The sequence below is a fragment of the Cryptomeria japonica genome, chromosome 8, assembly GCF_030272615.1.
Source record: "Cryptomeria japonica chromosome 8, Sugi_1.0, whole genome shotgun sequence".
In the NCBI taxonomy this organism is placed as follows: domain Eukaryota; kingdom Viridiplantae; phylum Streptophyta; class Pinopsida; order Cupressales; family Cupressaceae; genus Cryptomeria; species Cryptomeria japonica.
The window spans coordinates 260,279,614-260,567,971 of NC_081412.1; the positions used below are offsets into that span (position 1 = coordinate 260,279,614).

At 37.4% G+C, this 288,358-nt stretch overlaps 1 protein-coding gene across 2 annotated transcripts; it reads right to left on the minus strand.

Annotated features, from left to right (window-relative positions):
* Positions 1-34,243: 34,243 nt before the first annotated feature.
* On the minus strand, positions 34,244-175,304 carry LOC131066494 (RGS1-HXK1-interacting protein 1). Of its 2 annotated transcripts, none has more exons than XM_058001265.2 (9): positions 174,772-175,304; positions 119,455-119,521; positions 119,235-119,312; positions 118,634-118,686; positions 89,099-89,182; positions 88,636-88,688; positions 88,433-88,497; positions 88,245-88,303; positions 34,244-34,924 (listed from the first exon to the last, which is right to left on the minus strand). In XM_058001265.2, the coding sequence occupies exons 1-9, from the start codon at positions 174,988-174,990 to the stop codon at positions 34,835-34,837; spliced, it is 768 nt and encodes a 255-aa protein (XP_057857248.2). In that variant the 5' UTR covers positions 174,991-175,304; the 3' UTR covers positions 34,244-34,834. The 2 variants fall into 2 exon arrangements, with proteins under 2 accessions (XP_057857248.2, XP_057857247.2); XM_058001264.2 differs by having other exon boundaries at positions 174,712-175,304.
* Positions 175,305-288,358: the final 113,054 nt, after the last annotated feature.

Sequence of the window (288,358 nt, forward strand, 5' to 3'; positions counted from 1 at the left end):
TGTTTTGTTGAATGTGTTTAGAGAGTGGGGCCAAGGTAGGTGATTCCTTTATCCTACCCTTGTTATGTTCACAAAAGAACATGAATTTAGATTAGGACCCAATTATCATCGTGGTATAGTTTTACTCTCTTGTAAGTTCATCATAGTAATTTTTTCACATGGTTCATAATTCTTTCGTTTGTGCCACCTCGCTAGGAGCAATCATGATATCTTATAAGTGTTTACAATATCTTGTACTATGAGCGACATGGAATGTTGGCACAACATCCCTGTTACATATTGTGCATCATTGTGCTTGACATAGCACTTATGTGTACGTTAGCATGTAGTGCAACTTGTCAATGTTGTATCTTAATTAGTAGAGTCATTTGTGTGTCATTCTTTCCCTAAAAAAATATTGTTTGTTTAGCTAATGACATGGGTGTGTAGCTTGGGACATTACATTTTTACCTTACACCCTCAAACAACATTGAGCCTTTTGCTAAAAAAAATTAGCATAGCCATGACTTTCATTAATTTTTTGTCCATTATGATAATATTCACTCTAGTAATGAATGGCAATCCCATGATTCTTCACAAGACTATTCCAAACACTCTTGAAAATCATCTTGATCTTCTATCACTACTTTAATTCTTATTCCTCGACTTAACTAGAAGACACTTATTATCACATATTACTCTTGGTTGATGTGCTCTTCGTTCCCATTCTAATAGAATGCTCTACTTCTCAATTTTCACATATGCACTTACAAGTTGCTTCATTGACCATCCAAACACACACTTACACTTTTGGTCCTAATATCTTTCAACAACTTGAGCACATCTTTACTTAACACCTCCTACGTGAAGATATTTGACTTTCTATGTTGACGTGCTCTTCCTTCCCATACTAATAGAATGCTCTACTTCTCAATTTTCACGTATGCACTTACAAGTTGCTTCATTGACCATCCAAACACACACTTAACACTTTTGGTCATAATATCTTTCAACAAGTTGAGCACATATTTACTTAACACCTCCTACATGAAGATATTTCATTTTCTATCTAAACTCTCAATCCACTTTAACCATTACAACTTACAACAGAAGTGACTATCTAACCCCTAAGATGTACCAATATATAAATTACCCTCATACACCATTACTTATGTATTGGTGCATCATAAAAACTGAATAGCCATTTTCACTCACAATTCTCTTTCAGTTAGCCTATTTGATATACCCTCCCTCAAATAGACTACCTCATATCAGCACTTCTATATGGCATATCATCCCTCACTATTTGCAGATTGCCTTACAATTGATTCTTTTATCTGCACTTGTCGATTACCTCACACTTGGTGCCAAAAGGGATGTTGTGTCAACATTCCATGTCACTAACTCATAAATAGGGGGGGTATCTAGTGATTCTCTAACTGGCACTTACCAATTAAGATGTTACTTACAGAAAAAAAATACTATTGTAGTACCACCTCATCCTGATTGCGGTTGGAAATCTAATGAAAGATTGTAAAACCATACAACAATAACTCTTCAAGGAACTATAACAACCTAATTTACATTCAGAATCGATTAATATACCCTTATAGAAGCTATTCTCAATCTCATCTCCTAAGCTTCTATATTCTCAATATGTTACAGATTTTATACAAGATGTGCTTGTGGTTAATCTGTTTTATGATAAAATTCCTAGATTGGGATGATTATCCCAACCAACAATTCCTCCTGCTAACATCAAATTTGAGATCGAAAAGGGATTTCCCCAAGAAATAAGTTTCTTAGGAGGGAACACTTGATCTTGAATAAGGTGATCCACCCTGATAACTAGTTACCTGGATCTTATCTCTAACTGGGCCATGTTTGTTATAAAGGTTGTAATAAAGATGACAATTTGATTTCAATCATAGCCATTACTATTCAAAACAAATCAGCAGAGACCCAATCAGATATTGATTTTCTGAGGTCATCAAGACATGCAAATAACAAATGGTAGCACCTCAATTCTGGACCTCCATTCTTTGGGTCCCATAATAGATATTTGCCGGTTCTTTTTTTAATCGCAGAATTGACCCATGTCACCGTCTAATTATTCCAGAAAAAGAATCCCATCATTATTGTTTATCATTCAGATGATATTTTGTGCATCTAGTTTGGAATATGTGGTCTGTATCTACCCTAGTTTAGTCATTAATCTCATTCCAGAGTGTGTGGCATCAACTTGTGCAAGTGGGGCCTTTAAAACCATATGAAATCTGGCTTTGTCCTTGAAACCCATTGTTTTGAGATTTCAATCTTTGTGAGCCACTGATTTGAGATTCCTCACTGTCTCGAGTACTTGAGAATCCTTGGGAAAACCAATGCAAATCTTGTTCTGATTTGAGATTTTGGAGAAATCTGGAAGTTTATAGAATCCTCTTGGTCCTCAGAATTTCGTGTACGGTCAATTGGGTGACTCCAATTTTTGGCACCTTCAAACTTGATTATTTCATTAAATGTTATTTTCCACTCTTTTCTTCACTTTGAAATCTTAGATACAAAACATACACAGTTTTTTTTTTCCTTAAAAATTTATTAAACATAAATGAAAAATTACAAAGTAAGAACGATGAACAGTCTTATAAAGAATAATATATTATCCATTGTTATCATTCACAACTACTTGTTCTAACATATGAGATAAATTCAAAGGCAAATGTTCCTATCTACGATATTCCAACCCTGCATTCAAGCAGGTGTCCATTTTGTCATGCTATCGGCTATTCTATTCTATTCCCTAGCTTGACTCTAAAGCCTTACCCAAATTTAGAACCTGTCAAATAACCACAGTTAAATGTCAATTAGCATCATCCAAACATTGAATCAGATTCACAAAATAATCATTTTCCAACCAAAATCACAACCTCTCTCCCTAACATACAAGATGACCAGAGACTCCATATAATTGTTAACTTAAAAAATCGACATTGAAAATTATGACAGAGAAAAAAGATCTCAAATAGGTTTCCAATTTGGTTTTGTGCTACCTTGGGAATCAAACGGGGAAACAAATAAATCAGGCCTGGGAAGCAGACTTGAAGATCATATTTGATTCTCCTGTGGAAACTTCAGATGTGACCAAACAATCAATTCCGGCTTCCTTGAACATTGGTGTCTTGTGGAAGCCAAATTACCAGGTCTCTAGAATTAGAATAGAAATTCAAACTAAATTAAATCCAGTTTATAAATCATTGCATGGAGATGATGGAGAGCCTGAGATAGAAAATGGGACTGTTGGGTGCTATCCACCTAATGCACTAAATCACCAAGTCAAACCCAATTGTGAGTGCATCACTAGAGACTTGAATTCTAAGGAAGGATTTTGATTGAATTTGACAAGATTCAAATCTGACTCTTTTATGCAGTCCAAGTGTCAAATCCAATTGTGGATGCACTTTGAAAGAGCTGGACAAGATTCAAATGTGTCTCCTTTATGCAGTCCAAGTTAGAGAAGCATTATTCTTTTGCTCTCAAGTTTTGGTAATTAAAGATGGAAACTTCATCAGAAAAGAATTAGGTCTATTCATGGTATAGTAAGATATAGAGTTTCTTATTATGAACATGTTAGATCTATTAGTTTTTTTAAGGTAAAGTAGTCATGTATATTGTGTCTTGTTTCTATTGGTGGAGTGATGTTGATTTGATGTTCTTTTATCAACTTTCAATTATTTGTTTTTTCTTTGTTGTTTCATATTAATGTATTTGAATATCTATTATTTCTTTACTGATTTTTATAAAAAGATAAATTTCAAAATTCATGATTCCCACCAAAAGTATGTACCTTTCAAAAATTAATATCAAAATCTCAATTTAATTATTTTTTGTAAAAAGATGAAACATTTTCAAAATTCATAACTCCCACCAAAAGTATTTACCTTTCATAAATTGATATCAAAATCTCAACTTAATTGATTTTTGTAAAAAGATGAAACTTTTTCAAAATTCATAACTCCAACCAAAAATATTTACTTTTAAAAATTTAATATCAAAATCTCAACTTAATCAAACGTCGTTGAAACCAAATAGAATCTGATTATTCTTTAGAATTTGACATGGAGATCTTTATAGACTCAACTAGAACATAAGAGAGTCTAAAGGTAAATATTTATCCTCTTACCACAAACCATGAACTCATTTTGATGGCCACTAAGAATCTTGAAAGAATCTTTTCGACCATTATCCAGGCTTTGGAGGACAAATAAGGGAGTTTCTTCAATTTGAATTTTAGGAGTTAAATTAGAAAAAAAAAAAGAAAAGAAAAGAAAAGAAAAAAAAAAAACATCAAGCAAACAAGAAACGAGCAAGAAAAAAAAATCAGCACATCTAATTTATACAAAGATCATTAGATTCATATCATGACACCCCAGGTTAATGGAGGTGAATAAGCTCTATGGGATTAAATAAGCCAATTCAAGATGAATGATATTATGGTGTTGAATTTTTTTTTCAGAGATCTCTAGTTCTATTGTAATTCAGATTAAGGGTGGAACTTGTAATCATATAATCTTATTGGATTTTGCACATGTGGGTGGGTGGTCGTATGAACTGTTAATATTTACTAGTAATAAATGTAATTATTATTTGTGTTTTCTATTAAAATTAATGTATGAATTATATTTTCAATTTACTAACTAATCTTTGATTGATGGATTGTGTGAGGGTTATCATTTATTACAAATACACAAGGGGCAAGGTGATGTGGATTTCATGATTTCACTAGGAGAGTTCAAAAGATCATAAGGCCAATCCAGTGTAAAGACCTTGACAATTACTTAGGTAACAAGCAAAACTCATACCATGAGTTTTGTTGTGATTCATGGTATGATTTCTCGCTACCCACAAACTCTTAGGACTATTGGTTAAATTCCTTAAAAATATTTATTTTTAAAGGTTAAAATGGAATGCCTCAAAGCAGGCTGCCTACCCTCTAGTCCTCTTTTTACATTTATCTTGTCATGCATTTTTTTCAGTTGGAGTTGCATTCAATTAATCGGTTGTGATAAGAGGGCATGGACCCTTGGTATTCTTTCTAGAATTTAATACCATTACCATATTTTGTGTGTGTGTGTGTTTAAAGTGTGTGGCTATGAGTGTTACATTCTTAGAATTGAGAAGTGGGGGTCTATCTAAAAAGGGAAGGGTAGATAAAGAAAATAACTAAATCTATAATTTGTTGAAACAAACAAGCTCCTTCAAATCTAGTGATGAAATTACTAATGTTAAATATGATACTGTAATAAACCTCAAATAAATATGAATTACACATTAATGCATAAGAGGAATGATGTAGAAAACTCTCATATTCGAAGTCTAGTTAACGGATGTTTACCTCTACTCACCTTTGGTTGGTATACATTGGATACTAACCAAGGTATGGAAACTTGTTGTGGGAAGCATTACTTACCTAATATGTTGGTATTTAGAAAGATGGGTAGGTTATTATTATATTGTGATCTTGACATTTAAATGCCTTGAATGTTTGGGTAGAAATGGTGAATGAAATATTGTGACTTGATTTAGATTTGAGGCCCTCATTGTATTCCTACTAGATTTTTAGACCCTCTTGCATGCCTCTCATGGATATTTTCCTCGTAACCCCCCTTACATGAATCAGATATTTGATTTGTTGTATTTATCCAAATCATCTTGGTGTATATTTATATTGACCTTGAAAAATTATGATTTATTTTGTTATTGATAGTTCTTAACATGGTCTCTTAGTTCAAGGGTTTAACAGAGCTATATATGTGCTTGGTATTTGCATTTGGTAGGAAGGTGAGAACCTCTCATTGGCTTACATCTTGGAAGTGAAGACATTTAGAGATATTTGTACTTGGATTAAATTCTTGGCATTTTGAAGAAATGTGTAACACTTTTAAAAAGTAATGCATTCTAGAATCTAAAATGTAGATTTGTTTAAGTTTTAATGTTGTAATCATTCTTTAGATAAGGACTTGAGAATTTATCCTGAATTTATAATGCAAGTCTTATCAATTTTGTTGTTAGGTATTAAAAAGTACTATTCATTGTTGAAAATGTATAATGTGATTTCTTTTTGTATAATGATAAGGAATGTAGGATCATCTTGGATTTCATAGTGTGGTTGGGTGACTTTAGGTTCCAATGACCCTATAGGCAAGTCCTAATTTGTATTGTATCAAAAGATATTGAGGAAAAGGTGTTTTAGAAAAAATGATGTCATAAATGCAAGACCTTTTTAAATTCATCTATTCTATTTTTTTGCAATATTAGACATGTGTGGGAATGTATATTAAGATAGGTTACTTCAATGAGAAAATATAGTCAATTATTTAAATTTAAAAATTATAAAATTTATCCTAAAAGTTGAATCTCAACATCACTAGTTTGCAAAGAAACAACATATACATTGATGTAGTGAATTGAGAGACTATAATGCAATCATGTTTTTGCCATGAAATTTAGCATGGGTAACAATACTATTCACCAAATGGTCTAAGTGGTGAGAAAAATTTCATTGCCTTTGTAAGTAGCCAACTCACCATAGAGAGTTGTACAATGTGTCCCCATTAATATAGGCAAATGAACTTAAATTTTAGCATCTATATGATGTGTTTCAATCCTTGTGGTGTGCTACAATTTAATCCCATGTTTCCCTATATTATGGTAAAATTAAGAGGGATCGGCTTATGTTATCCTCTCTAAGTTCAAATAATGCTAGCATGTTGGGAATGAAAGGATTATGCAAAAGAAAAATTATCTTTGTATGTTAAATGACTTGTTAAAGAATAAAAATAAATTCCTAGCCATTCCTTCTCTTGTTATCATGTGGGCAGAAACATTTTATCTCTCCTCCTTAATTGTATGTGAAAGATCAAATAAATGATCTTACTTTATAAGTAAAATGATAGATTGTTCCTTCTTATTAAATCTATTATTGAACTAAATGTTAAATAAATGAATTTATTTTCTAAAATAGTAGTCTCGGCCCTTATTTCATGATTGACTTGTAAAAGAATAACATAAACTTGTGATTAGATTGTCTTTTGATTTTATAAGAAAGCAAATGCTTATCAAATGGATAATTATTGCTAAGTTTTTTTGGCATGCTTAGTAAGTAGTTTGATTTCGTTTTTATATTATTGATTACATCAATTGGTTAATGCATTCTATTCATTATATTATAATTGTGGAATCAATATCCCTATTGCTTCATATAGTGTACATGCATGAGTGGATATTATGTGGATGTCATCTCCCTTAGGAGTCATATGTGTTGGTTTTGTTCACATTTTAGTGAACTTTCATAGCATAGGATGTGTGATGTGAAGGTGTGTGCCACCCATCCTTGCACATAATTATTTTATTCTTCCCTTGTGCATTGCCAACACTTTTCTTCTATAAATGTTTGGTATCATGTAACATTTCATGTGGTGGAAACATGTGCATGTGTGATGCATTACCATTGTGTAGCATTCTTATGTCTTCAAAAAATATTGTTGGGTGTGTTTTACATGTGTTTTCCATGTTGGATTTTAGGAATTACAAATTTTACTCAATAAGTCAATTTGAGTGATATCCACCTTATTTAATTTCTAGATATCCAATCAAATGCCCCTAATTAGCAATAATATGGGGGGTAATTGGAGGTCCCTCACAAAGGAGGAGGTACTTAGAACTAGAGGGGAAGAATTATTCGAAGGGAGGAGGGTGAGGGCACCAAAAGATTATTATTTACTTATTTTGATATACTCTTTTCTTTTGAAGACATATTTTAGTTTCATTGTTTCTTCCCATAACCTCAAATTTTCTTCTTCCAATGCTTTTATATTGGCTACCTTCTTCCTAATATTTTTAAGATGGAAGCCAACCATGTGCATTGTAGCCTTGGAACATTCTTTAATTTCCATTTCCCTCACATAATAAATTATCATGATTTGAAGTTTTCTTTGGTGACTTGACTCACCAACATTTTGTGAAAGGAAGCCACAATCCACATGGCCAAATTTTACTTCTCAATATTGAACTATATGTCATGGAAGCATTTGGTAGTGTACTGAAACTTTTGATGTTAATCAAAGGGGTGATTGATGTCATAGTGCTTCATCAAGTTATGTAACACCACGGACTATGTTATGTCTCATCTTGGAAGTAGTAGATGCCCATAATACATATATTGCTTCCATTTCCACATGTGACAATATCCAAATCAATCTCATGGGTAGAGGAAGACACTCTAAAACTTCAAGTAGTATTGTCATGCTCGTCCTCAATAATTATTTTCCTACCTTTCTTTATTTTCCAACCATAAACCATGACAATCTATTTAAATTACTAATGAGTGCTTGATGCTCTACAAATTGATGAGCCTATAAATTGTCCTATTTCTTCCATGATTTATGATACCTTATGTATGTTTATAATGTCAATCCAATACATTTCCAAACATTACCTTGATCATTTGAAGCATTAAATACAATTAATGATTATTGATTTGCATTTGTATGTTTAGCTAGTTAATGATAAATTTTGATAATATATTATGATGAATGGTTATTATTATTATTAAATTTTCAGTATTTGTAGAAGGGTTAACATGCAATTTTTGGAATGATTAACTTGTCCATGCAATTGAAAAGAAGAAGAAACAAGTTGACAGTTGCCACTATATAGTTGTTGACTGAAGTGCAAAAAAAGTCAAAAACCCAATTTTAGTAAAATGGGCATATCTCCCTCATTTCTCAATGAAATTAAGATCTTCAAAATGATTTAAAATTTTGAAAAGGAGGAGAAACAGACCTAGAAATATTTTGAAGAGATTTGCAATAATAACGGAAAGGCATTCACCAGAAGTTGACTAAGACAAAAGCGACAAGATTTGATCTCATGGATTGGGATTATTTGAAGTCAAATAACAATATAGAATGTTGTGAAACAATGAATAACATGGTTCATAATGATTAGAAATGTTTTGTACACATTTTCAGCCATGATTGTATTTTGATGTTGTAAGTTGTAGAAAAGGATTAGAACACTCTCAACTCATTTTAGTTTGGTCTTTATTATTAGTTATGGGTAGAATAAGTCATCTCCTAATTTTCAAGAGAGAATGAAGATGTGTTATAATTTTTTTAAAGTTTGTAATCAATCCAACTCTCAAGCCTCATCTATAAATTTGAGATCATGTTTGAGTTTAAGAGGGGATAGTAGCCAATTAGTTCTATGTTTTGTTGGTGCCTTTTTTCAATCAGTAAGTCTGATATAAGTAAATGTAATATCTTTGATTTGCAAAAGAAGATGGTTTTGACAATGAAGCTTGTATATTGAAGATAGAATGCTAATAATTGAGATTGTAGCCACTCAAGCAAGGCCACTTGAGGTATTGTGACTCTATAGTAGTTTAGACTATTGTTAATATGTTAAAGTGTTAGTAATCAGTTGTTTGGGATAAGTCATGTTGCAACCTAGTTAATTCCAATCACTTAACCAGTCAGCCTACAACAACTGATGTGTCATTTCACAGTTTACCCACAACCATTGCTATGTAGTTAGATTTACTTTTGGCATTGTTATATTTTCACCTCAGTTCATTATTTTCAATTTTATTTTTATGCACTTTGATAGAACAACCTAGAAGGCTTCCCTGGTGAACATATAGTGTCGACATCATCGAAGAAGACAAGTCTCTAATTGATAATTAAATGAACCATTCTAGGACAATAGGTTACTCCATGTGGGATTAGTTGCCTAGTCGAGCATGTGCATTGAGTTGTCTACACAAACTTATTGTACTTAATTGAGATTAGTCACCAACCTATGACCATCCATATCATTTATAGCAAGAGAGAATGTGGTCTCCGATTGAATCTATTGTAGCAATTCAGTGACTTCTCAGGTAGGAGGTGTAGACACCTAAAATTGTCCTCTTTAACTAAATAAATATTTTACTTATTTAATTATTTTATCCTAAGTCTTCTATTAATTAAATAAATCTATTTATTTAATTAATTCATTAATCCTCTTCTAAGCCTTTTCTCATTTAAATAAATACTTTTATTTATTTAAATTGTCCTTTTCCCAAATTAAATAAATACTTTTATTTATTTAATTGATCCCACTTCTTCTATTAATTAAATAAATTTTTATTTACTTAATTAATTCATTAGCTTTTTATTCTATGACACATGTCACTTATCTCTTAATTCTCTCCTACCTACCCCCTTCATTATTTTATTATTTCTTTTACCTGCCCTTTAATCCTAGACAACCATTTATCCTCTTCATCTTTTAATATTATCCCTCCATTTCTTAAAGTGTCTTTAATATAAGAGGATACTCTCTTTCATTATCAACCCTAATCACCTAATGACTGTGTCAATCAAGCCTTCTTGCGATCAAGCTATCAACCACAATCTGTTCTTTATTGAGCTCTTGTGCACACATAAAATTTGAGAGCAAATACATTAAACAAGATCAATGGAGATAGGAAACAATGGAGATTGAAACCCTACTTGACATGTGAATGGTAACATTGCTTTATTTTGATGATTTGCATGATCTCAGGTATCTTTATTGGTGTATGGTGGATGTTTCATTGTAGGATTTAGATTGTTTGTGGTTGAATCTTTATGGTTTTACAAATGGTGAAATTGATAGATTGAGTCTATTGAGTGTAATAGTTGTAGAATGTGAAATCATGAATTCTAAAGAAAGAAAATAAAAGGCCATGCTTCACTACCCAATTGAAATATCTATCAATAGACTCAATCTAGGTAATCAATTCCAAGGCCAATATCCTTAATGGGACATGTAGATGCAACTCACAAAAATCTAGTTTGATTCATAATCATTTATGCATGTGCAATCAGAAAAAAGCAACCATTCAACCCAGTTGTGGCCAAGGTGGTCCTTAACAGTGATTTATTACAATGACTTTAGGATGTGTGCAGTGATAACTAGACCTGTCTTGTCCATAAATCAAGATGCACAATTTTTTCTCAAAATAATCCTCAAACACAACATATTGAGCCTTGAGGTAGTACCTATCCTTATGAAAACATGTATTGAGCCATATTTATTTTAGCCAACACATCTCTACCGATATTTTCACTTCATGCTTATTTGGCCACCACAGTTTCTCATGCCTATCTAAATATATGAAATATAGTAAAGAATAATGCCTAAAATTTTGTGGTCCCTCATCTTTCTTATAGCTTACCAAGTCATCATCAATCAGTTTTGCTAGGAGGTTACCATAATCATACATTGTGGGGTTGTAAGCATGTGCAATGTCATCTAAAATAGCAACACTACACTCACCTATGGTTTTGTCATTATCCTCCCCCACTACAAGATAAAATTATGAATAATTTCTTCAAAAAAATCATTGTGGAGCATTGAAGCATCAAATGGTTCAAATACATCAACTAGCATAGTCGTTAAGTGGTAGAATTTATTGTCCTTATAATGTATATACCTATACAAAAATAGATTCCTTTCAATCCATATCTCATTACCAACCCTTTTGTGCAATATTTTATATCCTTTTGTGTTCAAACTAAAAGTTCTATGCATGGCACTGTCATTCAAATCCACAATAACTTAGCCTCCTTCTTTTCACCACATGAATGTTTCATAGTTCTTGGTCATCCACATATGATACTTCATTTTTTTTTAAACAATTAGCCACCACCACTTTGCTCAAGCCCAAGTTTCAAGCATTACTAAGTGGGACCTTCGAATGTCTCTTATCCTAAGCATGAAAAATAGGACTAAGTTAGAAAAATAGAGAATCGCATCCCTCAAATTCCCCTCTTTTCTTCAAAGGAATTCCAAGAAACGATATCCTCTTGTAGTCTTATGGCCTTTCTTGACTTCTTTAATAATACAATGGAGGACTCAAGCAGAATGTTCTTGGATGACAATTTACTAATTATATTTTTCATTTAACTTAGCCCAAAGTTTGTGAAATTAGGGCTAACAATCAATTGAAGAATTTCAAAAGTAAAATATCCCTTATCTACCCTCAATTGACAATTTCATCCCACCTTAAGACAATTAAAACTCTAGGCTTACAAACTAACCACTTAACAACCCTACAATACTCACAATAAAAGAACTACAAATAAAGAATTTTCATTCCCAATTGTCAAAATACAAGACTTCACTCTAAATTTTAATTCAAGTAGTGCCCCTAATTTAACTTGAAAAGGTTGATTCAATTACAATGGAACCAAAGAATGAAAACCTACAACATAAGAATCAAATATTATAATTATAGGAAATATGTCCCACATGCCAATTTCAATTTTAGCCACCAAACACATGCAAAGTCCCAAAACAAAAACTTGCCATGAATTTTGCTTTTAGTCAATTTTTTGTGTTCAATGCATCCACTAATTGTAATCCCCATGGAAAATTTAATTTATTGGTTCATCTTGGTACTTAGTTCTCATAATTAAGAAGCAAGAGTTGAAAATAAATCCCAATACTCATCCTTCATCAAAATTATGAAGATAAGAATTAATGGTGATCTCAATAATTAAAACATTTGATCACCAACCTGAACTATTAGAATTAGAATTTTAAGTCTATGGCACAATTTTGCATGTACAACATTGTTATCTTATCAATGCAATTGATTGGTTTGATGGAGATGTCATTGTTGTCCTCGTTTTTGTTTTGCGTGAAAATGGGACAACTTGTTAGAGCTCAAAATTGCAGGTTGCCAAACTCTATGATCAAGTTAGGCGGTCAACTTTGGCCAACTAACGGAATGATCAATATGATTCCAATTCCCTACTCTTTCGGTTATGCCACACCAAGGTGAGTATATCTTTATACCAAATACTCTCGACAAATGATACTTAGGTAGAATATGATTACAATATATATCTTTTGATCAATCTCAAACTAGCATAAATATTTGATATGATTTAATTATTTACTACTACCTTTATCTATATAACTAAAAATAAAATAATTTATCTAAATTATGAATATTATGTTTGACAAGTGCCTTCTTCACCTATTGGGTTCAGAGTCTAATGAGTTCCTTACTTTACTTTCTTCATGTTAGATAATTGTTACTTTCACACCATATGTGATATTGTCAGTTGTTTATCTCCTTATACTTGATGACTAGATTTTATTATGACAACTATCATGTATGCACTTTAATCTTTCATTGAAAGAGGCAAACACAACAACCATCCAAGAACAAAAACTTTCTTTGATCAATCCTCACAATCCTTTATATAGCAAACTAAAATAATAAAAGTAATCTCTATGCACAAGAAATGTCCAAACAACCTTCGATTATTTTAACCAAAACAACAAGTTGGATTTGAAAGAGAATCAGAATATATTCACACAATATAGAGAAAAAGAGTACATTGCTTGTGTTTTTGGCTTCTAATAATAGTCTTACTTTTTTCCATGAAATAAATGATCTCCCTTTTGTAAAGAAGGATCATACACACTTGAGGCAACATGTCTTTTTAGTGAAAGGACATAACCCTATTACAAAACTTAATTAACTAAACAGGTCTTTTAATTTCTTGACAGAAAGAAATTAACAGCCCCTAAATGATCTATGTAGTCGTGGTCCTTGTAAGTGTTAACATTTGAGACGAAGCGCCTAATGACATATTCTTTCCTAAAGAGTTGATTCATTATGATCTTCATATTGTCAAGGATATGATCTTCATCATTGATTTCTTCTAGCGCTCTTGGGAGCTCATTTGTTAACATCTCTCTCCATTGTTCCTAGGGTATGAGTGAACAATCTTCACCTCCCAAAACAATCGGAAGGCTTTCTATGTCCTCTTTATCCAACCAGTTCATATCATCTTGGAGCTCTTCATGGTATTCATGGTGCTTATTCAGCAATATTTTGACTTTTTTTGGAATTTTAGAAGAGACGAGATCATTTAGCTTGTCCACCTTTTATTTATTCTATTTGCAAGTCTAACATGTTCCTGGAGGGTTCTAGATGTACCTACATATCTACTCTAATAATCATTAGCATAAGTCATCATTTTATTGAACGTGTGAGTAAGTAATCCGACCATCATCTCATATACAGTTCTTTTTCCTTGTTCTTCATTCTTCTTGATCTTTTTTTCGAGCTTCTCAACCCTATACCTCTAGTAGTTTGTATCATGTAAAGGCTCTACCACTTGTTGTTTGTGGTCATATGTAAACTCCTTATTAGTAATTGTCTTTAACTTCTCACATTGCAACTTGAGTTCTTCTGACCTTTCATATTTTGATTTATAGATTTCCTTCTCCCTGACAACATGCTTCATTTGTGCCCTATTAAATTGTGTCACATTTACGTTCAAATCTAATATGTCCATGGGGTTTGTTTCCCCAACTCTTTGAACCATGAGGTGACCAAAAACTTAGCACTCTCAATTAATGTGGGCTTTTTTCTCTTTGGATATAAATCCCATTGTAACAATGCCCTCTTCTCTGGATCAAAACCAGAACCAGAGCAAATCCTGTCAACATCTTTGGGCAACATTCTCTTTTTAGTATCATGATCTTTTTAAAAGTTATCAAATAGTATGGTAGAACTCATGTACCACCCTGGCACAATGATTACACTAGCATCCTGCAGAAGTTGCCATCCTTTGGTAGAGGTCATAGTATTCATCTCAACATCCACCTCATTTTGGACTTTTTCTAGCAAATTATCCTCATTTTCTGGTGTGATTTCATTAACTTGTTATCTGAGCATCCTCCCTCTATATTTGTATAATAATGTCTTTTACTCCTAGGAGTGAACAAATTCTTCATCTAAAACGAACTTTTCACTAGCCAACTATCTGATATCCTCTTTTTCATCAGACAGCTCCATTACAATCTCTCTTTCTTGTGGAACACTAGCTTGGCCTTGGTCACGAATCTCATTTGTGTCACTTTGCAAGGAAGGAGTGGGTTGTGGTTATAGATCCATGAGGGGAGTTATAACATGTATGTTTCTTCACAAAGATCGCCTTACATCCCCTTTTAAAACATTTGAAGGGACTCCTTCAATTATCTCACCTATGTGGACAATATTTTCATTCCTTCAAGCAATGGGATCTTGGATTCTTGAAAAAGCATCAGAATTTAGCAAATCATGACTCTTTTTCTACTCTTCAGCATTAGTGAACTTGGCATATGCTTCCAATCTTTCGATAGCCTGTAATTCATCCAGATTTCTGATGATATCATCTTGTTCAAGTGGTGCATGCTCATAAGAGTGCAATTTCTATGATTTCTTGGCCTTACTAATGAATCCTTCAAGATCAAAGCAATTTCGGGGTTCTCCTTTGGATAAACCATAATAAGCCAATTTGGCTTCAATTAGATCATAACCTTTAGTAGAGAACATGGTCTCCAAAGCACAAGCATCGTGGCATAAGAGATTGTTTCCCATACATTCCTAAGTGTGTAAAACTTGATGTATCCAACTACCTCACAATTTCCAAATATCCAATTCTATTTGATATTGTTCTAGGAAGTAGGAAAGGAGCACCCTCAAATCCATAGATCCTGATTTTAGTGTAATCCCTAAGGGTGTACCAATCTCCCCATATATGGTTAAATATTTGCCTCTCATCATAATCCTTGGGTCTAAGAAACTTCAAGATTTCTGGAGAGAGTGTATGGCTACAAGAGTGCCCCAAAAGTTGACACAAGGGTTTGACAAAGTACTCGTCAAAGTACAGATATTGAGACCATGAGCACCTATAATCCCATATGGGAGTCCACATTTGCACTGGTTTCCTCAAGCCTTGTCTGTCATACTCCACAACCCTAAGATTATCAATCCATAAATTATTTTTTTGTCCAACATATAATAACATGTGCATAAGCACCAAATATTGTCTGAAATGAACCTCACTAGGATTGTTTTGTATCGCCTCTAAGCCATGATTAATGTGGTCCACTACCTATGATACATAGTCAAATGGTCGGGCATCATGTGTTTGAACATTTACGGCTAATATCATGGGAACCACATTCATGAGTGGGCTCGTGTCCATACCCAAAATCTAACAAGTAGAGAAGTAAGTGTATCTAAAATACTCCTCAAGCAATTCTACCTCAAATGGTGGTTTTTCATCTTCATCAAACACTTTAAGATTGTTTCCATCTCTGGGTCTGTGAGTTGGCAACCTCCATCTCTTTTATATTTCTTCAAGTCGGGTATACTCATTAGTCAGGAGGGTTGCATCTATTGGCTCATTGAGAGTGAGATCTAGGTCAAAAACCCTCGACATATAATCCCTAGTTATTGGGAGCAACGGTTTTCTAGCAGCATGATAAATTGTCCTAGTCTAGGGTTTGTAGTTCTTGGCTAACAATGTTATCAAAACAATACTCACGAAAATATTGGGAACCACAAATTTTCCTATGTTGTGCATCCACAGATTACATATTGGTTCAGCTATGTTTTGTTTCTTGTAATCATACAAAAATATTTCATATCCTCTCACATGTGTCCATATATCTACCAAATCTTCGAATTTATCACCCAATTTCTCCATGTCAAATTTTAATTGGGCAGACCTTTTGGATTTTGGCCTGGAGTCTGGGAATTGATCTATCAAATATTCATTCAGATGTCTTCCCTCCTTTTATTTTTTGAGTTTTGGTTCATGTGGGATTTTTGTTTCTATGGCTTTTTCTTTTTGCTTTCTTTCTCTAGGTTTCTTAGATGATCCTTATATCGTTTTCCAAAGAGAAGAAAACAAATCAATTGCACGAAGTTCTTTTTAGGTGCAATACTTACGTGGACTTCTGAGGCCAATTCTGAATCATTGTCCTATCCAACTCTCATTCTCCCATGGCCATCTCTCGAGTTGCTTTCTGAATTTCTCATAGTGATGGTCCTATACTCAGAGCAGATCTTTAAATTCAAATCAGGAAGTTCATGTTGTTTTTGGTATCATTACAGAATGGTCATTTATTGTTCTTAATTCAAACTCATGTGGATACGACACCAAGTTGGCACGACACAAATGCTTATGCATCAAGAAGACTCATCCTTTTCTCATGTCGACATTTGTATTTTTGATGTAAGATATTTTTTGATAAGACTTAATTCGGCTTATTTTTCGATAAGACTTAATTCGGCTTAATCCATTGTTATTAATTATACTGAAATCTAACCTATCGGTGTAACTTCCTGGAGTTCCCCCTATGTTCCCTTTTTCGATGTAACATCGATTATCATTACAGTCCCTTTTTCTCTTGGCAGGTTCTTACAGTTACACCGAAATTCATAGTTCATCCAAACAATCAACAAACTTCATCAATGATCTCCTTTTGGTATAGTAAACTATGACTTCTCTGATGTCTTTTTGGAGCATGTGATTGTGGGACCCAGTGGATGCTTCATATTTTTTGACATAACATTCCCTTTCGGCAAGACATCACTTGGTCATGATAGACTTCCATCACTACATCGAAAATGGTCTTTTCGGTAAGACGGAGGAAATATCTCACCAATACCTTTTCCTTTATAGTTGTCGTTGTTAGGCCTTCATTATTATACCGAAGTCAAAACTCAGTGAGACTTTAAGTATCGACAAGACTCCTAGAGTCGTGGCAGATTGTTGATTCTTTGTCGATATTCATAGTTCGATATAACTCCAAACATGCTTCGTCGATAAGTTTCTTTTCGGTGTAACCCCTACTTTCGTTGAGACTCTTTTCTGGCTTGGCAGAGTTGTGGTACTATATCGATGTAAGTTTTCAGTGAGACCTAAGGAAAATCACACTGATGAGAAGGTTATCGGTGTAATATGACTTTTTGGGAAAACACAATTCTTATTTTGTTGGTCTTTCTTGTTACTCCGATATGGTTTTCCTATCGTTAAAAGATATGATGTGTCTTGTTGAAAAAGACTTCTTCATAAGGAAATATAGTGTTCTCCCCCTCTTTATTCTTGGGCTTCTTCCATGGCCCCCAGTGGTTTTATCCTGGTTATTTAGCTAGAAAACACATTGAATTAGAAGCTCTTACATGACGATTAATGTCACATTTAATAGACAGTAGTGGAAAATAATTATCACATAGGTAATGACCGATGAAAAATGCAGTGATAAATTATGAAGTAATGGTGTGGGAGGATCTGAATGGATAGTAGTGGGAAAATAATTAAGATTTCAAGGCTTCATGCACAAAAATCATGTGATTTTTGGGGAGTGCTAGCACAACCCCTACAAATTTTTCATAATTCGTCCTCTTTTCTTTCAAATTTTAGAAAATGAGACATTTTGGCTGTCTCATTTGTCCTCAAATATGCATTGTTCGATGTTGAAATTTCCTCATTAAGTTAAAATTTCAAAATTTTAACTTAAAAGCGGACTTCCCTGTTTTGGAGCAAAATCGGGTTTTACCTCCGATTTTGCATCATCTTTGGTCATCAAGTGTAAAATCAGGTTTAAAACCCAATTATAAAGTTGGTAATTGGTTCAAGTGCAAATCAGACCTATAGGTCCGGTTTACACCTTTATTATGCACGATTTGTAATTAATGCTTTGAGGAGTTTGTTTCAAATTGGGTTTCTATACCCATTTATTCTCTAATTATAGCCCTAATTTTTCATAGTCATTTTCATGGAGGTTTGAAGAGCTCAATTTTTCCTCAAGCTTCATTCATAGAAATCGTGGTATGTATCCATTTCTCAAAGCTTTATCTTTGTAAGCTTCTGATTTGTATTTTATCATGCCCTAGTTTTTTACATTATTTGATTCAGATTTGAAACCCGACACATACCAAGAATTACCTTGATATGTATCAAATTACAAATCCGATCCAATTCGTATGGTTGTCACACACCATGGCATGCATCATGGTGTGTGGTAGGCACACACCCCCACCACTGTCACCTCTTATTATTTTTCATGGTGATAATGCTTGGACAGGGGTATTACCTTGATCCTCACCATAGTCTATAATTGTCATGAAGATCGGAGTTGTATCCCCGTCTCACCCTTTGTTCTTCCTTTTGTCACAAGAGTTGGTGGTGGTCGAGTTTGTATCCCCAACACTCACCACTTTCTCTATAGTGATGGTGGTCGGGGTTACAAATCCAACCACCACAAGATTTTGGTTTGCGCTTTTTGCGAAGTGTTGGTCAGGGTTATAACCCCACCTGACATTGTTTAGTTTGGCTTTCCTTTTGAAAGTGTCGGTTGGGTTTAGAACCTCACCCAACACTCATCCATGGCATTTCCTATACAAAGTGTAGATCGTAATTTTAAGTCTAATATACACTTAACTCGTTTCAGTTGCATTATAACTAGTGTATATCAGAGTTATAACTTCGATTTACACTACTTTGTGAGTTTTTCCATAATGTAAATCAGAGCTATAACTCCGATATACATTACCTTTTGATTTTATTCTATATGAAGTGCAAGTCGGATTTTTAAGTTCGATATGCACTTGGTTTTTATTTCACTTATGATTAAGTGCAAATCGGATGTATAAGTCGAATTTGCACCTAATGCACACACATACAAATTGACGATTTTTGATCAATTTGTGATCGATCGATGGACTTTTCCTATCAAATTGAATATTTTTATGAAGGCTAATCATTTCAAATGATATATTTTCATGATGCAATGCATCCATTGCAAATATCAAGACTCTCGCCAAGCAAAAAATCAATGAAGTTCAAGAAACAAGAAATACATCCAATGTTTCCTCCTTCTATGACGTCAAATATTGACAATATCAGAGACACCGAGATCGGTCATGTGGATCTTGATGAGTTCTTGAAGAGGGTGAAATCGCCACCAGTGTCCTACAAGATGGAGCCCACCATAAACAGTGAAATTCATCTGGTGGTCGCTTTTCCCATGTCAGCTCAAAATCTAGAATTTGTGTTGGTTCTTGCCAATAGATATGATTCTACCACCGGCTCAGTGAAGGATGTGGATGGCAATAAAACACTCATCAAGCTTGATGAGGATTTCTTTGATGCAATTTTCAAATGTTCTCCTATAGATCAATATGCAGATTTTGATATGCAATCAACAATGGCTTATTTTGATAAGAATTCAGAGAAATGTAGGAGAAATATGAATGAGAATAGGCTAAAAGCACCTAGGCCTACAATTTCAAGGTGGCCAGAGACTATTCCTTGCAGTGACTTCATTGAGGAGGTCAATGACCTTATTACTCTTCTCGGCAGAGTAAAAGGTCTCCCAACTTCCAATACTTACCACAAATGGATGTATCAATACATTTATGGCATTAGGCAAAATAAGAAGAAGATCTTCTGGGGAAAGTAAATTGCAGATGCTCATTTTGAATAGTTGACCAAGGTGCCTACCACCTTGAAATTATACATCACTTCTTATCTTGTCTATGCAACCGCCTCGATGAGGCATTTTCTAGGTCTATCAACTACAGGTGACAGGAGTCAAGTTCTCGTTACAAGTACTTCTCTCAATTAACTCTCTTTGAGAGTTTACACCATTTCAGGAAGGTAAATGATACCTTCTTCACTCACTACATGTGTTTATTTAACAAGGAGCTTCAGAACAAAAGAGTATCAAATGAAGCATGGAAGGTAGCGAGTGAATATGGTTGCATTTTCCTCCAATTTCCTACCTTCACATATATCTGAATTGGATGTTTTGATAGAGAACCCCTCATGCTCCCAAGGTGTCCATCTGATAAGATCATCCTTATGGAGATGGCTCGCCAAATTATTTCTATTCATGAGCGTCAATCTAGAGCTCATAAGACAAATCTCAAGTTCTCCATCACTATAGGGAGATATTTCATCAATTCCGTCTACAAGGCTCATGCCATGGAGGAGGACATGAGAAGGGTGACTATGAAATTTTTCAAAGCCATAAATTTCTTTGATTATAAGGGCATGAATAAGATTAAGAAGAACTGCACACATATTTATTGAATTGAAGATGTGTGGGTAGATTACCCGAGTTAAGGTCATCACAAGTCACACAAAAGGACCTAACCAAGAACCGATGAAAGCAATTCTGCAAAGTTTGAGGAATTCATGAAGCAGGATCAGAATGGAGTGTATGGTGACACTTAGTAATTTTCTTAGAAAATGCATTTTTGAATAAGACATTGACACCTCAAGTGTCAATTTTGTATATAGTTTTTGCACTTAGGCAATGCACGAGTTCAAAGTCAATTAGGACTCTTCTTTGAATGAGTCTTAGTTTTTTCCTAGTTTCATGTTGCACCTATCTTCTATATATATGAGGTTGCTCATTGTAATTGGCATCTATTATCTTTAATCTATATGTTGAAACTCTGCCAAACTTTGCGTTCCTCTTGTGCGTTCCAAACGTTGCAAATTTGATGAAATAAGAAGAAAGCTTTGGCATCCAGACTTTGTGTTGGTTTCATTTGAGTTTATGGTGAGAGTGTTCTTATGTCATTTTCATTATAAATTCTTATTGCTCAAGTAAAGTTGTGTTGAGAGAGTATCATTAAAGTGTAGAGGCAATTGTTAACTTGTGAACTTTGTGTCATATATTGACTATTGTTGTTAGAATTAGGAATGGTGATCATATTATCATTTTGAAGACTTTGTGCTTCATTTTGGTATTTTCAAGTTAAAGATAGCTGATAGGCTACACTTTGAAGACTTTGTGCTTGACTGTGTCATCTTGGAAAAGGAAATAGTAACTTGAAGACTGAGCTTCATATTATTATTTCACAAAAGCATTATCAAAGGTGAAGCTAAGAATCATCTTAAAGACTTTGAACTGTATTTTTATTTTCTTGATTAACTCTTTGGTTTACAAAAGAATTTGTAAAACGGTTGATAGGACAGCAATGAATTTAAGACTTTGAGCTTAAGCAGTCCTTCTAGTCCCGGAGAAGCAACAAAGGACTTTGCGCCTTTATGGACACTTTGCTTCTTTTCTTAGATATAATAATTGTTCTTGCTTTCCAAGTTAATTTGTAACAAATAAATTGTAAGAATTATTGTTGCTCTATGTTTTAAATTCTTTCCTGAAAAGAGAGGAAAAGAATAGCATCTATCTTGAAAAAAGAGGATAAGATGATGTACTGCCCATGTTAGAATAGACGTTAGAAATTTGTATCTTATTTTGCTAGAATAGAGTAGTGAATCACAGGGGGAGCCTTCCCTTAATAATTAGGAGAGATTTAATCTGGTGTTGTTGTGGTTGAAACCACAATTTTGTAAACTCTTCTTGAGTTGACAAAATTTTCAACCAATAGTCATCACATTGATGGCTAGCACAACATCAAGGTTTAAGAAAGTGTTTTTTTTTTTTTTGTCAATCTATGGACAAGCAATCAAAGAATTTATTTTGGCCTTCGATCGTCCATTCACTCACTGATCCAAATGATGAATGTTGATCAATTTGGCTTTCTTTTAAAAGTGGCAAAATTGCAACAACTATCAAAAGTTGATGAACACCAATTACATTATTGATGATTGAAGTCAAGCACACTACCTTGGAAACACAATCATCCAATCAAAGGAATGACTTAATTCATTCTTTTTTATTGTCTATTCTAATATTCAAATATTATAATATTCTATAAATCCCAAATTCTTTATCAAGCACCAAGGCAAGTCTATATCTACCACATGGAACATCAATTATAAAGATCGGATCAACTTTGAACAAGCATCCATTCCTTACCTCATGGGACTCATAGGTAATCCCCAAACACCTCTATGTGTAATTCAAAATGTAAGGCCCTCTATTAGAATGTGAAAAGCTATCATTCAATGATGCTTACACCCAATGGAATTGAATTGCTAACTTGTGAACTTACAACATTTTCACCTCTTTGATTACTTGTTTGGACTTTATTTCACTACCTCTCAGCCAATTCATTAAATACTAGGAAGCTAGTTACTAAATGAACTCTTGTTGTGTGTGCAATTAAGCTTTTTTATGGGAACAAGCCTAGCCAACATCAACACACACAATCAAAGGCTTATGCACAATCAAACTAGAACCAGCACTTACCCAAAATATTCCAAAGGTCCAAGACCTAAAATACTTCACATTAATTTACTTGTTTGGACTTACTTTATTACCCCTCACTCCATTCATTAAATACTAGGAAGCTAGTTACTAAATGAACTCTTGTTGTGTGTGCAATTAAGCTTTTTTATGAGAACAAGCCTAACCAGCATCAACACACGCAATCAAAGGCTTATGCACTATTTATTCCTTTAATTGGGGATTCATTGCTACTGAAGAAACCTGAGCAATCAAACTAGAACCAACACTTACCCAAAATATTCCAAAGGTCCAAGACCTAAAATACTTCACATAAACTAGAGGACAACTTAGGGCTAAGGTATAACACTTCTAAGACCAATATACTTTATGACACTTAGAATTGATCAAATGTTTCCATAGTAGTATTAACACACCCTACTAGATTTCTAGGGCATCTCAATTAGAGATAATCATAACAAAAAAGTTTATTTGAATTAGTCACTTCCCCAAATTTATGGAGAAACGTAATAAAAAATAAGAAATAAATGTCACTTATATATAATTTTGGAGAGTCTAAATAGTTTTAATGTTTTGTGAATGGGAGGTGAAAAAGACAACTTTAAAGGACCTGGTTCAATGCATAACAATACGAAATGGTTTTCTTCTAATTAGCCATTTATTGCTAGTAATATTTCCAAAGAATGTGTCATTTTGATTTAATTTTTGATATTAAGAGTTGATCTTTTATTTTCCCAGCATATATGATTTTTGCCATGTCTTATTTTCTCTTGCATTTTACATTTCAGAGGCCACATACCATTGACCAAAGAGGGTGTTTTTGTACATAAGGATTTAGAATGATAGTTATTATTTCATATTTAAAAATATATATGTTAACATAGGAAAGATTGCATACTCTATAACCAACAACTTATTAGAGAGAACGATGCTTTTCAAAAAAAAAAAGCTTTCTCATGGCTATCCTCATTTCCTTATGTCTCCTCATATAGAAATTACTACTATCTATTGATAAATGGCATGACAATGTCATGGTATCCACTCTAAGTCCTCTACTTCTATAGCTATTACCTTCACTTCATTGAGATTCTAAATGCTTGTTTTTATAATTGCTCTGGCTGACAAGTGAAGGGCGAGAAACTTGACAATTGACTCGCCAGACTTGTCTTGTAATGTGTTTACCCGGTACTTTTGATTGGGAGTGATTACAAAACAAACCAGCAAATGAAGTCAACGTTTCATACTAAGACATGATGACAATGCCTAATTTTTCATCACTTGCTCCAAACCGTATCCTTTCGATTAGAGTATTTCAATATCCATTAAAGCTACTGCAATATGCATCTCCTCATCAATAAGCATTGTCTTCTTTTAAGCTTCCATTATGGTTGGCATCATAATTAAATTTTTCAATGATAGCTAAGATTCCACTGATGGTTGCCTAGGTCAACACCTACAAACTCTATCTTTGGAAAGTAGCTGAAAAAATGGCTCTCGTGAACGCTCCCGTGACCGTGAACTCTCCCGCTCTGGAGATTTCAAACTTGACCATTGTTTGCAACGGCTCGACTGCAGGCCTGGGTGTGGACTTAGTCGCTCATGTTGTTGGGTTGGAGCATGATGCTTCCGTGATGGGTGTTGAGGCCCTTGGACGCCCCGCTCCTGTTGTGACTGGCGGTTTGACTAGTGTTGGGGGTTCTACTACTATTGTTGTTGTGAACACTCCCATGACCGTGAACTCGCCCGCTCTGAAGATTTCAAACTTGACTGTTGTTTTCAACGGCTCGACTACAGGCTTGGGTGTGGCACTACTACTCATGTTGTTGGGTTGGAGCGCGATGCTCCCCTGATGGGTGTTGAGGCCCTTGGACGCCCCCCTCCTGCTGTGACTAGCGGTTTGACTAGTGTTGGGAGTTTCGTTGCTGTTGCTACTGTTGTGAACGCTCCCGTGACCGTGAATTCTCCCACTCTGGAGATTTCAAACTCGATCGTTGTTTGCAATGGCGCGATTGCGGGCCTAGGTGTGGACTCTTTCACTCATGCTGCTAGGTTGGAGCGCGATGCTCCCCTGATGAGTGTTTAGGCCCTTAGATGCCCCCGTCTTGTTGTGACTGGCGATTTGACTGGTGTTGGGGGTTCTATTGTTGTTGTTGTGGACGTCCCCAAGCTTTCTCCTGGACGTAGCTTTGCCCATATGGCTAGAGTTGCTACTCATAAGGGTCTTTGTCCTCTTTTGTGTGCCAAGACTTCCCCTATTGTGGTATGTGGCCTGGAGGTTACAGAAAATGTTGAGTTCTACCAACGTTGCGCTTTGGTATGTAGATTTACTGGGTTTTGGCCTTCTCTTCTAGAACTTCATCGTTGGGTGAGTGATTCCTGGAAACCTCTTGTTGCTCATGGCATTGAACTTTTTCCTTGTGCTAAAGGCTTTTTCATTGCCTCCTTTACTTCTACTCTTGATAGTGATTTGATTTTGAGTAAATTGTGGTTTTGGGGAGATCACTCTCTTTCTCTTAAGCCCTGGAAAACTTCTTTCAACCCCCTTACTGAATCTCTTACTGTTTGTTTGATTTGGGTCCACCTTCCTAATCTTCCCCTCCATTTCTGGGAGTCGTCTTGCTTCGAGGCCATTGGTAACTCCATTGGCATTTTTCTGAAAGTTGATGATTTCACAACTTCTATGGGTCATTCAACCTTTGCATGTTTGTTAGTTGATATTGACATTTCGCAGCCCCTCCCTAGGGATGTGGTTCTCATGGTTGGGGATAGGACTTGGACCCAATCATTGGATTTTGAGGGCTTCCCCTTTCGCTACCGAAGATGCTTCTCAACGGGTCACTTAGCTTCGGATTGTTCCCTCTCTCGTCGTAGAGGTGCTACTACTTGGTGGAAGGATGCTACTGAAGATCACTTGACGATTAATGCTTCTGTTGACTCCTCTTTAGAGGATGATTTCTCCTCCCATGAAGAGGTGCCCCTTACTGCTGATGATGTCTTTGTTGATGTTTGTGTTGTCGTGGAGGCTCCTACTTCTATTGCTCCTGCTCCACAACTTCGCTCTTCTCCTGGCGATTCTGCTCTTATTGTTGTTCGTCAACAACAGTTTGTTGGCGTTTCTGCTCCTGTTGTTGTTCATCTACAACAATCTGTTGTTGTGTTGCAGCAGCAGTCTGGCAGTGTTTCTATAGGGCCCTCCCCGCCTTATTTTTATTTGAATGTTCCTAATGACAATGTTGCCTGGATGGTTGTTTGTCGCAGGCGGAAGGGAAGATTTGCCTCCTTTTCCCAACCCCCCCTTTCCCCCCACTCTTGAGTTTGGGTTGGGTTGTTGCAGGTTTGATGGGTTTTTTGGCCTGTATAAATCTGTTTGTTTGGGGTTTGTTCCCCTGTTTGGTTTGTTTGCAGCCTTTGTGCTATTATTTTTTCTCATAGCCTCTTGGCTTTGTAAAGGGTTAGCGCCCTAGTTAACGTTGTTTAATTTTTTGATAGCCTTTTGGCCATGTAAAGGGTCAGCGCCCTTATTAACGCTTCTTTTTTGATCAAAAACACCTACAAACAAACTAAAATTCATACGGCAAAATGAAGTAGGTCACAAATAGAAATGATTACAACCACTAATTTAAGGTGTAATTCTTATAAACATGCAACTTTGCATTAATTAGAGGGGGAAAGAGTTTTTGCGCTCGAATAATAAGGGTTTTTTATCCCACTAGAGCTCAAACATGGGTTTTCTGAATTATGAAGCCTCATCGCCAGTTTTGCACCCAACTCATCGGGCATTCTTCTCATACATACTTCGTGCAAACAAAAATAAAATTATTATTATGTGACAAATTTATAGAAATTTACATATATGTAAAATGCAATACCTAAGTTGCTACAAAGGTTCCTAATGTGACGTACAAAGAATATACATATATATTGATAGAATTTTTAACAAGAAATTGTCCAATTAGATAACAAAATATAGTATCTTTGTGCAATTGTTGCAATAGGAGTTATCTTTACCAAAATTCATCAAATGTATCTAGGTAGCATTCAGCTAGTAACCATTCATAGTCTTTTTGTGCAGATTGGATTCAATTAATCAATCTTGTGACCACACTGCTACACTAAAGGGGTGATGCGCATACATGCATCAAACTAAATGCCTAGATTTTTGAAAAACAAAGTGGCATTCAATGAAAAATTCAGCTACCATAGAAGCCTTAACATTTAAATTCATTTCACAAAATTTGCTTTACTCCAGATCTTTCCTAGATCATTTTCCAATAGCAAATAGAAGATTGAAGCTCCTCAAAATTTTAGTTTCTTGAAATAGATTGAATTGTCTGTGACGCTGTCATGATAATTGATGGTAGCTTTCTTGAATGGCATAAACCCTTGCATTTCTATGGTGGTATAATAGTGGCACAATAGAACAGCTATATACCTTGTGTTGGTGTAAATAATTATTCATCTTGGATATTAATACACTTTACTTAAGTTTACTTAGGTACATGCATTTCATGGTAGTTTGGGTATGAGACACTTGGGTGATTGTGCCACATTGGGATAGTGTGTGTAGGAGAATTTTCACGTTTTATGGTGTTGATCTTATCTTCTTGTTACATTCCACCTCATGTGGAATATTTTATTATTTCTCCTACCTACCACACCTATTTCCTACCTACCCTTGTTTCTTATTGAGTCACATGTCATGTTTGTGTGCTCACATATCCATTAGTCTTGCCTATATAAGCAGGCTCATCTACATTGTTTGTACGGGCAATCATTGAACGCTTGATGATCTAGTTGATAAGTATTTTGCATCTTGATAGAATACAGTTTATTCCTATCATCTATTTTGTTATCTCTTATTTGTGTTTTCCATTGCCTCTAGATCTTGGCAAAATCTCACATGGTATTAGAGCCATTAAAGTGCCACTGGTTTGTCAATTGAAAAAAATTTGGGGTTTTGCATTTTAGAGCTTTCTATTGCAAGTTATTATTGGAGCTTGTTGGGTCAAATCTGAGGTCACCATTGGATTGAGGAGGTTCGATCAATTAAAAATCGCCTTTTGTTTCGTCCAAATCCGACATTCGAGGCCAAATCTAGAGTCGTTTGAAGGTGGAGGGTGGTGACTTGTCCTGACACCGATCTGCAATTTTGGAGCATTTTTTACCAAATTTGTCATCGCCATTGTGCTCAGAAGGCCCAAAAACCCCAAGATCGACTTCAATTCATCGAAATCGGCCTCCATTACCCCGAGTTAAAAAAATCTCCCCTCCTAGCCCGTCGTACGGACTTGCAGGTACAGTTCTGAAAAAAAAAAAAAAAATTTCCATTTTTATTTTCGGAAAATTTATTAAAAAAATTAAAATCAAAATCAAAATTTCATTAATTGGGGGGGGCTTTGATTTTGTTTTTTCGTTTTTAAAAAATTCTGGGAGGGGGGGTGGGGTCAAGGTACCTTACACCACCCCTGTACAAACCTATGTAGTGGTACCGGAGGGTACCATCTGCACAGGTCTACGCAGTGGTAGCACGAGTACCTACTGCACAGGGTTGCGTAGCCTTTGCGGGCCCCTTCCCGTGAGAGGGGGTTTCCATAAAAAAAATTTGTTTTTTTATATTTATTTTTTTTAATGTTTTTTTAATAATTAAAAAAAAAAATTCTTTTTTTTTTTAAAATAAGTTTTTTTAAATAATAAAAAAACTAATTTTTTATAAAGTTTTTTTATCTTTAATAAAAAAAAATTCATTTCATTTTTTTTTTTAAATAACTATCGTCTTTTTTAATTTTTTTTCTTTATTTTTTAATAAAGTTTTTCTATGGGCATTTGATAAATTGTTTTTAATGGGTTTTTAAAATCTTTTAAAAACACAAATATCATTTAATAAGTCAAATTGGGAATTTTTTCTTGTCACTTCATACCTGTCTTGCAGTGCTTCCAACCGACAATCAGGGGGGGGGGGGGGGCGGGGGGGGGGAGCGGGAGTGGGGTGTTGAATTGCTCATTTATATCTCTTGGCCACATCTCAATCGGAGGTAGTCTTTTTTTGCAGTATTCTACAAGGCTTCTTGGTGGCATCATTTTCATGATTCCAGATTTGCACTATCATGTTGTATGCTCTTGCATGAGCAATGTTGTACTCGCACTATCATATAGTGCCACACGTCTTTGTATCTTGTCATTGTTGACATATTTGATGTAATCCTCTTGTACATGTAGATTAGGAATATCTTGTGAGACTTGGTGCATGGCTTCAGTTGAGACTTAGATTGTACACATTGTGCATGGCTCCCGTGAGACTTGGATTGTACCAGTATTTCTGCCATTTACGAGTATCCAGATGATGCTCAAAGCAGGTTGTCTATATGTTTGATCTTCATTTTGTTGCAGCGAGTGATTCATCGTCATCGACTTGGTACCTGGTTTTGTCACACTTTGACATTATTGGTGCAGCATTGACTCTATTTCTTCCTTATGGGGAGGTATTTTGATTAGCATCATTGGACCATCTTTGCAGGAGATTCGACATTGAAGGGGGGCTTCATGGTCTCTTCTTCTCTCTTATGGGGGGGACATTTTTTGTTCTTCTCGTTCATCATTGAGAGCATTGTGTGCTTTCATCATCTCTCTTTTGAGGGAGGGTTTTTTCCCATTGAGTTTTTTTTCTCTTTCTCCGTTTATGAGAGATTTCATTGCATTGGTTTAAATGCATTTGCATTTGTACATGGGTACCTAACATGGCCTCGTAGTCGAGACCCATCTTGCATTGCTTAGTTGCAATGTAGACTTAAGTGCATTCCCCTAAGTTGCACTTAAGAGGGGGTGTTGGTGTAAATAATTATTCATCTTGGATATTATTACACTTTACTTAAGTTTACTTAGGTACATGCATTTCATAGTAGTTTGGGTGTGAGACACTTAGGTGTTTGTGTCACATTGAGATAGTGTGTGTAAGAGAATTTTCACCTTTTATGGTGTTGATCTGATCTTGTTGTTACATTCCACCTCATGTGGAATATTTTATTATTTCTCCTACCTACCACACCTATTTCCTACCTACCCTTGTTTCTTATTGAGCCACATGTCATGTTTGTGTACTCACATATCCATTAGTCTTGCCTATATAAGAAAGTTCATCTACATTGTTTGTACGAGCAATCATTGAACACTTGATGATCCAGTTGATCAGTATTTTGCATCATGATAGAATACAGTTTATTCCTATCATCTATTTTATTCTCTCTTATTTGTGTTTTTCATTGCCTCTAGATCTTGGCAAAATCTCACACTACAATATGCACAAATGATAGTCACTCCATTTTATTATGTGATATCAAAATATAGCATCAAATGCATCTATCACATATCCATAGTTCAAAAAGTTTTCTTGCTTTTTTTGCGTCAATGCGCTCTATAGCCCTTCATAGGCACAACAAAGGACTTCCCTAGGGAAAAGCGCACATTGAATGAAAGGTGCAAACCTGCTTCTTCCATGAATTTATCAAGGGAATAGTAATGAAATTTCAATCAACAATTCTCTACATTAAACTAGAGACTATCAACCTGCAGAAGCAATATCCTCAAAAAAGTCCAAACTGTTATCTACTCCAAAACATAATAGTTTCCTGTTATCACCACCAAGATGCCTGACAAAGACTTGCAACATATTCATGAATAAGTGCAGGTTGGGGATTGATTAGCAAATCTCATGCAATAATGCTGGCACAGCTTAACATATTCAAATTTGACACATTCACTTCCAAAAAGATTTGGAGACCATAAACAAAATTCGATAATGCAGGCATAGCTTGAAATATTCTTGAAAAAATGCAGGTGGCACATTGATTGGCAAATATCATGCAATAACGCAAGCATAGTTTGAAATATGACATGCATTTCCAAACAGATTTGGAAACAATAAATAAAATTTAAATTTTGTTTAGATAATGTACACTTAGTTATACAGGTAGACTATTAGATAACTCGGTATTATTGAGAACAATACAATTTGCATACACCTTACAAATCTAAATTGCTTCATGATACTAATAACTAATTCCACGTTACTGTAAGGGCAATACAATTTTACATATACCTTACTAAGCAAATATTGCTTCAAGATACTAATGACAACTTTTAAAGAACTGCACTTATTTACCCCTACATTTGATTCTTAATTTTTTTAGGTTCCATCTTTCTTAAGAAATTTTACTTGATGATATCTTCAACCTTCTCAAAAGAAATCTCTTGTTGCAGTAAGTCAAATTTTCTATAAATTTCTATTAATCTTAATAGTTAGAACTAACTTTGAAAAATCCATTTTATTTTATACTAAACCACTCTTTAAATTTGCCCTTGGGTAAAGTTTTTGTATCATGCCTTTCAGTCTTCAACCAATAAAACCACAGATCTATGTGCAAACTTTGTCATCTCATCCAAACACCTTTTCACTATCCAAGTTTTGAAACCCCAGCAGTCCCTCTGAAAAACAAAGTTAATGTCACATGGTATTTCTTACTTGAATGCCTCACTAATTTCCCTGCGACATGTCAACATCCATCTTTATTTTATTTATACCTAAAGTGTGGACTTGTATTAAACTCCCTTTATATCTAACAATAAAAGATAACAAATACTGATAGATCAGTACCACCACCTTGTGGCATACAAAAAACAGCAGACTATATTCTTACGTGCCACAAAGACTTGCAAGAGTGTTGACTGTAAATAACACAGTTACATTACAGACCAAAAAACACAGACTTATAACAACCTATATGTTGCAACCTTCATTCAATAAATTGCTTGGATCAACATCTTTTCCAGCTTTTGCCATTACCAAACCTGCAGTCCTGATCAGATCCTTAATTGCCCTCTTTGCCCATTCAGCTCTTGAAGTTGGCAGACACAGAGCTTTAAATTTCTTTAAGTCTTCTGATAAAACTCCAACTCTACCCTCCAACAAGCATTTCATCAGCTGTTCAAACATGCCCACCAGACACTAGAATCTGGCCTCTAAATTACAGAAAGAGGCAAAGAAGACCGTACCCGTGTTCAAACCCACAATTGGAAGTGGCCTCATAGAATTGGGCTATGTAACTCCAAAGTCTCTGTCCAATCCACCCAAAAAATAAACCATAACATAGAACTCAGCCAGTACTTTAGCCAGGCTCTTTCTTCAAGGAAATCAAGGAGATTAAGGACAAACATGAAGGATAAATCCAAGTATGAGAATAATGAACAACCAAATTTGCAAATCCCAAGGAAAAGATAAATGAAAATCTTGGACACCTTTTCAAGATATTGATTCATGCACCAAGTGTGAGAAGAATAAAGCACAAAATCTTAACACCAAGTGCTGGGCAAGAGCACTAAAGCAAAATAATTCTTGTTCCAGAAAAGACAAAAATCAAATGTGCAGTCTAAATGTATTTATATTATCATCATCCCTATTTTCTCTTATGCCATCAACATCATACCACTTGGCTCTTAACCCATCTCGTCTGTCCAATGTTTTGTCTATGATCAAATTTTACAATGAATCCACTCCATAGATTGCCAAAAAATCAGCTACACCATAGCAATGACTAAAGTACAATGATCCACCACTTCTATGAGTGGTCAAGCTTCACAAAAAATATTTTCCAATTTCCAGTTTTGAGAGCCCTTGCTGTGAATGACATGAAAGATAACCATTGAGTCACCCTCAATCTCATCTTCCTAAATTCTGCATTGCAAGACAATCTAAAGTCCCAACATAAAGCTTGAGCTTCCGCTTCATTGTCCATTCCAGCTTCTGATTTTCCTGATGCGTGCCAAAAAATCAGCTGCACCATAGCAATGGCTAAAAGTACAATGATCCACTACTTCTATGAATGGTCAAGCTTCACAAAGAATTTTTCCAATTTCTGGTTTTGAGAGCCCTTGTGAATAACATGAAAGATAACAATTGAGTCACCCTCAATCTGAACTTTCTAAATTCCTCATTGGAACACAATTTGTAGTCCCAAAATCAAAGCTCGAGCTTCCACTTCTTTGTTCGTTCTAGCTTCTGATTTTCTTGATGCATGCCAAAAAATCAGCCATGCTATAGCAATGACTGGAAGTACAATGATCCACCACTTCTAGGAGTGGTCAAACTTCACGAAGAATATTTTCCAATATCCAGTTTTGAGAGCCCTTGCTGTGAATGACATTAAAGATAATCATTGAGTTACCCTCAATCTGAACTTCTTAAATTCCACATTGGAACACAATCAAAAGTCCCAAAACCAAAGCTCGGGCTTCTACTTCATTGTTCATTCCAGCTTATGATTTTCTTGATGCAGCTAGGATCAAGAGACCCAAAGAATCTCTAATTATGCAGCCAGCCTGACACTCCAAGATTGCCCCTTGAAGCTCCATCAAAGTTCAATTTGAATAAGCCAACCAGAAGAGAGAAACCACTTGATATTCTTTCTTATCTCGAAAGAGGGTTTCTATAAACAGTTACATCAACCACCCATTGGATTTGAGACTGCAATTTCACACTAGTTTGCATAGAAGATTTTGTTGAGGAATTCAACTATGTATAGTCACACAGATACGGTAATTCCCAACTACCAAAAATGAACCATTAATTTTCTTAAAACCTCTGTAGTTATGTAAGCATAATAGACTATAGTAAATCAATTAAAAACCTCTCATCCTGCCCCCTAAAAATGAAACTCAGCCTTATGTGCAAAATCCAGTTGATTAAAGCACAATAGTTATCACTGTGTTATTAAAATATACAATGTGACAATTTAGTGGACAACAAGATATGTAACAGTACAAATATTAAAAACCTCTCATCCTGCCCCCTAAAAATGAAACTCAGCCTCATCATTATGTGCAAAATCCATTTGATTAAAGCACGATAGTTATCACTGTGTTATTAAAATATACAATGTGACAATTTAGTGGACAACAAGATATGTAACAGTACAAATATATAGTCAAAAGACTCTTCCAGAATAGCAAAAGCTAAAATTTATTCACTTTTAACATTTGTGCTTTATAAAGATTTTTCAGAGTAATTTTTTAAAGGTTATTTTTACCTTCTTAGTTCCCTGTGACATTGATTTGCATTTCACATTTCCTATATATGTTGTATTTTTTGTGTATGTTTTGTCTTTGTGGGTAAAAGGTATTTACTCAAATTACCATTTCTTGTGCAAGGCCAATATTGTGAAAGGATGTGCTATAAAGCATCGAATACGCAACTCTTTTTAAGTTTTGATTGCAGCAAAGTACAATAGGTGGGGCATAACAGTCTTGCCAATACATTGAATTAGAGATATCTAATTTCTGTGGGTCAACAATAAACAGAAAAAGGACACAATTTTCTCTACCAACTGCAATTGCCTGTCTACCTTAAGCAAACTGCATTTCCAATGTGTATCCATTCTCAGCATTTATAGGATTTTTAATTTATCGGCAATTTTATTCAGCTTCCTTCAGTCAAAACAAAGTATCCCTTTCAAGTTTCATATATTCAGAAGGTAATTGTGAGAAACTTCTAAACACACAATTTTCACTACCAACTGCAATTGCCTCTATAACTTAAGCAAATTGCAATTTCCAATGTGTATCCACTCCCAACATTAAAAGATTTTTAATCTTTCGGCAATTTTATTCAGCTTCTTTCAGCTAAAGAAAAATGTCTCTTTCATATATTGAGAAGGTAATTGCGAGAGATTTCTAATACATGTGCTAACATTCATATTATAAGGTTGGGCTTGGAGAAAAATGATGATGCACAAAAAATTGGCCTTTTCCACTGATTTGGAAGCAATCAAACTGAGATACCATGATTAGTAATTTTTGAAACTTGTTTCACCAGCGAACTCCTTTGACTTTTGGCATCAGAAGCCATCGATGCAACCTATAGACATATAGTAGTAAAAATCATTCATTAAATTCATTGTAATAAACAAATAATCCATCCCACCAAGAGCTATGCACATTATTATCTTTCTTCAAGTTATATCAATTCATTAGCAATAGACAAGAATTAAAGAACTGCAATAGCTAACACAAAGAGCTCTTATGTGTGCCCATTTCCAAATCCTTGACAAAACATTCTACCTACCGCAAAAAGCAGTTGACTTTGGGTTAAACAAAACTGAACACCAAAATCCAACGACAGAAAAAAATATGAACAGAATAAAGCAGCAGAAACAAAGATAAGATTTATCCAAGATTCCAAAGCATAATATAAAAACAACTCCCCACAGGCATAGAGTATGACATAGTCATATATTCTTTAAATGAAATGATAAGAGGAATGACAGAAGTGTAGTGCCTACTTGTGTTAATTCTTGCCATATCTTGTTTAATAAATGATTAAATCGTATATTGTCTGTAATATACTGTAGTTGGCAAACTCAGAGAGTACTTGCCAAGTTTTGAGTTTTAAAAAAAAAAAAATACTCAACATTTAAACCCACTAGATTAACTCACCAGGTTCTGGTGAGTACTCACCAATTTTTTGGCAAGTACTCACTAGAAACTCAACAAATCAAATGAGAAAACTCACTGAACGCAAGAGCTGCATGGGATGCAGCAAAAACACACAAAAAACATGTTTTTCTCCTCTATAAGTTAGCACATGCTCCTGACACTTAGAACACAGTAATCTTGCATCCTTTGGAGCTAATTGGAAGGATTTGTAAGTGAATTTGAAGGGCAAATTCGAAGAATTTCAAGGGCAGATTAGTAAACATTTTTTTTTCATTTTTCTTTTTTGCAAGCATTTAAATTCATTTTGGCTGCAAAAATCTAGCATGTAGGTTAACAAAAATTCATAATTTTCTAAATCTTGGTATTATTTTGAAATTTACTTCCAAAAAATTGGATTCATCACCGTTTTTCGTTCATTGATGCTGATTTCTTTAGGAATTCAATGTTTTGTTTGTACACATAATTTTCCTGATTTTAACCTATTTTAGGGAACAAAATGATTAGGTTATTTTAAATTTATGATGATTTTAACTAATTTATGTTGATTTATAGTAATTTATGTAAATATTTAGGCTAATATTTATGTATTTAAAAATTAAAATGTTGTACTTTCAATTTGTACTTGTAGGTTAGATACAATGGCAAATAAAGGAGCTGCTGGATCAAGCTTAGGCTCAGGCTCAACCTCAAGATCAGCAACGATCACAGGCCATCGTCCAAATGGAGCTAGAGACACTACTTAGAAAAATGCCATATAAGGACCAACACCTAGGTCAGTTGTTTGCATCAAATGCGAATAAACCGCCTTAAATACCATCTTGTCGGCATTACTAATTGTGATGCCAAGCCCTTTCCCAACACCATGGAAGAGATCAAACGAGAGATGTAAAACAAGAGATGAATGCTCACCTTGCATTGGAAGAAGAGAAAAATTTACAAAGGGAGAAGACAAGGGCAGCCATAGTAGCACCCTATAGCTAATGGTGATGGTCCTCAAATGCAACCAGAAACAGATAAAGATACAGCATGTGAAGGAATAGCAAGCTCCCTTCATGGTCTATGCATACAAAGGGCATCAACATCCACTTCATCTACTTCAAGCAGAGTGCCAACATATACATGCACACTACATAGCTTTTTTGTGCCCAAAAACATACCTACAGCACAACCATCATTAGAAGCTACAAGGTGTGACAAGGAGGTGCATCAACAAGTAGATAAGACATGTGCTGGTTTTTGGTACTTCAACAACCTTCCCTTCAATGTGGCAAGCAATTTGGGAAAATTTGGTAGCTGCACCAACAGTAGCTAGAAAAGACTACAAGGAACCTTCTCGGAAAAGACTTAAGTGGGAGGTCGCTCATGAATGCAACTGAAGAGGCATAGTTAATAGTGGAAGAACTAAAGAAGCAAAAGCGCAAGTATGGCTGCAGTATTATTTCAAATGGGTGGTTAGACAAAAAGAACCACACCATTATCAACTTTTTGGTAGCTTCAAATGGTAAGGTAATTTTTTTAAAACCAGTGGATGCATCTAACAAACTAAAAAATGCAAAAACATGTGGTAGGCATAGAGAATGTAGTTCAAATCATAATTGACAATAAGCATCATATGTGGCAGTTGGGAGATTGCTTGAACAAAAGCATGAGTAACTCTTTTGGACCCCTTGTGCAGCACATTGCCTTGACCTTCTTTTAGAGGACATAGGAAAACTTGATCGGGTGAGACCAGTTGTGGATTATGCAAGAAGCATAACAAAATTTGTTTACAATCACCTTTGGGTTTTTAATTTGATGAGAGATCACACCAATGGGATGGAGTTGGTGCGATCAAGTGTCACAAGATTCGCAACGATTTTCCTAACGTTGTAAAGCATTATTGGTTTGTTGACTTCCTTGTAGCAGAGGTTTGTGAGTCAAGTATGGCTAGACTCATCATATTCAAAGAATCTTTAAGGAGGGAAGGTTGCAAGGATAGTCTTTGATAATCTTTTGGCACAAAGAACTACAAAGATCGTAAAGGTAACATCAAAACTTCGATTTTAAATTCAAATTGAATATTTTATTTTCTATGTTTAGTCTTTCATTATAAATTTGTAACCTTAATCTTTTCGACTTTTGAACAAGATCCTTCGATTTTTTAATAAAAATCAAACAAAAACTTCTGAAAACATTTCAGGATATAAAAAATGCAAATTTTTTGTTTTAAAAATCCACCAAAAACATATTCGGCTCTAATACCATGAAATAGTAATTGCATAAATTACAAGGAGAGGAAAACTCCTTAAATAGACAAAATTATAAAAGAACCTTTCCATAATGGAAATGATCAAGAACTGAAACTCATAAGGGAAACTCACTAAAAAGAACTAAATGACTAATATGACCATTACTGTTGAAATTATCTAGCTGGCTCAGATTATCAAACTTTAATGTTGCTAAAAGCAATTAAAGTTTGATCATTATCTATGCGTTTAAACTCATTAGGGTTGGGCCCAGAATAATCGTAATTAAACTGTAATAGGTCTGGACCTATTCTAGGCGGTAAAAGTATGTCTTGTAATTAATCATGCCCTATATGTAACTTGTGGGGTTTTGGCGCCAAGTTAAAGGATTAAATTTAGATTATATGTGCTAGCCGACTTAGGTGAATTAAGGAGGCCAAGCCTCCTATATATATGCAAGTATCATTCATTGTAACCACACATCTTCAGCGAAATTCTCCATTCAGCAAGTTCAATCTTCTATCAGCGAAATACTCCTAGCATCAGCGAACTATTGGAGAAAGTAAACAAACCCTATCCAAGGTCAGAGCAGACTGTCTGTCTAGGGCAGCGAATTGATTTGCAGGTGTAGTGAAGCTCATCTACAAGACAGCAGAGGCAGCGAAATCCTTCCTAGGCACAACGAACATATCCTCAAGTCTGCAATTTGGTGATCAGTGAACTCCTTTGGCATAGCGAACCTCTTCTCATAGTCAGCAAACCATCTTGCAGGGTCAGCACACATACCTTCAGGTCTGCAATTTATCAGTGATCAGTAAACTCCATTTGTGGACTGCAGATAAGTTACATGCTTGTTCTATTTGCTGACCTGATACTATTGTGTTAAATACTTAATGTGATGAAGCCAATTGTAAAGAGACCTACTGATCGTTGATTAATAAGATCTGAGAAATTTGGCTGGGTTTTTCACCTCCAAGAGAGAGGTTTTCCCAGGATAATTGTTTGTGTTGTCTTGTGTTTCGTTTGCATTGTTTACTTCTGAGTTTTATTATTAAGTCTGATCACTAAAACTAACATGGTATTAGAGCAGGTTCCTTCTATAAAGCCTAACAACTTGAAGGTAGATCTTGTATTACTTCTTTTGCAGGACTAGGGCTAGCATGAATCAGCAACGAATCTGGACAATATACCTGCTTGTCAAATTGAGGGCATCGATGGGGCCATAACAAGAATATTAAGGGTTCAACCTTTGTATACAGTTGTTCTTACTCCTCTACCCTCATTTGCTTACCTCTGTTAAGAAAGGTTGGGAGACTTGTATCTGCCTGCCTTGTCGTTATTGGTATTAGTTCTTTTCTACAACACTAGTTTGGGTCTTAAAAAGTGCACAGGGTTCTCTTGCTTGTTAACTATTTCATCAGAGAGTGCCTTCATATGTTGGTTTGTGCACTTGTTTCCTTCGAGCTTCAGATCTTGAGTATTTCTTTTATTCCATTAAGGGCGGTATAATTGTCATCCTAAGGTTTGTAACTATCACCCTAGTTCGAGCTTTGTTCTTGCTTTAAGAATTTGTTCTAATCCTTAGTTCGGATTGTTGAAGTTGGCATTCGGATTGTCTTACTCTCTATTTTGAGAATGTTTATCTCTCATCCTTCCTGATGTGATTTGCTATGAATATGCAACGATCCAAATTGATGCATTGATCTGAATATATCATCCTTGACACTTAATATTATCAACATATGTTGCAGATATAAAACTAGGAGTATCCTGATGGATATACCAGCAAGCATAAATAGGAAGATTGAAAGATGAATGAAATTTATAGGAGATTTAGAAATATGGAACATTAGTTGAAAACATATAATGAATAGTGTCCTTTAATCATTGGTGTGATAGGCATGTAAAAGTAAGATGCCTTAGTCATCCTATTCAATAGCTATGCCTAATGATGGCCTTACCATCTTCATATTATGATCTGATCCTTTATGATACTTGCTACATAGTTCTGATGCACCGTATTCTATCTAAGTCTTGAAATGCTCAATAGTCTTGCTGCTCTGGAATTATATACTCTTATGGTGTATCTCTTGATTTGCATCAAATATTTTAACATCGTATGGACTGTATTTTATGTTCTATGAGTGTTTTATGTTTGGATAAGGTTGTCATGTAGGGTTGTGACTGTGAAACTCTTGGTTCTCATCAGCTCTTCGTAAAACTCTCATGATCTTTGATATACTTTCATTGTAGCCTTGCTCTGTTGCTCTTGTGTAGAGGACTGCTTTTAGCTCTAATGTATTCTTTTTTTTTTCTGCCATGACTTTCACTGTCCTCCTTACATAATATTCATTGTGATATCTATCTCTTCAATACTGCCTATTACATTTTGAAATAAGTATTCTCTTGATGATGAAACCTAAGATCAATGAGGTATCTAACTTAGTTCTTTTGATCACATGTTTGTGTTCAACTACATTGTGCATCTTTTGAGTGGTTGATACTCATATTTGATTTTACGCACTCGCTGGAAAGGTAATTTGGCTTATATACCTTGCTTATGGATTTTGTAATATGTTAGATTGTCAAAGTTTTCTGAAGTCATCCACTTGCCTTAATTTTCTGATCAGATCAGGCACGACTATCTCTTTGTTATGGAAAACAATTTTTACATTAAAGAATGTTGTGTAGTGAGTGAAGTTGATCATATTCTTTGGACTAGCAATGTACAAAATCCTTGTGTTATACTTGTTGAATTTCCGGGCTGTGCTTGTTCACCGCAGGCAAACATCAGATTGTTGCCTTCCCAACCATAGACGATAAGGTCTTATCATCACCCCCAAGCACAAGTTTTCTTACTACGAATTTCATATATTCATTGTGTGTGAAAGACTACAAGACAATTGAATATATATGAGGTAAGACTACCTAAAAGACCTCAAGTCGGCCTTACTGATTTGACGCCAAGAATAGGGTCAGTCCTATTTAATTACAAGTTACTTATTTAGGGCCAGACCAATACCTTTGTATTAAACATATAAGCTGAGCATTTTATGGAGAATTGCTAAGGCCGAAAAGCCAATTAGCAATTCCAAGACTAGGTAGGCCCTCGCTAGGGATCCAACCTAGCTACATGTCAACAATACTAACTGTTTTGAGCAATCTTTGCATATGTTGTCAATGGTGGAAGTCTAGTCAACAAAGTGATAAGTTATGTTACAAGTTCATGAATTTTCTTGTTAATTCATTCTATTGGGATATTGAATCATGTTTGATCCTAACATTGATGCTTCTCTTCAAGATAGTCTTGAACTATCATGCCTTCAAGCTTCAGAGGGAGCTTGGTAATAAGAGCCTACAAAAACTCTCAGTTCATTCCTTCACTTGAAGGTATGCCATGATCATAAGGATTGTGCTATGGGTCCATTTCATAAAAGTGAAGTAAGGAAAAGATTGGCATTTCTCATTTTTATGGAAACTTAGTTGGTTGCTTTCATTAATTGATTCTTATCACAATCTTATATTAAGAATCAAGAGGGAGTTCCATGTTCCCTACAATCCTCAGTAATTGTGTTAATAGAAGTATTGAGAAATATGAAGCTAGATGTATAGCTCTTAGTTATAAGGAAACACTTGCTCATGTTGCTAGATATACTAATATTAGAATCATTATAGCTAATGTTGTAGCTAAAGGCTAGAAGTTGGATATAAAGACTACTTTTCTTAATTGAATAATTAGAAGAATATGAGATTCAAGATAGAGAATCTCATGTGTGCAGATTGAAGAAAGCTCTATACGGCCTCAAGCAGGCTCTTCGAGCTTGGTACAAAAAGGATTGATAAGTATTTAATTAGTTTAGGATCTTGCAAGAATGATGTTGATTCTAACCTTTACTTTAAAAGTATTCAATAGTGAAATGCTAATTCTGTTTTTTTTTTTTATATATATGTGGATGATTTATTTCTAATTGTTGGAGATAGTCTCATCATTAGATGTAAGAAAGAATTAGCCACTGAATTTGGAATGAAGGATCTAGGCCTAATGCATTAATGTCTAGGACTAGAAGTATGGCAAAGATCTTATCCTTAGTCAAGAAAAATATGCCATTGATATGATGGATTGCAAACCTATGTCTACTCCTATAGAAATTGAGTTTATCTGCAGCTAACTCTGATTTTGTAGATCCATTAGAGTACAGGTAGTTGATTGGATCCTCAATGCATCTAGTTAACACTAGACATAATATTTGTTATGCAGTGAGTGCCCTCAGCCAATTCATGAACAAACCTAAGCATGTTCATCTTGTTGCAACCACAGATATCCTGAGATATTTGCGAGAAACAGTTGGCTACGGGCTGAAGTATTCAGCCAACACTGTCATTTCCTTGGAAGACTACTTTGATTATGATTGGGAAGAATGTATTATTGACAAGAAGGATACTTTAGGAATCTGTTTCAAGTTGGGTTCAGTCGTGATCTCTTGTGCCAGCAGGTATCAGTCCTCAATTGCATTGAGTACAGGGGAAGTTGAGCACATTGCATCAAGTGTGAAGCAATGAGGCTTCACAAAGCTTCTTGCTAGGTTGTTTGGGCAACCTTGGAAACCCACAGTCATTAATTGTGACAATCATGATTGTATTAAGATGTTTGTTAATCCTGTGTTTTATGATAGGTCAAAACATGTGGAATCTCATTATCACTACATTTGTGATATGATACAGAAAAGTGCAATTCAGCTAAAATATGTCAGCACTATTGCAGTTGTTCTCACCAAGCCTCTTGCTCGAGTGAAGTTTGTGTACTTCAGAGAGAGACTTGGAGTTGTGGAGAACACAGCTTTAGCTAAGAGGGAGTCTCAATCCTAGTGATGCATTAAGTTGCATCTTCCACCCTCTATGGGCAATGCAAGGTGGAGTCACCCTCTGCGGGCAATGCAAGGTGACATTGGATCTTTCTCTGGGAGAAGATTGAGGTGAAAGACCTCCTCCACCCTCTGCGGGCAATGCAAGGTGGAACCACCCTCTGCGGAAAGCAAGGTGGCAGGTTATTCTTCTCAGTAGAGAAGTTTTGAGGTGTAAGACCTCTTCTCACACTCTGCGGGCAATGCAAGGTGAATCCATCCTCTACGGGCAATGCAAGATGGATATCATGAAAGAAGTTCATGATGTGTATCTATATATTTGTGTGTATTCATTTCTTGCAGGTGTGCATAATAAAGTTTTGGATCCATCCTTTGTGGGCAATGCAAGATGGATATCATGGAAAGGTCCATGATGATTTGTTATTTGGCTAGAATCCTCCCTAGCTAAGAGGGAGTGTTGAAATTATCTAGCTAGATCGGATTATCAAACTTTAATGTTGCTAAAAGCAATTAAAGTTTGATCATTATCTATGCATTTAAACTCATTAGGGTTGGGCCCAAAATAATTGTAATTAAACTGTAATAGGTCTGGACCTATTCTGGGCGGTAAAAGTAAGTCTTGTAATTAATTATGCCCTATATGTAACTTGTGGGTTTTTGGCGCCAAGTTAAAGGATAAAATTAAGATTATATGTGCTAGCTGACTTAGGTGAATTAAGGAGGCCAAGTCTCCTATATATATGCAAGTATCATTCATTGTATCCACACATCTGCAACGAACTTCTCCATTCAGCAAGTTCAATCTTCTATCAGCGAAATACTCCTAGCATCAGCGAATCCCCTTCTAGCATCAGTGAACTATTGGAGAAAGTAAACAAACCCTATCCAAAGTCAGCAGACTGTCTGTCTAGGGCAGCAAATTGATTTGTAGGTGTAGTGAAGCTCATCTACAAGACAGTAGAGGCAGCGAAATCCTTCCTAGGCACAACGAACATATCCTCAAGTCTGCAATTTGGTGATTAGTGAACTCCTTTGGCATAGCGAACCTCTTCTCACAGTCAGCAAACCATCTTGCAGGGTCAACACACATACCTTCAGGTCTGCAATTTATCAGTGATCAGCAAACTCCATTTGTGGACTGCAGATAAGTTACATGCTTGTTCTATTTGCTGACCTAATACTACTGTGTTAAATACTTAATGTGCTGAAGCTAATTGTAAAGAGACCTACTGGTCATTGATTAATAAGATCTGAGAAATTTGGCTGGGTTTTTCACCTCCAAGAGGGAGGTTTTCCCAGGATAATTGTTTGTGTTGTCTTGTGTTTCGTTTGCATTGTTTACTTCTGAGTTTTATTATTAAGTCTGATCACTAAAACTAACAATTACATGCTAAATATAACATTATTACTTTAATAGTTGAAGCCCTTGGTTACAGTTTTTTGTTTGGTAGATGGGGATCAAAACCCAATGGGGTATATTTATGAGGCCATGCATACAACCAAAGGGTCCATCCATAACAATTACAAGGGGGACAGCCTTAAGTTTGAACCCGTTTGGGAGATCATTGATCAAAGGTGGAATAATCAACTCCACTAACCCATTCGTGCAACAGGGTACTTCTTGAACCTAGATTTTACATTTGGATAGCTTCTTATATCCTAATAGAGAGGTTATGGAGCCTCACAACATGCATTCTAAGGATGATACCCCAGGTATAGATGAGAGACCTCATTATTCAAGACCAACACTATTACAAGACTAGCAAGGGTAAGCTCTTTTCTTTGGAACTAGCTATCCTAGGAAGAACCACTCAATCACCAAGTAACAAAAATTGGAGTCTTTAAATCAAATTCATTTTACAAGTTACAAATTTCAAATTTACAGCTGATGATAATTTGATAAAATATAGTTTGCTTACTAACTCTTTAATATTTTGTTTTCTAGATTCTTTGTCGATAGATTGGCATGCAAATGCCCCAAATCTTCAAAGATTAGCCCTTCACATTTTGTGCAAACCTTGTAGTGCATCCATTTGCAACCACAATCGGAGTTTGTTCGAGGCCATCCACATGAAAAAGAGGAACAAATTAGCTTAAGAACACCTCAATGACCTTGTCTTTGTGCAATACAACCCTTGTGTTCACACAAGAAGGGTAGAGGACAAATCAGAGGAGATCATTGATTTTGATGACATTAATCCTTAGCGATTGAACACGACAGAATTGTTGTGATCTAATCACACATCACCACATCCCAGATGGGGACCACCTACTTTTTAGGCCCTCTCGGTCCTTTGTTTTGGTTTTTGGGGGTCTTTTGGTGGTAGTTTCGTCAGTCTCTCCACTTTGCGAGTGTTCGGGGGTCAAATTGATTCAGTTTGCTTTTTGTTTGAGTGAATTTGCTGAAGTCTAGGGCCGGTTTTGTCAATTTTAGGGTTTCTGCCTTTAGTCCTAGATTTTAGGGGTTTCTATTAGGGTTTTGGAAAAACTGAACATATAATTGGAATCAGGACCCTTCGAGGAACCTCACCGTAAAATTTGAGCCAAAACGGAGCAATTTTCTACTTTTAGAAAGTTCCTATTTTTTAGGGATTTTACAAAGTCCTAGAAAGTCTTCATTTTGCCAAAAATCAAACTTACTATTTTCAGTAAGTTTCTATTTATAGTAAGTCATTTTGTGTCCTGTTTTAGGGACTAACGCTGAAATTTCGAAAAGTTTCTATTTTTGGAAAGATTATTTCTGACAGGACTATTCAAGCAGGTGATGAAGATCAAGCATTCACAACTACTAATTCCGGAAATTCAAAAAGCAGACAGGATCAATCAAAAATGGCTTGAGTGTTGGAAGCCCATTCCCGAAGTGGAAAGCTCAAAAAATTTATCTCTGTCTAGGAAATCACCCCAAATCCATTAATCGTAGCCTGCTCTGGAAGAAGCTAGAATGGATAAGTCTGGATGAAGAAGGATCAAATTTCAAGGCAAGGTGAAATTGGCGCCCTAGGAGTCAAGTAGGCACCAAAATTGATGCATCATGGAATCCATTCCGCAATCAAGAATCCCTCCCTAAGTCAAAAATCCACCCTAGGAGTTGAAAGGGCGCTCAAGGAGAGGTGTTATGGAAAGTACAAAACACTTCAAATTCCATGCCTCATGCAAAAAACCGCCCAAGCACCAAGATGGGGTGCCAAATCCATGGAGAGATGGAAAATTGCAGAAATAAAGAAATTCCATGCCCAAGTCCAAATGGTGCCCAAAGGGAGTGAAGGGTGCCAAAATGAAAGTTCCTTGGAAATCAAGAAATGGAGGGAATTCCGGCTCCAAACTCTTGTGACCATTTCACACATCGCCCCATTAGAATGGAGACCCCCTCTTTTTCTTAGGGTTTTTGCTTTCCTTGGTTAGGTTTCCTCTCTGCTTGCTGGGTTTTGGAGTGAAGTGAGTGGTCACCTGGGCCGGGTAGATTAAGGTTTCTCTCTGAAAGCTCGTCTTAGGGTCTCTTTCAAGTTGAGTCCAGCCTGGTCTTGGGAAGTCCTTAGTTGTCTGCCTGGAGCCCTAGGTTTGCCTTACTGGATCTTTTCCTTTCAAGAGAAATGAAGATGGATAGGATGATAGGTCTTAGGACAGGGTAGGTCTGGATTGGTGGTTTTCTTGTCAAAGTCCTGATTTCCTCTAGGTCCGAGTCGATTGAGCAAAGTCGGTGGTCAGAGAGAGATGGAAGTGGCGATTTCAGAAACTGATGAACAAATGCACTTGATGATGATTGAAGGAGTTTTGAAAAGATATGATCAAGGTTGGTAACTTTTGAGGTGTAATTGGGAAAGTTGATACATGTTTCACCTTGAAGAATAGTTTTTAGACTTTGAAATGATGAAAGCCAGCCTGGGAGGAGATTTTCGCTCCTGACCCTTCCAAAGGGTCTAGAGAGAAATCTTCCTTTCCTGCCTTCCTTTGGCCCTGAAAACCTAGTTGGACCTTGCTTAGACCAAGTTGGATGAGGAATTGTCTTGATTATGAAAGGAGGAAGATGATTTGATCAAATTTGGAAGAAAATGAGATGAACCAAGGTGAGAAACTAGCCCAGAATAGGGATTTCGCTCCTGGCCCTTCCAAAGGGTCCAAAGCGAAGATCCTTCAAGACCTCAAATTCTCACTTATCAAGGCTGCAGGTTTCCCTCCTGCAGTCAAGTGTCATGAATTGATGATCGAGTATGCCCGGCACTATGATTCACACTCAAGGACAATCATAGCCAAGGATGGAACTATCTTAGCCTACCTTTTAGAGGAAGCTATAAGTGAAGCTTTTCATCTCCCAGAGCATAAAGACATGATCTACAAGAGCTTGGAAGGAGCTAGGTCTATCTACGAGGATGATCCTGATTCCTGTCTGAACTTCATCAACAAGAATTGGTTGCTCAAAACTCAACCTCGTTTGAACAAGATTCCCAATACACCGCATACATTCGACTTCCAAGAAGAATTCAAGGACTTGATAACCTTGCTCAATCGGGTCACGGGTGCCTCTCAAGCTTTCTTCTTCGACAAGTGGATGTTCTTCTTCATACAACTGATCGTCCAAAGAAAGGGAATGCTCAATTGGGCTAGAATCATTAGCAACAACCTAGACGTGCAGTTGAGAAGGCTAAATCCTACCAAGTCATTTCACATGAGTTCATATGTTATATATGCCTTGATCAGAAGTTTTGAGTACGCAGGGTTACCGCACAGAGGAGTTGTTGGGAGAGGACCCGGAGAAATAAGAGTTTGTGATTCTTATGTTCAATTGCATCATTCACCAAGGACTGACTACAAGCTAGTCAATGACACCTTCACGATGTATATCACCAGGACATTGCAAGGGAGGATTCACAATCGACTGTCTCTGGACGCGCAAGAACTCGTGAAGAAGCATGGTGCTTGGTTCATTCAGTTTCCAAAATTCCCATACATCAAAGTTCATGGATGTCCTTCACCTCCCTACATGTTGCCGAGATATCCTACAGACGGGATAATACTACTTGAGGTGACTAGATAGTTGCCAGCTTATGCAAAGGCATCAAGACACAAGCATGGAAATGGAATTCTCGTACCCATCCTACTAGGGAACTCAGTTGAAGTATGTCCTAATACTCAAGTCGCGGAGGATGCAGAGAAAGAATTATCTCTATATTCATTCACATCCTTTGCCTCAAGGGAGAATTTGGATCCTCATGGTCATATAGAAGAGACAGTCAGGAAGAAGTACAAACATGAGTTTCAAGTGGAGGACTTTTGGATGAATGTCCAGGATGATGTAGAGGTCAAAAGAAAGATGCATTCCAGATTACCCTTGGATCTCATCAGGAAATGCAAAATTTACACAGTAGCCGATCAAGCCCAGGACAGTTGTACATACCTCCAATCATCCTATGAGAAGGAAGATAAAGAAGTGAAGGTAGATTGGAATGAGCCCAAGGTTTTAGACCTAAGAGCTTTGATGGCCCCAGTTTTATCTTGCACTCGCAGATGGGTGGACGTACAACATCAAAAGTTGAAGTTGCAGAATGTATCCATAACATTCACCTTGGAAACAAGACTAGAAGGAGAGGCAAGTGTGAGTGAGAATACTTCTCATTCCAAAGGTTCAAAGAGGAAAGAAGGACCTGAGAAGAGAGAACCTTCCAAGAAGAAGCAGAAAGTGAATCCTGATCGTCCACCAAGCACATCTTCTAGGCATGAAAAGGAAGCAAGTCAAGGAGAAGATCAGAGGCAGATAGTGTATGAAATTGATGAGTCTATGGAATCCATGGTACAGAATGATAAACAAGGAAAAGGACAGACACCTCAGCATTCATCGAGTCAATCTCCCCAGGTTGGTGCTCATGAGCAACAAGAAGAAAAGAATGATGATGAAGCAACATCTCCTTTCAGGGAAGATAGACCTCTGCCTAAAGAAATACAAGTGAGGGAAAGGAAATCTATCATTCCAGATTGGCTAAAAGAGAGGTTGACAAGGGTAGTTGTGGTCGAAGAGGAAGAACAAGTATTTGACTTGGAAAGCCTCATAGGAAATTCTCATGAAGAAATAGAAAAGAAGAAGGCCACAAAGATGTCAAAGGTAATTAGAGATGAGACAGGATCCAGAAAAGTGCAGATAGCTACACCAGTGGTGGACAAGTATGAAGATGAGATTCTAGCAGAAGAATACGATCTGGAAACATTCGATCTTGGTCCACTTACCACCGTGCAAGCCATGGAAGAAGCAACTGATTCACTGAAAGCACTTAATGACAAACTCAAAGAAGAAATGGAACAGAATAAGAAACTAGAAAAGGAGGTCAGTGCTTGGAGGAATTATTTTAGCCATCTTAATCAACCTTTGAGACGACATGATCCAGCAATATCTCCTTTGCATGCACTTCCTCTTGAATCAATAAATGAGGCAGAAAGGGTAAAGAGCTTGGTCCAACTCATGAGTTCTTGGATTGATGAATCTTACAAGGTGGCCATGGAATTTGCAACAAGGATGATGAAGACGGTCCACCGTGCTATCCAAGTTCTTGAGATCATCCATAATCTATTGGTAACTGTGGATGCATTTGCTCACACTAGAGATGTTGTCATCCCGATCTTGCAAGTGATAAGGAGGACTCCAAGATAGGTTCTAGCGCAAGAGAAGATAATGAATGGAGAAGCCCATAGCCTTCTACAGTGGTCAACTTTGCTCCAGATAAAGGAAGTTCTTTTCGAAGATATTAGTTCCAGATGTGGCCGAGTTGAGGTAACCATCCACCCTATTCAAGACAAGGTGTTTGAGGTATTATGTACGATCCTTGGCAGAAGAATTGAGATCGAGACGGATGTAGACATTCAAGAATTGGAAGACAAGATCAAGATCATCTTTTGCAAAGAGGAGAACACAGTCACCGAAGAGCAGCAAAATCAAATGCATGCTACTATGTTCCTGATTGAGAAAACAAAAGAGGTGGAGCTTGGATGGGAGACAACTCTTCTCACTGCCTTTGATCAAGTTCTTCACTTGGAGGAACGGATGAAGAATCTTCCTGAGATTCCCATTGCTGCGATTGAGGCGGTCACGTCCAAATTCATTGAATATGCTAGAAAAGAGCATAGAAAGGGGAACAAAGTTCTAGATGAAAAGTTGTTATAAAATGATGTGGCAACTTAATTCCTATTGGTCTATGTCTCCTCGTTATTTGTGCCAATTCCTATTGGCTATGGATTGATAATGTTAATCTAAATGGGGACTTTTTTGTAACAAACCCTAATTACGGTTTAGGTGTCAAAATCTCAGCCATCGATCTTCTTTTGATCCAGGTCGTTCATTGTATTTGAGAGTGCTATATAAGCCCTCACTCATTTCATTTTAAGAAGTTAGAAAAAAGTTAGAGAGTTAGAGAGAAATAAGTTTAATATCAGCAGCAGAGAAATAAGGTGTGAAGAGAGAAATTTGAACAATTGTTGTTTCATTTGGCTATGAGATCAATAAAATATTGAAGTTATGGTGTTGTATTGCAATCCTTGTGGCTATTTTCATGGTTGTTTATTTTCTTGAATCACTCTTAGTAGAGATAGCATTTAAGTTTTAAGTTTGAAGGACGAATGTTGTACTTGATCTTTGATAAGACTCACATTCCAAACCACTAGCTCCTTACTGATTGTACGAACGCCCTGTGTGGTCAACTGGAAACATCGAGATTGTTTAAGAGTTCAATCATTGTTGGAGGCATTGATATGTATCTTACTAATAGTATCTATCCCCTTTAGTGATTTGAAAATCATTGAATCCCCTTAGAAGATCGCACCAATTCCAGTGGAGTTGTAACCTCTTGGCAATACTGAAATTGGTAGAGTCCTCTCAAGACCAATCATCACTGAGTCATTCTTAGGATTAATTTAGTCTCGCCTCTTTGAAACCTTTATCTTTTGATCTTTTTTTTTGAAACCAGTTAGCGTTAGGAAAATCTTGTTCCCTCATTTGAAAAGTAGTCACATGAACAAGCTTTCTCTGAAAGTACGTAAGGCCCCTTGAAAAACAGTAAACACAACGACCACTGGTGCTTATCCACGAGTAGAGAACCTACATAAACAAACCTTGAAGTTTCACCGATTGATCCTTCTTTGCGATATCTTCAGCATTCGGTAACTTTACCCAAGAGAGGATAAGATACCTCTGGGTATTTTATTTTGTGTTTGGTCGTGTACAAAATACACATGAACACAACCCAAAATGCCGCCCTAGGAAGTCAAAGAGTGCCAAAACTACTCTGTCATGGAATTCATAAAAAGGGTCAAAGTTCCTTCCTCTTAGCAAAATGCCGCCCTACTCCTCAGGAGGGCACCAAAGTCAAGAAGTCTTGGAGGAATACAAAATCATTGAATTCCTCCACAAGCATGGATTTCCGCCCTAGGACAATGGAGGGTGCTAAAGTCAAGGGAGCAAGGAAAATGTCAAAAGTGAGAAATTCCTTGACTTGATGCAAAATCTGCCCAAGGCATGGTGAAGGCGCCAAATCCAAGGGATGAAGGAAAATCCAACAAAGTATGAATTCCTCCTTGGCAATGACAAAAAATCCGCCTAAGAAAGACATAGGGTGCTAAAATGAACTGTTCATGGAAAGATTGGAAAAGGAGAAATTCCTCCTTCCTTGAGAAATAGCGCCATTGGGGATAGGAAGGCGCCAAAAGTAAGGTGTCAGGGAAAATTGCAAAATGGAACAATTCCTTTACAAATGATGAATTGCACCCTGGCCAAGGGAAAAATGTCGAAATGGCTAGGTCAAGGAGAATCAAGGAAATAATAAAATTCCAAGACAGGGGGAATTCCATGCCTAAGTTGAAAAACTGAAAAAATTTGTCTAAGGCATGAAAACCTAGAGGGTCAAGGAGGAATGAAAAGCAAAAATCCCCTTAGGAAATTTTTTGAAATTTCCATTTTTAGACACCAAATCATATGAGAATCCGAAAAATTTTACAAATTTGGAATCGTGAGAGATTTCTCTCTCTATTGGACCCGGGTCCTAAATTTTAGGGAGATCCCTAAAAAATAGGAGATGTTGGAGAAGAATGGAAAATTCCCTCTGGAATAGGAAAAGTCAAGCCAAAATGATAAATCAAGGGAATCTTGAAGAATATTCAAATTTCCCTCCAAAATTTGAAAAAAATGGATATTAATGAGTTGGCAAAAGAATATTCTAAGTATGACGCATGACTTAGTGCATTAAGGAGAATTTCCAAATTCGAACTCAACTACAAGGGAAGTTCCATTTGCATGGTGCAGTGATTGGGAAAGTATGATGCATAATGAATGCAATTGCCAAAATTGATGCCTCCCAACTTAGCAGCACGATTCGAGAAATTCTATATAAGCATGGAGACACATTTCATTTCTCAGGTGCGAGTTTCAAGCAAGAGGAGTTGGAGAAGTAAAAGGTCATACTTAGTGGATTTTTTCATCATTTTCAAGAAGCTTTCAGGATGACAGAATCAAGCAAGGCGGCTACCATCACTAGGCAGGCACAAATTAAAGCAGAGATGAAGGGCTTTCTTCCAGTCTCCCAGATAAATTCCAGGAAAGAGATCAATGATACAAATTTGGGCACATTCAACTTGGTTGCCTTCAAGATCAAAATGTTCGAACATCTAGATATAACCCATCCCCAACAGCTGTCAAGTTTGTCAAGAGCGGCATTGTTGCGGCAGCTAGTTTTCCTCCTGCTACTCAATGTCCAAATTAAATTTTGGAATGTGCAAAGCATTACAATCCAGAGCGAAAGACAATTTCAACGTTAGATGGCAGACTGCTAGCAACATTGACTCCGGAGTCAATTGATGAAGTTTTCGGAATTCCTTCACACCATTCCATGACATACAGGACCATTAGCAGAGCTCCAACAGTATATGATGCAGGTCCTGCCAGGTGTGCTGATTTGATCAACAAATAGTGGTTGTTGAAGCCTAGGCCACGTCTCCAAAATGCCAAAGATTCTCACTATCTTCGAATTCAAACAGGAATATGTGGACCTAATAAAAATGCTAAGCAGAGTCATGGGATGTTCACATATTGTGAATTTTTAAACATGGATGTTCTTCTACATCGACGAGATCATGAATGCAAATGGATTAGTAGATTGGGCTAGATTGATTAGCCATTACTTGCACAAACAACTGAGAGACTTGAAAGAAATGAAGTCCCAATCCTTCTTCATGAGCTCCTACATAATTTATATGCTTGCAAGACGGGGAGGATTTGATGGTTTGCCAGCAAGTGGAATCATGGATTGCGGACCAGCACAACTGAAAGTGCATGAGTGTTATCCTCAGTTGCATCTTCACAATGTTAGTTCTTACAAGTTGGCGAACGACACCTTCACTATGTACCTAACAAGACTTATACAAAAAGAATTGCACACAAGGGTGTCGCCACAAGCTAGGGCCCTAGTTCAGAAGTATGGAGCCACTTCTTACAGTTTCTGAAATTCACCTATATCAGGAAGCAGGGATTTTCATTCCAGTCATACAAATTAACAAGATATCCATCTGACAAATTGGTACTGCTTGAACTCATGAGGCAGTTAACAGCCTATGATCAATTGCAAAAGAAGAAGAAAAAGCAGTCTATTGAATTCCCAGTTGTCCTAGGTGATTTCGTGGAAGTGTGCCCAGGTTTGGAAGCGGCTGAGAAAGTAGCAGAAGAGTTAGCATTCTATTGTCTGCCATTTTATACATCCAGAGCTCAGTATGATCCTTATCGCCAGATCAGAAAGGTTGCTGGAGTAAAGTTCATACACCTATTTCACTTAGAAGATTATTGGGCAAGTGCCAAGGATGACCTTGAAGTCCGGAAGAAAATGTATTCCAGACTGCCCCTTGACACCATCAGGATAAGTGAAACTTTTCAAGTGTTGAATCAAGTGAAAGAGGATTCGGAATTGACACAACCTGAATTTGAGAAAGTGAAAGATCAGCCCATTCAGCTGCTAGACTGGTCAAAGTCTGAAATCGATGATTTGAATATCCTAGCTAGACCTGTGTTGAAATTCACCAAACACTGGGTTGATCAGCAGATAAGGAAGATGAAGGAAGGAAATGTTCACTTGACATTTCAGTTGATGGGAAGTCTAGATTTCCATAGTGAAACAACTGAAGGATCTTCGCAGGCCCAGGCAGAAGGAGAAGTCCGTCTTGATAAAGGGAAAAGTGCTCCAAAGAGGCCAAGGATGGCAAGGAAGAAAGATATCCAGCAAGAAGTTCATCATGAAGCCCGGCAAGAAATCCATCAAGAAGTTCCTCAGGAAGTTCAACAAGAAATGCAATAAGAAGAACCTCTACAAAAGAGAGAAAGGGTAGAAAGGGTGCAGTCACCGACAAGTTCTTCCAATGAACAAGAGGTAGAGATGTTCGCACAGGAAAATCCAGCGGATCCACCTCCACGCAATACTCCAGCACTAGATATACTCAGAATCAATGCTTCACACAAACCCAATCAGCCAAGAGGTCAAAGACAAGAAAGTCCTCCACACCAGGAAGAAACTCATCAGGATAGTTTCGTAGAAGCCATCCTTGGCGAAATGGAGGAAGAATCACAAGAGCAAGAGCATATGGATATCCATAGTCATTCCATTCCCGTTCCTGATTGGCTGATGGATAGACCAAGGAGGGAGCCGAAAAAAGAAATTGATCCAGCCTGGGAATTAGAAGAGTTGTTAAAAAGGATGGATCGGCTGGCAGAAAAGAAGGCTGCCCAGAAATTTTCCAAGGTCATGAGAGATGAATCCGGATCCCGGACCTTGCACATAGCTGAGCCCGCAGTAGATAAGGATAGGAATGAAATTAGGCCGGAAGATTATGTTATTAGACAGGTTGATCTTGATCCTGCTTCCACGAGACAAGTAATTGGAGACTTCGAAGGATCTTTCTTAGCCATGAAAGAAAAGATGCTAAAAACAAAGGCAAAATGTAAGAGGTTGAGGAAAGAAAATAGCGCCTTATGCGAGTAGATTAGAAGTCTTAAACGGCCACTCAGGGAAGCAAGTCCCTCATTCATTCCTACTCCTTCCCTCCCTAAGCAAGTTGTTGATGACATAGAGGTAATCAGAGCAATGGCACAGAATTCCAGGGAATGGGTAGAAGATGTCTACACTGCAGCAGGAAAGTTCATTGAGGACTTGGCTCAGCTTCATTCTAGGTTTGTGGCCCTTCTGAACAGATTGGATGTAGCAGAAGGATTGTGGGAAGATGTTCAAATATATCAAGAATTAACCATTCCATGTCTCACGGCTCTAATGAAGATTCTGAAGCAAACACTAATTGTTGGGAAAGTAATTCAGGAGAACGAGGTTTATGACTTTCCCTGGTGGTTCTGCACTGTTTGCTCAGGAAAGAACACCTTTGACAAATTCAGCATGGAGTCTTTAACTTTGAAAGACTCAATCAGAAGGGTGCAGGAAGAAGTCATCAATGCAATTGAAGCATTGTTCGCAAAGAAGCTCAATGAGAATGGAGTAACATCGAACTCTCTGAAATCCTAGTTGCACAAGTTCTTCTTCCTAGGTTCATTCACCAAGGAGCATTTTGCAAATGTTTCTTCATTTTCCAATACAATGAAGAGGACACAGGAAATCATGGAGTGGGAAAGCTTCTTTTCCAAGGGCGAGAAGGAAATTACCTTGATGGAGTTTGATATTGAAAATGTGCTAAGTGTCTCCATCGAAGAGCTGGAAGTCGTCATCAATAAATTCATTGTGTATGCAATTAATGAACGAGATAATGGTCGTCCATTCTTGGATGAGAATCTTTTGACTGAGTAGTGGCGGCGCATTTACTGCTAAAATATTTTTGACTTAGTGGCGGCCCGGTCAATGCATGTTGAATGCATGAGGAATCTTGTTGCATGCAGCCTTCTTATTTATGGTTTTATGACAAATTCTCTACGCATGTAGCCGTCACATGGGGAATGATGAGCACTTATTTCTTGCATGGGAATATTTGTTGTATGTTGGGCAAGTTTGATGTAATGGGGTGCATTTAATGCACAAATGGACACCATTTCTGGGCTTATTGAATTAATTGTATATGGGCATGATGGGTATTAATTGTTGATTCCCACCCTGTTGCATCTTGAGTGGAGAATCTTTTATTAGTGTAAAACCCTAATTAGAGTTAGCATGTAGTCAAGGCCGGAAGCCTATATAAAGGGGTGACCCCCCTCATTTGTAACAAAGGAAAGATTATTGTCTGAGATTGTTGCTAAGAGTTTTTTGAAGCAAACAATTTAAACCATTGTTCCATTGTTGGTGTGTTCTTGCGTTATTTTGGAGCTCGCATGGTCTCACTCTCTTCATCGATTAGATTTGCTTTCATGTTGTTAGATGAACTGGATTTGATAGGATTAGTTGTTGTGAAGTCTGAGCTCATAATTTTGGTGTGCACCTGATTGTTGCATACTGTGCAAAGTTAGCCAGAGCCTCTGTTATATGTGTATGTTTAACTTCGATTATCAATGGAGATTGTTCGATTTGATGGTTTTTATCGGTGATTTGAAAATCTTTAACACACCCTCTGAAGATTGCACCGCCTTCGTGTAGTTGTGCTCTGCTGGCAAAGCGAAGCGTGGTTGGATTTTGCATGAGTGATCTCGTCTCCCCATTTGTAGGATTAGATTAGTTTTAGCCTAGTTTTCTAAACCCTTCACTCATTTGCTTTTTTGCATATTTCAAACCCAAAAATCCAAAAAATAGAGCTTTCATTGCAAATCATTCGCATAGAAGTCCTTGAACTTGCATAAATTTGTTATCCTCTTCAAGCGAATGCGTAAGGCCCCTTGGGTTAACAGCAAACTCATCAAACGACTAAGTCACGTCCAGGATTAAAGGAACCTTGGAGTTAGCCGTTTGAACTTTCTTGCAATCTTAGCATACGGTATAATTTTGATCAAGAGAGAATAGAGTGACCGTTGGTAATCTTTATTTTGTGTTCGGTGTAGTCCTAAAAAACATGTCAACAAGAATGAGCAGCCACCATTGTTTATTGATGATGAGATTCTTGACTTTGAGAGGCAAGCAATGGAGGATGAGGGTGCAACAATATTTATAGGATTGGATGACATTGATGAGGAAGAGGAGTCATTGCCATCTACTAGCAAGATGGAGATTGAACCAGAGCCACAAACACGGTCTCCTATGCCAAGCAAGGAGCTGCAGCAAACTCCAAGGATTAGAACCTCAACGTCTCTCCAAGTTTTCATAGATTAGGGAAGAGGAAGATGTTGATTATTGTATTTTGTAATATGTAATTTATGAATAATGATGATGATTTTCAAAGGCAATCATCATAAATTCATAATAGTTGTGAGCTATCTATTGTATCAAACTATCAGCAATCAACATTCCACATCATGATGCGATTTTGTACTCGATATGTATTCAAATCAATCAAATTTAATATAAAACACATTTGTACTCATTTATGAACACATTGGATACATTTTATCATTGAAATTTGCAAAAGAATGTGTTCCTAAAGAATTTAGCTATTTTTAAAGTTGTTGAGTTTTAGCCGAGTTACAAAAATTTGGGTCTATCAAGTTTTTGGCAAGTCAAAGTCTGCCAATTATGGTCTAGACCATAGAAGCATTCATCATTTCGGGAATTAATCTGCAAACCAAAAGTATAAGATTTTTTTTAAAAATTGAGAAAAAATCAGCTTATTAAAAATTTAATTTATTAAAATGTCCAAAAAATAATTTAAATAATCAAATTTGTTAACAAAATTAAACAATACTATGTTTCTTAGATTTAATTTAAACATTTGATTTTGTTAAATTATTAAAATTTGTATATGGTAAATTAAAATTATTAAAAATTTAAATAAGTTATAATCAATTTAAAATATTAACGAGTTTAATATTAAATAGAAATAATACTATATTTCTTAAATCTAATTAATATTTCAATTTGTTAAATTTTATTAATTAATAATTTTAAATTTTAAATAAATATTTTCAAATATTAAATTCTAATTTATTAAAAATAATATTTTTGAAAACATATATAAAACAATAAAACAATAAAATAAAAAATAATTTGCAATATTGTAAATGTTAAAATTTTCTTATAAACTCAATTATTAAAAATTTAAAAGATTTCTTAAATTTAATAAATGTTTAAATTGTTAAAATTTATAATGGAATAATTTAAAAATTAGATATTGTAAAATCTTTTTAAAATTAAATATTTAAAATATTAAATTTTAATTTGTTAAAAATTAAATATTTAAAATATTAAATTTTAATTTGTTAAAAATTAGATATTTAAAATATTGAATTTTAATTTATTAAAAAATAATATTTTCAATTTTTTAATAAAAAATAAAACATCAATTTTTTAATTTTTAATAATTAAAAAATTTAATAAATGTTTAAATTGTTAAAATTTATAATGGAATAATTTAAAAATTAGATATTGTAAAATCTTTTTAAAAATTAAATATTTCAAATATTAAATTTTAATTTATTTAAAAATTAAATATTTAAAATATTAAATTTTAATTTATTAAAAAATAATATTTTCAATTTTTTAATAAAAAATAAAATATTATTAAATATCAATATTATAAATGTTAAATTTTTAATAATTAAAAAAATTAATATTAATAAAATAGAATGATAAACTCTATTATTAAGTCTTAAAATGCATATATCTCATTTTTATAAAAGAACAAGAGAACGTAAATATAAGAAACAAAAAATCAAAACCCTAGCTCTTCATTTTTGCAAGCAACAGAGATGAGAAAACCCTATCTCTTCATTTTTGCAAGCAACAGAGATGAGAAAACCCTAGCTCTTCATGCACGAGTAGACAACGAGAACTCGAAAATATTGTCCAACTTCTACCAAAGTCTGAAAACACCAAATTTCAGGGCCAAAGAACTTGTGTCATACGATTTGAATACATTTTATGCTGATTTAAATGCGTATAGACTTCAAAAATGTGGACAAAATCGAAGGTCAATGATTTATGGTGTATGGACTCTGCAGAATGTTACCTTATAATTTTTCCTCTTGTTTTTTAGGGTTTATTTTCGTCGATTTCACGAGAAACAAAAATTGTTTTTTTTTTTGCAGGTTTTAATCATGATTTACACTGCTATTTTTAACGATTTAATCCCTAGAAAGTTGTTGACCCAAGTCAACGATTTTAACCCCGATTATTGGGGAAAAACTCTCTGCCACTTACGATTTTTTCCTAATCGCAATTAATTCCAAAGTAATGCTTCTATGGTCTAGACCATACTTACTTGACAACAACTAAGCAAAGTGAAAAACCCAAGAAATTCAGAAATTTTTAAGGATTTAAAACATGTTCCATGAAGCCTTTATTAAATAAAGGCTTAAAGACAAAATAACATCATCAAATAGAAGCTCACTTGATCACATACACAAGTATACATCGATCACATAAGTAGAAACCAGTGTTCCACGAGGACGCGTCCCCCCCCTTCTGGTTGTGCCTCGGAGACAAGGACATCTCCGGGACGGGGGGACGGGGACGCGACGTCCCCCGCCACCGCCACCCAAGCATCGTTGGAGACGGGGAAACGTCTGCACATCTCTCGAGGGATGGGAAGACGCCCAGACGTCTCCCATCGCCCCACGTGAATGCAATGTTGTAAAATTAAAAAAAATTTAAAAAGGAGTTTGCAGATGATTAGAGGCCTCCATTAGCTACATTTTGAGTTTTGTCATTTTGCCTTTGACTCTAGTCTCTTTTGTAATGCTATTGCTATTAGTACTTGTATTTGGCTACTCATTGTAATGATGAATCATGTAATCATCTTTATTATTATAGACTTTGCAATGGCATCAAATATTCATATTTTCCTTTTTCGATATAATAGAAATCTCCAATTTGACAATTTCATTTATCAAATTTTATTTAGCAATTAGCAATTAGCATTTGAAGAAATCTTGGTATTTAGATTTAGTATTTCAATTTTCCTACAGTTTCATTTGAAATGTAATTCTTATACTGTTATACTGTCATACATCTTTTCAAAACTAGTTTTACTCTTCCATTGCATAGTTGCATTCTTGATGTTGTTACTGGGTGCATTAAAGGCCTCAAGAAAGATACTAATATGTTCTGGAATTTACTTTTTGGTGATATCCTTTGGTATTTATGGAAAATTAGGAATCTAGAAAACTTTCAAGGGCAAGAAAGGGACCTTACTGAGTCTTTTTGAAGTCTCACCCTCCACTCTGTTTGCTCGCAGGTTACCATGGTATTCAGGCTAAACAAAGAGAAGTTCCGGAGATTTCTATCAAATGGACACACTACGGTATTCATCTTCGAGCTCTCACATGGCTACACATGGAGAAGAACCAATGCTGAAAGAACTCCATTTGTGAACGCCCTAGATGCTCTCATGGAAGAAATCAGAGGAAATGGCCATCTGGTGCGACAGTAGATGATCCAATCTACCCGGATGCTGGATGATCGCAGACTAGTGTGGATGGAAGGACCTGGATTTAGTCCAGACATATAACATGGACAATGTTTTTTTGTATTTACCACCTCCTTTGAATAGCCCGTAGATCTTCATACCTAGTTTTGCAATTAGACAACCATTGTCCATAACCCAATCATTAGACAAACATGTATTTTGTGTTAAGAACCTGTTTTGACGTAGCATGTACAGGAAGATCCTTTTGTCTTATTTTGCACAGTCGTGACATACTGATAAATCTGTAACTCTCATTTTTGTAACTCAGTTTATTCGCTATAATCAATACAAAAAGTACTATAAGTATATGTATAACTATATCAGCACCACCACCCCGCCACCCCCCCCCTGCTATCCCCAAACTTAGGCCCTTGGTCCCCCCGTCTTGAAAACCTGTCCCCTCATCCCCAACACCGGTGGAACACTGGTAGAAACACAAATTGTAGCTTAAGGAAATAACACACTTGGATATATAAATATTGTCAAATGTATACAAAACTCATGGAATATGAAATCCATGGCATCAAAACAACTATTAATTACTAAAATTATAAGATTATAGCTCTAAGGAGGTTGCTTACTCATCCCAGCATCACAACAAGTCATGCATTGGCATCTAAGATGGGACCTGGATGATGATGTAGCCATGATATTTGTTTGTGTCTCAATGATTGGTGTGTATGTTCAACTGAAGGATTTATTAGTAATTTGTTTTTGAAGCCTTCAATACTTCATGTTTTGTTGACAAGCTCATTATCTGGGTCCCTTAGACTTGGCGAGTCTAGGGAAAACTCGGCCGAGTCCAATCTGGGTCCCTTAGACTTGGCGAGGGTGTCTCCCTGAATACTCAAGAGTCTTGGCAAGTCTCGTTACACTGGTCTAGACTCTATATAATGATGATGGTGTACTTTGTTGTTATTATTGAAATGTGAATTATGATGATTGGTTGATCTTACCTTTCACTTTGGCTATTGTTACATATTGAATTGGTGCATGTAACTTTTGATTGAAGCGTGCAAGTAAAGGTAAATTTCGGATGGTGGTTAATAGAAGAGGGACTACATGATTTGTTTGATATTGTTAAGTGCATCTTACTCCATGTAAGAGTAATAACACATGTCAAGACCAATAAAAGCAACATTTGAATCAATTATGATTTTAGATCCTCATCGTGCTAAGCCCAATAACATGTTTGTTTTCTTTTGTGCTCTCAATATTTCCTTATGTGCATTTAGGCTGCTTCAAGTGAAATCAATTTCAATGTTTAGTGAAATGAATGCATTCTCTTGTGTGTTTTTATTATTTTTGCATATCCATAGTGGTTGCCTTGGAATAAAATTATTAAATAGCCTTGCCAAATGTTAGAATGCATTTGAAATTTGTAAAATGGAAGTTTGAAATTAAATTGAAAAATTTGAAGGTCTTATAAAATGTTATTTTTATGCTTTTATTGCAAAAATGAATTAAGTTTCTCATGGAGATGATTTCGAAATAATTCTAACTTATCAAAATGATAAAATGGACTTCTACATTAGAGATTTTGTTGAAAATAGATCATTTGTTTGCAAATAGGTATTAATTCAAAGTTAGTTGTCAATGTGAAATGAGAAATCGATATTTGGCATTAGGTTTTGGGTAACAAGCCAGAAAGAGGCTTTTCATTTGATTATGCATGTTTTGAATTTATGAATTGGAGAGCTATAAAAGTGTACAATTTTCTTCAAACCCTTGTTTTGATTGTTTGCTTGAATTTTAAAATTTGAAGGAGGTTTTGTGAAAGCTTGAGATTCCTTGTTGATTCTTCTTGGAGTGGTAGACATTTACTATTAGAATATTAAAATAATGTTAACTTTAGTATTAATGCTCAATAGTGTATATTCTATTTTAGTAAGATCTTCTATGATCTTCTCAACAGTTTCTTATTAAAAACTTGCTATTCTTGTAAATATTCTTGTATTATTTATGAGCGTCTTGGTCATTCTGTAATTAATCAATTCTTTGAAATCCATTGCGTGTCTCGCACTGTTTTATGGTATCAAAGCTATAGGTGAATTTTTTTTTTGAAATTTTTCTTTTTTGAAAATTTTCGAAATTATTGTCGTTCATCCTAAGGGCTTTCGTCTGCAAAAATCACGATTTGTATTCGCGGGTCTGTTCTGAGGATTTTTTTCATCTACCCGCGTTTGTTTGCTACCTCAGAAATGCGATTTTTTGCATCCGTTTTTCTGGGTCTGTGCTTTTTGCGCCTGTTTTCGGCTCTCATATAGCCCGCGCGATTTTATTCCTTTTTCTGGAGGTTTTCATGCGATTCTTGTTCGTGTTTTCTAAATCTGCAACATGATTTTCGCGTTTTTGACTACGGATTTCAAAATTTTCTGGCGGCTCTGCTAATTTTTTTTCACGACCTAGGGTTTCTGGTTTTCGGCTAGGGTTTATACCCTTTATTTCAAGTCGAAAAAAATTTTCAATTACAGATTCCTTCTGGGTTTTTTGAGCTCTCAACTAGGTCGTTGTCAAAATTTTTTGGGTGCCTCGATTTTTGTGCCTCAATTTTCGAGCCCGTGGATTCAAATTCAAACAGCATATCTTGGTGGGTTTTTCGAATCCTAATCTGGGTAGTTGTCTGATTTTTCTAGGTGCATCATTTTCCGTGCCTCAATTTTCGAGCCAACGGATTTGAATTTGGTTTTCAGATTCCTTCTGGGTTTCCTCTCAGCTTTCAGGCACCTGTCAGTTTTTTCCGGATCAGCCGAGACTTATCTTGAAATCCGTGCCTGTTGTGGTTGTACCTATCTCTTCCTGTCGTTTTCTGTGCCTTGGGAAACGTGCAAATGGCTTCTCTAACCAACCTGATGTTAGAAGGCAGTCAACGCTTTAATGGCAACAATTACAACATCTGGAAACAGCGTATGTTGACCATTTTCGAATATAGGCGTCTTGACCAGCTTGTTTTGGGAAAAGAGCTCAGTCCTGGTACACCTGGTGCAGATCAAGATAAGTTTGATGAACGCAATCGGGAGGCAGTTATGCTTCTCAAACTCTCCGTGATTGATGATTAGTTACCACAGATTCCTTCCGGCAAGACAACTTTCGACATCTGGAAGCATCTGAAGGAATTGCATGAGACATCTGACAAGAGCCGAGCATTCTTTCTGAAGAATCGGCTGTTCTCCATTATGATGGACGAACGCATGTCCTTACAGGAACACCTCACGAGGATTAAGGACATTCGAGATCAGCTCGAAGCTGTTGGTCGGACTATGGAGGAAGAAGACATGGTAGTAATCACTCTGAAAAGTCTTCCGAAATAGTATGAACACTTCATTGAGACCCTCAATATTACTTCAACTAATGTTGACCTGAAGTTTTCAGAATTGTGCACCAAACTTCTACAGCAAGATCGCTGGAAACAACAATTTGGTAGTGGTACTACGTCAACCTCCTCGGAAAATGCCTTCACAGCCCAATCCTTTCACAAGGATAAAGGCAAATTTCAGTCCTCTCAGTCTTTTCAGCAGAAAGGCTCTTCTCAGACACAGGATGGTGCTAAGAAGAAAAATGTGCAGTGCAATTACTGTCACAAGTACGGCCATATGAAGAAAGATTGCCGTCAGAGGCTCGCTTCTGAACAAAAGAAGCAGGGAGGGTCACTCCAGAAGGCGCATGTTGCTAAACATTCCGAGCAGAAGGAGTCTGCCTTTTATGCCTTTATCGCTAAGAGGTCTTCAGATCATGCCAGGTCTTCTGCTTGGTACATCGACTCTGGTGCGTCACGTCACTTTTCTCATCGGCGTGACTGGTTTACAGACTTCTCATCTTTCAGTGATTCCGTTGTATTTGGCGGAGGTGAGGAGTATACAGTTGTTGGCAGAGGCACTGTTCAGATACAGTCTGGTGGTAGGAATCTCATTTTCCTGAATGTGTACTATGTTCCTGGTATGGAACTTAATCTGCTCTCTGTCAGTCAAATTATGAGGAATTCTCCTCAGCTAGATGTGGTGTTCAGTGCTCACAAGTGTTCCATCATTGATCGGGAGACTCGTCTTACTGTTGTTGTTGGTCTAGAGTATCATGGCCTATACAGGCTTCTTGACACTGGTGATTCTCCTGAAGTGGCTCTGGCAGCTCGTGTTTCTCCTCTCAGCACTTTGTGGCATCAGAGATATGGACATCTCAACATTCAGTATCTCTCTCAGCTATCTCGAGAGGGACTTGTTTCAGGGTCACCTGACATTCAGACTCAGCATCTTGGAGTATGTGGCCCCTGTCAAGCTGGCAAACAGCATCGGACTTCATTCACACATGGAAAGTCTTGGCGCGCATCTAAGGTACTTCAATTACTTCATGCTGATATTTGTGGTCCTATGAATACATCTTCTGTTACTGGTTGCAGATACTTTTTGCTTATTGTAGATGATTTTAGTAGAAAGATGTGGGTGTACTTTCTTAAACACAAATCAGATGTATTTAGTATCTTTCAGAAGTTTAAGTCCTTCGTTGAAAAAGAGTCTGGATGTAGCATCATTACTCTTAGGACAAATAACGGGGGGGAATTTTGTTCTTCTGCATTCTCCAACTTCTGTGATACCCATGGCATCAAACGCCAGTTGACTACACCCTACACTCCTCAGCAAAACAGTGTTGTCGAGCGTCGCAATCGTACGGTTGTTGAGATGGCTCACTCTATATTACAACACAGGAGTGTTTCGAATAAGTATTGGGCTGAAGCAGTGTTTACTGCTGTCTACCTCCTTAACCGTTCCCCTACTCAGGCTGTTAAGGGGAAGACTCCAGAAGAGGTTTGGTCTGGTCGGAAGCCTAAGATCAGCCACCTGAAGGTTTTTGGCTCTGTTGCCTATGTTTGGATTCTAGATGCTACGCGCTCCAAGTTGGATTCCAAAAGTCAGAAACTCATGATGACAGGATACAGTGATCACCATAAGGCCTACAAACTGATAGATATAGACACTGAACGTCTTATCTTTAGTCATGATGTTGTATTTGATGAAGACAGAGGATTCTTTCAGTCCCCTTCTTCTGAGCAATGTTCTGAGGATCAGCCTCATAGTGTTCTTCTTCCCTTAGGTTTGCCTGATGGGAGGGATGATGCAAAATCTATTTTCGATGATGCACTACCTGAGTTCCCTCCAGAGAATAATCCTCCTCCTGCTGCTCCTGTTCCTGATCCTGAACCTCTTCCAGCTCCTCCAGATGTTAGCACTTCTACTCTCCAGCCTAAATGGTGGGCCAAGACCATTGGTGATCTCAAGGATACTGAGGTCATTGAGGGTAGAACCTCCCGTAATAAGAGCAAACAGCAGCATATAGTCAATTTTGCTCTCATGGCTAACATACACAATGTTTTTGAGCCTCAGACATATTCAGAGGCTAAAGGTATACCTGAGTGGGAACAGGCTATGGAAGCTGAGTTCCAGAGTCTTCAAAAGAATCACACTTGGGCCCTTTCTGATCTTCCTTCAGGGAAGAAGCCCATTAGCTGCAAATGGGTGTACAAAGTAAAATACAAAGCTGATGGAACCCTAGACAAGTATAAGGCTCGTCTTGTTGCTCGTGGGTTCTCACAGAAAGAAGGCATTGACTACGAGGAGACTTTTGCTCCTACAGCCAAAATGAGTACCATACGGCTCGTTCTTGCCTTGGCAGCCCAGTTCAGTTGGAAAGTCCATCAGATGGACATCAAGAGTGCCTTTTTGAATGGTGACTTACAGGAAGAAGTCTACATGACGCAACCCCCAGGATTCAAGGTTGCTGGTCAAGAACAGAAGGTCTGTAGACTAGTCAAAGCACTCTATGGTCTGAAACAAGCTCCTCGGGCTTGGTACATGAAAATTGATAAGTACCTGACAGATCATGGTTTCCAGCGGAGTCCATCTGATGCAAACCTGTATATCAAGCATACTAGTAATGATGTTCTGTTTGTGGTTGTCTATGTGGATGTAATGTCCCCATTTTGCGAGCATCAGAGTTTGTAAGAATTAGCCTATCATTTGACCCTCGTAGGCTAATAATTATTGATAGAGGGCCTCGTGTGGCAGTTACTTGGTGATTAGAGACATTACTCTTCAGCTGGATTCAGGTTTTGGCCTTTGCACAGGTTTTTTGACTCAGTTCCACATACTTACTATTTATAGTAAGTCACTATTCAGGGTTTCTATTTTTAGGCAGGCATCCAATCACATGGAGAACGGGGAGAGTCGACTCCTGGCTCAGACGGCTTAGCAATCAGACAAGTACATCAAGAGATATTAAAGTTTAAGTGACTTAAGTGATTTATTTAATATTTTAATATTATTATAAAGTTCTAAAGTAACTTTATAATAATAAAGTCACTTTAATATAATAAAGTGCGTTAAGTGAATAATTTAATGTGGGAATAAATCTTTTATCCCACATTGGCCAGGAAGGTGTTTGAGCTCTCTTAAGGAAAGAATAAAAGGAAAGGCAGGAGTTCATTCTCGGCATCCAGTTGATGAATAGTATTTTGATTGATTTTTATTGTGGAGCCTAGGGCTTTCGCAATTTTCTTCTTTGATCATAGGAAACGAAAACTTCCTATTGATAGTAATTTTGAAGGTGTGAAATAACACCTGAATTATTGCAGTTGTGGGAAAGAATACTTCAGTTCTTTCCTTTGTGCAAATTGGTGAAGTTTTCTACAAGGGTTTGAAGAATATTGAGGACTATCGAGTGCAGACCTGAAGATTCATTGGCAGCCATTAGTAATCGTTCTTTTTAAAATTTGTTCTTGCTGCTACAGTGCGCATGAACAGTACCCGTGAACAGTGCGCATGAATAGTGCCGCGCTACAGTATTTGTGCTTGATTCCGATTGCAACTTTCATCTCCATCATCGAGCATCACTATTATCAGGTTCCTCTTGCAACTATTAGTAGCTAGTATTGAAATCGTAGGCATATAATTTTTCTGTTGTAAGTGATAACTTTGAATCAGTTTTGGCATTGCTGTAGTCTTTTTGTAAGCCAATTAGTCTTGGCAAATCCATAGCAGCATTGTACTTAGGAATGAATTCAATAAAGAAGATATATGTTGCATACCATTTGTTTGACGAAATGTCCTTTTAATAGCATATATGATCAGCATAATAGTTGCATGCCAGTTGTTTGTCGAAATGTCAGTTGGCTGTAGGTATGCATTCCATATCTAGTTTTCATGTATATGCATTGAAAATACCAAAAAGAACTGCACTCTCATACTAGTTCATTGTAAGAGGTATTGTCAACATCATTGGTGAACTTCCTAAATTTCTTGGCAACTTTCAAAGTGTATCAAACAATCTGAAATACAAAAATCAGAATAGAGAAAGACAGAATACAAAGTGTTTGACAATATTCCTTGAGCCAAAATCAGTCAGTTTGGGCAAGGGATATTACAGTGGATGACCTAATCATTACTGGCAGTTCAGCACATTTGATCATTGGGATCAAACAAGATTTGTGCCGCACCTTTGATATGACAGATTTGGGACTTCTACATTACTGCTTAGGAGTTGAAGTTTGGCAAACTGAGAACAGTATCTTTCTCTCTCAGTCCAAGTATGCCAGAAGTCTTGTGGACAGGTTCAGAATGCAGGATTGCAAACCTGCCTCTACTCCTATGGAACCCGGGCTCAAACTTTCAGCTCAGTCATCTTCACCAGTTGTGGATGAATCTTTGTTCAAGCAACTAGTGGGCAGTCTCATCTATCTTACTGCCACTAAACCTGACATCATTTTTGCAGTGAGCTACATTTCACGCTTCATGACAGCTCCCAAGGCTGATCATTGGATAGCAGCGAAGCGTGTGCTGCGTTATGTGAGTGGCACTCCTGATTATGGACTTCTGTACACTCGGAGTTCTGATCCTACACTCAGTGGTTACACAGATTCTGACTGGGCAGGTTCGGTTGGTAACCGTAAATCTACAGCAGGGTATGTGTTTAGTTTGGGATCCGGTGTTGTCACATGGACTAGTAAGAAGCAGCAGGCAGTAGGTATGTGTTTAGTTTGAAATCCATTGTGTGTCTCGCACTGTTTTATTTACAACCCTCAAAGCCTTGGGTTGCATTCTTAAAATAAAGCTATCGTGATTTTTGTTATAGATACAGCAAAATTGTATAATTTTTATTTATGTTTATGAGAGAAAAAGTATATCTTGTCAATGTATTCATATGGCCATGCTCTCATTTTATTTGATGACGCATATGGCTTTGCTTTTGTATTTATTGTAGCTTTGATATAGAAATTGTTCTGCTTAGCAAATTCTCAGATTTGTTTAAAAAAAAATAATGTTGTAGGAATTTACATTTTCGAAAAAATGAAATCTGTACCCAAACTCTTGCTCCAAAAACTCTTGACAATCACATATTTCTGTTGTCAGGTGGATTTGGGTCAAAAGAGTTGGACACATTTTTTATTTTATGTGAAAATGTAAATTTGCTCCAAAACCCTTGAAAATTTGAAGTGTAATTTTTAGCCTTGTTAGAAGGAAAGGGCATATTTAGATTTTTGAAAAGCTTGATGGAATGATTGATTTTTTTTGGAATTTAATCTTTTTAAGATATTATTTTGTGGACTATAGAGTTTTTGTTGTAGATATGATCATTGATGTCAAGGAGATTAGAACATTTTCAAGTTGACTTTTGAATAAGTTTTTGGTTGAGCTGCTTGGACGTGTGCTTGAGCTAGTTGGTTGTCAAGCTGAGCAGCTTGAGCTACTTGGTTGTTTGCTTAAGCTGCCTAGTTGCTTGTTTCAGCTACTTGGGTGCCTACTTGAGCTCTTTGGTTACCTACTTGAGCTGCCTGTGTGTGTGGTTCAGCTGGGTGAGTGTCTATTTCAGCTGGTTATGTGTCTACTTAAGCTTGTTGTGAGCTTACTTGTCAATTTGTCAGCTGCTATATCAGATAATTTGCCATGTCACCTTTCAAAAGGGTCGAATATTATTTAATAGTGGTGGTTTCAGTTTTACGAAGGCAAATATAATTATGGCTCAGATTCTTTGTAATGCCTTAGTAAATGAGGGCGGTAGCCTTATCGTGGCGATGAGTATTTGTGGCGTTTCTTTTATAGCTCTGAGAATTATTTATTTTTATGCAGTATCATGGCCCTGAACTGGCAGAAGTTAAATCGAAATCATATCTGCTCTTTGGTATCGAGCTAAAAGGTAGGGTCGTGTTTTCCTTTTTCTGGATAACGTTTCTGACAGAGAACGTTGGCAGTGTTTCTGACTTGGTAGAGATAAACGAAATTTTTTGTCTTTCATTAAAGGCAATGATTAAAAACGTTTTCAGAGGTGAAGAAAGGTTGAATCGTGGGTAGTGGGTAATGTGCTGATGTCATGTTTTGAACACAAACTTAGGAAAATGTTTTTTTTTTCAATACCATTGGCATTAAACAATAAAGGTCAAGTCCGACTAAATTGATTTTGAGGCAATGTGGGTGTGACGCGTTAATGGTGGAGAGCCTGTGGAAGTGTTAAGATTCTTTTTTGGCTCCATTTTGAAGAGATGGCAGGTTTGAATATAGACATACATGATTCTTATCATGGCAGCGTTGTAGGGATATATCATGGATGCTTAAGTCTTTTTCAGGTTCTTTTTCAGAGTGTGTTGGAGTGTGTGGAGAAAACAACTGGGAGTGATTATTATCAAGAAGTGCTGTGTTTTAAAAATAAAAAATTATTCTATCTATGAAGTATATCTGGTCTGCCTGGAAAGTGTAAGTTGCTGCTGCAGAAAAGTGTGGAATTGATTGAAGTATGGTGTGTAAAAATCCATGCTAGAAGAGAATGAGATGTGTGTGATCAGATTTCCGTTGGAATGAAAAGTAAAAATATTCAGCAAATATATGTTAATGATCAGACAATGTACTGTTGTTTTACAGTTGAAGTGAACAATGAATGGCAGAAGAAAAATATATCAAAACTGAGATTTTGAGGTCGGTGCCTCATTTCTGGTGAAGTTGGTGCTTCATCAACTCAGTCTGTGTTTCAAGTGAGTTGGTGCTCACTTTTGTAATCAGGGGTGGTGCCCATTTATGTTAATGAAAGCTATTTGATGCCATGGTTTATTAAACGAAAGGGTTTTCCACAAGAAATCCTTGTGTTTGTGTCTCAATGGTTGTTTTCTTTATGCTTTATGAGGTTTCATGCATTTATAGTTTTAAAAAAGTTCTGAAATACTGATTCACCCCCCTCTCCCCAACCACCAACTCACTCTTCTGCTGCTCTCACCTGCTGCTCTACTTCCAACAAACCCTACCAGTACACCTCTTCTCCCCTCTCAGTATTTCTTGTGTACTTCTCAATTTTGCCATAGAAATGATATGTTTTTGCATTGGGATGCTCATTTGCATGGAAAACCAAACTTATCATCCTTATATATTTCTTGTAAAAGACTAAAAGTTAGTCTCTTAAATTTTCTTAGAAACAAGGTTGAAGTTGGAGGCTTCAGATGAAACATTAAGCCAATCTATTGAGGAAATGAGGCAATGTGTGGAAATGATAAAAGGAACTTAATAGATGATTCATAAACATTGAACCGATCTCTTAAGGGATTGAGGGGATGTGTAATGAAAAGAATGCATCTTGAGTCTAGACTAAATAATACATTGGTACCAAACCACCATGTGGATGGTGATTAATGTCAAATAGGAGTTGAAGCATAGCAGAAAAAATCTTTTGGAGAAAGACTTTTTTTTAAATCAGGATTTGAACAGTTACAAAATGGATTTAAAAAATATAAAACAAAAATGTAGAAAAAGGGACAAACCAAAAGAAGTTTTAAGTGGTTGTAACTTCCAACCATAGTTGAAAAACTCGGACTCGCCACGGACTCGGCAAACCAAAAATTTGGACTCGGACTCGGACTCGTGAAAGACTCGGCAAGGACTCGGCAAAAAAAAAAACCGTAGTTTTACAAAAAAACATAAAGAAATTAATGCATTTAGAGAACATAAGAGCCATAATTGAAACATTACACATGTCACATACTCATAGTTTCAAACTTTCAACTCTAAAATGTATAATACCAAGATTTCTTCAATTCTAATTATGCTTTTATATGGAGCCTAATCAGACTCAGAGGTTAAATTTTCCCTACTTCCATCGGCGCAATTTCCCCTTATATTTTTCGACGGGGGTTTGGAGGCAACGCCCCCAAGTTGGGGTCAAGGGGCATCGCCGAAGGATCCTGAAATTTGACTAAGTCTGGAAAATTGAAGAATCCTCCAAAAACTAGATTTTGCATTATAACTCCTGGAGGTCCGAAACCACTCTCAAACATCCTGATAGTATATATGGAATATAACTTAAAGTCTGGAATGTCATCCTGATCTTCAAATGCCCTGAAATTTGGCTAAGTCTGGAATGTCTTCCTGATCCTGAAATCTGACTAAGTCTGGAAAATTGAAGAATCCTCCAAAAACTAGATTTTGCATTATAACTCTTGGAGGTCCGAAACCACTCTCAAACATCCTGACAATATATATGGAATATAACTTAAAGTATAAGATTTCTTATACTTAAATGTTATATTCCATATATGAATCCTGACGGAGAGACCAAATTTTTTCACATGTTAAACTCAATTTTAAAGCTTGCATGACATTTTTTCTGGGCCGCGGGAGTCCATCTGAAAGACTCGCGAGTCCATGCAAAAGACTCGCGCGAGTCCTTGCAAAAGACTCACGAGTCTTTCAAATGGACTCGCCAGGACTCGCCTCGCGAGTCCTTGGCGAGTCGACTCGTGGCTCCCATGGACTCGCGAGTCCGTGGCGAGTCCACGAGTTTTAAAACTATGCTTCCAACAACCAATTGGTAACTACACCTCACACATATACTGCAGTTGAATTAAGTTACATGTTTAGTATTGGCGTGATATTCTGTTTCATGGAACTGTGAGTTTGAATGAGTTGATGCTCAACAATTTTGTTTTCTGAATTGATGAGTTGGTGCTCAGATTCTAGAGTTAGGGGGTTGAAAGAGTTGGTGCTCTTAAGATAGGGGTTTGGTGACTCCTTAGGGTTGGTGCCCTGAAAGATTGTAATTGATTTTAACTGTGAGGCTGGATTATGATAGTATATCCTAGCAGCATTACTCACCGTGGTTTTTCCCATCTTGGGTTTCCACGTCAAATCTTGTGTAGTTGTTCCATGTGTGATTGCTTTGCATTATTGTTTGAAAAACAATTTTACAAAAGGATTTAATTGGATAAAAAGTTTTAAGATTCATTTACTACTGATTCACAACCCCCCCCCCCCCTCTCTCAAAAGTAAACCTGTGTTCTACAATGATTTGCCTCAAAATCAAGACAATATCATGAGAAAGGGTATTGCAGTAAATTTCACAGAAATTGAGCCAATTACACTCAGTAAAAAGCAAGAGATTGTCGTAAACAATCTCTATAACTCGGTAGCAACAATCTACAAACACCAATTCATTGAAAAGACCAAAGAAAGACCGCTCAAATATAACTTCACCCACAACGTGGCAAGACATCATTTTTGGTGACTAATGCTTGAAGCATCTCACTGGCAACCACCATACAAGTAAAATTCAAGAGGCAAACTAAAAAGTAGAAACAAAGACGATTGTTGAACATAAACATTCGACAAGGGCTGAAAACAACGGGATAATGACACAGAAGGTTACTCCAACATGATTCAATGCACCTACAAATAGATGCTTTGTGTTACACAACACAATGGTCAAGGATGATGCGTGGTGAAATAAAGAATTAATTGAACAAAATGCAAGACACAATCAACAATATCCAAAGGCTCGATACATCCAATAATTGTAGATCAATTACCAAAACAAAAAATTGGCAACTACAAATGACATGCTTTAAGAGAGAATGCCACACAAGATAAAATGTCATTAAAACACTTGGTGAATGAAGTACAATGATGTTAAAAGCCAAAATCAACAAAACAGTGAAGGGGGGAAAAACAATTCACCTACAAGCTTCTGTTGGAATTGTTTGTTGTTGCACCAATAGCTCGAACTACCAACGCCCAAACAAGCGTCAGATTTAACCTAATCCGCGGGAGGTGGTTAAACCATGTCACGAGTCCCCAAGAAGGTGTTGACCACCAAGTCAACAATCTCCCCCTCAGCATCAACTGAGCCTTCAACACCCATTGAAGGGAGACTCGAACCCGTGACCCAAGGCTTTGATACCAATTGAAAAGCATACGGAAAACACTGAGAGGGAGGGGGGTGAATCAGTGTTTAGTATTTTTTTATTTTCAGCACACACAAAAATCATTGAACATAGACAGATGAATATAGGTACAAAGCAAGGACCCAAGGTATATCTCGTGGAAAACCCTTTCGAGTAAAAAACCATGGCAAAAAGACTTCTTAGTATTGAAAAGATGGGCACCAACCCAGTTTTCAGTAAGAACACAAATAGAGAGCACCAACTCCCTTCTCAACCCCAACTGAGAACTATAGAGGCACCAAACCCACAGCAAAAGAGCACCAACTCAAACTAGACTAAACACAGACAAGCTGAAACTCGAACTCCAGTGATGAACACCAACTTTTGAAATACAGAACTGATAAGATATTCTCAGACTTGACACTTCAGTACATATATCTCAAAAAATTTCTGCATCTGAACGACAAAAACCCCACATGGAGATAACATCAAAATTTTCTTTTAGATCCCAATATGTCAAAGAAAATATTTCTCCAATCATGATCTAAAACTCCAGAAAGTCGTGACTACTTCAGTCAAAGATAACCCTCACATCATTTCTTTTATTAACCTCCCTTATTCCACATCTGAAACCCAAACTGGCACTGCACAAAATATCTACTGAGCTCTACACATAATTTTTTATCGAGCTGATTATTCAAAAAAAAACTTTCCAAGTTTCTAAAAGCATATTAAAAATCACCATCAATATCCTTTTGGAGGCCCAACATTTTCATATATAAGGCAGTTTCTATATAAAATTCTGAAGACACAACCCAGCCACCTCTACTACCTGCAAAAATTGATTGCACACAATATATTGCCCAAAAATAAAACCGTGGCCTTTTGTGTCACTACTCAGCCAAAAATAAAAAATCAACGCATAACTCCCAGCATGCGTAAAACGATACTCATAATTCTCACACGAATTTTTCTCATAATACTAAGGAATAAGAACCGTTAATCTCATTAATTCCTCCTCCGTTGAATATCGAGCACAAATTCAAAAAGGATTCGAAAAAAAAGATTCCCCACAACTTCACGCTTATTAAAATGAAACAGACCATGCCACGAAGCACGTCACACAAGCACAGCAGAATTTTAAAAAAATTTGACCCATATCTATCACCCATGATATGATATCAAAGAAAAGTCGTGGACTTTGAAAACGACCATATTTAGAAAGTATGACTTCCTAGATCGTATTAAAAAAATATACCTCTGTCATTCACTTTTAGCAAACTTTACTTTATCACAAAGCGCACCACATGAGAAAAAAAAAATCGTCTTCAAAAATACGAATTTCCAACTCAGCCCACAAAAGATTGTCTTAGATCACTTCATTACTCCTGTTACAGGCACCCTTAAAAGAAATTCAAAAATGAACCCGTATTTAAAGCTAAAAGCCATAAATTCCAAAAATAGCCACAAAGGCAAATACTGCCAAGAGAATAATAAACTTGTACGCTAAATAAATTTGATTCCAACGCACAACCTCCTTTTAAAATTCAAGTGATGATGTGGCACAAAATCTAACTTAGCAGCTGACCCATTTACAAGTAAGCACACAAGCTGATGATGCAGACACTCAAGTAGTTGAAGCAAGCACACACACACACACCTCACGTAGCTCAAGCACCTCAAGCAAAATTGAAAAAAACTAATGCATAAACAGTAGCTCAAAAAGCACTTCAAACTCAATCCAATATTACTTTGAATAATCCTCTAGTCTGAATGACACAAGCTTGACAAAAACCACTTGACATCAATGACATAAAGTCTAACAATCTCCCCCTTTGTCATTGATGGCAACTCCATCTGCAGCTACCACCTTCTAAAACCAACAAAAAAAAACTGCTCCCCCTGAGATAGTGCTCTCCCAAACTTACTTCTCCCCCTTGACATCAATGACTAAAACAAAGCTGCAAAGAACCAAAAACTGATAGATATCCATAACAAACCTGCAAATAACCAAAAGCTGCTACAAAACTGTAATCAAATATGCTCTTCAAAGACTAATCAAAACTGAGGGACATAAAATAATACAATAAATACTCCCCTTGAAAATTATAGCTCTTCAATGATGGAGTGAAACCACTCCTAACTATTGTCTCAATCTTTCAAAAGTTTCTCTGGGTAAAGGCTTAGTAAAAACATCCGCAGGCTGATCCTTAGTAGAAACATATTCAAGCTTTACCTGCTGATCACTAACTTGTTCCCACAAAAAATGGTACTGGATCGGAACGTGCTTAGTTCTAAAGTGCAAGATAGGATTCCTAGATATGTTAATAGCACTCATATTATCACACCAAATAGAGATAGGTTCACTGAAATCTACCTTGAAGTCTTTCAAGGTCTGCTTAATCCAAAGGACTTGTGTATAGCATGAGGCTATTGCTATGTATTCCGCTTCAGCAGTTGAAAGAGAAGAGAAGCTTGCTTTTCACTATGCCATGAAACCAAACGCTTACCAAGGAAGAAGGCACCTCCACTTGTGCTCTTTTGGTCATCAAATGATCCACCCCAATCTGTATATGTTTATGTTGTAAGTAAGAAATCATTTCCACTTGGATACCAAAGACCATACTCCATTGTACCTTTGAGATACTTGAATATTCTTTTGACTGCATGAAAATGTGTCTCCTTAGGGGCAGACTGAAACCTTGCAACATAACCTACAACCTGCATTATGTCAGGTCCTGTGGCTGTAACATATAACAAGCTACCTATCATAGACCTGTAGAGAGTTTGATTAGCATTCGGTGATTCATCATCCTTACTGAGTTTACAACCAGTCACCATAGGGGTGCTAACAGGAGTACATTATTCCATTTTAAATCTCTTCAACATTTCCCTAATATATTTAGTCTGGGAAATAAATATACCTTCCTTGGATTGATGAATCTGCAGCCCAAGGAAAAATGACAGCTCTCCCAACATTGACATCTCAAACTCCTTCATGTTATTTGCAAAAACTTCACACATCTACACACAATCACTTCCAAAGATTAAATCATCAACATAAACAATCACAATCAACATATGTTTACCTTCCTCTTTGATGTATAAGTTGCTGTCCACAACACCTCTTCTGAACCACTGCTGAAGTAAATAACAATTCAATCTGTCATACCAAGCACGAGGTGTTTGTTTGAGGCAATAAAGTGCTTTTTTCAGCTTGCACACATAATCTTGATTCTCTGAAATAAAACCATCAGGTTGTTCTACATATACCTCTTCATTCAAATCAACATTCAAAGAGGCAAAATTTAAATACATTTGAAAAACTTTAAAACCTTTAAAAGAGGCAAAAGCTAAAAACATTCTAATAGCCTCTAATCTAGCAACTGGTGCAAAGGTTTCATTGAAATTTATACCTTCAACCTGAGCATATCCCTTACACACTAACCTTGCCTTATTCCTTACAACTTGGCCTTCCTCATTCAATTTGTTCCTGAAGACCCACTTTGTGCCAATCATGTTCTTGTCCTTAGGCCTTGGGACAAGTTCCCAAGTTTCACTCGTGTATCTGATCTAACTCTACTTTCATAGCTGCAACCCAAGACTTATCTTATGCTGCCTCTTCGAAAGTCTTCGGTTCAATCATGGATAGCAATGAAATATCATCATCCTCATAGTAATTTACTTTTCTTCTTGATGCTCTAGGTCTGTCCTCTTGCATAATCTGATTAATAGGATGATTCTTCTCAACAAATCTTGATGTGGATTTGAGAGAAGTTTTGATTGTAGTTGTGTTTTTGTCATGTGAAGTTGTAGGATCAACTCAAACACATGCTGTATTAGATTGATTGTCTGTTGTCCCACCCTCAAAATGTGAACCAGCACCTTCATTTTGACTATTATTAGGTGTATTTCCAATATTGTTGCTTGCTGTCCCACATTGTGGATTGGTAAGAATTGGCCGGCCAACATTTTTACCTTCATTACCCTGCAAGCTATCATCACAACTTTGCAATCTTTTAGTAGAATCAGCAATATCATGAATTTTCACATTGGTACTTTCAACTACCTTATGCAATCTCTTATTGAAACATTTATAGGCCTTACTTTTTTAAGAATATCCTAGAAAAATACCCTCATCTACTCTAGGATCAAATTTGTCTAGATTGTCATCATCTCTCCTAATATAACATGGGCTCCCAAAAATCTTAAAATACTTAACAGTTGATGCCCTACCATTCCACAATTCATATGGAGACTTGTTAAGCTTAGCCCTTACCAAACTTCTATTCTGAATACAAACAGCAGTATGAACAGCTTCTTTCCAAATACAATCACTTACCTTGGATTCATTCATCATGCTTCTAGCCATCCCCTGGACTAATTTGTTATTTCTCTCAACCACCCCAATTTGTTGAGGTGTACTAGCAAATGAAAATTGTCTCTTAATGCCATAGTTTTCACAAAAGCTCACAAACTTATTGGAGGTAAACTCACCTCCATTGTCTGATCGAAGACATTTGATTTTCAATCCCTTCTCATTTTCAACCAAAGCTTTGAAAGCTTTGAACCTCTCCAAGGCTTCTGATTTTTCCTTCAAAAAGGCCACCCAAGTCATACGTGAGTAGTCATCAATTAATAACATAAAATATCTCTCACCTTGCATGCTTGTTGTCCTTGTTGGTCCGCACAAATCAATATGAACCAACTCTAGAGGCATTGTGCTTGAGTACTCTTTTGCTTTAAAACACCTACGAGTTCGTTTGCCCAATTGACAATCTTTACACACTATGTTGGATGGTTTAGTGATATTTGGTAAGTCTCTCACCACTTCCTTCTTGCTAATTTGTATAAGACTATCAAAGTTCATATGACCAAGTCTCTTGTGCCACAACCAAGATTCATCAAGCACTCTCAAACAAAAAGTTTCACTTTTAGAATCATCAAGAATGTATAAGTTAGTTGCTGCCCTAGTTGCTTCAGCAATATAAATACCATCCTTACTAATCTTACAGTAGTCAGAGCTGAAAGTTATACTATGACCTTGATCACACAACTGACTGACACTAAGTAGATTATGTTTCAAGCCTTCAACAAACAACACATTCTCAACTTTAGTCTTACCATCACTCAACATAAAAGTACCTTTACCAGCAACTCTAGCAGATGAGTTTCCCCCAAATCTTACCTTGCCACCGTTTGACTTCTTGAGAGTTAAGAACTTACTCTCATCTCTGATCATGTGTCTAGAGCAACCACTATCCACATACCATATATCTCTCTAATTATGTGCAAGAAGAGCTGTTTGCACAATCAGAAACTTAGTTTCAGCCTCTTTCTCTTTCTTCCTCCATACTTTGGTTTCTTTTGCATTGTTCTTAGCATCCTTCTTCGAAAAATCTGCCATGTCATTCTTACAAAATTTTGCACTATGTCCAAGGTTATTACACTTGTAGCAAACATAATTGTAATCTCTTAGAGGAGCAAAAAAGTTCTTATTTGCAAAACTGAAATTATTTCCACAAGACATTCTACAACTTGTTGCCTTGTGTCCATGATAGTTACAAGAAAAACAGTAACCATGAAAGAATGAATGATTAAAACTAGTTAAGTGTGCTTGCATAGCACTGAAAGGTTGTCTGAAAGCATTATTTTTGGTTTTTGAAGATGAAAACCTTAAACTTTCACCATTAGATGTCTATGGTCTAACCTTCGAACTTTCTCCTTCTTCGTGACCAACACCACCCTTGTCTGGGGACTGTTTTTGAGAGACTAACAGGTTGTCCAACGAAAGTGAACCTTTTTTATTTATCTCTTTGTGATTCAACAGTGTGATTGATTTTTTTATCTTCCTGAGAGAAGCTATCTCAGCTTCAAGATTTTCACAACTTTCAGCCTTAACTTTGATCTGATTTTTCAGTTCCTCTTCAATTTTCTTAGCCTCATCAATCTGAAATTTCAGATCTTTAATTTGTTTTTCTGCATCTTCAAGAGCTTGTGATTTTGCAGATTTTTCTTCACTTTCTTCTTTGAGCTACACCTTCAAACCCAGATTTTTCTTCTTAAGAATTTTGATCTCATGAAGAGCGCTTATCAATTCTTGCTCTAAATCAACTTCTCCATCTTCTTCTCCAAGATCACTTTCATCGTCTTGTTTTTCTATATGAATTTCTTCCATGGTCATGAAGAAGATCTCATCACTAAGAGATTCTTCATCACTTTCATCAGACGAATCACTTTCCATCTTCGAATATAAGCTCTTCTTAGCTTTCCAAGTCATCTTGTTTTTTCCTCTATACTTCTTATTAAACTTTGGCTTCCTTTCATTGCTTCTGTCATCATTATCTTCATATGGACACTTTGCTGCAAAATGTCCAAATTTGCCACAATTAAAACACTTGAGAGAGGTCTTCTTGTTTTCGCTAAAGTCCTTATTTGATCTTCTAGTGAACAGCTTCTTTTGAATCAGCATCATCCTCCAAACTATCACTTGAGGCTTGCTCCTTTTGTTTGCCTTTCTTTGAAACTTTGAAGGCAGACTCTCTTTTTTATTATTTAGTGTTTGTCCTCATCTCATATGCTGTTAATATACCATGAAGTTTTTCAATAGACATTTTATCAAGATCAGTCATCTCCTCTATGGCTGAGATCTTAGCATCAAATCTTAAAGGTAAAGACCTTAAGATTTTCTAAATAACCAAACTATCATCAACCATCTCACCAAGACTCTTTAAAGAATTCACCACTTCATCAACACTCAGAAAATATGCTGCTACATTCTCATCTTTCATTTTCAGACTTTCGAATTGCATCCAGTGAGTCTGAAGCTTGGCTTTCTTAACTTTTTCATCTCCTTCATAGGCACTCTTGAGCTTGTCCCACATAGCTTGAGCATTGTCACAATGCATAACCTTCACAAACCCAGATTCAGACAATACACACAAGATAGCATTCATAGCCTTTACATTGCTTTCAAAGGCCCTCTTTTCATCAGCAGGAGATGGAGGATTCTGAGGAGGTGTATAACCAGTTGAAACAGAATTCCAAACATCAAAACCAAGTGACATCAGGTAAGCTCGCATTCTGACACACCAAAAGGCATAGTTTGACCCATCGAACAGAGGAGCTCTATTTGTTGCTAACCCTTCAAGAGCACTCATTTCCGAGTTCCAACAGAATCAACCTTCAAGCTTTTAAACCTAACCAGGAGGTACCCACTCTGATACCAATTGTTGGAATCGTTTGTCGTTGCACCAAAAGCTCGAAGTATCAACGATCGATACAAACGTTAGATTTAACATGATCCACAAGAGGCGGTCAAGCCATGTCACGAGTCCCCAAGGAGGAGCTGACCACCAAGTCAACAGCTTGCAGTGCCAATGAAATTAATGATCGATTTTGATTGTTCAACTTCACATTGATAAGGTTGTATTTAAGCATGTTTTATCAAATGAGAAGGAGAAGATTATTCACAAGCAATGAAAGAAACAACCAATGGAAATTTATTAAAGAGGGCTACAATTGAAACCCTAAACTACTAGTTTAACAAAATGGCATGAATGTGACCCCATGCAAAGGATAAGCAGCAAACATAATAGAAGAGCACGTAAAGATCAAGAACCAAAGAACCCCCAAGTTGAGTTATGGTCTCCTCCCAAAGGGCTTCACCAAACTAAAATTTAATGGTGTTGTGAGGGGGAATCCATGTACTGCTGGAAGTAGCTTTGTAATATGTGATTCTTCAAACAACATGCTATATGGTGGCTCTGTAGTTTTAGGTATATAAACATTGAACAACCAATGAAGCTGAATGGAAAGCTTTAATAAAAAGGCTAGTGTCAATGGTCTCTTAAAATCATACTAAGTTGATAATAGGAGGTGACTATGATTGTTATAAATTCTATTAACAAGGAGAAACATCTGAGTTCAAAGTTTAGTAGATACATAGAGGAGTTGCAAAATCTAAAGGAGAAGTTTAGTAGATACATAGAGGAGTCGCAAAATCTCAAGGAGAAACTGAAAATGATCTGTTTCAAGTTTCAATCATTGCAAAAGAAATCTCAATATGGTAGTTGGTCATTTGGCCAACAAAGGCATAAGTCAAGTCGATAACAGCTTTATTCAATCATAATGCAAGCTCGTGAAAATATTTAGAATCTTTATTATCCTATAAGCCCCTTTGAGCTTCAATTGTTATTAGGGTGATTATATCTCTAAGAGACAAGGGAGTGAAGTCACATGTTAAAATCATGCCAAAAGATAGAGAATAACATAATATTTAATAGGATTTGGCTGGCTGCATGGGATGGTAAATAGAATGTGGTAAGAATTACGTCAGAGAGGTATTCATGCAGGTCGTCATTCAATTGGTTGTAAAAAGGTGGACTAATGACATTAATGTAATTTGCAGCCAGGAGTGGCATTATATTTATTAGAGACAAGCTACTGTTTTTCTCATTGCTATGGTAAGGCAATGTTAATCTATAATGTTCCCTTTCTAATAATGTAATTCAGGGACCTAAAAGCCCATTCTATATTTCCTATGGACTCAGGGTAAGTGATGGGAAAATAATTTCAATATAATAATTAATTTTTTCAATATTTTCTACATTTTCAGAGGTCTGGAGCATTTTCGGGGCCTAGTTTATCCGAAAAAATCATCTATTTTGCATTTTTTGACATAAGTCTTCTAGAGATTTTTCCAACACACCAAAGAAGTTTGATTTTTACCCATTGAGCTAGGAGTTTGACTCTCACCAAGTTGGGGTACCAAAAATAAATATTTTATTTTCTTCATGAGCCTTGTGTAACTCCCATCACCCATGTAATGTCCCCTACTAGGTTTAGACATGTTTTAACCATAATTAATCTATTTCAATATACTTATGACTCAAGCTAAATATATTAGATGACATTCCCACCTTAACATGAATCCAAACAGTGATATTCCACTAGTCAATCAATTAACTATTAACAAATAAATTGATCATCCATCATACATCCATAATTCTTAATGCAAGTGTCAAACTAATTGTAATGTCCCCAACATGAAAACATCTCCTTTCCCAACTTCTTAAACACTAGCAGTAGTAACAAGGATAAACATATTCTCCTTCCGTTTATTATCTTATGAACTCTTACTGATTACAATCTAATATTATCATTTGTCTAATTAAGACACTATGTATATATATAAATGCATGTGTTTATAACCGTATTGATATTACATCAATATATATATATATACTGACTTGATTATATACACATAAATTAATTAATTAATTAAATACAGAGTTACCCGGGGACGCGTCCCTGACCTGAAAACCCCCGTCCCCGTCCCGGGGACGTTTCGAGGACTTGGGGACGGCCAGGGGACGTTTCCCCCCGTCCCCAAATTGCCCTGTTTTTTGAGGGGACGCCTACCCTAGCTCTGGGGGACGTTCATATGTCCCAGGGACGGCTGGGGACGGCTGGGACGTCCCCAATCCGTCCCAGGGACGGCCAGATGTCCCCCATTCTAAGGCCCTTAAAAAATATTAAAAAAATTTTAAAAGTTGTATTTTTTATTTTTTATTTAAATTTTCTAATAGAGGCCCCTTATTAATTCAAATTGTTATTAAAAATTAAAAAAATTAAAAGATAACATTAATTAAATTTTAAATTTATTAATTTAATTCATAATTTTGACAATGAAACTATATGGCAGCAATGTAGCCTTTGGGCATTTTGACACAGAGATAAGAAAATCTCCAAACTCGGCGAGTCAATAGAAAAATAACACCCAACGCCTTTGGGCATTAATGTATGATGGCTGCCCCTTGACCCCACCTTGGGGGCGCTGCCCCCAAACCCCCGTTGAAAAATATGGGGGGAAACTGCATCAATAGAAGTAGGGAAAATTTAACCTCCGAGTCTATTGATATGCATATTGACAATGTGAATGAATTGAAATTCTGATTTATGAATGCATAATTGCATATTGTCTATTGAGTATTAACAATGTTGTCTGTTCAGAATTTACATTCTAAAATGTTTTCAACTTTTCACAGTATCATACACATGCTATATCCATGTTTTATTGTTTTCATATGAATATAATGTATGTATGCATGCTTTATCCATGTTTTCATATGACCATTTAGAATTTTGAAATTTTCCTATATATTTTAAATTTTTCCTATATTTTATATAGCCGTCCCCTTTGTCATCCCCCGCCATCCCCAAATTTGGCAAAAAAATTTGCCAGAGCCGGAAACGCGTCTCGCCGTCCCTTTCCCGAAACTCGGGGTAACTTTGATTCAATAATATAATCAATTATTGATATGTTTGCTTAATGGGCCTGTAATATACCTTATTGGTATTAGTTATTAATATATTTAATGGGTAGTAAAGGGCAGACAGATCTGACGCATGTTGGCGGCAATATTGTACACGGAAATAAAACTAGTTAATTAAGTTGTAATTGTGTTGGTTAGTTGGCAACCGAGGGGTGGCAGTTGCGGTGCGACGGTTGGTGCTCGCACCCCCTCAGCATCCTTATATACTTCCAAATGTAACTTGTGAAGGACAATTATGAATGGAATAACATCTTACATATTTGACCTGATATCTATGGCATTATCATTCTGCATTACGTGCTTTATCTGTGTACTTTAAGTTATTCACCCGAGAGGGCAAACATTTGGCGCCGTTGCCTAGACATACTCGGGAACGGAAGACGGGGATGGCGCACGGAGACGATGGGCCTACCCGTTGGTGAGATAAACCCAGAGGCTGACGCCGCGCAAACAGAGCTCTACAGCAGAGAAGACACTGCGACAAGGGAATTTTCAATTCTACTCCATGTAGCCATCGAGACCTACGTCCGACGAGAGGCCACGGAGGCTGAAATCCCAACAAGTGCCGTGTGGACAGCCCTGGAGGTTAGCCCGACAGTAAATCGGTTGATGAACCACCTTCCCCGGTTGCTTGCACAAGAATAAGAAGGTTACTGCCTATAACTTAATAACAATTCTGATCTGATCTTATCGCTGATCTAATGTTACTAGATGCTTCTTGTTTCCTTCCCTTGATCAATGCCTTAAAAAACAATAATTATATTTAGTGGGGTGTAAGGGCAGACAGATCTGACATGCGTCAGATCTGGTCTGCCACTATATAAGAAATTAAGGACTGTCATACGTGTTGCAGTCTATATTAACATTACTATTAAATTCTGCATTCAAAGATTATTAAAATTCATATGTTAAGCATACGTATTAAGCCATCCTCGTGCATACCACCGAGAACAAGGGTGTTTGCTGTCGATGACTTCCTAATCCTTTCCATTCCCCTCCCGTTTCTCTTTTCTACTTCCTTTCTTTATATCTTTCTTATAGCCTTTCATAGAAAGGTTGTGTCCTTTTATTTTTCCCTTAATAGATTGTTTATTTTGATTGCACTTCATTATTAGTCGTATTTTCAAGAGGCATTTATAATATATTAGGATGAATCGTATTCTTCTTGTTAACAAATTTCAATCTTTAACACAGATTGCCATCTTTCGACCCAACATACCTTTTAATGAATATAATTAATTATACTCACAAACGTTTCATGACCAATGGTTATGCTTATGGATTAATAGTTCATGAAACCGGCCATCTTCAACACATATTACTTACGTATCATTTGAAAGACCATATGCTGCATACTTCGTATTAGGCATTGACTATGTAGATGTTCTGCGATCTACAAAAAAACCACAATCTGTCATTTGGTGTCTTTGAAAAACGGTCTGCCACAGTATCCATCCATAGGTGTATAAATACGATCTGTTGAGTGTGACACTAGGTGATGTAAATACTTTCAAGCATCATAATGCAAGCATTATGATGCAAAGATCGTACAGCAAATCATGATGTATGAGGTATCGAGTCTTGCCATAGTATGAAGGATCTGCTGCCACTTCTAATCAGCCACATTGCTGATGTATATTACTGTATTACTGTATGAAATAATAATATTTAATAAATAAATAAATTTCAAATAATTATTTGTTGGTAATTAATATATTAATTAATAATAATAATTGTTTCATGTAGGATAGAACGATCAAGGAGGGGACATGGCATCCCACTATTTATAACATATTTTGGCAAGCTTTTATGGAGTTACCATCTATTTTTAGCTGAAGGAGCATTGGAATTGGGCAACCCAAGTTGGGCCCTCATCTTTATTATTGGAAACAGCTTTTCATTTTTGGCGTCTTTGTCTATCATTCCAAAACTCTGTCAAGGCTCAAAACAGTTTGAGCCTTGCATTCATCTATCCATCTGAGAATGAAACATGTTGGAAATATTGTTATCATTGATGTCAAATGAGAGGAGCAAAATCGCTGCCATCATATAGCTGCTGTTAATGAAGGAAATCGTATGCCTTAACATGTAACAAAGTGAAGACCAAAGGCCATTAATTGCATCACTCCAATGAAATCATTAAGATTATCAAGGCTCATAAGACTTTACCTTAATTAAGGCAGCAGTAAATTAAATTAAAATTATTGTTTTGATGAGATCGGCACCCTTTGAGAAAAAATATCATTCTAAATGAGGCCAACCCCCTTTGAGAAATCGCCCCGCTTGGAATAGACGCCATCCTTGGAAGGATTGCCCCTCTTGGGTAAAGAGGCATAAGGAGGGTATAAAAGAAGATGAGTGGGGGCAAAAAAGAAGCAATAAATGTAATATTATTCCAATTCAAGCAGATTTTTTGAAGAAGAAAATTTATGTGAGGAAGTTGCAAGCAGATTTAATCAAGGAGATTCAAATGATCATCATCCATAAAAGAAGCAATATTCAAGAAGGTGAAAATTATGTCCATTTGGAGGTTGGTGCCTCTCAATAGAAGAGATTGGTATCTCTTGCTAAGTTGGTGCTTAGTAGTGGGGATTGGTGTATCCGGTGGATTGGTGCCTACAAAGATTTGTAAGAGATTTTATTTTTGTGGCTGGATTTGGACAGTAGATCCAAGCAATTTTTCTTTGTGGTTTTCTCCTGAAAGGGTTTCCACATATTTCTTGTGTTTCCTAGTTGGTAGATGTTATGTGATTGCTTTATTGTGACTGTTGAATTTTAATAAGAAAACTATTGTCAAGCATCACTAGAATCATCATATTCAAATAAGACTTTGGAGAGAGACATGTAATGAGAAAAAAATTGTTTATGCTATTTCAAAGAAATCTATAGAGATTATATACTAACTTCACACTGCAATTTAAATTTAAAATTGAATCCTTTGATTTCACAATATTTGTAGTATTTATTTTAATTGTAGCTTCAATTTTTTTGTCGATGTTGGAGCTTTTGATGAGGTTTTTGAGCTTGGCGGGTGGAAAGAAAAACCGAATGGACTACATTTATGGGGCCATAGGCAGGGCCAAGGAGACCATCCAAAACTAACACAAGGGATACGGAGATAAATTTGGACATATATTGGAGATAATTAATTGGAGGTGAAACAATTAACTCCGCCAACCCATTCAAGCAGCAACTTACTACCTCAACCCCAAGTTTTTCTTCTTAGACGACTTTGCAAATATCAATGAGACATAAAAAGTTGATGGGAGGGGCTTTGATTATTCAAAAGTTGCAAAATAAAGAGGAGACTCCTTTTCTCACCACTAACCATCCAGGGGAGAATCATCCAAAGACCAAGTAACAAAAAGTTGGATTCTTCACTTATATGTTACAATTATTGCTTACTTACAAACTTTTAAATATCCTAATTGCAACTGCTTGGTGGGAGGATTGCAGTGGAAATACCCCCAATCTTCAAAAGCTATATTTTTGTAGTTTGTCTCAACCTTGTAATGCTTCCAGATGTTAGTATACACGGAATTTGTTTGAGGCCATTCATATGAACAAACTTAACAAGTTGTCACAACAAGGCTTCAATGGCCTTATTTTGTGCAATACAACTTTCAACTTTGCAGAAGAAAGGTGAAGGATGCAGCAACTCAAGACCCTATAGACTTGGATGAATTGATCCATACAAAAACTAGATTACAAAAGGAGAGAGTACCCCTATTTTTACAAAAAACAAGATTGTCAATTTTAAAAAGCAAGGGAGTGTGTCTTATAAGGATACATTAGATTGGATGACATCACTGGCGATGATGTTCATCGTAAGGCAGAGGATTCATTGCCATCTAGTTTTAGGAAGGTATTGCAATCTTCTAGTATTAGAGCACATCCCAAATTTTCACTAGAATGGGGAAGAGGAAATGTAGATAGTTGTCACTTGCATGGATATGTACTTATTGAGTATGATTCTCAATGTCAATTTTCATAATACATATCATATTTATCAGTTGTTATATTCGCATGATGACATGATAGTGTACTCATTTTCTATTCAAATGAAATTCTAATAGAAAACACTTTCCCAACATTTTACTAACTCATTGATAAATTTTAAAAATGTATTTTGCATTAAATTTAGGTTTCTTTAAGAAATTTAAGGTTTTTTTTAAAGTCGAGTCACCGAGTCAAAGTGAAATTTGTGTCTGAAGAATTTTTGCCAAGTCTTACTTTTGGAACTATACTTTTGAGGACACTCAAATTTGTTAGTAAGCAGTAAAATCTATAATAAAGTTTTATAACCTATGTCAGGTACTCTTAGAAGGTTTTATAGAAAATCAAGTTGTTAAGCAATTAATGTATTCCAATTTTAATAATTTGCCATGTATTTCTACCACATATTCAGTGTTGGTGACTCCCTTATCTTTGCAATCGTATTGAAATTCTTATTGTAAAAACCACATGCATACCCACGCAAATGTATCGATGAAATAAAAATATCACAAAGATTCACATTTAATTTATACTCTCTCCACCTTACACTGACAGTGTGGCTCTGTGTATTACCAAGATAAAAGAATAAAATTGCAGATATATAGCAAAACAGTTCTCCAAATACAGTATAATCCAAACGTACCTCTGCTCGGAGCTTCAAGGCCTCCCTTCCAGGAATTTCTCTGAGGTTATCCATTAAGCCTGCATGTTACAAATGTTTTCAGCAGCATGACAACTTTAATTAATATATAAGATGCTAAGAGGATTGGCATTAGCGGATAATTATTATGAAAGCTAATCAAAGCCACTAAAGGTCTGAGCCTAACATACGTGATGCTTGAGTCTCAGTTTTGTAGACAGAACGTACAAGGCTCTGTATCTGATTTCCCGCATGCCTATAAAGAAGACGAATATTTGGCACTATAAGGGCTGAAATTTCATTCCCAAAAGTGAAAGAACTTAACATTCTCTTTTTGGTTTAGAGAATATAATTTTCAGAAAAATACCACAATTGGAAAGAGTTATTTACATACTTAAGCTTTGTTTGTCCCCGTTTCAACTCTTCTTCAGCAAGTGTTGCCCTCTCCTGATTCATGTACCGAACAGTCAACACACTTACAGGGAAAAAAGGAGCACTTATACTTGTCAACAATTTTACTAAAGAAACAAGCAATCAATTTGATATGTCAGTCCTTGCTCTTAACTCAATATAGATAGTGAGTTTGGATAAATAATTAAACACAAAATTTCGATGGCAGATAAATTTAATATTAAGCCATAGGTAGAAAATAAAAAGGAAACAGATGTCAATGACCAAAAAGACAACTGCAGAAAACAGAATGTACAGCATGGAAAGGAGAATGAAGAAGAAAAGATTGACAATAATAGACACAAAACACAAAGACAAAATCATACATCAAAGTGAAATGAGAGATGAAAGGAGTAGAGAGATCTGCTATAAGACAGACTACCAGAATATAGAGAAATTTCAAGTACCTGCAGCTTTTTACTTTCATTCTTCAGTAGTTCAACTGATTGTCTCAAATCTTTCACCTTGTTCTCTGCATTTGCAAGCAAAGACTGTAGAAGCAATAATATTTTGAAATAAGTAGCTAAGCCCAAAGCATCTTAGCATTTCTCTATAACTGATTTCAATTCACTGTTTAATAACATGCACCTAAATGAAAACGTTCAAATAGAAAGAAAGAAAGAAAAGAGGATGTAAATAAATCAGATATTAATGCCCACAAATGGGAAAAACAGACCAACAGATTTCAGGTGAATAAACTTACAGCAACATTACAAATGCATTAAGGGAATCCTCCAAAGAATTAAAACAATAGTATGTTACTGAAAAGAAAAGGATCAAATCATTCAATTAAAGCGTAGTCAGCCATACATAGAGTAGCAGAAAAAATCATCCACAACAGGAAGAAATTTAATACAGGCTCATGATCAAAAATTCACTGATGACATGCTATGCTTTACAAAAGAAACTTTAATTATTGTTGATGATGCAGACTGTCTTCACAAAGATGTGTGGAGCTTTGAATATTTGCATACAAGGCACAGTTGGCAGAGACTCACACAGTGGCAGCAAATGACAAAGAAGTCATACACCTTTTAATATGTAGAACCCTCGCACCACAAATAAATGTGCCATGAAAATTGCAGAAACTTCAAACTACACCTTGCAGAGATAAACAAAAACATAACAACCTCTTTATTGAAAATTAAATCAGAATATCTTCACCCAGAACTTATTCTCCATTGCTAAGGCAGTGAGTTCCATGCCCTAGCTTTGTTTTCGATGGTAGGGAGGCACCCTTGAATGAATCACCTAACAAACACCTTTTCACTTTAAGGGGGACCAAGTGTGGTTGGGTGTTGTGCCTATTCTATAGTGATGGGATGTTAAATGAGATGTAATGAAAGCTGCTCAAAAACCCTCTTTCAGAAGCAGAAAGTTGGTTAGGTAAACACTGACCGAGAAAATGATGCTTAGTTGTCTTTTTGAATGATCAACCACACTAAGACTGACAAAAGGAAAGGGGTCAATCAAGAGGAATATTTCAGAATGCAATTCTCCCCTTCTTCCTCTCTCCACTTCCTTCCCTTAACCCTCCTTCTCCTCCCTTCCCCTTATTTTTCACCAAGACAATGACCAAACAACTTTATTTCCTACCATCCTAGCCAATGCAAATGCCCCACCCTCCCACAGCCAATGCAAAAGCTTAAGCTAGCTATCTATCTTTGTCTTTATCTAACTTGCCAGCCATCTACACACTTTGATACCACATGTAGATTTATGCAGAACAGAAAATCTGACTATTGTATTGATTTAAAAACAAAATTGCATAGAAGGTGCCTATAAACAGTTTCCCTCTCAATATAAAACTCATAGGAAGTTGGATCTTTTGCAAATTCCACAACTACTACCAACGGAATAACTTCCTAGACTAGTTTATTATATCAATAATCTAACAAACTAATTTCAAGTCTAATGCCTACACAGGTGCCATCAAGAGCAGAGATGCATGCCACTACTACAATGTTAAAACTAGAACTAAGATCTTTGATCCAAAATGTTGCCTTCGAAAAAAAAAGGCAACATTCATCCAACACTGTGAGATTGATAGACAAAAATTTTGCTTCGTGCAAGAGAAATGTTGGACTGAAAATAGCACTTCTTCGTGGTAGCTCTGACCATAGTTTGCAAATTCAGATTGTGATGTCCCCCAAACAAGACTCTGTCAAGTATCGTTGATATTGAGGAAGCTCCTTGTATTATCTTTATATATAAAGTGGACATTAGAGAAAACCTACATTAATCTAAGTTGAGATTATATTAATGTGAAAGACATGTTTGAGGGCAATGATTCTATTAATAAAGGATTAATATATTACAAGATATTTCTGCAATATATGGAGCATCAAACTTGAAGCAAACATGATCAGCATGTGCGATCATTCATATTGATTGGAGACAAGCGTCATATTGATTGGAGACAAGCGATTGTACAGTAAGCAACAGCAATCAGGAAAGAAGTATATTTTGATAGAAGCAAATTTATAAGGCAATAAATTAATAATCAATGCTGACTTCATTCATGAAGGAGTGATTTGTGATGAGAAGTTCATTTATTACAAGACAATATGAAAGCCATCCATATCAATTACACCAATGATACAATCAATCAATCGGTTACAATATTGATATTGATCATCGCTGATAATAGCAATAGTCAAATAGCCAGCAATCATGATCAACGACATATCGGGCACTCTAAGAGGTATTACGAAGTAGCTTTCTACTCAGTCACCATTATAGTATGTTCATGGATCTGTAATACACCTAACTAGGGGTAATAGAAAAATGAAAAAAACTTCTGCAAACTAGGGCACAAAATATCTGAAAATTTACTTGCATAGAAATATTTTCATAACCACCCAGAATTCTGACCAGCTCTGAGAACTGATTTAAAACTAAAAGATGGAGAGTTCTGATTAATGCTAGGTTTCGAAAAATTACAACATGAACCCTTATGACTGCCCAGAATTTTCAGAAAAGCATTTGACTGATTTTTCTTTAATTTTTCCTGAGATAGAAACAAATAAAAAAGAAGATCTACTCACAAAAATACCTCAGAATTATTTCTGGGTTTTACCAAACCCTAGACGTCCAGAGATGGCAGCGCTAGGCTTCCAAAATGGTCAATAATAGGTTTGGCTTATGTGCTCTTCAGTAGCCCTTTGTATAGTGCTGAGAAATTGATGGTTTGCAGCTGTAGATAATTCCAGATCTATCCATCAAATAAATGTGCAAATCTCATACCAAATTAGTCCAGATCTGGGTCAGGATATTTTTCTAACCCTGGCCGTCCTTCCAAAGTGATGCTAGGTTCCCAAATTGATCAGCTCTAAGTCTGAAATTGATGCCCTTTAACAGCCGTCTGTAGAAAACCCAGAAATGAAGGATTTGCAGCAGTAAACGTTCCCAGATCTGAGTCTCCAACACTGATTTTATCCTCAATCCAAGATACAGCAGCAATAAACAGAAATCTCAGATCAGAAGATAACCTTATTACTGTCAAATTTGTCTTAAAATGAAGACTTCACAAATTTGCCCTAATGTAGACTCCGTTGTGAATCCACCCCTTAGGAAGAACTAGGTTTTCGTCCAGTCCTGTCGAACTCCTGAAGGTTTTCGTCTCCAGAATTCACCAAAATATTTATCAGATCAGAAACATCATATCAAGCATGCCCTCTTTCTTTCATTCAGCTTCCTTATAAAGAACTCCAAGAAGCATCTAGAACATTAGGCCGACCTGGCCGACTAAAATATTTATTATAGTTTGGAGAACTTTATTTAATAAAGTGACATAAAATAATATTTAATTAAATTAATTATATTATATTATTAAGTCATCATTTAAATACTTTATTTGCTTTTTGACAACTTAATTATAATCAATTTAATTAATTGTCACTTAGAAAATTGGGGGCATTACAGGATTCGATTTAATGGACCGGTCAAAGAATACATAAAGAACAATTGATATATGAAGCAATCCTTTGAACGGCAATACCGCAAAGCATTGGGCATTAGGGTATCAGTGATGTATACGACACTGCGATGGCTAATATAAAAATCAAATATTACGGAGGTTGAATTATGTCTTGGAGGAGCTTGGTTCGATCATCCCAAAGCATCTCATAGATAAGAAACGGTACAAGCAAGAAAGAAGACTGAGCCAATCATGACATCAAGCCCCATAACATCACTGAGATCGTTCCCATATGCAGACTCAAGGATATCAATTAATGGCATGAAGGAAGTGACAACAATTAATTAGGAGATGTCGAGGTAGGATGGCAACTTGTATATTATCGATTTAGCAAATGATGGTTGAATCAATAAGAATCATTTGGATAGTTAACATCAACTAATAATTAAACGACCCTTAATTATTATCAAGCATATCGGGAGATAATCGATATATTATAGACAGTGATCATAATTAAGTTGTGGGAAGGCACAATATTAATGGACAACAATTATAATAATCAGCCATCGCTTATAAAAAGGATTATGAAGGCAGCAATTAAGCAATGAGGTCTAATCAACAATAAATGATTGTTATGAAGGGATTCGATCTGGAAGAGAGGTGACTTATCAACTCCAAAGGCTGCCACCCTTTTGATTTTGGGGAGAAAAGAGCAAGTTCAATCTCACTTCAGCAATCATTGGATTTTTGGTATTTTAATTCTTCTTCATATCCTTATGGATCTTCTCTTATCTGAGCATTGCCTTTGGCATTCCATTGTTACATTTGAGAAAGCTATTAAGCTCGCCTTGCAGATTTATGTTGCCATATCAGGCATAACAGTAAAGATCAGATTGTCTGCACTAAGCGTAATATATCTATAAGATCAATTCACTTAAGCATATATCTTATTTAAGAAAGAAGTGGCATGGATAATAGTCATTATTCTTAACTTATTATTATCAGCCAAATTACAAGTGTGAACCATTGTAATCTTACATTGTTCATCATACAATATAAGTATTATTAGTTAATTGAGGAAAGAAGTCTTTCGCACTTGATCTTAGCAAGTTAATCGTCCCTATCTTATAGGAAATAACTAAGGGGAAATTACACAGACTCGGCAAAAACACAGCAGCCAAATTTTGATTTGGACTCAACATCTTCACAAAAATCAGCAACTTAAAAGAAATGCTTAAATTCCTTAAAAAACATAAATTTAATTCAAATACAGTTACAAAATGTATCATATAAATCAATAGAATGTTGTTGAAGTGCCATTTTTTATTTGCATTATAGGTAGGGTTGTCATTATGCATTGGAAATCATGACTCTGTAAAACATTATTTGTATTTTGTTTTACCATTATAGCAAAGAGTCTATAAAAACATATCAAGGAAGTCACGGATATACTTGTTTTACTATTTTTGAAGTGCCATTGCTGATTTACATGTATCTAGGGAGTCATGATTTCCAGGCACCTTTGTCACAATTTACAACCACAAGGGCATTTGCCAATCAAATGAGTATATTTGCACCAAAGGGCATTGTTGTGACCTAATCACACATTACCCCATTTTAGGCCCTGTCAGTCTTTTGGTCTTGGTTTTTGGTTCTTTTCGCGGCAGTCTCGTATTCCTCTCAGTTTGCAAGTGTTTGGGGGTCAATTTGATCAAGCCTACAGCTCGTTTGAGTAAATTTGGCCAAGTTTGGAACCTGTTTTGTCCATTTTAGGGTTTTGCCCTTCAAACTTGAATTTGAGGCCTTTCCTTTAGGGTTTTGGAAAAACTGAATGTTGCATTGGAATCGGGACCCTTTAAGAAACCTACACATGAAATTTGAGCAAATTTAAGCAGCTTTCTATTTTTAGAAAGTTCCTATTTTTTAGGGATTTCACTGCCTCCCGAATTGGTCTAATTTTGCCAAAAATCAAACTTACTATTTTTAGTGTCTTTGCATCCTATTTCGCCCTAACCCTAACATTTTGAAGTTCTTACTATTTATAGTAAGTCAATTTTCGCAAGGTTCGCCACAGGGACAGGTGCTAACACTGAAGACTGAGCATTCTTGAACATTTCTAAATCCGGAAAATTTGAAAAAGCAGGCTAAGTGATCAAAAAATGGCTAAGTATGGACACCCATTCCAGAAGTGGAAAGCATAGAAAATCCTCTCTGTCTGGCAAAGCACTTCAATTCCAAATATGGCATCTTGAATCTAAAAACGGTCGAAGAATGGCTAAGTCTGGATGAAACACCAAGTAAAAATCCATCACTAGAGCATTGCATCCAAATACATCGGGATGCCAAATTCATGTGCTGGAAGAATTCCTCCACAAAACACCTTCCTACAGGTGCATGAAATGGTGCCCAAAGAGAAGCTGAAGCGCTCAAGGAAGGGGATACTGGAAGGCACATCAAAATCACACCTTCCTACAGGTGCATGAAATGGCGCCCAAGGAGAAGCCGGAGTGCTCAAGGAAGGGGTATTGGAAGGCATATCAAAATCACACCTTCCTACAGGTACATGAAATGGCGCCCAAGGAGAAGTTGGAGCACTCAAGGAAGGGGGTACTGGAAGGCACATCAAAATCACACCTTCCTGCAGGTGCATGAAATGACGCCCAAGGAGAGGCCGGAGCGCTCAAGGAAGGGGGTACTAGAAGACACATCAAAATCACACCTTCCTGCCAATCAGTGATTTAGCGCCCAAGGCTAGGAAGGAGCACTCAAGAAGGGGGGTCATGGAAGGTGGGAAAGTCAAAGATTCCTCCACCACGTCAAATTAGTGCCCAAGTGTGTGGAGTGGCGCCAAAACAAGGGAAGGAAATTCCTTCCAAAGTATAATTCCTTCACAACATGAATTCCACGCCCAAGATGAATTGAAGGTAAAAAAAAATCCAAGGCAAGGAAGGAATCAGAGTTTTGGATTTGAGTGAGAATTTTCTCTCTCTTGGACCCTGGAACTCGAGATTTGAAAGATCCCTTAAAAATAGGAGATGTTGAAAATCGAAGAAAAATCTCCTCAAAGACATTCAAAACTTGAAGAAAATTCTTTCCTGGATAAAATTCTCTCCTAGACTTTTCTCTCTCCTAGGGTTTCTCGCCAAGTGGATGGATAGTAAAAATCTCAAGTAAATCTTTCAAATATCCCTCTAAAATTCAAAATAGAAAGTTGGCGAGTTGGCGACACAAAAAGAAAGAATATTCCAAGTTATGAGTATGACGCATAACTCAAGGCACTTATGGAAAATTCCATTTTGAAACTCAATGATGATGGCGAGTCTCGTTTGCATGCAATGTTGAAGAGGAAAGTATGACACATCATTAAAACAACTACCAAAGTTGGTCGTTTGCCAACTTAGCAGGTTGGTGAAGGAATTCTATTTAAGCATGCAAACAAAATTCATTTCTCACGTGTGAATTTGGAGAGAGCTAAAGTTGGAGAGAAGTAGCAAAGTCAGACTTGAAGAATTTCTTGTGCCTTTTCAGAAGTTTTGATCATAGAGAAATGGTAGAATCAAGCAAAGCGGCAGCTATTTCCAAGTAGGCACAAATTAAAAATGAGATGAAAGGATTCCTTCCTGAATCCAAAATTGTGTCCAAATGGAAGGAAATCAGCGATACAAATCTAGGGACTTTCAATTTGGCTGCTTTCCGAATTAGAATATTTGGAACAGCTGGACATGCTCCATCGCCCATTGCTACCAGAATTGTTAAAAGTGGAATTGTTGCAGTAGCAGGTTTCCCTCCATCTATCCAATGTCCAGAGTTGATCTTAGAATGCGCAAAACACTACAACCCGGAGAGAAGAACTATTTCAACAGAGAGTGGCAAGCTTTTGGCCAACCTTACCCCAAAAGCTATTGGGGAAACCTTTGGAATCCCATCACATCATTCCATGACCTACAAGACTAAGGATAGAGCTGAAGCAATGTATGATGTAGGTCCTCACAAATGTGTTGGAGTAATCAACAAGAATTGAATGCAGAAACCAAGGCCTCACTCCAAGATGCCCAAGCAACTCACTATTTTTTATATCAAGCAAGACTATGTGGACTTGTTGATGATGTTAAGCAGGATTATAGGGTGCCCACATGCCATCAATTTTGAGACATGGATGTTCTTCTATGTTGGTGAGGTCATGAATGCCAACGGAATAATGGATTGGGCCAAGTTAATTAGCCATTATGTGCATGAACAGCTGAAAAATATTGAGGAAAAGAGAACCCAATCCTTCTACATGAACTCATATGTGATTTACTCACTTGTAAGGATGGGTAGCTTCGATGGCTTGTTGGGAAATGGGCCCATGGGATGTGGACCGGCACAATTGAAGGTTCATGAATGTTATCCTCAGCTGCACCTATCCAGCACTAGCTCATTCAAGTTGGTAAATGACACTTTCACCATGTACTTAACCAGGTTGATGCAAAATGAGCTTCATACAAGAGTGTCATCGGAAGCTAGGGCACTGGTGCAGAAGTTTGGGGCCGTGTTCCTATAGTTTCCAAAGTTTACTTATATCAGGACACGGGAATTCTCCTCTCAACCACATAAATTGCCAAGATATCCATCAAACAAACTGGTCTTGCTGGAGCTTATTAGACAATTGATAGCATATGACCAAATTCCAAAAAAGAAAAAGAAATTATCCACTGAGTTCCCAATTGTCCTAGGTGAAGGCAATGGAGGAATTGGCATTCTACCAGTTACCATTCTACACATCCGAATCTTACTTTGATCCATATCATAAAATTTGGAAGGTAGCTAGAATGAATTTTGTGCATAAGTTTCACCTCGAAGGTTTTTGGGATAGTGCTAGGGATGACCTTGAGATCAGGAAGAAAATGTTTTCCAGACTACCCCTTAACATGATCAAGATCGATGAAATAGTTAAGTGTTGGATCAAGTGAAGAAGGATCCAAACGTAGTGCAGCCAGAATTTGAGAATGTATCCAGGCTAGTTCTGAAGTTCACTAGTCATTGGATCGATTGGCATGTCAAGGCACTGAAGGAAAGGAATGTCCACCTGAGCTACCAATTAATGGGAAATCTGGATTCCCACAGTGAAGCCACAAAAGGATCGTCGCAAGCACAAGCTGAGGAAGGGGAAATTCAACAAGGAAAGGCTTGACCTAGTGAAGGAAAGAAGCCTCGAACAAAGAAATTGAAGGAAGCCCAGCCAAATGTTCAACCAGAAATCTAGCGAGCTATTCAGCAGGAAGCCCACCAGGAAGAACCATCGCAGAAAAGAGCAAGGGTGGAAGAAACTCAATCCCCAGCCAGTTCTTCCAAGGTGCGAGAGGTGGAAATGTCCACACAAGAAAATCCACTAAATCCACCACAGGGCAATTTTCCTGATAACGCACTTACACAGGATGTTCTTAGTGTCAGCTTTGCGCACAAGCCAGATCAGCCAAGAGGTCAAAGGCAAGAACTTTCCCCCATCCAGAAGAGCCATCCCAAGACAGTTTCATAGAAACAATCCTTGGAGAAATGGAGGAAGCTTCACAAGAGTAGATGTTTATGGAAATTAAGGATCAGCGGACAACTAGTCCAGATTGGCTGAGAGATAGATTAAGAAGAGAACCAGAGAAGGAAGTGGATCCAACACAAGAGTTCAAAGAACTTCTAAGAAGAATGGATAAACCAGCAGAGAAGAAGGCTGCCCGGAAGTTTTCCAAGGTCACAAAGGATGAGTCTGGATCCAGAACTTTGCATATAGTTGAGCCTGCAGTGGACAAGAATAGAAATGAAATCACGCTGGATGATTATGTGATCAGAGAGGTTGATTTGGGGCGAGCTTCCACGATGCAGGTGATAGATGAATTTGAAGGATCTTCCTTAGCTATGAAGGAACAAATGCAGAAGCTGAAAGGAAAATGCAAAAGGCTGAAAAGTGAAAACAGGGGTTTGTGCGAATATGTTAAGAGTTTCAAACATCCACTCAAGGAAGAGGATCCATCTTTTGTTCCTCCCTCCTCTCTTCCTAAAGAATTCGTTGATGCCACTGTAAAGATTAGGAAAATTGCCTAGTATTCTAAGGAATGGGTGAAGGATGTTTTCACTCCAGACGGAAAATTCATTGAAGACCTGGCTAGCCTTCATTCTAGACTTATGGCCCTCTTGAACCGGCTGGAAGTTGCGGATGGTGCATGGGAAGATGTTCACATTTATCAGGACTTGACCATTCCACAACTCGGAGCCTTGATGAAAGTTACAAAGCAAACACTGATACAAGGGAAGATGATCCAAGAGAACGAGGTTTACGACTTCCTACGATGGTTTTGTGTCATCTGCACTGGAAGGAAAGCCTTTGAAAGATTAGCATGGAGTCTTTAACTTTGAAAGACTCAATCCAAAGAGTACAGGAGGAAATTCTCAACGCAGTTGACACATTGTTTGCAAGGAAGCTGAATGAGGGCGGAGTGAATAAATTTTCTAAGGGCTCGGTAGCATGAATTCTTCTTTGTGGGATCGTTTTCCAAGGCCCACTTTGAAAATGTTTCTTTATTTCCCAGCACTATGTGGAGGACACGGGAAATGGTAGCAGAATGGGAAAGTTTTCTATCCAAGAGTGAAGAAGAAATTGCTTTGATGGAGTTCCAAATAGAAAGTGTGCCAAGTGTCTCCGTAGGAGAATTAGAAGTCGTCTTCGCCAAATTCGTCACCTCTACCATTAATGAGCGAGATAATGGTCGTCCATTTTTGGACAAGGATCTTTTGACTGATACATGGTGGCATATTTATTGGAGTATTTTTTATCAAATGGTGGTTGGGTCAACGCGTGATGAATTAATGGAGCATCTTTTGCATGCAACCACCACATGGAGATGATGGATCATTTGTGGCATGATGGGCGATTTTTGCATGAGGGAATATTCATTGCATGTTGGACAAATTTAGTGAAAAATGGTGCATTTATTGCATATTGGTTACCAATTGTAATAGGCTGGAATTAATTGTATATGGGCATAATGGGCATTAATTGTTGATTCCTACCTTGTTGCATCATGTGTGGGGAATCTTTTAGGGGAAAACCCTAATTAGGGTTTTGCATGTAGCCAAGGCATGAAGCCTATATAAAGCGGTGACCCCCCTCATTTGTAAGGGAGGAGAGATTGCTTTTTTTGAGATTGTTGCGATAAGTTGTTGAAACTATAACTTTATACATTGTTCAATTTGATGGTGTATACTCGTTCTCTTCACTTAGAGTATATTTGCTTTCAGTTGTTAGATGAATGGGGATTTGATGAGATTGTTTGCAATGAAGCCCTTGCTCATACCTTTTGTTAGTAGTTGATTGTTATTAACTTTGCAAGGTTAGTCTGTGTTGAGACATGGACCAGTTAGGACTCGAACCTAGGACCTTCCATACGCTGCTGGAGTGCTCTACCACTGAGCTACTAGCCCCTCTTGGACCAGTCCATCATCGATCCAGGTGTAGCTTATTTCCAACACCAACACCCCCCCTTAAGCCACACCTCTCGTGTGCTTGGGGCTCCTAGCCTCGACTTGGCTCTGATACCATGTTGAGACATGGACCAGCTAGGACTTGAACCTAGTACCTTCCATACGCTACTGGAGTGCTCTACCACTGAGCTACTGGCCCCTCTTGGACCAGTCCATCGTCGGTCCGGGTGTGGCTTATTTCCAACACCAACAGTCTGAGCCTTTTTATGTGTAAACTTCGATCATCGAGTGGATATTGTTTTATGATGGTGTCCATTGGTGGTATGAAAAACTCCTGCACAACCTTTGAAGATTGCACCATCTTTGTGTAGTTGTACAAAGATTGGCAAAGCAAAGTGCGGTTTGGTTTCACCCAAGCAGTCATTGTCTCCTTGTTCTTAGAGTTAGCATAGATTTCTTAAACCCTTCCCTTTTATTTTCTGCATATTTAAACCCAAAAATCCTAAAAAGAGCTCCCATTGATAAATCATTCACGAATTAAATTTAAGTTGCAAAATTGTCTAATCTTCTTCGAGTGTGCGTAAGTCCCCTTGGATTACCAGCATTCATATCAGCCAACTAAGTCACATTCATAGCATAAAGGAACCTTGGAGTCAATTGTTTGAACTTACTACAATCTTAGCATACAATCGTACTTTGATCAAGAGAGAGTAAGGTGATTGTTAGGCAACTTTATTCTGTGTTAGACGCTGTCATACAAAAACACGTCAACAAGCACATGTATGCCAAGTCACAAGTTCTTGCTCAAATAATTCACTTTGCAAAATAATTGCGTTTCTATGGCTCTGACAATAATCTCTCTAACTTCCCAAAAAAGCATCATGTTATATTCTTTAGATGTCCCTTTCCTTTTCCTTTCTCTTTATCAAATTTCTGGTTCTATGATTGAGTAAACATGACAAATGAGTGGCTATTCAAATCTTGAACAACATCAAAATAATCTAGTCCAAACTCAAGATACCTCACAATAGAATCACCATCAAGTTCAAAAATTAACTATTGTGGAACACCTGAGGCTCCTTGATCTATATTAGAGTTGGCCAGCAATCACATAGTCTATTGCATCTCTGAACAACCACTCTCATCATGATCATTTGTTTCATAAAAAGTGCAGCAGGATTTACTTGTCGGAGTGACTTCTACTGTAGGCATTACTTATGGAGGTGAAAATGAACCTATTTTGCATTGCTGTACTGCACAAACGTCTTCCTCAGCATATTTTGATAGTCAGGAGCTGCATTATTTTGAGGCATCTGTGACTTAATTGTTATGAAATCATTCACAATGCTCTGAAATAATGGATTGGCAAAATTATATGCTTGACACCTTTGGATTTCTCAGTTGAGTTACAAACAATGATTATATTAACTTGTATCTCAAATAATTGTTCTTGTGCAGCATCTAATGTATTCACACTACTTGTCCTGACAAGAAAGGAGATTTCAATAGGTTAAGGGTTGATGAAGAAGCACAATTAATTCATTAGTATGGGCATAGAAGCAGTAGATATCTTATTTAGGAGGCTGATTAAACTTGGCTAAAGATTCCTAGGTAGGTTGATGCAACTCCATTTTAATATTTCGCAATTCTACAAAGAGACCATGATCACCTTCCACTCTTTGGAATCTTGTCAAGAATTCGGTCCTCACAATATCTCATCATGTCATACAATCATCAACAAATGACCAGATCGGCCAACAACCCCTACAACCAAAGTTTCAACAAAGTGATGAAATGCAACATCTCATATTGTAATAATTCCTTAAATCATGAGGAAGGTTATTGTTTTGCACCAGATGCCAAGGACCAATTTTGCTTCCCCAAAATAGAGGTTGATAAGGAGCAGCCACAGATTGAATATTTGGTACCAAAAGAACAGAAATCAGTACAAGAACTTGACTTGGTCTATTCCATGCTGATAAATATTCAGATGATCTCAATGTAGTAGCTAGATGGGTTGCTGTTTGGCCTCTTGGAGTGTAATTGAATTTAGAAGCTTCTTAGAAATCAAACTTATCAATTGTGCATCTTGAGTGAATCAAAATATTGTCCAACAGAATGTTTATGTATTGCTGATATCAATGATCTACTTTTAGACATGATCTATTTTACGAGGGAAATCTATTGCTGATATAAGCAACTCGCTTCAATTTCATGCCTACCTTATAAAGACCCTTCTTGGTCCTATATACTTGGTATCTTTTCAACACAATTCTTGCATCATTTAGATTAGGCAAGTTGACACGACAAACCCTAGATTCATGTGAACTAATTAAATATTTGTTCTGTATGATCCCTACAATACTAATTAATGTTTTGATAGCATGAGATTGGTCAAAAGGGCCCAAAACCAAACCCTCGATTCATGTGAACTAATTAAATATTTGTTCTGTATGATGCCTACAATACTAAATAATGTTTTGATAGCATGAGATTGGTCAAAAGGGCCCAAAACCAATGCTTATCCAATTGGGCAACAGAGTCACAATTCACTAACAGGAATACAAACTGAAATCATAAGAATCAATGAGTTGTGTATTTTATTTACATCAAGGATCACACATATCCATATATAAAGTGAGAAAGATCTTTACAAGACTTGCAATGTTTTCTGAATGTTGTTACATTCAGCATTACATTTGTACTGGAAAATGTTACAAAGGTGAATCCTAGCTAGGACTTGGAGACCCCCCTGGATATATACCTAATGCCATGGAGATATTTGGCTACACAAATCACCAACAATATTAATCTTCTTTGATACCACAAGCCTATACTGCACCAAATGAATTGGACTGGCATTTTTGGTTACCCTACACCACACTAGGAACCTTCAAACGTCTGGAGACCAGTCACCAGACACAAGAACCAACTTCAAAATGATCCAAAAATCCTCTCTTGATAGCAATAAGGCAGAAGCCTAATTTGCAGCATTGTAACAACCTAAAATTGAAGTCTTAGATGCATTCCCGCCCAAAATGGACACTCGAGATGTGAAATAGCTGACAAACTTAATTAATAGTTGGGAAAATTGATTTGTAGTAATGATGAGTAGGTGGTACTAAATGCAAGTAGCTGAGGATATATGGGCCTTCCAACATTTCATTCGGCACCTACAACTTTTGAATAAATATTAAACTATTGTCCAACTAAAATATTTGCACTTTGCTTGTCAGACTCTTTGGCCTTTCACAAACTATGTTGTGCTTTCAGCAAGTTCACGAACTCGCAAACTCGCCAACATTTGGAATTTGGCCACTTTTCAATCTATCTTTCTCTCTTCTTCTCTTTCTCTTGAGTGCATCACACTTTCACAAAGTTTGCAAACTTTGCGACACCTAATTCATTCTCTTTTTCCTTCTTCATCACTTTCACATTTTTCACGAACTCACAAACCCTATGAACCTTGTTGCATTTTCATAAAGTACGCCTTGCTCACTGAACTCTCCTTTGGAAGGGAAGGTTAACTCTTAAGACTGACCAATTGGAAACAACCAAACACACAAACACGAATAGTTGCCCTGATAGCAAGCAATCAATCGCCATAGAATTGTAGGGGCCGGCCGGCACAAAGGACTCTGCTCTTCACAGTAACCCGAAATCTGCCCTTGTACCCCCACTTCAGGCTGTGATTGAGAGTTACTTTTCGATGTCGATTCTTGCAAGCAAGCACTCGGCTTAAAGCCCTTCCCCTCGACCCCGCGGCCATTTTTCCGAAGGTCGATTCCATTCCCGAAGACTTGCTTGCATGCTTGGGTATCGTAGACAACTCGATTCGTTGGAGCAGCTAAAGACCTACCTTGAAATGCTCCACCTATTCCCCTCTCCCAGCTGCCCCCAGGGCTTTAGCCCATTCTTCCCAATAGATAGTAGGTGCAGAAGCAGGAAAAGAAGCGGAATTAGCATTGATCCGAGCAGAGGCAGTTGAGTCTTTAGAAAAGGATGCTCCGGCATGAAGAAACGCCTTATGGAAGGAAGTCCCGGAAGGAAGGAAGCTGGCACTTGGAAATAAACAAATCGTATCCGGAACGAACAGATGCTTGCTCACTCAAAGGATGTTTATTACCCGTTTTTTCGCATCACAATTGGAAGCATTGAACCTCTAGGAACCACTCCTTCAAAAGCTAAAAACGAATTGAGATAAAGGGTAGTGCTGCCCAGATAGATTCATTGATTCGGATCGACGAGATGACTTCCATTCCAAAGGAGAGTGTCTAAAGTCCCAAGACCTTTCTCAAGTCCCTGGTTCTCATCGTTGATTTGGATGTTTTGCCAATGGAGGGGCGAGAAGAAGCAGGGGCGCTAAGACATCTCCTTGTCTAACCATTAGTTGGAGCTTTCTTCGCTTGAAGCGAGGTAGGGGGGCAATGCTAGAACAGTATTAAGAGCGGAAAGGGGCGAAGAGGTGGGAAGTGAACGTAGCTGGTTTTGCATCCATTCTTTTATGATAGATCGGAGGCACCTCGGTCGAAGTATTCCCAACTGCACAGTCGAGTCCACCCATGGAAAGAACACACCCAAGGGCGACTAAGAAGGCTTCGGGGCAAGGAGTTAGCTGTTTATTTGTTTGTTCGTTGATAGAAAAGCATTGTTTCGCACCCCACTACCCCCACAAGGGGGGCAAAGGAGCAGCTCGAACCGATCACTGATGACCAACTATGCCCCTATCCACTTGGGGGTTAAAGCCTTCTTCAGAAGGAGGAGAATAAACAAAGCAATCGATCGGCCCAATCTCGGAAAACCAATGGTGGGAGCAATCAACTGCATTCCCAGCTCTGGTTGCTAATCCCTCTCCTTCCAGGTCAGTCTTAAAGAGCCATTTATTGTTCGTCGAGTGCCCCCCTAAAGTCTATAAAGAATAATAGTCGATGCAGGAGGTATCGAAACGCACTGAGTCTTTGTTTCTCATTCATTGAGCGAGGTGCGGCACCATTCCCAGCTGAATGGGTTAGGGGAGGATGACAGTCACTTAACCCAGTAGATGTTCTTGGCAGTAGTCAAGTGTCCCGGAGCGGAGGGGACAGTCTATAATTCTGTTCGGTCGACGGCTGCTGTCGCTCGAGTTATAGAAAGAGGCATGAATTCGCGTCGAAGGGCAGGAGCAACGTGTTGCGCGAATGCAACCTCTAGCAGCAAGCGCCTTTGATAGAGATAAAACGAGAACCCAACCTTTTGGCTCCAACTCGCTCGGCGTGAAATCGTGGAAACACCTTACGGGTCGGACAGAATTCTTGCCTCCCTATCCGGGGACCAAATCTTATCCTCTCAGCCACCGAACAAACTTATCCATCTCCATCCGCCACCCAGGTAATAACACCGCGATCCGATCAGCGCGTCAGGGAACTGCATGCAGAACCCACATACATCGGCCGTCCTTGGGAAAAGAGAAACAACTATAGATGAAAAGCCCTCTCCGGTCGAGTCATCGGACCAAGGGTTTATTCCTATCTTTCATTGACGGGGTTTGGGGTCAGTCCCCCTATGTGGGGTAGCTCGAAGCAATGGTTGAAGAAGATGGGGTTCATTCTGAGGTCGGATCTCCTTCGAAAGGGGAACGGCAAACGAAGAACGAAGCATAGGCAGCGGAAGCAATTTAATCAATGGCGATACCAACAAATGAACCCTTTAAGTAAGTCGCGTGGCCCCGGAAGGTTCGAGGGTTCAATGGTTCCGAGTACCCCCTTAGCTTTGATAGTTGTCCAATCGTTTGAATGCGGAACATATTCAGTATACAAGGAGATCTCCGGGCCTACCGCCCATACAGGGGCAAACACCCAACCGATCAACCCGACTTAACAGCTTATTTCGCCTTTCTCGGTGAATGAACACATCTATGAGAGGCAGGGTTTGCCCAAGTCCTTGTGTTTGGAACCCGCGAAGGGGAATATGTTGTTTGGAAGCCAAGGGGGTTAGAAGGGTACCTTTCTCTCTTAAAACCCCAGGGGGAATAGAGAAAGCAGAAGAGAGTTTTTTTGCCATGTTCCCATTCATTTCATCCCTATCCCCAGCCATACTATAATTCTTCGAATGCTAAAAACCCTTAATTTGGAGGGATAGAATGGGGGTATCCTCTCGATGACACATCCTACCGCATAAACCGCATTGATCACTAAAGAAACCACTCGATTCACTGAACTCCTCAGCAGGGTCGATGGAACCGATTATTCTCTACCCGACCTCTCCTGAGAGTCTTTGCCCCTCTACCCCACTGCGGGGGCATGCCCCCCTACCCCCATAAAGGGGGCCCCACTACCCATGCCTCTACCCCCTTGCCCATAATAGGGGGGCAGGGGCATTGAAGGGGGTTTTGGGGTTGAAAGGGGGTAGGGAGGTACGATCACCCTGCTTCCGCTGCATCTCCAAACAGATCTTCCGGCGAAGACAGAGAACTAGGAGTGAGGCCTACGCATTTCAATCTTTTATTCCCATTTATCAGGGGCTCTAAATGGGTGGGGCGGATCCAATGCCTTCTCCTCTTGTTCGTAATAAATACCGAGACGACCCGTCACTTAAGTCCCTGTCCCCCACGTCCTATCATCGATATTTCCGGCAGTCGAGTACGAGTACCTTTCTTCAAGCTTTGCTTCCAAACCCCTCCCTAGGACCAGGGGGGAAAACCCCAACTTCTGATTTGAGCTTCCCAAATGCTGAAGACTATCGATTCGGATGGAAGAAACCGGCCGGAGAGGATAAGAGAAAAGAAGATTTATTTTGCTAAAGCTTGCCTCCTTTCTACCCCCCATAAGTGCCCCTGCCCCCTTGTAGGGGGTAGTAGGGTAGGGGGGCAACCCAACCCACCGGGAGAGGGATGAAAAGTCTCGATATGTCAGAATGCAGGAGTCGGGCCCAATGCGATGCAATGCCAAACAAACAAATGAAAGATCTAAACCCTGCCTGCCTCTTCTCTAGCCATTAGGCGGTCGTCTCCTTGATCAATAGAAGACTTTAGCCCTGGCTCACCCCTGCCTGCCGGTTTCGGATGTTCTTTCTTGGCCCACTTCTAGCATTTGGAATGAATGAAGCAGTGGAGATCGATAGGCGTATCTATCCGCCCAGTAGAGGAGCGAATCTCATCCAATACCAGCAAACTTCTCGAACAGGTCTCGAAGGAAGGATGCAGCATTGATAAGAGATGACAAAGCACTAACTTCATCTTCCGGATCCTCGTCTCCGGCTGCCAGCTGGGCTGAAGGGCGAGATATCGCCAGTTCTTATATACTTGAGGAGGACCGGAGGTGCGGGTAAAGCTAAGATTGACCTGCCGTACGGGAAGGAGAGGGGTAAAGCGCTCGACCGACCATAGGGAGAGGGGCTCGACCAAAGGGAGAGGATATCCCTCGACCGACTGGGAGAGGAATTAACGACTCCACATCAGCATTCGGAACACCCTTTTCTTAACAAGCAGCCTGTCTTCATGCGTTAATCCCCTCTTGTGACATTTTTTGCTTTTTTGCATTTGACTTATCCTTTGTGTCACTTTAGCAATATCCTTTGTCACTTTAGCAAGGTTCACAAACCTTGTAACATTACAAATTTGTCAACATTTTGCCGAGTGACATTACAAATTTTGTCCATGTTTTGCTAAGTTCACGAACTAGCAAACTTGGTGACCTTTACTTGGACCTTGACTCACTCCTTTGTCCAAATTTCGGCAAGTTCACACACTTGCAAACTTCCTGACATTTTAACTTGAACGCATAAGAAAACTTAAGACATCTTTGCATTGTGAAAATTTTGGTGAATAGCCTAAGTATGAGGGATAACAAGCATAAAATAGAGACACCTTAACACAAGCATGTTTAAGATCTCTCAAAACAGTTATATCTGATGGGCCAAAAGGAAAAAGGAACCCAAATGAATTGGGACTTGAGCAATGAACAACACTAAAAATACGAGTCTCAACATGGCCCACTTGCTTAGTTGGATATGCTCCAAACTAGGAGCCGTGTATCCATATGGCATATTGTTCTAACAATTTACTCTTAAAGAATGGTTTATTTGGTAGAGCCTACATTATTATTTAGCTGCAATAGCAATTTCCTTTTTTAGAAAATTTCTTTGGCAGGTTCAAATATAATATTAGTTGTTTTCTATTCTTGGAATTCCCTTGCCCAGGATCCATACAATCTAAAAAACTTTTGTAGGACATTTCATTGCCTTAGTCGGGCCTATAAATGAAGCCTATCATATGTGCTCATGGGGACAATATAAATAAACAAAACAAATTCTTGAGGAGTCGCCATGCTTGGTGAATATAATTTATTACCTTCATAGTTGGTTGCAATTTCAACCTTGGTGTTTCTTTCTCCGAACTAGTAAAATTGTGGCATATTTTTTTATGTTCATCTATGTCCTATTGGTTCCCAAAACTATGGGTCCACGATCCTTGAACTCTCCTTGCCTTCAAGGCCAGGGATTTGTCATCAAGAAAGTTAAAAATGGGTTCATTAATACATTGAGCATGGTTAAAGGCCAACGAATGAGAGTGATTAGTCTCTCTTGCATTTTGGGCTCAGCTTAAACCCAGGAAGGTATACTTAATAGGTTTGCACATGAAGTAAAATATAGTATCACAACAACAATCAACAACTATACCCAATGTACACATGACCCCTATTATTGTCACTCGGTCCAAGACTAACTAGCAACATAAAACCTCTTATATAGCTGACAACACCTTGCACATGCACAATCCCAAAAGATAATTTCATTTGGCATTACATACACCGTGGCAAGATGCAAACATGCATGTTACGATTCTCTAATGATTTAACAATTTGGGATTCACATAAGATAAGTCCCTGATTATTAAAATGAATCATGAGTGGCATGCATATTCTACTCTGCTCCCAATCTACTCCTACTTCTAACAAGGATGGTAGGGTTTCTTAAATGAAATTTGTTTGCTCCTTCAACAATGTGGACCACTGCTAACTCCATTGGGAAACAAAGTCATGAACAACAAATAAGGAGATACATCTAGTAAAACATCAACAGAACTAGACTGCATTCTCATACAACCCAAAAATAACATTCCATGTTATATACATACTTAATGATCCATAACAAAACTGAAATTAACCCTATGAAACAAAGAAGAGACCATTACAAAGCATTTGTAATGCATTAGAAGTTGTCACACTTTAATCTAATCTTTATTACAATCATGCTAAAAAAATGTGGCAAGAGGAAATACTTAACTCTGATTACAATATTCCCCTAAATCACTACAAACTACTATGGAAAAATACAAGTGCCTGAAGATGTGTATTACGTACCTTTCCTACCCTTCACCAGATGTATTCCTTTGTTTGCAACTTAGGTTGGCAACATTTAATGTCCTAGAATCCATTTGAGGCACTTGCAAACCAAAAAATGGACTAAATGACCAACCCTTTTGATGTAAACTGAGTTGGTATTTATAAGTTTTCATTCCTCGCGTCTATGGAGACCAAGAGAAAGTGAAAATTGTGGATGTCATGTGCAAGGTTTGCTCGGGTCCATGGGACATTCAAAATGAGTGGCAGAGATCTATCAATTGTTGATTTGGGCAGCTAGAATCTCAGTAATTACATTTATAGCAGCTTGGTCACCCATACCCTTGCAATCAGATCTTTATTTGATCACGCCCAACAATTTGAGCAGAGGTACTTCAGGTGGGAAAGCATCTTTGGGAGTATAGAGAGATCAAATCTAAGCTTTTAATAGCAATATGGAAGTCATTAAGCCAAGTTAATAGTAATATGGAAGTCGTAAACCATGCAATTTGAATACCTCACGAAAGAAAAGATCAGCCACCTGTGCAGCTAAATAAGTAGTCATGATCGGGAAGAAATGTGCATACTTAGTCAACCAATCAACTACCACATAAATGTTGTCTCTCCATTGAGCTTTCGGCAAGCCCATAATAAAGTCCATAGAGACGCATTCCCACTTCCTTTCAGGAATAGGAAGTGGCTGAAGTAACCCTACAGGAAAGTTGTGCTCCTGCTTGTTTTGCTGGCAGACAGAACACTCTCTAACGTACTGAAGAACATCAAACTTGAGACCCTTCCAAGAGAATCTCTCCCGTACCTACCTATAGGTCTTAAAGTAACCAGGATGTCCAGCCATAGGTGAATCATGGAAAGTCCTCAATACTATGCGCTTCACCTCAGAACCTGGGACTAGAAATATCCTCTCTTTGTAAATGATGAGGTCATTCACAAGAGAGTACCTTTTGTCCTATATTGTCCCATCAATAATACTAGAGGCCCATAGATTCTTGGCATACTCTACTATAATCAAGTGTTTCCAATCTTCGGAAACAGCTGCCATGGAACTCAAATGGGGACGGCGAGATAAAGCATCAGCAACAATGTTCTGAGTCCCTTTAACATAGGACATGTCAAAATCATAAGACTGTAACTTGCTGACCCACTTCTGTTGACACTCATTTAGATCTCATTGTCCAAGGAAATGCTTCAAGCTATTATGATCAAATTTGACACAAAAATTGCTGCCAACTAAATACTGCTTGAACTTAGCCATTGCATGCATGATAGCCAACATTTCCTTATCATAAATACTATAGCTCCTCTCAAGACCCCTAAGCTTCCTGCTCTTGAAAACTATAGGATGACAATCCTGCATAATTACTACACCAATACCCTCTCCACATGCATCACAATGAAGCTCAAAAGGTTTGGTAAAATCTGGTAAAGCAAGAACTGGACATGTAGTCATCAATTGCTTGAACTTCTCAAAACACTCCTGTGCTAGAAATGTCCAAACAAATGCACCCTTCTTTGTCAAATCAGTAAGTCGTGCGGCATGCCGTGAGAAACCACTAGCAAACCGACGGTAGAAGGCACATAAACTAGCAAATCCCCTGAGCTGAGTCAAAGTCTCAGGCGTAGGCCAATCAACAATGGCACGAACCTTATCTGGATCCATGTGAACTCCCTCTCTGCTGACTATGTGACCCAAATACAAAAGTTTTGCCATTCCCAATGCACACTTGGACTCCTTGGCGAAAAAGGACTCCTTGTCAAGTATGCCTAAAACAGTATCCAAGTGAACCAGGTGCTCCTTCCAAGTCCTACAGTAAACCAAAATGTCATCAAAGAAAACCAAAACAAATCTCCTCAACTGAGACTGGAAGACCCTGTTCATAGTGGACTGAAAAGTAGCTAGTGTGTTGGTTAACCCAAAAGGCATAACCAAAAACTCATAGTGTCCACAATGACATCTGAATGCAGTCTTCTCAATATCCTGCTCCCTGACAATCTGATGATAACCTGTCCTCAAGTCAATCTTAGAGAAATAACAAGCTCCGTGAAGCTCATCTAACAACTCATCGATGCGAGGAATGGGATACATGTTCTTTATCGTCCTTCTATTCAGCATACAATAATCAATGCACATTCTAAGTGTGCCATCTTTCTTCTTCACCAAAACAACTGATGAAGCAAATGGAGACTTACTCGGCCTTATGTGTCCCATCGCTAGTTCTTTGATGATCTTCTCAATTTCATCTTTCAACTGCTTGGGGTGCCGGTAGGGTGTAATCATGATGGGCTTGGTGCCCTCTTCAAGCTCAATAATCTGCTCTATGCCTCTATCAAGAGGCCTACCAGGAGGTATGTCACTAAACACCTTTGTATGCTTGACTCTAAGCTCCTGAATATCTGAATGGTAAGGTGTTTTATGCTGCTCCTCATAAGTAGGCATTAGTTTACACTCTGCTGCCCAATCCACCATGTCATGTCTGATAAGTCTCTCCATTCTTTTAAGAGTGATTAATTTTAAGTTGCTGGCCTTGATAGCTTTAAGAACATGATTAGTCCCATCAACCTTGAATTTCATCTCCATATCTCTAAGGTTGAGTGTAAATTCACCTATTGCATGAAGCCATGCCATGCCAAAGACCACATCCATGTTTCCCATGTTAACCACATAAAAATCAGCTTTGAATTCATATTTATTGAGTTTCATGGGTAAGTCTGAAATCATTCTATCACAAGTCAGCACATTACCATCAGCAATTTTCACCCTTATGCCTTCAAACTCTTGAGTTTGAATCCCATGCATCTCCACCAACCGTGCATCTATGAATTTATGAGTTGCACCTGTATCAAGTAGAGAAATGACTCTTTGACCAGCCAAGAGTCCACGCAACCTAAAAGAACCTTCTCCTTGCATGCTAAACATATGAGCTTCCCGTAGATCAAATTCTCCTTCATTTTCAACTCCCTTCTCTGAATTTTCAGTTTCTGAATCATCTTGATCAGCTTGCTAGTTTGTGTTATCGGTCATGTTTTCTCCCTCATAAAACCACTCCATATTCTTATTTTGACCCTTAGGCTTGAGGGGACAATCATGGTTTTGATCATAAGGGCCCTTACAATGAAAACACAACTTCCTTCTACGCAAATCATTAAGTATTTCCCCATCCAAAGGTGCTGCAAACTTCTTCCCTTGATCCACATTTTCTAATTTCTTTGGATCAGACTTGTTGTCATTAAATGATGAGAACAGATTGGAATTGTTTGGAGTGAACTTACTACGAGGAGTGGTAAGTTCCATGCTACGTGCCTTCCTCATGGCTTCTTGCAAGGTAGGGGGATCAAAAGCCTTAATCCAACCCTTCATAGGCTCATAAAGACCTTCAACAAAAAGAATGACCAGCCTTCTCTCTGAGATGTTAGTTACCATAACTGAAAGCTTCTGAAATTCACTAATGTAAGATTCCAAGCTGCCCATTTGTTTTAGCTGAGCTAAATCCCTGAAATACAACTCTGGATCTTTTTTATCAAAACACTCAACCAATCTATCAGTGAATTCTTGGTATGTAGTAATAAGTTCATGATGCAAAGTCACCATCCCACGGTGCCACCAATCATGGGCTACCCCATCCAAATGCAAAGCTGCAAACTTAATAGCATCTTATTCTGACATAGGACGTAGGGTCAAGAAGGTATCCAACTTGCTAATCCAAGCTCTGGCTATAACTCTACCGCTGCCATCAAAAGTAGAAAGTATGAGCTTGTTGATTGCGAATTTGAGATCATTAGTTTTGTTCCAAGGTTTTTGATTATTCCAATTCTTGTTATGATCTCTCTTCTGACTAATATACCTGTCAAAGTTAAGGTGATCCTTAACTCTCTGTGGTAACCTATCCCACTCATCATACATTGCCATGATATTATCACCAAAAAACACATCATCTCCAGCTTCGGAATCAACCTCATCTTCAAGTCCAGCTCTGACAAAAGTGGGGCGTGTGGGTCTATCATATGTGCGTGTGTTAGTCACACATGCTCTGGAGTGACCAGCAAATACTGCCATTCTCTTCTTGATTTTGATCATTACCTTTAGGTATTCAAAGTTGTTGTATGGCAGTAGTCAGTTGTTGCAACACTGTTGCTACCTGTTGTTGTCCAGATGCTATACCTCTCATGACCTCCCTTGCCTCGTTGTCATCATTCTATGTAGTGTTTCTGGTGGCTTCTTCATTCCTGTCACCCATATTTTCAATTCGGTTCTGACCAAATTGAAATTGGTTTCCCTATAAACCGAATCTCCTGTGGGTATAAAACCTGTGATGCCCAAACTATAGGTGATGCATATAAAATCCCCTAATCCTCCAAGATGGCAGGATCAGAGCTCTGATACCACTATGATGAACCCTTCCTGGTTCAATTCTTCAATCTGCTGTAATTTATTATTCTTTTTGTGTTTTTGATTATTAGAGATGGTCTTTCAGAAATAGACAGAAGTTGCAAAAGGGGTTTCTTTAATTTTCAACACATATTAAAAGAATACATGAAGTTAATCAACTGAACAATAAATTGGAGAATTTAGAAGCATACCCGTAGGTCCTTAGCCAATTTATTAAATTTAAAAAGATTCAATCAGCAACTTACAAAGTTCTGATTTTTTTATTCTGGAAACAATTCAGAATTGCTCTTATTAAGAAACTAGACGCCCAAACAGCATGAAAGATGGCGCCAAGATGAGCAAATTGTGAGTCTTGGAAAAGAGACGCCCAAACTCACAAGGAACAGCAATAACAAAGAATTAAACCCTATCACCGATCTGCCTAAAGAAGTCAGATCTGCCTGCAATAATCACCAATTTGACTTCTAAATGAAGCCAACCACAGCTGCAACAATTTAACTAGTCTTTCATAGTCTCACTGTTACCATGCACTGAAGAATGGATGTTCTCCAATGAAGAATCCAATCTGAAACCCTCAAGCTCCAAAACCCAAAGAGAAATGAGATATCAAGTTTTCAACAATAATGAATTTGATTTCTCAAAAAGGGACGGCTTTATGCAAAACCCATGATTTGCCATTTAGGGTTGCTTTTAGGGATAATTAATAAGTGTTAAAACACTTTTCAATATGGGCGCCCATCTATAGAGAAAATTAAAAAGTCACTTAAATAAATTTAAGTGAAATATTTTATGAAAAAGTCAATGTGACTTTATAATAAACATCATTAATTAAATATAACCTGTAATCCACTGAAAAATCAATCTCTCTCCCAATATGACTCCAAAAGATGAACCGTCAGAAGCTGGAGATAAAGCTCACAAAACCCATGTGACCAGGGGCGTGTCTAAAAATAGCCAACTTCCCATCTAAAAATAGCCAAAATGCTATAAATAGCAAATCCCTCAATCGGAGTCAGAAACTACTCAAACGAAGCCTGAACTGGACCCAACACTGAACTGAAGAACATCATCCTCCTTCCAATGTCTCCATGACCCTCTGTCCATACCTTGTTAGCCTACGAGGTTCCAAGAAATAAGCTAACTCATCAACTCTAAAGTCCTAACTAGGATGGGGACATCACAGGAATTAGTGCCAAAGTCTAGAGTCCAACCAAACTTTCAAACTTCGAAGGAGAAATGAAGCAAGAGTCAGAGTTTCGATGTTTGTAGGAACTCCAACTCATGGGAAAAGATCAATGGATTGGGAAACAAGTTAGAGAAAGAATAAAGGATGAAGGCATTGAGAGCAATGTAGACCTCATGACTTGGTCCCTTGATTCTAGTTCCCCCCAAAGTTTCACACCAAGGGGAAAAAACACAAGGGCAAGAGTCAAAGGTAAGACCTCCCAAAGTTTCACACCAATGGGAGAAACACAAGGGTAGGGGTCGAAGGTGAGATACACACCTTGAAATTGGTCGACGGTTTGAAAAGTTCAAGAACCTTTGGACCCACCCACATCATCTTCATTTCTCTTTGCACTTTCATTCTTGTTCTTTGCTTCATTACCTTTGTCAAAGCCATGGTCATCTTTTGAACTTTGTCAACGAGTTTGAGAGTCCTTGAACATATCAACCACTCTTCCTTCCATGTCAATGCCTTAATCGCTCTTACTTGTTAAAGCTTTTGGAAGATATTGAACCATAATGACAATTTCAAGAATGCTCTTTTTATTAGCGCTTTGGCCTTCTTTTAAACTATGGTGGTGAGTTCAACACTTCACGAACTTGCAAACAACCTTTAACTTAGACTTCTTTCCTTTGTCAAGGCTTTAACAAAATTCAAAATTGTGAACCTTATCGGTGGGTTAAAAAATGGTGAGCCCACCAATAACCTTTAACTTAAGCCCTATTCTTTCTCTCACATGTCAAAGCTTTCACTCCTTGAGCCTATCAATGAGCTCAACAAGTTTTGAACTTGGCAACACACTCCCATCCTTTGGCATTTTTTTATTTTTTGTCAGATTTTTTCAAGGGTTCAAGAGCTTCTTGAAACTCTGAAACTGCTGACACATGCCTTAGAACAATTCTAACTTTCATGTCAGAAGTTTGAGCAATTTTTGAACTTGATCAAAGGTTCAAGAGGTTCTTGAACCTTTGAAACCAACGCTTAGATAATGAAGCACTCAAACTCAGAAACTTTTAAGAATTTTGGCAAATCAACCACATGAGGAGGACATGAGAAAGGAAAGACTCTAAAACCTCCAACACATGCCTTAGAACGAATCTCACTTCCATGTTAAGAAACTTGAGCACTTTTTAAATCTAGTTGAAGGGTTAAGAGGTTCTTGAACCTCTGAAACCAACACTTAGACAATGAAGCACTCAAACTTACAACTTTTAGGAGTTTTGGCAAATTAACAACATGAGAGGGGCATGGGAAAGGATAAAAAGCACACTTAGGCCAAAATTGACAAAGGGAGGAGTACACATTAGACATTTCTCAAATCGGTTATCTACAATGGACAAACAGGGTGAGAGCATCAAAGAGGCAAGGACTTAACCAAATTTTGCAAAATTTTATGCCAGCAAATCCAAGCTCTAACCAGTTCCACAATGATTGTTACAAGCAGATACAAACAAAATCATTGGCAATCAAGAATGAACATTGGTAGATTATGATGATTGATGTGAATTCTTTTGAAGGCAGTTCAAACATGTTAGCTAACAAAGTTCACATAGGGTTGTGAGTAGTGACCACTCTTTCTAATTTAAGACATTATCCTTATGCCCCCATTACTTGGATCTTACTGCTAGGCCACATGCCATATCTTATGTCTCATTTTTGCAAAGGATTGCAACAACATTAAAGGATGGGATTAAATTTTGTTCAAGCTAGTGGTATCAGCATGGGCCACGAGGTATTCCCTTGGTCCACATTCAAATCTGAAATATACATAAATATCTAGTGTGAGAAGTGAGAAAGGTGAAGAGGGGGAAGGCCAGGGAGTGTAGAGAAAATTTACATAATAACGTCCTCCTTAGAGAGATGTGAGATGGAGAGATAAATGAATGAAGGTAGTATGTGAGAATGTGATTATGGAGGATATGTAGGGAAGGACAAAGGTATTCTCTTCCATGGTTATGTAGAAGGCTTGTTTATGTTTGCATGTGAGGTCAAGAAGAGGATTGCAAGTCCTTGTTGATGGACTATGTGCCTATGAGGCAAATAGGTAACCTGAATTTGATTAATAAACATAGTGTTTGTTGTTATGGCTCCATTTGAGTTGATCCTGGTAATGGCTGCATGTTCATGTCATTCCTAATTTATCTAGTGGCCACAAGTGATCGTGTGTGTGGCTGCAAGGAGCAGGTTTCCTTTTAGTGGGTTCCCTCTACATCATTGGACCTATTAATTAGGAGCACTCTTAAATTAATTAAAATTTTGGAATTCAACAGTCTAGAAACTACTATAAATGTCCTTCTCTAGAATCTCCTTTAAGAGAGATTTATTTACATCATAGAAATATATAGTAAAGGTTATCGAGTTCCTCTAAAAATCCCTTTGTACCCATTTGGGTAAGTTTGGGTCTGAGTCTTGGGCTGGTTCTCCACTAGATTCACTAACGGTCCCTCTCAAGAACTCAAGGTGCCCGTGAGGAACCCTGGGCGAACCCAAGGGCTGCCCAAAAAAAAATAGAATAGAAGTTATTTTTTTAAAACATTTCTTATAAGCAAATAAGTGCTTGTATCTATAATTTCACCTTTAAGTAATAAAATTGTGAACATGGAGTGCATCGTGAAGGTTTGTGTGGTTTAAAAGGCCTTGATTTGGGTTTGGTGGTGGGGGTGCTGCCCCCAAACCCTGCGAGAGGTGTTGCCCCTCAACCCTGCTAGGGGCGTTGCCCCCAAACCCCCACAAGAGGTGTTAGTCCTTGACCCTACTTGGGGCATTGCCCCCAAAACCCTATGAGGGGCACTACCCCTCAAGCCCATTGGAAGCATTGCCCTCAAACCCCCATTCCCCCAACCCCTTTGGGGTCCCCATTCATAGACCTCCTCTAGTTATTAGGATCTCTTATCATGTGATAAACTTCATTACAGTGAGAGGGTGATGAGAAATTGGGATCTAACTCTTAAGTGTGTTGACTTAGATGTTATTGTCGCACAACTAGCTAGAAAATATCTTTAGATGAGGTAGCTTGTATATTACATGGCAAGTGGAAGTGGCATTATAACATTCTATGTGTACATTTGACAAATCACTAAATTATGAATTTATGAGTATTTTCAATTTTGCAAATTATGAGGTATTTATTTTTTAAAGCACACAAACGTACATGTACACACGAGCACACACGCACGCACACACACACGAACAGACAGACACACATACCCACACACGCACATTATCTCTCTCTCTCTCTCTCTAGACACACACACAAACCTATACCCAAACCCATAGATTTTGTTTAAACCATACAAACCTCATCACATTTCACAAGTTCGATCAAAATTTTCAAGGAGATCACTCTCTCGTAAGAGATCTAACTCGTAAGAGATCTAAATCAAACAATGTATTACCTGAAGCTATCATACGCACAAGTTCCAATCTGATATTCCTATCCTAAAATGATAGTTTAGTACCAATTCTGCATATTCAATCAGAAATCCAGCAAAAGAAGAATTCTACAATCTTACAACAGAAAAGGGAAGAAAGAACCCTGAGCCCAAACTGCATTCAGAAATTTGCAGTAAATGAACTCTCCTAGTAACCATATTATATTTAAAAGTTAATAAGAAAGTAACCTACTTCTTCACTTTGGAATCGACCAATAGTATGTCGAAATAAAAATCTTCTTGGACCTGCAAGTAAATAGCATGTTAGACATCACTGCTTTATGAACATATTAAAAGAAATGTAAAATATCCAGAAAGTACACATGTATCACAATTTTGCTCAATATCAGCATAGTAGGACCATCTTTCAAACTGTAAAGGCAAAGTCAAAAGATGGCATTTTCCCAGCGATAATTTATTCCATTCAGTTAGTCATAGCAAATGTCAAAGCACTTGGGCAGAAAGAAAGGAAGCTACTATAAAAGAATAGTATTGCGAATCAACACTATGACATGAGATCCTATTTATCCTCCTACTTGAGTCAAACTTGTCAGCACAGTCTATCACATATCTTAAGTAAGTGGTACATTATGCCATGATTAGGGGCAAAATCAAGCAAAAGATAGTGTCCAATCGCTTCCCAGTAGATCCAGAATATTTAGTTGGTATTTCCCATTGCAATAGTCTAGGTCTCTATGCAATACAATAACATGGCACAAAAATATGCAAGAACAAATTTACAAATACAATTAAAAACTCATTTGCAAATTTCCATTTCCCAATCAATGGCATACTTCTCATAAGGAGGAGACCAAGGCCAGCTGCTACAGAAAATGTTGTTGTTGGGTTCTCACGAGCAATAAACAAGCCCTCTGCAAAAAGTAGCCAATTAAAATGAAATTCAAGAATCATGTTGCAGGTTCCAGACACGTATTATTCACGAAAATAAGTCCATACAAGATCTAGAAGGGAATAGTTCGGGTGCTTAAATCATGTAGGCAGAATAAATATTACCCTTGAGTTTTCTAAAGAAGGCATCTTCATAAACAATATACTGGTTCCTAATTTTCGGCACATGATCCTGCACAGAAAAAATTAGTGCCATAGTAAGGGCAAGTCTTACCTGCAACAAAAATATTTACATAGAGAAGATAAAAAAGAAAAAAATAAGAGATTTATGGTACAAACTTCATGCGACCATCCATGTAATGCAAAATCAGAAATTAAGAAAAGCCTAATCAAATCTTCTATCTTGTAAAGAATCACTTAAAAGAGGTGACAATAAATATATACAGCTGTAAGACAATATCTGCTTGTAGTCCTTCAGGCAGTGTTTGAGTACCCTCTCCAGTCTTCAAAAGAGGTTGTCCGATCTATTTTTGTTTTTAAAAAGAATGAATGCTTTCAAAAATCACCCAGCATTCTTTTGGTAGAGAAGGCTAATCCAAGGCAGTAAGGTTCCTATGTAAGTTATAAAGAGTACTTTTTTAATGCTTCTGCATTAAGCCTTAATCCTCCCTCCTCATCTTATGTCACAATCTGCATTCCCATAAGCATATGCACTTATGTCTAAGCATGTAATAAATTCCACAGAAAAGCGTATAAATACACCATGCATGGGTTTGTCTCTATATTTCTACAGGTCTTCACACATGCTCACATGCATCTATGTTCCATTGGAATTGTTACTCTTTTGAAATTGTTGCACCGAAGGACACTTCATTAGATCTAAATTACACAAATAATGGGTATCAATTCTATCTAATTGATTCAGGATTGACAACTTGCCCCATCCATTAGAACACTGTAATTCTGATGCAGTATGCACTTGTCTGACAGGAAGAGTATCTTTTCTTGCAAATAATAGTCAGTCCAAAAATGTAATTCCTAGAGATGGCATGAAACATTATGTAATGAAGTCAAAATTTCAGATCAATGAGACAGAAAGTAAGAAAATTACATTTCAAGATGTTTTGAACATTTTTAGGATGACTAATAATTTATTGTCTATAAGAAAAAATCACCAGGCAAGGACATTTAGGGGTGATATTCTGCACCAATAAGTGTTTTATGAAGGATAAGAAGTGTAATTAAGTTATAATCCCATCGTTAAAGAACATAATATCTACTGGTTTCAAGAGGCTAATGCCATGTCCCGTTTTCAATTAATTTAAGTTTGTAAAATTAGGTCTATTATTTGTTTATTGTATTTCCCACCAGTCCTAATTTGTTGTTAAATTCTTCACCTTCTTTTCCAATGAGTCTTCACATGGTCCATTCTTCTAAGTTTGTGTTAGTTGTCAGAGTTCCCCTTCTGAGCATGTTTTCCCTTCCAACCATGTTTTTCCTCTCTTTCTATCAGAGTTTAAGATTACTTCATCATGTCATGCCTTCCATCCTTCCCCTGCTCTTTCCTTTGTATGTTGGATTTTCGGACCTGTCCTTACCGCCATGCTTACAGCTTGACCCTGATGCCCCAAATTGTGGTATGAATCTTGTGGTATTTCCAACCCTAAACCCTGACATTTCCACCTTTGATTCTATTCTCTTTCTAACTCCCCAGCACGTGCCATAATGTCATTTAATTGTCAATTTTGGCACCACAAGTTTCAAAGGTGGAATCATTGCCATCTATGATCATTGTTCAAATTGGAATATGCAGATTCACCTTGTGGACAACATGTTATTGTTGTGATGGATATAAAAGGGTGAATGCATTCATTCAGGAAGGATCATCTATCACTTTACACAAACACCTATCCAAACATAGATTGAGCACTTGTGTTCGAGCATGAAGATCAGAGGACAAAACCCCTTTGATTTTGTCAGTTAAAGGACAAAACGCCTTTGGCTAGAGAGTGGTCTCAATTCAGAGGTCGCATTGGAGCTTCATTGATCGCAAATTTCAGTAGGATTGTATTGGTTCAATTTGTTGTTTCCATGAGTATGTATATGAGAGTTTAATGCCATTATAGTTGCCAAAGTTGCAAACTACTTGAAAGTAATTCAGTCTTTAATGCCATTATTTGGAAAATCATGAGTTATGTCTAATAATTGTTGTTTGTTGATTAGAATCTGATGACAATGATAATGTGTAAACAATGAATTAATGAGTTATTTAAGATCTTATTTATATATTAAGACTCCAATATTATTGCCCCAAGTAATGAGTGATTGTAGAAGGTTAAAAATTGGATTTGCATAAGTGTTTTGGCAGGGGACATTATAGTGGTACCAAAGTTGGTGATCTTGCCAACATATGTTTCCATAATTAAACTTCGCATGTTGAGTTTTTGGTGCATTACAGTGACAAAGTAACCAGATATCATCCAAGAGAAATCAAAAAACAAAGTCAGTTTGCAGAGAATCTAGAGACAAATTTTCCTCCATTAAAATCTGTTGCAAAGCAAATAGTATGTCAAAAAGGGCAAGGAAAATGAATATGGATGACAACCCTAGTGTTCAAGCCAAAAGGAAGTTTGATTTGATGCTTGATATGATGGCACAATTGCTTCAAAAGAGAGATAATAATATGAATGTGCCTAGACGTCAGGTTGGTGAAGGAAGCACCTCTAGAGCTAATAATCCTAATGCTACTCAAAGCAACAACCAAAAGAATATCCTTGTTTCACTGCAAGACATACCCAACCTACCTTTCTTAAAAGCGAGGTAGAGGTTCCAAAAAACTAAGCTCAAAACTCACTAATTGATGACATTGTTGAGCAAAGCATAGTGTTGTCATTGATGTCAAAGGTGTAGTCAATACTGTAATGTCCCTTTTCTGAAATAGGATTTAATAATAAATAATAATAATAAAATTAAAATATAAATATAAATAAATAAATAATTATAATATAATATAATTACAAGTTAACTAAGTTTAATGAAAGGACAAGAGGCACGCCTTGAAGAGTTATGACTCCCTCAAACATGATATATAAAAGGAGGAAGAATTCATCAAAGAAAAGGATAAGGGGGAAGGAAAAAAAGAGTGGAGCATAGGAATTAAGGAAAGATAAATGGAAGAAGGAATGTGAAGGAAATGAAGAAATGACTCTCTCAAAGGGCGGAAATGATGAAGGGTTGTGACTCCTTTGAAGGGTGATACATATGAAAGGTTGTGACTCTTTTCAAGAGTGATAATTATGAAAGATTGTGAACCTTACAAAGGGCAGACATGATGAAGATGTGTGACTCTCTCTCACATTGGAAGTTATGAAGTGGAGAAGGTTTCGTTTGAGAAGGACATCCAAGGGAGATCAACGTGGGGAATGATTTATTATTCTCAAAGGTAACAATGAAGCGTGGTGACTCAATTCTAATGAAGGGTGGTAACTAGTCTTATGAAAGGTCGTGACCCTTTCACCAATGAAGAATAAAATAGATCATTCCAAATCATTCAAGGATCACTTATCAATCATCATTCCAATCAAGAAAATAATCAATCAACAAATCATTCTATCGGATCAGCATTCATTCAATCACCATTCTCCAATATATCAAACCAGCATGCCATTACATTATCACTCACCAATACCTCAAATCTAAGTCACCAGGTTCGAATTCGAATTCGAAGTTCGACAACTTTGAAATTCGAATGAAGTTCGATGAGGGAAAAATTCGAAATGTATAAAATTCGAATTAAATTCGCCATATGTAATTTTTAAATTGTTTTAATAAATATATGTAATATATCTATAAAATTGCCTAAATAGTTTAACATTGATAAATAGATTTGAAATCGTTACAAAAAGATGACATATTTATAAAATATAAACCATAGGAAACATATGCTAGGGCACGAACGGCAGCAAAAACGGCAGGCAAAAATTGCAGGCGAACTTCTCCTGCAGGCTGCGACTATCACAGGTCCGCGACTACTTCTCCTGCAGGCCGCGGCTCACGACAGACTGAAGATGTGTTTAAAAAATATTAACAGAAGAAGAAGGCCAAAAATTAATAAAAAAAAATAAAAAATAAAAATTAAATTAAATTCGAATTTCAATGATTTATTTTATTTTTTGTTCGGCGAATTTCGAACTTCAAGGATGAAATTCGGCCGAACCTGGTGACTTAGCCTCAAATCATACAATTAAAGGAATTCATTTAATCGATCTGACTCTGGATATATTGGATAAGGCATGAAGTATACAGCAGAGAAATTAACTATAACAGTGTGGTGTGAGTTCTCTATGCATACATATTGGGCACCATGACTGTGTATTTATATTTCTGCCTATTTGTTATTATTATTAATATACAGCTGTCATAATTGATTATACATACTCTGATAGATACCAGTCTGATTTAATAACATTCTGCAGTTAATTGTGTGTTACTGTATTCCTTCATATTTTCTGAGTATCTCCAGCCATGATAGAGAGAGGGAAGATTACAAGTAGGGGAACGGTGTTGGGGTTACCTTCTAGGCACGCCATCTCATGGTATAAGACCAGGGAGTCCCATGAGGCCAAAGGGGTATAGAGGGTCCTGCCTTTGGGCCTATGAAGGATAGACTTCCTAGGCACCCTATTGTGATGGCCCTCATGCTCTCTATCATGGTGAATGAATGTGTTAATCATGAAACATAGGATAGGGGTGACAAGGTTAAGGAAAATGGTGATAGGATACCTCAGTAGGCATTCCACCTCATATGGTATGGGCCACATGAGGCCAAGGGGGAATAAGATCCACCCTTGGGCCTAGGGTAGAGGGTCTCTATGGCACCCTATCTAGTCACCCTCTTCTATGCCCTCTATGATTGAACTCTCAAGCATAATTTAATCTTGTAATTAGGACTATGTCTTACAAATGTATGATTGGTGTTTCCAAATTAGTAGATCTATTTAATTAAATATGATAATTGTATATTTTTCTAATTTACTTGCAGGGTTTCAGTCAAAGTAACAGGTATCTCTAACCCATATCCCACTTCAATTAGGGCAGAAAATGGGTATCTCTAATTTGGGGACATTACATATACTATCGTTGATGTTAGGGCATCCGAAAGATTGTTATTACTGTCATGTTAATGAATAACTCTTTAATTCTTTTTGGCGTAATTCCTTATTCCCCCTAAAAGACAAATTTATGGGGCCCACCTCTTAATGTTAGAGTCCTCTATAAAAGACAATACGTAGTCCTACGTAAGAGACTGACAAGGCAACAATTTTTACTAGATTGCAATAACCATGATTTCTTATAGAGCAGCGATAATTACAAGGACAATTTAATAAAATCAAGACAAAGTCTAAGGTTCAGTCTTAAACAGAAAAATCAAAACAAGCACCGATTCATATCTTGTTAAATAACTAAATAAATGATCGTTCGAAAGATAATGATTAATCTTGAGGAGGTGCAAATTAATCAAAGTCAAATACAAAGAACATGGCAGCGATTTTTTAAAAGAAATAGCAATTAATCCTTGTCTCATCTCAAGGCATAGATTAAACCAAATGAATGTTTTGTTACGAAGATATGCGATAGTCAGAAGGGTGTGTTTGAAGTATATCATGCTTCAGTTTAAAAAGAGTAAGCATTAAAGGAATACATAATTATTGCTAGAATGGTACGATTTAATTATTAACAAGAATTTGAAATAATGAGGGATGCAATATGTTAAGATAAGTAAATTATTAACTAATATGAAGAAGTGTTGTGAATTGGTTGATAAGTTGTGACTATTTGGTAAAGGAAAATGTCTCTTCAAGATAAGGAGATATAAGAAGAAGATTGATCAGATGTGAGATAGAGGGAGAGTAATTCGGAGAATATAATTCAGACAGAAAATATCTGGGTGAAGCAGTGTGAGAAATATGTGCGGTGTATAGAAGTAAAAACTATATATATATATTAAAGTGTGGAGTATGCAGATGTGGTATGAATAATAATGTGAAGAATGTAGTACGTGTGGTGTGAATACAATTAAAGCAGATATATCAGAGGTCTCACACGGAGAAAGGAAATTATTTTAGACATAAGGGTGTTGTGTGTGGAGCTTAAAAAGAAAGACAGATCAAAGGAATACACCAAGTGTGATATGTAATTGCTGAAGAAAATAATTCAGAAGGAGAAAGTATATGCTGAGAAAAGAATTTATATCAGATACATATGAAAAGTTCTGAACATTTCATGTTCAGGCTTTAGCAGATTTATTTAGACTCTGAGCACCATTATGAATATATTATTAGACTTGAAAAGAAGGATTCTGTTGGGACTCATAAATTTGATTGAATTTGAGAGGCCTATTTCGAAAACTCATCAACCAGAGTGGCCTAGTTTGAAAGAGGGTAAAATGGAGCCAGTCGATTATCAAGAGGTAAAGCTTTGGAAACTTGTTGTACACCTTTCATTTGGCCTATGAAGTGTTTTGCAACTTTCAGAATTCAGTTTGGATCAATTTATCAAGTACCCATTTCAAAGGGTGAGTTGAAAGTCCATCATAGGTGCAAATGCAGATTTTATTAAATAACCTACTTTGAGCATCTATAACTTTTGCCCAGTTGATCGTCATATTGAAATTCAAAGTGCATTGAATTGTATGCATATAGGTGAGTCCACATGCCAAATTTCAAGTCCTTGTGAATCCATTTGCTCAGTTTGGTATGCCCAATCCGTTTGCAATTTGTATTATCTGCATAAGTCCCTATTTCAACAGCTAGTCAGAGCACCACTTTGCACACGTGTAAAAGTTGCCCCAGTGAATGTCATGTCAAGATGTTTATTCTGGGCTACTGCAAGTATAAAAGACTAGCTATGTTTCCAGTTTGAAGCTCCTGCCAATCCGTTTGATCAGTTTTCCAAGATGATTTCTTGAGCCACTTCATTGAGTTTTCTGCACTTTCATGTTTGCATCTGTTAAAGTTGTCATTTTCATGAGCACACTATTTGCACCCTATTGGCTTCCCGGTCGAACTAAACATTCCACGGTCTTCCTTGTACTTCAAAGTATCTATGCCCCAGATTTGGGGGTCTACGAAGATCGTTTGATATTTTTAAGAAAGGCATTTTGAGGTCTCTACGCATTGATTTTATCAGGTTCATAGTGCTGACAGAGCCATTTGGTCATCTTTGACCGTTAATATCTCTTCACCCGGGGTTCGTCTTGAGAAATGGTTTGGCAGAGTGAATGCTTATATATCAGACAGTACGCCTATCAGTTTGTGAAGTCCAGAAAGGTGTTTTGACCAGTTTTAAAATTGCATCTTTGGGTTTAAATGCGAAAATGTGGCACAGTTGCCAGTGAGATGCAAAACTCAGTTCAGTGATCAGAAAATTGTGCCGATCAACTCCACAGGCATGTTCAAGGTGCCTGAGGCATTTCAAGGGTCAGTTGAACGAAAACGAAAAATGTTTTTTAGCCGAACCCACTTAGGGGCCTGGTCTGGCTCATGCCCTTGCAGTGTTAATTTTAAAGGCAAAGTGTTCTTCATGCATGCTAATGCATATCAGTGCCAGAGTGGTCTACATCATGATCCTTTATGTTTTGGTTGGTATGGCTGGACAAATCAGAGAAAGATTTCTTTGCCAGTGGGACAGTGAGAGGCGACTTCATTTTATTTGTCGTATATGGATTGATGGACATATAGCTGAAATGCTAATGTGTAAGCCATTATTAGTTGAAGGCAGGAATGTTTGGTTTTATTAAGCCAAATATATTTTATAATGCAATTGGCATGTGAAATGCCAAAGCCAGTGCAAGCTGATGGAATTGTAGAGAAGACTTTAGAAACTTTCATGTAAATGCTACTGGCAAGCATAGTGCCCAATCCTCCTGGTGGTGCGTGGTATGGTGTTTGGAGGGCCTCAGAAACTTCCAAGTAAATGCAATTGGTAAGTTTGAAAACAAACTCTGTGAGTGGCGTGGTAGTAAGGAGGCATTTAAAACCTTTCAGCAAAGGCAAATGGTAGGTGCAGAGTTAACATGCCCTTCATGGTATGGATAAGAAGACCATAGAAATTTCAGGCTAATGAAATTGGCAGATGTAAATGCCAATCCACCGACTTTTGCCAGTCCCCCTGCCGTGAGATGGAGGGAAATGGAAGTTTTTGAAGCAAATGCACTTGGTAGGTGGAAAGCCCAAACCCACGACCCTTGCTATCATCTCTCCCCTGCGTGCCAGGTGAAATGGAGGGCGATGGAAGAAACTCCAGCAAATATGCTGGCGGGTGTAGTTCCAAACATTCCAGCCTTGCTTGCATCCTCCCTGTCGTGGATTGGTGTGTTGAAAAGGGCTGAGGAAAAGGTTTTAAATAAATCTCAAAGTAAATTGCAATTAGCAGGTTTAAACTCAATGTCATCTACGTGGCATGAACAAGCTTTAAAAATTCAAGCAAAATGCATTGGCTGGTGTAAGGTAAATTCCTTGCTATGCGTGGTGTATGGAGAGCGCATAACATGGTATGAAAAGGCCAAATAAACTTTTTTGCAAATGCGATTAGCAGGTGTATCACCAGCTCCCTCCTCTGCGTGGTGTTTGGAGGAGCTAAAGAAATTTTAAAGCAAATTGCATTTGGCAGGTGTAAAGCAAATCCCACGCCCCTTGCCAACATCCTTCCTACATGAAGTGTGGCGTGGTTGAAGAGGCATGGGTAAAACTCTCAATCAAATGCATTGGCAGGTGTAAGCCAAATTCCACAACTTTGCCAACATCCTCCCTACTGTGCAAACATAAAGTAAATAGCAATGGCAGCGTGCAAAGCGTTGAACAATAAAAACCTTCAGAAAATGCATGCCAGGCAAAGCCATTAATCCCACATTGGTGGTGAGCAGGAAAGTTTATATATTTAAATGCAAACTCATACGCATCCATAGTGTCAAAGCCTTGAGGCTTTTGATACAAGTGCAAGCTTGGCGCCCAGTGGACCCCACGCATGCGTGCACGAATCCCGAGGCAGCAAAGTGGAAGCTCAGCTGCCAAGTGGACCCCACGCGTGCACGATTCTCGAGGTAAGCGAGTTTTGCAGTAAGAGGACGAGTTAACGAGGTTCGAGGACGATCAACAGTTGTCATTGTGTCGCTATGCGAAGGTGCACGAAAGTTACCCTTCGCGAACCAGCGACAAGCCACCTGCAGAAAAGGGCAGATTAAAGATCAAGCAAGTTTGAGGCGATCGGATGGTGGTTGTTGTGTCGCAAAGCAAAGGTGCTCGACCATTACCCTTCGCGAACCAGCGACAAGTGAGTTGGCAAGTCCGAGTGGTTGGTGAGCTGGCGGGTCCCGATGAGGTGGCAGTGAGGTGTCGTACCAATAAGACTCACGAGCGAATCACAGGGTGCCACGTGGCAGGACGCCGGTTGAAAATCAGGCAAAAATCAAAGTTAATTAATATAGTTCCGACTATAGTAGAAATCCAAAAATTTAAATGATGAATCCGCATGAGTGATTAATTTGCCTGAGGGTTAATTTTTGCCCAAATATAGACATATTATATATTGTTGGAAAGCTCTCGGAACGGGGAATTTGTTTCTGCAATCAGTTTCAACAAATATCAAATATTTTGAGAGCAATTTCCGCGGGCATGTTGCAAGGAAAATTTTCAGTTGAGGATATAGGACACTTAGCAATTTCTGATGAAATCTAGTCTCTTCCCTCTTCTTCATATTCTCAATTCTTCTCACTTGTAAGGGTTCCAGATTTTTTGGAGAAATGCTCCAAATTTCTGTGTTACCAATTCTAAGTTTTCTTCAAGATTGTACAAGGCAATGTCTTCTTTCAAGTAATGGAGTTTTATCTTCTTGTTGTAGGTTTCTAGTTGCAGGTTCTTATGTATGTAAGGCATGCATAAATTCACACAAGATTGTCTCTAAATTTATACTTCTTTGTTACAAATTAAATCCTCAAGGAGGCTGAAATTTGTCATCTCAAGGAGATTGTTGTGATTGTTTGCAGGGATTCTTCAAGGAAGAATTTAAATCTGTAATTAATCATGAATAATGGAATATATTTTCAAGATCTGATGATTTTGTGAAGGAGCTTAGTAATGCATTTATGTAAGGCATTAAATGCAAGAATACTTAATGATGAAAATGGATTTGCAGTAGAAGTTTTCATTTACAGTTTGATGTATGACTCCGTTGCCCTTGGATAAGGCACTGGTCTTGCAATTTTGGGGATTCTCAGAGATTTTAAAATCCAAAATCAGAATATCTTTTGTTTTTTGTTCTGTTGAAATGTTCCATCTATCTCATGCTCAAACATAGCTGAGTTGTATGTGTAGATCTAGCCCATCTACAATAACCTACTTGTTGTTGAGCCCTGGTGAGATCTATCTGCTTCTGTTGATGCTGTCATAGGTGTGTAATGGGTTTAATTTTAAGCATCAAAGGTACACCCGCCTAGGTTTTGCAGAGCCTGAAGAGTAGAAGGATTCATATCCTTGTTATGTTGTCCAAGCCCTGAAGTTTTCATAGATTGAAATTGGCTAATTCATAGATCAATTGAGGGTGTACTTGGGTTAACCAGTTTTGGTGAACAACAAATTCCATGCTGAGATAAAACAGACCTTGGACACAACAATCCCAGGGAAGGTTATTAAGTGAACCAAGGTTGAAATTGTTGTCTCAGGACTGAGTTATTGTAAATCCCAGGAGGGGGACATTACAGCTATTTTGGATAGCTCTCTTATTGTTATCATTATGCTTCAGTTTTAGTAGTTCCTAATTGTCTAGCACATGTGCTGTTATTTGGAATCATCTGCAGTAGATTTTTGAGATTTGTTGCTCGGAAATAGTATGTGCACTCAGTTGCACTATCATGGTGTTTGGCTCCACATTTTGCTACAGTTGAGAGTCATGGCTTGCAATTTGCAAGTAAAGTAAAACTACATATGAAGTACCATATTCCAGAGTTTTGGGGAATTTGGTGAAGTGGACAGAGAGTTAGAGTTAACAGAGTGTTCCAATGTTAGCTAGTTGACTGTGCTGATCTTTTGGATGAATGTGCCAGAGGATTCTAGCATGCGCCTACTGGAGGTAACACATAGCTAGTCCCCACTCCTAGAGTAACACGTGGGCTTTAGGACCTAGCCGACTACATGTTTCATGATGATTGAATTAAGAAATTTGTTTATGGCCGACTTGCAGATATTGTAATTATATTTTGGGCCCACATATGAATGTAATTAATATTGGAATGCATATATATTGTTGGTCTAGGTTCATTCCAAATGTGTGTGTGTCAAATGTGGCAAAAGTTGTGCAAACCGTCTATAGCAGAGATGATTTGAAGTGTGTGAATCAAGTTGCAGATCCTATACACACTGAGTGAGTGTTCTGATGTAAATTAGATTAGACAAAGGTTGAAGTTTGAATCTTGAAGATCTGCATGACATATCTTTTTGTTTGTATGTTGAGGTTGATCCCTCATTATCTGAGTTGGTGCTCGATCCTTGTATTAGGTGATTGGTGTCTCCTGTAGGTTGGGTGCCTGCAAACATACTTGGAGATTGTGCCTACTGAACATTGTAAGTTCATTATTATATCTTTGTGAGCCTGGATTTGGGCAGTAGATCCAAGCAGCTATTCACACCATTGTTTTTCCCTTTCGGGTTTCCATGTAAATCTAGTGTTCATTTGTGTGAATGTGCGTTCATGCTCTTCATTTGATAAGTTACTTAATAGTTAAGGAAAGATTAGTGAATGCTGCTAATGATGAATTAGGGTTGAGGTCAGTAGTGATGCTTGGAAAAGTTATTAATGGTAATTAATGTTGAATTAGTTTGGAATTAGCACCCCCCCTCTCAAATATTTATGTGCTTAACAATTAGGGCTTGTCATGAAGAGTATAGAGCTCTTCCAAAGGAGATTTGAAGTGATATGTCGCTCATCAATTTTATGAACATGAAGAAGGCACAAAATGGCCTTAGATTTTATCCTAAGCCACGAGCTTTTCAAAGAGATGTGTAGCAAGCTCTAGGGAAGTTGACTCTCTCTCCCATAGACTTGATCCTAGACCACGAGCTTTTTGAAGAGATGTGTAGCAATCTCTGGGGAAGTTGACTCTCTCTCCCTATTATGGATTTGATGGATGCATGGGTACAAGAGCTAGGCACATATTTGTCTCTCAAACCTGTGATTGAAGATGAGACAATCAAGTTTGCTACCTTGCATTTGGAGGGTACCACCACTCCTTGCATTTGGAGGGTACCACACATGAGTGGTGGTACCATAGATGGATCACTCAAGGTCATAGATCGATCAACTCATATGATGAATTCTACAAACTACTAATTGAAAGGTTTGATCAAATGGACCTCAAGGTTTACTTTAAGGAATTCACTCAGCTCAAGCAATATAGTTCAGTAGAAAATTATGTGATAGAATTTCAGGTGTTGTTTGTAATGGTGTTGGATATGACAAAGAGAAGGCCAACTATGCTCTTCAGTAAAGGGTTAACTGAGTCTCTCAAGGGACTAGTCAAAGCTTTCAAACCACCTTCTCAACAGGAGACAATCAAGCAACCTTTGGTGCTAGAGACTTCCATGACTAAGAATAAGTTTCAAACCAAGACTTTCCTTCCAAAAAGCCCTTCTATAAAAAGATACAACCCATGAATTTTCCATCAAGGCCAAACATGGAGGCAACGAATGAGTTGAGATGTACAAAGCCATGCTTTAGCTACAAGGCAATCTAGTCACTTAAACATAGATGTCTCGGGAAAGGACAAGTACAATACATTGAGGTAAGGTTTGAAGATGAACCAAGATCTAACAAAACCGAAACATAGAGTGAAGAATTTAAACTAGAGATTGAAGAAGACAAATCAAAAGAGGAAGGAGAAAATTCAAGAGGTGCACTTGCTATACTCTTAGGTACTCCAAGATACAATCCTTTTCACATCCATGGAATTCTACAAGGACAAAGGGTTATCGTACTTGTTGACATTGATGCTACCCATAATTTCATAGATGAGAGACTAGTGGCAAAGCAAGGTCTCAAAACAATGGATTTTGAAGGGTTTAGTGTAATAGGGGTTCAATCTAATAGTGGCCAATGGATTCACTATCCAATGCATTAGAAAGATCTCCTAGCTAAATCTTAATTCAGAAGGATATGATACGAAGGAAGATTTCTATGTTGTCAACATACAATGCACAGATATGATCCTGGATATCTAATGACTACACTCACTAGGCGAGATCCATAGAATTTTTAGACCATGGAATTAGAGTTTTAGTCTAAAGAAAAAAGAGTGATCTTCAAGGAATTACAAATGGAGCACCATGGATTGTATGAGTATCTACTAAAAGAATGAAGGGAATCTTTCATCATGAGCAAGTAGCATGAGCAGCTCAATGCTTGGTGACTATCACAAACTCCTCCAAAGGTTAAAAGCATATAATGTGGATGTACAAGATATCTTGAACAAGCATGGTAAAGCCTTTAATAGCATTCCACTAGGGAGACCGCCAAACAGAGGCTTTGAGAATGTCATTGAGTTGGAAGAGCGTGCTAAGGTTGTTAGTACTACTCTCTGTAAACATCCCAAGAGGCATAAGAAGGAGATTGAAAAGGCGATAAAGGAACTAGACATGGAACAAATCAAACCTAATTCAAGACCTTTTGCTTCATCTATAGTTTTGGTAGTGAAGAAATATGGAACAACGAGGATGTGCATCAACTATAGAGCATACAATAAGATGACTATCAAAAATCAATACCCAACCCCCAAGATCGATGAATTTGATAGACGAGCTTCATTGAGCGATTTATTTTTCAAAGAAAAATCTCATATCAGGCTACCATCGAATTCAAGTCCAAGGGAAAAATATTTACAAGACAGCTTTTCAATGCAACTACAAGCACTATAAATTTATGGTCATGTTGTTTGGTTTGACAAACACCCCAACAACCTTCCAATCATGCATTATGAACCAAATATTCCACAAGCAATTGAGAAAGTTTGTCCTTGTTTTCTTTGACAATATTCTCATCTACAGCAAGATGTGGGAGCACTTATGGCATATTGATGAGGTGTTAGGAATTTTGGAAGCACACTCTTTTTGCAAAGGAGTCAAAATGCAAGTTCACCATGCCAAAGATTTTATATTTGGGGCACGTCTTTCAACTAGCTGCCCCCCTAACTTATTAGGAAGCTTTCACGTGGAGCAAGATTGCAAAGCAAGTGTTTGACAAATTGAAAGAAGTTATGAGCTCATACCCCATGTTAGCTATTCCTGACTTTTCCCTTCCCTTTGTTTTGAAGTGCAATACATCAAGAGGAGTTGGAGCAGTGCTTATGCAAAACAAGCACTCAATTGAATTCAAGAGCCAAAAATTCACAGGGATGGAAAGACAATTCTCTATATATGATTAGGAAATGCTGGCTATTATGCATGTATTAATCAAATTTGGGCAATACTTAGTGGGTGGTCAATTTGTGATCAAGACTGATCACAATATCTTCAGGTAATTTCTCAACTAGAAGAACCTAAACAAGCAGCAGCAAAAGTCAGTAAGCAAACTTCAAGATTATGACTTTGACATTGAATAGAAAAAAAAATGTTGTTGCTGAAGCATTATCCAGAAGGCCAACTTTGCATTTAATATGTCACATCTCTGCTGATTGGAGGGCAAAAATCATAGCAAAATATGATAAGAATAAGTTAATTTCTCCACTAGAAGAATCTGAACAAGAGGCAGCGAAAGTGGGTAAGCAAACTTCAAGACTATGACTTTAACATTGAATAGGAAAAACAATGTTGTTGCTGATGCATTATCCAGATTCCAGAAGACCAACTTTATGTTCAATGTGTCACATCTCTGCTGATTGGAGAGCAGAAATTGTAGAAGATATGCTAAGAATAAGTTTGTAGCTGATGATTTGGAAAGGAAGTTGCTGGTTAACAGGTACATAGTAAGTAACGAACTCATTCTCTACAAGGGAAGAATCTACTTGGTGTCAAAATCAAAAATGAAAAGCAAGATTTTGAGAGTGGTTCATGATACTCCCCTGGCAATCACCCTTGGTATTTCAAGGCCCATAGGCAGATGATGGAAAGATTCACATGGATGGGACTCAAGGATGATGTCCTTGGTCATATCAGAGAATGTATTGTTTGTCAAAGGAACTCAATGATGATGTCCTCTAATGTCCTTAGTCATATCTGATTTAAATATTAGAATCCGATATTATTGTCCCAAATAATAAGTGATTGTAGATGGTTAACATTTGGATTTACATAAGTGTTTTGGCACAGGACATTACAGCTAACCCTTACAAACAACAAGCCTTGGTTGCTATTGTCAATAAAGAGACAATTTTGCACCAAAGAAATGGTAAGTTGAACTTGGAGAATCTTCTAATCCGGAGAAGCAAACAAATCTAGAAGGATTATCTCACATACTTGGAAACAATGAGTATAGGGCAACACACCTGGTGGCTTGTAGGAAAACAATGCCAAAATCTTTTTGAGGAAGAGAATGCTTGGCAAGAAAATACTATGAGTTGGTGAATGGTGATATGTACAAACCTATGAAGATAAATTTTAATGTCAGTGTAAAACAATTTTGATTGTTTGTTGATGACTATAATACAAAAATCAGGGTATTTCTTAGAATGTCCAGTGCTTTTGAGATCTCAAAACAATTCAAGGCTATCACTTGGCAAAGACTTTCCAAACTCACAATGGGCATGAATTCGCCTCTTGAAAGTTTGCTGATTTTTGTAAATAGTAGACACATGGACATTTCACAGCCCCATATACATCTCAGAAAAATTTTGTGTAAGAGAGAGAATCAAAAGGGTGATGAACATGTTGAGGAGCATGATGAAAGAAAAGACAGTTCCAAATAAGTAATGGCCAGATATTGTCCATACAATTGTCATCCACTCCAGAAAAGCCCTTGTTAGGCACATAAATATTAAATAGAGGCATAGACAAGAAGAAAACCTGATGCTTATATCCTTGTTCTAAGGGAAAATGATGTTAATTAGCCACAGAGGACATTCCAAGGTATATATTTTGATTGGTGTCTCTACCAATAAGGTTTGTAAATAGGATGTTGCACACAAAAAAACAAAATGTTTTTTTCATCTAACTTGGAATTTGAGCACACGGCAGATCTTCAATTCCTGATCAATACTAACAGAGCACCAAACAAGAGGTTCATAGTAATTTGAAGAATGTACAAGTGCCACACGATGACAATATGGAAGTAATGATTCACAATGCACATTCATGATATTAAGTTCAAATCATACCTGATTGAGGTTACTAGAAGGTCAAATCAGTATTAAGTTCTTTCACAATGCACATTCATGATATTAAGTTCAAATCATACCTGATTGAGGTTACTAGAAGGTCAAATCAGTATTAAGTTCCTACAAAGAATAGACCCTAATGATACTATTCTACAGTAGACCAAACCAAAAACATTGAGCCATCTCAAACACTTCTGTTGGAAGACCTGGCAAACAAACTATCAGAATGATCATTCACTGAATTATAATGACAATTCAGCATCTATAACTTTGGTTTGACAACCAGCACAGGATTTAAGTCAAATTCTCCCAATGAACAACTTACAAAAGAGGAAACTTGAATGGGAAAAGGTTATATAAGTGAAGTACGGTATGCTGATTAAAAGAACGCCTTAGTCCTTTCTGAAATACCATCAGGAAAGAAGCCCAGAGGGTTTAAATGTATAAGACAAAATAAAAATCTGATGGATACTTGGGCAAGGTGATGTTGGTTGCAAAGAAATCTTTTATGATTTGGACAATGGCTTTTTTCTATCATTAAAATAGTTAAAAAAATGTGGACGAACAACAATAAGAAATGCAAGATGAAATACAATCCATCTCTAAATATAATATATTATATAAACTAGGCGATAAGGACTTCTCTCATATATCTAATAGAGATTTCTAATCAGCAAGTTCACTCAAAAGCACAAGCTAAGAGCATATATCCCAAGACTCTCTAAGACTCTAGACTTCTAAATTCCCAATTCCCTTCTATCTCCAATTCACCGATGCTCAATACTCTTGAATCACTAGTATTTATAGGAGATGTGCAAAGGAATAAACAGAGCACAACAAAGATGCTAGACTAACAGCCCCTACGAAAAGTAATCTCATTAAAAAAACATATGTAAAATGATTCCTAATTGTTGACGTGTATTTTGTACACAATCATACACAGAATAAAATACCAATAGGCATCTTATCCTCTCTTGAGAAAATAGTCTCTTAACTGCTGAAGATTCGCGTAAAGGATCAGTTAGGTAGACTCCAAGGTTCTTTTAGTGGGGTCTCCACGTGTGGACAAGCTTTTTTAGTGGTATGATGTGATTTGCTGTTTCCTCCAAGGGGTCTTACGTATTCAAAGCTCGAAGATTTTACTAAACTAAAAGGAATTTTCAAAAAAAGCAAAAAGATAGGGTTTAAGAGGTCTAATCTAGCCTAACCCTATGAATGACTTAGCATGGACGAGATTTGGCAAGACTCAACCAACTTCAATTTTGCCATAAGATAACAACTCAATTGAAATTAGTGCGATCTTCTAAGGTAATATAATGGTATTCAATGCATCAAAGATCAAGGACACTACTACGAAGGTACATATCCAAGACACAATGATAATTGAAGATTAAGGACTCAAAGTGTTCTCCAGTCGACCACGCAAGGCGTTCCTACAATCAGCAAGAAGCTAGTGGTTTGGATTGCGAATCCTACCAAATATCAAATCTCACACTTAGTCTTTCAAATTAACAAACTACTTCGATTGAGCACGATTCAAGTGTATCAAACAACCATGAAGATAACTCAAGAAATTTGCAACAAAACACCATAACTTCAATATTTTATTGATTTCCAAGTCATCATGTACAACAATTGCTTGAATTTCTCTCTTCAAGACTCAATCTTGCTACAAAATAAAATTGCTTCTAGCTTTAATCTCTCTTCTCTATTACGCTATTAACCATTACCCAATGAAATGAAAAATGGGGGTATAAATAGCATCCCCAGTTACAATGAAAGGTCCAGATTGAAAGTAAATCAACGGACAAGATCATGACACCTAAACCCTAATTAGGGTTTGTTACAAATGACCTCCTTTTTACTGAACAATATTAAATACATAACCAAATATTAAATTTGGCACAAAAACCTAGGAGGTATCAACCAATGAGAAATAAGATGTCATGTCATCTGTAACAACCTTTCATCTAGAATCTTATTCCCTTTCCAATTCTCTTTCTTAGCATATGCAATGAATTTTGTCACGATTCCTTCGATTTCTGTGATTGGAATCTCGGGAAGATTCTTGATACTCTCTTCTAAGTGGATGATCCGATCGAATGCATCTAGAAGAGCTGCGTCCCAAGTAGGTTCAAGTTCCTTCGTTCTATCAATCAGGAGCATGGTGGCATACATCTGATCATACTGCTCATCTATAACATCTGCGTCCTTGCGAAAGATGATCTTGATTCTATCCTCAAATTCCTGCATATCCACATCTGTCTCGACCTCGATCCTTCTGCCAAGAATGGTACGAAGTACCTCAAATACTCTGTCCTGGATCGGATTGATCACCTCCTCAACTTGACCACATCTAACACTGATGTCCTCGAAGAGAACACTCTTTATATGGAGTAAGGTTGACCACTGGAACAAACTGTGAGAATCACCCTCCAAGATCCTCTCCTGCGCTAAAATTCTTCTGGATGTATGTCTTATTACTTTCAAGACAGGGATGACAACGTCCTTGGTATGGGCAAATGCAGCTACTGTTGCCATCAATCTGTGGATTATCTCAAGAACTTGGATAGCCTGATGAATAATCTTCGTCATCCTTGTAACAAACTCTATGGCCACTGTATGAGATCTATCCATCCAACTACATGTACGCTGGACCAGGTTCCTGAATCTTTCTGCTCCATTGATCGATTGAAGGGGCAATGCCTGCACTGGTGATCTAACTGGATCCTGACGTCCCAAAGGTTCATTGATGTGACTGAAATATGTCCTCCATGCACCGACCTCTCTCTCAAGCTTTCTATTCTTTTCCACTTCTTCTCTAAACTTGTCCTTCAATGCCTCAAATGTGTCGGTGGCATCATCTAAAGTCTGCTCTGCTGTGGATGGTCCTAACTCAAAAGTCTGTATATCATAATCCTCTGCTAGGATCTCACCCTCATATTTGTCTGCTGTCGGTGTAGCTATCTGCAGTTTTCTGGATCCAGTCTCATCTCGAATCATCTTGGACATCCTTGTAGCCTTCTTCTTTTCTGTTACTTCATGTGAGCGTCCAACAAGGCTCTCTAAATCAATTGCATTGTCCTCGTCCTCTATTACGATCACCTTAGTCAATCTTTCCTTCAACCAATCTGGGATATTCGATCTTGTCTCTTGAACTTGAATCTCTTTATGCACTATTTCTTCTTGTCTGGGAGGAGATGTCATTTCATTGTCCTCTTTGTCTTCATCCAACTCATAGTCTTGGAGAGATCCATCTGACGAAACATGCTGTGCCTGTCCTTCCTCCTGTCTGTCATTCTGTACCATCGACTCCATGGACTCTTCCACTCGAACTGTTCTATCCTCTGGTCTGGAAGAAGTACCTGGTGTTTGATCTTTGTTGGCACCTTGCTTTTTCTTGGAAGGCTCTTTCTTTTCTGATCTTTCCTTTCTCTTCGAACCTCTCGGATGGAGATTGCCCTCACTGGCACATCGAAGGTTACCTTCACCTGAATTCCTAGGATTAGGATTGCCTTCACTCACACTTGCTCCACCTTCGGCTGGTTTCTCTTCCAAAGTAAAAGACATAGCTATGCCTTGTTCTCTCAACTTCTGATGCTGAACGTCTACCCATCTGCGAGTACAAGACAAGACTGGTGCCATCAAATCATCTAAATCCACGACCTCGGGCTCATTCCAATCCAACCTTATTGTTTTGCTTTCTCTGTCATAGGAAGACTGGATGTGCCTGCCATTGTCCTGAGCTTGGTCGGCCACTCTGTAAATCCTGCATTTCCTGATGAAATCCAAAGGTAATCTAGAATGTATCTTTCGTTTCACTTCGAGATCATCTAGGAGGTTCATCATAAAATCTTCAATTTGGTGCTCATGTTTAAATCTTCTGCCGACTGTCTCCTCTAAATGTCCATGTGGATCAAAACTATTTCTCCAAGCAAAAGATGAAAAAGAATACAAGGCTAACTCCTTCTCTGCGTCATCCATGGCTAAGACATTAGGACATACCTCAACTGAATTACCCAAAATAATAGGTACCTGAACTCCATTCTGATGTCTGTGTCTGAATGCCTTCACATATGCTGCCAACTGCCTTGTTACTTCAAGTAACACAATTCTGTCTGTCGGGTACCTCGGCAACATGTATGGGGGTAAAGGACATCCATGCACTCTAATGTAAGTGAACTTGGGAAACTGAATGAACCAAGCACCGTACCTCTTGATGAATTCCTGGGCATCCTGAGATAATCTGTTGTGAATCCCTCCTTGCAACGTCCTTGTGATGTTCATCGTGAAAGTATCATTAACTAACTTGTAGTTTTTCCCTGGCGGATGATGCAAGTAGGCATAGGATTCACAAGCTCTGACCTCGCCGGGTCCTCTTCCAATCATTCCTCTGTGAGGTAGTCCTGAGTACTCAACACTCCTGATCAAAGCATAAATGACGTATGAACTCATGTGGAAGGACTTAGTAGCCCTGAGTCTCCTCAACTGTACGTCTAAGCAATGGCTAATCATCCTAGCCCAATGTATCGTACCCTTTCCCTGAACAATCACCTGGATGAAGTAAAACATCCACTTCTCAAAATAGAAGGCATGAGGTGCTCCTGTAACTCTGCTGAGCATAGTAATCAAATCTCTGTACTCCTCCTGGAAATCAATCCGGTGCGGTGTGTTCGGTACCTTGCTTAGACGGGGACGACTCTTGAGTAGCCAGTTCTTGTTGATTATGCTTAGGCAAGCATCTGGATCATCATCGTACACTGATCTGGCTCCTTCGATGCTCTTATATATCATGTCCCTGTGCTCTGGAAGATGGAAAGCTTCACTTATAGCTTCCTCTGAAAGGTACGCCAAAGTGTTTCCCTCATTGGACACAATTGTCCTGGACTGTGGATTGTAGTGACGGGCACACTCGATCATCAACTCGTGGCATTGAATAGCTGGAGGAAAACCGGCCGCCTTAATGATGCCACTCTCTATTATTCTCCGGGCGACAGGTGATGGCTTGCCAATGTAAGGGACCTCTCGAAACTTCTTTGTGCTAAAGTTCCCCAAGTTTGTATCTCCAATGTTGCTCCACTTCGACACGATCTTGGTCTCCACTTCTTCGGTCCTCTGATCTTCTTTCATGAGAGCTGAGCGACTGGTGGATGCTCCCGCCTTCGGGGTCGCCATACCTACACAACATTTCATTATAAGGACTATATTTTGCAATGAATAACGTTGATTAGAGAGATAAAGTTCTTAGGAAACCTCATGATAAGTCTTTAGAGTTATCATTTCCTAAAAACGAAAGATTGAGCAAAGAGATTCAAAATTCAAAACTTCAAAACTTAAAATATGACGATCAACAAATAAAGCAATAAAAAACAAATCGCCATACCTCAATAGAGAGCTAACTCTAGAATGCAAAAAGACAAAATTCGCCTAGGCAAAATTGATGTATAAATAATCTTCAAAGTTGCCTCCTCAAGAGATCGACTTCGCCACCTTTGTCTTCAACGTGATCTTCAAGCTCACCTCTGACAATTCGCTCAAATGGACCTTCAAGTTCGCCCAAACAAATCTTCCAAGTTTCGCCCCTTTGATGTGGTCTTCAATCTTTGGCAAATTCGCTCCAATGAAGTCTTCAAATATCGCACCACCCTTTGATAGACTAGCGCCACCTTGGATGGAATTCGCACCCCTTCAAATACACCTCGCACTTCCTTCTTTCTCTTCAAGATCGCATGTAGAAGGCAAAAATGATTATGTGAAAATGATTGTTTTCACCCTCCATATATAGCGCTTGCATCCTTTCATCCCTTAGGCCGACTTGGAGATATGAAACGATTTTTTAATGATTTTAAATGATTTTAAATAAAACAAAAAAGCCGACCTCCCTTAAATGAGCGCTCCATGCGATTTTTTATTAATTAATTAATTAATTATTAAATGCCTTACGTTTTTTAATTTGCAAATTTCAATTCTAATAAAGGCAAAATAATTAATAAATGTTTAACGCCATATTAAATGCTAATTAAATGGATTTTCAATTTTATCGAACTTAGCATTTTAAGGGAAATTCAAATTGTCTATTTGGCGCCAAAATTATGAAAATGAAAGGGACGTACCTCATCGCCCTGGTCCCTTGGAGAGGGACAGGAGCGATCCATGATTTGGTCGTGATTTTTGCATTTTTTACGTTCAACTCCTTCATCTCCACGTTCAATATCGATCATTTTAATGGATCTTCCGAATTAGATCATCTTGCATGCGTTCATGGGTGCCTTTGGATGTTTATCGCCCTGGTCCTTGTCCAAAGGACAGGAGCGATCTCCATATTTTCACGTTCCATATGCATCTTTGACCTTTGACCTTTCATTGTGAAGCGAATAACATCCTTGCTCGTTCCTTTTGCGCTTGTTCCATTTGTTTTCATGACGTGTTTGGACGTTCTAGAGGGATCATCGCCCTTGTCCCTTGGAGAGGGACAGGAGCGATCCACGTTTTCTCCTTGACCTTGGCAACTTCCAACTTCGATCCTTGTTGTGATGTCTTCCAAACGCCGTCCTTCACCTTATTCATCCTTGCCTTGCCTCGTTTTTGAAAGAACATAAGTGTTCTTGATAGGATCGCCTTGGTCCTTGTCCAAAGGACAAGAGCGATGTGAGCTTTTAGCTTGACTAGCAATGTTTGGACGTTCAAAACTCTTGCATGTTATCTTCAAACGATGCCATGGACCTTGCATAACCTTGTGAAGTCCTAACTTAATTTGAACTTGAAGCAAAATAAAGAGTCCAAAGCAAATCGCCCTGGTCCCTTGAAGAGGGACAGGAGCGATAGGGTCTCCATGTTCAAAATGATGATCATTTTACGTTCAAAATCTCTATATACCATCTTCAAAAGGCACCATAGACCCTCTAAGACCCCGCAAAATCTTGTCCTTACGTAAAACTTGCATGAAGTGGCCAATATATCCAACATCGCTCTGGTCCCTTCCTGAGGGACAGGAGTGATCTAGGTCTTAGAGTGCAAATCTCTTCATTATAACGACCTTCGAGTGCCTGTGCTTGATGAAGACGCCTTGAAATGTCCTTTGCCACCTTGTCTTGACTTGGATCGATCTTAAACTTAAGTAAAAGGCAATATAACCATTGTATCGCCCTGGTCCCTTGGAGAGGGACAGGAGCGATCCTCCTTTTGTGGCTCTTATTTCACTTTGTCAGGTTCCAAGTTTATATTCAACGGACTCGTCATACTCCATTCCATTCGTCCATGCCTTAACATTGCTTGTAGCTTGGCCAGAAAATCAATTATAACAAAAATCGCTCTGGTCCCTTCCTGAGGGACAGGAGCGAACTAGGCTTTTTGGGACCCCTGTGGACGTTTTAAAATATTCAATTTGTATTCAACGAGTTCCTCTCATGCTTTTCCTTGCTTTTGAACGTAAACTTATCTTGGTTTTTGCCTGGATTTTGCCCAATGAAGGACATCGCTCTGGTCCCTGGGAGAGGGACGGGAGCTATAAGGTACTTCGCCCTGGTCCCTTGGAGAGGGACAGGAGCGAACTTTGCATTCTGGACCATTCTCCTTCGTTTTTGCATCTCAAATTATATTCATTTGGTAAAGCATCTCCCTCTGGACGTCCTCAAATCATCAAATCGTCGAAATCTCGCAAGGACAAGGCAAAATTTGATTTGTAGCTCCGGTCCTTCACTGAGTGACAGGAGCGATTTTCTTCCTGGAGGCATTTCTGTGCTCATGAAAATCTTCAATTTATATTCAATGAAAAGATCTCGCCGTTCTCCATCACTTCCAATTTGAAATTCGTCTTGACTCTGCAGGAATAGTGAGATATTTGAAAACGAGCTCCCGTCCTTCACTGAGGGACAGGAGCGATTTTGCTCCTACAGGCCAAAATAACATGATTTTTCACATTTTAACACTTCACAAGGCGAAAACAAATCAATTCCAATGCCCAGGATCAAAAATCAAAAAAAGGCAAAATTTGGTCAAAATATTCAATCGGACAAAAATTCACACTTGACTGTCAACACTTAGACAAATTTAAGCTCTGCATCAACATTCCAATTGAAAATTAGACCATTCTGGCGAATTCATTGCATTCAAAATTTGCATCCTAGAAAAGGAAGCTCAAAAGCTCTCAAAAACGACTGGATTTTGGCCTAAAAAGACAAAAATAAGAACCCTAAGGCTTGACCCCAAATCCAGACGATTAACCAACTAACAAAATCCTAAAAACGAAGGCGAAAAACGAGGGAAAAACGAGCAAAAAGAGGGGGTCCCCATTTGCGATGGGGCGATGTGTGAAATGGTCACAACACTAATGCAACAGGGACAGTTGGTATACTCGTAGGGTCCACCATGACTTCCACATTTTAGGTCCTTACTTTAGGCATGGCACTAATGACAAACATTAGTGGTCTTCAACTCCTACGTCCTTCTGTAATGTGGCTTTACCAACACACGCTAAAGGTCTTCATCATCTTGTTAGTAAACAAATTTAACAGCACGATATTTTGCTACAACATAGCCCACTTCACCCAACGAGCAATGATATTGTTTACAACAATTGGATAGATTGCTATCAAGTCAACAATCTTCCTGTACATTTGAGAGGGGCAGCTCCCTTGTATGGTATATATTTGGGGTATTCTTTCAACCAAAAAGCAAGAAAGGCATGCATCCTAAGATTACTGAGGAAGGAAAACCCAGAGTTATAAACAAGGGTATTAGCACAAAGTCTCATACAAAGCTTTATGTTATAAGGATTCCATACCTAAAAATCAGAAAGATATACACCAGATATTACTCTGACATAAGAAAGAGAATATCTGAAAATAAACAACCACAAGATCTGCACTTAACTATTATTATTAAAACATGCAAAGAGAGGAACAAAGTTCACAGAATCATATAGAAACCCTGCAAATGTAGATACTATTTAACATTAAAAAAAAAATTATACAGCATTTGAGAACCAATGACCCAAAGTCCACGTGAATCTTATTACTCCAAAAATGATGAGCACAAAGTCTCCACCATAAGTTTCTGTACCATGCCTATGAAAAATATCTTAGTAGAAGAAAATTAAAGAAAATAGCCACCTAAAAGAAAAAACGGACTAGGAGTTGGAAGAAAAAGGAGAGATCTTCCTTATGCTCAACTTGCTTATATAACTTTACAAAGTGAAACTAATTCTTGAGCGTAACTAATTCTTGAAAAGGGGATTTAAAAAGTGTTCCACGGGAACGCGTCCCCCCCCTTTTTGGACACGTCCCCCCCCTTTTGGGGCGCGTCCCCCGTCAGAAACGTCTTGGGGACGGGGGGATGGGGACGTGACGTCCCCCGTCGTCCCACCACCGCCACCCAAACGCCGCCGGGACGTGGAGACGTCTCCTCGGAGACGTCTGGGCGTCTCCTTGGGAGACATAGGCGTCTCCCCTTCTCTCGAGGGATGGGGAGACGCCCAGGCGTCTCCCGCATGCCCACGTCAAAACAAACCGAAAAAGGCAATTTTATAAAACATTTGCCTTTTGGGGGGGTTAAGGGGTAACCCTAATTGGACGTGGGCCCCACCCTACCCCCCAAAACAACACAAAAGCATGTTTCTTTTAGATTTCACTCTCATTTTGGAAAACTGATTTTTTTTCCAGCAAGCTGAAGAGGAGGAAAAACTTGAAGAAGACTGATTGAAGGGGTGAGAAAAGTGATTGCAAGCGTGATAGGAGCTAGAAGAAGCAAGAAGAAGCGGAAGAAGAAGATTCTTCTACATTTTGGAGAGATTTTTCAAGTACAAGGTAGGGTTTTTCAACTTTTTCTTGCTTTTTTTTTTGTTTTTTTTTTTCTGATTTTCATTATTCTATGTCATTTTTGGATTTTTTTTCCCTATTCATCTCAAAATGAGATTTGATGTTGAATCTCGAGGGCAAAATGATGAAAATGATACATCATTTTGCCCTCGAGATTCAACATCAAATCTCATTTTGAGATGAATAGGAAAAAATTTTAAAATATATTGTTAAACTAGGCTGATTTTATTTTTATTTTTATTTTGTGAAATGCAGTGTCAATTTCACAATGAGCTCCCAAGGCATGAGTGAAGATGACATGGAAATCCATTCTCATAGTGAGAATGATTCAGAATATGAACCTGAAAATGAGGGGGGTGACCATGGGGCTGATCCTGGAGCCCAATCTAGTTCTATGGCAAGTGCACCAGCTAGTACAGGTTGCCCTTCAGAGTTGTTGGCACCATATGCTAGGGGTCATTTTGATCCTAAGTCTCCTCTAAAATAGTTTGCTTCACGAATATCAGTACAAGGCACATTACATTCAAGTGGGGGAACAAGGAAGTGGAAGTGCAATATTTGTGACACAGAATGGTTCGGTAGCATTAGTAGGGTGAATGCACACTTTCTGTTTTGGAGAGGAAAAGGCGTGAAACATTGTAAATTTTTAAAGGAAGCCAAAAACATACAGTACAGAATTGAGTTTAACAAGCTTTGGGGGGTTCCAAATGACACAAATATTTCAATGCCTACTACTTTGTCTGCTAGGGCAGCACATCAGGGCAACCAGAATGTGCCACATACTTCTCATGCTTCGCAGACGGGAGGAATGATGTTTGGATGTCCATCCACTTCCACTTCTACTGCCGCCAAGGCTGGGAAACGTAGGTTGCAGACACCACAGAGCAACCCCATTGCTGATATGTTTAATGTGCAGCTGAGAGATGAGATAGATGAATCCATTGGCAACTTCTTCTTTGCCAATGGCATTCCATTTCATGTTACACGGTCTCCTTATTATAGGGAGATGATGGCTATGGTGGCCAAGGGAGGACCATCTTATGTGCCACCAAGGGAGACGAAAATGAGGACCTCAATCTTGGATAAATGCTATTCCAAGATCAATATTTTGATGGAGAAGATGAAAGCATGTTGGGTGGCATCGAGGTGCAGCATAGTTATGGATGGGTGGACGGACATTAGCCATCGTCCACTCATCAACGTCATGGTCACATGTGCAGAAAGCCCATACTTCCTTAGAGCAGTTGATTGTACAGGGCATCGTAAAGATGTTGATTTCCAGTTTCAAGTCCTCAAGGAGGCTATTGAGGAGGTTGGGCCACAAAATGTGGTCCAAGTAGTGACAGATGCAGCCCATGTGTGTAGAGCAGCAAGGAGACTCATTGAGGCAGCCTATAGACACATTTGGTGGACCCCATGTTGTGTGCATGCCATGAACAATGCACTCAAGGACATGGGGAAGATAGACTAGATTAGAGGAGTGGTCACCGATGCGAGAGATGTGCAGATGTTTATCGACAACCACCACACTTCACATGCACTCTTCAGGACCTTCGCGAAGAAGGAGTTCTTGAAACCAGTTGAGACTAGATATGCATCCTATTTCATTCTCTTGGAGAGAATGATTGAGTTGCAAGAGGCATTGCAACTCATGGTTATGACTAATGAGTGGAATAGGTGGGCTGAGGCCAAGACAGAGCAGGGGAGAAGGGTGAAGGAGATAGTGAAGAGTGATGTGTTTTGGACTGATGCGAAATACATTGTCTCCATCATTTCTCCAGTATTCCAGGTGATCAGATATGGGGATGGGGATGCACCTAACCTTGGAGAGGTGTATGAGTGCATTGACTCTATGCTTGACCAGATGAGGGTTGTTGTGCGAGTGAAGGACCCCTCTTTAGCATTCTACAATGAGCAAATCCAACCTATCATTCAGCGTAGATGGGACAAGTTGAACACTCCTTTGCATATGGCTGCCTTTGCCTTGAATCCTAAGTGGTACAAGGCAAGACCGGGTAGAGTGACACCGATTCAGGATGATGAGGTGAAGGCGGGTTTCTTTAGGTGCATAGAGAAGATGTTTGATTCCAGAGATGCCAACACAATGCGCACTGAGTGGGGAAGATTTGCCACTCTTAGAGGTTATTCAGATGCGGCAAAGATGGATATAGACAGTATGGCACAGGAGGACCCACTTTTATGGTGGAATTGTCATGGCCCGAAATCTTTGACCACCACTCTAACCATCTGTCTGCTATCCCAGGTTTCCAGTTCTTCAGCTGTTGAGAGGAACTGGTCTACATATAGCTTCATCCACTCTCTTAAGAGGAACAAACTTACCTCTAAGAGAGCAGAGAAGCTTGTGGTTGTACACAGTGCTTTGCATCTCATGGACCGCAAGACACTTGTGTACAAGGAGAGTCCAACAGCACGATGGGATGTAGAGCCAGAGGAGCCTTCACAGATTGATGAGGATGATCCTACCACTTCAGATGCACAGCTAGTTGGTGTGAGCTTGAGGGACCTTGATCTTCAGGAGTCCAGCAGTTCTAGTGAGGAGGAGTTCGCAGATGATTAGAGGCCTCCATTAGCTACATTTTGAGTTTTGTCATTTTGTCTTTGACTCTAGTCTCTTTTGTAATGCTATTGCTACACGTATTTGTATTTGGCTACTCATTGTAATGATGAATCATGTAATCATCTTTATTATTATAGACTTTGCAATGGCATCAGATATTCGTATTTTCGTTTTCCTTTTTCGATATTCATATGATAGAAATGAGAAATCTCCAATTTGACAATTTCATTTGTCAAATTTTATTTACTTTTAGCAATTAGTATTACTATTCTAAGTAATCTTGGTATTTCCTATAGTTTCATTTGAAATCTAATTCTTATACTATTATACTGTTATACACTAAGTCACCAGGTTCGGCCGAATTTCATCCTTAAAGTTCGAAATTCGCCGAACTTCAAAAAAAACAAAAAATCATTGAAATTCGAATTTAATTTTTATTTTTTTTATATTAATTTTTGGCCTTCTTCTTCTGTAAATATTTTTTAAACACATCTTCAGTCTGTCGTGAGCCGCGGCTTGCAGGAGAAGTAGTCGCGGACCCGTGATAGTCGCAGCCTACAGGAGAAGTTCACCTGCAATTTTTGCCTGTCGTTTTTGCCGCCATTCGTGCCCTAGCATATGTTTCCTGTGGTTTATATTTTATAAATATGTCATCTTTTTGTAACGATTTCAAATCTATTTATCAATGTTAAACTATTTAGGCAATTTTATAGATATATTACATATATTTATTAAAACAATTTAAAATTACAAATGGCGAATTTAATTCGAATTTTATACATTTCGAATTTTTCCCTCATCGAACTTCATTCGAATTTCAAAGTTGTCGAACTTCAAATTCGAATTTGAACCTGGTGACTTAGGTTATACATCTTTTCAAAACTAGTTTTTCAAGTACTATATGTATATGTATAAGTATATGAGCACCACCCCCCCGCCGCCCCCAAATTTAGACCCTTGGTCCCCCCGTCCCAGAAACACGTCCCCCTGTCCCCAACGCCCATGGAACACTGTTTAAAAATAAACTTTAATCATTTTCTTTTTTTCTTTTTGAATAAAATTCATTTTTTACTTACTAGAATAACTTAATAAAGGTTACTTTATGAAGATAAAGTGACCAAAATATCATAATGATGCATCTTTATCTTTATCCTAACTTGAAATGCTAGCTTTATCTCCACCTGGGACATTGATATATTCAGAAAAAAATTCAGCCTTGTAGTTATTGAGATTAGCTAAGATTGAAGGTAATGCTTTACCATTTACAACAAATGTATTGCTAAGTCTTCACTTCCATGTTATCAAATCTTCATTAATCTCTCAACTTTCTTGTAAAAGCTTGAAACCTCCCTTCTAAATGTGATCAAAGTTGTAGACCTGTTTCCCACTTTTTCGAGTGTATTGCAATCAAAAGTATCTTTCTTAGATAACTCTTCTGATATCATGTCTTTTAAGGTTTTCTTTAAAACAGCAATATATGACAAGTTGATTTCATCTTTTTCGAAAACATCAGCTTCAAAAGATAGACAATTATTTCTGATGTCAACCAAAATGGAATTGCAAACATTGACCAATCTCTTAAACTTAACACAGTTTGCTTTACAACCATTAATTTCCATTCAATACTTTTCAACGTTTTAAGAGGATAGTTTTCTTTAGATTTATTGAGATCTTGCTCAGGTGTCTATTTTCATCATCTACTAGATTTCTTTCAATAACAAAGTATAGACACCATGCTCCTTGCAGGTGGATATTCAATATTAATTTATTTCCTTTTATTTTGAATCTGTTCATACAGCTTCATAACTTTCTCAATATATATTAAAGCGTTATGAGTAACTTTTTCCACCAAGGCATCCATTGCTCTTCCATAAACTTGATACTTACCAATCTTCTTAATGATGTCTGAGCTTATTCCATCTAGAGGCACAGCAGGTGAAGTTGATGGTAGAGCACTTAGTGGTTGTGCAGAAGTATCAATGATGGATTTGATATAGGAAGTTAAAACCTTTACTTGATCCTCTACCTTATCATTACATTATTTTTCTTTTTCCACTCTTTCAATCAGTTTTGCAACTAATACTTGGGCATTATGAATATCCCCCTCATGAGTAGATGGACCCAGATCAACTTTGGTGATATTAAAATGAGTTTCTATAAGATCCTCCTCGCTTTTCTCCACTGCAGGCTCAGCAATCTCCACGAATTGATTTCCAGAAGAGTCCACCATCAACCAAGAAGTTGTGTGTATTCCTTGGTTGAGCAGTAGCCTTTAACAATCTTGCAACTACATAAAACCTGGATAACCTACTTGGGCACACTTCGTTTTCTTCGTTACAACCTCTTGAGCCAAGGAGAAAGAGATGATACTGTTTGGGTTTTTAAAGTTAAAGGAGGCAAAATAGTTCTTGAGACAGAATCAGTACTAGTGTTCACTAGAGGTGAAGATGGAGTAGAAGGCAGAGGATTGGGAGTACAAGGAGGAGATGTGTGTGGAGGAGAGGAATGTTGCGGAAGGAATATGAACTACCTATAGCTGTTCCTCAACATGAGCTTGAGAACTACCATTATCCTTTTGAGGGGGAGCTTCTTTAACCTCCAACTTCTTTCTTGGAACTTGGCTTTCTTCTTCACATGCTTTCTGCAAATCAACTCATCTCTTGGGATCTTCATCATCACCATCTCCTACTGCAATTGATTTTGACCTTATAAAATATGTGAATGTAATAGGCGGCATCAAAGGAAGAAGAGGCTGACTTTAGTCTCCTTGCTATATTGTCTTTAGAAGGTGGTCTAGTGGCAAATTTTCAAAAAACTATCGACTTAATCCACCATTTTGTTTTCAAGAAAACATGTGTTCTCTCTCTGATATCAATGGTTTCCTGTTATGCCCAATTAAGTGGAGTGAAAGGTTGCATATGAATAGTAGAGATGAAAACAGGGTTGAAATTTGAACCATCATCTTCTATACTATCAATATTCCATTGCAAAGTACAACTTTGGACCTACTCCATAATCATTCTCATCCAGTCCTTTCTTCTTACTTCAAATTCATTCACACAATTGACAATACTCCCAGAAATCTTCAACATAGGCTATATGATTATATGCAAAATATAAACTATCACTGACATAATTCTTGCTATCAAAGGACATTTCAATCGTATAACTATTTTTGCCACTAAACAACTAACCTTTCTAAATTTTGCACATCTAAAAAAGACTTCCAGGTGTAATAGCTAAGACTTACAAGAAATGGACACCCTGCTTTATTTTTATCTCTGTACTTTTTGCTAACTGCTGCCATTTGCCTACATATTTCAATGAAGATTAGTTAATCACTTGCATGCCTGGGCAATTTATATGGAGCACCCTCAAATCCACCTAACATGAGATATGTGAACTTGGAAAAATGGATAAAATGTTTCCAGATTGTGTGTTTAATTGAAAAGCTTCAGATGAAATTCTTAGTCCAATATCTGCTCCAAGTTCTCGCACAATTAACATGCTGATGAAAGCATCATTAACTCTCCCAAAATTCTTATTTCCAACGTCTTGTTGAAGCTGAGGATAGTAATCATAGATTTGCATGTTGTTATCATATGCTTCATTTGTCTATGGACTATTCTACTCCTTCATGCTTGAAATAGCATAAATAGATAGAGGACATTAGAAAACTTCATTTTTCTAATGATCAATTTTTCAAGCAATTGATCACTTATTATTTGCCCCCAATCAACATACTGTGACTCATAACCAGTTGTGAGAACAAATTGGCACATACAATATTCAAAAAGACAAGAGTCTTTAATCCCAACAAACCTGTTTAATAGAGTGATTATGTCAGATACCTAATAGAATATTAAAATAATGTTAATTTTAGTATTAATGCTCAATAGTGTATATTCTATTTTGGTTAGATCGTCTTCGATCTTCTCAGCAGTTTCTTATTAGAAACTTGCTATTCTTGTAAATATTCTTGTATTATTTATGAGCGTCTTGCTCATTCTGTTAATTCAATCAATTCTTTGAAATCCATTGCGTGTCTCGCACTGTTTTATGGTATCAGAGCCTGAATAAAGAATTTGTGAATTCTTTTCCGAGATTTTTCGGGCCGCTTAGTTTCGCTGCAGATTTTCGAAAAAATTGTGTTCAAAAGTCCATTTTGGACTGTGCTTATGCCGTGTAATGGGATTCTTCCTGTTCAAGTCTGTCTAGCGAGGGTTTTCGGCATTTTTCGACGCGGTACAGACCCGCCATTTTTTCTGCAACCTGCAACTTGGTCAAACCCGCGTTTTTTGACTTTCGGCTAGGGTTTTGACCCTCCAGATTCAGTCGAAATTTTTTTCTGAGTACAGATTCGTGGTGGGTTTTTCGAGATCTCAACTGGGTCGTCGTCAGAATTTTCTGGGTGCCTCGATTTTCGAGCCAACAGATCCAAATTCCGACAACAGATTCTTTCTGGATTTTTCACAAGGATTTTTGGGTGTCTTCAGATTTTTCTGGGTCAGCCAGGAATTTTTTTTGGGGAAACGTGCAAATGGCTTCTCTCACCAACCTGATGTTAGAAGGCAGTCAACGCTTTAATGGCCACAATTACAACATCTGGAAACAGCGTATGTTGACCATTTTTTAATATAGGCGTCTTGACCAGCTTGTTTTGGGAAAAGAGCTCAGTCCTGGTACACCTAGTGCAGATCAAGATAAGTTTGATGAACGCAATCGGGAGGCAGTTATGCTTCTCAAACTCTCAGTGACTGATGATCAGTTTCCGCAGATTCCTTCCGGCAAGACAGCTTCTGACATTTGGAAGCATCTGAAGGAATTGCATGAGACATCCGACAAGAGCCGAGCATTCTTTCTAAAGAATCAACTGTTCTCCATTATGATGGACGAACGTATGTCCTTACAGGAACACCTCACGAGGATTAAGGACATTCAAGATCAGCTCGAAGCTATTGGTCGGACTATGGAGGAAGAAGACATGGTAGTAATCACTCTGAAAAGTTTTTCGAAATCGTATGAACACTTCATTGAGACCCTCAATATTACTTCCACTAATGTTGATCTGAAGTTTTCAGAATTGTGCACCAAACTTCTACAGCAGGATCGCTGGAAACAACAGTTTGGTAGTGGTACTACATCAGCCTCCTCGGAAAATGCCTTCACAGCTCAATCCTTTCAGAAGGATAAAGGCAAATTTCAATCCTCTCAGTCTTCTCAGCAGAAAGGCTCTTCTCAGACACAGGATGGAGCTAAGAAGAAGAATGTGCAGTGCAATTACTGTCACAAGTACGGCCATATGAAGAAAGATTGCCGTCAGAGGCTCGCTTCTGAACAAAAGAAGCAGGGAGGGTCACACCAGAAGGCGCATGTTGCTGAACATTCCGAGCAGAAGGAGTCTGCCTTTTATGCCTTTATGGCTAAGAGGTCTTCAGATCATGCCAGGTCTTCTGCTTGGTACATCGACTCTGGTGCATCACGTCACTTTTCTCATCGGCGTGACTGGTTTACAGACTTCTCTCCTTTCAGTGATTCCGTTGTATTTGGCGGAGGTGAGGAGTATACAGTTGTTGGCAGAGGCACTGTTCAGATACAGTCTGGTGGTAGGACTCTCCTTTTTTTGAATGTGTACTATGTTCCTGGAATGGAACTTAATCTGCTCTCTGTCAGCCAGATTATGAGGAATTCTCCTCAACTAGATGTGGTGTTCAGTGCTCACAAGTGCTCCATCATTGATCGGGAGACTCGTCTTACTGTTGCTGTTGGTCTAGAGGATCATGGCCTATATAGGCTTCTTGACACTAGTGATTCTCCTGAAGTGGCTCTGGCAGCTCGTGTTTCTCCTCTCAGCACTTTGTGGCATCAGAGATATGGACATCTCAACATTCAGTATCTCTCTCAGCTATCTCGGGAGGGACTTGTTTCAGGGTTACCTGATATTCAGACTCAGCATCTTGGAGTATGTGGTGCCTGTCAAGCTGGCAAACAGCATCGGACTTCATTCACACATGGAAAGTCTTGGCGCGCATCTAAGGTACTTCAATTACTTCATGCTGATATTTGTGGTCCTATGAATACATCTTCTGTTACTGGTTGCAAATACTTTTTGCTTATTGTAGATGATTTTAGTAGAAAGATGTGGGTGTACTTTCTTAAACATAAATCAGATGTATTTAGTATCTTTCAGAAGTTTAAGTCCTTTGTTGAAAAAGAGTCTGGACATAGTATCATTACTCTTAGGACAGATAACGGGGGGGAATTTTGTTCTTCTGCATACTCCAACTTCTGTGATACCCATGGCATCAAACGCCAATTGACTACACCCTACACTCCTCAGCAAAACAGTGTTGTCGAGCGTCGCAATCGTACGGTTGTTGAGATGGCTCGCTCTATGTTACAACACAGGAGTGTTCCGAATAAGTATTGGGCTGAAGCAGTGTTTACTGCTGTCTACCTACTTAACCGTTCTCCTACTTAGGCTGTTAAAGGGAAGACTCCAGAAGAGGTCTGGTCTGGTCGGAAGCCGAAGATCAGCCACCTGAAGGTTTTTGGCTCTGTTGCCTATGTTTGGATTCCAGATGCTAAGCACTCCAAGTTGGATTCCAAAAGTCAGAAACTCATGATGACAAGATACAGTGATCACCATAAGGCCTACAGACTGATAGATATAGACACTGAACGTCTTATCTTCAGTCGTGATGTTGTATTTAATGAAGACAGAGGATTTTTTCAGTCCCCTTCTTCTGAGCAGAGTTCTGAGGATCAGCCTCACAGTGTTCTTATTCCATTAGGTTCGCCTGATGGGAGGGATGATGCAGAATCTATTTTCGATGATGCACTACCTGAGTTCCCTCCGGAGAATAATCCTCCTCTTGCTGCTCCTGTTCCTGATCCTGAGCCTCTTCCAGCTCCTCCAGATGTTCGCACTTCTACTCTTCGGCCTAAATGGTGGGCCAAGACCATTGGTGATCTCAGGGATACTGAGCTCATTGAGGGTAGAACCTCCCGTAATAAGAGCAAACAACAGCATACAATCAATTTTGCTCTCATGGCTAACATACACAGTGTTTTTGAGCCTCAGACATACTCAGAGGCTAAAGGTATACCTGAGTGGGAACAGGCTATGGAAGCTGAGTTCCAAAGTCTTCAGAAGAATCACTCTTGGGCCCTTTCTGATCTTCCTTCAGGGAAGAAGCCCATTAGCTGCAAATGGGTGTACAAAGTAAAATACAAAGCTGATGGAACCCTAGACAAGTATAAGGCTTGTCTTGTTGCTCGTGGGTTCTCACAGAAAGAAGGCATTGACTACGAGGAGACTTTTGCTCCTACAGCCAAAATGAGTACCATACGGCTCGTTCTTGCCTTGGCAGCCCAGTTCAGTTGGAAAGTCCATCAGATGGACGTCAAGAGTGCTTTTTTGAATGGTGACTTACAGGAAGAAGTCTACATGACGCAACCCCCAGGATTCAAGGTTGCTGGTCAAGAACAGAAGGTCTGTAGACTAGTCAAAGCACTCTATGGTCTGAAACAAGCTCCTCGGGCTTGGTACATGAAAATTGATAAGTACCTGACAGATCATAACTTTCAGCGGAGTCCATCCGATGCAAACTTGTATATCAAGCATTCTAGTAATGATATTCTGTTTGTGGTTGTCTATGTGGATGACTTAATCATTACTGGCAGTTCAACACATTTGATCACTGGGATCAAACAGGATTTGTGCCGCACCTTTGATATGACAGATTTGGGACTTCTACATTACTGCTTAGGAGTTGAAGTCTGGCAGACTGAGAACAGTATCTTTCTCTCTCAGTCCAAGTATGCCAGAAGTCTTGTGGACAGGTTCAGAATGCAGGATTGCAAACCTGCCTCTACTCCTATGGAAGCCGGGCTCAAACTTTCAGCTCAGTCACCCTCACCAGTTGTAGATGAATCTCTGTTCAGGCAACTAGTGGGCAGCCTCATCTATCTTACTGCCACTAGACCTGACATCAGTTTTGCAGTGAGCTACATTTCACGCTTCATGACAGCTCCCAAGGCTGATCATTGGATAGCAGCGAAGCGTGTGCTGCGTTATGTGAGTGGCACTCCTGATTTTGGACTTCTGTACACTCGGAGTTCTGATCCTATACTCAGTGGTTACACAGATTCTGACTGGGCAGGTTCGGTTGATGACCGTAAGTCTACAGCAGGGTATGTGTTTAGTTTGGGATCTGGTGCTGTCACATGGACTAGTAAGAAGCAGCAGGCAGTGGCTCTCTCCTCGACAGAAGCAGAGTATCGGGGAGCAGTTAAGGCATCTTGTGAGGCAGTTTGGCTTCGACGAATGCTTGCGGATATGCATGTCTCCCAGGCAGGTCCTACTCCCTTGTTCTGCGATAATCAGGGAGTGCTCAAACTCGCCAAGAATCCAGTCTTCCATGAAAGAACCAAGCATGTGGAAACTCATTGTCACTATATTCGACCGCTGGTTGAAGACGGATCCGTTCAGTTGCTGTATGTTCCTACCTCGGAGCAGCCAGCAGACATCTTCACCAAGCCCCTTGGTCCTGATAAATTTGTAAAATTCAGGGGGTCTATAGGTGTAGTTAATAGATTGAGCATTAAGGGAGGGTAATAGAATATTAAAATAATGTTAATTTTAGTATTAATGCTCAATAGTGTATATTCTATTTTGGTTAGATCATCTTCGATCTTCTCAGCAGTTTCTTATTAGAAACTTGCTATTCTTGTAAATATTCTTGTATTATTTATGAGCGTCTTGCTCATTCTGTTAATTCAATCAATTCTTTGAAATCCATTGCGTGTCTCGCACTGTTTTAATACCCTCCACACAAAATGCCCCCAACACAAGCCTTTGGGAATCTGAGATTTTCCCATTTTTAGGTACCTTTAAACATTTTTTAGCAATATTGTTTAAATAAACATCCCTCTCTTCTTGGAAATAACGGTTGACAATTTCAAGATTTACAGGCATCCCTTGATGATAATCTGAGAACAAGACTAAAGTTTGGGTCATAACCTAGCAACCACTCTATCATCACCAGCTCTGATTTTCTTGGAGTCTAGCTTGTAATGCTAAGACCAAATCTACACATTGAAAAGCTACTGAAAATCAACCAACATGAGCTAGACCACTTGCAAAAATTGCTTCTACCATGGGCTGCCTGGGCTTTTCCTGCATTCTCTCCCAGAAATCATTCATGTCAATATGCCCAAGCTAGCTATCCCCAACCTCAGCTAGCAAATTCTGAATGATAGTGGGATGTTCATAACCCTGACATTCATATCTCATTTTGGGAGGCTTTGAAATTAACCAAAGGCAATGAGCTAGGGTTTCAAGGAAAAACAAATACACAGAAATGGAAAGGATGTTGCTTATGCATGAACAATGTTGTTTGGCGATTGCAGTTCATTGAAATTAGGTGGAAAAGGAAATGAGGGATAAAGGGATGAGAAAGCAAGATAAAACAAGAACCTTCAATAAATTTGCAATTTAATACCTCAAACAGCTTCAGACACCTTGATAAACGGAGGCCCACCTCTCAGCATGAAACAAAAGGAATGGCAGTAATAGCCAGAGAGGAGCAATGGGTTCCAACAGCAGCTCTTTTAAAGATATAAAGAAAAAGAAAAGATAAAAAATGAATTAAATCAAGATGAACTTACTATGGTCCAGAACAAAAGGAATTTTAGGAAGTCTTCTGCTCAAACCAGGTACTCATCATCTTTCAATGGAATGGCCTTTTAAAGCATATTCTGATTTTCGGTGAGTTAGAAAGTTCAAAAACTCATCAAACAGCCAAACTTGTCGCACTAATTGAGAACTTAAGAACTTTTTCGACTTTTTGGGGCTTTTTGCAAGCTCACGAACTCTGAATTATGAACTAACTTAACCAAACTTTATGTTAAGCCTTTGCAAAGTTTGCAAACTTGCATACTAACCGAATTGGAGAGCTAGAAAACTGAAGAAATTTTGAACCAATCTTGTCAGCATTTCGGTAAACTTACGAACTTTAGAACTTTTCTACAACAAAGAGATTGGCAACACAATGTTAGAAAATTTGTGTAAACACTGATAACAAGAACCTTTCGGAATTCAGTAAGGTTTACGAAGTTACAAAGTTACTAAAAACAAGAACTTGTTGTAAGTTCGCAAGGTTTACAAACTTTATAACTTTGTGCAAACATTCAGAAAAGCTTGGAAATGCAGGCAAGAGAAAAAGACCTGGAAAAATTTTACAACATAAAACTCACAATTGATTAATTTTCACAAGACCAAAAACTGAGGCTTACACAAAAATTTTATGTAACACATCTTCATTATCAGAGTCATAGGAATGTAAAGAAAATGCAACTCTTTTATAGATGCTACCATTGTTGGGTATTACATCATTCCTGTATGGTTTGTTTGGTTTGTTTATTTGTTTGTAATTTGTTATGGGTTGTTAGTCTATTTAGGCACTTGTATTTGTTATTTTGTTAAACCCGTGAGGGACAAATTAAGCACATTGTTGCAGTCATGCTCATGTATAAATATCTTTCCATAATGCAAATGAGGCATTCAATTGTTCTTCAAATTGTAATATGGTATCAGAGCGACGTTATTCTTGGGCCTATTTAGTAAGTACATAACTAGGAGAGAATATTGGGATTTTGTGTCTTGAATCTCGTACCAGACTGCATTGTGGGCTCATTGGGCCTTACTCTACGGGCTTTTCTTGATTGATATTGGTGGCTTTGTTTCCTGTGCATGGTTGGTTCACAGTTTCTTCATGTTTTGATCGGCCCGATCTGTGGCAATTGACTATAGCAGTACATGGTTGATTCTCTATAAGAATTTACAGTTGGTGAAGTCTCATCTTTCGGAGGTTGTTTTGGCCTGCGATTTTGAAGCACCCATATTGCATATGGATTGGTCGTGTATCTTCGTCTTTTGGGCGTCACTTTGAAGTTGCGCCATCACTTTGAATGTCTTTTGATTGCTGCCCTAAGTGTGTGGGGGAGCTGTCAAGTATGTAGCTAAGAGCATAAAGCATAAGATTTGTTTTTGGCTATTATTTCTCATTTTCCAATGATCCCGTAGTTTTTAGTACTTATTGGGATTTGAAGCAAATTTAGGGATGCCAGAGATATGTGTATCTTGCAAATATTTCGACTGTAATACTGGCATCTTAGCAGAGCTATAGACATGTATTAGGGTAGTGTTTTCAGCTTTATTAGTTGAATTTCTTGTTGGCTGCGTAGTATATCTTTGTTGGTCCATTATTTGTGCAAGACTGATATCCTTTCTTTGACTTCGAGTTCAAAGTTATGCCTGGTGCGATTTGTGCACTGTGAAATCTGGGCTGTTTTTGCTTGGAATGGATCAGGCCTGAGATAGGAGTCACTCATGTCTTGGTCACAGGTGGGGCTTCTCCATAATCGGCCCTCTATCTCTGACGATTATGCTTGCTTGGAACTCATTCATTTGCACCTACACAAGATTCATGTTTGATATAAACTTGGTCATTTGTTAAAGCTACAGACACGGGCGTAATCTATTTGAAAGCCACAAGTTTGAGGCATTGTGATCAAAAAGACTTTGTTGAAGCTCCAACGAATTGGAAAAATATTGGTTGAAGTCATTATTTTCTAGCAGATCTGATGCTCACACCAAAGTTCAAAAACTCGGACTCGGAAACCCTAAATTTGGACTCGGACTCAGACTCGCCATGGACTCACCAAAGGACTCGACAAGGACTCGGCAAAAAAAACCGCAGTTTTACAAAAACAAAAACAAAAAAAATTAATGCATTTAGAGAACATAAGAGCCATAATTGAAACATTACACGTCATAACAGTCATATGATCTCCAAACACTTAATATTTAAAATTTCATCATTCATACTCATAGTTTCAAACTTTAAAATTTATAATAGCAACATAAGTTTATAAATGTCTACAAAATTACATATAATGATATGTCCAAATGTGAGAAACAACAATGAACAAACTAAAAAGAAGACTACATCTTCCTCTTCCCAGCTCTAGTGAAAACCAAAGGAGCGATAAAACTAGAGGGTCTAGTTCTAGGACCCTGATGTGGCTTCTCCAACTCGCCAAAATTAGGTTGAGGGTAGCACAACTTGCTAGGGTATGAGGGTGAGAGACAAAGAGGGGTAGAGAGATAGGTCTAGATCTTGGGGGAGAGAAGAGAGAGTGAGATAGAGAGTGGTAGAGAGAGGGGATAGAGGAAGAGTGATAGGGAGATAGATAGGTCTAAAATTTGGGGCAGATAAAGTGAGTGAGATAGAGAGAGCAAGAAAATGCTAATAGGAGCCTATTGATTACTGAAATTTGACAAGTCTGAAAATTTAAAAGATCTTCTAAACCTAGAATTTGCATTATAACTCCTAGAGATCTAAAACCACTCTCAAACATCCTGCTAATATATTCATGAAATATAACTTAAAGTATGAGTAGTACTTATACTTAAATGTTATACTTCATGTATATATTCTGATGGAGAGAATGAGACTGACTTGAAAAAAAAAATTAGATAATTTTTTGACGCGTTTACTCTCCTTCAAACCCTACAAACCTATTTTTAGCAAGAATGCCAAATGAGTGAAAAATGAAAAAAAAAACCACTTTAAAACGTGGCTGGGCGTGCATGCTAGGCGACGCGAGTCTTTGTAAAAAACTCGTGAGTCCATGTAAAAAACTCGCGCGAGCCCATGTAAAAAACTCACATGAGTCCATGTAAAAAACTCGCGAGTCTTTTGTTAAGACTCGCCAGGACTCAGCTCGTGAGTCCTTGGCCAGTCGACTCGGCCCACCAATGGACTCGCGAGTCTATGGCAAGTCCCACGAGTCTTAAAACTATGGCTCACACAATTTATTTGCAATTCTAATGGCCTCTCTCATTCAGGCGTATAGCATATCATTGGTAGCCTTGCTATCTAATTTGGTCACACTCTAGATCGGTCTTTGGCTTTGTGTGCTCATATATAAACGCCTTCCATAAACTCCAACTGAGTTTTGGTGCCCAGCAGACAGGTGCATCTTCATATTGCTTGGAGAGTGGCATTGCTATTTTACAGAGATTGAATTTCTTGGTTGGCTGGAGCTTTGAGTTTTATTTACTCAGGGTCGCGCTTAGAGATGCCATGGGAATGAACATGACAAGATAGCTATTGTTGCGACTTGGATAGAGGCATGTGGCAAATCACTTCTATGTGAGGCTACTATCAAGGAGGTGCATCATTTGACATTTGTTCAACTTAGCTAGTATGATAAGATTTTTCTAATTTTTAGCTTATAATTCCCATCGTATTGGTCTAAAAATGACCTTGGATGCTTTGTATCATATTTGATGGGGAGAGTTCAAAAATTATAAGCCTATGCTTTAAAAAAATTGTAATATGTGTAATTTTCAACTCTTCAAAGGGGCTGTTATTTTTCTTTCATCTCTAACAAAATGGCAAGAAGTTCTCCAAAATTTCTTCTTCCCGACTCTCAGCTACTACGCGGAAATAATTATTCCGCTTGGAAGACCAAACTCAAAACTCAACTCAAATTTGAGGGAGTTTGGGATGTGGTGAGCAGTACTGCAACATGACATGAGACGGATGCCGATGAGCTAAACAAATTCGATCAAGTTGACAAAAAGGCAAAATTGATCATTTTGTTCAGTGTGTCTAATGATGTTCAGCCCTTTATCCGTGACTCGCCCACAGCCAAAGACACATGGGACAAGCTCAAGTTGGTGTATAAGGCGAAGAATTAGAATCAGATCCCGAATTTGCAAAGTCAGTTACATGGCTTGAAAATGAAGAATGGAGAATCGTTGGAATCCTTCCTTAACAGGATTGCCAAGTTGAGCACCTTGCTACAAGCATTGGGGGAAATAGTTGATGATGCAGTATTGATGCCTATTATTCTATAGGCGCTACCTTCCAAATATAAAGTTTTTGTGACAACTTTGAATGTCACAGAGACGACACCCACCTTTGAGAAGTTAGAGAATCTACTTCAAAAAGAAGAATCTCTAAGGCACGAACATGAGGGGGAGGATCATGCCATGACCACTCATCATAAAGGCAAGAAGCCTATGAAGCAATCTGGTGGACCACCTAAATCTTGTAACTGTTCCAAATCTCCAAAGAAGTGTCCAATATGTGAAAGGATTGGACATGATCTGAAAAATTGTTGGTACAATTCCTTGAACAAAGGATCAACCCACCAATCACATCTAAAGAAGCCAGTTCAAAGTGGCAAACCACATTGGGAGCAGAAGCGCAAAGACAAACAACAAAGAAATGTTGTTGAAGCAGAAGATTCTCTAGATGAGGAATACGTGTTGTCAGCTCACACTTCAGAAGATGGTTCACAATCAACTTCCATATGGTATGTGGACTCTGGTGCTACAAAGCACATGACTAGACAGAAGGAGCGGTTTCTCACATTGAAACCCCATCACGGTACAGTCACTCTTGGAGATTATACCACCCATGAAATCAAAGGTATTGGTGACATCTCTTTGAAGTTTGGCATTAATTGTTGCAAGATTACTAATGTCTAGTACGTGCAAAGACTTACCAAAAATCTCCTTTTTGTTAATCAATTTCTTGACCACGACCTTAGGACTGAGTTTGATAACAATCATGATAAAAAGATTTGTCTTATCAAAGATAAGTCTAAAAATGACAAGATTGTTGCCAATGCTACTGAGATTGGTAAAATGTTTGGGCTTGATACAACTACTAATAATCAATCTTTAGTGACCAAGGAAAATGATCTTGCTCTACTTTGGCATCATAGATTTGGTCATTTAAGCACTAGTTACTTGCTAAAACTTAGTCAGAAAAGCATGGTCAAATGGCTTTCGTCACTTGAAGAGTCAAGAGTTGTTTGTTCTATCTATATTGCTGGAAAACAACACAGAGAACCCTTTTATCCCAGTGAGCATCGTACAAGCCAACCTTTGCAGCTGGTACATACCAATCTGTGTGGTCCCATGCCACCTAGTCACAATGGATATAGGTACTTTCAGCTTTTTGTTGATCATACAAGGAAAATGTGGGTATATTGCTTGCAGCATAAAGATAAGGCCTTCTCCTACTTTAAAATGTTTCATACTTGTTGATGTGTGTTTTAGGCACATGCAAACATAGAATAAAATACCTTAAGTATCTTATCCTCTCTTGAATAAAATCTCTTGGTTGTTGAAGATTAGCTTAAGGATCACCCAAAAAGACTCCAAGGTTCATGTATGTAGGATCACTACATGTGGATAAGCTTAGTTAGTCGTTGTGATTGTTGTTTCATCAAGGGGCATTTATGGTTCGAAAAGATTTCATGAAGTGATTGGCAGATGGTATGCAATGGGATTCCTTCCCAAGACTACTAAATGATTATCAAAAAATGGCAAAAAATAAGGGATTAGAGAAATTCTAAGCTATTCTAAAATGAATGGATGAAGAAATGACAAAAGTGAAACTCAACCAGTTATAGCTTTGCCATACACAAACAACTCCACTAAAACTAGTGCAATCTTCTAAGGATGTTTGGAGATTTTCAAATTACTACTAATCATAGACACCATCAATTGAATGCATATCAATGATTTAGCAATAATCAAACTTAAACACTTTCAAATGTTCTAGTTGACCACACAAGGCTCGCTTACAATCAGCAAGAAGCTAGTGGTATGGATAACAAGTTCCACAATATATCAAATGCAACATTCCATCATTTGATCTGAACACTAAAACTAACATCAAAGATTGACTTGAGATGACAAAAGAACCATGCAATAAGCTTCGAGGATTTAGCAAAAACACCATAACTTCAATGTTTTATTGATCCAATAGCCAAACAACAACAATTCTTCAAGTCTTTCTCTTGTTAATATTCTAGCACTATTACTCTCTCTTCTACTCTATTGCTATTACAAACATCATTAACCTTGCCATTAACTTTTACAAATGAAATGAGCGGAGCTTATGTAAGACTCCCAAAAGAGGCCGAGATTGAAGGGAGATCAAGGGCCAAGATCTTGCCAGCTCAACCCTGATTAGGGTTTGATACAAATGAAAACCCTATCTAGATAATCATCATCATGAATCAGCCAATAGGAAAATCGCATGTGCCAGCATGGAAACCGAGGAAGCATCCTCCAATAGGAACATGAAATGCCACATGGGATCATAACAAACTATCTTCTAGAATCTGGTCCCCTTTCTCACATTCCTTTCTAGCATATTTGATGAATCTAGTCACCATCTCCTCTATCTCAGTCATCGGGATCTCAGGTAGAGATTTCAGCTTCTCTTCCATGTGCATGACTTCGTCGAAAGCTTTGCCGATGGCATCCTCCCATTCAGGTTCGAGCTCTTGAGTTTTACTTGCCAAGACTACGAACTCTAGCATATCATTCATTTGCTCTTTGGTTGTCATACCATCAGTACCGTGGAAGATAACCTTTATTCTTTCTTGCAACTCCTTGGCCTCTATAACTGTCCTTGGATCAATCTCCCTTCCTAAGACAACCTGTGCTACTCCCACTATCTTATCATGGATTCGGTGCATATCATCTTAAACTTGACTACATCCGTTTCCAATCTCCTCGAAAATAATCTTCTTTGTGCAAAGCAGGCTACTCCATTGTAGAAGATTAGGGGTAGTTCCTTCTCTTCTTACTTTCTCCCTTGATAGGACCTCTCTTGGTGTCTTCCTTATTACTTGAAGCGTTGGGATGATAACATCTCTAGCATGAGGAAATGCTTCGGAGACCTCTATGAGGACATGAGTTCTCCCAAGGACCCTTATGACTGTATCAAGTGTTTGCATGATGCCCTTCATGAACTTGCTCACTCTAGTGTATGAATCCTTTATCCATGTATCCATCAATTGTGTTGAATTCCTCATTTTCTCCATATGATCAACTGACTCTGCGGGAAGCAAGGGAGGTGGTGTAGCTGCTAGACTTTGATGTGTCAATGGTTGCTGAAACTGTTGGACATAGTTCCTCCATGCACTTATCTCCTTTTCTAATCTTCTATTCTTCTCTATTTCAGCTCTCAACATGTCGTTGACGGCCTTCACTGAATCAATCGCATCACCTACGGCCTACTCGAAGGTGGGTGGACCCAAGTCAATGGTCTCCATATCGTACTCATCGTCTGTAATCTCTCCTTCATATTTCTCAACTCTTGGATTGGCTATTTGCAGCTTTCTTGATCCCGAGTCATCTCTGATCACCTTTGACATCTTCGTAGCTTTCCTCTTCTCAATGACTTCTCGAGTTTGGCTTAGAAGACTCGCTATGTCATATGTTTGTTCTTCTTCTTCGGCCACTATCACCTCTTGAGCTAGCCTTTCTTTTAACCACTCCAGAATAGATCTCCCTTCTTGAATTTGTGCTCCTTCGTGCATTTGCTCATCTCTAGGTGGTGAAGTAGTTTCATCATTATCTTCTTCGCCTTCTTCAATCTCTTGAATGAGGTGGGTGAAATCTTCTTGTTCTTGAGATACCTTCTCTTTGTCTTTAGCATTGTGGACTGTAGACTTAATTGATGCTCCTTGACTCAACTCCTTTTCCATCCTTAGTTCTTTTGGTCTGGAAGGAGGATGATTCGCATTTGATTTATGCTTCTTCTTTGCAGGTTCCTTTTCACCCTGATCTTCCTTCCTCTTTGATCCTCTTGAATGAGATGGTTGAGGTGCGCTGCCACTTGCATTAGCTTCATCTTCTTCTCCTCTTTCTTCTAAGTAGAATGTTGGTGTTATATTTTGCTCCTTCAACTTTTGGTGTTACACATCTACCCATATGCGAGTATACTCCAAGACTGACTTCATTAACTCCTTCAAATCATCAATCTCCAAATCTGCCCATTTGAATTTGATCTCCTTGTCTTCTTTGGCGTAGGCTCCTTGAAGATATCTACCACTATCGAGGGGCAGCCTAGAATACATCTTTTTCACCTCTATATCATTTTGAACATTCATCCAATAATCTTCAAGATTCCATCGATGCCTGTTGTTCCTTCCCAAAACTTCCTTTACATTGCCATATGGATCAAAGCAATCTCTCATTGTGAATAGCTTGAGTGAATGAAGTGCTAACTCTCGCTCAGCATCTTCGGCTGCATGAATGGATGGGCATGACTCAATGGAATCTCCAAGTGTAATGGGAAAGAAACACCGGCTCCATGCTTATGTCTATATGCTTTGATGTGCACCAATATCTGTCTCACCACCTCGAGTAGCACCACTCTATTCGTTGGGTATTGCGGCAACATGTAGGGAGGAACGGGAGATCCTTGAACTCTGACGTAGGTGAACTTCAGGAACTGGATGAACCACGCACCATGTTGCTCTACCAACGCCTGCGTTTCTGGAGAGTCTTTGTTGGGATCCACCTCGGAATTGCCGTGTGATATGCATAGTGAATGCATCATTCACCCTCCTATAGTGTTGTTTTGGTGGATGTTTGAGCTGCGAATAACAATCATACACCTTAATCTCTCCAGGTCTCCTTCCAACTACGCCTGTATACATGAGTCTCGGATACTCAAAAACTTCTCGCAATGGAGTATATGACGTAAGAGCTCATATAGAACATTCTGGTGCGCATTAGCCTCCTTAATTGCTTATCAATGTTGTTGCTAATGAGTCTTGCCCAATTGATTGCCTTCTTGTCGCAGGTGACAGTCTCAATGTAGTAGAACATCCATTCCTCAAAGTACGAAGCCTCAGGTGCACCTACCAATCAATGGAGCAAGGTGATGAAGTCTCTATATTCATCATTGAAGTCTACCTTGTGTAGTCTATCGGGCCATCTGCTTCTCCCTCCTCTACTCTTCTTCAACCAAAATTTGTCGATGATCTTCGCGCAAACATCAGAGTCATCGTCGTAGGCTGATTTAGCTCCTTCCAAGGTTATGTAGACCGTTTCCTTGGGCTCGGGTAGATGAAATGACTCGCTGATTGCTGTCTCCAAGAGATATGCGAGCACTTTCCCATCCTTCGCCATAATTCTCCTTGATTCTGAGTCATAGTGCTAAGCACACTCTACGATGAGCTCATAGCATTGCACCGCGGGAGGAAAGCCAGCTGCATTTATGAGTCCACTTTCAATCATCTTCTTGGTTGTCGTTGTAGGTTCGTTGATTTATGATGGGTGGCAAAACTTCTTGGTATCGAACTTGCCAAGATTAGTGTCTCCAACTTTGCTCCAATTTGACCTGATCCTGCTCTCGAATGCACTCCCCTTCATATCTTCCTTGATGAGCGCTTGACGGGAAAGAGTCTTGTTTTGTTTGGGAGCCACCATCCTTCACCTATAAGAGATGTGTAAGTTAGACTCATCGTGAAAGGTAAGTGAAATGAAAATTCAAATCAATCTTCTTACTGAATATGAGTTTAATGACTGAACAAGATTGATTTTGTGGTTAATGTAGATCTGATTCAATGAAACTCAATCAAAATTTAACTATAATCAGACCTAAGATGACTTTTCTATCAAGCAAAATGCTATACTACACCTCAGATTTTACTGATTTCACCTTGCGTGAAGACTAATGATGATAAGAAAAATCTGCAAGAGCTAGATGAAGATGAACAAATTCGCCCTCCAAAAAATGAACTTGCTGATCTTTGGGGTGAGTCTGCTGTAGGTATTTGCTCTCTCAGATAAAATTTGCTGATTATTACCCTTGAACCTGCAACTTGAATGATTGAATTCGCTTTGATAACTTCAATGATTATTACATCTCTGATTAGCAGAATCAATTTGGTGATTGATTCTGCTAATCAGAGATGTTTTAATTTGAAGGGATGTTGAAATGAGGATTTCAAACTTACCTTTATAGGCACCTAAGGTGAATGGATGTGTCTTTTACCCTAAGGCCGACTTGTCTAATAAAAATAAAACTAAATTTGGTTTCATTCTTGCTGGTCGACTTGAATGTTTTGAATTTTAGAATTATATCAAGGGCGCCAAAGTGTCATTGTTAATCTTCTTTCAATGTGCAACACTTAAGGTTATTTACCAACATAAGAAAAAGTTCGCTCCAAATCACTTATACATGAAGTTCACTCAGAATCCTTCAAACCTGAAGTTCGCCCCGAATATTGAACTCACGAAGTTGTCAATAGGTTCGCTCCAAATTGTCCAAGTTCATGAAGTTGCAAAATCCGTTCTAAGGGAAGTGTGTATATGAAGTCTCATTTCCATCACCTTGTTTGCTAAGTTTGTTCACATATTCCAAGCATTACTCTTAATCTCTCAAACCTGAAGTTCGCTCCATCACTCCAACTCATGAAGTTGTCCTAAATGTGAAATCCACTCCAAAACTCTCCAATCCTGAAGTTCGCTCCAAACTGCGAGATCATGAAGTAAGGATTTCGTTCCAAAAGTTGGATTCATGAAGTTGATGTTCTTGAATTTGCTTCATTCCTTTGATTGTCAACTTTACCTACGAAGGCTTGAAGATGTAATTTGCTCCAATCTCTCTATTCATGAATTTCGCTCCTAACCATCAACTCATGAAGTTCAAGTTCGCTCCAAGGGGTGAAATCATTAAGTTCGCTCCAAAATGACAACTCATGAAGTTCGCTCCACAACACAAAGTCATGAAGTTCGTTTGGCATTGCATCTACTCAAGGCGATCATCCTTCATTTCTCATTCAACTTCGCTCATGTAGGATTGCTTGTGCATGCTCATTGATGAAATTCGCTCCAAGAAGTGAAGTCATGAAGTTCGCTTCAAGAAGGCAACTCCTGAAGTAGGAATTTCACTCCAAAAGGTGAAGTCACAAAGTAAGAAATTTCGCTCTTATAGGCAAAGTCATGAAGTTCCCTCCAAGATGTTAACTCTTGAAGTGTGAATTTCGCTCCTAACCATCAACTCATGAAGTTCAAGTTCGCTCCAAGGGGTGACCGTGAAATCATGAAGTAGGGAATTTCCTTCATTCTTCCACTTCGAACATGAAGAAGCTCGCTCCAAATCTCCCAAGCATAAAGTTCACTCCAAAAGCGTCAAACCTGAAGTTCGCTCCATATCCTTCAAACATGAAGTTCGCTTCGAAAGTGTGAGTCATGAAGTTAAAACCTAGAGAAGACTTAAAGACGAGGCGGATTACAAATGAGCTTATTAATTACTTCATTGCACAAGATTTCAATCCTTGGAATAATTCATTCAATTGCTCAAACTCATACTTACACCAATTCTCAAGCAAAAGACTCAAGGAAAATCCACTCATCTATCACTCAACATGAAGTGGGCAACTTCAATGAACTCCTTAACTAGACCTTTAATCAACTAACAAGGGATGCAAACCTTATAAACTCACTCATTTCATCCTGAAAAGGAGAGAGAGGCTAGACTAAGCAACTAGAACTCAAAAAAAAGGGGGGTCCCCATTTTGATGGGGCGATGTGTGAAATGGTCACAACAGTACTCTTGTGGAGAAAGATACAAATCATCGTATTCGTGTCCTCTGCTCAAATCGAGGGGGAAATACACCAACACAAAATTCTCCACATATCTGAAGGAAAATGGCATTCAGCATCAACTCACTGCAGCATACACACCTCAGCAAAATGGTGTTGCAGAACAAAGAAATCACATCATCGTGGAGATGGTCCGAAGTATATTGAAAGATTATCAACTAGAGCATGCATATTGGGCTGAAGTTGTTAACACGGCAATTTATCTTTTGAATTGTGCACCAACCAAAGCCCTTGATGGCATCACTCCAAAAGAAGTGTGGACACGGGTAAAGCCTTCTATCTCACATCTTCGTGTGTTTGGATGCACTACCTATATGCATATTCCTAAACCAAAAAGGAAGAAGCTAGATGAAAAGTCAATGCAATGTATTCTTCTTGGATATGGTAATGAATCCAAGGCATATCGCCTCATGGATCCCAACACAAAGAAGATTTGCATTAGTAGGGATGTAATTTTTATGAGAAGAGTGAGTCAAGTTCTCCTCCCACGTCATCACCTACTTCAGATAGTGCTCCTATATTCAACATGGATGGTAAAAATGATGGGAATGTTCATAGTCAATCAACTCCTACCAATGTCACAAAATCATTACCGAAGTGGTATAATAGTACCATTCAAGATGCAAAGCCAAATGGAGTCCCAAACACTTCCACTTCAGGTCCGAGGACTCACAGCATGGCTCGCAATGAGGTAAACTTTGCACTAATGACTTCAATTGTTGATAATTTTGAGTCATCTACAGTTCAAGAGGCACTTGAATCAAAGCCTTGGAAAGAGGCTATGGAGGCAGAGTATCAATTTCTGATGAAAAACAACACTTGGGAGCTTTTTGATCTACCACCTAGTAAGAAAGCAATAGGATGCAAATGGATATTCAAAACAAAGTATAAAGCATATGGTAGTATAAATAAACATAAGGCTAGACTTGTAGCCAAGGGTTGTGCCCAGAAAGAAGGGATAAACTGTGAAGAAACCTTCGCTCCCACAGCAAAGATAAAAACGATTAGAATGATTTTTGCTTTAGCAGCACAATTTGAATGGAAACTATACCAAATGGATGTAAAAAGTGCATTTCTCAATGGAGACCTTAAGGAAGAAGTATATATGACTCAACCAGAGGGATATATTGCACCTAGTAAAGAAGAAAAGGTATGCAAACTTGTTAAGTCACTATATGGTCTTAAATAGGCTCCTAGAGCCTAGTATATCAAAATTGATGAGCATTTGCTACAACATAGTTTCACTAGGCATACACATGATCCAAATCTCCACCTCAAGGATCAAGGGGAGATATTGTGATAATTAATGTGTATGTTGATGACTTAGTTATCACAGGAAGCTCAAAAGAAATGGTTCAGACAACCAAGAATGATCTCAAGAAGGCATTTGATATGACAGATCTTGGGCTACTACACTATTATCTAGGCTTAGAGGTATGTAATGTCCCCACTTTGGAATAGAATTTAATATTAAATGATAATAATAAAATTCTTAAAAAAATAAAAGAATAAAAAATTAAAATATAAAAGAATATAACTAAGCATAATTAAAATTTAATTAAGTTAACGAATGGTCAAAAGGCATGAAATGCTAAGTTGTGACTCTCCCAAATATGAGGTATAAAAGGGAGATGAGAACTCATTTGAAGGTAGAAATAATTTGGGAATCAGAGGTGCAGATCTGATTTAATAAAAGTGGAGACTTGATTGCGAAAGGTTGTGTCCCTTTCAAAGGGCAGAAATAATTAAGAGTTGCACTCTTTCAAAGGGTGCTAATGGTGAAAGGGTGTGTCTCTTGCCAAAGGGCATAGATAATGAAGAGGTGACCTCTCCCTCAAACTGAGAGATATAAAGGAAAGAAATCAAAAGCAATTAGTGACATCACCATCAATCAGATCAGATTAGATCAGAACTGTTATTAAGTTACAGGAAGTAACATCCTTGTTCTTGGTGGTAAGCATGAGGATGTGCTTAATATGTATGTTTAATATATGAAGTCCGATAATGTTCTTCTGCAGAATTTAACAGTAATATTAATATAGACTGCAATATGTATCACAATCATACTTAATTTCATATATATTCATAATACCATTAAAATGAGATGACTAGTCATTACCGTAAGAACATCAGCAATTACAAGAAAACCGTATGAAAAGACACAATTTGAATAACAAATTGGTTTGTTATGAAACGGCACGATTTGCATATGGTAAGAGATGCGATTTGGGAGAAGGCATAAGACATGTTCCTTTGAACACAACCAATCCCTTCAATCAGCAAGGTATAAGAAAGGGTTTGACATCATTCCAGCAAAGGGGGATTACATAGAGCATATATGCTGATTATTCCAGTATCGATCATTGGAGCATTGATTGGAGCGCACAGCTTGGGTTGCCGTGGTTGAGAGAAGTAATGAAGGAAAGGCCGCAAGCTTTCAAAGGGGTCGCTGCCTCTAAAGGACGTGACCATTGATGGTGGTCTTACCACCATGATAGAAGAGGTAATCAAGGGAAATAAAGGAAGAAGTAAGTAATAAGACAAAAGCCTAATACCTGCTACAAATATACTCAGCCATATATCCGAACTGGTATGAATTCCAGGAATTACATATAGCAAACTGTAGATGCATTGCATGGTAATTTTTGCATGATAATATCTATATATTCACAGTATTAATACCTTGCATATTTACGACTAATGCTGATAACATTCTGCATATTTGGTTGGCAATATATTCATGTTTATGAATCTGATCTATGATACTGTTGAACGCTATCTCTAGAGGGGGAACTGCTGTACAAAGGCACCCTACATGGATACATTTGGTAGGGGGAACTGCTGTACGAGGGCACCCTATATGGATACATTTGGTAGGGGGAACTTTTAATCAAGACACCCTACCAACTATTGCACTATAGCTCACTACCAAAATTCATGATTTTTACTCTTTAATATTACAAGAATCCCTCTTTATGTTATACATAGCTAATTCTATATGTATAGTCGCTTATATGATCATTCCTTAATGTAATTTGTAGTATCTTCTGACTTTGTTTCTGCAGGTTGTAACCACAGCAGAGGCTAAGGTACTCTCTGTTAACCCCTACACTAAGAACTGAGATCCATAACTTGGATATTTTAAGGTAGCAAACAAATCACCATATATTTGTGTCACAGAGAAAATATGCCAAGACACTACTTCAGAAATTCAAAATGATGGATTTCAAGCCCAGGTCTACACCTATGGAATCAGGTTTGTAGTTATCTACATCTGATACATCTTCTCAGGTGAATGCAACTCTCTATCGTCAAATGATTGGAGGTTTGATTTACCTGACTTACACTAGACTGGACATTAGTGTTGCTGTTAATTATCTATCAGGATTCATGCAAGAACCAAAAATGTGTCATTGAAAAGCAGCAAAACGGGTACTAAGGTACATCCAAGGTATAATGAATCATGGTTTGGAATACAAAAAGAATGATCAATTCTTCTTGACAGGGTATACAGATGTTGATTATGCAGGTTCAATTGATGATAGGAAATCCACATCTGGATTTGTTTTCTTCTTGGGTTCTGGTCCTATTTCTTGGGGAAGTAAGAAGCAAGCCACAGTTGCTCGTTCTTCAACAGAAGCAAAGTATCGTGCAGCAAGTGCAGCAGTTTGTGAAGCAGTTTGGCTACGTTGCATATTGGAAGGCTTGGGGGTACCTCAAAATCAGCCCACTGTTCTCTATTGTGACAATCAGAGTGTTTTCAAGCTTGTCCGTAATCCAGTGTTTCATGAACAGACCAAGCATATTGAAGTTGACTGTCACTTCATACAATACATGTTCAACAAAACAACATCCAGCTTTAATTCTGCTCAACTAAGGAACAATGTGCTGATATCTTCACCAAGCCACTTCCACGTGTGAAGTTTGAAAGTTTTCAGGATTCACTTATTAGTACTTTAAAGAAATGAAGTAATAAGGGGGGAATGTTGGGTATTACATTATTCCCGTATGGTCTGTTTGGTTTGTTTATTTGTTTGTAATTTGTTATGGGTTGTTAGTCTATTTAGGCACTTGTATTTGTTATTTTGTTAAACCCGTGAGTGCCAGATTAAGCACATTGTTGCAGTCATGCTTATATATATATATATATATTCCCATTATGCAAATGAGGCATTCGATTGCTCTTCGAATTGTAATAACCATGAATCTGGTCCCATTATAATATTTTGGTAATATATATGTTTTCCTGAATTTGGCTTTTCAATTTTTATTACAACTTCTAGTTGCCAGACACATCCCATGGGATAAAATTCATGTTTTGAAAGATAGTAAAACTCCGGATCTTCCAAAAATGCCTCTGCGTGGTTTTCTTTTAAGTCTGCTTTGTTCTGGTCTTGAATTCTGTGAATCGTGAATCTCATCCAACTCTTGGCTGTCTTTTGTCTTTTTATCTAAAAATGAGTTTCCCAGAGATCCTATATCAGAATGTTTTGGGAGTGGAAAGGAAATCTGGTCTCCTAGTTCTCTCTCAGTGGAATTTTAATAAAAAGGTCCTTCTACGCAATGCCATAAAAAGTCTTACACTAATTAAGGTATATTTTCATTTTCAAAGGACAAATATATTTGGAAGGAAATAAACCCAAAAAAAAAGCATATACAAGGCAGTAAAATCATCACTAGATCACGGGAACCTATCGTTCATAACAGACGTAATATGCAAATTCAAATCATGCTATGCATAAACACTTGTGTGTAAAAATGTATTGCATTTCAACGTTTAATCCAAGAAATCTTTCAGGACAAAAAAACAAAGAATCTCATTGAGTGGAATTTAATTTAATTTTTTTTAAGACATTTTGCCGAATGTTAAAAGAAATTGAGTGGATGAGCTCAAACAGAGAAATGTTGCATACTGCATCTTATTCAACTTGCTGGGAATAGTTTACCCCATCAGGCCAGACCATATGAACAAAAGGATACTCTCGTGGCATCTACTTAGATCAAGCCGCAAGGGAGGAAATTTTCGGTTTACCAAATCCAAGGAATTAAAAAGGTATAGTTAACAGAAAATTGAAAAACGGTTTAACTATTCGTTGCTAAATTTTTACTACTTGCAATAAAAGCAAATGAAGTTTTTTAAGCAATGACAGAAAAAAATGAAAAGAATTACCAGCATTGTTCGATAATGAATTGAAGAATTGGCCCGCAGCTCTCCGAAATTATTCCTTACCGATTGCAAGGCAGAGTCGGTGGATTCCACTAAACTTTGCTTCAGCTCCTGCGCCTGCTCGGCCGTGTACACGTGCCACGGCTTCGCTCGGCTTTCAGCCGTTTCTTCTCCGCCTCCTGATTTTAAATTCTCTGACGAGGCGTCCACATTGGCGTCTGGCGTAACCACCGCTGCATATGGAGGAGGCGCGGGCGGCACATCCGCTGCCGATTCTGCCATTATCCTAGACCACAAAACCTAAACCCTTTGCTCTCTTGAGCTCCAGACGAATGAAATCTGTCACAGGAATTTATATAGACGGCCCTGTATTCTACGAGGTTAGCGAATTTGAGTGAGTATTGATAGCATTTGTACCTTCCCCGACTGCTTCTGCGATTTGCTGACTCCTATTTCTTTAAACCTTGTGCAATTTGTTAAATCGTTAAACTCTTGTGAAAAATTATGTTTAACTCTTGAAACCTTGTGCTAAGCAGACATTATAGTTAAACTCTTGTGAAAAATTATGTCCCAATTTGAATACTATTTCTTCACGAGTGCCAAGTAGCGATTAGCATCAGTCTAGCATTATAACTAGTAATCACATTTTGGTATGTAATGAGTACATCGAAGAAAGTCAATTATAAAAGAATTGGATCTATTTTTTATATACATTTGTGCAACACACGAGGTCAATTGGTAGGCCATTTAGAAAAATATGTGTTTTCTCCAACAAAAGTTTCAATGGAAAAGTGATAGCCTCAAATCAAATATGCATCCAATCTTAAGGATCCAAACACAAGTGAAAGAAAATCACTAATCGAGAAGATAATTAGGCTCAAGAAGTGAGAGAGATGTAAAGAGGGAGCAATAGAGAGGCGGGGTAGGGGAGAGATAAATATAATAAGAGAGAGAGGAAGAGAATGGGAGAGAGAGAGAGAGATTGAAAGATATTTAGAGAGATATGAAGTGTTATATAGAGAGAGGTGAACAAGAGAGAGATATAGGAGTATAGAGATGGATTAAGATGGAAGAAGAAATATGGAAAGATAGAGATGGAGAGACAGAGATATAGATATTGTTGGAATATGAAGTCAATTATAGTTTTACTCCAATAGTGATGAAGTTAGGAGTGGGTAGGGCACTAGTGTTATTCCACCAGTGACAAATACTCGTCATGGGCTATCATGGTAGTTTTTTAGGCTTGTGCCTAACGCAGTTGTTTGAAAGACCTGGCTTCAAGCCAAAGGTTGAAGGTCGAGGGTTGTAGGGGGGCTAGCTATATCCCTCTTGCCACGTCAAAGATGTTTGAAATTTTTGGGACTTTCTATTTTTAGCCATTTTGACATTGTGCAGAGTCATACTTTCTTTTTTAGAAAGTTGTCTTTGATTAGGACTGAGCAACCTAGATGTAAAACGCTACAAGAAGTCATGTTTTCTTGACACTGTGAAAATTCTTGAGAAATACAATACAAAAGATCTTTGCCCATGGTTTTTTCCTAGTATATTTTTACCAAGTTTTTCCATGTAAATCTATGTGTTTAATTTTTATTCCTTTCTCTATATAATTCTACACTAAATATTTTCACAACAAATATAGAGGTCTCATAAGAGGTAGAGGGAGAGGGAGAGAGGTAGAGAGAGGGATACATGTTTAGAAATAAAAGGGGGATGAGGAAGATAGAAGGAGGGAAATAGATAGAAAGATAGAGATAGAGGGAGAGATAAAGATAGAGAGAAAGGGAGATAGAGAGGAAGAGAGAGAGAAATATAGAGGATGAGGGATGTGTGTGTGTGTGTGTGTGTAAATAGAGCAATATAGATATAAGGAGATATAAAGAAGGGGGGGGGGGGAGAGAGAGAGAGAGAGAGAGAGAGAGAGAGAGAGAGAGAGGGGGGGGGTGGAGAAAGTGAGAGAGGATAGATAGAAATATATGGGAAGAGAGAGGGAGAGAGAGGTGGAGATAAAGAGATGGATAGGGGATAGGGAGGGGGTAAAGGAGGGAGAGATGGGGAGAGATGGGGAGAGATAAAGGGAATATAGAGAGAGGGAGGGAGAGAAAGAGAAAGAGAGAGGTAGAGTGAGAGAGAGGGGAGGGGGGGGAAGGACAGATAAGAAGATAGAGATAGAGGAAGTATGAGGGAGAGTGAGAGCAAGAGAGGAAGAAGGTAATAAAAACAAGTAATAGAGAGATAGGTGTTGAGAGAGGGAAAAGAGAGATGTAGGGGGGAAGATAGAAATAGAGATATTTCATAAATAAATAATAATTATATACATTGATTATAATATAAAATATATTATTATTTAACTACATATTTGATGATTCTACGCTAAATTGTATATTTTATTTTAAATAAACTAATAATTAAAAAAATATTTAATAATTACATTAGATTGAGATCCTATATAAATTTTTGCTCTGCTATGTCGCGTGCTTTTGCTTTTTTTAGTGATAAGGCTATTGATATTTTTAGTTCTTCTCATGTGGATGACGATAGTGTCATAGGCAATTGCAAGGATCAAGTTTCCACCTACCTAGTCACTATGTTCTTGTAGATGTTGATAGTGTTTTGGGCAATGGCAATGGTATGCATTTTATGGATGTCTTGTGATATGGTCATAGGGCTTCACAATTCTACTCCCCTTCTACACATCCATCCAATTTGGGCCGGTTTGCTTCACTAGGAAAAGGGCTCTCTCCTCCCAATTAGCTTGCTACTCCCAAATCCAAGGCATGTCAACCCCAAAACATAAGTGTGTCTCCTCCTTTGTTGATCAAATTGTCTAAGGTTTCTATTTCTGGGTTCGAGGGGGATGGCCCCCTCGATAGGGAGTCCATGGGTTGTGTGCCTCGACAAGGGATTTCAAGGGCAATGCCCCCGAAGCCACATTTTATGTATAATTTGTCATTGTAAATCTTGACCATTTATCTTTAGGTCATAGATCTAACCATGGACATTTTGTGTGCTTTGTTTTCTCTAGAAGACAACCCTATTTTATGAGGGCATTGTATTACAACTCAATATCATATTGTAATTTGCTCTTCACTCTATAATAGAAAAGAAGCGAACAATTCTTTCTCTAGTGGATGTAGCCCACTTTGGGTGAACCACGCTATTTCTCTATGTTATTGTGATTTGTTATTTTTGCCTCTATTTTCTATATTATATATAATATTATTTATTACTACAGTTTTCCTTTAAAACCCTATCACCTCTTGAGCATGACCCAAATATTTGTGTGGATGGGCCTATTCATGATTGAGAGGATTTCTTCCAAACCCATGCACTTATATGCTAATTTGTTAAAATTTGGCCGAAACTTTGTAATTTGCACAATTGGATTTCTTCGCATTGGTAGTTTTGTTTGGAAGATGAATCTGTATTTTCCCCAACATTAGGGGTTTCTTCGTCCTGGAGTTTGAATTTGAAGAGTGTTGTTGGGTAATTAAGCATTAAGGTAAATTGTGTTAACATCGACAGTTAACTCGTCGGTTGTCGGCAGTTGACACTAGGTAACTGACCATACTCCTTTATATTGTATCTGTTTCCAGTCTTTGGACATGTTATTGTAGTCGCACATATTGCTATCATTGTATGTATCGGCTTATTATGAATCAATAGAACACTTGTGAGTTCCATATATTCTTTGTACTCTGTCATTTATGCAATGTCTTAACCTGACACCCTATGATGAAAACATTTGGCGTCGTTGCCTAAGTAAAAACCTGGGAGCAATGGGCAAAAGGATGTACTACATGGCACACGGATAATGGGACAACCATTACCAGAAGGAACGAGTGACACTGACAGAGAACCCGAAGAATTGTTCGAGGGGGAAAAGACACTCACGAAGGATTTCTCCTGCTTCATACAGGTGACAATCGAAACACACTTACGGAGGGAAGCCACTGCCAAAGATGTCCCAGAAGATGTTGTGTGGATTTCGCTCAGAGTAAGCCACGTTGTGAATCGGTTGATGAGCGAACTGCCTAACCTTTTGGCACAAGGATTTTTGGCTCTCCATAACCGAAGGGAAGACATCTACTGAGAGAACTGACGACAGCAAATTCTACAGGAATTTAGGGAATGCCAAGAAGATGAGCGCAATACATGAACTCTGATGATCAGAGAGAATAAATAAGAACACCCCCATTGTAATGAGTAGGTCAGTGACATACATTATGTACGAGGGATGAAGTAATGCAAGTTTTTGTTTTTGTTTTGTGTACATGGTGTGTGCTTGCTATGTACAGAAGTGATTTATGCCCAATATACTAAATAAGGACAAAAATAAAAAGATACAAAGTGACGAATGGGAAGTGGCACAAAGAGCATTGAATCTCATATCCAGGCAGATAGAGCTGCGGAGTTGGCCGCTCGCATCCCGTCGTTGGAGACGGAGTTGGCCCAGCAGCAAGCCCGAGTCGGCCGTGCGGAGGAGGTTCTGGACACGATGAAGAGAGAATTGAGCTCTGTGAGAGTAGCACTGGCGGCTGAGTCAGAGATGAGGACCACAACAGAGACATGTGTTACCAACCTTGCGATAGAGTTGGAGGCGAAGCAAAAGGAGCTCATGGAGGTTGTATTTAGGGTGAAGCGGTCACAGGAGCACTAGTTAGTGGTCGAGCGGGACCTTGCTTATCGAATTGATCAAGTGATGCGGTTGCGGGCACAGTTGGCTTCGACATCAGCAGCCCCTTCTTCTTCAGGGACGCCCTCTTGCCCTCCCCAGTGATTTTTTGTTTTGGGTTTCAGTTTTGCTTGTACATCATTCCCATTTTGGTTGTCTGTCGTCCGGAGATGACATTTCTTTTTGGGGGGGATGATGTTGTCGGGTAATTAAGCATTAAGGTAAATTGTGTTAGCATCGGCAGTTAACCCGTCGGTTGTCGGCAGTTGGCACAGGGTAACTGACCAAACTCCTTTATATTGTATCTGTTTCTAGTCTTTGGACATGCTAATGTAGTCAAACATATTGCTATCATTGTATGTATTGGCTTATTATGAATCAAAAGAACACTTGTGAGTTCCATATATTTTGTGTACTCTGTTATTTATGCAATGTTTTAACCTGACACCCTATGAAGAAAACAAAGAGGATAAGAACAAGGTGTTAAAAAAGGGCTCGTGGGTATTTCAAGGTGATTTCTTATGCATGAACTTCTGGTATCCTTCATTTGATTCTCGAATGAAATTTTTTACTTATGCTTGTCTTTGGGTCCACTTTTAGGAGCTAGATTGTTTGCAGACCATAGGCGATGGCTTAGGAAAATTACTTATGTACCTTTGAGGAGACAATTAACTATGCCAGTGCCACTCGTGCTTGAGTTTGTGTGGAGATGGATCTCCCTACAGGCCTTTCGGTTGATATTTCATTAAATGTAGGCAAGATATTTTGGAGGCAACCTGTAGACTACGAAAAGGTGGCTTTTAGATGTAGACAATGCTACTCAATTGAGCACTTCACTGCTTAATGCCTAAAATTAAAATATTTTGGGGTTGGAAACTAGAATTCTCTACCCACCCCCACTTGGTGGATTGGTGTCGAAGACCATCATTACACAATTTCTTCCCAACCAACCTTTTGCTCGACTAAGGCCCCTCCACTGGTTTGCTCCAAAAATTCTCTACCTCCTCTTCTGATACTCTTCAAGGTTTGGATTCAAACGTCACCACTCCTTTAGAAGGTATTGTCGTCTCCTCGAGAGTATTAGGATTCATAAACTCAAATTCTTCTATTGATCTCTCTGATGATCTTGTTGATCCTAATCTTGGTGCCATGGTGGTAGATTTGGTAAAATCAATTGACCCAAGGCAAATACCAACTTTTGAAGAAGTGAATCCAAACTCTATTGACTCCTCCTAGTCTGCTCATGGTTGGACCAAGGTTAAAGAGAAAAAAATATTCAAATGGAAAACACCAAATGTTGCTCAATTATTCTACGAAAAAGGGTAATAGAGGATAGAGAATGCATCTTGGCTCAAAGGCCATCTAGATCACAAGATTCAACATTTTTGTTCCCCAAAGTAGGTTTTTTAACAGTACGTTATTGTGTTGTTCGTTATTTCACCCTTGATGGCAAGGACATGAATTATATTTTAGTTTTTTTATCCTTTTATGTTATGGGAGTTGTCCCCTTGAAAGTATTTAGCAAAACAAAAACAAACAAACAAACAAACAAAAAAATTAAAAAACAGAATAAAAAGTGAACTAAAACATATTTATTACATGAAAAAACTTATGTGTACACACACACACACGCACGCACAACACACACACACAACACACACACACACACATACATAGATACATGCATGCATGCATGTATGTATGTATACATGCATGCATGTATGTATGTATGTATGTATGTGTATGCGCACACGCGTGTGTATGTATATGTATATGTATTGGTATATGTATATGTATATGTATGTATATATGTATATATGTGTATATATGTATATATGTATATATGTGTATATATGTATATATGTATATATATGTATATATATGTGTATATATATCACATATACATATAGATATATATATGTATATATGTATACATATGTCAACACACACACACACACATACATACATACATACATATATATGTGTGTGTGTGTGTGTGTGTGTGTGTGTGTGTGTGTGTGTGTGTACATATATACACACACACATGTATGTATATGTATGTATATGTATGTATGTATGTATACATATACATACATACATACATACATACATACATATTGTAGACACCTAAAAATGTCTCATTGATCATGTACTAATTATTCATCCAAATAGTTAAATAATTTTTTAATTATTTAATTAAGTTAATTAATCTCAATCTTCTAAATTCACATTTCTTCATTATCTTACTAACAATTTATATTTCTAATCAATTAATCATTTAAACTATTTTCAAATGTTAATAAAATATTAATTATTTAATTAATTGTGATTTTAATCCTTTAATTTAAATAATATTTATTATTTAATTAAATTCAATTTCTAAATAATTAAATAATTTATTTAAATTTTTAGTCAGCTAATTAATTCTTCAAATTCTAATTCCAAATCCCCAAATTCTAATTTCATTTAATTTCCACTATCAGATCATCACCCTATTATGATTGGGCTAAAGATAACTGATAATAGGGTGATCCCACCAAACCCTAGCTCTAACTTTAGAATGAACACTAGTCTACTAAAGGATGAGGACCTGAAATGTGCTTTGTGTCTGGTTAGAATGTTTAATAAATATGGGAATAGCCAAATGTCCAACATAGACAGATGGAATCCAAATGTTAAAACTTGGACCTCACTCTGTCAAGCTGTGGGTAAAAATAAGGATAAGGATGCCAGAGCCTCTGAGCTACAACTGCATAATGCCCTCCAAGTGGCTGAACTAGAACTTCAAGGGGATCCTGAAAATGTATCACTCACCAACCAGCTTGTTAGGGTCAAGACTGATCTGAGAAGACTGCAGAATTAGAAAATCAAAGGGTGGAGAACTAGGGCTAAATTAAATTGGCTAGACACTAGAGATCGAGGTTCTAAATTCTTCTTCTAGTGTCTTAAAATGAAACAAGCTAGAGAAAAAATTGACACCATTTGGGAGCAGAATAAGAACCTCTATGACCCAACTGAAATTCTTGAATGCTTTGCCTAGTTCTACAAGAACCTGTTCTCTACTGAACCGGGTAGGGAGGAACAAGAAAATGCCAGAAAGATTATTATGTCCCTAGTCCCTAAACGTATTGACAAGGAGGATAGTAAGATGCTTGAAATGGCTATCTCAAAAGAAGAAATCAGGGGAGCTATCTTGGCCCTTAGCAATGATAAATCCCCTGGCCCTGATGGATTTCCAGTAGAATTTTATAAAGAAAGCTTTGGATGGATTGTTGATGATCTGCACTCCTTATACACTGAAGCAATACAGATTGGCTCATCGGGAAAGAATATTAACCAAGGTCTAATTAAGCTCATTCCTAAGGAGGGTGACAAAACCTTACTTAAAAATTGGAGACCTATCACACTGTTGAATGTGTCATACAAAATCCTAGCTACATTGATTGCATGCAAATTGAAGAAGATCTTGCCTAAGATTGTCAGTTCTACTCAAACAGGGTTTGTCAAAGGACCCTATATATTGGAAAACCTAATTAGATGTTGGGAGTTGCTCCACTAGGTTAAGGAATCAGGACAAAGTGGAGCCATGTTGCTCATAGACTTTGAGAAAGCATATGATAGGATAGAATGGGACTATATCATTCAGATGCTTCAATCATTAGGCTTCCCCCCCGAATTTTGTAATATGGTCAGAACTCTGCTATGTGATGTTAATGTTGTGGTTGAAGTAAATGGGATAAGGTCCTCCAATTTTGCACTAACTAGATCCATTAGACAGGGGTGCCCTTTAGCCCCTGCCCTCTTTGTTCTAGTTGATGATGCAATGTTCTACTTACTTAAGGACTCCTCATCTACTCCCCCTATTAGGGGTATCTCCTTACCTAGCAAAGGGGAAATCTGTAATGTCCAATTTGCTAACGACACTGCACTATTAATTAAGCTTGAGGAAGAGAACCTTGCTGCCCTGATGAAAAATATTGATCTCTTTTGTCTAGCATCTGGCAACAAGATTGCTATCCACAAGTCCAATCTTCTTGGTTGGGATGACAACCCTCTGGGCTGGCTCTCAAATTTCTCTCTCAATTGGTTGGGCCCAACATAGATTGTAAAATACCTTGGTATTCCCTTCTCTATTCTCCCAAATCTAAAAGAAATGTGGGAATGGGTAAGGAACAAGATTGATAAGAAACTCTCCAAGTGGAACATAAACTTTCTCTCCTTGGCTGGAAGATTCCAGGTGTGTCAAAAAATATTGTCCTCTTATAATATCTATTTCTCACCAGCCTAGCTCTTCAATAATTACCAATTTAATCATGTCCAAAAGCATATCAAAGAATTCCTTTGGTCTGATGGCAAGGGTGCTAAGAAGAAACATGCAGTCAAATGGGAGTGGTGCACTATGTATAAACTATTTGGTGGGATGGGGTTGAAAGACTTGAAGCTACAGGGCATTGCTCTTGCTTCCAAGTGGATTCTTAAGGCCATGGATGGTAATGAGCCATGGAAAATTCTTATATGGAATAATATTATATGCTCAGTACCTAAGAAAGCCAAGAAATGGAAAGAGCTCCCAATACTAGATACTCTTATGGGACAGTTTGAGGTAGCTTCAGCTGGCTCTGATATCTTCAAGTCCTTATGGAAGGCCTGGGAACATGTGAAACACTTGATATATATCAAAGTTAATGGCACCAAACAGGGAAATATTGCAGATGATAGATCAATATGGTGGAATCTATTTCATAATGGCAAACCGTTAGCCACTCTCCAAGGCTGTTCTTCATCGAAATGGCATAATATGGGTATTAAACACTTTGAGGAGCCATTTGCAAATGACCAACTCAGATCTTGGGAGGAGTTGAAACTCACCTTTTCTATCCCAGCATCCCAGAGCAGGACATATAACATCCTTAAAATGGCCTTATCCACTACTCTCCCCCCCCCACCCCCCTCTCCCTTGCCTCCCCATCACTGCACTTTACTGGATTAATGGCACACCTCTTCCCTCCCTTAAAGCCAAATGCATCTACTCTACACTCACTGAGGTTGATACCATTTTCCTGCACCTGAACAAATGCTGGGACCTAAACTCGGAGCCAAAGACCTGGAAAGATAGTATGAGTAGGTTTTGGATGACTCATAATGAACCAAAAAAACAATTCTTTAGCTGGCACCTGCTATTAAATAAACTCCCCATAAAAAATAAGAAAGGCTCTTTATTAAGTTGTAACATATGCAGAGTGTCTGAAACTGTGAAACATATCTTCTTTGAATGCCATTTTGCAAAAGAAATATGGAGATTGTTTGGCTTTAACTTAGAATCTATTTCTTTTGAACTCATAGATATTATTCTAGGCTATATCAAGGGTTGTAGAAGAATTGCAAATATCTTTTGGTCTTGTTTTTCTTTGGAGGTTCTTTGGCTCATATGGAAGTATCGTAATGATGACATATTTAATAGCAATACCAGACACCTCACTGAGTCTCTTAGGAGACTCATTGTTCATTCTATTTCCATGCAGGTCACAGTTGTACTTAAGCTCGACTCAGATAAGTTTGACAGGTGGATCAAGGAGGGTACTACCATTGTCTACATTCGTGAGCTATCACATGCATTCACTTGGGAGAGGGATGAACCAGGCAAAGCAACTTTTGAGAAAGCATTGATGGCCTTTATGAGGCAATTGGATCGCAGACAGATGCATATGGAGCTTATTCAGGAGGAGGCTGACTTGATTTGTGAGCGCACCTCTCATCCTCACAAAAAAGATATACTGGATGGACGGGTGGAAGTGTGGCAGGATGGCAATATGGGGTGGGTAGCATGGCTCCCCCCACTGGGAAACAACAATGCACCAGATGTTGAAATCTCAATTCATTAAGCTGACGATTAGACCTCTTTACTGATAATTTTGCCTACAAATATGTATACCTAATGTAATCATCCCTGATATAGTGGAGGTGCCCGAAAACTATATGTTTTGTATATGCCCTTGATGCTGACGAACTCGGTTTTCTACTAATGGTATGTAAAGTTTTTTTGATATCTAATCCAAAAAAAAATCATTTAATTTCATTAATTCTTCTAATTTCATTAAATTTCATTAATTCTCCAAATTCAAATTCAAATTCATATTTTTATAAATTCATCTAATTCAAATACACGTGCATGATTATAAAAATCAAATTGAATTCCAAAGTCAAGTTCTAAATATATTCAATTAACAAATTGAATTTAAAATAAATTCAATATATTTGAATTAAATCTCATGCAAAGATTAAATTGAAATTCAAAATCAAAGTGCAAGCACATGCTAAATTAATTAATTCAAATATCTTTTCAATTCCTATTTCTATCTTCCACTTTGCTTTTTTCTAACAAGCTTTCAATCAATTAACTATTCAGTCCATTTTAATTAATCATTTCAATTAATTGATTAATTACATCATTTCTTTAATTCTCTCATATCATTGTTTTTCTATCTTCCAATTAGCTTTTTCTAAACAAAGCTTTCTTTGTCATCAATTAATTATCCTCTGGGGACAATCATTCTTAATCTATCCAATTAGTTTTTTTCTCGATCAATTAACTTAATTAATCTATTCAATCTATCTTGTTCCACCTCTTGATCAATTTTCTCCAATAATCTATAAATTCAGCATTCAATCTCCATTTTCAACAATCACGATGAATCATGAACTTTTAATCTTTGTGTCATTTGCAGGTTGCCAACATAATATCTGAGAGCTATCATACCACAAAGAAGAGAAGAACAATGGAAGCCATATGCAGTCATGGAATAGGGAGTCTTAATTGAATATTTTATATTCCTATTACTTTTCTTTGCATTATTTTATTGGTTTATTTTGGATTCTTTGATTAGTTAGGGATTCGTGATTTCCCTTTATTTCTAATTGAATAATATTGAATTTTACATACGACACGTACATACATACATACATAGTGCGCTAGCAAAGAATAATCGAAACGTAAACTACACAAAACATATTGTAGAGTTTTTGGATATAATTGCCATACAAAGTCTACATCAATGACGTGTATAAATGTCAAATTCAATTTGAAGTTCACAATGGTGGAAAGATAAAAATTATACATGCCAACATCCAATTCTAACATACTCAATAATATTTGAACAAAAGGAGGAAATTTATTTACATGGAAGTAGTTTGGTTTAAATGTTGGCGAGCAATTAGGTTATTTTTCCAGCATGGTTCAAATAGTTTGGTACAATTAAATTTATTTCTTCTTTACATGGTAGTAGTTTGGCTTTAATATGTGGATGGAAAGAGAGAAATGTGGAGATATAGATATAGTGGGAAATATATATATATATATATATATATATATATATATATATATATATATATATATATATATATATATATATATATATATATATATATATATATATATATATATATATATAGAGAGAGAGAGAGAGAGAGAGAGAGAGAGAGAGAGAGAGAGAGAGAGAGAGAGAGAGAGAGAGAGAGAGAGAGAGAGAGAGAGAGAGCTCATTATATATTTTTATCCTCCTCTCCCTCGGTGTCAATTTCTCTACCAACATTTGCAATTACAATATATCTAACATGCCATTCATTTATTAATGAGCACATTCACCAATTCCAAATGTAAATGTTGGTGTTGGAAATAAGCCACACCCAGACTGACGATGGACTGGTCCAAGAGGGGCCAATAGCTTAGTGGTAGAGCACTCCAGCAGTGTATGGAAGGTCCTAGTTTCGAGTCCTAGCTAGTCCATGTCTCAACATGGTATCAGAGCCAAGTTTCCTTCTATAAAGCCTAACCGCCTGAAGGAAGATCCGATTAAGATCAGATTGATATCTCCTTGAAAGTTTGTATTTTAAAATGACGAATGGAATTAGATTCGAAGACAGACTTGAAAGTACCTCAAACTATGATTCATGGAAACTACGAATGATGTTGGTACTAAGGAAGAATGAGTTAAAAACAATAATAGAGAATCCTTCTAAACCTGATGGAAAAGCCGAACAGAGTCAGTGGGAAAAGAACAATATTAAAGCAATGGAGTTATTAGTAGATGAAGTAAAGAGTCATCTACTATCATTACAAGGTTAGATTCTGCATATGACATGTTCAAATCCTTGAAAGACATGTTTGAGATTAACAACACGAGTAGAATCCTCACACTTAAAAATCAACTTTCTAATATTAAAATGAGTAAAGAAGAGACTATCACTTCATATTTTATGAGGATAACATAATTAAGGAACCAACTCTCATCAATTGGTCACATTTATGATAGTAAGGAGCTAACTATGATAACTCTAAATGGGCTCCCTATCTCATGGGAAAACTTTAGACAAGGAGTTAGTGCTCGATCCAAAGTTCCCAAATTTGCTAGACTAAAAGTTGACTGCATTCAAGAAGAGTGTAACCTAATATCAAGAGGAATCATGAAACCTGTTGATGAAGATGTTCAAGTTCTAGTCTCTAGTTTGAAAAGGAAAAAGGACAAAAAGACATATGGTAATCGATCATTCAAGAAGCCTAGAGACTCCTCTAAAGTACAATGTTTCATATGTGATGAATATGGCCACATTGCAAGAACTTGTCCTCTCAAACTTAAACTACAAGCGTCCCTTGCTGAAGTCAGAAATTCAGATGTATGTTTAGAAAAATATGTTCTCTAGAAGAAACTCAAGATACCTTGTGATTGAGAGGGAGCTTACTAATAAAGATTGAGCACTTCTGAGGTAAAATTGTAAATATTGATTATTATTATTAATACTAATAATTATCTTATGGGCCCTGTGTAAATCATAAGGAAGTGACGACTTCCAAATGATTTCCACTTGTATTTTTTGAGGTTATTGGAAGGTGACAATCTTACAATAACTCAAGATTGTGGATAGAATTGCTGACTGATGCAATCCAAGTAAGAGCTTGTGAATAGAATCGGTGACAGAGGCAATCCACACAAGAGCTCATGGATAGAATCACCAACTAAGTCAATCCACGTAAGAGCTTGTGGATAGAATCGCCGTCAGAGGCAATCCACACAAGAGCTCATGGGTAGAATCGCCGACTGAGGCAATCCATGTAAGAGCTTGTGGATAGAATCGCTGACTGAGGCAATCCACATAAGAGCTCATGGATAAAATTGTCGACTGAGGCAATCCATGTGAGATCTCGTGGATAGAATCGCCAACTGAGGCAATCCACACAAGAGCTTGTGGATAGAATCGCCGACTAAGGCAATCCACACAAGAGCTTATGGATAGAATCGCCGACAGAGGCAATCCACTCAAGAGTTTGTGAATAGAATCGCTGATAGAGGCAATTCACATCTTGAAACTATGGTCCTAAGATAAGCATCATACGATTTATGAATATTGCTCCCAATACCTTTTATCCTCCCTAGTTAAGCAGGAGTGTTGATGATTTATAGCTTCAATCAGATAAAATTAAATATTAAATTGGCCTTAAGGCCTTCAACATTTAATTATATATATCATTATGTTATTTATTATTATTATTATTAAATTGATTAGATAATAATAATTATTACTATATTTAATTAATAACATTATCATGTAACTTCGTGTTTAGTTCGTGTTTCAATTCTTTAATGAGTCGATACAGGTTTATCTAGCCACCTCTTCATGTTAAAGGGACACGACCCTTAAGGAAGTCTGGAGATATATTAGTGTGTAGATAATTGCGATACACATAGCATTACATCTGTGTGAATTCTAGATTGTTTTGCATGAAGACCTCTGCACTTATATGCTATGTGAAGACCTATGTGGTTATATGTTGCGATCAGGGTGATTAGCCTACTAGGTGTGATCGGGTAAAGGCTGCGAGAGAATTATATATGATGTGTGCAATATATATATATATATATATATATATATATATATATATATATATACTAAGTGCAATATATATACTGCAATATACATATTGTGAGAGCACGAATAAATAATCAATTTATTTATTGAAGTTATCTAGCACATAAGAAATTAATTGATAACTTAAAGATATTGATATATATATTCAGATATTGCTTTGTATCTCTGTAGTTTTAATTCTGATCCATAAATTCAACATGGTATCAAAGCCAGGTCCAGGCTAGGAGCCCCAAGCACATGAGAGGTGTGGCTTAAAGGGGGGGTGTTGGTGTTGGAAATAAGCCACACCCGGACTGACGATGGACTGGTCCAAGAGGGGCCAGTAGCTCAGTGGTAGAGCACTCCAGCAATGTATGGAAGGTCCTAGGTTCGAGTCCTAGCTGGTCCATTTCTCAACAGTAAATTATAATCAACTTAAATAAGAAATTATTTAATATATGATCAGATTATAAATTATTTATATATTATATTATATTTGATATTTATGTATATGTATTATTTAGTTATATATCTATATTATATATTAAATCTATATTATAATTATATTAATTGCTATATGACTAATACCCTCTCTAATCAATTCTTCTAACATTGAATAGATTAATTTAAAATAATATCCTAATTTAGTATATAAGATTAAATTAAATAATATATTATAATAATATCAACTATATTTATTCTTTCTCTTTTTTTTTTTCAAATTGCTACCTTGAGGGTAGCTCCCTTTCCATTAAAATCAGAGAAAAAGTTACATTGTTAATTACATAAAGCTTGCAACAAGATTTGTAAAGCTTCCAAAACTTCTTGAAGTCTTTCAATATGTGCAGGTGAGAGGGTGTCCTTATATGTTTGGACCAAATAACCAAAAGTGGACATTTTTTTTATATATTAAAAATCGAGGGAGAACAGTACAAAAAAGATAGTTGTCATTGCCACCTGACAGTAGGAGTAGAATTTACACTAGTAAGAAAGTCTGAGACTACGCCATAGTTCAAGACCCCAAACAAAATAAAAGGCCGAAAATATACAGCAGGGATAGTACATGGGAGACAAGCTTCCATCTAAGACAGGATGTCATCAATGGCCTCCACCCAAGTCGTCCACCCTTGAGGTCCTTCCATCCAGACTATGCTCTTATGGCTCAGGGTGTGAGATAACATTTCCACTTGGTCGTAGGGAGGGTTCCTATTGTCTCTGACTTCATTATTCAGCTTCTTGAGCGCCTCTTCGAAGGATGAGAGGTTATCCATGCTGCGTCTCCATTCGTACCCATCTTTCATTTCATACACGAACATGGTTGCGTGCCCATCCTTCAGGAATCTCAGCAGCTTATTCCTTTCAATGTTCATGGAAAGAGTAACCAGGTGGACATTTTGTATATATCTCAGTGATCGATAGTCTTGGTGTCTTCTAATTTATGCCTACATCATGTTCAATTATGGCTTTAATGCCATCCCACTGCTCATCATCTGAGACTATACTCCCTGTAATATCAACCTCTATTTTGGACAAAAATTTCATCGCCTGATTTGCCTCTCTGTAAATGTGCTTGATCATATAATCATTAATTCTCTCCAACTCGGTTCAAATGGTTGCCACCCATTTTTTAAACTTCTAGTTTAGTGTTGTGTTCATTATGATGGCATTAATCACCAACATCGAGTCTCGTTTGATATCTATGGCATGTAGATTATATCTCCTACACCACTTGATGCCTTCGTACAATGCTCTAAATTTGGCCTCGTTGTTTGTGTTATTTAATGGTTTGATTGCCCCTAGCCACAACGAAGTCCCATTCTGGTCTCTAATTATAAATCCACATCTCAAACTGTAAGGGTTAGATCTTGATGCCTTATCAAAATTTAGCTTTAGCCTGTCGGTAGGGGAAAATCCCATTTAACTTTCCTTATGTCAAATTTTGTCTTTTCAAAGTCACCCTTGGGTAGAATCAGATGATTCCAACTATTGGTAATTCTATCATCCCATGCCGAATAGATCATACATTTTATGTTGCTAATTGCTACATTTTGGTGTTTGTTGATGCCTATTTCAAATTTATTTATAATTATCTCCAAAATAGATTCCACTCCTTTGAAGATGTGAGCATTTCATTCTCTCCATAGACGTCATAAGATCATTTTCGGGGTGGCATACCACAAACCACTCCATAGATAGCCTGCACAAGGGAGGAGATAGCAAGTGAAATGCTCATTAATTGTGTTAGGGAGCGGTCTCAACAATCCCAACATGAATTGAAACTTCTTCCAACATTGTTGAGTGAAGTCACACTATAGAAAAAGGTGATCAATGGTCTCATTTTCGTTTTTGCAAAGTGGGCATAAAAAAGGCCCTGCATAGCCCAATTTTTCCAACCTTTCATTGTGAGGGTTCTCTTGTGCATCACTGTCCTTGCAAAGGCTCCTACTTTGGCAAGATGTTTTTGTTCTAGCATATTTTGATCAGTCAAGTGTATTTCTCCATTTCTATCATTGAGATTGTGTATCCAAGTCTAGTGGAGTATTCAGCTAAGGTGGTAGCACACCGTACAATTGAGTCTTCTTCCTTAAAATGATTTGTCCTCTTCCCAATTTCATATCAAAGGCTCTTTTGGTTTCAACATCCAACATTTTGAAGCTTTTCCATTTAAATGCAAGGTGTAGTTGTGTTCCCATACAACATCCATATGATCTAGAATTGTTCACCCATACGCATTCTCAATTATGTGACTTAATTCTTGCATGTCATTTAAATTTGATAATGGTTTGTACCCATTCCATGAGTCATGCCAAAACAGAGTTGATGCCTCGTTCCCAATCTTCTATGTAAGATGTTCTATTATTGATGGTCTACACTTGCTCATAAAATTCCAAATTGAGGATCCCCTTGGCATTTTATCAATTGTTAGTATTCTTGACGACTCTTCATTGTCCAAGTATGTATTTCTTAGCAATCGGCTCCACATTGCAGAAGGGTGACATAACATCCTCCAAATGAGCTTTGTTCCAAATGCAATGTTCTACTATTGTATATCCCAGACCTCAATGCTACCTTATTCTTTGCTCTTGGTAACTTCGTCTCGGGGAATTAGGCAAATTCTCCTTTTTTCGTTAGCCCTTTCCCATAAAAAGTGTCTTTGTTGGGTCGTAAGTTTCTTAGCCATGCTACTTGTTATCTTTGTGCAAAAGAGTGTATAGATTGGGATTGTGGCTATGATAGTTTTGAGCATTTTTATTCTTCCTACCATTGTTAACCATTGTCCTTTCTATCATTTCGTCTTTCTTTCGCATTTCTTCACCATTTCCTTCCATAATGCATCCCTTGTCGCTCCATTGAACAAATTAAAGAAGAAAATTCTTGATTTCCTTTCATTTATAACTTGATCAGTTGCCTTTATATATTCATTCAATATTTGCATTATATATTTGTTTTTGCACACAACGGAAAAATTATGAGTGGTTACGTTGTTGAATAGGAGGGTGTTTTCTACAAATAATTGGTGGGTGAATGGGTCCATTTTGTTAATCACCCTTATTCCTTTCCATCTGCCCATCGAGGCAGTCTCTGAGATCATATGACTTGATGTGTCCACCATAATAACAAATTAGAATGGTGATAGTGGATTACCTTGTCTCAACCCACATGCCTTGTCAAAAAATCCATAAGGCGTTCCATTTATTACTACATAGTATCTTGTTGTGAAGATGCAAGCATATATCCATTCAATCCGTTCTCTACAAAAGCCAAATTTTAATAGGACTTTAATCCAAAAGTACTATCGAACCACTTTTGTTCAAGGATGAAGCCACTTTGTTCATGCAAAATAATTCTAGGGAGTATCTTTTAGAGCCTATTTACCATTACTTTAGATACGATCTTATAGACCGTGTGTACATGGGAAATTGGTATGTAGTGTGTGCCCTTTGGTATTAGTGCAATATTGGTGTTGTTCAAGTCTTTTAGTATCTTCCTTTTCCTTCACGATTCTTCAACCATTTTGACTATGTCCTTCCCCATTAAACTCCAACACTTCTGGAGCACAAGTGTCATGAACCCATCCAGACTTGGTGCCTTATTCGAGTTCAATTGGAAAGTTGTTTCCCTTACTTCTATAGAAGTGATTGGGTCATATAAGAATTTGTTATCTTCCTCTATAACTTTCTTCGAGAAACAATTTAGGCACTCGATAATAATCTATTCTGCACCATACATACCTCCAAGTAAACTTTGGAGGAATTTCACTCCCTCTTATATTTATTTTGGTTCATTCAAATTTTGTGTATCCACTATTTTAATTTGGGCTATCCTATTCTAACTCCTATTCATTTTTGTGGTGTTATGAAAGTATTTTGTATTACTATCAACGTCCATGAGCCACGTTTCCCTAGATTTTGATTTCTAGTAGCACTCTTCCCTAGCTAGGATTTCACCATATTCTGCAAGCAAACTCTTCTCCTCTACATATTCCTTTGCAGTCATTCCATTATTGATTATGTGTTCACTTAATATTTGCGTGGCTTGCTCAATTCTTTCCTTCTCGACAAAAATATTTTTGAAACTACTTTTATTCCATAGTTTATTTTTAATGAACCGTAGTCTTTTATTGAACATAAACTTTTTCATACCTTGGTAAATGTTTAAATTTTCCCACCATTTCTCTAACAAGTTCATGATATCATTATTTCTGAACCACATTTTCTCAAATCTGAACTAGCATTTTGGTAGAGGCATCGCCTCTTGAAGAATTAGTCTAACTAGAAAATGATTTGAAATTAGAATGGCCAAAATTTGGGCCAAAGACAAAGTTGATGTTGTGATCCAGTCCTGTGAAACAAAGAACCTATCTAGTCTCTCTGCAATATTTAGAATCCTTCCTGTCTATTGTTCAAGGTGTAATTTCCTTTTGTTGGTGCTATGCCAACTAGTCCATTAGTCTAGACAAATTGTTTGAAATCCAGCCGTGTCTGGGAAACTCGATTCAGTCCTCCCATCTTATCTTCAAGGCATAGTATAGCATTGAAATTGTCAGTGACAATAATTTTTTTGTTCATGTTGGGGAAAATCCCTATTGGAGTCTCCCACAACACCTTCGTCTCCTCGATCTAACCAGCCCATATATATATTAAAGATTGTAAATGATAGATTGGAACTTAAACTTGATATGCATACCGCCATCCAATTATGAGAGTTTTGTTGCTTGTTAACTATTACTTTGTTGCTTTTCCACATGATCTTGAGACTGCCTGAAGCACCCACTGAGTCATTGAATAGTCTTGTCCATCCTTTGCAAAGTTTGATGAAAGTATCAACATCTTTGGAAGCCAATTTTGATTCTTGTATTAAAACTACATTAATCAATTGTTGTTCAAGTTGGTGCTTGATCATGCGCTGCCTGTTATGGTCATTGAAGCCCCTAACATTCCACATGAGGACCTTCATCTTCCCCCAAGGGAGGTTGTTGCTCCCTTGGATGGAGTAATGTAAGTCTTAATTGAGGTTTTCTATCACCGTAGTGCATCTTCCTCTCTCTTCTGTTGATTGGTTTTTCATCCGATTCATTTCCTCAATGGTCCTGAATTTATGTAATGCCCATACCCTAGTCGGACTTGTAAAACCCGTGTGACCTTGATTGACTTCCTATGTGGCATTCTTGAATGGTAGGTTAACCGTGATGCAATGTGTAGTTTAGATAATATAAATACTTGTGCATACTTATTATTGTGCCTTTGCATCGATTCTTGTGTATATGTAATTGTTTCCTAACTCTTGTGATAAATCTCGAGCTAACGCCTTCATTGAATATGTATATGTATATGTATGCTTGCGTGATTCATGAGTGCAGGAGATTGCAGTTACGACACCGCCTAAGGCAAGGTTCATCTCCTTCGGGATTTGCAAGGTTGAGTATGCCTCCTTCATCTTTAGAATTCGGTTTTGGTGGTCATATAACTCTCGTCTTGCCTTAGCCATGGTCAGGTGAGCATCGCATGTGTGGTTCGTGGGGCTCTCACTTTTCATTGGATTTCATGTCATGTGATTTGGTGGACTCCCTCGTTTTGCGTGCCTTGCACGAGGTAAGTGGAGTTTGTTGTTCTAGGTATTAAATTCAAATTTATAAGTAGACGTGCACATTAGTAATTTAGAAATTTAAATGGGTAGCTTCCTTTATATGATTAATCATTAATTTAAGAGATTGCTTTAAATTATTATTGTAGCAAGCTTAAGGTATTTAACTGGGGTTAGTGTGATCATTTACGCATTTGTAACATTTACGCATTTGTAGTTGAGAAATTAGAATAAATAAGACTCTTGCATTAGATTAGTCATTTATTTAAAAAGGTCGCTTTACTATGTTATAACAAGTCAATTTAATAGTTAAATTCGATAATAATGAATTTAATGAGTTATGCGTTTTGGAAAGGAAAAATTAAAAGTCATTTGGGAGATAGAAATAAATTACTCATTTTCGCATTTTGGAAGAAAAAGGGTAAATTATTATTATTTAAAAGAGATTATTTCCTTTTTACTTGTAAAGTGGATATAGTATAAAAGTTTGGTTTTTAGAAAATTAAATTAATCAAAATATAAAGTGTTGGCTAAAGCGATATGAAGAAATTTAAAATTAGAGTTAAATAAGAAATGGAAGCTTTTTAATTTTAAAAGAAAAATGAATAAGAAGGATTGAATAGTGGTTTCCATTTTGATTTTGATTTATTTTATTTTAAAAATAAATGCCTAAATTCGAAATTGAAAATTAGGGCAAAATTAGGGTTTCTCATTTTAACCTAGCTTTGGAAACATTTTGGGGGTTCTCTCTTTTGGGGGATCTTTTTGAAAAAAAAATGGAGATTGGGGGATTTGTTGGAAAAAAAAATAAAAAATGGAGTCTTAGAGCAGCAGATTGGGGGAGCTCTTCATCAAGATTCTTTCCCGGAATGCATTATGAGGTAGGATTCGAATCTACCTTTTTATTTCTTGTTGGGTTTAAAAAAAAAAGAGATATTATCCATGGATGTTTGGTTTGAAGGATAGATTTAGTTTTTTTTCTTTACAAGTTTGGTTGTTTTTGAAACAAATTCTTGTTCTTGATAGATTTGGTGGCTTAAAACCTGATGTGGAGATGTTTGTTCCATAATGGAGTTTTTGGGTAAATCTGGAAAAATGAATAGACCTGTGAAACCAAAAAAAAGAAAAAAGAATGATGCAATAATGAAGGATTTCATTCTTGTTAATTTTTTATGCAAAAAAAAAAAAAGGGGATTATTTCGGACTGTGAATCGAATTAAAAAATTAAGCAAAAAAAAAAAATATAATACAAAATTTGGGGTTTCGGGGGGGGAGCCGAAGCTCATCCCGCCCCTCCCCGCGCGCCGCTCACAAATCATTTTCGGCGCCCACACACAGTGGGAGCCGAGAGGACTGCGTCTCCCATGGAGGCCGCAGTCCCTCCCGGCGCCACTGTGTGGGGAGCCGAAGGGCCTGCGACCCCCACGGAAGGCGCAGAACCCCCGACTCCACTGTAAGTGGAGGCCGAGGGGCCTGCGTCCTCCGTGGAGGCCGCAGCCTCTTCGGCTCGGGCTCGGCCGCCCTAGGGTTTCGCCGCCTAGGGTTTGGCTGCCCTTTTTTTTAATTTTTAAAATGTTTTTTTAATTTTATTTTCACTTGGTGTTTTAGGTATGATTAAAACTCGGGTTTTGGGGTTTTCATGGTATTTACAGAAAAAAAAAAAGAGATGCATATTAAAATAGATTTATTTCAAGTAATACTTTGTATTAAAAAAAAATGAGTTGGGACTTGTATTTTAGTAAATAATGTTTTAAAGAAAAAGGGGATAAATGTATATATTATAATATATGCTAATATAGATAACATCTAATTAGCATATATTATTAATTACATATATAGATTTTTGGGCTTTAACATAGCAATGCCTTCATTGTATTTCTTTTAAATCGAATGATAATTAACTATATGATAATGAGTAAATCGAGTGGAGGGAATGGTCTTTAATTTTTAAAAGTATGCAATAGAAGCTTGATTTAGCTCGGTAATGCTTTTCCATTTCTTCAGTCGCTCTCAATGTAATTTGTTCTTATAGTAAAAGGGAATTTTTTTTTTTGAGTCGTTAGAGAAGGGGCTAGACCATTGTCGTAAACCAACTTGTCATTAGTGTTTCTTCTAAGGATTAATTAAATTGTTTAGATGTTTAGGTCAACTTGAGAGAGAGTTGTAATTACCTGTTAACGCTTGAGCATGGCTTATTATTTTGGAAATTTGATGCGTCTGTTATAATAGCACGGCCTAGAAAGGTATGTTGGGTCACCGTCATCTGATTGCTTTTGTCTGACCAACGTCAGTCAAGTCTCCATTTAAGGTACCACCAGTTAAGAAATCCTTGTTTTTGTTTTGAAGTGTTTCAGTTGGATCCACTCTAGAAGGGATCATTATGTAAACTCCGAATGAGGTGTCTATTGTTTATTGGTTGAGTTCGCCTAAGAGGCAAAGATGTAAAGAATTATAAATTTTGTATTCCTAACGATATAATACCAAAGGGGTCTTGCAGTTGAGCAGACTCGGAGATGTAGCCCTTTAGGGGTGAACTCCGAGATCATATCTGTGTTATGCGATGTTTTTAGCTTACTTTGTTTTATGCTTTAAATTATCATGGATGGTTGTATTCTTGCATAAGTGTATGGTGGAAATTTAATGAATTTAAATCTAAGTGCATAAAATTATTCATCTCGACAAATGTAGTAATTAGGTTCATGAAAGATCGTAAATAAGATTATGGAAAAAGTATTTTGATAATGTGAATTAAAAGTTGTAATAGTGGAAAGAATCTTGCTAGATTGCACCATTGGATTAACTTGTTATTAAGCATGTAAATTGAACAAATGAGTAGGGGTAACAAAGATAGAATTAATGTTATAATTTCTAAGTTGGAATCTAAAGGATGATCAACATATAGGTAATTACTTTTATCTTCTTAAATGAGCAACGCCATGTTAATTATATTTCACTATATTGGAGGAATATATTTAGTTATTTATGTTGTAATTATAACCAATAATCCTCACCAGATTTATTTGATGATTGTGTGGACTCAATTAGATATCCATATTATAACCCTTGTAAAAAGAATCCCTTATGATTGCTAAAATTGAACTAAAATGGGAAATAATTGATTAGTTGTTTATACATTAAATCTTAGTAAAGATATCTCTCTCATATTAACTTCATTTATCAAAAAAAGGAGTAGTGTGTAATAAGATAATTGTATTTTAATACTAATAGAAGAACGTCTCTATGATCTTATTATTCTAACCTTGAAATGATGAATGTCATCTAGCTAACGATATTTTAATTTAAAGGATGCTCTCGTGTGTCCTAATGCATATCCACCTTAATGAAATCAGTCCATTTATTTGCATTATCAAAACTCCAAATGAATTCTATGGCTACTCACATTTTATCTTTCATATAAGAACTACAACTCATTAGTTGGCTATGCATGAAATCAAATGAAGGGACCTCACTCTACTAATTGTAAGTTAACCCTTAATGAATGAACCTCGTCTGATTAACCATACTTTTAATATTAAAGGATGAAATCGATTGTGAATGGATACCCTAAACCCAATGAATGAACTTCATTATATTAAGCGCATGAACCTTTTTGGAGGCCTCTTAATGTAATTATGAATTAAAGTGCTATGAATAAATGACCTCTCAATGGCCTCCTAACCTCCCAAAGTAAATGAACGCTTCCTAAAATTATAAGATGTCCAACCATTGAACACATATATAATCAAGATCTATGCATTATCTCGTAATTAAAATATCCAGTTTAATGGATCTAATGACGCAAGTTGAGTTAGGTGTAAGGTTATGTAATCACGTTGGGAAACCTCTTAGGATCTTTTAGCCTTCTTTTAGCCTTCCGCTGTGTTATCTAGTTAGAGATAACTTGAGATAACTTCAATCTATCTTAATATTTTAACGTTTAATTAACGCTCTTAATTATTATAAAAAAAATAAAAAAATATTTACACTCTATTTGAGTGTTTTTAACTTAAACCCTTTGGGGTTTCCTGGCGGGGCATTACAATTTAGAAGTTTGGTCATTGATAGTGAAATTGTCCTTTGATCCAGAATGTCAAGCTCATCTTCACCCATGTTCTGTGTAAGTTCATCCTCACATGACCCTTCCACTTTTTGTTTGAAAGGGTCCTTTGAATTGGTGAATAGGACCAATGTAGTCTTCTCTTCATTGTTTATTTCAAGAGCTAGAATCTCTTATTTCTTCTCCTTGCGATTTTTTTTGACATGGTTCCTAGATAGGTTCAATTTTTTTATTCGGTTCCTCAGTGGCGGTATAGGGTGTATTTTGGTGTTTTTTGGGAGTCCATTTCTGGGCCTATGGCTTCGGGCATTTAACTTCATTGTGTCTGTGGCTTTCGCATCTGAAGTAGTAAAAAATATTTATAATATTTCCACTTCTTGTGACAACGGGTTGATTGATGATACCAGATTGATATTGTTTGGTATATTTTGAATTGTAATTAACTCGATTCATGCATAAAGAACTAAATCTCCTTCTCCCATATCTATCTCAAGGGTTTGCCCAAGAGAATCATCAATTTACATTAGGACATCCTCAAACAATTATTTAAAGGGAAAATTGTACAATCTCACCCATACTAGTTCCTCATTCGGATTCATATTCTTGGGGTTAAAATTCACAACTCATTTTTGGACAAAAACAAATTGATCTTCAATTTTCCATAGTCTTTTTGGTAGGATTTTATCTCTATCGCTGGAATTATTGAAATCTACCAATATAAAATGTTTCAGCATAAAGTAGACCTCTATTGAACCATTCTCCTAGTTGTTTTTGATCCACTGTTTAGTTTTTTTATCAATTTTATCTCTTACTCCACAATGCCCACTACATTGATGCTTAGGTTAATCGAGTCTGCTTCCTTGTTTTCACATATTTCCCTGTGTAAACTTGGAAATTTTGGCAAAGGCACCATTTTTCATATAGATATGTATTTTTAGACACCTAAAATTAATTAAACTAATGTTTAATTAATTATTTTTCCTCGCATAATTAGTTTTATTAATTATGTTAGCTTGTTATTCTTCTTGAAATTTATCACATTATATTTAATTAATTTTGCCTTCCCGGATAAATTAATTATATAATCCCTCATTCTTCTAAATTTTTATTTAATTCCTAACCTTAGCCAAATTATTCAATATTTCTCCTTCACCCAATTAGTTAATTAATTAGCACTAATACCTTGATTCCTACAAATATTCTTGTTAATCCCTTTCATCAAGCTAATAAACCAAGGCCTAATCTTCATTAACCATTTTTGACAATTTAAAATTCTCTCACATCTCCCAAGTCCACATGTGACTCCCCCTCTTAAATGCACTTGCATGCACAAGTCATTTCCACTTCCACCTCACCTTTGACCTTTGGGTGCTCACACATGTGTGAGAATGCTCTTCCCCATAAGAGCCACCCTACACGTTCCATTTCTATCCACATGTCATCTTCCTCTATCCTAGGCCTCTTACACTTTGCCAATAGTGTTTCCACTTGTCATCCTTATGTTCTTCCCAAGATGTTCTCACATGTGTGTGAGCACACCTTGCTCTTTTCCCAATGGCAAGTGTTCTTCCCAAGACTTCCAACCTTGTGACACATGTCAGAAGGCTACGAACCCAAGACACCTCATCTTCTCTCACTCAATCCCAACCCTTCATCATCTTTTAATCTCAACCATCCATTTCAAATTCAAAAATCTATAAATTAGAGTCTCCTCCCTTCATAAATAATCCACCTCATAAATATTCTCATGTTGCTTGTTTGATCACCAAATTCCTCCCATTTTGCATACTTATGATGCCCATTTGATCATCCAATTCATCCTCCATATCATCATCATGCCCAATTTCCTTCACAAGTCCCACATCATTTGAACATCCATCATCCTTTATATCATTTATAGACTATTATTATGTTATTTGGAGAGCATCCCACATTCAATCATAAAAAAATAAATCAAATAGACATGGGTGCATCCATTTCCCACTCAATCCATTGAGCTTGAAGGTATATGATTTTGATATTTTTCACTTAGTTTAGGTGTTTTAGATGTTAATTAGCATATTACCTTTTCATTTCTCTCATTCTAGCATGCTTGATGGGATTGACGTCCCTTAAATTCTAACAAAAAATTGAAGTTTTTTTATTTGACATGCATAGAACAATGAAATAGCATTTATGACTGTGAAACATTGTCTGCGCTTCTGAAATGACATCTCTGCCTTGAAACGTCGTCTCTACTCTAACAGTCTTTTTGCCTCCACAGGGTTTTTGAATCTTCTATTTTTAAACTGACTATATGTTGCATGACCTTGAATCGATGGCTTCGCCTTTAGAATGGTGTCTTTGCACTAACAATTTTATTGTCTTTATAAGATTTTAAATTGTTTTGTTTTGTTTTGTTTTTAGTTGATTGCTTTCTGCAGGTCTACATTGGTGTTTGCGCCCCTGATTCGACATCTCCACTCTCACTGACATTTTGGTTTTATGCAAGATTTAGATATTTCAGATTTTTGAACTAATTATCCGTTGCATGGACCTAAACTGATGTTTGTGCCTCAACATCTACGTAGGCAAAATATTGTCTCCACCTACAAAATGACATCTCCACCTATATTGAGTTCTCTTGGAATTTTGTGCTAACACTAACATTTCTGAAGCTTGTACATGAACATTGAAGACCAATATACAAACTACTAATCTATGGTCCTACATGTTTGCTAGTCAAAGACTTATTTTTATCACTAAGTGGATGTTAGTTGCATTTTCATTTGAGTATTATAGATCTTCTTTGCCATGTTTTCAAGGTAGTAGGTATATGTTCTCCCCTTGTACAAACTTGGGTGATCAAAAAAGTCAATCCTGCCTTTTTATGTTGTTAGATTAGAACCCAAAATATCATGGATGTATCCTCTCCCTTTTGGTGGGTGCAAGAGAAACCATGGTATTTCCTTAGCGATCCTGCCTCCTGGTGCATTACACCTATGAGATGGAACAACTCAAAGTGATACTTTTAGTTCAATCCTCTACATAAATAGGCTAGGGTGAAAGCTTGAGTCTTCTTGGTGAAAAGCATATCCCAGCGTTCTCCCGATATCAACATTCATGTGAGATATGTAAAAATCCTCTCATGAGGACTAAGATAGGCTCTTAAGTGAGTCATCATCGAATGGATAGCCATCGACTCCTTGAATTATGACTAGAAATCATTTGTTGTAGTTGGCCCAAAACCCATACTCGCTACTTTAGGGAATGCAGATCGTATCGTGAAGTTAACCCTTCATGTACCCTTCATTGTGAGGTATGAAATTAATTGATTAAAAAAGGTTTGTGAACCTTTGGGGAATGAGATCTGGTGTGTTCGTGTTGTGGTGGGGGAGCCATTGTCAGTCGGTCTCTGCATATCCACTTTGTCTGAGGTATTGCTATTTATAACGAAGGGCCTCAGTGAGTAGTATCCACTTTCCATCATAGGTCATACATGCTTACAAGTGTTTTCATTTGTTGAGACCAATTATGTTAAATTCAGGCTAATCTAGGGCCTCTCTCATCTCACACTTGCTTAAGTGTCAAAATTGGCTAATGTGTATTCTTGTTTGACATCTCTTGCCAAGAAGATAAAAAATAAGTTTGACCAGAGTCATCAAAGTGCTATTCCAAATGGTCTTTCGATGTTTGTGTCCATGTTTTGGCATCTCTTCTTATGGAACTTCATCTCCATTCACCGTACTCCTGACTGCAAAACACTATCTCCAACTATAAAAAGGCATCTCTACCTCGGTTTCACTGTTTCCACCTGAGAAAATTTGTGAGCTTGTCTCCTTGAATGTCAATGCACCATATTACAAAGTCTCTAAAACACTTGAATAAATCCATCTATCGTCGAGTCACAAAGTACAAGCCTAGTCAAAAGAAAATCCTAAAAAGGAGAAGCTTTGTATACAATAACCGACGAATTGAAACACTGAGTGTTCCTACACCATTTCCAAGACTTCCTCAACGACTTAACAATTGAACTTGAGCTAGAACCTTTGAGATCATGGGCCTTTTCACAAAGAGTTGCCTTGTCACAAATATTAAATGGGGATTGTAGACATCTAAAAATGTCTCATTAATTCTACACTAATTATTCGTCTATTTAATTAAGTAATTCTTTAATTATTTGATTAAATTAACTTTTTCTTCTAATCATCACCCTTCAACACTTCTAATTATTCTATTTCTATTCTCAAATCATTTTAATCAGTTAACAAAATCTCAATTATTAATTAAATATCAATTATTTAATTAATTACGACATTTTCCTTAGTTAAATAATCTTTATTATTTAATTAATTATATTTCCTAAGTTTAAATAATTTTATTTAAATTATTTAAAATTAATTACTTATTCTTCCAATTTCCCCAAATTATAATTCCATCTAATTTCATTTCATATTTCTCCAAATTCGAATTTCACTTCATTTCAATTAATTTCACATTTCCAAATTCACATTTCCCCAAATTCAAATTTCACTTCATTTCAATTAATTTCACATTTCCAAATTCACATTTCCCCAAATCTGAATTTCAGTTAATTTCACGTGCATTTCAGCATTCGAATGACCAAATTCAAATCCAAATTGAAAATGAAAATCAAATTCAATTTCAAATGCCTACAACACATGCTAAAATCAAAACTGATTGATCAAATCAGTTAACTCAGGTAACTCATCAATCATCCTTTTTAACTCAAAATCAATTCAGTTATCTCCCCAATCTATTCAGATCACTAATCAATCAAGTGAGTTGACTAATCCATCTATTCAATTCACTCTTCAATCAATCCAGTTGACTACTCAATCAAATGAGTTAACAAATCAATCAATTGAGTTCACTGATCAATCTAAATCAATTATCTATCAATCAATACTTGAGTTCTATTTCTCACACCCTTTGTGTTGAAAATCTATAAATTCAACCTCTTTTCATCAATTCAAGCTAGCTTTTCTAGAAACACAAAATCAGAGTCTTCAAAGTATTTGTATGTAGGAAATTGGTGCAATACCTGAGAGCCATCAACCACTCAAATTGGAGAAGCACAATGGAAGAAAAGATGCAGAATGAGGGAGTTTCTATTTTAATGCATTTCTCATTTCTTGTATTGATTTTCATTGATTATGTTTGATGTTTGTTAATTAGTTGAGAATTGGTGATTCGTTCTTATTTGCTAATTATCTTAATACATTCAGGCATAGAAACAATGGTGAACCCGACATGAATTTACTCTAACCTTCATTTTTGTTTTGTTTTGACAAAACTTGCAGATCCGTACGTGCACAGGAAATTGGATATCGCAATTGTTGTGACATCACATCGCAATTGATTAGACATCATATTGCGATTGCTTAAATAGATCGCAATTGCTCTAAAGGATTGCGAATTCAAAAAAAATTGTGTCATTTTTGAATGATTTTGTCTTGCGCATCTAACCTTGAAATTTTGTCGAATTCTGGAAAAGTTAATTTCTGCATATAAAATGCATCTAATCCAATGGCAAGAAAGGTGACATTTTGAATTTTAGGTGCAAGAAAGGCAAAGCAGAATAGGAGACAACAAAAGGCTTATCAAAGACTTCTAAAGGCTGAAAGGGAGCTCCGTGAGATTGAAGAAAAAGAGACCGCTCAATATCACAGAACCATCCATCGCTTTTTAACCAAATACAAATTCTTTGACAAAATCTATGTGTTGGCTCGTGTAGTGTGGAACAATATCATTGCAGAATAACTCTTCTATCTTATTTTTTTTTGTTAAAAGTTCAAAAAAAAATTCGCAATTGCTATCACATCATATCGCAATTGATCAGTCATCATGTCGCAATTGGCTTACAGAGTAATTCGCAATTGATGGTTTATCATGTCGCATTTGATATGATACCAATTCACATTTGATTAGTAGTTTAGTTGCATTTGATAGATTTAGTATTTCATTTTCTGTTTTGTTACAGTTTTGGTTTTTACTAGAATACCTTTCTGTCTGCGAAAAGACAGAAATCTGTAATTTGAAAATTAGGCTGGACAGCCCACCGTGTGTTGACTAACATGATTTTTTTTTTGCAAGGATAGCCTAGAAACACTTCTTTTTGGTACTTTAATAAAAGAACAAAACAAATTTCATCATTGCTATGTTGGTTAAAATGAACACCATGTCTGTGTGGAGCAACATCTCCATTTAGAATAGAAAATCAATGCAATGAAGGGATAAAAAGAACTTTGTTTTTTGTGTCTTCGAGGAGATAGGTATTATGCTCTCCCCTTTAATGGGTGATCAAAAAACTGGACTCTCTTCCTTCATGCTTTCCTTTATTTTTGCAATTATATCTTAGAAGGCCTGCCCTCCCGAGTTTCCCTTAGGGCACCATTAAGGTTGGTGAGAGGGGAACGACCTAAGTGGCCAACGACTAAATCCAAGTAATCCAAGCCACTATAATCAAATACGTATGTGATGAAAATCATGTGCGACAAGTGTTACATGCTGTCACAATGATTTTATGCCTCCCTCAATGCCTATACGGTACGTTAAAATCTGTAGAGCGTAACCTCTACAGACTGGGAGACCTCCCTCAACGAAGTGTAAAACACTATTGATTGTGACCACTTGAACAAAACCCTGTCTAAACACCATAGAAATTAGAAGCCAAGACAAGTCAGTAACCAGACACTTGTTTTATCATAGTGCAAGGGTGGGGAAGAATCTGCCCCCAAGACACTCACCATAAATCTCCCAGGATAACTGACCAATTGAGGAGCAATCTTCTTTGATCTAATTTCTGGAAAAAGGCAAAAAATGGGCGTACCCTAGGGTGTGACACGACTGTTTGAGCCAACGGAGTATCAAGATGTGGGTTGTGATAATACTTGTGACCTTTTGACATTAGGAGAGTCTGTCTGATATCGAATTACCCAAAAACAACGAAAACAAAATGGGATCTTGAAAAAGATTCCAACATTCATGGAAATCTGAAAAACTTTCCTAAACAATTGATATATTCATGGTTTTATTCTTTTTGATGTGACTGTTGTGCCATTTGCTATACTTCACCAAATTCAAAACATTTCAAGATACAAATCAAAACAAAGTCAAAAGTTTCAGTGTTCAATAAGATCAAAACTTCAACAAGAAAAAAACAAGTGCCAACAACAAAACCAACGTCAGAACCAAACCTTTTGGACAAATTCAAAATTGATGAAAATGTTACTTTCAAGTGATCATAGGTCCTAGGTATTCAATTCATGTAGAAGTTCCATTAGAATCATCACACAAAGTTCTCACACAAGTCATTTCACCAAAGTACCTTAAGATTAGTGTCGCGTCAGATTATAGGAATCATACCTAAGTCCATGGGTATTAGAGGAGATGGAGAATTCCCATTGGAACAACCAAATCTTGGACCAAACACTGACCAATTACAAATAATTGATGGTTTAGATAACCTCGCTTGGGAAGTAAGAGTCAACCGTGTCCAATATGATATAGTTGAGGTCGTCATAGATGATGAAATCCAAAAGTCTGTTCGTCTTGATGAGAAACTAAGGAAAAAGATACAAAGAGCAGCTCAAAAAGAATCCATTAGGCAATTAGTAGAGAAGACCATAGCAACATTCCTCAGACTGTGTTAGAAAAAGAAAAAGTGTCCATCATTTTAGGTATCATTCATTCATTCTTAGAGTCTGCATTGTTTGCATAGTAATCTTCAACGCATGGGTCTAAAAGGAAATGATCAATTCCCATTTGAACAACCAAATCTTGGGGCAAACAACATTCAATTAGAAATAATTGATGGTTTAAATACCCTTGTTGAAGAATTGATAATTGATCAAAACCAATACAACATAGTCCAGGTTGTTATAGACGAAGAAGTTCAAAAATTAGTACATATAGACATAGACCTAGAAAACCGAATTAAAGAAGAGACAAAAATTGAAGCTTTCCGGTAATACGTTGAAAATCTCGTTTCTGAATTTTGAAATCCTAGATAGCAAGTCATCATCATAGATCACATTGTTTGCATTGTAGGGTGTCATAGAAACATATTTAGTTGCATTTAACCAAGTCTTGCATACACATCTTAGAGAGTCAAGATCACTTTGAAGCAATATTCATTGCATTAATGCGTGCTCAAAAGGCAAAAAATCAAATGGATCCTAACAATGACCCCTTGGTCAACCCTACATGGAATATGGATCTATCCACACAACAACAAACACAAGGTTACACACCCCCAAAAATGTCAACAAACCTAAACAAGATGCCTTCCCTTGATGAAATACGACATAATTTGACAAAGGAAGAGCTCGAAGCAACCCAACAAGATCCTACAACATTATTGATTCTCAATGCTCTCATTAATAGTGACAGAGATAGATATCTCACTCTCTTAGTACAAAATGGGGCCAAACTACCACCAAAGGTAGATATTTCAACAATACTGTCACAAGGTATGACATTAAACCATAATATACCTCAAATACTCGTTACAACACAGACATAAGCAACAATTGTTACAACAACAAAAGGTATATCTCAAAATGCAAATATGGCTACAACCTCAATACAATCAACAATGACACCACCAAGTGCCAATATTACAACATGGAAAATGCCAAATATGACGCTACAAGCTCCAATATCTCACACCACTACCTTGGCAAATATAACTCAACCAACAGTCTCAGTTGGTTCCGCCTACAATAGTCTGAATATGAATCTAGGGACAACAAGCTTGGCTCAGCCAAATGCTACTCCACAATTTGCATACTTCACACTGCCTGCTGAGACTTATGGGTCACAGTTACCTGGTCTGTCTATATTTCAACAAGATCAAAGGTACTCAAATATTATTCCTTTTGTAGGGAACATTCATCAAGTCAACACACCAATAAACCAAACAGAACTTCTAACTCAACAAATGCATAATCTTGTCAAGAAAGACAACATCTCCTACTACCTTCCCCAGCAGGTAAAGTCCTTTTGGCAGAAAGTTTTAAGGGTTTTGATGGAGTTTCTCATGGTAGATGGTAGATTTACTAAAATCTATAACTATCATTTTGTAATTCTTAATCACTTCCGCCATGGGGTTAAAATCTCCCTGCCCTTTTACTTAGCATCTTCTTTGAATGAGAGTTTGGCTGATCACGCTAAAAAGCCTAATTCTTACCCCATAGCCCATCAGGGGCTTATCCTAGTTATTTATGAATACCTAAAGGAAAAAGCTAGGGCTAGCAAGGATGATCATCTGGTTACTAATGCACATGTTTCTGAGAGATGTAAAGATTCTGAGTCGGATGAGGACCAGTCTAATGCCCCTACCCATAAAAAAACAGAGAGTTGATACAGATAATGTGGAAATAGAGGTGCATTGTGATTTGGAGGAGGAAAAGAGGAAGGATAGCGAGACAAAAATGGAGAGTGAGAAGGATGAGAACGTTGGAGAAAAGGAAGAAGGGAAAAAAGATGTTAATTCTGAGAACCCTTATTCTAACCCTATGGGCTTGGATAGTAGGAATGGCACCCTGAACTCTATGGAGGAAGACAACCCTAATTTTGTGGGCACTGAGCAGGGTAGGGATTCAGTGAATACTATTCTGAATACTACCCGTAATTGTACTATGGAATCCTTCAACTTCCAAAAATGGGTTATTGACAACATTACTAGCATTCAGAGCAAACAGAGGGACCTGGAAAATAAGATAGACAATTTGATTAAGGAAACAAATTCGGAGAAAAAGAATGAGGAGATGGATACCAGTGAAGCTGAGGAGGAAATTGTAATGGAGGATTGGCTGGAAAAAGACCTGATAAAAGGGGATTTGAAACATTTGGAGGATGTTATCAGAATTGTAAAAGAATAGGTTGAGGAGGATAAAGGTAACATCATCACTCAGGTTGCTCGAACTGAGAAGGCTTTGAAAAGCTTCATGAACCATAGTCTTGAGGTATTAAGAGTTTCGTCCGATAACATGAATGCCTTGGTGGATCACTTAGAGAGGAAAAATTAGGATAAGAACTTGGTAATCATTGAAGATGTACCAACCTCCAGCTCCACTCATCAAATCTCCAGGCGAAGGACTAGGCAGAACACCACTGAGATGGAGACCAAAACAAAAGACATCTAGCTGAAATAGGACAGAAATGATATGAGAGAAGCTACGAAGGCTATGATGCTTTTGGTTCAGAACGTTGAGGAGTCTATAAAAGTTTTCATTTGATATGTAAAGCTGGGTTTTGGATGCCAATTTCTTGTTGGCTCCTTGCTGTCTTTTGGTCCTAGCTGCTGGTTTTTGTGTTGGTTTTTTGCAGTTGTTTTGTCTTGTTTCTTTCTTGCTCATCTTTCGTATTGTAAGCGGGTTTCGGGTCCCTTAAAACCTATTTTTTCTTAATCAAAAACAAATGCAGAACCTTCAAAAGCAAATGGCCAGTATACAAGCGGGGAATGATAAAAAGAGCTATACCATGGAAGATCTATGTCCGTTGTTGGAAATTGACACTTATTGGATTCATTTTGTTGTCATTGATGGCAACAAGATATGATGGAAGTCATAAACCGACACTAGGAAGCATATACCGACAAATACCGGCTTTGGAGCATTCAGGGCTACACCAGCACCGACATCAATACCTCTTTGGAAGCCGACATCAAGGAGGATTTATTAATATTGTCAAGGCTGAAAGTTTTGTAAATGTGTTGTAAGCTGACATAAGGCATATCATTTATAATAGGTATATAGGTCAGTTTGCTAGGTTTTTTTTGGAAGAAAGCAAGATATATGATATGTGTGGATATAGGAGAGTATAGCAGAACTGTATGATGCGAATTATATGTATGGAGATAATTTTGTATGTGAATGCTATATCATGAAATAATCTATAGATAGCTTGGAAAGCATTCCTGGAGGAGAAGAGATACCGGTAGTAGTTCAGAGTTTATGAACTAGTATAGAGCAGAACCAGAACCAGAACCAGAACCAGAACTCTATTTGGCATAGCAGATGCATTCTTGAGTTCATTTTTAGTAATTTACTTTGGTAGAAAGCTTGTAGTCAGTGAGGCTCTTTAGTGATGAGCAGTATGCTCTAGGCAGTGTGCCTTCCTGCAAGTGCAGGCCCCTATTATATGTAATATCTTTTCATATGGCCAGTGAACTGATATTGTGGGTCGCAAATCCCATCGTGGTTTTTTCTCATTGAGGTTTTCCACGTATAAATTCTATGTGTTATGGTGTTCATTTATGTGGATGGTTTATTTGCTTCTTGTTATATGTTTATTTGTTTACCGGTATATATATGCATGGTCTAGAAAGTTAAAAATTGTTCATTTTGGTAGAACATTGATTCACTAAGTGAAGGACATGAAATGGTAGCCACAATCACAATGAATCCTAAAAGCAGAGATTATGTCGTCATTACAAGAAGATCGAAAGTCACATTACAAGGAGTACCTCCAAACCATCCTTTAATAGCTAGAAACTATAATATGGTGGATCAATTGAAGAGAACTCCAGCCGAAATTTCATTATTTGAGTTGTTGCGCATATCACCAGCCCATAAAGCAGTCCTGGATAAAGCTTTACAAGATTCGGTTGTTGCTAGGGATATTGATGAGAACACATTTCAATCAATGGTGGGAAACTTGTTAGCTTCAAAGGTCACATTCACTGATGTTCCTGACTGACTCCTGCATAATGATCCATTGCACTTAGAAGCTTTCATTGACCGAAAAAAGGTTCAAAGAGTACTAATAGATGGTGGTGCGAGCCTCAACATATGCACTCTACATTTGATCAAAGCTTTCAGATATTCTGAACATTATATTGACTCTACTAATGAATCAATATAAAAGCCTATGATGATGAGGAAGGCCCTTCCAAAGGTATGGCAACTTTACCAGTACAAGTGGGACCGGCTACAACAAATATCACCTTTCAAGTACTAGATAGAGAATTAGGGTAAAATATGTTGTTAGGTCACCCATGGATACATACAATGCAAGCAATACCATCAACTTTTCATAAATGTGTAAAGTTCCCATACAATGGTATACAAATCACTGTCCATGGTGAACCGAACCCTTTCCAACACTGTAATCATTTATGGGAAAGCTCAGACTATCAAGTACCAAACAATTAGGAAGCTCCTATTCACCTACAAATGGAATCATCATCAATTAAAGAAACATAGAAAAATACACCAACCACATCTTCTTTGCATATTAAAGAAGTTGGTTGTGGAGAATATTCCATTTCAAGAACATCAGACAACAAACAATCATCATTTTCTCCCAGGTCCTTTGGGAAGCCTCAGAACACAACAATGAAGTGAGATAAAGGAAAAGAAGTAGTAAAATATTCAGATTCTTGTTCTTTCATTAGATGGGGAGATCTACAAGAAGAATCTCTAAATGACGATATTAATCACTAGATATATAGAGAGGAGGATGACATGGTAGTACCCAGGATACCTCTACATCAATATGGAAACAACTTCAAGATGTTACAAAAACATGGATATGATGGCACCACAGGGTTAGGATTACAAAAACAAGGAATATGAGAACCTGTTTTACCACATGAAAACCAAAGAATCAAGGCTTGGGCTATAAATATGTGCCACCAATAACAAAAGCTAGACAATGAACATTGGATATATTGAACAGGACAAAGGTACCCTCGGATTTCATACCTATAAACCAACCATCATCAAAGATGGATTTCTTTCCACCTCAAAAAAGAAAGAGACTACCAACATCTCCTATCATAGAATCAGACGGTGAAGACATGAGACAACTCTTGCAAGAACCTACCACACAAACATCCAACAATACAGTACCTGAATCATCTGCACAAGCAAACATAGCAACAGATACTTGCTTAGCACCAACAGATGAACCAAATCCTTGGTTATTATCAATACTTTTTCCAAGAGAAACAACTTCAACATCTCCATTTGAATCAGATGAAGCAAGACTGCAAAGACTTATACCAGGCTTAAGAAGGGCATCCACAATACAAAGGAGATCCACTCAAATTCAGTTACTAGAACAAGAGCATATAAGTGATACAAAATCAGAAGGTGAAACATACATAGAAAGCATCACAGATTCTCATGAGTATGAATTTCCATCTGACAATGAAGACAACCCATCACTAATTTATGATGAAGAAACAACAGATCATAATCAAGTATGCATGATAAATGGATCCTCTAAAATGACAAGAGACAAAGATTTGCTCCTCATGCATCCATGTCTGATTGACTAGAGGCAAGAAGGAGAACCACAATTAGATTGGTTCCAAAATGATGAAGCTATAGCAAAAGTCTTGGGTGTAAGGGATGGATTCCCTTATAATGATCTCAAAGTTGGCTATGCAGTAGATTTAGACAGAACTTCATATTTTGGAGAAGCAATCTCTTCTCTTAATCACGACGGTGATGATAAAGTTGAACACATAATAGATGCCCTACCTATTGGTAAAGAACAGTCAACATTACTAGTAGAAGAAACTGAGGAAATCAACATCGACGATGCTGAGAAGGTTCGTAACATTCACTTGGAAAAATCCCTTGACCCAGTGGAAAAAGAGAAATTATTACAAATTCTTTCAGCAAAGACCCATCAATTTTGCATGGTCTTATGCAGATATGCATGGATTAGAACCAAAATTAGTCTTACATCACTTGCCTTTACTTCAAGGGGTAAAGCCATACAAACAAAAGCTCAGGAAAATGCACCCTCACATAGCCTTGTTAGTCAAAATTGAGTTACAAAAACAATTAGATGTGGGTTTCATCAGACCTATAGACTATGATAAATGGATTTCAAATCTAGGTTCATTTGTCATAACGAAAGTAATTGGGAATGGTGCTTATCATTTGCAAACAATGGAGGGAGATTCACTCCCTGATCCTATCAACAGTATGCACCTAAAAAGATATTACATCTAAGGGTGGGTTCATTTCAAATTCTAGTACTGCATTTGCATATTTATTTACTGCATAACATTATTCCTTTCTCATATAGTTGCATCAATAAAAAAAGGTGACTGTCTAAGTTATTCACCTATTTGCACTTAAAGGAACGAAGGTTGTCTCATTTCCTAGATACATGTTCATGAAGTCTCTAGTCATTCATCTTCAACGTCACATTGTGATTACACTTTATCCTTGGTTGGGTAGAAGTTTCAATATCAAGTCTTGTTACCCAAAATATATCAATTGCTATATCTCACACATTAATCAAAAACATCATCACATCACTATCATCAGAATTGCTTATGGATGCAGTCTCTCCACCAATATCCACATCCTCCCTATCCTATCACTATCCACCTGCCCCACAACTGCTTCTATCAGATCTATACCTCCTTCACCTCTACCTTCTCCATATCTACCTCCTCCACCTCTACCAACTCCATCTCTACGTCCTTCACCCCTACCCTCTCCACCTCTCACTCTAGGACCCCTGCAATGTCTAATCTGCTGAGCACCAATCATAACTGTCGAATCTGTCAAAGGTATAGGCCTATGTTGTATACACCATACACTATATTGCACTGTGGACCCTGGATCCACTACACCAAGCCGCCATCCCCACAAAATAGGAGCAAGAGAATCAAACTCAACAATAGCAACATGAGGTTGTGCACAAGCACCCCAATCACCAACCTCTCGAGGAGTGCGAGCAAAATAAGTTGTCACGTCTGGAATACCCTGTACTTCCCCGAACTGTCTGAGCACACGGCCAGGAAGATGCATATCAACAACACTATGACTACCCACGTCTCGACCAATTATATATCTCTAATGTCGACAAAAAGGAAGATGTTGAGCATCATTAGTCCAAACAGGACAAGTAAGATATGGTCTCCATGAGAAATGTTGTAAGATATCAATCTGATGACGCCAATACAAGATGTTACCCGATGCCCTATGCCTCACACCAACAGTATATCCATAACCATATGACTGCTCTGGTTCTAAATCTATATGTAACGTAGGACAAAAGATAGCTATGTGTTCCCAAGCCCATGTCTAAAGCAAAGTAATACCACATCCAACTGATTTCTGCTACAAGTAAACAATCCCATGCATCTGATGATCAAAGTGGCAAGAAGACAAGGACCCCAAACAAACACACATCTTTCAATAATCATATCATGTATAACACGTCCCCATCCAACAGGAAAACCATGGGTGTGTCTATTAGAAATCAATAATCCAACAACAGTACAAGCAAGCACGATGATGAGATCATCATAATCAAAATCATCCCAACGAATATCATAACAACCATGGATATGTAGATCCTGCTCCTCACACTCGAACAATGTACACAAACCTGAAATACCATCATCACGATCAAAAGTAACTCGCCTACCAGATATCACAATGTGTAAAATATGCCACACATCCTCAAGTGTGATAGATGCCTCACCAGTCGGTAGATGAGAAGAACATGTCTCTGAATGCCACAACTCAATCAAAGTAGTAATCATAGCTCTTTTGGCCGTAACCTCAGGCAAATGCGCTATATAATATAATTAAACCTATCGTAACAAAGCGTATCCTCTGCATCCAACTCATGACATTGATCAAGACTATCTGGCTGTGTCTGCCTAGCAAGAAGTACTGGATAATGTGCCTTCATTTGGAAAATATAAAAATGAGTCAACTACGTCATCAAAATTGCCAAGATGCATAAATAAGAAGAAAATAAGGGCCTTTATTATCAATTGCGATTCAGTATTACCAATTGTGAAATAAAAGAAGCAAATGCGACATATTTATGCCAAATGCAAATCAAAATTATCATATGCGATACGATACTATCAAATGCGATCCAAAACATTCAAATGCGACACAATGTTATCAAATGTGACATAAAATATCTAGTGCGAAGCGTTAAACTCAATTGCGACACGATTAAATCAATTGTGGCAATATCAATACTCAATTGTGACATGCATAAAAAATGACACACCAAAAAAAGATTTTTTTTTTTGGCAAAATATAGATATAAACTGGCAAAAAAATAGGCAACTCACCATGCCACTAGTGTCGGGAGGTCTTTGATAAGATCGCACTCGCTTGGATAAATGCAACCTCGCTCTATGACCTGCCATTTCTCTCCAAGGACGCCAGAAGCTCTAATATATTTTAAAACAAAAGATGCAAATGAGCTCAAATCCATACCAATCCTTAATTTATAAGCTAAAAAATTAGGGTTTCTTAACATAAACATCTGTGGGCCCCTCCAGCTTCAACGCAGTTTTAGACATAGCAAAGGAGATCGAAACTCTTTCAAACTTCATATTATCACTATCTAGCATATTTCTGAAAAACTGGTCTTCGATCCAAAATTTTCCGACCACTTTTTTTGAGGGGGCATTATACCCTAGCATCACCGGGGCATACTGGGGCAATTTTTCTTTTCATTTTCTTTGAAACAACGTCATTTTGACATTGTCTCAAAGAGGGGCAAATGTAGCCACCTAAAAATGTCTCATTAATTCTACACCAATTATTCATCTTTTTAACTAAGTAATTCTTTAATTATTTGATTAAATTAACTATTTTTTCTAATCATCGCCCTTCAACACTTCTAATTAGTCTATTTCTATTCTCAAATCATTTTAATCAGTTAAGAAAATCTCAATTATTAATTAAATATCAATTATTTAATTAATTACGACATTTTCCTTAGTTAAATAATCTTTATTATTTAATTAATTCTATTTCCTAAGTTTAAATAATTTCATTTAAATTATTTAAAATTAATTACTTATTCCTCCAATTTCCCCAAATTATAATTCCAATTAATTCCATCTAATTTCATTTCATATTTCCCCAAATTCGAATTTCACTTCATTTCAATTAATTTCACATTTCCCCAAATTCGAATTTCACTTCATTTCAATTAATTTCACATTTCCAAATTCACATTTCCCCAAATTTGAATTTCAGTTAATTTCATATGCATTTCAGCATTCGAATGACCAAATTCAAATCCAAATTGAAAATGAAAATGAAATTCAATTTCAAATTCCTACAACACATGCTAAAATCAGAACTGATTGATCAAATCAGTTAACCCAGTTAACTCATCAATCATCCTTTTTAACTCAAAATCAATTCAGTTATCTCCCCAATCTATTCAGTTCACTAATCAATCAAGTGAGTTGACTAATCCATCTATTCATAACACTCTTCAATCAATCCAGTTGACTACTCAATCAAATGAGTTAACAAATCAATCAATCGAGTTCACTGATCAATCTAAATCAGTTGTCTATCAATCAACACTTGAGTTCTATTTCTCACCCCTTCGTGTTGAAAATCTATAAATTCAACCTCTTTTCATCAATTCAAGCTAGCTTTTCTAGAAACACAAAATCAGAGTCTTCAAAGTATTTGTATGCAGGAAATTGGTGCATTACCTGAGAGCCACCAACCACTCAAATTGGAGAAGCACAATGGAAGCAAAGATGCAGAATGAGGGAGTTTCTATTTGAATGCATTTCTCATTTCTTGTATTGATTTTCATTGATTATGTTTGATGTTTATTAATTAGTTGAGAATTGGTGATTCGTTCTTATTTGCTAATTAGCTTAATGCATTCATGACATTCAGGCATAGAAACAGGGATCATCACATCTCACTATCTAGTATTCCTCAGACATAAATATCCTACTAAAATATTGGCCATCTCGGTAACCTTCGTCTTTTTCTACCCATTTGTCTTCTAACCATTCTTTCAAAGTCAACCTCTTTGTGATCCCTATGGACTTAGTGCATCAACCAAAAATCAATCCTTTGATCCAAACTTAACAAATCATATCCAATAAGCATTTATCCCTAAATCAAGGTTATAACTTTGCAAAAGTCTAATCTAGATCATTTATCCTTTGAGAATCCCTAATTAGTATAGTGCTTGAGAAACTATTTATCTCAAGTATTGTACCTAACTGGCCTTGATCATTTGAGTTGATCCAAACCTTCATCCTCATCCAATCTTACTTAGGAACTTAGCCTATCCTAAGTTGGAAAAGACTTAATCCTAATCTAATCATAATCAAAGGCCCTACACCTCATCTACGTTTTCTTGGAAACTTTGCCTATCCCAAGTAAGAGAAGATTTTACCTAATCCAACCCAACCTAATCCTACTCAAAGGACTAAGGTCTTATCCAATCCAATCCAACCTAATCCTAATCAATGGACTAAGGTTCTATCCAATCTAATCTAATTTCACCTAATCCTACCCCAAGGATCAAGTTTTTTAATTGTTAAATCAAATTATTGAGTAAAAAATCACCATCTCATATTCCTTTATCCCTCTTTGACATTTCCACCTTTATCTTATTCCCACATTCCTTTATTCTTGTCACCTTGAGGTTACCCTTATATGGTCCATATATGCACACAAAATCAAGAGATGGTTGCCCAAAGAGATGAACTTTCCAATCCCAATTCCTATTTCGAACATGAGAATCAAGAAGAGGAAATCCTTGTGGACCAACTATAACATTCACTACGCTTGCAATATTTCCCAAGGAATTTTTATAACCAAGAGATGATAGACAAGATGATAAAATTCAATCCTAGTGGTTTCCTAATAGATCTTGTTAAACATGGAGCAAGACTACCACCTGACTTTGATAGGTCTATCTTTGACACTCCCACGGAAGCTAATTTTATCGATAAGCCCATCCTTGACACCATCCTCAATCCACATTCAAAAAATTACATACCAACAAGCACTACCAATCCTACTATCTTTTCATCTATGACTTCCACACCTTTAAATGATTCTACCAACTATATCAATACTATCCTTCCACCCGTTATCATTGCACCCACTTCATGCGCGCCAACCACTTCACAAGTGACCACATCTTACCAATGCATTGGTGGAGGCATTCCATCTGTGTCTACTCATATCCAAACATCCAACCATGGGTTCCACAATATCCAACAACAACATAATACCACATCCCAAGCATTTGATCTAGCCAAGGAGATCCAAGACATAAAAAGAATGATCAAGAACCTAAAGGAAGGGACCCGCAAGAAGTCTTACACATTTGAATAAATATGTCCTTTTCCTTTCGACCCATCACTCTCAGTGGCTCCTTATCCACCTGGTTTTGAGATTCCTAAGTTTGGCAAGTATAAGGGTAAAGGAGATCCTAGAAAACATGTTAGGGAATTCTACATAGCTTGCCAAGAGCTCTCTTATAGTGATGTTTACCTAAGAAGACTTTTCCCAAAAACTCTAAGTGGGCTCGTTCTTGCTTGGTTCACTTCCTTGCCTCATGGCTTTATTCCATCATTCCCCAATCTTGTTGAAAAATTTATGGCTCATTATGAGTACAATATTGAGAATGATGTATCCATGGCTGACCTATGTAATACCAAGCAAAGAAATGGAGAGACCTTTTCCAACTTTTTACAAAGGTGGAGTCACCTCATTAGGAAATCACCTTGGGATATCCCTAAGCCATACCAAGTTGAGTTGTTCCTTCGCAACCTTGTACATGAGATGTCCTTTCATTTGAGTTGTCAATGCCTTGAGAGATTTGAAGAAGTCACTAAAAAAGGCCTAGCTCTATAAAGAGGGCTCCTTGAATAAGGGTTCCTTAAGCCATAGCAAAAATATTCCCAAGGGTTGTCATCCAGTGAGAAGTCTAAGTACTGGTCCAAGAAAAAACATGTTGTTAATGATGGTGTGACCGATGCTAAGCATGTCCGAACCATTACCATACCAACCAAGCCAAACACCAACAATAACCCATCTCATACCCAACCTGATCCAGAAAACCAAATCAAACCCCACAATACCATATTTGTTCCTGGTTGATCATCCCATTCAAATAACCAACCTCAATGAGAATATACCCCTTTTGTTGAACCCATAGAGGTTGTCTTCCAAAATCTTGTCAAAACCAATATCGTGGTATTTCCTATGACCCATCTGTATGAACCAAATCAACCCAAGCCATGATGGTACAATGAAAACTAATATTGCAATTACCATCATGTACAAGGAGATGATACTAGAAAGTGCATGAAGCTTAAGAATTACATTCAATACCTTATCGACAAAGGTGATGTTGAAGTTTTAGTTGCCAAAAACTAACAATTGGACAATGTTTAGCTTAAAATTTATCAAGACCTTTTTCTTAAACATGGTAAACATAAAGGTTCATCATATCATGTCATTCCTTATGACCACACTGATACTATCACATGATATGAATCCCTTGTAAGACGCATTGATCCCGCAGAGAACTATGTCAATACCATAACTATTCAAGGAGTCAATCCTACACGTACACCTCACAGGGGAAGGATAGCCATTCATGGTGCCCCCTTCATCATCCAATAAGCCAGCCTAAGAAAAGGTAGTCATCCAAAGTGCCTCGCCTTTAGATCCCCCCCTCATCCAAGAGATTGCAATGTAACCACAAGAAGAGGAAGGGTAACTATTCAAGGAGCTCCTCCTCCTCCTCCTCCATCTTCTTCTTCTACATCATCCACTACCTACTACAATATCCTTGATCACCTTGGTAAGATTCTTGCACAAATATCCATTCTCAAGCTCCTCAAGACTTCACCTGTCCACAAGGAAATCCTTCAAAAGGCTTTACTAGAGTCATAGGTACTTGATAACATCAATGCTTCCCAATTCCAGACCTTAATAGGTATCCTCACTGCACAACTTCACCTTCTCTTTACTTCTAAAGACATTCCATCCGATGATTCCTCACATAACACACCTATCCATATTAAAGATATTGTACATAAGCACAAAATCAAAAGAGTCCTTATATATGGTGGATCCGGTTTAAATCTATGTACATGAAAGTTGATTAAACAATTGGGATTCTCTAAAGATCTTGTTGATCCTATAGGAAAAATTAAAATCAAGGCATATAATGATGTTGAGAGAGTCTCTAAAGCCACAATTAAATTTCGCTCCAAGTTAGCCCCGCAACAATTGACACTACATGTCAAGTCTTGGACCTTGATCTTCCATATAACATCCTTCTTGGCCATCCATGGATTCATTTTTTCTAAGCCATCCCCTCCACCTATCATCAATGCTTGAAATTTCCATATAATGGCAGGGAAGTCACAATCCTCGTTGATCCACAACTCTTTCAATATTGTAAGCTCTTAGAGGGGAAACACATTCACCATTGACCACTTAATTTTACCACTTCCACATCGCCCACCACCTCATCCAATGATGCATCTACCTCTAATCATAACCCACCTGAGATCAAGAAAAATATTATTAACAAAGGATGTGGAGAATATAGTCTATCAAGTGTGCTTTATGTGGGGCACCTCCCCACATCTCTTAAATCTTATGGTAGACCTAAAGAAATTGAGCTCTCAAAGAAACCTACCATCTAATGTAAGAAGACTACTTTCCAAAAATGGGGTCCCTTAGATTAAGAATATATGAAAATAGATGTCACCTCTTGGTTATATCAAGAAGAAGATTATGATCCTATGGATATTCCTAGAGAAAAATATCCTAAAGTATTTGCTATGGCTAGCAAAATGGATTACAAAGGGCATGGTCTTGGACCTAAATAACAAGGTAGAAGAGAGCCCATTGAACTCAAGTTTCATACAAGAACAATAGAGTATTGGGTTACTCTCCAGTGCCTAAGGTTACTATCATTGATGTTCCAATATATCCTCCTTCCAATGTCAATGACTCTGATGAAGAGTAATTCCACAGTGCCTTTCAAATACCTTGACGACTTATTATCTAACATACACATTATGACCATCACCCCATCCATCCCCAATGACCTTCCTCTTGTCTACCCTTTATCAATATATTGGGGCCAACAAGAACCACTTACTCTCAACATATGCACATATGACAAAGCTATCTTATCACTCTTAGAGATGCAAGACCTGGAAGACCACACTAAGGTTTATGGTATTCAATTACATGAGAACACATAATTCGACAGTCAATTCAACTCCCTTAGTCATAAAAATGAAAATGAAAAGAAAAAGAAAGAGTCTCCTGGTGAAAACCTCAATGAGGCACCATCAAACACAAAAAAAAGTAAAAAGAAAAGATGTATCCCCTAATGAAAACTTGGAAAAGGAACCAGAGGATGAGAGAATTGACTTGCTTCTTATGGTACTTCCACTTGATAAATCATCTATTTTGATTGAGGACATTGAGGAAATCAACATTGGCACTGTAGAAAATCCTAGAAAAATACTTTCATTGCAAAATATCTCAATGATCAAGAATGATAAAATATCATAGCATTCCTTCAAGATGCAAAGCAAAATTTTGCGTGGTCCTATTTCGACATGCCCAGATTGGATCAAGATCTTGTAGTACATCATCTTGTAGTTCGTCTAGATGCTAAGATTGTCAAGTAAAAGTTGAGAAAGATGTATCCCAGATCATCTTATTGGTCAAAGCAAAGCTCAAGAAGATGTTAGATGTAGGATTAACCTATCCATTTGACTACCATAATGGGTCTCTAACATAGTACTAGTTGGCAAGCTAGCTAGGGGCATCTGCATATCTATCGACTTCAGAGATATAAATAAGGCATGCCTTAAAGATGACTTTCCTCTACCTAACATTGAAATGATAGTTGCTCATACAACCAATAATGAGAATCTCTCTTTAATGGATGACTTCTTAGATTATAATTAGATTAAAATTGTCATTGTTTGATCAACACAAAATAACTTTCACTACTCCATGGAGAACCTTTTGTTACCAAGTGATGCCTTTTGGACTAAAGAATGTTAGCACAACCTATCAAAGAACTATGAAAACAATATTTCATGACCTCTTGCATAATATCATGGAATATTATGTAGATGATCTCCTCAGAATGTCCAAGACAAGGGAAGGCCACATTGTGGCGTTAACAAAGATCTTTAGATGCCTAAAGAAGTACAAGCTCTGAATCAATACCAAAAAGTGTGTCTTTGGCCTTACTTAAAGAAAACTCCTTAGGTTTATTGTGTCCAAAAGAGGCATAGAATTAGATCCCGCAAAATTCATGGCCATCATAGAAATGTCTACTAAAAATATCAAATGGTTATGCAGACTACAAGGTAAGCTTCAATCTATTTGGTGTTTCATTACATAGCTCGCCAACAAATGTCATCCATTTTATCATATACTTTGTAAGGATACAAATTTTTAATGGGATTGTTTATGCCAGAAAGCCTTTGAAAAACTCAAGGAATACTTAGCCTCTCCACCAATACTCATGTCTCTTGTTTCATATAGACCACTCCTCCTATACATATCAGCAATGGCAGTAGCATTGGGGACACTTATAACATGAGAAGATGAACAAGGAAAAGAACGAGCTATATATTACATAAGACACACCTTAGTGGGTTATGAGCTTAATTACACACCAATTGAACGAGCCTATCTAGTTGTGGTCTTTAGTGCTTAGAAACTTCGACACTACATGCTTAATCACAAAACTAAGTTCGTTATTGAGATTGATCCCTTAAAATACCTACTTCCAAAGGCAAGCCTCACAAGTAGAATGGATAAATGGGTCATGATACTAAGTGAGTTTGACATTTAGTATGTAGATGGAAAATTTATTAAAGGACAAGTAATTGCAAATCAACTAGTAAAAACACCCCTAATAGATGATCATCCTCTCATCACAAAATTCCTCGACGATGCTATCATGATAGTTACCCGAGCTACTCCATGGTAGTTATACTTTGATGGTTCTCTAACACAATAGGGATCAAGTGTAGGCATCTTGTTTGTTACCCTACATGAAGATTGTATACCTAAATCCTACAATTTGGCATTTCCTTGTACAAATAATGTCTTCAAATATGAGGCCCTTATCACTAGACCTTGCATGGCTATCAAATACAAAATCACTAACTTATGTGTCTATGGTGACTCCTAGCTAGTGATTCAACAAGTTAATGTTGAATACCAAACAGAGGATGATAATTTTCTCCCATATCGCCTCATGGTTGAAGACCTCAAATGATATTTTACTTCAATCAAGTTTGAACAAATTCTTAGAGAAACCAACCAGGCTATAGATGCTATGGAAATTATTGGATCCTTGCTACAAATTCCAAAGAACAATACAAAGTGTGAATTTTTGGTTGAACATCTCTTAGTGTTTGCATATGATATGCCGGAGTTAGAAATGGTCTACGAACTTGTTGGTCCTAATTCCCCTTGGTATCAAGACACCTATGCTTACCTCAACAAAAAAATCATCCCACCCCATGTCACCAAAACCCAACAACAAACCTTCATTTGTAGATCCGCTCGCTACACCATCCTTGGAGATACCCTATTTCAAAGGAGCTTTAATGGAACCCTCTGGCAATGTTTAGACAAAGAAGAGGCTGAATGAACCCAACACGAAGTACACAAGGATACCTATGGAACATACTCTAGTGGCCTCACATTAGATAAGAAGCTTCTTATAATGGGTTATTATTGGCCTATAATAAAACAAGATGCTTATCACTTTGTGAAGAAATGTATACCCTGCCAAAAGCATGGTGATAAAATTCATGCGTCGTCACAAGCATTGCAGTAGTTTGTTACACCTTGGCCTTCAAATAATGGGGGCTTGATCTCATTGGCAAAATCATTCCCACTTCATCCAATGATCACAAATTCATTATCATAGCCACCAAATACTTCACTAAGAGGGTGGAAGCCATTCCACTCACCTATACCAGTGTTAAGATGATAGCTAAGTTTATCTCGAACTATGACATATGTCATTATGGCATCCCAAAGGCCATCATCATAGATAATGTTAGACCCTTCAAAAATCATGATGTAAAAGAATTGGACCAAAAATTTGTTATCCAACATTACTTTTCCAACCCATACTACCTGCAAGGCAACAATCAAGTTGAGGCTTCAAATAAAACCCTTCTCAAAATCCTTAAAAAGACAGTCAATAAAGTTGGCTATGACTGTCACTTGCAACTCCACCTCACCCTTTGGGCCTATTGCACCAACATAAACACACCCATAGGGGCCACTTTATATTCCCTCATCTTTCGCTTTGAAGTTGTCTTGCATCTTGAGATCGAGCTCCCCTTGCTACGGTTATCACTATAAAACATTCTTCCTAATGAAGAATATAGAGTAGCTATAATTCAAGAACTTGAATTAATAGATAAACAAAATATCAATGCTTTACATCACCTTTGGGTTGATCAAAACCATCTTTGTCTTAGTTATAACAAGAAAGTAAAGACCTGAGAGTTTAAGGTTGATGATCTTGTTCTTATGGAAAATTAGAGAAATCTCCAGGATCAAGAAATTGAAAGGCAAATTTGAGCCTAATTCGTTGGGACCTGATGTCATCATTGCTAAATATGGATCTGGAGCATATCGGTTTTCTACACTTGGAGGATAACCATTGGATGAACCCATGAATACCATCCATTTAAAGAAATTCTTGTTGGAAATATGAGTTGGTGTTGATGTGGCTATCATTGATGTCAAACTTGTTATTTTGGTTTGGTCTGGAATGTCTGTGGTGCAGAGTTATCTTGCTGCAACTGTTAGGGAACAACAGTAAATGATCTGGGTATAGCACTTAACTACTTGCTTGATCAGATCCAATTCTGCTCCAAATCAGCGACACTTTGGCAGATCTCTCATACTCTGGTTTGACTTCACATTGTTCTCAAAAACCACTGACACAACTAACATCAACTATACCGACTTAAATAACCTTTACAACCTTAGTCAATTACAAAACCCTAAGGCTTACAACATTGATCATCACATATCTTTACAACTCATTACAGATCATCATTGATCGTCATATGGATCATTACAATGAGTTACAAGATAATTACAACCGTTGAATGATCACTGTATCTCGATCTAATACAAAGTCAAATCCTTAGAACACTCTTCTAAGAGTTTCATTGTTTCCCAAGAAATTCCATCTTTAAATGCGCCAAAACATCATTCAAACACTTCACGTGGTTTTTGCCACATCACCTCCAACATTTGAACTTGATGTAGATCACTGCCAAACCAAAAATATTTATCAGTTAAGAGAATTCTTTACCAATCCTTAAACCCTTCTTAAACCCTAGCAAAAATACAATAGAAACCATAAACATGGCTTCCATTAACCAGAATATGATGTGGTTCTAGTCAGATACATATTACAATGATACAAACTCACATTCCAAACCGCAACACTTCAATCATCAACAATCGCCAGATCTAATCCAAACATTTCCTTGTTTACCGGTTAAGGTCCTAATTCCTAGTTCACTGTCTTCAATACCTGTAAGGCATTTCTGGTAGACCAAAAAGACTTAGATGACAAGATACAACATAGTAAACATCAGTTGCCATCAATGACAACACAAATAACTGATCAAAGTCATCCAATCATGCAATCTCAATCTCTTCATCACAATGTCATCATAAACAGTCCTTTATCAGTTTAGTCATCATTCTTCATCTGCATCAGTTATGCCAATCATGCAAATACTCTTCTCTATCTTCTCTCTACTCTTTCTTTTGGCTCCCTCTTATCTTTTATTCATCTTATGATTTTCCTGCATGCAATCTTTTATGCAATGTTAGGCCTGCACTATCATCGTGTTACACCTGAGGGAGCTGCTTCTCTGCACTCTCTTTGTTATGTAGCCTCTTCTTTTACAAAGATTCTTCTCATGCATGCCAATCACACACTCTCTGCATCACAACTCTCTATTTTCTCTACTTTTCCTGCTCTATACTCTTGCTTCCCACTGCCTCTTCCCATTGTCTCTGAACTCCTGTTCCCAGTGTCTCTGATCTCCTCTTCACTTTCAGGTTTTTCTGCACACATTTTTTTTGCGATATTATTGATTGCACCAACTTCGTGTTATGTGCACCTGCAAAAATTGCTTCTCTTCGGCCTCTGTTTTTTGCAGATCTACTACTTTTTCCTACACACAGACTACTCTACATTTTCCTTTCTTACACTTCTCAACTATCCACTAGTTTCACTTATTGGTAATCTATGTGCAACTGATATTTTCCCTCCAAACTGATATTCACAAAAATCTTTTCAAGCTCCTAACAAATCTATTCTACAGCCTGGTTGGATGCCATCATTCATTGCACCATCTTCCATGTTCAGAATGATCTTTGGATTAGATTACTATCTTTAGTAATCTTCACCTAACTGCAGTTGTGATGTCTTGTCAACTGGAGGTATTTCAAATCTTTTTCATGGCGGTGATATCTTTCTAAGTTTCTCAAGCTGCTAAATGATTTGCCTTGTCTATTCATTTCGTCTGGCAATTGTCTAAATTAAATGTCTTCTTACTTTTTTCAGCTACCTCTACAATCTAGTTTGACATTGCACACAATCCCCATTCCGAAAAAATATATATATATATATATATTTTTGGCTACAAATTTGCCCAACATTTACTCCTCTTCCAGTTTTCTACTCATACTGAAAGATCTTCTTCGATATGCATCCATTTTTTTAACAAAGATCTTTTCAAAGATTTGTCCACCTTATCTTTCTCATTCCACTGTGCCACTTGGAAGATTGTGGGACCCATCAAGAACTCTCTTTATTCACAAAAAGTCTACGTGTGAGAGAAATCCACGTTGGATTGGCAAGCCGCGTTGATGTTTTCTGCAGGTCATATAACACGCATGTTATATGTGTCACAAAATAGCCAAAAATTTCTTCCTGTGAGCTGGTAGGATAACATGCCTTCTTCCTCTTCACTTATCCCACAAGATCATTCTTTATTCATCTTCTTGGCTGTGAGATGGTGGGGTGCTTCACCTTTCTTTCAATTTCTTTCCCCGCGGAACTATTTTCTTCTAAGCTTCTTGACCGCGAGATGTGTCAAACTTCTTTGTTTTTGGTTATCTCACAATGTTATCTTAATCCTGTATAACATGCCGTGGGATAACCTCACACTACTATCTTCTTGTTATCCCGCAAGAGTCTTCTACTAAGTTCCTCGATTGCGGGATATCATGGACACATAACATGTAGTGTTATTGACTTCATCCACCACAATTCAGTGTTACCCTGCAATGTTATTGTACTTCCATCCTTTATATTGTGGGATAACGGGGGTCATATAATCATTGCGTTATTGACATCCCCGACGTAGTTTACCCTTACCTTGTAGGGAATTCTATCGCTAGTCCATATTGCTGTGAAATGGCGGGGGAGCATACCCATCGTGTTATTGACTTCCCGATAGACCAACTCATGTTGAATTGAAACCTCCATCACCAAGACTTGAAGACGATCACATCGAAACAAAGGATTTTGGTATAATCCTAAGGGGCAGGGAAAGGGAGAAAGGGTCTTGCCGAAATGCAAACTTACAACAAAATCAAGATACGTCGGCCAGACATCCACTCCGTCTCACCAAAAAGGGAGCCTTGTCGGTATAGCATATAAATGACAGTATAGCCCAAAATGAGTCACAACGATAGACCAAGTCACACTGAAATAGATGATGTCGCTGAGATAGAAACATAGTCATGTCGAAAAACTGCCAAACAATGGATTTTTAACATTTCTCAACTTGTAACTTGTAGGGATCAAATATGATGAATCCAAGACATCATGAGGTGAAAGTAGAATTTTATTCCAACACTGAAGCACATAAATTTCACACGTGATCACCTTTGCAATCCATGAACTTTACTAGATAGCGATAACATGTGTGTTATGCGCATCTCCAACCTGCCTGTTATGCACAACTATTGCAACAAAGTGCGACTAACATGGTGTGTTATACACAACTACAACTATACTTTTTCTGAGTTAGATCAACTTACCCAATGCCTATAGAAATTTATGACCTGTATCTTCTTTGTCCAAAAGCAAGACCAAATGACACCCTCCATGCTTTCTTTCTATATCTTCTTTATGTTGAATAAATGTAAATTTCATGCTCATTCAACTTTCTCAAACACAAGCTCCATCTGCTCACCTTCCCTTTGTGAATTATCTATTCTAGGACACCTTGATATTTTCCCTTAAGATCATTATATGGCATTGTTGCATATTCATCTTCCTCTGGGGAACACATCATGTTGCATCTCTATACTTTGCCAACCTGATGTTTGCACGTCTCTACATCTCTGACCAGTGGGAGTGAGTCTACCATTCTATCTAGATGCACTTTCTCTCTATGGCACTTATTATCTCTGCATCTTCGTCCACTCTGCATCTTTGTCCACTACATCATCTCAACTGTTAACATCAATGACAACTTCAATGCCAACAAAAATCACTAAAAGTAAAATTATTATCTTTAGGATACCATAAAACAAAATCAATTGTCCCTTTCAAATATCTGAAAATTCTTTTAACAACTACAACATGAGATTCCTTAGGATCAACTTGAAATCTAGCAACAAGACAAACAACATTCATGATATCAGGTCTAGTCTGAGTCAAATAGATCAATCCAACATTCATAGATCTGTATCTAGTTTGATTTGATTTAGGAGAATCATCATCCTTAGTCAACTTACATTCGGTCACCATAGGAGTACCAACCGGTTTTGTATCTTCCAAACCAAACTTTTTCAACAACTCTTTGACAATCTTGGACTGAGATATAAAAATGCCTTTATCTGACTGAGTAATTTGCAATCCCAAAAAGAATTTCATCTCTCCAATCATAGACATCTCAAATTCATTCTGCATCTCATCAACAAATTTTTTGCATAGGCTCTAATTTCCACTAAAAATAATATCATCAACAAAAACTTCAACAATCAGAATATTATCATGATCAATCTTGAAGTAAAAATTACTATCAGGAACCTTTGTTGAATCCTAGCTTCAATAGATACTTATCCAACCTGGCATACCATGCTCTTGGGGCTTGCTTTAGTCCATACAATGCTTTCTTCAATTGACAAACCATATCACCTTGATCAGTCAACTGAAATCCATATGGTTACTCAATGTACACCTCTTCATCCAATTATCCATTCAGGAATGCTGACTTGACATCCATCTGATAGACTTTGAAATCCTTGTAAGCAACATAAGCAAGAAACAATCTCACAACTTCAATCCTTGCCACAAGAGAAAATGTCTCTTCAAAATCAATTCCTTCCATTTGTGAATATCCTTTGCAAACAAGTCTTGATTTATTTCTAATAACTTCATCTTGGTCATTTGATTTATTCCGAAAGGCCTGTTTTGTTCCAATTACATTTTTGTCCTTAGGTCCAGGAACAAGAATCCATGTATTATTCTTTTCAATCCGATTCAATTCTTCTTCCATTTCTTTTACCCAATGTTCATTTTTACATGCTTCACTCACATCCTTAGATTCAATCTTTGAAATCAAACAATACTCAACTTGATCTTCAATAACTCTTATTCTTGTTTGAACACCTTTATTTCTATCTCCTATGATTTTATTTTCAGAATGATTCAACCTTACATACCTGGGATTTTTAGGATTTTCTTGAACTTCAGATTCTTTTGATCTTTCTTCAACAACTGCACTTGTTCCTTCTTCTTGATTTACTGGATTTACCGGAATGATCTGAACTTGGTTCTGAGTTTGAGGTTGCTTCTCTTTATTTGAGCTGTCATTTTGATCATCTGAATCATATTTGGAGGATCTAAATCGTCTTTCCTTGCCTTCATCAACCCTAACATTTGCACTCTCAACTATCTTTCTCAATCTCTTATTATAACACCGATAGGCCTTTCTTTTAGTAGAATAACCAAGTAATATTCCTTCATCACATCTAGCATCAAATTTTTCCTAGATCTTCATCCCCTTTAATATAACATTTACTTCCAATTTTTTTGAAATATTTAACAGTAGGAGCATGACCAAACCATAATTTATAAGGAGTCTTACCGATATCACCCTTGATATGCACCTAGTTAAGAGTGTAAACAACAGTACTCATAGGTTCTCTCCAATAGATATGCAGAACAATTCCTTCCAACATCATGGTTCTAGCAACTTCTTGGATGGTTATGTTCGTCCTCTCCACAACTCCATTCTGCTGAGGGGTTCTCGGAGCAGGCAACTGTCTCTTTACCCCATGCTCTTCACAAAATGCACTAAACTCACCGGAAGTGAATTCACCACCCCTATTAGGTCTCAGACACTTTAGCTTCAACCTGTTTCTATCTCAACCATAGCTTTGAAAATATTGAACTTTTCTAGAGCTTCAAATTTCTCCCTCAAAAAAGTAACCCACATCATCCTAGAATAGTCATCAATCAACAACATGAAATATCCGTCTCCCTGCAAACTTCTGACTCTAGAAGGACCACATAAATTAGTATGCACAAGATCGAATAATCCATTTGAAAAATGCTTCTTATTCTTAAAGGTAATTATGGTTTGCTTCCCTAATTGACATTCCTTGCATACATGGTTAGTAGGTTTCATCAACTTAGGAAGATCTCTCACAACTTGAATAGAACTTATCTTGATAATGTTATCAAAATTCACATGACACACCCTTCTATGCCACAACCAACTTTCATCAATCTTAGTAATCAAATAAATTTTACCACCAATATTTAAGTGAAAGATATTACCTTTAGTCTTTGTACTTGATACAATCTCAATTCCGGAACCACTCAATATTCTACACTTGCCATTCTTGAATTGAAGATCATATCCCTTGTCAACCATCTGTCCAACACTCAAAAGATTATGCTTTAGGCCTTCTACATACAAGACATAATCAATATTATGCTTACCATCAAGAGAAATAGATCCTCTGCCACAGATTATTCCAGCTTTATCATCACCAAATCTTACAACACCACCTTCATACTTTTCCAAACTTACAAACTTATTCTTATCACCCATCATATGGTGAGAGCATCCACTGTCAATCACCCATTCACCTTTCTCCTCAACTTGTTCAACCAAATATCTTTCCACATTCATACAACTAGCATAATTAGTAGGTTTGGATCATCTCCCTTGATAGCAATAAATACCCATTCATTATCACTTGAACCACCTTTATTTGATTCATCATCTGTCACACCTTGATAAAAAACATAATAACATCTCTTCTAAAATTTAGGCTTGTAAGTTTTCTTAGGAACTCTTTTCGGACACCTTGAGGCAACGACCTATCTTATTGAAAGAAAAACATTTATGAGACAATTTTCCTTCGTACTTATCGACTCCTTTGTGTAATATTTTGGCAACAAGGGCTTCAATCTACTCAAGCTCTTTCTCTTCTTCTTCAATTTCCTTCATCTCTTTATCATATCTAGATATCCTCCTTGGAGAACTTTCTCCTAGATCATATCTTTGCTTACCCTTTTTAGAAACACTAGCCTTGGATGCAGATTCTATCTTAGGAAGGGAATCGCTAAACTCACCTAACTCAAAGGTTGATAGCTTACCAACCAACATGTCCCTAGTTATATTAGTCACAGTCCGGATCTCCTCAATAGCATCAACTTTGTATTTGTATGATGCAAGTAAGGATCTAAGAACTTCAACAACAATCTCTGATTCTTCCAATGTCCCACCGACACATATGATATTGCACACAAGTTCATTTACCTTCTACATGAAAGAAGTGATATTCTCATCTTTGCTCATCTTCAACATCTCATATTTACCCTTAAGGCTCTACAACTTGGCAATCTTCATATAGCTATCACCTTCATACAAGGTTTCTAACTTCTTCTAGATCTCATGAGCAGTCTTTAGTTCTATTGGTTCCCAGAATAAACGGGTTTACACTGCCACAGGGCAGAGACCAAGCTTATTCCTCCAAATACCTATGGAAATCCACTTCCAACTATCAATATTCGTCAGGCTTGGACCAACTTCAACAAAGATACAAGATCCTTCTACACTTCGGGCTTTGCAGAACCCGGGAGGGTAATCCCTTCAGTGAACTTCCTGATCTCAACAACACTACTCAGGAATTTACTGAAAACAAAGTAGATTATCTCATAAAAGGGCTCAACAGAAAGGAAGAATGCTCAAGGATGACAAATCCTTCAGTGATCCTTGACCTTAGGCTGAAGCATGAGATGGGCAGGACAACTTTCAGAAAAATACATGAAAACTCGACAATGATACTCTGATATTTTTAAAAGATTTTTAGGGATTCATCAGTTAAAACCGAAACAAGGCTGATAAATAAAGTCAATAACAAGTAGTGATTAGTGCCTTACTCCATTGGGCACCAAAAAGATATAAAACGTAAACCTGAAAATGTGATAGAATTTGATCTGATAACATAAGATCTAAGATGATATTGCCTTACAATATATCTCATTTGTGATCCCAACCCAAAACTACTTATCCAAAATCCTTGCACAAGCCCTATCATTCAACAACTCTATTTAAGCAATTTAATTGACCCCTTGGGCCGAAGCATAAATAGAAAGCTACATACATCATAACAATGCACTAGATGAAATAAACCCTTGATTTGATTTCATTTAAAAAATTGATAGAATCATGCAATGGAGAGAAAAGAGTCAGAATTCTGTTTTATTTAAACAAAATGCTATCTCTATCACAAGATAAAATTTAGATATAACTCCTTCAAGAACCTACGCAGAACTTGACACTAAAACATTTCTTTATTTACTTTGTAAAAGACTTTACAACTTGTTTGCTTCACCTAGACTCACTACTGGAAACAGACTAGGAAAGACCCAAGGAACAAGAAAACTGAACCTACAAGACATTCCCAAAAAATCTGAACCCTTCTTCTGGCCATGATTTCCATTTTTATAGAAGAAAGGGAGAAACAAGCTTTCGGCTAGAAGACACATGTCAATAGCAGATTCATTCTTGACAATTAGGCCTAAAAAGTCGTATGCAATTCTGTTACAGAAATATTTCCATATCCATGTGCTGGCACCTGTGAATCATCATTCTTAATTGAAAATTGGTAGGAGAAAAACCGTTTGAGCCACGCCATTATCACCCTGACACCTTCAGATGGAGTGTGAGATGTTGCGCTTCTATCCTATAGAGCGTTTCCCTTCTAGGAAAGGAAAATGGGTCCTGACAAGAAGAAAAGTCGCCTCTAAACTAGAGGAGGAGCTTCAACCTTCATTCCCAGGATTAGAGAAAGTGGGAGGAGGAGCTACAGGGGAAACATAATATGTTGGGGAGGGGTCGCAACTTCCATGTAGCCACATGGATGATTTGCTGCCACTCCCTATCTAGACATGTTCCTTTTTCATTCCTTTGTGGGCTCTCTCTCAGAACCTCCTGCCATCCAGTGATAGAGTAGAAGCAGAGGCTGTGCCATGCATGGCCTTTCTTCATAAGAAAAGGCTTTCACGCCCCCTCTGGAAATCCTCCCCACTTTCACATCCCTTCTAACAATAGACATAGTCACACATGAGAGAAAACATCCATCCGATATCACAGAGCATATAGAAACTCCATCTATGACCTTGCTCAAACATCATTCCCCTTGCAGAAGAAAGAACTGCACTCAAAAAATGGAAAGGCTTCATTTTCTCCTACCTGTTTAGTCACCACCTTGTTGTATTTATAGTTAAAAACACTTCACCTAGTAGTGCCTGCTTGTGAAAAATCATCACTCTAGTGCTCTTAATTCAACCTACCAGCTATGGACACTAGAAATCATGTATATCACATCCACTGTATTTTCCTGTCAAGATTCATCTGATGCGAGTGATTTTATCATGATTTTATTCTTCCATGGGCGTATGGTCTTTTGCTTCAGGATTCCTGTCAATAAAAAATCTCTGAAAAAAATCAGAAAACTCGTGATCCATCATACCTAAACCTAAAGCTTATCCCAATCCTTTAACATCTCTGAGATATTGTCCTTGCCTTGTCGAATCAATCCTTTACTCAATAGAAAAATTGAATACAATCCTCCCAGACTGAACTGACATCTAAATCTCCCAACTTGTCATTAATCATCTTGAGTTGATAAGTCTGTATCCTATTCATCCTATCTTTCCCACGTGGGCTATGACCAATGTCTTTAATGATCTTCCTTAATCTCAAATTTGAAACTCAATCGTAGATCTTGCTCAACCTGGCAAATAAAATGATCATTATTTGTTGATGTGGAAATTGACCTTCCATCTGTATCTATGGACCCACGAAGTCATGACTAATCATTGCCATATCGTCTTTCAACCAGACTCTGTCATATGCCCCACCGTAAGTCTTCCTAGTTAGCCCAGGACACGTGGCATCATTTCATGATTCCACGGTCTGTAACTTCCTTGCAACTTCCATCGCAGGGATCCAGGGGCCATCGGATCTGTTTACACTTTATTGCTCTGCACAGTGACCGTTAACCCTTTCAAAATTAAAATTCGGGCACCTTTTATCTCAGAACATAACATCATCATTCATTTTGAACACGTGCCAATTGATAGGATTGTTAGTAAATCGATTTTTACTGCTTGAGAACTGGTAACACAAGGCTTCGGCAGGTTACACCGCTAGCTTGTATTTTTTCACTGAAAACACATGGCATCATCTCGTGATGCTGCGGTCTTTATCTTCACTACACTTTCAACCACGAGGAAGCGTGGATCTTCAGATCTGTTATGCTTTTATCAACTAGCCGAAATACTTAGGATTTTAGACTTAGGAAAAATGCGGGCGCATGCATAAATATTAAAAGAGATTGACTATAGGGGAATTTTCACATACGACTTTAGGAAAATCATCTCTAAAACCGGTCTACCACAACTTAGCGCTTAGGAAATGAAAAGGCCCCACCCATGGTAAACAACCCTCAGCTTTAGTGGGAAAAAGTAACGACAAAATATATCATTGCTAGGGTTTTCTTCAGAAGACATAAGAAATTTTGATAAACCCCAAAACCCTAGATCTTGGAACTTGACAGAGGATGCAAATAAAACCAGAAAAAACATTATTTAAGCTCAAAATTTAGAAATATCATGCAATAAATTTTCAGAGCTATTAGTGGCTCTAGTTGGGGACGCTCATTTCACCAGAATGAGGCGAGAAACCAGAATCTATGGGGAAGCAGACCAATTGCAGGGCGGACCAAAAAGAAATTACCTGGACATGGTAACTTCAATAGAAAAGGGAAACTACACTACCAAATAAAACCTAACTAATTCTCATGGATAATAGCTACTTTTAAGAAAAAGTAGAACCTCAAAAATTATCCATGAATAGGCAATTCAAGAGGGAATTATTAATCATTCCATTGGGCATAGAGTCAGAAAATTTACTCTACCCCAAATTACTTGTGGCTTGTAGAGTCAAACCACATGTGATGGCTCAATACCATCTGTCAATATCAACCAATATTTTCCTCTGTCATAAACATGGTTCTCTTCTGAAAGCACCAAATGTAATTTAATAACACAAGTGGAAAGCCATTTTTCAAACCTGCTGGCTACTTTCATCTAGCTACTATGCTTAAATTTATCACTGCAATTACTGCTAAAACTTATGCAATGATATAGAATATTTGTCATTTTGTAAAACATATGCATTGTATTGAAAATAAAATACATCCTGACCGCAACCAATATCCCATTCTGTAAGTACATCATCCAATTGAAAAAAGAAAATCTCATATTCTAGCACACAACTGAGAAAACATGCCTCACTTGCAACATCAACTTGCTTACTAAAATAGGGACTCCCTGAAGAATCCATTTTCTTACTGAGCATAACAAGCAAACTATTATCAAATGGAAGAAAAGGGTCGGAGATGACCCCTTCATGTAACTACAAATCATCAAACCGAACAAAAAATTCACCCTCCTACTATGTATCCCATTTGATGTCAATAATATTAGCCATAGGAAGAAACTGATTATTGTTACTTGTCATTAATTTAGGCATTACATATTTATCTTTATAATTATCTACTTCAAAAGTTGGTGCAATAGTGTCCAAACTCTCACTTATTTCTTCATACATAGGGTTAAGAACAATATGAAAACCCTTCTCAAAAACATTATAGCAAAGCACCAACTGATCTTCATCTGCATCTTCATCAAATAATGCATTGATATTTTCACTAAAACCATTTCTCATCTTAACTTCACATTCATCAGGGGTTAAGGAACTACAATCTGAACTAGAACAACACCCAGCCATATAATCCTCACAGTATGAAAGTTCCATGTTAAGATGTTCATAAGCCTCATCAAAGCTGCCATGATCATTCTGATTCTTTTGAGCTAGATTCCTCTCAAACATACAAGTCAACTCAGGGACATTTTGGTAATGAGAGCAGTTTAAAATAGTCCAGTCCTCAATGCTAAAAATGGCTTGTATTAAGACAATTTCCTCATTGGTACACATTATGCAGCTTTCTATCTCAATATTATCATCAACTAAAATCGGTAGCATCTCTTCATCTGAAAATTTGCTACCACATGTAACCGACTCTTGAGAGACTGAATCAATATCTTCAAAATCTTGCATATTTGCATCTATTTCAGACATACAACTTTCCAATTCTTCATACTCACTTTTGGATCTATTTGAGACACAAGACCATAGACAATTCTCCTGTGAGATCTTCTTCCTGGAGAAATTATTGTTACTGTCATTTGGTGAAGTGATTGACATCATCTCCATCTCTTTATCCAATATGTCAGATAATTTCTCATTAACCTTTTCTTCATCAACATGAGGAATAACCACTATCTGGGACAAGTTCTCTTCACTCACATTTTTGTTCAAATCATAATTAATAACGGGGCTAATGTGATCCATAGGGATGTAAATGCCTTGATATGGATCTTTATCTTCTAAGTCACACCTCTCTTTAACCTCTAATATTGTGGGATAGCATACCCTTGCAGATAGATAACCCCTAGGGATTCCATACTTCAAGTTGCTCTCAATATCCATTGCTATCCTATAAGCCTGATGCAAGGTTTTAGGATCTTTATCTCTTAGCAGATAACTTTCTTCCTCGTTAAATGCAACCAAATAAACAACTAAACATACTGCATCATTTGGTTTATAACTGCTAGGAATGTCATCCAATGCTCTAGCAAACTTGAGATTAAAAGAAGGTACTAACTCATCTTCTTCCTTCTGGATACCCATGAATGTTTTCATAACTGAGCTTGGATTAATTCTTTCAACAAACTATTTAATGAATGCTACCTTTAGCTCATCCCATGATGAGATAGAACTTACTAGCAGGTAAGAAAACCAATCTTTGGCATTTTCCTTCAAAGATTGAACAAACAGCTTCATGAAAACATCTTCTTGATTTATCTCAAAATCTCCCATTAATTCAAAAAACTCCTGTTAATGCTGACGTGCTGATTCTGATCTTTTCCCATTGAATTCTGGCAATTGTTCCCTAACCTTTGCAGGAATGGGATTTGGGAAACCTTGGATACCACTAAAACCAATGGCTTATATCTTTTCATAAAGAAATCTCTATGGTGATTTGCAGAGGTTACACATTTATATTCGACATTTCATAGGGCAGCACAGGCACATAATACATAGTTTCATTCATTTCCCTATTTCTTTCCTTTTGCCATAAATCTCAAACTATTGCATTGTACAACTCAAAACATACTCCATCTAACCTCATACAAAATGTGGAAATTGTGTCATAACAGTATGTAAATTAATCACTACGATTCCCTTTCTTAGTGCTTCTCTCACTTTCTAGGGAACATTTCTACACATAATTTTCATGAAAATATACTTGACTCATAAAAATCAAAATACCTGGAAATGCTGAAGCTTCTGCTGCCTTCTTTAACTAGGGATTTTCAAAATTACCTTCAATCCTTCAAATCTTTAACACTAATCTTTGACAGAGTCGCCACCTCCTTGCAGAGGACAAATACTCAAACAACTAGAATTTCTTCACAGGTTAGATTTGTTTCAACACTGCACTGCAACACTTCCTCATCATCAAATGAAATTAAATGGATTCCGTCCTCATCTTGTTAGGGTACTTCATCATAATAGCTCAAATCCGCTTCATCTCTTCTGCAAATTCTTTGGTTCTTCTTCGCACAAATGCACACTGTTGCATAGATCTCAAAGTCTCAGAGTCTCAGAGTTGCCACTCACAACTTGTGAGGTATTACAAATAATCTTGAAACATGGATAGATATAGACATAACTTTTTAATCAAAAGATGGACTACAACAGATTCTCCGGCAATATTTATGAGAATTGACTCAAACTGACAAGGGATAGATTAATAAAATATTCTCTCTATGGGTAAAGATTTGAGTCCTGTGACGCGAGAACAACACTCAACCATCAAATCACAAAAAACCCATACAACTTTATACAACATTCCCTAGCAGAGTCACCATTTTTTATGGTGACTCGGATGGGAAAATCTCAACTATATAATAAGCAAATCCTTTTAACTAGAGATTCTTAACATTCATATTCTCCCTAATAGAGTCACCATTTTTGTTGGTTCCTAGAATAAATGGGTTTACACTGCCATAGGGAAGAGACCAAGCTGATTCCTCCAAATACCTATGGAAAGGCACTTCCAACTATCAATATCCATCAGGCTTGGACCAACTTCAACAAGGATACAGGATCCTTCTACACTTTGGGCTTTGTAGAACCCGGGAGGGTAATCCCTTCAATGAACTTCCTGATCTCAACAACACTACTAAGGAATTTACTGAAAACAAAGCAGATTATCTCATAAAAGGGCTCAATAGAAAGGGAGAATGCTCAAGGATGGAAAATACTTCAGTGATCCTCAACCTTAGGCTAGAGCATGAGATGGGAGGACAACTTTCAGAAAAATAAATGAAAACTCGACAATGGTACTTATATTTTTAAAATATTTGTAGGGATTCATCAGTTAAAACCGAAACAAGGCTGATAAATAAAGCCGGTAACAAGCAGTGATTAGTGCCTTACTCCATTCGGCACCTAAAAGATATAAAACGTAAAATTGAAAATATGACAGAATTTGATCTGATAACATAAGATCTAAGATGATACTGCCTTACAATATATCTCATTTGTGATCCCAACCCAAAACTACTTATCTAAAATCCTTGCACAAGCCCTATCATTCTACAACTCTATTTAAGCAATTTAATTGACCCCTTGGGCCGAAGCATAAACAAAAAGCTACATACATCATAACAATGCACTAGATGAAATAAACCTTTGATTTGATTTCATTTAAAAAAATTGATAGAATCATGCAATGGAGAGAAAAGAGTCGGAATTTTGTTTTATTTAAACAAAATGCTATCTTTGTCATAGGATAAAATTATATATAACTCCTTCAAGATCCTGTGCAGAACTTGACACTAAAACATTTCTTTATTTACTTTGTAAAAGACTTTACAACTTGTTTGCTTCACCTAGACTCACTACTGGAAACAGACTAGGAAAGACCCAAGGAACAAGAAAACTGAACCTACAAGACATTCCCAAAATATCTGAACCCTTTTTCTGGCCATTATTTCCCTTTTTATAGAAGAAAGGGAGCAACAAGCTTTTGGCCAGAAGACACATGTCAACAACAGATTCATTCTTGACAATTAGGCCTAAAAGGCCGTATGCAATTCTGTTATAGAAATATTTCCATATCCACGTGCTGGCACCTGTGAATCATCATTCTTAACAAAAAATTGGTAGGAGCAAAACCATTCGAGCCATGTCGTTATCACCCTGACACCTTCAAATGGAGTGTGAGATGTTGCGCTTCTATCCTATAGAGAATTTCCCTTCTAGGAAAAGAAACTGGGTCCCGACAAGAAGAAAAGTCACCTCTAAACTAAAGGAGGAGCTTCAACCTTTATGCCCAGGATCAGAGAAAGTGGGAGGAGGAGCTACAGGGGAAACATAATATGCTAGGGAGGGGTCGCAACTTCCATGCAGCCACATGGATGATTTGTTGCCACTTCCTATCCAGACATGTTCCTTTTTCATTCCTCTGCAGGCTCTCTCTCAGAACCCCCTGCCATCCAGTGACAAAGTAGAAGCAGAGGCTGTGCCATGCATGGCCTTTCTTCATAAGAAAAGGCTTTCACACCCCCTTTGGCAATCCTCCCCACTTTCACATCCCCTCTAACAATAGATATACTCACACATGAGAGAAAACATCTATCCGGTATCATAGAGCATATAGAAACTCCATTTATGACCTTGCTCAAACATCATTCCCCTTGCAGAATAAAGAACTGAACTGAGAAAATGGAAAGGCTTTATTTTCTCCTACCAGTTTAGTCACCACCTTGTTGTATTTATAGTTAAAAACACTTCATCTAGTAGTGCCTATTCGTTAAAAATAATCACTCTGGTGCTCTTAATTCAACCTGCCAGCTATGGACACTAGAAATCATGCATATCACATCCACTGTATTTTCCTGTCAAGATTCATCTAATGATATTGATTTTATCCTGATTTTATTCTTCCATGGGTGTACAGTCTTCTACTTCAGGATTCCTGTCAACAAGAAATCTTTGAATTCATCAGAGAACTCATGATCCATCATACCTAAACTCGAAGCTTATCCCAATCCTTTCACATCTCTGAGATATTGTCCTTGCCTGGTCAAATCAATCCTTTACTCAATAGAAAAATTGAATATAATCCTCCCATACTGAACCGACATCTAAATCTCCCAACTTGTCATTAATCATCCTGAGTTGACATGTCTGTATCTTATTCATCTTATCTTTCCCACATGAGCTACAACCAATGTCTTTAATGATCCTTCTTAATCTCAAATTTGAAACTCAGTCACAAATCTTGCCCAACCTGGCAAATCAAACGATTATTATTTGTTGATGTGGTAATTGACCTTCCATCTTTATCCGTGGACCCACGAAGTCATGACTAATCAATGCCATATCATCTTTTGACCAGACTCTGTCATAGGCCCCACCGTAATTCTTCCTGGTCAGCCCAATACATGTGGCATCATCTCATGATGTCGCGGTCTGTAACTTCCTTGCAACTTCCATCGTGGGGATACGGGGGCCATCAGATTTGTTTACACTCTATTGCTCTGCACAGTGCCCGTTAACCCTTTCATACTTAAAAATTGGGCACCTTTTTATCTCATAAAACATAACATCACCATTCATCATGAACACATGCCAATTGATAGGACTGTTAGTAAACCGATTTTTACCACCTGAGAACCGGTAACACAAGGCTTCGATAGGTTACACCGCTAGCGTGTCTTTTTCCGCTGAAAACATGTGGCATCATCTCGTGATGCCACAATCCTTTATCTTCACTGCACTTTCAACCAAGGGGAAGCGCATACCATCAGATCTATTCTGCTTTTATCAACCAACCGAAATACTTAGGATTTTAGACTTAGGAAAAATGCGAGCACATACTTAAATATTAAAAGAGACCGACTATAGGGAAATTTTCGTATAGGACTTTAGGAAAATCATCTCTAAAATCGGTCTTTCATAACTTAGCACTTGGGAAATGAAAAGGCCCCGCCCATGGTAAACAACCCTTGGTCTTAGTGGGAAAAAGTAACGACAAAATATATCATTGCTAGGGTTTTCTTCACAAGACATAAGAAATTTTGATACCCCAAAACCCTAGATATTGGACCTTGACAGAGGATGCAAATAAAACAAGAAAAAACATTATTTAAGCTCAAAATTTAGAAATCTCATGCAATCAATTTTTCAGAGCTATCAAGTTCCATAACATTTGTTATCTTAGAATCAGTCAGAGCACTCAAAAATCCTTCCTTAGACCTAATATTGCATTAGCTTCCTTTATCTCTTATGGAGTGGAAGGACCATTTGGAAGAATGGTATACTTGTCTTTGGTAATTGTCCAATAAGATTCTCCAATGCATCTCAAGTGACACTCCATGTTATTCTTCCAAAGAGAGTAGTTATTGCCATCAAATCTTGGACTATCCTTCTTGCAGGTTGCCATCTCGGATCACCTAAAGCGGTCAAGATTCTTCGAAGGAACCTGCTCTGATACCAATTGATGAAATAGCTTTGATACTGATAGACAACTGAGAGGGGGGGGGGGTGTGAATCAGTTGTCTCCAAAAACCTACACAACTTTAACTTATTCTTTGATTTTATTATTAAACACGAAAGCATAAATCAACAACACATCATAAACACACATAACACCAAATTTTTTGACGTGGAAACCTTGTTAGGGGAAAAACCATGGTGGGGATGAAACCCACAAATTAGGTATACTCTGTTAGAAGTATTACAATGGGGAATGCACATGCATTCAAGGACACTTCTTAGAGGTCACTACCAAAAAACAACAAGGGCTACAACCAAGGAAAGGCTCACTACCTTACAAGAAAATTCATATGACATCCGGAAATCGTGAACTGAGAAAAAACATCCTTAATGTCTGGTTACAGTTCCGGTTAAGCACATAACAAATTTCATTTTCCTCTTCACACTTCTCTGCTTTCGAAAGATGAATAAATTATTTGCACACTCTCATCCACAACCACAATAAAATACAAAGACATTACATTTATTTATACATTACATCAACCTTGTATCAATCAACAAGGTCATCTCAACACACATAAAACAATTACAATGATATAGATGTTGATCAAATACAAATTATCACATGCAGACCAAAACAATGTCATCTAAGACTTAGTATGGACCTAAATCAACACCTCAAACATGAAACACCTCCAAGAATTACGCCTTGATCATCTGCAACATGCTACAATCATCGAGTCAGCCAAGAACATGTAGAACACTAATATATTAAAGAAAATCATACATTACGAGCTCAAAGATCAATGTAGACCACCAACATAGAAGGCACATGATCTAGAAACATCAACAAGCATCATGAATTACCACAACAATATCCACACAACACGAATTACTAGAATAATCATCATCATCATACTGAACCTTGGGAACCCAAACTGCAATGATTGTCAACTTGGAAAAATCACTTGCGAAGCTCCTAAACATGAACCAACTAAATTGAAGATACACATCAATGTACCAAACATATCTCCAAATCCATAGATCAAGATATTACAATGCGAAGAAATGGAGATTAAAACACAGACCACTGTCATCATTGAACAATACAAAAATGAGCCAGAACATAGATACTCATAACTCACTCAAATATTCATGCGAACCTATATAAATTGAACTAAACCAACTACATACATCCCTCTAAAAACCCTTTAATCTTTAAAATCTGATCATCATCATGCCAAACAAACCAACTCACTGAACTTTACTACATCACTATCACAGATAGATAAATATGTTGACATCAATGACAACACATCTCCCAAATACCTCTTAAGCACATATTTGCAGCAATCTCCAACAGTTCTTTGGGTGTTGTGGTATCATTCATTGTTGGTCGTGAGATTATATGTTTGACCTATCCTTAGGTCCAAATATGATTTATGGAAGTGTGTTTGATGTTTTATAGGTCTCACCATAGTGTGTGGAGATTCGAATTTAAGTTATTTGCTTTGGAGTATGTTTTGATCGGTAATTGCTTATACATTTGTGTAGATTGTGGGTATGCTATTGGTTAGATTTTGGTGATTGCGGATTAGTGAATTAATCTTTGGAAAATGTGTTTTGGTCATCTCTTTGTCCTGGAGTGGATTAGCGTGTGTGTTTTTTGTTTGAAAAGTATATTTTTGATTAAGGTCAACTTGTTTTAAGCTTTGATGATCTATCTTGTATATAAGGCATTTGGATGTTTGAGTTAGATCAATTGGAATGAGATAGAGTGTAGATGATGTGGTGAAGTGCAAAGATCAAAGTAAGTGTGAGCAGTGAAGAAGAGTTGTTTTTGAATGATATGCAGGTTGTGTTGTGACTATAACAAAGAGTTGAGACAGAGTGTTGGCAGTTGAGATCAAATTTGTTTGTGTTAATGTTGGTCACTTGATGCAAAGTTCAAGGACAACTTCATGATCAAGAGATCCTTCTTTTCATATCATTTTTCTATATCTTGCCTTGAGTGCAGTTAGCTTCCAGTCCTCTTTTTATGTGTTTTGGTCCTCTCTTTGTCCTGGAGTGGATTAGCATGTGTGTTTTTGGTTTGAAAAGTATATTTTGATTCAGGTCAACTTATTTTAAGCTTCAATTATCTATCTTGTATATAAGGCATTTGGATGTTTGAGTTAGAGCAATTGAAATGAGAGAGAGTGTAGATAATGCGATGAAGTGCAAAGATCAGAGTGTTGTCATGTTGGCATAACTGATGGAGATGATGATGTACTGGTAAAAGACTGTTGGTGATGATATAATGATGGACTGTTGGTGATGATATAATTATGATATGATGCTTGATGATAAATTATTTGTGTTGTCATTGATGGCAACCATATTTTTCCATGTTTGTTTATGTTTGGTATGTCATGTAAGTCTACTAGTTAAGTTTAACCGGCAATGGATTGGATTGAATTGAGTTGGTAAGCAAAATTGCCAAGTGACAGTGAATCGGTGAGAAGGATCAAAGAAGGAGATGGTTGTGGTAGTGATCCGTGTTGAGTCAAGTGTTGCAGTTTGGAATGTGTGCTTATGACATCATAATGAGTCTATGAGATGAACCACATCATGTTTGGAATATTGGAAGTCATGTTTTTAATTGACTATTGTATAATCAGCTAGGGTTTGAGAACCGGTAACAAGATCTTTGATCGATGATGTTTTCTGGTTTGGTGGTGATTCTTTTCATGTTCATAAGTTGATGATGACATGCCATAATCCATGTGAAGAGATAATATGTTGTTTTGACACATACAAGGATCAAATTTCTTGGGAAGTAGTGAAGTGGTTAGCAGAATCTGTTAAGGGTTTGACAACTTATTAGATCGATGTGTGGTGATGAGTTATGATCATTCAACGACTGTAATTGTCTTAAATTTTTTTTGTAATGATTTGTAATGATTTAAAACAATCTGACATGATCTATGATGTAGATTCATTGTAGGTTAGGGTTATGTAACCAACCTAATTGTAAAGTCTATTTAGGTCAAGTTTTAGAAGGTTTATTGTGTTGGTGATTAGAGAAGTGTGTGTGTGATGAACCCGATTGAGATGTCTGCATGAGAGAAGTAGATTGGAGTTGACAATGATCTATAATAGCAAGCTATGAAGTGCTGAGTCCAGATCATTTATATGTTGTTTCCTAACAGTTGCAACAACATTAAAATCCCTTAACCGGGTAAGTCCTAACAGGCCTGATCTTTTAAATCCCTTCACCGAGTGGCTCATTAATTTGGGTTTAAATCCTCTAGCAAGGTTACTCCTAATAGGGTAAAGCTCCTAAAAGTGCTAAGTTGTAAAGACTCATAACACGGTTTGCTCTTAACCGGACATTGTTGTAAAGCTCCTAACCGGGCTAGGCTCCTAACAAGGCGCATTATGAAAGAGTGCATATTTTGTGAGTACCGATTCCCACCGTGGTTTTTCCCATTTGGGTTTCCACGTGAAAAATATTTGTGTTCATGTTGTAGATGGATTGTTGAGTTATGCATTTGATGTCCTTACTATATTTTCTTAATGATGAACACTTAAGTTCCTACCAGTAATGTTTTGGTAAATATGATTTGGAGATTGTTTGATTAACTACTAGTATTGGTTATGAACTGTTTTGTGAAGTATTTTGCATATTGGTGAAAAGTTACAGTTTATCCTTATTACTGATTCACTCCCCCCCCTCTCAGTAATAACCAGATCCTTACAATAACAATTGGTATCAGAGCATTAGGTCTTCTTTGTGCAAAAGCTTATAGGAAAAGATCTGAGGAAGATGATGAAGAAAGAGGGTCCCAAATTCACTAAGGACAACTACAAAATATGGAGTGATATAATAAAGATATATATCAAAGGTATGGGTGCTTAGTTTTGACAGGATGTTATTACTCAGTATGTACCTCCTACCGCTCCTTTGACTGTAGATCAGTTGAAGGAGCAACAAGAAAACATTCAAGCACTAGAAGCCATAGTAAGTACACTTTCTGATATTGAATATATTGATGTCCATGGTTTAGAGACCACTTTTGAAGTTTGGGAGAAGTTAGAATTAATCTATGGTGGTGATAATCATGTTCAAAAGGCTAAAGAAGAGAGTCTTAGAGGAAAGTTTGATGATATGAGAATGATGGAAGGTGGAAATATTACTTAGTATGGACATAGGATCAAAGAGGTTGTCGGTGGAATCAAAAGTGTTGTTGGTACTAGAGAAGAAGACACTATTGTGAGTAAGATGCTTAGAACTCTATTGCCTGCCTATGCCATTAGAGTGTCTGCTATTCAAGAGTTGAGGTTAGTTACTAAGGATAAGGTTACTATTGATTCTTTGATTGGTAAGCTCACTGCTTTTGAGTTAAATAGTTTTGATAATAGTGTACCTAAGATAAAATTTGCTTTTAAAGCATCTGTATCTAGTGTACTGGTGAGAAAAGGAAAAGATGTTTGTCAAAGTCATGAATGCAGGTCAAGTCATCTTGGTGATAGTAAAGCTGCTGTGGAAGATGAAGGTAATCTGATGAAATTTGAAGCTCCATTGGCTTAAAGACTTCTTAGAGGCACTAATAAGTACAAAGGTAAGTTGCCTCTTAAATGTTTCTCTTGTAACAAGATAGGACATATTGTTGCACACTGTCCTAATAATGATCAAAAGGAAAAGTTTAGAAAATATAAAGGAAAAGGAAAGAGATAGTGTTATGTTATAGTTGATGAAGGTGCTACTGATGAGGAATCTGAGGATGAAGATAGTGAGGAGATTGTTTTTGCTGCTGTTAAGGAAGATCTATCTGATAAGAAGGCTTTAGTATCTCGCATTGACAACAGTGATGAATGGATTATTGACAGTGGTTGCTCACACCATATAACTGGTGATAAGAACAAGTTTATATCTCTTAAAGAATTTGATGGCGGCGTAGTAAGATTTGGAAACAATTCACCTTGTATGGTTAAAGGTAAAGGTTCTATCTCTTTGAATGGTACAAGTAATGTAGATAATGTATTTTGGGTTGAAGGTTTGAAAAGTAACTTGTCGAGTGTTGGTCAATTGAATGACAAAGGTTATCATCTTGAGTTTAAGAGTGGAGTGTGTAGGATCTTAGGATGCAAAGGAGAATTAATTGCTACTGGTAAGAAAACTAAAGGTAACTTATTCCATCTGAATGCTAATGTGAATAGTTATTTGGTTGCTAAGGTTGAAGATAGCTGGTTATGGCATAGAAGGTTTTGTCATTGGAACTTTGATAATGTGATTAAGGTTAGCAAATCTAGTATGGTGAGACATATGCCACAACTTGTTAAACTAAACAATGTGCTGTGTAAAGAATGTCAATTGGGTAAGATGACTACATCTTCTTTTACAAGAAAATCTTTTTCTTCTGAGCATATTCTATATTTGGTGCACACTGACTTATGTGGTCCTATGAGGACTAGAAGTTTTTATGGTGACAAACATTTCATGATATTTACTGATGATTTTTTTAGAATGACGTGGGTTACTTTTCTAAAGGAAAAGTTAGAAACTTTTAGCAAGTTCAAGGCATTCAAGGCCTTAGTAGAAAAGGAAATCGGTAAGTATATTAAGTGCCCAAGATTTGACCGGGGTGGAGAGTTTACATCAGATGAGTTTGTGAGATATTCTGATGAAAATGGAACAAAGAGGTAGTTATCTGCTCCAAGGACACCACAACATAATGGAATTGCAAAAAGAAGAAACAAAACCATTGTTGAAGCAACAAGGACTATGTTGATACAGGGAGATGTACCTAAGATGTTTTGGAGAGAAGCAGTCAGTACTGCTGTTTACACATTGAACTGAGTACTTGTTAGGAAAGGTAATGATAAAACATCTTATGAGTTATGGTATGGTAAAACTCCTAATGTCAGTTATTTCAAAATTTTTGGCAGCAGATGTTTTATAAAAAGAGATGATTATACTGGTAAATTTGATGCTAAGAGTGATGAGGGAACATTCCTTGGCTACTCTACTAAGAGAAAAGCTTTCAAGTGTTACAACAAAAGGACAACGAAGCTTGTGGAGAGTGTGAATGTAAAAGTTAATGAGTACTCTAATGAACCTAATGATACTATCAATCACGAAAACTCAAATGCAGTGATAACAATCCTAATTACACTCAATAAAGACATGAAAACAAGACATGCAAGATTGAAAATTAAGCAAACCAAATGCAGATGTCTTCTTCATGTGGCTCCATTGTCCTTCTTTCTCCTTCAAATAGCTTTGTTTGTGGATCTCACCTACTAGTGCATAAGTATGATGTGAAAGCAAGTAGACAAGACGATAGCGCAAGAATACTCAAAGCGTGATTGATTCGACCAGGGATAAGGGATCAGGGACCTTGATTAAAGAAATTCATCCAATTTATAGACAAATTGGAGAAAAGAAAAGATTAGCATGAATATGATTCGAATGGAAATTCAAATCAGGAATAGCAAAATTATGGCATGTGTATGACAAATTGCTATGCAAGGATTTATGACAAGAATTTGAAATAGAAATAGACATTTAGGAATTTTGGAGAAATTAGAAAATTAGGTTGGAAATAATGACTTGGAAATTAGGAAATTGATGCAAATTAGGTAAATTAATTAATAATTTCTCATTCATTAATTAATTTACAAAAATAGGAGGAATTAATTAGCCAATTAAATAAACATTTAATTGTGACAAGAAGACTTAGGATAAATAAATAAATCATTTATCCTAAAGAGAAAATGGAGAGAAAATGACAAACAAGGTTAGATGAATAAATCATGAAACCCTAGAAGATAAATTAGAAATGCAAGGACGACAATTAGGTCTTGATGTAAGATTGATTTGATGTCGATTCGATCATGATTTTGAATTGATAAATGATTTGATTGATAAATGCACCAATTGACGAGGAACAATGACAAATTGATCCAAATTGACATGATTGAGAAGGACAACGATCGATGACAAATTGATCACAAAATGACAAGATTGAAAATGACAACGATTGATGACAAATCAATCACAAAATGACGAGATTGAAAATGACAACGATCAATGACAAATCGATCGCAAGTCGACAAGATTGAAAATAACAATGATCGATGACAAATCGATCGAAAGTCGACAAGATTGAAAAGAGGACAACGATTGATAAGAGGACAAAACCCTAATTAGGATTGACGATGTCCAAAATGATGACAAATGAGCACGCACATTGATGCGACAGGATAAGATCGATCAAAATTATGACTGAAGATTGTTATCGACAAGACCAAATTCGAAAGCGAGACAAATGAAGAATGCAGAAGAAGGACTCAATGCTCACAAATGATAAATACCAAGTGCGTAACATAGGAGAAATGTTAATACGATGCAAAAACCCTAAAATAAGGCAATGCGCAAATGTTAAAGTACGACTCCGCAAGCGTTGACCATTTTTAGACGTCTACATTTTGCCCCTCTTTGAGACAATGCGATATTAAGCGTTGGTTCAAAGAACAATAATGAAAATGCCCCAGATAATGACAATGACATATGCATGCCCCCTCGAGGAATTGGCCAGAAACATCCAGAAAAGAGGCCAATTGATCGATAAAAATGATAGAACATGATAGGAACAAACAGACTGACAATTGGAGATCGGATATACGAATGAAAAGCAATTGAAGGTGCAAAAGACCATGACTGACATGAGATGGAGAGAGTGCACGTCCATCTATGCACTGACAAAGATCTATAAATGAGACAAAGAGAGTAAAAAGTGCTCATTTGCACTAGCCAAAGAGGAGGATTTGTTGCTCTGGAAAAGGACACTTGTAGAGAGATGGTGAACATTCCAATGGCAGATCACCTCGGGGAACGTGTACACACCTACAGATGACCGGATGATGCGGGAGCAGCGGTATGTATCTCAAAAACCCAGATTGTCAATTTTATGAATTTTGATCGCTTGCGGGACATTGCGGGGCCCACAGGGAATGCATAAACTGACTTCTGCGCCTGTGTGAGCACATCCTGCACTTGTGTAGGGTACACAGGTGCAGGTTGTTGCTACACAGGTGTAGGACTTAGCACACAGGCGCAGTTGTGCATTGGGAACCCTAATTTGGCCAAAAACAACATGCGAATGATCCGAAAAGGGGGGATAAGAATAGGATAGGTCAAAATAGATGAAAAACACCCTGATTTGGACATGAAACAAGGAAATGCAACCTGTAGAAGGAAACCCTAAAACTGACAAAATGTGCCCCAATTGTGATGCAGAGTCAAGAGTATCCATTGATCACGCGGGAGAACCGACCCGACTGCTTCATGTTACGACATAGACTCAGGAGCACGGACAGAGATACATCAGCAGGACTTGGAATATACTATATCACATTCATGCCCGAGATTAGGGAAAACACAGGACTACTCACCGCATTGGCATAGCGATGGCATTTAGAGACCTCCTCATTCCATTTGGCGACTGGAGAGGTGACTGTGACACTAGAGGACATATGGCGTATCCTCTGCATTTCGATTCATGGGGAGATGATAGAGTATGACCTAGTGATAGGGAGAGATGCATTGTGCAGATTATTTGAGTGCGACATAGATGATCTGGATATCGTAGAGAGGGAGATTGGCTGGGAGACCATGGCATCAGAGTATGATCGACGATATGTGGTGATAGTAGTGGTGATAGCATGCCTACTAGCAGGAGACAGATGAGGACATGGATTACCTATTGGATGGGGAAGAGTGCTAGAGCGAATGGTGACAGAGGGTATGGTGTATGCATGGGGACCATGTGTACTAGCTATGCTATATTTTCAATTGCATCAGATAGCATATCAGGGAGTTCAGGCCTTGAGCTATGGGGTCACACTGTTACAGGTATGGGCATTTGAGCACATAGCCATATGTCAACCGATTGCAGAGAGACAGGTATTACCACACCGACCATATGTGTATTGCTATGGAGGAGCATTGAGATAGGGTCCTTTTGGATACATATTGTATTGGCAACATGAGCTAGACAGATTGAGAGAGTTCACATGGAGGCCATATCTTGATTGCCCTAGATGGTCAGATGATAGTGATGAGCTATCGTATTGTAGACAGGAGAGGTACCTGATTGGGCGACCAATGAATCACCAGAGAGTGATTGAGATGTACTTGCCAGGGAGAGTCAGACGACAGTTTGGAGAGAGGCAGGATGTACCTAGAGGGACTGCACACTTTGCCCGATCTCACAGAGAGACGAGTCAGTGGGGGAGAATGATTCAACCACACATAGCATATGCTGACTTCACACAGCTACAACAGAGACAGTGGGATTGGAGATCAGATGTGGTGGACGCCGGGACGACAGAGGAGTATGAGCAATGGTTTGCACGATGACGGCCAGTGCCATTGATAGATCCTGATATTCTAGTACTGAGGAGACAGGAGGACTTCCCACTTGCTGGAGAGGAGGGAGATGATGAGGACAAGGCTGGGGATGAGGATGAGGGGGACGATGAGGATGGAGATGATGAGAGGGATGATGATTATGAGCTAGACTCAGCCGATCAGGAGTCATTGCAGGATATACCCATAGAGCCAAAGACAGCTAGGATAGAGGAGATGGAGATGTGCAAGGCTACCATAGCGCGTCAACATGATCATATTGCGACATTAGAGAGAAAAAATGCCATCTTGAGGATAGAGCAGGATCAGTTCAGAGTGGAGATAGCCAGACTTACAGCGGCTCAAGATACAACAATAGCTTAGGCACAGTGAGAAGAATAGAGAGTCACTGAGTATATTAGGTCATTTAGGGATGCCAGTGCACATGAGATGGCACATATGTTGGTAGAGACCAGAGAGGAGATACGCCATTGGAGGACACTATATGAGAGTGCAGTTCCACCAGAGCAGAGAGCATCGTCATATCGGGCACGATCGAGGACAGAGAGAAGGGCACGCTCTCGGAGGTCAGTGAGCAGCATGGGGGTGAGTGGACCTATGAGACCACCACAGCCAGGACCAGGAGGGACATCATCCATGAGACATGGTAGGGATGAGGAGGACAGAGGGAGCACCCAGTGACCGAGGCACGTGCTCCTTAGGATAGAGACATATGTAGTTTGAGATTATGTAGTCAGTCTGCGGGCCATACTTAGGACAGACAGCCCAATTTTGTACTCCGATATTATGTTGATATATGATATGATATGCATCGATATGATGGGATGCAATGTGTTATGACTGATAGTTATTTTCCATGAATGGATGACTTATGCACTGTTTATTGTGGAACATGTATGGATACATTTTGATGTGTTTTTGATGCATTTATAATATAAAATGGATAAAATGCTTGATGTGATGTTTGATATAATGCAAATGTACTAATCGAATGGATGCAGGATGCAACATATGTGTTTTGTGTGGAGATCGGAGAACTAGACTGAACTGACTATCCGAACTGACGGAAGAAATGTTAGTAAGAAGAAATGAAACAGAGGACAGTTAGAGACGAAGAAAAATTTGCTTTCAGTAATGCACTTTGTAGGTGAGAACCTTTATTTTAATGTAGCAAAATGGATGCGTAGCATCGTGGCATTGAAGGCCAGAGCTGAAATGCAACCCTTTTTGCAAAAGACAGACACATCGCAGACAAACAACAATCACAAAAAAAAAAAAAAGGGACCATGAACCATCCCGGTCACTCTAAATCACTCAGTGACATCATCGAGCAACATAGGAACATGATTGAAGAGAAATCAATAAATGATAAGACTCAGTAATTTCATCAAGTCAAACAAACATCTTGATCTTCATTGTCAAAAGTTGAAAGTGTTGATGGGACGATCATGCTATCTGGTTTCAGGACATGCGGTACCCCGTCTAAGACAAGACACAGTCTGGTTTCGAGTATACCACACCTTGTATAAGACTCATGATAATGTGCCAAGGACCAATGATATTGATGTTGATTGATTGATATGACAATTTTAATCAGTTTGAATGTCTGGTTTGATAAAAAAAAAAGTTCATCTGCGAATGCGTGATTCCATTAAAGCACAATGTGTGATTGCATGTCATTGGAGGGATGCTCAGTGATATGTCTATGCACAAAGGGATATTGTTTTGTTTTATGCTTTTCGAGTTGTTACAATATTTTTGAGTTCATTTTTTTTTCAGGACTTTATTTGACTTTTTAGGGATTTTGTTCAGGACATTATTTGATTTTTTTGGATTTGCCAGGACATTTTTCAAATTTTTTTTTTTGGATTATTTCAGGACATTATTTGATTTTTATGATTATTTCAGGACATTTTTCAATTTTTATAATTTTTTCAGGACATTATTTGATTTTTTTTGGATTTTTTTCAAGACATTATTTGATTTTTTTGACTTTATTTCAGGACATTTTTCAATTTTTTGACTTATTTCAGGACATTTTTCAATTTTTTTGACTTTATTTTAGGACATTTTGCAATTCGAAAGTTCCAGTGATTGATCATGACAAGGGGAACACACCCCATGCACATCGTAAAGACATATAGAGCGACCAGGACCGAAACATATGCACAAGAAATAGAGGATGCAAGACAATGATGTTGACCAATCACGGGCCTGAAACAAGACATTGGGTCAGGACAAGGATAGACACGATAAATCTTTAGAGAGAAAGCATAGCTAGAGGTCATGATAGATGATAGAGCAATGATCGTTCTTACACATGGCGCCTGTTTGCTAGGTTTTCACCATGGTACTTGCCCAAAGCGCCTGTTTGCCAGGTTTTTACTAGAGGGCGAATCATTTTTCTTTACTTTTTTTTTGTTCTTTTCTTTGTTTTTCACTTTTTTTGTATTTTTTCACTTTTTGATTTTTTTTGTATTTTTTCAGGATCATACTTGAAAAACTGCTAATAGAAAATTATGCCCAGTACTTGCGAAGGTGCATGCTATTTACAGGATCAGATAAATGTTCACCTTCTGGAGTGGCAAGCTGATATGCCCCCGAGCCATAGGCTATAGTCACTATAAAAGGCCCAACCCAATTAGGTTCAAACTTGCCTTTGATGATGTCAGTAGATTGTGCATTCTTGGGGTTTGCCTTTAAAACCAGATCTCCCACTTCGAAGTGTCGCCCTTTGACTTTCTTATTATAAGAGCGACGAAGATGGTTTTGATATGCTTGCAAATGTGTCAGAGCTATCTGACGTTTCTCATCTAACATCTCAAGCTAATGCAACCGAGAGACTCTGTGTGTCTCATCATCAATCAGATGTTGCAAGGAAACACACAAAGAAGGAATCTCCACTTCCAAGGGTAAAATGGCTTCCGCACCATACACCAAGGAATAAGGTGTTGTGCCAGTAGGTGTGCGGATAGAAGTGCGATAAGCCCATAGTGCTGGATTCAACTATACATGCCAATCTCGACCAGCGTCATTGACAACCTTTTTAAGGATCTTGATAATGGTTTTATTTGATGCTTTGGCTTGACCATTACCCTGTGGATAGTATGGACTGGAGAAATGGTGTTGGATATGAAACTTTTCACAGAGTTCCTTGACATCTTTATTCTTGAAGGGATGACCATTATCCGTGACTATGGCAAGGGGAACCCCATATCGGCATATGATATAATTCAATAGGAATTTTGAAATTTGCACACCAGTGATATAGGTCATGGGGATAGCCTCGATTTATTTTGTAAAGTACTCTGTGGCTGTAATGATGAACTTGTGTCCATTTGCAGATGTCGGGTGAATCTTGCCAATAAGATCCAATCCCCATTGAGAAAAGGGCCACGAAGATATGACAGAATGAAGCTCTTGGGCTGGTGCATGAACGTAATTTCCATGGATCTGGCATTTGTAGCACTTTTTAACAAAATCGTGAACATATTTTTCCAGAGTGGGCCAATAATACCCAGCACGAATCAACTTTTTGGCTAAGCTTATACCATTGAAATGGCCCCCACATATACCATCGTGAACCTCATGTAAAGTCGTTTGTGCTTCGTCAGAATCCAAACACCTGAGGAGGGTATGGTCAAAGGAACGACGGTAAAGGGTGTCGGCAATGATGACATATTTGGCCGTTTGTCGGATGAAGGCTTGAAGTTGGTTAGCAGAAAGGTTAGGTGGCAAGGTTTGGGATTTCAAATATTGATATACATCATTGTACCACGGGGAGTTAGGACCAACAAGAATGCACATCACATCTGCTATCGGAATGTCAGAAGAAGGGACAAGCAACTGTTCGACCAAAAATTCACATTTGTCCATATTGTGGGGTATATTCAACAAGGAAGCAATCGTAGCCATCGCATCTGCCGACTTGTTTTGAATTCTTGGAACTTGACTGAAATGGATAGCCGTGAATTTTGTCTCGAAGAAATCTACCATATGCTTATAGGGAATAAGCTTTTCATCTTATGTTTCATAGTCATCATTCACTTGACGGATGACTAACTGAGAATCTCCATAGACTTGTAAATGTGTGATGTTCCAGTGGACCGCTACTCGGAGTCCTGTGACCAGTGCTTCATACTCTGCAATGTTATTGGTATAATGAAAAGTTATCCTGTAGGACTTGGGAATAACATCACCTTGAGGGGTGACAAACGATATGCCTTCTCCAGACCCGAACTTGGTATGGGACCCATCAAAGTATAAATTCCATTCATTAGAAGATGTAAGAGCAAAGACTGATTCATCCGGAAAATCTGTCAACATGGGATGATCATCATAAATAGGAGCCTCTGCAAGTTGATCTGCTATGACTTGTCCTTTTATTGCCTTTCGCTCCATATACTCAATATCAAATTCACTGAGGATCATAACCCACTTTGCTAGGTGACTCGTCAAAGCTGCTCTGCCAAGCAAGTATTTCAAGGGATCAATTTTTGCAACCAGCAATGTTTGATTATTTAACATATAGTGTCAGAGTTTCTGTGTTGCAAAGACCATTGCTAAGCATGCCCGTTCAATAGTTGAATAATTCAACTCATAGCCTACTAGTGTCCGGCTGATATAATAAATAGCTCGCTCTTTGCCGTTCTCATCCTGTTGGGCCAAGAGAACTCCTAGTGCCATTTTAGTTGCATAAATATACAATATAAATGGCTTTCTTTCTATAGGAGGCATTAGAATAGGTGGTGACAACAAATAGTCCTTAAGAGCTTGAAATGCTGATTGGCATTGCTCAGTCCATTTAAAAGTGACTCTTTTATGTAATAAATGCTGGAATGGATGACATTTGTCTGCCAATTGAGCTATAAAGTGACGGATTGACTGTAGCTTTCCTTGCAAACTTCTTAATTGCCGGAGATTGGAAGGAGGAGGCATATCCATTATTGCTTTAACCTTGGCAGGGTAGACTTCAATGCCTCTGTGAGAAACAATGTACCCTAGTAATTTGCTGGCTGTGACACCAAAGACACACTTCTTTGGATTGAGTCTAATCTTGTAGGTCTCCATTCGGTCAAAGATTGGGCCCAGGATGGCTAGATGACTATCTCTAGTGACAGATTTGCATAATAAGTCATCAACATAGTCCTCCATCAAAGTATGCATGAAATCATGGAAAATTGTCGTCATTGCTCTCTGATATGTTGCGCTAGCATTTTTAAGACCAAAGGGCATCACATTCCAACAATAGGTACCCCAAGCATAGGTGAATGCAGTCTTATGTTGATCTTCAGGAGCAATGCAAATTTGGTTATAGCCAGAGAAACCATCCATCAATGAGAGCATCTCATATCCAGCAGTCATGTCAACTATGATGTCTATATTTGGCAGTGGAAAGTCATCTTTAGGGCATGCTTTATTGAGATCCCTAAAATCTGTACAGATTCTGATGCCCCCAGTTACTTTGCTAACTGGTACCAAATTTGAAATCCAGTCTGCATAATTAATGGGTCTAATAAAGCCCACATCTAGTAATTTTTTCAGTTCTACCTTGACCAAAAGAGCCACCTGGGGATGCATCTTTCTGAGTTTCTATTTGACAGGCTTGGCATCTGCTTTTAATGGCAAGTGATGAAGGACAAATTCTGGATCAAGGCCAGGCATATCTGCATAGGACCATGCAAAGCTAATCTTCTTCTCAAGAAAGAAATTGACAAAATCTATCTTTTCCTGTTTTGATAAAGAAGCAGCGAAATGAATGACCTTAGGGTTGTCAGGTGTACCCAAATTGATTTCTTCGGTCATTTCCACAAGTAATGTTGATTTATCCTGACTTGATAGGGGTATGTCCACTCTTCCACCTTTGGGCGCCTCAGAGAGGTTTTCACCCGCAGGTACATCTTTTATTTTTACTTTTGTATGATCAGAGAGTGCCTTACGGTTTTCACTCAAAGACCTATCTTCTTGATTTTGTACTTTTTCTTTTCTTTTTTCATTTTGATGACTGGAAGATGGAGCTGACTCCCCAAAATATGCTATGGAATCCAGATCAATAGTAAATCCTGCCTTATGATCACCTTGTGGTATGCCTTCCCGTAGTCCCAGGAATTCTGCAATTGCTTTGTCATTTTGAAAACAGTCCAATGTGAGTGGTTCTTGTTGGTCATGTTGGATAAGATGGGGATAGATGAGGGGCATGTCATCATCAGTTTTAAGGAGGGAGAGGACTGAGATGGTAAAGATGTAAACATCCGTGGTATCACTGTCTGAACTGCTCGTATCTGATTCAGAGCTTGGGTCCCAGAATGACTCTATCCAAGCAATAGGACATGTTTTAGGAGGGGGATTTGTTTCATGTTTGTCTTCCATAGGCAAATCATCAGGATCAAGGAAAACATTGTCAAGGGCATAGGAGCTAGAAGAAAAAGAACTCCACTCCCATTCATTGGAATCAGTTTTGGGTCGAGTATCCTCAGGTGTTATTTCATCATCAGAGTCATGCCCCTTTCCACACATGGTCACTTTGGTAGATGAGGATCCAATTCGCAATGGTACAAAACCTAACCCTAAAGTTGGAGGTCGCATCTCAGGTATAATAGGTTCTAGCCTTCCATTCTTGTTCGGGCCTAAGCCACTGCAGCCATCATATCCTTTCTTCTGCAACATAGTAAATCCTTTGCCATACCGTTCCACCTGCAACCTGTTAGGTGGGGTCTCAGTTGGATCCTTATAAAGCCAATCTATGACATCATCATCTAAAGTTTCTTTGTCAAGTTCACCCCATCTTGTAAATGTAGTGGGGGGCTGATACTGAATGACCATTTTAGGTTCCTTTTGCAACAAATGTGGCTTGCCATGTGATTTTGGAGATCAGTAAATTCCCAATAAGGAATGTTTGAGCCATTGAATATTCTCCACATCCTTGGTCCTGTATCTTCAATTTTCCTTTGACGACATCTAACAATTCATTAGGATCCACATAACTATGTGATTTGGCCTCTCTATTGACTAGGACTTGCTACTGTGGAGAATCCTTTAGGGCAGCACAAAATTGAAATGGATTAGGATCTCCTGGAATTGTTATCTCAGTTCCATTGTAAGGATATTTTAAACATTGATGATAAGTGGATGGAACTGCTTTCATTGCGTGGATCCACGGACGACCAAGAATCATATTGTAAGGGAGATTGAGGTCTAGGACCTGCAGGAAAGTGTTTTCTGTTACTGGACCGACTCTGATAGGCAATGTAATTATCCCTTTGGATGGGCACTCAACATCATCATATGCTTTGATTGTTATTCTTCTGGAAGAATCAATATCCTTGTCTGTATAACCAAGACCAATGACCACTCTCAAGGTAAAAATATTAAGACCCGCTCCGCCATCTATCAAGACTCATCGGATTTTGCAATTATGGACAAAGACTTCAAGATGTAAAGGATCATTATGAGGGAGCTTATCAAGTGAAATATCGTTATCAGAAAATGCAACATGTTGGGAAATAGCTAGATGTCCTATCCGGGCTTGAAACTGGTCAACATCAATGTCTGTCGGGACAATGGACTCAATTAAAGCTTTATCTAGGACTGCACGATGCATAGGGGACATTTTCGACAACTCAAGGATCGATATTTGTGCAGGTGTCTTTCCCAAATGATCTAGGAGATTATACTGACTCGCAAGAGTTGGTTTGGGAGGACCTGCAGGAGCTCCTTTCAGGACTATTTTGGATCGACAAGTGGTGACTGCGCATGAAGGATCTTGTCCCTTTATTCTTAGGGTGGAAACATACTCATTTGACGCTCGAAAACAATTGATGACATTGTTATAACCAGTATTTGCATAATTTGTTGTTTGGGTAGAGTTTGAAGAGGATGCTTTACCCTTGTCATGATCAAGCAAAGGAGTTTTGAAAATTGTATGATCAGTGTTAGAGGTCGCGTTGGGCGGATCTACCTCAATTACTCCTTGCTCTAACAAATCTTGAATCATATGTTTCAATTGAAAACATGACGCGGTTTTGTGTCCTTTTGATCGATGGTACTCACAATATGCATTATCATTCCACTAATGCGGCTTTACCACTAGTTCTGCCTTGATATCTGGTAACTTGATAAATTTGGCTTGTATTAATTGTTTCATTACTGACTCAATAGGCTCTCCCAATGGCGTAAACTGTCGAGGAGGTCCATCCCTTGATCGGAAAGGTTTGCGTTGCTGGTTTTGTTGCTGGCCTTGTTGTTGATTATATTGTTGAGTATGCTATTAGTATTGCGGCTGTTGAGTAACATTGCTCATTGGTGTTTGATTTTGTTCCATAGTTGACATATTAGGAGCACTCAATTTTTTTATTGTGAACGGGGGTTGATTTGCTTTCACTACTCTTGCATCAACAACTCCATCATTAGTGACATTCTTGTTTTTGTACCAAAATCTATTTCTGTCCCCTAAATTTTTTGTGTTGTCACTGTCTTTATTGAGCTTAATGATTCCCTTGGCTACAAGAGCAGTTTCAATGTTCATCCCTTTCTTAATGAGTTTCTCAATAGTACTGGGACTTTTCAATTTTAGTTCATACATCATTTCTGGGACCAAATTTTGGATAAACAAGTTCACTTGTTGTTCTTCAGGTATATCTAGGGAAGAACGACTATACAAGCTTTGCCATGGTTGCAAGAAAGTCACTAATGGTTCACCTTGCTTTTGCTTGGTGTTGCATAAATCTGACATGGTCACCTCACTGTCGATGTTGAATGTGAAGTGAGATATAAACTTTTGAGCCAGTTCCGACCAAGTCTTTATGTTTCTTGGCAGATGTGAATACCAATCCATGGCTTGTCCTGTGAGAGTTCGTGCAAATAAGTGCATTAAATATGTTTCCTCATAACTCACTTCAGTACACGCTGCGAAAAATGCTCGAATGTGGTCTTTTGGATTGCCATTCCCTTTATATTTCTCAAAATTAGGTTCCTCAAAATGCTTAGGGAATGGAGGCATGTATAAGCTCTTGTCAAATGGATTAGGACATAAATCTTGATCTGTGTACAACTTCTTTGTTCCTTTAGTTTCCAATGCATCAACTTGTCATTGCAACTTCTCAAGCTATTGCGCAATTGTATCAGATTTTGGAGGTCCATCATTAATCCTGGTGTGTACTCTTTGTCAATACATCGTGTTTCCAATCGGTTGTTGATGCTCTGAAATTGATGTGTTTGGTGTCTCTGGCATATAATGTTCTTGGTAGACCTCTTGTTGTTGTGGTTGTGCCATGCCTTGATATTGACCTTGTTGCTGTGCTTCTTGTGGTTGAATCATTGTTTGTATCCTAGGTTGATATTGCAATTGAGGGTGTTGTTGATATTGCACAGACGTCAATTGCGGTTGTGAAGTATGATAGCTTGTTTGTCTTGGCACATATTGGGGCACATGTTGTTGTTGATGCTGATGAATCAGAATTTGCTTACTTTGTGCCAATTGTTGTCGCGGTGTAAATCCCATCATTTGCAAAAAACTTTGTTTGGGTGGTTTTTGTTGTTTCTCCTTAAGATGGGGTATGGCACTTGCATTAATTTGCTGTGTTGTTTGTCCAATCCATTGTGGTGGTTGCAAGTTTGCATTAACTTGTAATGAGGTAGAAGGCACTGCAATTTGTTGTCGAATGCGATATTGTTGTTGTTGTACATTGTTTGTTTGCACATTCGATTGTACCTTTTGTGTATTACTCAATTGTTGCAACATTTGTTGTTGGTGCAAACCACTATCTGTAGCTCTTTGTGTCGCCATTATCGAAGGATCTATCACAATAGTCTGCATAACAGTTACGTGAGTGTTTGGAAAATATATTGAACTTAGTGGGACATAGGAACTTTGTTGCATTGTGGAATTGTTTTGGACATTGGTGAGATCAGGCATTCCAGTCGTGAAGCTTTCTTGCATCTTAGATTTTGATCCAATTTTATGCATGTGAGGAACCACTTCTTGTTGAGGGACGGCTGTCAATTTTTGTGTGGTCCTTGTTTGATCTTGTGTTACAGGTGTTGTGTTAAATAATGGATTATTTATTGTCTCAAATGGTGACTTTTGAGGAATAGTCATTGCCAATGCCTTTGAAGCACGTTTACTCATCAAGGTAGGTTGAGTTTCTTGTTGCACATGTTCTTCATTTGGATGCGGAGAGAAACTTAATAGCTCACCGCCTTGTTGTTTTTGCACATTGATTTGCTCACTTGAGGAGATCACATTACTCATCATGTCAAGGTATTTCTGTGGGAACATCTTAAAGACCTTGTTCAAGAATTTATCCATCTTTTTTGTCAACTTTGGATCTTGAAGGAACATATCAACATCATCAGAGGCATCAGAATCTGATGAAGAATCTGGTAAAATATTTGGATTTGTTTCTTGTTGAATGCCTTGATCTGAATCAAATCCTTGTGAAAGAGTTTGTTCCTCATGTAATGTTTGAATTTCATGTTGCAGGTTTGGTTGATTCCAATCGAAAGGTGCATTTCCTCTTGGTGTTGGTGGAACACTCCCGTGTCCTGGTTTCATGGGTACAAATACTGGTTCATATAATGGAGGTGGTCCAAGTTGAACCATTCCATATGGTGGTAATGATGTGTTTGATGAACCTTCAATTTGTACTATTTGACTAGTTTGAAACTATGAACTTGATATGTTGTCAATGGGTTGATACGTTGGTTCGCCCATCTTCTTAGATTTTGACCTTGTTTCAATAGGCATGTCACTTATGCAAATGCAATATTTTTGGAATTTTTCAAGGATAATGTATGATATGCAACTAAATGCAAACTAAATAGATGAAAATGCAATCTATGGCAAGAATGCAATCTATGTTTTTGGTTGTTTTTCAAGATTTTGACAAACTTTTGAAATGCAAATCTAAAAAGAGACCCTTAGGAAATTGAAATGATGTCTAGACCTCAAAGGACAAAAGGACCAAGTGAGAAAAGGACAAAATGACAATGTCTCCCCTATATGCTTGGATACTAAGCTAGGTTTGACCAAATGACAATAATGACATAAAGAGAAAAGGTTTGATAAGGTCTAGACTTCCTAACAATGACTTAGGGTTTATCAAAGATTTGGATTACTCAAGTATAACAAAACCTAGTTTTGACACTATATGCAAAGGGACAATTACTATGCAGATGACCCTAATATGATATGATAATGACCTAAGCTTGATGAAGAGACCTAGGGTATGCAAATGCAAATGTATGACAATGGTATTACTCTAATGCAAGAGGACACATTCAAAATGGATGACCCTTATTGATATGAAAAGGAGTATGACCTAGGTGAAACCTAATCTTGGTGCTTGACAATGAACTTTGCAAAATGCAAACCTAGGATGAACCTAAATCTAATTGACATGAATTTTGAGACAAGATTTTGAACAATGTTTGACAACCATGTTTGAAGGTGTTTTGAACTTTGTTGAATGCAATACTCTTGGGTTTAACCTTGTTTTGAATCAATTTGTCTTGTTTTTGAAATGAGATACAATTCAACTTTTGACAAGCAAAGAAGACAAGATATTTCAACTTAGACTCAAGACAATCATGCTCATTCACACATTTCTTATGGTAGGCAAGGACATTAGGTACTTGAGAGGTAGACTCGTTATGGGATTCAAGGAGAATACATAGATGCTTGACCCCACAGGCTCCCCTCCACGGTACTCACTTCTTAGGGTAGCCAAGCATCGGTCCCCATGGAAATCTCCCCATGGCGAACTTAGTATCTCTTCCAAGTATCCGAACTTGTCCTTCTCAAGCAACTAGAAGGATTTTTGGCCTCTAAATACAAGGTGTTTAGTAAGGATTTCTGTTAAGCGTTACTCCTTGGTGTCACGCAAGCGTGATTGAGACATAGGCCCACCAAGATACCAAAAAAATGTAGTCACGCAAGCACGATTTAGACCATGAGGCCCTACTTAGATGTTGATATGAGAAAGAGTTCAAGGGTCATCACTTCCCAAGTAACTACAATTCCCACGTAACCCTTCCTTCAAAGCTTTCGCTCATCAGGTATTTATTTATAGTGAGTTAGAATGCCAAGGTATTCTAGCCGTACTCACTTTGGGTCGTTCCCTTCTCACAATTGTCACTTGCTTGCAAAAGAAAATGGTCGGGAAGGCAGGCCCTCTAAAGGTAACACACAATCAAAACATGAGAATGATATCGAAGATCTGGATTTCTGATCACCCTAAGAAGGATGAGAGCATACTCTCCTACTCCAATGTCAAACTCAATAATCAAAGCAAACATACATTCATTCCATCCTATTTAGAAATCATACTAGGTGCCTAAATATGAATTAAAAACACAAAGTTTAGTTGTAATCCAAGGCAACCTGCAAAACCACCAAGTTAGAAGTTTGATATTTGTGATCTTTGACTATCGAACCTACATAAAATTCGTTAGTAGTTTGATCTTTGTCTTTGCCATGCGTAATGCCAAGGTGCTACACAAAGAATCAGTACCATAAAACCAAAAAGCAGGAACTTAATGCAAAACAAATCAATTTGCAAGTAAAAACACTGCTTTTTTACCTCTGTTTCTGGCCTTACACAGGCGCAAAATGCTTGACACAGGTGCAGAATGCAGTAACACAGGCGCAAAATGATGCAACACAGGTGCAGATCCCTTTGACACAGGCGCAGAAGTCTTTGACACAAACGCAAAATGCTTGACACAGGCACAGATTGCTCCTACACAGGCGCAGAAGTGCCCAGAAAGGCCTGCATTATCCTGTTTCTTGGGTTTTTCACCTGCAAATCATCTCAAAAGCATGGTTAGGGGGTTAGTTCACGTCGGGTTCACCAATTAATGTAGATAGGAAATGTGGAAATCATCAAAGCAAAGTAAACAATAGCCTAGTTCAATCACGAAAACTCAAATGCAGTGATAACAATCCTAATTACACTCAATAAAGACATGAAAACAAGACATGCAAGATTAAAAATTAAGCAAACCAAATGCAGATGTCTTCTTCATGTGGCTCCATTGTCCTTATTTCTCCTTCAAATAGCTTTGTTTGTGGATCTCACCTACTAGTGCATAAGTATGATGTGAAAGCAAGTAGACAAGACGATAGTGCAAGAATACTCGAAGCGTGATTGATTCGACCAGGGATCAGGGATCAGATACCTTGATTGAAGAAATTCATCCAATTTATAGACAAATTGGAGAAAAGACAAGATTAGCATGAATGTGATTCTAATGGAAATTCAAATCAGGAATAGAAAAATTATGACATGTGTATGACAAATTGCTATGCAAGGATTTATGACAATTTATGACAAATTGCTATGCAAGGATTTATGACAAGAATTTGAAATAGAAATAGACATTTAGGAATTTTGGAGAAATTAGAAAATTAAGTTGGAAATAATGACTTGGAAATTAGGAAATTGATGCAAATTAGGTAAATTAATTAATAATTTCTCATTCATTAATTAATTTACAAAAATAGGAGGAATTAATTAGCCAATTAAATAAACATTTAATTGTGACAAGAAGACTTAGGATAAATAAATAAATCATTTATCCTAAAGAGAAAATGGAGAGAAAATGACAAACAAGGTTAAATGAATAAATCATGAAACCCTAGAAGATAAATTAGAAATGCAAGGACGACAATTAGGTCTTGATGTAAGATTGATTTGATGTCGATTCGATCATGATTTTGAATTGATAAATGATTTGATTGATAAATGCACCAATTGACGAGGAACAATGACAAATTGATCCAAATTGACATGATTGAGAAGGATGACGATCGATGACAAATTGATCGCAAAATGACAAGATTGAAAATGACAACGATTGATGACAAATCAATCGCAAAATGACGAGATTGAAAATGACAACGATCAATGACAAATTGATCGCAAGTCGACAAGATTGAAAATAACAATGATCGATGACAAATCGATCGAAAGTTGACAAGATTGAAAAGAGGACAATGATTGATGACAAATTGATCGCAAAACGACAAGATTGATAAGAGGACAAAACCCTAATTAGGATTGACGATGTCCAAAATGATGACAAATGAGCACGCACATTGATGCGATAGGATAAGATCGATCAAAATTATGACTGAAGATTGTTATCGACAAGACCAAATTCGAAAGTGAGACAAATGAAGAATGCAGAAGGACTCAATGCTCACAAATGATAAAGACCAAGTGCGTAACATAGGAGAAATGTTAATACGATGCAAAAACCCTAAAATAAGGCAATGCGCAAATGTTAAAGTATGACTCCGCAAGCGTTGACCATTTTTAGACGTCTACAGGAGGAAATGATGATATGAGTATGACTTTTGCAGATGAGATGAAGAAAGAATTTGAGATGTCTCTCATAGGTGAGATAAAAAAATTCATTGGTTTGCAGGTCCAACAACTGAAAGGTGGTATTTTTATCAGTCAGTCCAAGTATGTGAAGGAAGTGTTAAAGACCTTTGGAATGGAAGACTCTAAACTGGTTGGAGCACCTATGGTTACTGGTTGCAGATTGTCAAAAGAAGTTGATTCACCATCAGTGGATGAGAAGGAATATAGGTCCATGATTGGGAAATTGCATTATGTTAATCATAGTAGACTGGATATTTCCCATGTAATTGGTTTAGTAGCAATATTTCAGAAGAGCCCTAAGGAGACACATATGACAACAGTGAAGAGGATATTCAAATATCTTAGAGGGATAGTTGATAATGGATTATGGTATCCATACAGAGGCATTTTTTGTTTGCAGGTACTCACTGATGCTGATTGGGCAGGGAATGTAAATGACCGGAAAAGCATAACCGATGGAGCATTCTTTCTAGGTGGTAGACTGGTAGCTTGGACCAGTAAGAAACATACTTGTATATCTCAGTCTACAGCTGAAGTAGAATATGTGGATGCATCAATGAATTGTACACAAGCTATATGGATGAGACATGTCTTCAAAGGATTCAAGCAGGATATGATAGAACCGGCGATCATAGATTGTGATAACACTAGTGCTCTAAACATTTCTAAGAATCCGGTACTGCATGCAAGGACTAAACATATTGAGTTGAAGTATCACTTTTCAAGAGAAAGGGTGCAGGAAAAGAAAGTGAGATTGGAGCATGTGTCAAGTAAAGAGAAGTTGGCAGATTTATAAACCAAACCATTTCCTAAGGCTACCTTTGAATATCTCAGAGGTAAGTTAGGGGTTATACCCCTACCCAATGTCAACTAAGAAGATGTGGAAGCATCAATCCAATGGACTCATTGAATATATTTCACTGTGGATTAATGAGAAGTGGGCTACTGGTCAGAGGGAGCAACTAAGATGTGACATACATAGATGATGGAAATGTAGCATCAAAATTGGAGTTAAATAGAAGATGCCTTTGCACCTTTGACATTGTTGTCAAAGGGGGAGAAGAAATATGATAGGGGGGTAAGAGAAATACAGATAAAAGGAGAAGTACTGATGACCAGATAGTGATGTACAACAGGCATAACATGTTTCATGATGATATTTTGGTGTTGCCATCAAAGCCAAAGGGGGAGAATGTTGGCATGTTGGCATAAGTGATGGAGATGATGGTGTACCGGTAAATGACTGTTGGTGATGATATAATTATGATATGATGCTTGATGATCAATTATTTGTGTTGCCATTGATGGCAACCATATTTGTCCATATTTTTTTATGCTTGGTATGTCATCTAAGTCTATTGGTTAAGTTTAACTGGTAATGTATTGAATTGAATTGAGTTGGTAAGCAAAACTGCCAAGTGGCAGTGAACTGGTAAGCAATGATAGAGAAGGAGGTGGTTGCGGTAGTGATCCATGTTGAGTTAGGTGTTGCGGTTTGGAATGTGTGCTTAAGACATCATAATGAGTCTATGACATGAACCACATCATGTTTGGAGAACCAGAAGTCATGTTTGTAATTGACTATTGTATAATCTGCTAGGGTTTGAGAACCGGTAACAAGATCTTGACTGATAATGTTTTATGGTTTGGCGGTGATTCTTTTCATGTTCATAAGTTGATGATGACGTGTCAGAATCTGTGTGAATAGATAAGATGTTGCTTTGGTGTGCACAAGGATCAAATTTCTTGGGAAGCAACAAAGTGCTTAGCAGAATGTGCTAAGGGTTTGACAACTTATCAAATTGATATGCAGTGATGAGTTATGATCATTCAACGACTGTAATTGTCTTAAAATTTATTGTAATGATCTGTAGGATGATCTGTAATGATCTGCTATGATCTATGATGTAGATTCATTGTAGGTTAGGGTTATATAACCGACCTAATTGTAAAGTCTATTTAGGTCGAGGTTTAGAAGGTTTATTGTGTTGGTGATCAGAGAAGTGTGTGTGTGCTGAACTAGTTGAGATGTTTGCATGAGAGAAGAAGATTGGAGCTGACAAGGATCTGTAATAGAAAACTGTGAAGTGTTGAGTCTAGATCATTTATATGTTGTTTCCTAACAGTTGCAGTAGCATTAAAATCCCTTAATTGGGTAGGTCCTAATAGGCCTGATCTTGTAAATCCCTTCACCTAGTGGCTCATTAATTTGGGTTTAAATCCTCCAGCGAGGTTATTCCTAACAGGGTAAAGCTCCTAACAGAGCTAAGATGTAAAATCCCTTGACCTTGTGACTCATAACAGGGTCTTCTCTTAACCAGGCATCGTTGTAGAGCTCCTAACCGGGATAGGCTCCTAATAGGGTGCATTCTAAAAGAGTGCATATTTTGTGGGTACCAATTCCCACCGTGGTTTTTCCCATTTGGGTTTCCTCATGAAAAATCCTTGTGTTCATGTTGTGGTTGGATTGTTGAGTTATGCATTTGATGTCCTTACTATATTTTCTTAATGATGAACACTTAAGTTTCTATCGGTAATGTTTTGGTAAATCTGATTTGGAGATTGTTTGATCAACTACCAGTACTAGTTATGAACTGTTTTGTGAAGTATTTTGCAGATTGGTGAAAATTTTTAGTTTATCATTCTTACTGATTTAGCCCCCCTCTCAGTAATAATCATATCCTCACAATAACATAAAGGAAGTGTGAGCAGTGAAGAAGAGTTTTTCTCGAATGATATGCAGGTTGTGTTGTGACTGTAACAAAGAGTTGAGATAGAGTGTTGGCAGTTGAGATCAAATTTGTCTGTGTTAATGTTGGTCACTTGATGTAGAGTTCAAGGACAACTTCATGATCAAGAGATCCTTCTTTTCATATCATTTTTTTTGTATCTTGCCCTTAGTGCAGTTAGCTTTAGGCTTTGCAAGTCCTCTTTGTATCTTGGCCCATGAGTAATTAGCCTTGGTGTACAAGTCTGGAGCAATTAGCTCTATCTTTGTAATCATTTCATATATAGTGGATATATTATTGTGGGTGGGTGATCGTCATTGTTTTTCCTTGTTTGGGTTTTACATGTATAAATCTTGGTGTTCATGTGTTGGATATGCATTGTTCATTAATTATTTAAATGTTGTTGTAATTATTTGTTTGGATCGACTCCCTCCCCTCTTAGTCCTACCTGGGGTTGAATAATTGGTATCAGAGCATGGTTCCTCTTGAGTAAGTTTACTTGAGGTAGATCCGGTGTGGCGTAGGATATTCATTACAAAGTTTTTATCTTTGATGTTACAAATTTTTCGTATTAGAAGGAGAGAATGGAGTCGCATTTGGAGACATTGTAGAATGGAATTTGGAAGATCATTCATATTGGATATACAGAGCCGTAGGGTGGTGCTAAGACTTCAAATGAGATAAAGTCAAAGTAAGCTTATGTAAAGGTTAGAGCTACAATTCTGAGTTGCATAAGAGATTCAGTGTTAGGAAAAGTAAAAGGATTGAAGGAAGATAAAGCTATGTGGAACAAATTGTGTTTGGCATATAAAGGTGATGCAAAGATAAAGTAGGCTAGGCTGATGAATTTGAAGCAAAATTATGTGTACCTAAGAATGCTTGAAGATGAAGGAATTGAGAACTATATTCACAGAGTGACTGATTTTGCTAATGGCATTAGAGCTGCCATAAGACATTTGGAGGAATTTGATATTGTGCATAAGATCTTGTTGACTTTTTCTAAATCCTACAAGTCGTATAGATATTCTATATAGAAGAGTAATGAATTGAGAAAATATATTATTGATGAGCTTTTTGGTACCTTAGCAGCCTATGATTTCAGAAATGGAGGAAGAGAAAAGAGAAAAGAGAAAAGAGAAAAGAGAAAAGAGAGAAGTAGTATTTAATGTTTCAAGGTTTGATGATCGGAAACGTAATGGAGACCTAGATGAAGCTGCAACAAATTTAGTGAGAATATTGTAGTGAGGCATTGGGAAAAATAAAGTTAAGTTACCTTTGAAATGATTTTCTTGTGGTAGAATTGGACATTATGATTCTAATTGCACGTATAGAGAAGATTATAAGAGATTAGATGACGATGAGAAGAAGAAGAAGTTTAGAAGATGCAATTTCAATAGAAAGGAGAAGGAATTGTCCTCTATTGAAGAACATACATATGAAGATGAAGTTGATAATTAATCGAAAGAAGAATCTTTTTTTTTAGAAATTGAGAATAAGGAGAGTGCTTTAGCGAAACTAGAAGGTGAGAAGATTGTTAAGACTGTGTTGCATGTTAAGATAGAACCAAATACATGGATTATAGACTCTGAATGTTCAAATAATTTGACCAGTGACAAGATAGGCTTATTAATATGAAGAAATATGATGGAGAATCTCTGCAGTTTGTTAGAAAAGATGACGTATCTATTCGAGGTATTCAAATCATTTCAATTGATGGAAAGCATAAGACTAATGATGTTTATTATGTTGAAGGATTGAGACATAGTTTAAGTATCAATCAGATGTGTAGAAAAGGGTATTAAGTTTTTTTTAGTAGTACCGGATGTGTGATTAGAAAGGAGAAGACTGGTAAAAGATTTGCAGAAGGAGTTAGAACAGGGGGAAATGCTTACTACATTAAGAATATAGAGGAGAATAAATGTTGTCTAGTGCAAAAGATTGAGATTGTTCCTGCAATTACAGAGAAGACAAGTGATCCAAAAGAAAGAAAATAGAAGGAATTAAATGAAAAATAATAAGAAGAAGAAAATGAAGAAGAAGGGGAAGATTCAATGAAATTTCTTGCTAAGTATTTTCAAAAACATCATTCAAAGAATCATATAATTATAGATAAGGAAAAAGGTGTTCAGACAAGAAGGAAGATTGCAGAAGCTCAAGATCAAGCTAATTATTGTTTTCTATTAGCAATTGAGTCAAATGCTTATGTGGAAGCAAGCAAAGATGAAAGCTAGGTAAAGGCAATGGAAGAAGAACTGAATCAAATTCAAAAGAACAAGACTTGGGAGCTAGTACCTAGACCGCTAGACAAGAATGTAATTGGAACTACGTGGGTATTCATAAATAATTTGAATGAGCAAGGACAGGCGACAAGGAATTGTTGGCCTTTTTTATGTCAACCTTAGCTATTTAAAAAAAACTATATGATAAATGATCATGGCTAAAATCTTGTTACTTCCCTAAGGCTTAAAACCCTAAACCCACAAGGCTTCTTGTCTTATCCATTCCTCGACCTTGTTGTTTTTCTTTTTTGACTAGTTGGAGCAGTCATTTCACTTAAAACCACCAGCTGGAGTATCCCCTTTTCATTATGGGACTAGCCCCTTTTTGCCCGCTATTGGCAGATGAGAGGTGTTTTGATTGTTTATCCCAGTATCGCAGTGGTTAGGACTTGCCTTTGGGTCCCCACTATGATATTGCGATGACCACTTGTTGTTTACCACTCTATCGCAGTGGTCGGAGCTAGTGACAGGTCCCTCTTTATGAGATGACAATTGACTTGGCAGTGACCGCTAATGTCTTATTAGATTATCATGGTGGACAACAATGTAGGTTGGGTTCCGTTTATAGTGTTGTGATGGCCAAGCGGTGTGAATAATTGTGATGTTATCGTGGCATCGCAACGGTTATGGCTAACCATCACTTGACCCATGCAATATAGCGATAGGTTGCTGGCAGTTTGGAGGATTCTCATTGCTGTATCGCAATGGTCATCAGTAACATTTCCCCTCCCTCCCCGTGGTATTGTGATGAATTTGGTGATGGCCGAGTGTGGCTCACTGCAGTATCACAACAGTTAAAGAATATGTTCTATCCTTGGCTGCGATACTGCAGTAAGGTTGTTTAATTGATGGGCTTGACTTTCATGGCACAATCTGGGCCATCCACCTGCGTGTTGAGGGGGATCAGGTGGCTCAAATTCAAAGCTAGAGATGATCATTGAAATTTAAATAGGTGTGTATGGTGATTGCCAACTTAATTGGTCGAAAGACATTTTCTGACCTTGTCGACGATCCAAATCAAATCCGATCTACTTCAACCACTTTCAAAGGGCTGAGGGAGGATTGTCATTACTCTATCGTGGCTCTACAAATGTTTCTTTCAGTCGCCCATGCCCATTTATTACCTGTAGAGGACTTTTGGGTCTGACAAAGTGCGTTGGACACCATTCAGATACAAAGTTTTCCTTATTTTTAGGGATTGTTGCTCTTTCCCAGTTTTGCGAGATCTTTTCGGACACACAACATCAGATCAATGGAGACGATCTAATTTCCCTTCCTTTGCAACCTAACCCTAGTTGGTTAGGGTTTCTGAACCTAGTGTTTCATTTGAGTTATGCCTAATCTATAAAGGCAAATTGTAACATATTGAAAGGGTTCTTCTCCTTTTTCTCTTACAAAATTCTATGATTTATGTAACCATTATTTCCTTACCTTCATGTTAAGAAACTATCAATTTTACCTTATCTCTATTGTTAGATACATTGTGTGTTGTTCACCCCTTATTTGATAATATTTCTTCTTCTGCCTCCAATTTTTGGTTCTATGTTAAATATGCTTGTCGTGTTGTCTGTGAAAACTTTTCTCAATCCCTCTCAACATAAATTAACTTCTAACATTTTCTATTTCTTTGGAGATAGTTGATAGATTGAGATTTGTGTATGATTATGGGTGGTTTATTAGTGTCTTGTGCATTCATAGGCGGGGAAAGAAACATATTTCAATCTAGGTGCGTCACCTCTCATTTCCCTTTCAACGTTCCTTTTCCCTTTTCCCTCTTGATTAATAGAATAGGCTTTTATAATTGTTGGGTTAGTCCAACACTACACTCTGATTGGAAAGGAAGATGGTGTTCTCCGAAGATTCAACCTCACATCCACAAGGTCCCACACTTGGAGGTTGTTTCCATGTTTCACAAGGTTATTGAGCATTAGTGTTCAACAAGGGTGCAAAATTTTGTGACATCGATTTCTGACACGCTCGGTGGGACATATTTTTTCAGAACTTTTGCTAAGGATCTAGTGTTGTTCTTAGTATCCTAGCCTTTCGAGGCAGTTACCATTCAAGAACTTGGCAGCTCTAATGATAGATCCAGTCTCTTGTTCATGACCTATTGCTGATTTCATGCCAAGAATTCAAACAAGGGCATCTTCTAGAGGTATTTTTCAATATCGTGAACTTTCAATTCCAAGTTCTAGAAGAGAGAGGGGTAGAATTTCATTATCACCATTTAGGGGCATTGAAGTAGTTACATCTACACCCCTTAGGTCTCATTCTACTCCCCTAACTATAAGACCATCATTGTCTAAAACTCCCACTTCTCAAGTCAATAGACTATTATTGGCTATGGTTGTCCCTAGAAATCATGCTTTTGTTACCTTTAATGGAGGTAGTCCTCTAGTTTTAGCCCAAAAGGATGATATACCAATAACTGCTTTAAAAGTAATATCTTTATTTACCGGTGAAAGATCTGTAACTCTAGTTGAATATATCCAAGATGTTTCTAGCAATGGCACTGTATTCGATGTAACTGAAGATAATGTAGCAGTTAGGATTCTTGCACCATCCTTTAAAAGCAAGACCCTACAATGGTATAGGGGATTACCTGCTAACTCCATCCACATTTGGGATGAGTTGGGAGAGAAATTATGTAAGTACTTTGAAGACAAGAGTGATAATTTGTCTCTTGTAGAACAATTAACCACTATAAAAAGAGGGCCTCATGAATTCATTGGAGATTTCAATTATAGATTCCAAAATATTTGGGATCCCTTGGGATAGGATCCCCGCGTTGGTCAAGATATCTTCCAATCATGCTTTTTAATACTTCCTTAGGGCTCTCAATAGTGATATTGCTAACATGATGCAATCAATGGGCAAAGAGAACCTACCAGGTGCACATGACACAACCATAAGGGCATAAAATTATTTGATACAAGCAGGGAAGATAGGTTCTAGACCACCAATGCCCCTATTCCTAGAGGCTCTTACACAACAACCAATTTTGTCACCACTCCTAATAGCATCTACAAGTCAACAACTCACACCCATGCCTACCTCATCATCCACAAAGATTTAGGAGCTCAAAGCCATTATGTAAGGATTTGGCAATGAGTTGGTTACAATAAAAAGATAACAGTCTTAGACCAACATGCCCTACCAAGCACAAAATCAAAGTTACCAACAAACTAGGCCACCTTTTCAACGACAAAGCCAATGAAGTAGTGCTAGGCCTTTGAATAGTTTGAAACTTGCACATGCAAGTATCTCAAAGGCCATAATCTCAATGTAGAAAAACCTTTCCCAAGAGCAAGATTGGTGTATCCCACGCAATTAGCCTCGTAGATTGTGTACCAAAGTGGAGAGATTTCTCAAGCCCTAGTGGCACAATGTGAACCAACCACTTCTAGACAATAGTCTCATAGTTGTCCGACCTATGGAGAGGGAGATTCTACTGTTGTAAATTGGTAGGAGGCAGATTTTTGTGGTGTTAATCAATTGAACAATGACTTGTGTCTAACAACACTCAGTCAAAAAGGAGGGTTATAGGTGATGATGCATTTTCTACAACAACCCAAACTTTGCAAGTTGATACACAAACTATAGCTTCAAAAACCCCATACAAGATAGCTGCTCCAAACAAAGATCAAAATATGACTCATAATAGAAAGAAGCAAGAGGAATCCAAGGTTTCTTTGGTAACAAGGCTTGACCCTACTACTGCTAAGGGCCCTACCAAAGCTATGGTTCCTTTTAGCATTGTAGAGAAAATGAAGAAAGCTAACCTAAATGTTTCTATGTGGGATGCACTCTCTCTCCCAACTCAAAGGGATTTGCTCCAAGAGGCTCTAAAGGACATCGACAACACATGGGAGACAACAACGGGGAGAAAATCATCCACTTCAACAAATTTGGTACAACCTTTGGAGGTAGAAGATCCTAATAAGATCAGCAAGCCACCTCCTTTCTATCTCTCCTTGATTATAGGAAATAGTTTAGTTCATAATTGCATGATAGATTTAGGGGCTAGTAGCTCAGTCATGTCCAAGAATGTGGCTGACCGTCTAGGTATTAAATATGAACTTGTGGCTAAGGGAGTTGTACAACTTGATGACACTTCAGTTCATACAGTGGGAGTGATTAAGGACTTATGTTTGATCTTACATGCATGCCCTAGTTGTAGTGTCTTACAAGACATTTCAGTCATTGATCTCCCTGTCTTCTTTGCTAATTGTTTATCAAGAGATTTTACTACCAAGATAGGAGGATACCTGTCTTCAGACTGGTCCCATATGCTTTTTGGAACAAGATATGGTACAAAGGTAACCATAAAGGCAACGCCCATTACAAAGGATCATATTGAGCCCTATAAACATGAATTGTACCCTCCATGATGAAAATGAAGACTGTTTAATCAGGGAACCTACTAAGCTTTTGTTCTTAAGCTATTAAAACATTCAACATGATAAATTAAACATAATAAATTCTATTCATTCATTTAGTATATCCGGTACCAACATCATATAGATTAAAAACATGATAACACCCTTACATTGCATATTACATCTTATACATGGAATATATTATAGATATAAGTCAATCAATATAAATAGAATGTCAAGATACAATGACCAAATGAATGATATACAAATACAAGGGCATAGATGAATCTTTACATATAACAGAAATTACATTCACATCATAAATTCATAGCACTAGAACTGAAGAGAAGAAGAATAATCCACATGCTCATGAATAACCACATGACATACCAATGGAAGAAGGCATCAATCATAGAACCATGTGGAACGGAAAAGTTTCACCCCCCCGCGCTTTCAAGAATTACATAAGGATCCACACAAATCACTTGAACTAGGTTGACACCTATATATCCAAGGGAATACAAATACTCACAAAGACAAAACAACTGAAAGACTATACAACATAAAACACAGGCCCAACATAAGACACAAACTCACCAGAGGCTTCTGCACAAAACAAAGGTTAAGGTCATAGGAAACACATAAGGAAGAGTGTCATCACATACCATCAACATGGGTTTTCCTGGTAGTTTGACCCTCTCCAAAATCCAAACCCTAGCACCCATTTGATGCACATGCAGAACTAAACAATCCTTCCATGGAGGCAAGGAAGTCGATCTTCCATACAAGCCTTCCCAATCTCATCCTGAGTCTAAATGAGCATTACAAGCCATGAGATACCATCCTTTGTCTATACAAGCATAGAAGGCATTTATGGGGAACCAACAATTATCTTATTAATGTGTGTAAATTCCAACCCAGATTTATTTAATTTAATCTTATGACTTGATTAACCAATCCTCAATGAGATTCCCTGACAGCCACTTGAGGGCCTCAACACCCACCTGAGAGACACTCCCCCTAATATGCTCCTAAAACCTAGGGTATAATAAGAGAATCACAATCAAACATAAATAAAAACACTATCTCATGAAATAAGGATCCCATAAACTGAAATAGGACTTCCATAAGGACCCAATCAACATAAGGGTTAAGTCATGAATCGTCAACATATACATAGCCACATATTCATTAACATCAAGCCATGGGATTGGGCCTATGATCACCAATCCGAATCCAAATATTTATACATTATAACATAAAAAATCATAGAATCAAAATCATTGGTTCCAACACGTAAACTAAACCATAGTATCACTTCTAAGCCACAAATCTTTCCTTTAACCAAATGCTCACAAAGTATCTTATAAATGCAGAATCGATAAAAGAAAACATGAAACAAAAAAGGAGGCACATGAAACCATAAAAATAAAGTCTCTAGAAATTTACAAAAAAGAGTTACAAACCCAAAACCAAGCCTCTGGACCAACTCGGGTTGACTTGGACTCCCAAAACTGATCCCTAGAGCAAAAATAGTGAATTAGCACTTTTTCCCCATGAAGTGGGACATATGTTAAGTATTTTAAAACTTTTGAAAATTATTTCAGCACAATTGAAACATATTTTGACGCATTTGCACTCCATTTTAGCGCATTTGAAATAGAATCAGGATTGCACACTTGGGTTGACTTAGGCCTCAAATGCCGACACTCGGACGACCAAAAATGCAAAATGTAACGAAGACCCATTTGAGATAGGTGAGTTTGATACTTATAAATTTAATTAGATCATACTCATGATAAAAAATAAATTCACAAAACATCAAACACTGAAAAACCCCCCTTGAAACAATGCAACTAGAGCACCCAAAACAACCATTCTACAAAATACAAAATGAAAACTCATAATATTTCGAAAGCACTTAAAAAACTATAAAAAATAGAATAATTTTAATTTCCTTTTATGGAAGCAAAATTACATTAAAAGTGGGAAAATCAAGAACTCCAACTTGGAAAACGAAGAATAGGACTTTAAGGACGAAGTCGAGCAATCTTCACACGAATATGAATACAACATGAACTAGAAAGCCTCCAAAATTAAATTATACATGAAATCAAAGACTTCAAAAATAAATCCATCAACCCTCCTTACAACCTTCACTAATTCCCTTCTCAAATTTTCAGCAAAATTCACTTTCAAAACACATACAAATTGAAACCTCTTCGAAAATCTAGTTTTTTGAAAAAAACCACTATCCCAAAAGAAACCAAATTTTTCATTCCCCAAAAAATACTCTCCAAGAATTCCTACCACATTTTGAATTTCTAGAACTTGAGTAAAAACTACCATTTTCAAGAACTCTCCCTAAAAACCACAAAAAATACATGCAAAACCTTAAAAAACCTTCCTTTCCTCTCGAATGAGAACTTAAATAGAAACTTCCCAAAGAAAACACAACATCACTCCTTATCCACGTTTGAAAGAAAAGATAATAATAATTAATTACCAAAACATAACTCCAAATAACCAAAAAAATAAAAAATAAATAGTTAAATCCATAAATAAACATAAATGTAATAATAATATAATTTCATAAGATAATACCAATACAATATTATTGTTATCACTAAGGTTTGCACCCTAGCTAAGCCTAGACTCAGCTAACTTGTGACACGTGGGACCACCTCTAGGTTGTGGGTACCCTATTGTGGAAGTAGACCTCCAGAGAGGGTTGGTTCCCTTTGAAAACTCCTAAAACTACTAATTCTTGGTAGAGAAAAAGGGTAGGAGAGATACTTCAGAAATGAAATCTAGTCTACTCAAGCGGTGATGCACCAAAATGTTTTGTTTTTTGCTATTTTGAAATGACTGGTCATGAAAGACTCAACTAATTAACTACATTCACAACACATCATCTCCTAAGATGATCATAAACAATACATATGAAGGTTTTACTTTTCATCTTTCATGAAAAGATGGAAATACCATACAATAACACTTAACTGGAAATGTAAATTAAACACAACATATGTCCTGATCTAATCAAAGGATATCCATCTAACATCGCATACATATGTAAGGAATCAAAGGATTAAAGAACATCAAAATGAATTCTCAAAATAACCATATGGATACCATGAAAAGACAAACAAATGGGCAGGAGCAACAAGAATCTTTATTGATTTTTGGAACAAAAGCTTATACAAAGTTTAGTTACAACTCTGATTTTCATTTAAATAAGAAGGTTACAAGCTGTAACACAACTAACTGCATATAAAACTAGAGAACTCAGAAAATTCTCAGAAGATATGAGTTACAATGCTCAATTCACTGTTGAGTATACAAAGAAAGGAAAGAACTACTGCAAAATGAATGAGAAAGATCTTTTATTTGTGTTGTTCCTAAATTTTAAATTTTAAAATATTGCCTCCCTCTGACCTACAGACTCAGCTGGCTTGTTGAGTGTGTTGGCTGCTCCTTTGTCCCTTGATATTAGCTGCTAACTGATGGTAAATTTGAAAATGTATCGTGCTAGGCAAGCTCATTTGAAATCTCCACAAAAATAGGAACAAAATTGAGAATTTTGAGATGATATGCTCCCAAACCACCCCTTGGTTTATGACTCACAACTTGAGGGCTTTAAATCAGGAGTAGGACTGCACATTTAACCTCAAAAAGCTCCTCAAATGGTGGAATTTTTATTTGGCCGACCCCTTGACTCAAATTTGAATTTTGAAATTTAAATCTAGATGCATTAATGGCAAATTTGAATTAGAAATTCAACCTTGAACTTATAAACCAAATTCTTCCATTGACCACTATGACACATGTTACCTTTATGCCACCATTCTAAACCTCTATTTTAGTTCTTAGATGATGTTATTACTATTATACAAAACTACACTCTCATTGTAGGATAGTAGATTGTTTTTGATCTCACAAAGAAATGCATTCATCAAAAGAGTCACTGGCTTTAATCTCATGGACTGAGCCTCTGAGATCATAAAACTGGCACTGTGGGTAATTTGTTACCTTCTGTTGCATTTTCACACTTTTGCACCTTTAGACCTATCTTTGTGTGCTTCTGATGACTGCAAAACAAACTTGGATTTTTTGTTCTTTCTTTGATAGCATATTACAAAATACAAACAAACCCTTTTGATACTAAGACAATGTCTTCTATCTTCCATTGACTGTATCTGCACTATCAAAACCTTGTTCATAGATATTGTTGAATTGATGTTGAGTGTCATTTTTACTATGATCTCTATCCTTGATGTTATCTTTTCAACAAATCTGAAACTTTATCTTTATTTTGTTGTGACTGTCATAGCTATCATCAATATTGGACTGCAACCCTTTGTTGAAGATGACAATGATTTATGCTTTGATCATGACTGTATTCACTATCATGTCTATGTAAATGTTCTCCTCAAAATTGTATTCACTATCATGATCTACCTTTTGATCACTCTTCATAATGTATTGGATTGCATAATACTTCATGAATGATTCCTTAATGAAGACATTATCTCCAGCCCGTGGCTACAATCTCAATCACTGTCATAGTTGTTTCTTTTTGTGAAAGTTCATTGTCCTATGCACAAAGACCTTCATGGTCTTCACAAATCCTTCTTGAATAGTGACCATTGGCATTTCATTGGGTTTCTAGATTTTTGAACAAACCCTTCATTATTGACTTAGGAGGCCATTTCTAGCTAGCTGTGATGGATTTCTGGCAACTCACTGTCATTTTTTGATAGAATTTGTTCACAACAATGACTATGTATACATGCTATAGGACCTTGTTCCCTACTTTGTGTTTATGGGTTCAATTTTCTCTTGATTTACTGATAAAAGTCATGATCCTCAATTTGTTTGGATTGCAGATAATCTTTGCTACTATATTATCCATCCTTACATTAATGGACTGTTAAGAGGCTTTTTGTATTATCATATTTCATTGTCCTCTCACACAGAGAGGATCTTCCTTTCAAATTCATAAATCATCTTCCAATAAAAGTCTTCTAATCCTTTTATTGACAATTATACTTATTCATGTCCACAAAATATGTTTTGAGCTCTTAAAGAAGCAATTGCTACACATGAGACATTATATTTTAGGACTGTGGCTACATCTTCTAAGGTCACTGTTAATGCCATTTGACACCTTGGTCATTGTGCTATGTTGTCTTGTGTTGTAAGAGACATCTTTTCTACTGTTCTCATACTGTAGATGACCATGTCTATTTCACTGAATCTTTGTACTATGGTATCCACCTTGAAACTTTACTACTTCTGCTGCTCATGGGAGGTCTGTGATTAAATTCTTTGTGAACATGTATTTCTTTTTGTCCATATAAGATCTGAAAGTGATATTTGTTGTTTGTAATTAGGGCTGGTGGATTCCAATTGCCTTGGGCAACATTGGAATCCGCCTCCATCATATAGGGGCAGGCCCAATACCTCTCGGCTCACACCTAAAAGGCTTCCATGCTACATCCAAACCTAACTCACCTCCATGATAGGGCCGACCCTATCCAATTCACTTAAGAGGAATTCAAATAATTAAAATGTTTATTTACAAAGAAGGCCGACATATTGAGAAGTAATATGACTCCTATAAATATAGCATATACTTCTCATTATCATTCATTCAGTTTTAAGTAAATGCAAAAATATATTCTATGGAAGTGAAATTCATATTAAGGTAGTTAGCAACAACGAACTTCATTAGATGGCAATAGATCACTAAATAGGAGACAACGAACTTCATTAGATGGCAGCAGATCCCTAAATAGTAGACAACGAACTTCATTAAAGGGCAACAGATCATTAATTGGAGACAACAAACTTCATCAAAGGCAACAGACCATCTCCAAAGCATAGAGAACTCCATTGAAGGACTGTGAGCTACTTGAAAGGTACTGCTACCCTTGCAACACACAGAAAATTTGATGAGGAGGACTGCAAATCATAATCTTCATTAGCAAACTAATTGTGAAGACTTCTATCTCTTCTTCCTTGTGATTGCAACCTCTATACTCCAGATAAGTGTGTAATGTTCAGTTGAATTCAAAAATCATAATCAGATCTAAGGATCTTTTGGCTGGGTTTTTCCTCCTAGGAGGTTTTCCCAGGGTAACTGTGCTTTGTCCTTTTTGCATTTCATTTCCTTTACTATTCTTAAGGCTGTAAAACAATAAATTAATTAACCTAGTTTAAACTAATTTTGATTTTCTAAGTTTTATTCAATCTGAAAGTACTAAAATTAACATGGTATCAGAGCTATAGTGTTAGATCAATCTTCAGACTTAAAATTCAGTACACCTTTATTTTTAGATTGCTGTAGCTTTTGCAGATCAGGTCAATGGGGCTGAAAGTTGAAGATAGGCTTGATGGGAATCTAAATTTTACTACATGGAAAGTTCGAATCAAGTTGGCTCTTGAGGAAGAAGATATTCTCCAATTCATAGAAGCGAAAGAGCTAATTGAGCCTTCAGATGCAGCTGAGTTAAAACAATTCAAAAAGGATGTTGTCAAGGCCAGGAAGATTCTGATTGATTTAGTCAAAGACCACCTCGTCACCTTTATTGCCTCATTTACCACTACAAGGGAAATGTTCAGTCATCTACAAGGTACATATGAAGTTAACAATCTCAATAGGGCAATTACGTTAAGACAACAACTACTTAATATCAAAATGGCTAAAGAAGATTTTGTTATTTCCTACTTCATGAAAATTTCAGAACTAAAGAATCAACTAGGTTTAATTGGCCATAACATGGAAGACAAAGACCTTGTCATGATTGCCCTTAATGGTCTACCTCACTCATGGGAGTCATTTATCCAAACCATAAGTGGCCGGTCTGAGTTACCTACACTTGATCGCCTTAAGAATGATTGCATCCAAGAAGAGTCTCGCCTCATCACAAGAGGACAAACCAAGAGCCCCCATGTAGATGATCATCACATGCTTGCAACTCAATGCAAGAAAAGGGGAAATTGGAAGCAACCTTATCCTAAAAGAAATAGGGAATCCAAATCATTTAGTTCCCAACTCCCTTGGAAGAAACCAAGAGATACTTCGCGTGTGCGATGTTTTAGATGTGACAAATTCGGTCACTATGCAAAGGAATGTCAGTTTAACCCTAACCAAAGTGAAGCAAACCTAAATGAAGTCTCAGAACAAAATGATGACTTCTTATTCATCTCTGCTCTATCTAGCATTGTTCCCTCAGATAGCAATACATGGTTGATTAACAGTGGTGCCTTCAGACACATCACAAGTTACTGTGATCACCTTTCAGGCCTAGTAGAAAAGGATTCCAGCCTTCACATGGTAATTGGTGATGACGCTCGTTATTCGGTAAGAGGTTCTGGCTCTACTTCTCTAAAGTTAGATTCTAGTATTTCCTTGCATCTCAGTGATATATTGTTTGTTCCTGGAATTAAAAGAAACCTATTTTCCATTTCTGCTCTAGAAGATAAAGGTTATCAAATTGCATTTTCCGAGGGAAAAGTTCTTGCTTGGTCTAAGAAAGCTAGTTTTAAATCTGCTCGTATAATTGGTCATAGATATGATAGTCTTTATAAGCTCTCTACTAACCCTATTCAAAACCTCATTAATGAGGCTCCGGAATCCTGTGAGTTATGGTATAGAAGACTTGGACATCTACATTATCAAGCTCTTCCATCCCTTGAAAGGTTAGTCAAAGGTATGCCTAAACTTAGTCAAGTTCATGATAACACTTGTAAAGGATGTGCTATTCGTAAGAATGTTAAAAGTCCATTTCATAAAAGTGAAAATAGAGCTAAAGACAAACTAGAACTTGTTCACTCTGATTTATGTGGTCCTATGTCTATAGCATCTCCTAGTGGATTTCTTTATTATGTAATCTTCATAGATGATTTCTCTAGGAAAACTTGGATCTACTTCTTGAAATCTAAAGAATCTGATGAAGTCTTAAGTAAATTTAAGGAGTTTAAAGCATTAACTAAAAACTTCTCTGGTAAAAGAATTAAATGTTTAAGATCTGACAATGGAGGTGAGTACACCTCCGGTAGCTTTTATGATTTTTGTGTTGAGTCAGGAATTAAGAGGGAGTTTTGTGTTCCATACAATCCTCAACAAAATGGTGTTGCTGAAAGAAAGAATAGGACCATTGTGGAGGCTGCAAAGGCTATGATCCACAATCAAGACTTGTAGACCTTTCTATGGGATGAGGCTTCTAGAACAACAATATATATCCAAAATAGATGTCCTCATCGTGCTCTAAAGAACATGACCTCGAAAGAAGCCTTCACGGGATCCAAACCAGTCATTAGTCACCTCAGAATCTTTGGAAGTCCCGTCTATGTTCATGTGCCCAAGGAAAAGCGATCAAAGTTGGAACCCTCTGGAAAGAAAGGCATGCTAGTCGGATACAGTGAATCCTCCAAGGCATTCAGGATTTACATATTAGGTCAAAGGTATGTTGAGGTAAGTAGGGATGTTACATTTGAAGAAGACATTGCTTTTAAGAAATCGAAAGGTTCTTGTGTTATTGATGAATCTAATGATAATCAAAATATAAACGTTGATACTAATCCTGAGATTCAGAGGGAGAAAGTTGAACCTCCACCTCAAGATGATCATGATGATCCTCCAGAACCCATGAATCCCACTGATATTCCTAGTGACATTGTTGTTACCAAAAAGAGGCCACTTTGGGTAAGAAACACCATTCAAGAAGCTGAAAGATTTGCTGCTCCAAGTGGCACCTTCCGTGAAACTAAGAGACCTTAGGTATTTTCCAACTACGTTTCTTTAATGTGTAATCTCATTGAAACCAAACCTTGCAATGTTGAAGAAGCCTTAAGTCATCATGCCTGGAAGCTTGCTATGGATGAAGAATAGCAGTCAATCATCAAGAATGATGTATGGGACCTTGTGCCTAGACCCAAAGGTAAATCTGTTGTTTCCTCTAAATGGTTATTTAAAATTAAACATAATGCCGATGGTAGTATTGAAAAATATAAGGCTAGATTTGTAGCACTTGGTTTTTCCCAAAAGGAAGGCATAGACTATGAAGAAACATTTGCTCCTATTGCTAGATATACTTCCATTAGAACAATAATTGCTATTGCTGCTGCTAAGGGTTGGAAACTACATCAGATGGATGTTAAGACTGCCTTTCTCAATGGTGTCATTAAGGAAGAAGTCTATATTGAGCAACCTGAGGGATATGAGATTCAGGATAGATTAACCCATGTGTGCAGGTTAAAGAAAGCTTTGTATGGTCTTAAACAAGCTCCTCGTGCTTGGTATGAAAGAATTGATAAATATTTGCTAAGTCTAGGCTTTTGTAAAAATGATGCTAACCCTAACATTTACTTTAAAGTAGCCAATGATGAAATGCTAATTCTAGTTCTTTATGTGGATGACTTATTTCTTACTGGTAAAGATGAACTTATTATTAGATGCAAGAAAGAACTAGCTTTAGAATTTGAAATGAAAGATTTAGGTCTAATGCATTATTTCCTAGGTCTAGAAGTATGGCAAAGATCTAACGAAATATTTCTAAGTCAAGGAAAGTATACTATTGACATTTTGAAAAGATTTAGAATGATGGATTGTAAACCAATGTCTACTCCTATGGAATCTAACTTAAAGAAGTTAAGTGTTTCTGCAACTAACTCTGAATTTGCAGATCCATCCGAGTACCGACAGTTGATTGGATCACTGATGTATCTAGTTAACACTAGACCAAAAATATGTTTTGCTGTGAATGCTCTCAGCCAGTTCATGAGTTTTCCCAAGCATGTTCACTTGTTGCAGCCAAGCATATCCTAAGATACTTGCGAGGCACAGTTGGTTTTGGGCTGAAGTATCCACTTAACACTCCAATAACCTTGGAAGGTTATTCTGATGCAGACTGGGCTGGAAGCATCAAAGATAGGAAAAGAACCTCCGGTATTTGTTTTAGCTTGGGTTCTGCAGTGATCTCTTGGGCTTGCAGAAAACAATCCTCAGTGGCATTGAGTACTGCTAAAGCTGAGTATATTGCAACAAGTGTAGCTTCCAGAGAAGCAGTGTGGCTTTGTAAGCTTCTTGCTGGGCTATTTGGTCAGCCATGGGATCCTACAGTTATTCACTATGATAACCAGAGTTGTATTAAAATGTCTATCAATCCAGTGTTTCATGACTGGTCAAAACATGTGGAAACCCATTATCATTTTATTCGGGATATGGTGCAAAGAGGTGCTATTCAGCTGAAGTATGTTAGCACTGATGAGAAGGTTGCAGATATTCTTACCAAGCCTCTATCCAAAGTGAAGTTTGTGTACTTCAGGGATAGACTTGGTATTGTGGAAAACAAAACTCCAATTGAGAGGGAGTCTCAATTTCAGTGATACTTTGTATTATATAAAACCACCCTCTGCAAGCAATGTAAGGTGGTATTGTAAACTTCTCAGGGAGAAGTATAATTCTTAACCATCCTCTACGGGCAATGTAAGATGGTATTGTAAATGTTAACCACCCTCTACGGGCAATGTAAGGTGGTATTGTAAACTTATCAGGGAGAAGTGTAATTATTAACCATCCTCTGCGGGCAATGTAAGATTGTATTGTAAAACTTCTCAAGGAGAAGTGTAATTGTTAAACCATCCTCTGCGGGCAATGTAAGATGGTATTGTAACCTTTGACCATCCTCTATGGGCAATGTAAGATGGTAGAAAAAGATCCTCTCCACCCTCTGTGGGCAATGCAAGGTGGATCCAGTCTATGCTTGTGTGCAAGCTGGAAGATTATGATTATGATTCTATTCCCTAATTAAGAGGGAGTGTTGTTTGTAATTAGGGCTGGCGGATTCCAATTGCCTTGGGCAGCATTGGAATTTGCCTCCATCATATGGGGCCAGGCCCAATACCTCTCGGCTCACACCTAAAAGGCTTCCACGCTACATCCAAACCCAACTCGCCTCCATGATAGGGCCGACCCTATCTAATTCACTTAAAAGGAATTAAAATAATTAAAATGTTTATTTGCAAAGAAGGCCGACATGATTGAGAAGTAATATGACTCCTATAAATATAGCATATACTTCTCATTATCATTCATTCAGTTTTAAGTAAATGCAAAAATATATTCTGTGGAAGCGAAATTCATATTAAGGCAGTTAGCAACAATGAACTTCATTAGATGGCAGCAGATCACTAAATAGGAGACAACGAACTTCATTAGATGGCAGCAGATCCCTAAATAGTAGACAACGAACTTCTTTAAAGGGCAGCAGATCATTAATTGGAGACAACAAACTTCATCAAAGGCAGCAGACCATCTCCAAAGCATAGAGAACTCCATTGAAGGACTGTGAGCTACTTGAAAGGTGCTGCTACCCTTGCAACACACAAAAAATCTGATGAGGAGGACTACAAATCATAATCTTCATTAGCAAACTAATTGTGAAGACTTCTATCTCTTCTTTCTTGTGACTGCAACCTCTATACTCCAGATAAGTGTGTAATGTTCAGTTGAATTCAAAAATCATAATCAGATCTGAGGATCTTTTGGCTGGGTTTTTCCTCCTAAGAGGTTTTCCCAGGTTAACTGTGCTTTGTCCTTTTTGCATTTCATTTCCTTTACTATGGTTAAGTCTGGAAAACAATAAATTAATTAACCTAGTTTAAACTAATTCTGATTTTCTGAGTTTTATTCAATCTGAAAGTACTAAAATTAACAATATTGTCCTTTGGGATCAAGACCGTAGCTTCTCTATACACAATACTATTGACTATTCTTCTATTGTAGCAAGGCTAAGACTGCTCTTGACATTGCTTATAAAGGTCTGACTATAATCTTTTGTCTCCTTTTGGCTGTGTGCATTGGTGTAGTGATTGTAAAAGATTCCATTCCTTTGTTATTATTGATATGTCTTTGAGACTTCTTTATGGGGCTTTAAGGGCAACAAACTATCTCTGTTTTTTATTGTCAATGCTCTAAGTACTATGTGCAATAGTCTTCTCACCTTAGAAATCCTACCACATCTTCCCTTTTAGATCTGCCTTATACTCACTCTAGATTGCTGTAGCTAATTCTTATGGTTTTGCCCTTGGATGTGACCAAAATTCTCACTGTTCATTGTTCTTTTACCTCAATTTTAGCATGACTTGGGACTGCCATTATAATATTTGATGTCAAACAAACCTTGACTACAGTTTTCATAAGGCTTTGTGTGCTAAGGGTAATGGAAATAATACATCTCCTTGCAACTTTCCAACTGTCTTTACTGATTGACTTTGATTGCAACTAAATCTGGGGTTTTGAAGATTTGAAGCTTAGCTTCGAATCTTTCTTACCACTGCTCTCAAACTTATAAACCAAATTTGTCCTTATGATCTTTAAAGATTTGATCTCTGTACCAATCTTTAATTTATACACTTTTATCATGAAGGGTCATCCATTCCTTTCGCTGCCACAATGTCATGGGACTGTCCTTATTGTCAATGCATTGTTCTATAAGCTGATTTAACACCTCTACACTGCCATCTTAACTATTATGAATAGGTGACATTATGGTCTCACAATAATGAAAAGCCCCTTTATATTTGTTTCTTTGACCCACAGATATAGAGACTGTATTTTTATTATCATTGTGATGTATATTAAAATATCCATGAAATACAATAACCTCTATTTCCATGCTATCCTTAATGGATGCCATTAAAGACCTCAATGCACTATTTC

Excerpts from the sequence above, each read along its gene's own strand:
- LOC131066494 (XM_058001264.2), bottom strand. The coding sequence starts at position 174,990 with ATGGCAGAATCGGCAGCGGATGTGCCGCCCGCGCCTCCTCCATATGCA. Across the intron at positions 119,522-174,711 it reads TTCATTATCGAACAATGCTG|GATCATGTGCCGAAAATTAG; the intron begins GTAATTCTTTTC and ends TTTTCTGTGCAG. Across the intron at positions 89,183-118,633 it reads GTCGATTCCAAAGTGAAGAA|TCTTTGCTTGCAAATGCAGA; the intron begins GTAGGTTACTTT and ends TTGCTTCTACAG.